Consider the following 287,320-nt stretch of genomic DNA (forward strand, 5'->3'; position numbering starts at 1 on the left):
TCGTCCACACCCTAAACATAACCCTAAACTTAATTATCTAATTAAACACTTCATAAGATCAAATCAAACTTGAAAAGTGTTTACTATACACAGAAATAAACACATATAGGTGAAAATTAATTTTTGAAAAAAACATTTTAGTTTTCCAAAATCTAACCCTAACAATACATACAATACTACAACATATGTTTGCCAAACTCCTAAACCAAAGTATTTCATGATTCACTACTTCCACTCATCTATCTTCAAAACAAATCAATTTTATCATATCTTAATTTATATCACTTAAAACCATTTATAATTACTTGATTTTTATTTTTTACGCATCAAAATATTTTTTTACAAGATTTATAAATTATTTTTAAAATAAACTGGTACCAGACGACTTACACTTCAGTCGTCCAGACGACTTCCAACATCTCAGACAACTTAGACGATTTACTGGGGCTATATTCGTAAAAATGGCTTCTGTTTTTTTATTTGGTCACAAAGGGCTGAGCTGTAATTTCACTAGGTTTTTAGGTTAGTTTTGCATTTGATTCAAGTTTGGGTATAGATTTAGGGTTAAAATCAAGTTGTGGGTTAGTTTTAGCAAAAACCCCTAAAATCGCTAAATGTAATTTTATAGAAAAATAAAATTATAGATTGTACATAATAATTATAATATTTTTAATTAAAATAGTAGTTTTAAATATATTTTCTTTATGTATATGTTTTGAAAAACTCAAAGCTATAAACTAAATGTTGTTAGTTACATAGTTATTTTTAAGAAAAAGCATATTGTAATTAAATTCGAATACAATTATATATATATAAGATATTATAGATTACCATAATTGCTCACATAAATAGTAGAGTTCTGGAATTCTCTAAATACTATAAATTTTTTTGAGTTTCTTAATTTGATTTCCTTCTTAGACTGACACAAATGGTTTTTAATGGGGAAAATAAGTGTTTTACCCTCAAACTCATTGATAAACTGCTAATTGTACAAATGCCCCCAAAAAACTTAGAAATATAATTTCTTTTAAACTGTTTTATAGAGTTGTATGCAATACGAACTATAATATATGATATGAAAATTGTACAAATGCCCCCAGGAAATATGTTTAGGAAACCCATGTGTTTGTTTTTGTTGTTTAAATAATTTAAAAGGTACAATCTTAATCGTTAAAACCATTTAAAAGGCTAAGTTTGTTAGACCATATTTCTTATATTTTATTCATGATGCCATTAGTCACACTTCATCTAAATTACCAAGAAAGTATTGGTACGTGCAACGCGTGCGCCGTGGGAAAATAATGGAACACAGAAGAAGAAAATGTGTTTTCTTTCTTTCAAGTGGGAAGAGATATTATAAGGCTTGAATGTTTGGTGGGGAACTGGTTAATCCATTTTAATAAATAAAAGTTCGATTGGTGTACAACTTTTTGAAGTTTTATGATATTTTGCAATTTGAAGCCAATCAACGTTTACTTTACCCTTTTTTTCTAAAATCTCTACAGCTTTCAACTATCGATTGTAAATTATTTATTTTTTAAAATTGTGTTTGTTCTAAATTGGGATAAACAAGATTTAGAAACATTTTTTTTCATTTTTCAAGCTTTTTTGTTTCTGTATGTTCAACCAATGTTTGGTATGCGTATTCTAAATAAGGTGCGAATACGATGGTGAGTTATTTTAAAAAGTTTGATTGATCGATTAGGTGAAAGATTACAAAAGAGTTTTTTTTTTGTCAGCAAACAAAGCAGACTCATGTAGACTCAGGACGGGTTCATTGGAGGGGACAAGCGGTGCGACCGCTCCAAGTCCAAGCCCGTATCCCTCCGTATAATACTAATTAAGGGGTCCAATTTTTTATAAATTTATATTTTTATATATAAAAAATTATAAATATAATAAATAAAATTGAAAGGGGCCCAAAATTATTTGATATGTATATGGTTTTATTTTCATTACAAAATATACAAAATATTACTGATTAAATTTTAAAAAAATATTTTAAACATTATCCGTATATAAATTTTAGAGGATAAACTTTTTTTTTTGTCCTAGGGCCCCTAACAATGTTGAGCCGGGCGCTGTGTAGACTCTGCGAACCACACTGGTAGCTCTGCATCCATATGAACGACAAACGACGGTTGTTTCCTTACACTGCGTGCGAGACTGTCTGCCTTTGAATTCTGTGTCCGTGGTATATGAATGATCTCTGAGCTGTTGAAACTCCTTTTCAAAACTTTTATGTCTTCTAAATAGCTTGTAAATGCCGGCCACTCTTGTTTGACAAATGATTAAAAGAAAACACAATGTTTCCGGAGAGAACAAAAAAATATGATAGATTTTAATTCTAGTCGACTTGGTCTTGTCTGGTTTATGGATGTCTCTTTTTTCTTGTGCTATCCTCTCTCTTTATACTCGGCGCTCCTAAATTTTCACCTCTTCATTATTTAATTCGATTGGACCTAATTGTAACGAACCGACTTGTATAAGGACAAGTTGTCTTAGATTTGCCTGTTCAATTTGGAGTGAGCTTTATATTTGATAGACCTTATGTTTATCCTCTCTCCAACGCTGTAACAAAAATTAAACAACTAATTGTAATATTTTGAACAGTGTTTCTTATAACATGGAACTTAATACATCAGAATATAATAAGAAAACATAGGAAGATTGTGGATTTTAATGTCTTATTCCTTGATACATTATGTAGTTTATTACGTAACAATTATTTTTTTTGTTATTGACAAAAAATCTGATAATTAAGCTTTACCAATGCATATCTAGAATTTAAATAAATTTGTTGAAAATCTAAAAAGTTAAAATCTTTAGTCAGTGTATGAGAACAACTATATACATTATACCCATCATTGTCACCATTCAAATATTATTCAATATTTTTTGTTTATATTAACAATATTGAAATAACTAGTAGTCTAAACATAATAAAAAGTATAGCATACCATATTTACTATATGTCACCATTTAAACGATAACTAAAATTATTTGTTTTACATTAACCGCAGTTATTACATAATATACATTTTTATATGAATTACACTTAAACGATACCGTATTATCTATTTTTTTTATTTGCATTATATAATAAATTGTTCCTATAAAAAGTATACATGTATTATATATCAACCACATTTATTATACAATATACGTTTTTTTTTGTTACAAACCACACTTAAACGATACCGTATTATCTAATCCGCTTATCCGCACCGTCCAATAAATAGTCACCATACCAACCAAACATGGTGCTGCCTCTAGACAGAGAGAAACCCTAGAAACCAAAAGAAAAAGAGAAGCAATCGTGCCTCCTCCTTCTCCGACCACTCGCTTCCTCAGATCGCGTGAACATCACTCGATTTCTCTCTTCTCTCCCTATCATCTCGCAGATCCAAACCCCAACTCGCACCAATCAGCGCGTGCCTCCTCCCTCCTCCCTCCTCCTTCTTCCTCTTCCTCCTCGCGACTAGATTTCAGATTGGTCTTTCCGATTATCCGCCTTGTTCTCCAATCTCCGCACGAGGTAACTCCATTCCATCTTCTTACAGTTGAACTGCTCTCCTCGTCTCGATCAGTTACTGCAATTAGATTCTGTAATAAAAAAGAACATGCCTTGATGTAATAACGAATCACTACCTTCAACTACTTTTTTTAGAAACTAATAATGTGTAATGTGTTTTGACTTAAACTCAACGAAATGTTACAGTGCTTGTCAATGGACATAGATCTTCGTCTACATTCAGGTGACCAAGGCGATGATTCAGCCAGGGGACTTGACAACGTCCTGCACAACTCAGACATAGACATTGGCAAGATCGAGGAAGATGTCATGGCCGCTACAACCGGAGAATTGGTCGACTACACAGAAACCGTCAACCTCGAACCACTTAACGGCATGGAGTTCGACTCACACGGCGAAGCGTACGCCTTCTACCAAGAGTACTCACGTGCCATAGGGTTCAACACCGCGATACAGAACAGTCGTAGGTCCAAGACCACGAGGGAGTTTATTGACGCTAAGTTCGCTTGCTCTAGGTACGGTACTAAAAGAGAGTATGAGAACAAGTCCTGTAACAGGCCGAGAGCTAGGCAGAGCAAGCAGGATCATCCTGAGAGTAATATGGCTGGTGGTTGTAGGAGGACTTGCGCGAAAACCGATTGTAAAGCGAGTATGCATGTTAAGAGAAGGTCTAATGGGAAGTGGGTGATTCATAGCTTCGTGAGGGAGCATAACCACGAGCTTGTGCCTGCGCAAGCTGTGACTGAACAGGCGAGGAGGATCTACGCTGCTATGGCTAAGCAGTTCGCTGAGTACAAAACTGTCGTCGGGTTAAAAAGTGATGCGAAGAGTTTAGGTCGGAGTTTGTCAGTGGTGGAGACAGGAGATTTCAAAGCTCTGCTTGAGTTCTTGTCGCGGATGCAGAACTTCTTTTACGCGGTGGATCTCGGCGATGATCAGCGAGTGAAGAATGTGTTTTGGGTGGATGCGAAGAGCAGGGGCAGCTATGTTAGTTTCTGTGATGTTGTTTCTCTTGATACTACCTACGTGAGAAGCAAGTACAAGACGCCGCTTGCTGTTTTCGTCGGTGTGAATCAACACTATCAGTACATGGTCCTTGGGTGCGCTTTGCTATCCGACGAGAGCGCAGCTACGTTCTCTTGGTTGATGGAGACGTGGCTGAAAGCAATGGGTGGACAGGCTCCAAAGGTTTTGATCACTGAGCAAGAGGCGGTAATGAACTCCATCGTTCCTGTAATCTTCCCAAACACTCGGCATTGCGTTTTCCTCTGGCATGTGTTGGTTAAAGTCTCTGAGAATCTTGCCCACGTTGCTAAGCAGCATGAAGATTTTATGCCAAAGTTTGAGAAGTGCATTTATAAATCATGGAAGGAGGAAGACTTTGCGAGGAGATGGTGGAAGATTCTTGCTAAATTCGGCCTCAAGGAAGATCAGTGGATGCAGTCTTTATACGAAGACCGGAGGAAATGGGCGCCGACCTACATGACTGACGTTCTCTTGGCGGGGATGTCTTCATCTCAGAGAGGTGACAGTGTCAACGCTTTCCTCGACAAGTACTTGCACAAGAAGACCAGCGTACAGGAGTTTGTTAAACTATACGATACAATTCTGCAAGATAGATTTGAAGAAGAAGCCAAAGCTGATTCCGAAACGTTGAACAAGCAGCCGACAATGAAGTCCCCATCGCCGTTTGAGAAGAGCGTCTCCGAAGTCTACACCCCCGCCGTGTTCAAGAAGTTCCAGGTCGAAGTCTTGGGAGCGATTGCTTGTTCTCCAAGAGAGGAGAACAGAGATGGAACATGCTCTACTTTCAGAGTTCAGGACTTCGAAAACAGCCAGGAGTTTGTGGTGACGTGGAACCAAGCGAAGGCTGAAGTCTCTTGCATCTGTAGGCTGTTTGAGTATAAAGGCTACCTCTGCAGACACACGCTGAACGTTCTTCAGTGCTGTCATCTCTCTTCCGTCCCCTCGCAGTACATACTGAAACGGTGGACAAAAGACGCGAGAAGCCGGCAGATTTCAGGAGAGGCTCCTCAGCAGTTGCAGACGAGGATGCAGCGGTACAACGACTTATGCCAGAGGGCGTTGAAGCTGAGTGAAGAGGCGTCATGCTCTCAAGAGAGTTACAACGTTGCGTTCCTCGCCATTGAAGAAGCTTTGAGAAACTGTGCCGGTGCTAATAGAAGTCTTCCGGATGCGGCCAGCTCACCAACTCAAGGTCTGGTTTCTGTGGAGGAGGATAACCAGAGCAGAAGTGCAGGAGGCAAGACGAGCAAGAAAAAGAATCCAACGAAGAAAAGAAAAGTAACTTCCTTGTTTTGAAATCTCTGCTTGCATACAACTTGAGTTTTATGATCCTGACCACGGATTGCAGGTGAGCTCAGAGCAGGAGGTTATGCCGCAAGTTGCAGCGCCGGAAAGCTTGCAACAGATGGTATGTCCTTTTGTTGATATGCCGTATCAATCATCTGTTAAACTAGAGTCCCCTTCCCCTAAGTATATGATAATTTGTATGTGCAGGATAAGTTGAGCCCAAGGACAGTTGGCATAGAAAGTTATTATGGAACACAGCAGAGCGTGCAAACTATGGTAAACGATGCACACAAAACACATGTTATTAATCTCTTATAAATTATGCAGTGTGGTCTGATTATGTGTGTGTTTTACAGGTTCAGCTGGACTTAATGGGTGGGCCAAATCGCGATAACTTCTATGGGAATCAACAAACTATGCAAGGATTGGTATGAATAATCGACCATCAACACCTATCTGCAACTAGTTTCTACTGTTTTTTCTTGTGTATTTTTACTTTGGATTACAAAAAAAAAAAAATCCCAACTGGTTTTCTGTAGCGGCAGTTGAACTCAATAGCACCAAGTTACGACAGTTACTACACTGCTCAGCAAGGCATCCATGGACAGGTACCTGACTTATTCTCGCCTCTTTAAAGAGCATTGTTCTATTCATTTACCAATTTAAATTTGATCATTCTCTACTTTGTTCTTTCTAGGGAGTAGATTTCTTCCGTCCTCCAAACTTTTCTTACGATATCCGGGTAAATTTTCATTTCTAATAACAGATTTCTCTCTCTTTTTTTTCATGTTTGAATTTACTGGTCAATCTTTGTTCATGGAAAAACATTTTCATTACTGTAACAGGATGATCCTAATGTGAGGACTACCCAGTTGCATGAGGACGCGCCTAGACACTCGTAAACCAAACTGTAGCCTAAGGGCGGTCAAATCTGAAAAGAGTTTAAAATCTCTGCAGCACAGGAGCCAACATGTACTAGAAGAAGCTTATTTGGCAACTCAGGTTTTTGGAACAGAACAGAGCATGCTCTGTTTTATCACCTCAAGTGTTAAATATCGGATGTTGTATTGTTAATATTGTTTGTGTTTGTATTTGACATGATCCCCAAGCTTGATCATTGACTTTTCAAATTTAGAGAGACAAAACAGTCTTTAGAGGATATTTCTCTGTCTATATAACTCTTGTTAATTCTTTCGATCAAGTTTCTTAGATTTGTAGTATCAAGTTAGTTCTGATTTTGAATCACATACAAAATGGTACTGTGGTTCGCTATTTGATCCCAATTAGGCATGGTATATTAACCGAGAATCAAAAACTGAACTTGAATAGAACCGAAAGCAAAATTGAACTAATGCTCACAAATATAATCGATATATCTTTAAAACTAGAAAGGCCGAAACCAAATTGGGACAAAAACCAAATAAGTATCCATATATCTAAAATACATTTTATATACATATATATAATATATTAATTATATTTAGTTTTAAAAAAAAATCAATATTTTAAAAATATTAGTTTTAAATTGAAATATCTAAAAGTACTAAATTACCTCAAATTTTCTTATTCGAAATATTTAAAATATCAAAACTATTAGAAAGAACTGTATTAACTGAATATTGCATCTGAAATATTTAAATTTATTTGAATTACACAATATTTATTCGAAAATCTAAAATTTGTTCTTACTTGAAGTATTTGAATATAAAAAACAGAATCGAATTGAATCCAATACCTTATAATATATTATTGGTTCTTAATAATGTGATCCGAGCCGAAAATTCGAAATAACCAAACCAAACTTAATTTTATAAATAATCGAATGATTCTTATATATCTAAAAGCGAAAGTTCAAAAACCAAAAAAATTAAGTGAACCGAACCGAAAACAGAATCCACGTGCCTAATCCCAACCAATGCAAAGACACATTACTTTCCACGTGCTATTATGGGCCATGCGAACGGCTTTTATAAGCTGACATATGCGAAATTGTTTTTGGAAGTGGTTTGATCAAAGTCCGTTTGAGTTCAGTTCAGTAGATAAAGTTATTCTTGTTTGGCAAAATCTTTTTGTGACGTCCCGAGCAAGCCATAGCTAATGAGCCATCCATACCCATTCATTCAGTCTTTGGGTTCCATTCCATTTGACAAATAGTGCGTTAATTTTCCGAAGGTCTGAAATTATTGTTTACTGATTCTATAATCATTCCATGACATTTTTTCTATGCTTTGACCTCACTTGCATGCTATCGCAAATCACTTTTCGATAGGTCATCCATCATATTTAACAAAAAGATAAGTCATCAATTATTCTACTATTCCGGCTCAAGCACGCTTAATTCTAGATCTAAATAAAGGTGTCCGGAAAAAGTAAACGCACTTCAGTGACATAGATAAGCCAAAATTCAGGATGTTATAGTTTCATCCTGAATCTTTTGACAATTCTCATGAGTTTAATCGAGTGATAGGTGTGGACTTGCATGGATGTTCATCGGCACAAAGTGGTGGAAGAAGAAGCCTTCACTGATGCATTCATCGATGATCGACCTAAATTAAATCAAAGCATAACTGTGTTTGGCGACTCCGGATGCGGTGGAGGATCTTCGTTCGAAGTTAGTGGCAGTTGATGTGGCTTCTTGTCTAACCTAAAGCACGCACGTGTGGTGTCACGTTTTCAGCTCTATCAATATATTCACGTGGTGTTCAAAAAAAAAATCTCTATATTCATCATTCATGTATCATGTATATTTGGAAGCCAATAAAGAAAACTCTAATTTCAAAAGGTCAAATCCATCTAATTCCGTATATATAGAGTTCGTCGTTTTCTAAAAGTTCAAAATGTTGAAGACAGAGCATCAAACGCCATCGTTTTGAAGACTGGTAATGAGGATAGAGAGAAGATGGGCCACGAACAACATAAGCCCAAGCAACAGACATGTCTCCACGGCCCAGAGTTCAAAACGCGCGCGTCACAATGGCTCTGCGAAAGTAATGAAGACAAGAAGCTGAAAAGCAAAGTACAAGGACAGACCATGACGATAGCAAGGACTGAAGATCATAATGGATTGAAGCTGTCAAATCATTTTGCAGCCCTTGATCTGTAGAAGCTCTCTGATCTTGCCATCTGTCTTTGTGACCTAGGGTTTTAGCTTCTTGTATAAATAAGTAACTCTTGTAACGATCTTATCATCAAGAAATGAATGAAGTTCAGTAAAGCTCAAGCTTCTTTCTTATCATTTCAAAACCAAATCTGAAATCTTTATATGGTATCAGAGCTCCATGGAAGATAGATCTATGGAACCTTATACCCCTCCTGCTCTTAAACTCACCAACGCTATTACCGTCAAGCTCACAGAGAAGAATTACATTCTTTGGAAGCGGCAGTTTGAAGCTTTTCTCAACGGTCAGAGGTTACTTGGTTTTGTCACCGGATCTACACCACAACCAGCTGCAACAATACCAGCACCCACGATAAATGGAACAACCACGCCAGCTCCGAACCCTGACTATGCGCTTTGGTTTCAAACTGACCAAGCCATACAGTCTTGGCTTCTGGGCTCTTTTTCCGAGGATGTTCAAAGTTCCGTGATTCACTGCTCCAACTCGTACGAGATCTGGATGACACTGGCCAGTCACTTCAACCGTCCAACGTCAGCTAGACTTTTTGAGCTTCAGAGGAAACTTCAAACAACTGCCAAGCAAGATAAATCGATGGATGACTATCTTCGTGATATCAAAACTATCTGTGACCAACTCACGTCGATAGGTCAACCTGTAGACGAAAGGATGAAGATCTTTGCAGCACTGTTAGGTCTTGGAAAGGAGTATGAGCCTATCAAAACGAGTATCGAAGGTTCTATGGATACACAGTATCATCCTTCTGGTTGCGTTTGGTTGATAGACTTAAGAGCTACACTGTAGACACTGCAGTATCACCACATCTCGCCTTTAACACGGTTCGAGGAAGACCCTTCTTCACCAGAAACAGAGGTCGAAACAGAGGAGGACGCAGCTTCTTCTCTACAAGAGGAAGAGGCTTTCCACAGCATCTCTCATCTTCATCCTCCTCAAGGAGCTCAGTGTCAGCTGATTCAGAAGCTCGTCCAGTTTGTCAGATTTGCGGAAAGTCAGGTCATGAGGCTATGAGATGCTGGCACAGGTTTGATAACAGTTACCAGCTTGATGAGATGCACAACGCGCTCGCGGCTATGAGAGTTTCTGATATGATTGACTCACGTGGAGGTGAGTGGTTTCCTGATACAGGAGCTTCAGCACACATCACCAACACTCCTCATCATCTTCAAAATGCTCAGCCTTACATGGGTTCAGACTCAGTGATGGTTGGAAATGGTGAGTACCTTCCAATCACTTATACCGGAGCTGCAAGCATTGCTTCCTCGTCAGGTAACCTTATACTGAATGATGTTTTAGTTTGTCCTCAAATAGCTAAACCATTACTTTCAGTATCTAAGTTTACAACGGATTATCCTTGCGGTTTTGATTTTGATGCTGATAATGTCTGCATATATGATAAGGCCACCAAGAAGGTTCTGTTACAGGGAAGAAACACTAAGGGCCTGTATTCAATAAAGGAACCAGCCTTTCATGCCTTCTTCAGTACAAGACAGGTTGCTGCTAGTGATGAGGTCTGGCATCAAAGGTTGGGGCATCCTAATCCGCATATCCTTCAGCGTCTAGCGTCTATCAAGTGATCTGTTTTCATCAATAAAAGATCGAAGTCTCTCTGTGTGTCTTGTCAAATGGCTAAGAGTTCAAGGCTGCCGTTCTCAGCGTCTCAGTTTGTAGCTACACGGCCGCTTGAGAGGATACACTGCGGCGTCTGGGGTCCATCACCTGTAGTGTCAGTCCAAGAGTTTAAATACTATGTTGTTCTTATTGATAACTATTCTCGGTATTGTTGGATCTACCCTATGAAGAAGAAGTCTGATTTTCATTCAATATTCTTAGCATTTCAATCGCTTGTGCAAAATCAGTTTCACACCACCATTGGAACTTTTCAATGTGATGGTGGTGGGGAATTCATAAGCAACCAGTTCCTTCTTCACTTACAAAAGAATGGAATTCAACAACTCCTCTCTTGCCCACACACCCCTCAACAGAATGGTTTGGCAGAGAGAAGGCACAGACACATAGTTGAGCTTGGTCTTTCCCTTCTGTTCCAGAGTAGAGCACCTCAAAAGTATTGGGTTGAAGCGTTTATGACTGCAAAATTCCTCAGCAATTTGCTTCCTCATTCTGCGAACACCAACACTGCAAGTCCATATGAGAGGCTACATAACAAAAGTCCATCATATGACGCTTTGAGGATCTTTGGCTGCGCTTGCTTCCCGATGTTGCGTCCTTACATTCAAAATAAACTAGATCCTCGGTCCCTGCAGTGTGTATTTCTTGGCTACAGTGAGAAATATAAAGGATACCGATGCTTGCTCCCAGCTACAGGAAGAGTATACATTAGTAGGCATGTTATCTTTGATGAATCAAAGTTTCCCTTTGCTGATGTGTATGGTCATTTGCATCCACCAGCTATGACGCCACTGATGGAGGCCTGGCTACAGAGCAACATGAGTGCTGTCTCTCAGTCTCAGTCAACGCAAGGAAGACAAGATACGGTGCAACCTAGGTTGTGTGTCATCAAACCTCAACACTTTGTCGCACCAAACAGTTCAAGTACCGGAAGTTATTCTGTGATCAGCTCTAGTGAGACCATGAGCACGTCTCTGCCTATCACAGATAGAACATCTCAGAGACTGTTAGATCGTGAGAGTAATTCACCACAAGTGGAGCACAACGAGACTGCATTGCCAAGAGAAAATATACACGTCAACAATCATCAGATGACAACAAGGCTCAAAGCAGGGATCACAAAACCGAATCCAAGATATGCACTGCTTACACAAAAGGTATTGTGTCCGAGACCAAGGACAGTGGCTGAAGCACTGAAGCATCCAGGCTGGAACAACTCAATGAAGAAAGAGATAGGGAACTGTGAGTTGACAAAGACTTGGTCTCTGGTTCCATATACACCAGACATGCATGTCATTGGTAATGGATGGGTCTTCAGAGAAAAGCTAAACGCAGATGGGACAGTGAAGTCGTTGAGATCAAGACTGGTTGCTCAAGGCTGCAGTCAAGAAGAAGGGATTGACTATCTGGAGACCTACAGTCCAGTGGTTAGAACTGCAACCGTCAGGATTGTTCTTCATATTGCTACGGTTCTTCAGTGGGACATTAAGCAAATGGATGTAGCCAATGCGTTCCTTCATGGTGATCTTCATGAGACTGTCTACATGAGCCAGCCTAAGGGGTTTGTTGAGGAGAGTAAGCCGGATCATGTGTGTCTGCTACACAAGTCTCTCTACGGTTTGAAACAGTCTCCGCGGGCATGGTTTTATAAATTTAGCACCTATCTGAGTTTGGTTTTGTGTGCAGCATCAAAGATCCTTCTTTATTCATCTACCGAAGAGGAAAAGATATTATCATGCTCTTATTATATGTAGATGACATGTTAATTACAGGAAACAGCTCAATGATTCTAGCTAAGTTGCTTGATGAGCTAAACAAGCAATTTCACATGAAGGATCTTGGGAGGATGCACTATTTTCTTGGAATTCAAGCAACCTCTTTCACTCCTCAGGAATGTTCCTCTCACAAGAACGGTACGCAAAAGACCTTCTTGCTACTGCTGGAATGTCTGAGTGTACCACAGTTGCTACGCCTTTGCCACTGCAGTTGAGCAAAGTCCCACATCAAGACAAGAAGTTTGAAGATCCAACTTATTTCAGAAGTCTAGCCGGGAAGTTGCAATATTTGACTCTGACAAGGCCGGATCTTCAGTATTCTGTGAACTATGTCTGCCAAAAGATGCATGAGCCAACAGTCTCTGACTTTATGCTGTTGAAGAGGATCCTCCGTTATGTTCAAGGCACGTTAGATTATGGCGTCAACATCTTCAAAGACACCGACTTCACTTTGCGTGCGTATAGTGACAACGACTGGGCTGGATGTCACAACACCAGACGATCAACGGGAGGATTCTGCACTTATCTTGGTTCGAACATTATTTCTTGGTCCTCAAAGAAGCAGCCAACGGTCTCAAGAAGCTCGACAGAGGCTGAGTATCGGTCCCTATCAGAAACGGCTTCGGAGCTTAGCTGGATGTGTTCAATTCTACGTGAGATAGGAGTTCCGATACAGACCACACCAGAGCTGTACTGTGACAACTTATCAGCGGTTTATCTCACAGCCAATCTGGCATATCACAAACGTTCTAAGCATTTTGAGTTGGACTATCATTACGTGCGTGAGAGGGTTGCTCTTGGAGCCCTTTTAGTGAAGCACATCCCAGCTCATCTTCAGCTTGCTGACATCTTTACAAAGCCTTTGACGTTTAAAGCTTTTGATTCACTGAGATACAAACTTGGTGTAGACTCATCTCCCACCCCAAGTTTGAGAGGGGCTGTTGAAGACAGAGCATCAAACACCATCGTTTTGAAGACTGGTAATGAGGATAGAGAGAAGATGGGCCACGGACAACATAAGCCCAAGCAACAGACATGTCTCCACGGCCCAGAGTTCAAAACGCGCGCGTCACAACGGCTCTGCGAAAATAATGAAGACAAGAAGCTGAAAAGCAAAGTACAAGGACAGACCATGACGATAGCAAGGACTGAAGATCATAATGGATTGAAGCTGTCAAATCGTTTTGCAGCCCTTGATCTGTAGAAGCTTTCTGATCTTGCCATCTGTCTTTGTGACCTAGGGTTTTAGCTTCTTGTATAAATAAGTAACTCTTGTAACGATCTTATCATCAAAAAATGAATGAAGTTCAGTAAAGCTCAAGCTTCCTTCTTACCATTTCAAAACCAAATCTGAAATCTTTACACAAAACATAAGAGCTGCTTCTCTCTATCGTTCTCTTTGATGCTTGGTTTCACAATGTTCACTATATTGTTAAAATATGGATTTAATCTGTTTTAATTGGACTCTAAAACATTAAATATGGTGTAACTATATTTCTAATGGATTTTTTATAAACTATATTTCTAATGGAACTGCATAGCTAAATTGTCAAAAAAATATGGAACTGCTTAAGAAAATACAATATCACTAAATTTTGGTTTTTATGAATAATTTACAAAATGAAAACTGATATATAATTATTATATATATGAATTAACATTATAATACATAGAAAATCAACTTTTAAACAATATTATATAAATTAGTTATTATTTATTCAGCTCCTACTTATTATTTACAAATGATGTTAACAATTACAACAGTGACTCAAGGTTTCTCGAGGTCTGTGGACCAAATTATTGTTTTTAATTTCGTAAGAAATATTTATTTTCCTGTGAACTTTAAACTATTTTACGAGTCTTAAAATAATATTGAGAAATTTTCTAAGATAATTATTTTTAGTTTATTTTCATAAAAATAGCTTTCAAAGAGGAAAGTGATCAAAATGAGTTTTCTTAAAAAATAAATATATATTTATATCATAGGATTAACGATTATAGACTTAGTGTTAATGAGTGGAGTTTCGAGGATAAGTTTTCAAATTTTAAAAATAATAAATAAATATTAAAAATTTCAAAATAAAAAAGGACTATTTTAATTACTTTCTTTTTTAAATGCTATTTTGATGACAAAAACTTAAAAATGCTATTTGAGGGAATTGCTCATATATATTTATTTGTGGTATTAACAAAGTTTAAATAAAAATATTTTTAATAAACGGGTTTGGTTAATATTTTTGCATTATTTTTATAAAAAAAAATTGACTTTTAATAGTATGGACTTTTGGAGTTGCACTGGTCTCCCCTAAGTTAGGGGTCTTAGATCAACATTATTGGTGGGATAAAGAGAGAGAGGGAGAGAATCTCTTGTTCTGTTTGTTTTTTTTTTTTTTTTTTTTGTCATTAGAGAGTAAGGGCCCTTAATTAAGGGTTTTTCCCTTCTCTTTCTTCCTCGGTTCCCACCTCCTTTCCCTAAGGGATACCTTAAGGGACTCCCAATAATGTTGCCCTTAGCTGAGCCTCCCTGAGTACATATATATAGCTTTTTTTTTTTGTCAAACATATATCTATACTATACTAAAAGGGAGATATAACCTCCTCTTAGAGTGTCCACGTAGGCATAAAAAATCGTCCAATCAGATAGTCCGAAATTGCCATGTCATCTCATTCATTTTTTCGTAAAAAATAAAAAAAACAATGCAAAGGAAAGGATCGAACCCGGGTTAATATGACATAAATATATGACATACACCACTAAGCCATTGCAACTTTCTTGGATACGTATACAAGAATCACTAAATATGTAATCACAAACTCTTATGTACATTTACAATAATATGGATTCAACTTTCAAGATACTTTGTTTTGTACAAAAAAATAAGTAAGTGACTAAGCTAATATATTATTTGAAAGTGTGAGAACATTGACAAATATGAAAAACATAGATTTTTGTTTCCGTGACAAAGTTAAGAATTTTGTAAAAGAAAGTTTAACATATAAATTTTCGTGACAAATATGAAAAAGCATAGATTTTTGTACAATTTTGACAAAACAACTCAAAACACAGTTCTCTAATGTTTTAATAAAATATTATTTAAGGGTGCAATAATTAAATATATCAATTCAATAAATTTTGTAATTTATAGACAAAACAATAACACAACAAATTTTGAAACATTTGTTTAACCTATCGATTTCTTTTCATGAGAATCAAACTAAACAAGATAAAAAAACAATTATATTTATTTAATTACCATTTTATTCAATTTTGAATAATTTCAAATTGTAATAATGTATCTTTTTGAAGTTACAAAAAAAAATAATGTTATTTCTTCATACACTAGCATTATATATGGATTCCATATACACAAATAAATATAATATAACAACATAAGCTTGTTTTCTCCGATTCATATGAAAACTTTTTAAGTTATCCACCAAAGCAAATTAATTAAATCAATCAAATTGTTAGAATACAACAAATTAATATATAATTTTATTTTAAATTAAATTATTTAAAAAGTGTATTTTCATTAAAAACAAAATAATAAATAAGTAAAACTGATTTGATGGTAATTTTTATGACATATATATATTATGTGAAAGAAATATAAGCTTAATATGGAAAAAAATCTTAAATACAAAAGACTCTAAAATTAACAAAAAAAAACTAATAAAAATTAAACTATGATATCAATTGAAAGCTTCTTAGACAATATTAATAAAATATTTAAGCAATAATTAAACAAATTTGATTTTTTTTTCAGCCAAAAGTGTATTATTAATTAGTATCAGTTATTTAAAGATGATTAAGAAAGGATGGACTTAAATGATATATGAACTATGAATAATAGTACTTTGTAAAGTTGACTTAGATAACACATCTGCACATCATTTCCAGTCCTTTTTGATGCCTAAATTCAATTTTTCAGAGTAGTTATTCCAAAAAGAAATCGTATGACATATTGTTTTGATATTGAGATTTGTTTCTTGACTGTTAAGAAGATTGATAACTGTAAAAATGTCTTCTTCGAATATGATATGTCTATAACCGAGTCCCCAACATGAGACAAGTTTGTTTTAAAATTAAATAATTTTATATTTTTTTATATTATATAATAAATATATATTATTTACTGATAGTTATAATATAGTTATTCATCTATCACAAATAACTATGCAAATATGTGAATCAAGTAAAAAAATCAAACAACATAATGATTTCCACAAAGAAAATTTTAAAAATATATTTATGTTATGTAGTCTTATTTTATATTCGTTAAATAATGTAATACAATATTATACATTAGTTTTTTAGAATAAAAAAATACATATAATATCTTATCCGCGCGTAGCGCGGTTAAAAAAATCTAGTATAGCTAATATGGAAAGAAACAATGTCTGATTTCTTCCAAAAACTATCTATTGCATATTGATTGATGCAAAATTCTAACGAAAGAGAACGATGATGTAGTTCCCTGTTGCATATCACACGTCAGGATCATTGTATGCTTTTCTTTGAAAATTCTCACTAATTTCCTCTTTCCTCTTTGGTCGTCGACTTGTTTAAACATCATTCAAATTCACCTACCCCGTCAATTAGGTTTTTTCCGTCAGTTAGTTTATGTCCACTTATTCATAGTAAACTGCGTAAATAATACATAACTATATCTTTTTTTTTGTGCAACAATACATAACTATATCTATTATCAAAATACTAGTGGTAATTTCCCTTCCTTAGTTTATTACCACAAGGGATTTCAGTAATCACTAATCAGTCTTAATTAATCAATATAGTCTGCAAGAGTGAAGAAAAGTATCTATTTAACACACTAAAACACGAAATTTCTTTACTTTGACAAAAAAAAAGTTTCCTAAACATCATGTCAAATTACGTATTCTTAGCCGCATGTTCTTGATTTAACTTCTCTTGGGAAAAAAATCTTGATTTTTTTTGTGCTCTTGGTGACATTATAATGTTTTTAAGTATCGTATAAGAAAAGTATTCATCATCTTTTTTTTTTGGGGTCAAAAGTAGTATTCATCATCTACTAATCGTTTTCGCTGAATAAAACAGCCTATATAGGCTTCTCAGTAGGCTATAGGTTGAACCAATTGTCGGTGTATTATATTATGTTACGTCTAACCTACTAAGATATTTCAAAAATGGTACATATGCATGTAGTAAAAGCATTGATAAACAAATTTCATCTCGTTACTAATTCTTATATATAATACGGCATTGCATTAAGCAGGCAACGTAATATAAAAATAATAATTTAATGTTTTGGTTAGGAAACATAGAGGAAATATGTCGCCAGCTTTGTGACGATTATATAAAGTGAGAAACTTATTTACTATTTTAATTAAAAAATAGCATACAGTAAAATGAGCCAATTTCGTCAACTTGTAACTTCTTGTGGTCCATTAGTTAATATTTGATTATTTTCCCCTAAATCATATGATAACCAGACGATAACTCGCGCGCATTGAATGAATTTTTATAATAATATTTGTTTATAAAATAATTTTAACATTTTGCAATACTACAATTTTTATCGATTATGAAATGATGAATACAAATGTTATTGTCTTAAATATATCATAGTTGTTGAAGAGTTAATGTATTACATATCATTTTAGTTATTTTTAAGTTCATATGCACAAAAGAAAATTAAATTTTGCAGCTGACACAAATCACCAAAACCAAATAGACATCGATTGTATAATGACGAAAGAGGATTATGTTTTCTGCTCTCGATTTGTTTACTATTGACTCTCCATAAGTGATTTCATTTTCTACATCTATAGTATTGTGCTTTCGTTCTCGTCTTTGTTTCATTAATATGAGTTAAGTTTTTTTTTCGAACTTCTTTTATGAATTCAGTGAATTACATAAGTGTCAATTAAAAAAATCGACATCTGTAAAAATTAGTTTCACTCCATATACATATCTAAGAATCAAAGTTTTGAAAAAACCACCGACAAACTATATTTACAGGTTAGTGTTCAAATTTAATATATCAAGCTGTTACAGAATATAAATGCAGACTCGGAATATAAATGTTTGTCTAGTATATATTCACCAGCTAGGTCTAAAAATCATCTGATTAGCACAACAAAACAAATTACTTATTTCACCAGTTCGGGTAATGTCTGAATCCGAACGGGTAATATCTGAACCCGGATAGATATCCGAAGATAACTAAACATAACTATACTTAACTCTATATTTCTAGTTTATTTCTCTCTTTTATTCAAACTATTTATATTAATGATTTTTATTGCTCAAAATTAGATAATATACATATAATTATGGACAAGATCATTTGCTACTAAATTAAAATACATATCAAGTTCTTGTTTTTTACATTAACAAAAGTTGCATCTAAAACTTCAAAACAACAACTGAATTAGTGTCTTTCAATGGATAATGTATTTATTTTTTCTTCAAAATTTAAATATCCGAACCCGAACATAAAATACCCGAACCTGACTCGAAGTGTAAAAATACCTGAAGGGTTCTATATCCAATACAAACCCGAACGTGTATCCGAACGCCCACTCTATGATATATGATCATTTGTATCTTGCTTAAACAAAAAAAAATTAATTACTTATACGGACTTTTAATGCGGACTTTTACCATTCTTAGTTACTTATAGTCGTTTTTTAAAATTCAAAATATAAGATATAAGAAAAATTAAATTGTTTTTCTTATATGCTTAATGTGATTGTTTATTTTTTTTAATAATATAAAATTAAATTAAAAAGAGAGGTTAGAATTTTTTTATATCAAATATGTATTATTCATAATCATTAATTGTCATATATATGTTAATCATATTAGGTAATTCCATAACTTTTATTTAAGGAAATAAAAAATATTCTTTTGTACATTATTAATTAATTTGATAGTTAATGTAAAATATAGTATATGTTTATATGGACTAACTTTTTTTTTAAAATAATTTTAATAATTGTTTTTGAGATGATACGTTGTGACGAAAACATGTTCTAATGGTTGAGGATCAGTATATTGGATATCGATTCAGATTAATCATATATTAACAACGAGAGTATAAAAACGTTTGTTTTTCTTCAACTTGGAAAGAATGCAAAGCCACATAATTTACGTTTCCAAAATCAACGGTCATGATTGATATAGAATAGTCATTCTTTGACCAAGTCGAATCACTTAACCCAAATAAATAATCAACTAACGAAGGCAAATGCTCTTCTTCTTCTTACAATCTCAGTCTGCAGACACAACACAAAATGGCTAATAACCCAAACGATTGGTCTCCGTTCTACAACAACAACCAAACTTTCTTCACAACTTCCACCATCACTTCAACCGCCGTCACAACCACCACAACTGCTTCTCCTTCCGGTGAAGCCACCTCCATGGACTCTCGTCTGAGTCCTGAAACCGGTCGTGTAACCAAACCGGCACGTAAAAGATCAAGAGCCTCACGTAGAACACCAACAACACTTCTCAACACCGACACATCCAACTTCCGTGCCATGGTTCAGCAATACACGGGCGGTCCATCCGCTATGGCTTTCGGGTCCGGTAATACTACTTCCGGTTTTAGCCTCACCGCTTCGTCGGATCCATCCGCCGGATCTTCTCAACAAGTTCCTTGGCAATATAGTTACCAACCACATGCGGCGCCTCCACCGCAACGGCCTTATATGTTCTCGTTGAGTAACGTGAATCCTGTCGTCGGTTATAGCAACATGAACAACCCTAATTATACGGCTGTTCCCGGTGTGTTTGGGACGGCGGATGGTGGAGCAGGAGGTTCTGCCCCGTCGTCCAATGAAGCGACGAATAGTAATACGTCGTCTTCGAGGCTGCAATGAGAAAACGATTGGATTCTTTTTGATTTTTTTCTTTCTTTTTTCGCATAATGGCAGAAATGTTAGGTATTGACTCTCTTTGTCAAAGAATGAAAACTTTGACTTTGTATATTTTATTTTTCGTTTTCATATTTAAGCTTTTTTTTTGTTTTAGGGTTCTTAGCATAAGTGTATGGCGTTATCATGGTCCTAAATAGGCAAATATTCAATGACTGAAGTTGCCTACTTGCTTGCATTCAAATATAGGCAAATTGGAAATAAATAAAATAAATAATACTTTCCAAGTTGATAATATTTTGTACGAATATAAATGATCATTATAAAATTTGGAGTCCTATTAGGCTTTACATATATTAAAATAATTTTCTCTACAAATATTCACGTGAAGTTTTAAATTGCATTTGAAAAGTTATAGTTCTCAAATATTGGTCACAAAGACATATAACGTGCATAGAATGGATAAAATATACGGATCAACAAGCATAAATTTAGTTTTTGTATTCTTTCCTTTTCATAAAGCAAGATTTCAAAGCTCAATCTCTAGTGGTGGGATAATTGTTCATACATTTTTTTTGTATTCTTATTGGATTGTAAACATTTAAACATGAAAGTAGTGTGAATGAAACTTTGGCTGCTTTACCAAATTAGCTCGACAAAATAGAGAACACGAATATTTGTGCTATAGCTTTATAATCTTTTTTTATAAAACGTGCAAAGAATGGAGGATACACGAGGCAAATAGCTTTACATCCAACTTTTGTATTCTGATTGGATTGTAGACATTCTCAAAACACGAAGTTAATGTGAAAGTAGCTTTATCAAATTAGCGCAGTAATAGAAAATAAGAATGTAAGATATAACTTTATAATCTTCTTCTTTCTTATGGCATAATAGTTATCAGAATGTATAATAATTTGACTTGTAGACGGAAAATTGTGATTGGTCTTTTCTTTTTCACATTTAAATTTGGCTTCGTTTTTCTTTGTCTTCAATCATTCACTTTTTAAGATTATTGAAATATATATTGAAGGAGAATTTTCTTAAAGACCAGAATAATCATATAACAATGTAAAATATAGAGATAAGACTATTGGATCATAGAGACGTCAAACTTGTCTTTCGTTCGGAAACAGAGGAAGCTTTTTGGTGAAGGTAGGCTACCAACATGAACATGACTAGATTTTTACGTTATCGTGTATTTTCCTTCTTATTTTCAGTTCCTTCCCGCTCATATTTATTATGATTTCGACTGAGATGGGTCTTTGACGTAGATCGATGTTAATATATGTTTAGAGTTTGGCTAATGGCCTAATATACCAAAACCAAACATTGGTAGAATGTCTTTCAGTTTGTTGTTGTTTTCTTTTGCATTTTTCATTGCATTTTAGATTCTTTTGATAAATCCATAAATTAATGAAAGAGAATAATTCTATATTGTCGTAGTTCGTTTCCATTGGACAAATAAAACAAATATAAAATGATTTGATAAGGAAGAATTTTAGAAGAAAAAAACATTGAAGAAATGACAAAACTGAGTGAGAAATGGGAAGGAAAGAGGGGATGAATCTAACAATACTGTGGGTCCCACTAACCTTTCACTTGTCTTTTTCTTAATATCAATATACATTTGAGTTCAGTCATCACCAATCACGATACTACTCAAATTACAGCAATATCAAATATCTAAAGATTCCCAACTATTTTTTTAATTTTTATGTTGACAAAAAAATCTATATCTTCTTTAATGTTATTTATGATTGAATGGTCTATATTCATGTTAACTATAGTAGTTTTAACATTTGCACCAAAAACAACTATAGTAGTTGGGTTGAGTTTTTAGCTGATCATGTAATTATCAAACTCCATGCGTGTGATGCTTGTAAAACAAAACTAAAAATCTCATTAAACTTCCACCTCATTAGAAATTTACATTAGTTAAAAAAATTTCTATTTTTGAAACACTTTTATAGTTAAAAAGTATTTCAGACATTCAAAGTTTCTGATTTAAATTTGGCCAATGTCTGGTTGTTTGAAATCACTTTTAACCTTTAGTAACTAAAGAAAATAAGATTACTAGGCTTATAGTTTTTTTTAATCTTTAATAAACCCTACATATAAAAAATTAAAGACATAGCTACATAAAATAATTAGAAAACTTACTATTTTAATATTAAAAACGTTAGTGATTTAGGCTGGTGGTTAAATTAATAGTTCATTAATGTTTTTATATCAGGAGGTCACGGGTACAAATCTCAGATGCAAACTATCTAAATTATGAAGAAAAACATTACAAGATATTTTTGGTATGGTGCATTGCGTACCATCGAGCATTGATCTCATAGAACGGAATCGCAGTGGTAAAGTTAGACATGTATTTTCATTAGGCGGTTGAATTGTCGACTTCTAGAATCGTCTATGTAAGATTTTTCATCGTTGTAATAACATAATTAATCAGACACTAAAACAGAAATCTTCGATATGGTGCATGGCGTACCATCGAACATGGATCTCATAAAGCATTTCGGAATGGTGCAGTTAGACGTATATTCTCATAAAATAGTAGAATTATCGGCTATACAATCGTCTACGTAATATTTTTCATCATTATAATAGCATAATTAATCATACGAAACTTTATTAATATGTACGGAGTGGGAATGTATTGAACATTATATAATATTTAAATCTATCAATTACTGATAATAGACTATGCAGAAATACAAATACTATATTTAATAGTATTAAGTAGACGTCTATAAATAGTATACATATTACAAATAAAACTATAGCGTTGGTTCATGTAAATATGAAAAATTTAAAGTAATATTAATTAATGTTACATGATTTTAATACTTCATGTAAATATTAAGAAAATACAGTTGTGCATCTAACATTTGAAAACAAACAAAAATTATATATATATATATATCATTGTAATATATGAATTAAAACGAGACTGCATTAAATATGAATATATTCTAGGACTTCTTTTAATATAACCCATAATTTATGGCAAACCATTTAATTAATTTTCATTTTTGTTTGCCATATAAACCTTAAAACTTCAATAATTTATGAAAATATGATTATTTATTTTTTGAAATATGTGGTTTTTACTCAAACATCTTTATATTCATCAATTGTTTACAAAACTTTCCTTGTAATCAATAATACTAACTACCATTAACAACCAAAACTAAATTCTAAATGCATTAGAAATTGGTTTCTACATTTTTCTGTTTCATTTATTACATACAATCATTTATCTTGCATGTCCTCTTTCATTTCATTCTAAAATTCAAAATTATGGATTTCAAAATTGTACTTTCATTAAAGTTAGTCTAACTTGATGATTCATGATCAATAACGAAACATCTTTCATTGAAAAGTTTGGATGCTTAGAAAAGTTAAGTATGAACTCTAACCTTATTTAGAAAGAGAAATTGCCAAAAATATCACATTCATAATATCACTTTTAATGTTTATATTAACCACTTTTACCTTTATTTTTAAAAAGAAAAAAATACATTTATAACCATAGGGTTAACTAATCTAACCTTATTTAGGGAAAATAATTGCCAAAAATATCACATTCATAATATCATTTTTCATGTTTACATTAACCAATTTTATCCTCATTTAAAAAAAAAAAGAAAAAGACATTTATAACCATAGAGTTAACAAATCTAAACTTAGGATTTAGAGTGGGTAGGGTTTATGGAATGTGAAGTTTAGGATTCTAATAAATATATAAATAAATACTTGAATTTTTTTTTAAATAGTTTCCAAAATAATTTTCAAATTTCAAAAAGAAAATTTTAAAAATTAAAAAAAAATCGAAAAAGATTAAAAAAAATTATAAAAAAAAATGAATTTGAAAAATTATAATTCAAAAACATAAAAAAATAATTTTTCTTATTTTTATTTATTTATTTTAAATAATTATTTATTGTATATAGAGAGATTAATGGTATAATAGTCTTTTGTCTCTTAATCAAGAATATATTTTTGAAAATGTCTTTTTAGCGGTGGTAAACATGAATAACGGTACCAACAATGTGGTAAACATGAAAATTCCTCATTTAAGAATGATATTCAAAATTTTAAGGTATGTTTCGTGTAGAAGATTTCTCCAGAAATCTACTCCACCAGGAAGATATGTAAAGAAATCCTATGGTCAATGCATAAGTTAGATTTGTAATTGTCCATTTATGAGTTTTTACAGAAATTTTCTGCATAAATATGTTAATTTTTCTTTGTAAAAGAAATTGAATAGAATTCCCAAAAAACTCTCTAAAAACGAGACTAGTTTTAAAATTGACCAAACTTATATATGAAGTTGAATTTTCATAGCAAATTTCTAAAAAAGTCTTCTTACATGTCACAAGAAATTGCTGAGGTATGATTAGAAGTGTACGCTCATGCTAGTTGTGTAGATGAAAAAATTATAATTATTTAATTTTATATTAATTAATTAGCAGACTTACATAGAAGTCTCATAGTGAGAAGTCTTTTCCCGAAGTCAACTAGATTTTTATTCCGATATTTTTGTCAAACTCATAGTTTTGAGAGCTCCCTTGATGACTTCTAGACTAGTATAATGTATAAAATTTAACATGGTCAAGTGCAAAACTAACTTGAGAAAGACTCTTTGCAACACACATTATACTTTTCTAGAAATCTTCTATGAAAAAACAAATATCTACAGAAATTTTGATTAATAGCAAAATTAACTTGATTATCATAGTTTACTAACCTGAGAAATGCTCTAAGAAATAAATAAATTATAAGGTGTAGCCGATATTTTTGAAAGTGGTAAAACTATTAAGGGTTAAGGAAACGAACCGAACCATCTTAATAATAGAAACCTGAGATTGACTAATAGGCTCAGATTGGTTTTTTTTAGATTGCACTGAAGCTATCAACTGTTTTCAATAACTTAGTTGGTTCAGCGTCGGAGAAAATGATAATACAAAGATCATTCAATTTTATAGAAGAAGGGAAAGGTGACAATAATTGGACTGGAGAAGGTTAAAACCATCGCTTCAAGCTTTGAAGAACGGCTAGCTTGCAGAAGTAGTCATTGATATATGTAACAAGTCGTAGAACCTTAGAGCATCATTATCCAAGATTTTTTAGGACGGGTTTCTTAGGGAAATATAAAAAACTATTTATTAACTTTTAACTAAAAATTTAAGAAACTGTTTTTAAAGTAGTTCTTAGTTTTTTTAGTTAAAAGTTTAGAAACGGGTTTTTATATTCCGCTAAAAACCTCATCATATGAACCCCCTCCCCCAATTAAACATGCTCTTATGATATCAAAGCTGGATTATTTCTGACGAAAAGATTGGTGGATTGTCTCGGATACTATAAGTTATTTGGAGTTCTAGAATATTTCTTACTCCACTCTATTTTTTACTTTAAAATAGAGTGTTGAGTAAAAATGTTTCAATGGTATTCTATTTTTCACTCTATAATAGAGAGAAAAATAGCTTTACTCTAGATATAGAGTAACTTATTTCTTTTTGTTCATCACTTTATTTGCTACTCTAGAATAGAGTACTGTTGGAATAAACTCAAACTCTATTATAGAGTAAAAAATAGAGTAAACCATCCGAGATGGTTATGAATCATGAAATCTCCTACGATATATTTCTTTGTAATTAATAAAACATGTTAGACACGTTATGTATTTTGAATAAATAAACCCTACTGAGCTAGTGAATAAATTAAGAAAAACTTTTAAACTACTGATATTTCCTTTCAAATGTATCATGGTATCAATGTTTTCGATCTTAATTCTGATGGAGTACGGATTTTTATCGTTTCTTTCTTTGATTCTGTTTTTTTTTAACTCATTGAACGGACTTTGTGATATAGTGGTAGTGGAGGGGCAACACATTCCGGATTCGATCTTTCTACTACGGAAACTAAGTCACATTATTCTGCCTACCACGGCTGCGGATACATCCGTATGATTACCCAGAAAAAAACCTGTCATGGACTGCACCTTCCGCCCAGAGATTAGGTATGTGTCTTTTAATAGACCCGGTTTAATCTTTTATTTTTACAAAGAAAAAGTTTCATCTCATGATGAAGTTTACATAATATTTTATTTGACTAGTTTTATATCATATTTATTTATCTTTAAAAATTAGTGGTTTTTTTTTGTTTTTAATGGTTTTTTTTTAAGAAAAAAGAGACAATTTCGTTTTTTACAAACTGAATTTATTATTTATTATTTATTAGCTAGTTTCATATTATTTTTTAGAAAACAATATTATGTTTCTTCACGGAACAAGTTATGGTATTTGTTATTGTCTTGACTTTGTAAAATCAGGTTATTATACTAAAGACTTGGACGCGATTGGTTGTGATGATGAAAAATGAATATCAACTACATATTCGATGTAGCCACGACCCACGAAGATGATGATTTCCAACGGAAATTTACAGATCCTGTGGAATGATGACTTGATGATTGTCGTGGACTTTGAGCATGAATCAGAATATACACAACTACTATATATCTATTTCACGGAATTGATGACTTTGGTGAGGCATAAACGCTATTGACGATCTTGGTGAGGTTTAAACGCCATTAATGGCCCTATAGTAGAGGATATAAACAGCATGAAAATGATTTGATGATTCTTCATTTTCTTAGATGTTACCATGCATGAGCTTGTGGAAGGTATTTTTTTTTACTGAAATTTTTTTTGAAAGAATTTGCTAATCAAGTTAATGTACTTTATATAAATAAAGCCTACAAAAGTAATGAATAAATTGGAAAAAAAACTAATATACTTATGAGATCTCCTCCAGACTATCATAAAGTCATGTTCCTAACCGTGGTATTGATGCGATGATTTTGGTTCAGCCCACAAGAATAGACCCTCGATAGCCAAACCAGAAGAGTCAAGTCCTAGCAGCGTTTCTTGCAGAGACCCATTGTTACTTAAGTTCAAGTCCCTTACTACAAATAGGTTCATACTTCATACTTTCACAGAGTCCACATTTAGAATTTTATCAAAATAATAGTTAGCGCTGTTCCAGATTTTCCCTAAAAGGAGATAAGAATCTACAAAATTTTCTTTACAAAAATGTGCAAGTTCAAGAAAGTATCATAACCCCCTTTACTTTCTTTCTGTAATCTAGTGACCGAATATTTTGGTGCTTTAATAAAATCCAATTTCAATTATCTAATCACAGTTTGGTGCTTACAATTAATATTGTGTACTAAAAACATATATTCTTATCTTTAAATATTTTTCTATAAAAGGGTGCCCACAAAACCTTCATTTAGAAAAATGGTGTCTCTCACACACAACATATCCTTTCTCATTCTCTTGTTCCTCGGCGTCCTTGCCCTCTCCTTCGTTTGCGACTGTAGCCCTCCTAAACCATCACCGGATCCCCACAACCCGCCAAAAAATCCCGTCAAACCGCCTCAGTCACCTGCTGTCAAATCGCCAAAACCGCCCACCGTTAAACCACCTCCATCAACCCCTAAACCACCCATGAAACCGCCAACCATTAAACCACCGACCCACAAGCCTCCACCTGTGGTAACGTCGCCAACACCGTGCCCAGCATCAACACTGTGCCCACCACCGTCACCATGCCCACCACCAACACCGTGCCCACCACCAACACCAACACCAACTCCACCTGTCGTAACGCCGCCAACACCAGACCCACATGTTGTTACACCGCCAAAACCAGAGACTTGCCCAATCGACACGCTGAAATTAGGCGCTTGTGTGGACATTCTTGGAGGTTGCATTCACATGGGAATTGGTAAAAGCTACGCTAAGGAAACGTGTTGCCCGGTTTTGGGAGGTTTATTTAGCATGGACGCAGCCATTTGCCTATGTACTACCATTGAAGCCAAATTTTTCAATATGGACCTCATCATTCCCATTGCTATTGAGATTCTTCTCGACTGCGGAAAGCCTCCACCTCCTGGCTTCAAATGTAAGTTTGATGATATTTTTGGGTAATTGGAGGTTAATTTGCGTGTGTGAAACCGTTACTCAATTGTTTCATTTGATACGATAAAAGGGTTTGTTTGGGTTTTCACGCTGTACTTTTAGGTTTATATCTGTGTACGCTTTAATTTATTTTTATGTACATACGTACGTAGTACGTAGGTTGTGGAGTAAAGAAATGTGATTTTCATAGTCATGCACATTGTACTGATGGACATGTGATACGTGCCCTACAGCGTAGGCTACTGGCCAAGTACATGCGTATAAATTTATATATGTACACATCTACGCCAACAAATATATCATAGTGTATTCTTGAAAAAGTTGATTAAAAGATTATTCTTAACAAAGTTTATGTCTTAATCACACAGACGATTACATCATTATTTTTGAGAAATAAAAGGAAATTATGTCTATAAACGGGTAGAGATTAATTTTTTCTTCGTTCACAACAAAAAAAGAAGATATATATTTATACTGTTTATTCTAGACAAATCTGCATTGGTAGTTTCTTTTAGAATATCTCAATTAAAAATATATAATTAAAAAAAACGTGAGAGACGATTTTGTAGAAATTTTTCAAAAAGTTAGAGAGACTCATTTATTTATTTTTATTTTTTTGATATATTCTGTCGTTAATTCGGCCAGTTTCAAAAAAAACATTTAGTGTGTTATAGTGGTGTGTTATAGTGGACTGGATATAACATTATCTCATCCGAGTTTAGAATATCTTCTGATTATTATCAGAGGGTAGACATAATTTTTTACAACATACCATATTAACAATTTGTGTCGAAATCCAAACTTAGACTGAATATACAGTAATAGTTTAATTTTGAGGAATCAAACCTATAACTAATGTAGGTACATAACAAATTCTAAGAGATTACCACTGAACTATTGCTATTTGGCTATTCATTTTTATTAGTTTAGTTTTATCTTATCATTTGGATTTTTTAGATAATTAGATGAAAAATTCTTTAGGATATTTCAGCAATGATGATGTTTTAAGTATGTCTTTTCTAATTAATTATACAGTGATTTATGATATATCTACACAATAGTCAATGAAATGTCAACATGATATTCTTTTTCTGGCAAGTCAACATGATATAATTTCTATCTTTGTAAACTATAGAAAAAAGTACAATATATATGTACGGGGAATTCAACAAGGGCTTATTGGTGGAATAAAAAAAAATTAGTTTTTTGGAGAGAAAGAAAGAGAAAGATAGAAAGGAAAAAGGAGGAACGAAAGAAGATGAAATTTTAATTAGATAACTAGATTTTGATTAGCGCTTGGAAAGCGCGGGTTTTTTTTTGATTATATTATAATAGAAAGTCTTGTTACATCGAAAAATATATTTTTTAACAGTTATATAATCTTCGAATTAGTTTATTTGAGATTTTATATGTACCTTTTTACGTAAGTTAATTTCTTTTAGGCATGAGAATTATATCCGGATCAAAAAAATAAACCGAACCGACCCGAAAATATAGATTTAGTTCAGGTCTAGAGAAGATAACCTATTGAGTTTTTTTGGACCCGCAGGTCTTTGTTTGAGTCCGGGTCCTACCCTAGACCCGATCATAAATATGTTGTGTTTATTAGGTATATTTGGATATTTCGAATATGTTTCCAGTATTATGGATATTTTTTCAGTTTTTGGTTTACGATTATAGTTTTTGATTTCAGGCAAATTTTCAAATTTAAAAAATAGGTATTTTTCAGTTCATCGTGTCAGATTTTGAATAAAATTTTGAATTTTTAGGTATTTGATTTTTTTGGGTATTTGTTTGGTATTTCGAATATTTTCAGATTTTTTTGGTATTTCGATTTCTTTTAAGATCCTAAATACCCGAATATATGTGGACCCATTACGTCCATATCAGGTCCAATAACCTTTATATAGATTTTTAACGTTATTGTACAAAAACATGGTTGATGAAATATTTTTTTGAGTAAAGGTATCATAAGGAATAATACTCGGATCTGTTAAAAATATTTAAAATATTGTATGGTTAGAATGATTAATGGTATTACCAAAAAAAATAGTTATACATGACTACAACAACTTTTTTATATTAGATTTTTTAAGACTATTTATTTTTTAATAGTATTGATTCATTTTTAAGTGAAAAGTATAATATCTAAATCAATAATTTTCAAAATCGTGAATAATCAATACTGATATTGTGAAGTCGGGTTAACTTTAACAGAACCAATGAATTTCTACATTTTTATGAAGGTAACATGAATATTCAGAAAACTCATTTTTAAATATAAAAATATCGATCAAACTATAGACGGTTGAAAGTTTTGTATATGATATGAGATTTTAGTAGGAAAGTTTTATATATAATATGATTACTTTATTATAAAGGAAAGAGGAAGTTAGAATGTACATATATATGTCGTGTAACTTCTCTTGCTTTAAATTATATATTATATGATAAAAAAGGTAATATAAAACATTAGTTTCGAGGGTTTTACGATTAAAAATTAAAATGGTAAATATAATAATAGTAGTGATTAGGATTTAGGAGTGAGATTTGAATAAATAAGGAAATTAAATAAAGTATTGTTAGAGAAATATATGGTAATATATTGTTAATCTAAATTTAAGGTAAAATAAAAAAATAATGAGATAAATAAAAAGGTCCAAACAACTTTCATAAGTAGATTTTTTAAGACTCCTTCCTTTTTAATAGTATTGATGGATAAATACTTCTTTTTTTTTTGTGTTAGTGAACTCAATTCCCATTCAACAAAACATGTGGTACTTATTTACAAATGATACGGTGCAACGGTGCAACGGTGCAAGCATTTACAAATAGATTTTGACCCGCACGCTCGTGCGGATGTATTTTTTAAAAAAAATAGGATGCTATTTGATTTTTATATCACTATTTAGAGTTAGACAAAAAAACTCGAATTTGAAGAATTGAACCGATCCCAATCCGAATAAGTAGTACTAAATTCGAACCGGAATTGATTAAATATCCGAATTATTCAAAATTTTGGTATTTCAAGAACTGGAATCCGATCCAAACCGAATTATTTTGGGTATCCAAAATAGATTTATATACTTATATATATTAATTATTTTTAGATTTAACATATATAAAAACATCCAGAATATATATGATATTTTTAAGTTCGCTTAATTGCTTGAAAATATATACAAATAATCAAACGTAAATATCTTAAATAGTTAAAATATACTCAAAACTCCAAAAATACTAATAATTATTAATTCTCTATCCAAATATTTAAACCAAACCTATTTAAATTGGTTATCCAAATCCGAACCAAATCCTCAAAGATCTGAACTGAACACAAAATCCCAAAAAAACCGAAAACGAAAACGAACCCAAACGCCCACCCCTGATCACTATTATATATATATATATATATATATCCTATATGTGTCATCATAGGTTACAAAATATGTGTTATCATATAATTAATCATATTTTATACGTACCATCAAATAAGCTTTCTTATAATTAATAATATTTTATACGTACAATCATTTAAATAAGCATATATATTATATTTAAAAATTTAATGTGAAATATAAAAACCATAATTTAAGTTGGTGTTTGAAATTGGGCTTTGTATTGTATTTTTCTTATATATATTGAAAACATTTTTACAATAGTTATTGAAAAATATGTTAGTAAAAATCAAATATTGAATATATATATATATTTTTCTTTTGAATGAATTTTAGATATAAATCAATTTTAAATTATTATTTTGATATGAATATATATATCAAGTGACATAGACCCATTACTTTTTAATATAATGTAATGGACTTTCAATTTTTTTAGTAGCATAAGCCCATTTTTTTTCTAACTTACTGCTATCAATATTTCCAAACAATACTATTTTTAACTACTATTCATATTGCCAAACAATCTCAATGTGTACTTCAACTTTAATAATATACTAGATTTTGACTCGCGCTTTCAAAGCGCAGGTTTATTTTTGTTTTTTTTTCAATTGACAAATATTTAGTAAATGTCACATTTTCATATATTTGTGTTTTATTTTATAAAAGACTTAAAAAATTTATCTTTATTTATCGTATTTTATTTTAAATGACTATTTATGTTTAAAAAATTAGACTTTATTTTTTTAATGAATTAAGTTGGTATAACTCTGATAAATTAATTTTATTATGTGGTTAATATTTTAATTAAAAAATTATATACTTTTAATAAATATTTATATTTTTCAATAAAAAAAATCAATTATTTTTATGAATGCTTAAATTATATTAAGAAAAGAAAAAAAATAATAATTAAGAATAATTGAAAAAAAATTATTTGAACTTAGACTCAATGGCCCAAAGGAAAAAAAAAGTGAGAATTGAATCTGATTTTTTAATCGGCCCAAATGGCCCAAGAGAGATCTGATGTGGGCTGGATCCAAAAATAATGACCCAATATAGATGTGTTATTAATATTATTTGATTGCCCTTAATGAAACTTGCAATGTTAGTAAAGAAAAGGACAGACTAAGGTAATTAGGACAATAGGATCCTGCTTTAATAGTATAGATATGAGGTTTCTAAATTCATAAATATGAGGTATTCGTGTTGATATAAAAGTATCTATAGACATCCACGTTATATAGTCTTTTTTTTTTTAAACTCAAAATTGTATTAAATTTTTCATAATAAAACACATTGTAAATTACAAAAACCGGCAGAAAATGATAATATATTCGAAAACAATAGTTCAAAAGAAGAGAACAATAATAATGAAGTAAGATAATACGAAAAATAAACATTAAAGAGCCGCATGTATTAAAGCTGAAACTAATGGACTGATAATAACTCGCACACACTCGTAAACAACATGAGACCGAATATAACCAAAAAACCAATGACTTAGACAAAACCAATCCTGGAAAGTACACCAATAAGCTAAAACAGGCGCAACATTGGTACAAGCATATGCGAGGATAAACTTACATCAACACCAGAAACTGTTGGAAACCGGAGCCGAGGTAGAATCAAGTGAAAACTAAACACCTAGGCTCAAAGACACACAAACTTGAAACGTTAAAGAGAAAAACACCGGCGAAGATTAACATGTCTTACACACGGATACTTGTTAGAGAAAATAACGATCTATAGAACTAAAACTGGTAACCTCCTCGCATGAGAAAACATGCAAATCAAACCCACTGCTTCGTCTCGAAACGCTCGCCCAATCCATGGTGGATAAAGGAGAGGTCTAGTAGATACCTCCACAACAAATACACCTCACACCGATGGATCCAGAAAGCTTGAACAAGGCGAAAAATGAATTGACCATAATTGCAAGCAATCGAAGAGAAACAGAAGTATCACAACCCAAATCTAAAGCAAACCTCGACTTGACAACAAAGACGATTCTATAGATCTTGATCGTCGAAACGTGTAAGAGATATAAACCAACAAGAAGGAGGCCCTACAAAACCGCCATAAACCATACAAAACCTTGATTAAACTAAAGAGAAAAAGGAAATCTTCTCTCACGTAGCGGCGGTGAGAAGCACCGCCAACCACAGAGGGAGATCGGCGACTATGTAATTTTTTTCTTCTTTTCTCTCTCGTACGGCAGTATGACCTAATTTCACAAGATAAATATTCTATAGATAGTCTAATTAAAATGTCTAATATAACTCTCAGAAGATAAATATTTGAGATCTATATATATAAAGAAATGTTCGCCTCTCTCCCGTGAAGCCACGTCATCAATTCGTGCGTTCTGGAAGTGACACGTGTCCCATTTTATATTTAGAGCCAAAATAAATGAATGTAGTTAAGGGTAATTGAACCCAACACCTCTAACACTGGTAATTTCTCTTGGAACCACTAGGCTAAAGTCACTTTTTATAAATATGTGGCCGCGAAAATACTTATTATCGTGTCAGCTAGAAGCCCATGCTTCTTCTGCTTGTGGCCAGGACCGATACTGAACTGACGTCAAGATGAAGATCGTGAAGTTAAAAACTTTGCTCCAAACAGTTTTGCAATGTTTCCAACCTTTATAACTTGATGCATATAATATATATCAAAATACATTTGTTGTACACGCTTTTATTAGTTTTGCTTTTAAAAGAAGGTATTTACAGTTATAAATGTTTTGTGCCAGTGAAGTAATGGTTGAAAAATCTCTATACATATGTCATTTTAAAATAACACCCAACTTAAATATATAGTCAATACATATGTCCATGTTATATTCTAGACTAAATATTTTATCTTTTAAAAATATAGAAAACAATTTTTTTAGTATACAAGCAAATATTGTAGAGCAAGTATGCATTATACAAAATAATATATATTTAAAATCCATACACAAAAACATAAAAGTTGTTATAGCCTCTTTCTGACACATGCACACTCCACTATGAATAAGAATTAAAAAAAAACAGTATTGTCATCAAACTTTAACACAAATCCACATTTGTACATCTATAATTATGAGTTGGACAATTAGTTAATTTGATACAATACCAAAGCAAGAATAATCGAAAAACAAATATACCACTGCATACTAATAAGTAAGACATAACAGATAACCAAATTCTTGAATCTTAAAACAAATTTCAACTCGAGCATTTAGTGAATATTAAATTAACTAATATCCTGCCCATAGGGCGGGCTGACCCTAGTTTATTATATAGAAGAAGAATTAAATTCCTCATACATTATTTGATAAGTGATTTGTCACATATTCTATCTACAGTCACTCTCACAAAAAAAAAAAATGATATAGCTACTAAAATTGATGACATAACATAGATAAATATGACATAGATAATTACGTTTAATGTTGATTTATATTTTTGATAACTTTTTTAGAATATGATAATAATACATGTATTACATTTAATGTTCATTTATATTTTTGTTAAACTTTAAAATACGGTAATAACTCATACATCATCATTAAAATAAACATACTCAAATTTATGTTTATTTAAATAAAATATAAATTAAAATATTAGTAAAAATAAGATATTCTTAAATATTAATAAATTTTTATTTTTAAATATAATCTAAATCTAAAAGTTTTAGTACTGCACATGGTGCAAGGTGCAGGAGAAAACATGACAAGGAGAAAATTTATTTAAACTGTTGGTACCTAATAAATGCGAAAAGAAAAAAAAAATTTAAAGTTTGGTCTACCATTGGGCCTTTTCTTACGACTTGGGCTTCATTCTGTACAACAGAGAGGCCCGATTAAAAGATTAGTAAAAACAAGATCTTTTCCTCTGTCTTGTCCAACAATCAAAGTTCACATCTCAAGAAGACTCACGCCATCGCCTTTTGGTCGACCGAGCAAGAATCAAAGAAGAGGCGATCAGAGATCGAAAGCTGTCCCTTCCTCTCAGGTAAAATTATTTACTCTTTTCTGCTTTTGTTTCCTTCTGGGTTTCGCAATCTGTCCTTTGCTGCTGTATTTGCTATGGAACACTAAGCTAGATGAGATCCTGGGTGTGACTGTGTAGTCGCTAAGCTTCTTCGATTTTTCATCGATCTGAAAGTAACAGAGTTTAATTAAACCCATTTGTTTCGTTTTTATTGCTTCTTGTTTTTAATCTGAAAGCATGTTTTGTTTGAGACCAAAGCTTTAATCTTTAATCTATTAAACAAAAGCATAAAGACAAAACCTTTTGTTATTTTTTCTTGTTTTGTTTTAGGTTTGTTAGAAGATGTCTCGAAGATATGATAGCCGCACCACAATCTTCTCCCCAGAAGGCCGTCTCTACCAAGTCGAGTACGCCATGGAGGCCATTGGCAACGCCGGCTCCGCCATCGGTATCTTATCCAAAGACGGCGTCGTTTTAATCGGCGAGAAGAAAGTCACCTCCAAGCTTCTCCAAACCTCCACCTCCTCTGAGAAAATGTACAAGATCGACGACCACGTCGCCTGTGCTGTCGCTGGTATCATGTCTGACGCCAACATCCTCATCAACACTGCTAGAGTCCAAGCTCAACGCTACACCTTCATGTACCAGGAGCCCATGCCTGTTGAGCAGCTTGTTCAGTCTCTCTGTGATACAAAGCAAGGGTACACGCAGTTCGGTGGTCTTCGTCCCTTTGGAGTTTCGTTTCTTTTTGCAGGGTGGGACAAGAACCATGGGTTTCAGCTGTATATGAGTGACCCCAGTGGGAACTACGGTGGCTGGAAAGCTGCGGCTGTGGGAGCTAACAACCAGGCGGCTCAGTCTATTCTGAAACAAGATTACAAGGATGATGCAACTAGAGAAGAGGCGGTGGAGCTTGCTCTGAAGGTTTTGAGCAAGACCATGGACAGCACTAGCTTGACGTCGGAGAAGCTTGAGCTTGCTGAGGTGTTTCTGACACCGTCAGGGAGTGTTAAGTACCATGTTCACTCTCCTGACTCGCTCACCAAGCTGTTGGTGAAGCACGGTGTGACTCAGCCCGCTGCTGAATCATCCTAAACTGTTGTCAGAGTCTTGATCTCTGCCTGGTGCTGTGTCCCCTTTATCTATCTTGTTAGTTCTCTGTTTCACAGCTTTCATTTTTAGTTTGATGTTTTTATTAGACTATGACGATGAAACTGAAATTTCACAATGTTATGAGAATTTTATTTGAGTATTTGAGTTGAAGTCTATATCAGTAATGTACAAATATCACTGTAGGCCTCAGGTTTTCAGCAACACTGATCAAGAACAGAGCTTAGGAAGCGACCTGTTGCTTCCTCTGCTTGAGCTGCTTGTGTTCTTCATCTGGTGTCTTAATCGCTTAAAATTTTTTGTCACTAGAAATGTGTGTTCTTGAGTCAGCTGAACGCTTCTCGTAGCTTAAAGTTCTTATCACGTTGAGTTTTTCACCATTGGTTGGTTAATCCAGCGTGAGCCTGAACGAGCCAAAGAAAATGATCATAAAACTTATTTCTACATTTTTGTATTTTTGAGATGATTCTTGAAATTTACCTCAAGACTAGATTCTGACCCGTCCTGGGTATATTTTTTGTTTTATTTTTTTAAAATCTAATTTTATATTTGTATTTTTTTTGCAATCATATTTGTGTTTAATATTAATTTAATTTAATATAATTTTAGGTAACTATATTAAATATGTCCAGTTGCATAACTATATATTTGTGCCATATGCATTTCAGAAATTATTTTTAAACTTTATTCTTAAAATTCGCAACATATCATATTTTCTTAATAGATACCTAACATAATTAGTAAAAAATATTTGTACCCCAAAACTCGATTCGGAATCGACCCGAAAATCAAAGTCTCATACTCTATTAGACATGGCATATATACTCAAACGGTTCTTAAAGTATTTTATCCGAAAACCAATATCAAACCTAATCCGCACCGATAACGAACAAAATTTTTGAAACCCGTTAACCTAATTGAAACTACTATAAGTGTTTTATTTTTTATTTCTTAAAAAATATAAAGTTTCTATAATATAATAATTACATTTTATACTCCTAAACCGATATTATGAGGAATAATTAACATATCATTGTAGAAAGATATGTCAATAATGTATCTGTATATATAATTACATAAAATAATGTATTATATTAATCAAATAAAATGTTAAATTTCTAAGAAGAAAATGGTTGAGATTATTGAATAACACAAAAAAAAAATTTGTCTAAAGGAGTAAACGCAATTTTTGTATAAACCCAAAAGAAAGAGATAAATGCTATATAATATATAACTGTTGGCTAATATAAATATTAGAAAGAAGTGGCTACCGATACTTTTTAAATCATAATTGAATTAATAGTTAATTGGTAAATATTTTCATGCTTTTATTATATAAATCATAATTGAGTAAATAGTTAGTTGGTAAATATTTTCATGTTTTTGGTTCAAAAACTATTGATGGAACTTTTTAAAGAAAATTTAAATATGTTACAAAATTTCAGTGATATAACTTGTATTGCATTACGTTGAAGTAATGTTAATTTCAACTTTTTGGATCTATATTGTAATAACCTGAGAATTTTTCCAAATTTATTCAAATGGTATTTGTTGATCTAAATTTTAAAGATGAGTAGTCTTTACAAAAAAAAAACTGACGTATTGAAATTGGCATTAGGAATCTAAATGTTTTCCATTTATATTTTCTGAACTTAGACGCATTTAATGAAACATGTTAAAGTGATCGCACTTTTTAAAACTCGTTTATGAAATTCTCACATAAACCATATTATCTGATTCATAGAGGGATGTATTGATATAGTTAACATTATACTGTGAGTGATAATGCAATGAATTTTGTATATGATAAAGGATGACTTGATTTTTGACCGTAACAACAAAAGTGTGGGTTCCGCAAAAATTGTTTAGTGGGATGTCAACCGTAAAATGCAGAAAAATTAATTGGTTACTAAATATTGGACATAACTTTTTCAATTGGTCACACTAGTGTTTTAATAGAATAGATACATATCGATAGATATCTTCATGAGTCTCTCTTGCTGAATCTGGAATGAGAGTGAGGAGAGATAGAACCTTTGAAGGTTTCAAGAAAGGATCAGGTGCTACTTCAGCTATGTACTGATCAACTAAGCTTGCCACCTTCTTCCGTTGTCATCCTCTCTTTGCCTCGCTGAGGAAAGCTTTTCCGAATCTATGAACAAAATTCACGTGGTACAAGTGACTAGACTTCAATGGAGACGGAACAAGAAGATTGTCAAGTGTTGCTTGATCCAGTTGCTGACCAATCATAAGCTCCAGCTTTGTTCATAAGACTTTTTTTTTATGTTCAATGCAAGAGCAAGCCTCAAAACACCGAAGAGGCTCTTGTGACGAACACAGCTTCGATCTAACACGTAAAGAGTATGGATGATGGTTTCAAGAATCTCTCTTTTCTCATTACAAGACTCCGAACAGAGCTTGACCTTCTGGTAATAGAATAAGAACCTGCTTATGGTAAGATTATCGAATTTTCGCGCTATCATCAGCTTCAAGAACATTGCAGCCAAACTAGGACATAAAACAAGAACCTCACTGAACCACCATGGTATCCGTGAAGACCCATTCTTGAAACTCTCTGTGCTTTTACTGTCACAAGAAAACCGAAGCAAGCTGCTATCTGGTGAAGGTGAACAAGCAGAAGCAGCACTAGAGGGACTCAGTTCAAGTTTCTCCACAAGCGCATCCATTAGTTGGCGGCTAAAGAATCAGTTTCAGAGGATATTTCAAGTTGCTGACACTGTTTTAGACCAAGAAAAACCTTTGGCTAAGCCCAATACCTAATCTCTTTCATACACTTCTCACTCTGTTTCAAGACACTAGTGACTTCCATAAACTTAGCAGTATAATGGATCAAGACTATATTCGAAGGTACCACAGTGAACTGACAGTTGCTGTAGCAAATCTTGATACAAGCTCAAAACATTCAACTCCACGAGGGAAATCATTGAAGATGACCTTCATATTACCATCTGAAGAACAAGTAGATTTCCCAAGAAACTTCTTTAATGTTCCAGAATACTTGCATATGATTTTCTGAAAGCAAAACACATGAAAAAAACTAATAATAACCAAACTCAGAAGTCATATAATTAGAGCATCTCTAAAATAAATTTTAGAGCTTCAAATATAAAGTTTTTTTTGTTTCCTAAGAGTATCTCTAGAGTTTGCAAAATTTTGAGTCTGATTGGTAATGGCTGTAGCTTTAAATATTTTGCTGTAGAAAAAAATCGGTAGATTTTTTGCTGTGGATTTAAATTTTATTGCTGTAGAATTTTATGGAAAGCATTAAAAATTGCTTTGAATATTTGGCCCTGCAGAGAACTTGTACAGCTGTAGTTTCCAAAAACAAAACTTCAAATTGAACTTTAAAATTATTTGTAATTTACACTATAATATTTATATTTGTCATAATTAATATAAATCAATAAGAGAAATACCCTAAAATAGCAATAAAAAAGTTTTGGTCACAAAAAACCACAAGAAAAAAAATTACTAAAATATTTCATTAAAGAGATAAATATACATTTATACCCCTAGAATTAACTAATCCATCCAAACCTTAGGGTTAAGGAGTGGGAAATTGGAATTGAAGTTTAAAATTTTATAAAATAAAATATAAATATTAAAAATTTGAAAATAAAAATTTTAAAAATAGTTTCAAAAATATTTTGAATTACAAAAAGAAAATACCAATCTGCTCAAATCTCTGACGAGACAACAGATTCTCTAGGTCACTGCGAATTCTCCAGGTTCACGTAACGTGCTCTACACGCGAGGTGTTTGTGTCTTCTCGTACGAAGCTTCTTTCTGTCAAGATGATGGCTGAATCCACCAGAAACCTCTAAAACAAAAACAAAACATCTTATGATATTTAGTTCTTGCTCTGTTTTTTTGTTTCCGCTAAACGATCATAGAAGAAAGAAAGCTACATAGCGTTTTAATGGCTGGTGAAAGTTTAATCTAGTGATAGTATTTTCATTTTCAGGTTTCAGTCATCTTTTACAAATGTCTACGAACTATATATGAACTTGAATATGGTTTATCAATGATTATTGCGCTGTTCCACAGTAAGTCCAACACCAAACGAAAACGATTCCATCAATAATCTCAAAAACATTCGACGACAAGTCTTTACGATCATCGAACCTCGAAGTCGAACCTCGAAGTCGCTAAAGTCTTTACGATCATCGACCCGAGGAAGCCACTACCGGAAGCTGTAAACGTCCAGTTTGACTCTGGATTAATCAGCCGAGTTCTGGTCTCAAGTCCGTGGATGCCGCCTGTGTGTGGCATCTGCAAGGAAGTTGGCCACGTATCAAAGCGCTGTCCTACTGTGATTAAAGTTTGTGATCATTGTAACTCTGAGAAGCACTCTTCGACAAACTGCCCCAAAAAGGAAAGAACAGACTCTACGCGAAGGAAAACGCGCAGGGGTAAATCCAGAGAAAAACAGGTGTGGAGAGAGATCCACAGCTCCGGTGCTAATGCAAAGTCTCCTTCCCTTGACGGTGTTAATGCTTCTCTCCCTGGGCTATCGGGTACGGAACGGCAGCCGGTGCAAAAGGAGTCAACTGTACAAGCAGAACCGGATGTGCAGGGTGTGGCAGGTCAGTCAGTTCTGAAAGAGAAGAGCAAGATGCAGGTCTTGAGGGTGCAGGAGGTGCTTCCAAATGAATCAAATCTGGGAACTTCTACGGAGATAGTGCTGGGTGAATCAAGTAACACACCCTACTACCTTAGATCAGTGAGGCAGAGGAGCCGTTCTGGTGCTTCTCAATCTTCTCAATCTGATATACAACCGGACTCCTCGGATATCGAATCTTCTGACTCGGAACTAGAAGACGGGGAGCTCAGTAAACATGACTTGGATTTGGGGTTTCAGGTTGTTAGAAATAAGAAGAAATTTTCAGGACTGAAGTACTCAGGCCAAAAGGGTGACCGGGGCAGGGGCCCCAAACTCAATTAATATTATGTCGACGGATCTTTTTTGTTGGAATGTACGCGGGCTAAAGAAATTTATTCACCGCAGCGGATTACGTAAATGGGTTAGGAAATTTAATCCTCTATTTGGCGGCATCCTTGAGACTCATGTGAAGCAACTCAAGATAAATAAGTTTGTGTCGCAAATTTTTCCGGGGTGGTCTGTTGAGGACAACTACGGATTCTCTCCTCTTGGTAAAATCTGGCTTGTCTGGCACCCCTCTCTGCTGGTTACTATTATCTCTAAGTCACTTCAGATGATCACTGCTGAGGTCACCTGGCCCTTCTCTCCCCAAACAAAGGTGTTCATCTCTGTGGTTTACGCCTCAAACGACCCTGCGGAGAGGGCGCTTCTCTGGTCCGAAATCACTGCCCTTGCGGATGATCTGGATATGAGTACTAAACCTTGGCTGATCTTGGGAGATTTCAACCAAATAAGGGAGCCCTCTGAACACTCTTTGACTCCAACTTTAAATATGGATAAACGAATTAGAGATTTTAATCTATGTCTATCTGATGCAAACTTGGATGATCTCAATTTCAGGGGTACAACTTTCACATGGTGGAACAAGAGGAAGTCCAATCCCTTAGCTAAGAAGCTAGATAGAAGCTTGGTGAACGATAAATGGTATTCGGTCTTCCCTTCCTCGGTCGCGTTTGTGGGTAGTCCTGGTTTCTCTGATCATGCTGTCCTATCCATCACGCTCGAGCCTAACAGAATGAGAACAAAGAAGCCGTTTCGCTTCTATAACTTCCTAATTCAGAACCCGGAGTTTCATGCAACCATTTGCATCAGCTGGTTCTCTTATAACATAACTGGATCAGCAATGTTCAGGGTTTCTAAGAAGTTGAAGTTGTTGAAGAATGTAATTAGAGAGTTTAGTCGTCAAAGCTACTCCGGCATTGAGATTAAAACGGCACTGGCGCATGAGAAGCTTCTCCAGGCGCAATCTGCGATGCTCTCCCTCCCCTCCCCTTCAAACGCCGCTACCGAGCTCCAGGCTCAACATGAGTGGGAGGAGCTGTCATCAGCTGAAACGGCTTTTTTCTACCAAAGAACAAGCATCAACTGGCTATCTCTTGGGGACGGGAATTCCAGTCTGTTTCATCGCTATGCTGCCTCCCGGCAGGCCTTGAATCATATTCATTTCCTCACTGCTCCCACAGGAGAGCAAATCACATCCCAAGCGGGTATTCAAGAATTGTGCGTAGATTATTTTGGGGAGCTTCTTGGTAGCCCGGTTTCGGATCCGTTATTCATCCAGAGTGACATGGACATGCTGTTTGACTTCAAATGCTCACCAGGACAAGCAGCTAGCTTCGAAAAAGAGTTCTCTGCTGAGGATGTTAGGAATGCGTTCTTCTCTCTTCCAAAGAATAAGTCTGGTGGGCCAGATGGTTACTCAGCGGAATTCTTTACGGCCTCTTGGATGGTAGTAGGTCCGGAAGTTACCGAAGCGGTTCTGGAATTCTTTCGTTCAGGAAAAACCCTAAAGCAGTGGAACTGTGCCAACCTTGTTCTCATTCCTAAGAAGCTCAATGCATCACTGACAACGGACTTTAGGCCAATCTCCTGTCTAAATACGGTTTACAAAGTCATCTCGCGGCTCATGGCCTCAAGACTCAAGGAAATTCTACCGCTTATGATATCCAAAGCTCAATCCGCATTCCTCCCGGGGAGACTCTTAGCAGAGAATGTTTTGCTTGCAACGGATCTCGTCAATGGATACAACACTCACGCGCTATCACCTAGAGGCATGTTGAAGGTAGACCTGAGGAAGGCCTTTGATTGTGTCCGCTGGGATTTCATCCTTGCTGCCCTCAGAGCCATCGCCATTCCTGAAAGCTATATTAGGCTCATATCTGAATGCCTCTGTACAGCTTCCTTCTCCGTGTGTGTTAATGGAGTTACGGGTGGGTTCTTCAGGAGTACAAAAGGAATCAGACAGGGTGATCCACTCTCGCCATACTTTTTTGTTCTTTCTATGGAATGTCTATCTAGACTGCTTCTCTCTCGCTATGACTCTGGGCTTATTGGTTATCACCCAAGAACGGAGCAATTGAAGATCTCTCATCTCATGTTTGCTGACGACGTCATGGTGTTCTTCGATGGCACGGGTAACAGCCTTCACGGAATATCTGAATGTCTCGATGATTTTGCTTCCTGGTCTGGAGTTCATATGAACACAAGTAAGACCGAGCTCTTCACCTCTGGAGTTGACCAACCTGAATCAGTAGCTATTGCTAGCTACGGCTTCACTTCTGGTCAGTTCCCTATAAGATATCTTGGCCTTCCACTCATGAGCAGGAAACTAAAGATCTCTGAATATGCACCCTTGATGCTGAAGATCACTTCGAAACTTCAATTATGGACGTCAAAGATTCTCTCCTTCGCTGGTAGGTTACAACTGCTCAGAACTGTGATCTTTGGTTTAGTCTCCTTCTGGCTTTCTGCTTTTATCCTCCCCAAGGGCTGTATTAAAAGCATAGAGATCCTATGCTCCAAGTTCCTTTGGTCTGGAAACCTGGAAAAGAGAAGTGTAGCAAAGATAGCTTGGCAGACAGTATGTCTTCCCAAGAAGGAAGGAGGGCTTGGCCTTAGAAGCTTCTCGGTTTGGAATCAAGTTCTCTGTCTAAAATTCATTTAGCTGCTTTTGTCAAAATCCCCTTCTCTTTGGGTGGACTGGCACTGGAGTATCCACTTGAATAATAAGTCTTTCTGGACAGTCCAAGCTTCACAAACGGATTCTTGGGCCTGGAAAAAGCTACTAGACCTCCGTCCCCTGGCGCTTCAGTTCTGCAAATCAAAACTGGCAATGGAAAAGCAGCAAGTTTTTGGTTCGATGTCTGGACGCCGTTTGGCCAGCTAATTGAGTACATTGGCCCAGCGGGTCCGAGAGCGTTGAGGATTAGAAAGGAGGCCGTGATTGCTGATGCAATTACAGATGATGCTTGGAAACTTCCGCATCCTAGAGCACAAAGGGAAGTTGATCTTCATGCTTACCTTACAACTATTACCTTGCCTTTAGCTCCTGATAAAATTGATGATTATGAATGGATTGCGGCTGATTGTCCATCTCGTTGTTTCAGGTCATCTTCGACTTGGGAGATGTTGAGGCCGAAGGAGCAAACTAAGGACTGGGTAGACATCGTCTGGTTCAAAGGAGGAATCCCTAAGCACGCATTCACTATGTGGGTTGCAAACTATGACAGGCTGCCCACAAGATCGAGGCTCGCGGCGTGGGGTCTGCCAATAGCACCTACTTGCCCTCTCTGCTCTCTCTATGATGAAACCAGAGATCACCTAATGCTTTCCTGCGAATATAGCTATGAAGTTTGGTCAGGGGTGATGAGAAGATGCCATCCACCGCCATCAAGGATTACCTCCTGGTCGGGGCTCCTCTCGTGGATACGATCATCTCCATCAAAGAGGCTCACTCTCCTGAGGAAAATAGCTGCTCAAACCGTCATTTTTCATTTATGGAAACAGAGGAACAATCTTATACACAATCAAGTGTCTTTATCGACTGATGTTGTTTTCCATGGTATTGAAAGAGAGGTGCGAAATATCATCTCAGCTAGGCGAAAGAGGAAGCCATTCAAAGAGCTCATGCAAATGTGGCTGAGTTAGGCTCCTTTGGTTATAAAATTCTGTTAGTTCCATCTTGTTTTATTTTTTTTGCCAAGATGGTTTCTGAACTAAGATCTTTCTTGTAAAATCTTTTGCTCATTTATATGATATTTACAATTAAAAAAAAAAAAAACATTCGACGACAAGCAAACCAACAATAATAACATAAAAAAAATGTTCAAACGGATTTTTAGAAACAAACCGAAATGGAATCACATAATTCCCCTCAAATCATTTTCTGGATAGCATGGTGTAGATGACAAAAGATATGAGTTCATACTTCTTTCTGCAAATCTCCAGCTCCTTGAGAAACAGAGCCTTGACTTCATCGGATGATGGTTCGGGGTTGTTGAGGAGATCAATAGGAACCGCCATCGTCTTAGAGATTTGAAGGTTGAGATACAGTTTTTAGAGAGAGTTTTGGTGAGTAACCAAGAGTCGAATGTGAAGGAAGTGAAGTGAGTATATGAAGGAAGGGAGATTAAATTGTTTTTTTTTTTAATTTGTCCAGCTGTTGTGGATTCAACCGGTTCTGATTCTGAACCAAAATAATTAAAAAATCAATAACCAAACTAAACCGAAACCTGAACCAAGCTCGACAAAAGACTTCGTTTTTATGCCTTTTTGTCATCTTATGGCTTTTCTTTTGTTTGAAAATAAAACCAAAGCTAAATAATTAAGATAAAAACTAGAATTAAATGATAACGAGAGCTAAATGGTTTGTTGTAGATCTTCATGAAGAGTTCTTGGTGATAATTACATCTCCACTTTCAAAGAGCCAAGTAAGCCTTCTCAAGTTCAGCTAAAGAAACAAAATCATGCCAACCCAAGCCTATGAATAAGGCTGACTAGATGCGGTTGATAAGATTTACGTGCGGAGGCATCAACTTCACAAGGAAAAACGTATGTGCTAAATCACTAATTATTTAACTATTCTTAAATTCATTTGGGGAATTAAAATTCTTTGATGCTGAAGAGGTTTTCACTGAAAACTTTTCAGTTATGATTCTCGACTTACTATATATGTAATTGATTGTATAACTCGTTTAAGTCTTAAACTAATGTGCTAGTAAGTTACTGTTCTTGTAGTTAACCGTTGTTACAAGAAGACGGAAGCATCAGGGTTGGGAGCAATTTGTGTCTATAGCGCTGAACATCGGGAGGCTTACTTGAACAAAGCTGGATCTTTGAAACTGGAGGTCGAATTTGAGGTTGTTTCTACCACCAAATACACTCCCTCTGTCCCTCATGATCACAAGCTCTACCCTTTGGAGAAAATTAATATTCAATTTCATACGAGTACAATGAATCCAAAATACATTTCTTTAAAAAGATTTTTAGCTATCTTTCGACTTATAAAAGTTTTGTATTTTAAGTCACACAAATAAATTTAAATTTTTATATAGCTAAGACATCTAGCATCTTCTTCGTTTTGTTTAACTCAAAAGCTAATTTACCAGTTGAAGTGTATACATATCTCTCAAATCTTTCCTTATTGATCAAGTTTATTTATCCAAAGATTCTCTAATAAAATATTGACATAATGACAACCGAACAATCCAGGCCACCCTTGACCCAAATTTCTTTGTGGGTTTTAGCCCAAACAAATTGATCCATGAGTGAATTGATTATTACTGGGCTCAAGTCGTCAAGCAGAGGTCGAGTTGCACTCTGAATATATATTACTAAAGTTAGGGTTTGCTTGTCTCGATTCTGCGTTTTGATTCCTGGCTCTGTCTCGGCTTCAGGTTTATCGACTGTAGCCCTAAATCACAGTCTGCCTCGATCTTATTTTTTTCCTTATATTTGGCTGAACACTCGTAGTCTTTTCACCTTATCTCTGTATAGAGTATTTAACGATTAATCTTTCGTCTGTTTCTGGTTGACTTGATCATTAAGGATGGTCGTTACAGTTTCGGATGAAGAAACATCTTCGTTGTGTTTCTTCGCATCAGAGTCAACAACTTCGCAAACCTTCTGGACAGAACGTCCTCCTGGTTCTTATTCCCTCAAAATCCAGAATCTCGCACAACTCATCGGTGAAAAATACCACACTCGTGGTTTCTTAGTAAATGGCTACAATTGGTACTTATTTACTATTCCAGTATTGGTTTTTTATCTAAATCGCGAAGCGTACATATGTTTATTTTGATGATAGAAGTCCTTTGATTATTTTATTATTATTATTATTATAATCTTGTTTCTGAAACGTACCTCTTGTATAATCTTGTTTCTGAAATACCAGGAGATTAATTATATATCCAAAAGGGAATGAAAAGGACAATGGAAGTGGATATATTTCGATGTACGTTGAAATAGACAGCACAAGCGAGGTGTTTGCATATCTCACCTTCTTTGTCTATAACAAGAAAGTAAACAAATATTTATGTATTCATGGTATGTAAGTTCATTTGCCTACTGCTCTATCTAGTTTTGACTACATATATTTCATATGTACTATGCCAACTTCCCATTGATATATAATGCCACGCACAAACACACACTCGTACAGATACACAAGTGAAGCGTTTTAATGCACTGAAGAAGGTGTGGGGATCTTCTCAAATGCTTCCACTTGAGTTATTCAATGATCCTAAAAATGGATATATATTTGAGGAAGATCAATGCGAATTTGGAGTTGATGTGACGATTGATTCAACCGTTACCAACTGGGAAATCGTCTCTTTTAATGAGAATTTTTGTTATCCCAAATTCTTCTTTAGTGTCAAGAATTTCACGATGCTGAATGAACATCTCTATTTCATGTCTAATACATTTTCAGTGGGAGGAAATACATGGTGAGTTTATAAATATCCACCTATGTGTGTGTGCACATGTGTGATATAACACGTGCTTAATATTCTTCTCTAGGGTACTAAGGTTTATTCGCAAGTGCTTCTCTACATTAGACGACAAATGGATCTCCATTTTTCTGCATCTAGCCGACAATGAAAGATTGTTACCGGATGAGAGGATTTACACGCGTGGTCATTTCCGAGTTCTAGACCCATATGGATCTAATCACATCACAGAGAAATGTACGTAAACCTATTGTCTTGTTATTATATATATATATATATATATATATGTATAGCTTTCTTAAGTCAATACCAATTGATGAGATAAAACTATCTATAGACTTAGATATTAATTTTGCTCCTTTGATTTAAATAATATGCGTACTTATTCTTTTATTTTTGTTGCAGTTAACTGCTGGCACGATCAATCAAACTCAGGTTGCGGTCACGACAAAGTGGTGTCAATGGATAAGCTCCAGGAGGTTTACTTGGACGAAGAAGACACTTTGAGCGTAGCGATTGAATTTGAAGTTATCTCTGCGACCAATTACTCTCCCATCAATTACTCTGCCATTATCTAAGCTCTCTCGCTTCCCCCGTTACTCTCTCTGTCTCATTAATTTGCAAAAACGAACAAAAAAGGCGCATTTACGTTGGGTTTAATTTCGTTATGCAATGGACTTTCTTTTTTTCATCGCATTATTTTCGAAATTTCTTTTTTGATTCAGTTGGGATTGAGATTCAGTATACATATATTGCAGAATTTTCAAAGCTATTGATCGAATGATTAGAATTAGACATAGCTCTTTGTAAGAAATATTTGCTAGAAAGGGACGAAAAAATAAACATCTCCGTCATGTATACCTTCCCGACAAAGCTTTGTCCTAATAGTAGTTAGATTAGTGATGATTCTGTTTTACCCTTATATAAACCTAAAAGCTTGGGCACAACAAAACAATCTGACATTAAAGTGAAATCCAAATTGAACACTCCTACCGCAATATCAATTTCGGTTCTCTTCTTGGGGGGGAACTTCACTTCAAGTGAGGACTGGCCTTTTCGTGTAAGATAGTGGGATGGGATGATACGGGGTGTGCGCAATCTGAATTTTGAAGTTTTTTTTGTATTAAAATAATAATTTCTTTATTGGTCAAACATAATTTAAAAAAACTTAAATGTTTGAATTTAAAAGTATAGTTTAAATTTACTGCTATTGAAAATACTTAAACAATAATTTTAATACATTTTGTGATTTTAACGTGTTTTGATAAAATATGAAATCTCAAAAAAAATTCTAAATTATATTGATAAAATTATAGCGATTTCCATAACTAGAAAAATAATCCAGAAACTCATTGAAGTTCAAATCCTTCCAAATCATTTTAAATTGTAGATATTTTTATTTTAATAAATTCCAGTGAACTAAAATTATCATACATATATAAATTAACAATTATTATAGGGGGAAAATACTTTAATAATAGACCAAACGTCTAACTAAGTAACTAATGCTTTTAAACCTGGTATTTTGGAGTGTGGTTGCTATAAATTATGATGTATGCAATCATACAAGTAATCTTATATGAACTTTTATTCATGGCATCTGTAAAATCGTTTACTTTACTGTTGTTATGTATACTAGATTTTTTAACCGCGCTACGTGCGGATAAGATATTATATGTATTTTTCTATTCTAAAAAATAATATATAATATTATATTATATTATTTAAAGAATATAAATAAGACTACATAACATAAATATTTTTTTTTTATTTTTTTTGTGAAAATCATTATGTTGTTTGATTGTTGTAGTTGATTCACATATTTGCATAGATATTTGTGATAGATGAATAACTATATTTTTATTATCAGTAAATAGTATATATTCATTATATAATATAAGAAAAATGAAATTATTTACTTTTTAACAAACTTGTCTCATGTTGGGGACTCGGTTATAGACATATCATATTCGAAGGAAACATTTTTACACTTATCAATCTTTTTAACAATCAAGAAACAAGTCTGAATATCAAAACAATATCTCATACGATCTCTTTGTGGAATAACTGCTCTGAAAAAATTGAATTTATGCATCAAAAAGGACTAAAAATAGATGTGCAGATATGTTATCTAAGTCAGCTTCACAAAGTACTATTCATAGTTCATATATCATTAATGTCCATCCTATTTTTTTGTCTACCATTTCTTAAACATCTTGAAATAACTAATATTAATTAATAATAAACTTTTTGGTGGAAAAAATATCATACTTGTCTAATTATCGCTTAATTATTTTATTAATATGGTCTAAGAAGCTTTCAAGTGATATCATAGTTTAATTTATTAGTTTTTTTGTTAATTTTTAGAATTTTTTGTATTTAAGATTTTTTTCCATATTAAACTTCTATTTCTTTCACAAAATTGATATATATATATGTCATAAAAATTACCATCAAATCAGTTTTACTTATTTATTATTTTGTTTTAACGAAAATACACTTTTTAAATAATTTAATTTAAAATAAAATTATAAATTAATTTGCTGTATTCTAACAATTTCATTGATTTAATTAATTTGCTTTGGTGGATAACTTAAAAAGTTTTCATATGAATCAGGGAAAGCAAGCTTATGTTGTTATATTATATTTATTTTGTGTATATAGAATCTATATATAATGCTAGTGTAATAAAGAAAGAACATTATTTTTTTGTAACTTCAAAAAGATACATTATTACAATTTGAAATGAATCAAAATTGAATAAAATGGTAATTAAATATTTGTAAATCTAATTGTTTAGTTGGATTCTCATGAAAAAAATCGATTGGTTAAACAAATGTTTCAAAATTTGTTGTGGTATTGTTTTGTCTATAAATTATAAAATTTATTGAATTAATATATTTAATTATTGCATCCTTAAATAATATTTTATTAAGACATTAGAGAAATATGTTTTGAGTTGTTTTGTCAAAATTGTACAAAAATCTATGCTTTTTCATATTTGTAACTTAAAAAGATACATTATGACAATTTGAAATTAATCAAAATTGAATAAAATGGTAATTAAATATTTGTAAATCTAATTGTTTTTTTATCTTGTTTAGTTGGATTCTCATTAAAAAAAACGATAGGTTAAACAAATGTTTCAAAATTTGTTGTGTTATTGTTTTGCCTATAAATTATAAAATTTATTGAATTAATATATTTAATTATTGCACCCTTAAATAATATTTTATTAAGACATTAGAGAAGTATGTTTTGAGTTGTTTTGTCAAAATTGTACAAAAATTTATGCTTTTTCATATTTGTCACGAAAATTTATATGTTAAACTTCTTTTTACAAAATTCTTAACTTTGTCACGAAAACAAAAATCTATGCTTTTTCATATTTGTCAACGTTCTCACACTTTCGAAGAATATATTAGCTTAGTCACTTACTTATTTTTTTTTACAAAACAAAGTATCGGAGTCTTGAAAGTTGAATTCATATTATTCTTAATGTACATAAGAGTTTGTGATTACATACTTAGTGGTTCTTGTATATGTGTCCAAGAAAGTTTCAATGACTTAGTGGTAACTGTCCTATATATATGTCATACTAACCCGGGTTCGATCCTCACTTTCGCATTGTTTTTCATTTTTTACGAAAAATAAATGAGATGACATGGCAATTTTGGGCTTTCTGATTGGTTGATTTTTCTATCCTACGTGGACACTCTCTCCATGGCTTATACCCCCCTTGGCAATTTATATGTTAAACTTACTTTTACAAAATTCTTAACTTTGTCACGAAAACAAAAATCTATGTTTTTTCATATTTGTCAACGTTCTCACACTTTCAAAGAATATATTAGCTTAGTCACTTACTTATTTTTTTTTTACAAAACAAAGTATCGGAGTCTTGAAAGTTGAATTCATATTATTCTAAATGTACATAAGAGTTTGTGATTACATACTTAGTGGTTCTTGTATATGTGTCCAAGAAAGTTTCAATGGCTTAGTGGTAACTGTCCTATATATATATATATATCATACTAACCCGGGTTCGAACCTCACTTTCGCATTGTTTTTTCATTTTTTACGAAAAATAAATGAGATGACATGACAATTTCGGGCTTTCTGATTGGTTGATTTTTCTATCCTACGTGGACACTCTCTCCATGGCTTATATCCCCCTTTTAGTATAGTATAGATTGTCCATATGATGTATATGCATAGTTATAAAGACCCCTATTCTATCTCAAGTGCAAGACAAAAATTGTAGGGAGTATTTGCTCAATAGCCAAATTCTGAATGAAAATTAAAAAATAGTACTGACTTTAGCATTATTAAGTTAGTAGCTTTTGTCTCATAGTTTACCCGGTTATACCCTTTTCACTAGCAAATTTCTAGTGAAAGAAAAAGAGAGTGCATGACGTCGTCACTTGGTGTTATGGATAAGAGTGAAGCACCATTATTTTCACCTCACGTAAATTAGCTATGTGAAACACTTCTTTACTTCATATAAATAGAAACTTTTTTCATAAAGAATGTATTACATATCACCCATGTTCGAAAACGCGGGCGAGTTGGCCGATAACTCGCCAGTTAAACGCAAATCAGTGATGCTCCGATGCGATTTTGTGTTATTCGGGCAAAACTCAGATTAGAAAAAAAATTGTACATATTTTGGCATTTTTTGGTTCAAAATCAGTCCTTCCAACATAAATCTTTCATATTTCTTTGTTAATAATCAAGAATCGAAGCAAATCGTCCCAGGAAAATATGATTTCTGTTAAAAAAAACAAAAAAAACGGCCATAAACTAGGGCTAAAAGACGCACAGGTCGGGAGGAAGAAGATGAATTATATATTACAAATATACCCTTCATTAAAGAAATGTAAAAAAAAAAGATGAAAAAATAACATTAGTGGCCATCGAACCCAGGTTAAGAGAACTAAATAAGCCTAATGTAACCGCTGGACCACAATAACACGTCTGCTATTGATTTTTCAAAACAATGTAACATATACTATAAATGAAAAATGTGAATTTTTATTATTTTTATTTTAAAATTACTCCCCGAGTACTCTTTGATTTTATCCCGATTTTCTCTTAACTCGCTAGGTCCGGGTCAAGCGTACGTATAGCGCCTAGCACAATTTCGAACATGGCATATCACTCAATTAGTATATGAATTTAATCCCTATATATAAATTTTATCCCAACCCCACCCCCAACCCCAAAGTACTAAACCTAAAACCTTAATCAATAAATCCTTAACTCAAATATAAGTCATAAACCCAAATATAAACTCTAAACCCTAATATAAACCATGAACCCACATATAAACCCTAAACCGAAATAGAATGAAACAAAATAAATATCATAATATATATTGATGAAATTATGAAATGTCTAAGATTCCATGGAATGAGTTAATGCTGATCCCGACCATACCCCTTCACCTTCTAAATACTAAAATCTAAACTCTAATCACTAAACCCTAAACCCAAATATCAACTTAAGAAAATTACAAACTATATTTTTAAACAAAATAGAACACTCTTTAGTAATCATCAAGTGGAATAGAACATGCAAAAATAGTATTATTAAATGGAATGGAACATAATAAAATCGTCAAACGGAATGGAACAATATTGCAACCGTGACTTACAGTAGTTAAAAGTATCTTCCGCAAAACGTACATGTGAATTCGAATCGGCAAGAGTTCAGTCATATTGGTGTCACGCCTAGAATAGCTCGTCGCATACGTAGATTTTCGAATTTCCGATGCTTCCCGTCCATCACCGCCGAAGCCTTTGCAAACAGTCTTTTCCATCACAAAGCTATTATGGATTTACCAAATAAATTTTTTTTTTGCAACAGGTGTGTAAATGTTGGAAGGCCACAAGTTACTTGTGTTGTTAATAATTATTAATGGAACCGTTTTTGTTTGCAAGTTTTATAGGTAGGATAGAAGAACAAAATGACAATATTATATAAAAATCACATGGTATATCGATAAGTTAAGGTAATTAGTTATATAATGAATTATAATTTTTGTGTACGCTATACAATGCAATTTTCCAAAATTAGGTTTCGAATGATGACCATCGTCCCGTCCCGCCCCGCAGTTAACAATAACAAAAATCTCTACTTATACTATATGGCTACGAATGTTTGGGGCGGGAGAGGGCGGGACGTAGTGCGGGACGGGAGAGAGTCGCCACTCACGCATAAAAACTGTCGGTATTTACTTATGAATTAAATATTACAAAAGTCAAAACTAAAACATCTGTGGTTTCAAATACAAAGAAAGAATGGAACGCACTTGAAGAAAGTATGGCTCCTAGGAGCTGTGGTTTGAGTGCGGTTAGTTATATTTATTAAATATAAATAAGCAAATCATCTATTAATAACATAATGTTATTTATCAACAATATAACTTTATACACTCAAATCATATAAAAACTTGTAAATTTCATTTCCATAATATCATGTAATTAACTTTTCATACTAAAAATTATAAACTCATAAAATTTATTATCATATAATACTAATTTTTAATAAAATTTATGAATCAAAATAAAATAAACACAAACTTTAAACATGTACAACATTTATACGTATCATTTTATACTAGGGAATGCAAAATAAAAAATTGCTTAAACGATAATCACCACAATTTTTAGATTTGATGGCACTAAGTAGGTCTGGCACATTTATCTGAAACCGAAAAACTGAGCCGAACCAAACCACAAAGTAAAGTTTGGTTCGGGTTTGGATCTTGTCAATTATACTAGTGGACTAAATCTCGTTTTTCAGTTCGGTTTTGATTTGGTTTCAGATAAATGTGCCACTGACTAGCTATAGTTTTAAAATTTGAAATACAATATATTAGATGAAGAAATATGTGGGTATGATTTGTAATTTTTTTTCAGATATATAAAAGATTTTTATAAATTAAATAAGAGGGTTGTTTAAATTATACTAGTATCACTAGTATCTAAATTTTATAATTTTTTTATAAATTAATATAATACTTTTTGAAATTTTAATTTAATTTTGTTTAAAGAGAACTAGCACAAATAAAAATTTTAAACATAAAATAATTGCCTATAAATCTCAGCAATAGCATATTAAATTTCATATTTGTGATATATAAATAATTTTTAAAAACAAATTTATAAGTTTTTAAATTATATTAGTATCACTCCATGTTTGAGATTGCGCTAGGCGTGAGTCGGGCGGTTGGTGTACGCCTAGCGAGTTGTTAACTAATCGGAGATTAATCGGAGAGTACTCGGGGAGTAATTATCTGTACTTTTTGATTATAAATATACGTATATGTACTAACATATGTGAAAACTACTAAATCCAAACATAAATACATCATAGTCCAATGTTTCGGGATTTGTTTGATGTTTCAAGAGGTAACAGGTTCGAATCCTTAGCGGAGGGGTCTTTTCATTTCTTTTTATTAGTGTGATTTAAGAAAAAAAAAATTAAAAACTACTTAAATTTGTCCCACATCGACAAACCAAGAGAAGGAGAGCTGTGGAGGTCTCCTATATATACATGTCAAGGTCGCTCAGCAATTCCAAGTCGAAATGGGCCTGCTTGTGGCCCGATTTTCGTCACTTAAGTACAGTTTTAGGGCAAGCCAAGTTATTGAGCCGATTTGGCCCAAATCGCGGCGGAAGACCCGCGCCGAGCGCCTAGTCGGGCAATTAATCGGCCAGGCGCCCGCGTTTTAGAACCTGGGTATCACTGATTTTTTTGTTTGTAAGATATAAATATATCATATGTATCCTGCAGTTACACTATTTATGGTACATGTCACCATTCATACTTCTTTTTTTAGACGAACCGCAGTTGTTCCGTAGCATGTATTTTTCTTATACAAACCGCAGTTAAACTACACCGCAGTATCTAATCCGCTTGTCCCGCACCGCTCAAACCGCTATTACCATTCGGAGCCTTGAAACCACAATTACCAACTATATCTATACATTTTTATAAGAAAATTACAAACTATATTTTTAAACAAAATAGAACACTCTTTAGTAATCGTCCAATGGAATGGAACATGCTAAAATAGTGTTGTTAAATGGAATGGAACATAATAAAATCGTCAAATAGAATGAAACAATATTGTAACCGTGATTTACAGTAGTTAAAGTATCTTCCGCAAAACGTACATGTGAATTCGAATCGGCAAGAGTTCAGTCATATTGGTGTCGCGCCTAGAATGGCTCGTCGCATATGTAGTTTTTCGAATCTCCGATGCTTCCCGTTTATCACCGCCAAAGCCTTTGCAAACAGTCTTTTCCGTCACAAAACTATTATGGATTTACCAAATAAAAAATAATTTGCAACAGATGTGTAAATGTTGGAATGCCACAAATTACTTGTGTTGTTAATAATTATTAATGAAAACTATTTTTGTTTGCAAGTTTTACAGGTAGGATAGAAGAACAAAATGACAATATTATATAAAAATCACATGGTATATCGATAAGTTAAGGTAATTAGTTATATAATGAATTATAATTTTCGCGTACGCTATGTCGCTATACAATGCAATTTTCTAAAATTATAATAGTTAAGGTCAAATCACAAGAATGCTAGATGGTGACTAAGAGCATTTCCAATTTATAACTCCATTTTTTTCTCCAAAATAGAGTAAAAGTGAAAATGAAGTAAAATTGCTCCAACCATATTCCATTTTCCACTCCATAATGGAGTGATGAACAAATAAAAAATAGATTACTCTATTTATGGAGTAAATTTCATTATAGAGTGATATATGGAGTTGGGTTGGAGCATTCCTTACTCTATATTCACTTTTACTCCATTTTAGAGGAAAAAATGAAATAGGGATGGAAATGTCCTAAGTTACTGGGAGCTGATATACATATACTAGAGAAACAACAATTCCGTCTCATAACTCTTGCACATGCTATACTCTACCCCATATTAATGCTACTTTTTATTTAAGCTGTTGTGCATAGATAAAAAAAAAGTTGACTAATGAAACTTACAGGTTCCTTTATTCGATTAAACTTTACAGTTTCAATATTGGTTATATAGGCAAGAAAACAAAGAAAAGGGCAAACAATATAATAATTGACGTGCCAATGTTGGCTTTCACGTGGCCATCCTAGCTAGCGTTTATTCCCACCATCGTATGTTTTCATTATCTCTCTCGTTTCAACTCGAGTTAAAAAAAACTCTCTTCAACTAAAAAGAAAAAAGAAGAACCAAAATAAAAGTAGCTGTGGAAAATAAAGAAGATCCGAATCCAATCTCATCAGTAGTCTTCTGAATCACTCTCAGACAATGCTCTGCTATGTCGGAAAAGCCACCAAGATTTTTATTTTCATCGTCACCGTTGTTGTCGTCATTGGTCTCGTCGTAGGCTTGGGTGTCTTCCGTCGTCACTCACACCACTGCTCCGGCGACTATTGCTCGTCTCCCACCGATTCATCTTCATCTTCCTCTGCCTCCCCTTTCATAACTCCGTTTCCTAATCCCACCCCGAACCCGAACCCGCCCGTGCTCGGATCTTCCCCGCCCGCCCCACCCGGCTCATCATCACCAAACCCATCTCTTCCAACCACCCCTACTCCGCCGGCGCCGATCGTGAACCCGAATTCGCCTCCGCCTCCGTCTAATCTGAATCCTCCGCCGCAATTTTCACCTCCTCCGCCGGATTCAGATACAACCGCCGCACCTCCTCCACCTGCATCGCAGTCATCAATGCCGCCGCCACCTCCAGCCGAAGAATCGGCATCACCGCCGTTAAATCCGCCGAGCTCCGTAGTCAATACACCCGCTCCAGTGTATGCGAAGCTGGTCAACGACTAAAGTAGACCAGACATTTGTAAATTCGACATCTTTCTATCACTTTCCAGTTCTTGAACTTGATTCGTTTGTTTTTTTTCCTAATTAGATCAAATGTTCTAATCTTTAAATCAAGGCGAAACTTTAATCTCATTTACATAAATCATATAGGAAGAGAGATCAGATTGAATGTTTAAACACTTCATTTCCATACTAATTCCAGTGATCTCAAGTAGAGTGAGTTGTCAAAACATCTTTATCATAGGATATATGACAAGAAAAAAATTTAATTTTGTTCTAGGTTAAGCAGGAATATTTGTTTGTGTTGGTTATCTTATAAGTGTTCAACAAAAAAGAGTTAACTAAAGCCCTTGAGTATCATTGTCTCAAATCTCCTTTGTTTTTGCTGGTGATTGATATAGTTATTTGTTGACATTACTTTATTTTCATTGAAATCATTTAAAGGTGTGTAACTGTGAAAACAGAAGACAAGAGGTGGGTCGATAGATTAAGAATCCCATGTAATTTGTCTGACTAATTTTGACCACTTCATCTTTACAAAATTCTAACTGCTTCCGTATCCTATTGTATTCTTTGCTCCTACTTTATGTTTTCTTTTGTCTCCATAGTCCATATACAATATATATGATTTTAGAGTTTTAGGATCCCAAACCAACTTAAGAAGAGTATATAAAGGATAAAAAGGCGAGATGCGAAAAAAAACTTGGACATCTATAGTAAATTTAGCACTTAGAGCAATTTTCGTTTTTGTTATCGAGCTGCGACTTAACTAGGTTACAAAGTCTTAGGTTGTTAGAACTAGGGAACTCGCTGACAGTTCTTGTAGCCAAGGCTCTTATCTATTGTAAAACGCTTATACGCAGATTCGAATAAGATCTTCTTTGCTCTTTTTACGTTTTGTCGATTTTATATTTAGTCTATTTTTTGTGTTCTAATTACTTGGCGTGTGATTTAGCAGATATCCAAAATGTTTAAGAAATTTAGAATTGTCTATCTTTCCTTATTTTACGAAAATCGACGGTGTGAATTTTTGTTTTCGTAATTTTCTGAAAGTGTATGGGATATTGAACAAAAGAAGAGTAGCATAATCAGAACAAATTGGTGCATTATTTTTATATTGTTTATTCTTTTAGTTTAAGTCTTCGTTCATTGTTTCTTATAACAACTAGATTTTTTGGCCGCGCTACGCGCGGCTAGTCTTTTAAACAAAATTTCTGCTCATATTGTTTATATATATAGTATATTGAATTGTTAAACTTATAATTAAAAACAGAAGAAATAGAAATCTAAATTAAATAGAAAAAAAATAACGATTGAAAAATCATTGTAGTTAATGCAAGTAAGAGTTTCATAAGTAATACTAATAATTAACAAAAGAAAATTAAAAAATATAAATTTCTAGTTTTCTTAACAGAACCCTCATTTTATTTTTGGTATAAATAACTTACATAATAATTACTGTAATATTTTAATCTGTAGTTTTATAATTTCTATCTGCAAAATTTTGGTAGAAAATATTCACTATCTTATGATCAGAAACCCTACGGGCAGGTGGATATACACTGAAACTATTTTATATTAAAATATAATATAATTTTATAAAACATTTGGAAATTTAATTTATATTGAAAAATAATAATAATAGGTTTTTATTCTAAGATCAAATTGTATATTTTATTAATTTTTTTATTTAAGTTGAAAAGATCATTAACATAAGTAACAAAAAAAAGACCACTAACATTGTTTTATTTTGTTAGAAGAACACAAAATTTAAAAATTATGTAAAATGTAGTGATTTCTATTTTTTTGTATTTGATTTGTATTTCAATTTGACATTGAAGAAAATCTAAAGTAAGAATAACTAATATTTTTATACTGTTGTTAATTATTTTTCTTATTGATTTGGCCTTCATGTGTTTTTCTTTATGCAAAGTTGGTACGATGACTTAGTGTATTTTATTCTATAGTACTGCCATGTCTGTTTTATTGTTATGTGTGTTACATTTTTTTTCTGGTGATTGTTGATGATCTATTTTAGTTTTATATAGTGATTTTTTTTACTTGAGTTTGATGCTTTCAAGCGTGTTGGCCCGAGGAGCCTTCTTCACCGTGGCATTTGAGTGTAGGTACGTCTAATAGCAAGCTCTGCTTCACCTTGTTAGGGTGTGTGCAGATGAGTATGTTCTCAAGTGTGGCTGAGAGTTCCTTAAGAGTCAAGAGAAAAGTTAAGAGGCGAAGACATAAGGTAGCAACCGTTACGTAATTCCTGAAAACTTAAAGTCTTTGCTATTGTTTGTTACGCTACTGATTCAATATTAAAATTTAAAAGTATGTATATGTTGTTAATGTGAGGTCGGCAACTTTACGGTTTCCATTTATTCAAAGTGTGGTGACGACTTCTTTGTGAAATCACATTCTTTTTTGGTGTGTTCATTATACCCAAACTTATCCACTGAAGTTAATGGCTTCATTTTATAGGTGAGTACATTTCTTAGTCATGGCAACAGTTGTTTCAGGAGTCTCTTAGCTTTAAATCAAGAACAGTTAAAGTTCAGATGAGCAAACATCTTAAGTAAATGTGATAATAGTTACTAATAGTTATCCTTTATATAAATTATATGTAGTTCTTCACATCTTTGATTCATCAGGACCTCAAAAAAAGTTAAAGTTCTTCTCACTCTTGTATTATAAAAAAATAGGGTACAATAAAACAAACAAAAAGGGAGCAAAACTTCTTGTAGTAGAAGCCATTACATAACTTGAGATTCAGAAAAATACAAGTACCAACTCTTCATTAAATCCTTATGACAGCCTTAAGGGATGTATTGCCACACCATTCTGTGCAGATTTTATGCATCCCCATCTTCCAAATCTCGTCTCTTGCAACATATTGATATCACAAAACCCATAACAATTCTGAAATTAGCATTAAAAAAAACACAGCAGAGAACAAAGAAAAAAGGAAGATAAGAGAGAATGATGGCATACCTGTCCAACACCAGCAATCAAAAATTTACCAGATTTTGCAAATGCCATAGAGTTCACAAATCCAGTCTTCTAACATGATAAAAGAAGCACTGTGAGATTACTACTTGGTGAAGTGAAATGCTTTTCTCTTAACCACTCTCAGAAACAACAGATGCATCAACATAATATTAGAAAACATTAAGGAAATAAACTTTATCAGTGGAAGCTTGAATAAAGATCCAAAGGGCACTTGCTTCAACAACCATCAAATGCACAAAACCATTACCAGCTCCAGATGCGGCAAAGTCACTACCTCTTCACACAGCAGCTGAACTCACCCAAGAACTCGTTGTGGAAGAGTTGCTATACTCCACACAATCATGATCACCATTTTCTGGTTTAGGAAAAGAAGAAAGCATCATGATCTCTGCAACTAAATGATGTTAAGATTCAATTACCATTAGTGGTGATTACACCAACTAAAACGGAATGTGCATTCTTAAGGAGAAACACTGGTTTCTTTTTCAACAGTGCATTCCTGTCCGAACCAGACAGGTACTCAGTCTCACTGATGAAACAGCATCTCTCAAGAGACGATGCAGGTGCACGGTAAATCGTACGACTGGTCTCAGACATCTAAAACATCATATAACAAAAACTTACATATACAGAACAACAGAAACCATATGATAAAAACAGTCTATTACCTTGTGTAATAGCATGGTTCTATCTCTTCCAAGAGTAAGTGCACGCTCCTTCCTCAGCGCATCAATGGCTAGGATCTCATCCTGGTGTCCGAAACTGTCTTGCACAAAAGCTCAACCTTGTACATTCCAAACCGAGAAAGTGCTGTTGAGGCACGACTTGAGCTCGATGCGGGAGTGATCGTCGGCGATTCGCCATAGGTGGAGGAAGTCGCTGGAGGTGGCGAGGAGATCGGGGCGCTGGCATTCCTTATCCGGGATGAAGATGGTCTTTGTGTGAGGGTAAGGGTGCTCGAAGGCGAGGTTGGGATCGGAGCGGATCTCGCCATTAGACTCGTCGAGCTGGACGATTTCGACTCGGTTCGGGTACTGCTCGAGGAGGCTGGTGATGGCGAGATGGTACTTTTTGTCGCAGCGGACGCTCCAGTTCATTGCGTAGACTGCCATGGCGCTTCGTATGTGTAGATCTCTGATCGTTTCTGCTGCTCATCGGAACCGTCTTGGATCGGGTCGCTGCTCGTGCCCATCGTGCATCAAGAAACACTAGAAACCGCCTCCCTCCGCTCCTCCTCCGAGCCATAAAGATTCGTGTAACGTAGTAAACAGAGAAGAGGAAGAGAAAGGGGATCGAAGATCCATTTTGATAAATTAGGGTTGGTTCTTCGTGCAAAGGAGAAAGGGGACTTCAGAGAGACACAGACTTTTCGATTCCGAACACTATCGGGCCTGTAGAATGCGAGGCCCAAATGACACGCGCGGAGCGTCTGACGTGGCGAATATCTGATCTCCTATTGGTTGATTTTTTATGCCGATGTGGACAGGCTCAATGGAGCTCATATATCCCTTTTAATATAGTATAGATTTTAAAATAACCAAGCAATAATAGTCTTATAGTAATCTCATGTATTCACGTTAGCCATGAGCTCGATTTTTTTTAAAACTGAATTATTGCTGTTTTTTTTCTTTTGTAAACTAAAAGGGTTAAATTCGGATCTATTAAAGATACATATCTAAGTTTTGGGTGGAGGTACAGCCCATGGACAGATTATTTTCTAGGCATTCAAATAAACCGAAAGCAATAACTCATATTCGTGTGGCCAGCGAGGTTCGAACCAGGGTTCACCGTATTGGGTTTATTTCTCTCAAGCGCCACTAAACTACCACCACTAGTTAAATTATTGTTGTTTGGCGAGTATGAATTTGAAATTTTGCCAAAGTGGTTAACATGATGGGCTGAAAGAGACGATTGGTACACTTCCTGATATTAATTGAAAATTGTTTAAATTCAGGTCAGAAGGTATGAACATTTTTAGGCTAGTCTACTATGTATCAATAGATGCGTTTTTAGCATAGCCGACCGGATAGTTGGTAGGATTTATCAAAAGAAATATTTTTATTGATAGAATTAAAATCTTAAAATAATTTTAGAACAGTAAAAAAAATTGCAAGAAAATTTAAAATAACTTCATAGAATATAGTCTATAACGAGGAGTATAGATTAATTCAAACTTCATCTTACATTTTTGTCTAAATAAAAAGATATCAATATAAAATAAAATTTAAAATTTGCATAAAGAAAAGATCCGAATACTTTTTCTATAAACTGCTTTTTAAGGCTTCAAATATTTAGGACCGGCCTTAGGTAAAATGAAAGGATAAAACTCATACCTAAAACTACAGCTTTTACCTAAAACTCTGGCTCCTAGTTTATCCCAAAAACATCTCGCAAAATAGAAATTATTTCGTTCTAAACACTTCCTACAGTTTTTTTGCGACATGTCAAAGGAGCACTCAGCCATTCCATATATTGTTTCCTTCCCCACCCTCTTCTCCTCCGTCGTGTAGTACGGCGCTTCTCGGTTAGCATCACGAGTGGCATTTTGTATCATATCGTCGATGAAATGCCGCGGTTTGACTTTGTTATATAGATCGTCGGTTATTTTCGTTGCATTGGACATACAGAAATTGTTGTCGTAGTCGATCATGCCTAAAGAATCGATCGTAGAAAAATATAAAGAACATTGGTCGTACCATATTATTCCACCTTTGTGTCTTGGACATCTCTTAAAAAACTGTCATATACATTTTAAAATATTTGATGCCACAATCAAAAAAAAAAAATTGCACGCACGGGATGTAACCAAAACTGATACATCTACAAATTGGTAAAGTGAGTTTACCTCGGGTTTGGCGGTAGCATAGCAAGAACGGCATTTGGGCCCGTGGGTGTCTCCGCGGCATTGAAAGAGCATGACTATGAAATCAGGACTTTCACCAAGGGTCATAGAGATGAAACCTCTCTTAAAACTTCCTTTAGGGAATTCACTGATGATACGTTTTAGGTTTTTCTCATACTGACTTCCCGGTTTGTATTTCCCTAGAGTGACAAAGCATTTATGGTGTAGGTACGGATTTGTCATATTCACTGACGAAACAGCGCGTACAAATAGAAGTTGTATGGCCACCACGGCCAAGATAGGGACCAAAAGGAGGCGTATTGATACAGACGGTGAAATATACATTGTTGTGGATACTTTTTTTGCTCTTCTTTGATACTTGTTTCTCTGTAAAATAAGCGTTAAGACTGTGGTGTTTGGGTAGAAGGGAGGGATATGGATACTGAATGAAAGGTGACTTCTTATATATATAAAAAGTTTTTGGTTAGCTGATTAATAAAAGAGAGGAGTGGGGAGCTAACTAAGACTTAGTATTTGCGGCGAAAAAAGTGTGACTGAGTTCTACCTCTTACAATCACACGATTTGTATGATGCCACTCGAATGAATGAATTGTTATTTATTTCTATAATTACGAGAGTTTTTTGTTTTTTTCACTTTAATCGACTATGATAAGATACCAACTTTCAGTCTCATCTACAATTAGCAACATATATACAATAAATATTGTCTACTATGAACGTCACATGTGCATCTGATAAAATAAAAATTATTTATATAAGAAAAACAATCTCGTTATAGAGAGTCAACCAAAACCTTCGTCAATGAAATTAATATTGTTGAGTAACATTGCCTATTATCAATGTGACGTTTTTTTCGTATGATCACAACGGGACATTTGTATGTACATATATATATATATATACTAGGTGATTTTCCGTGCTCATGCACGGATATAAATATTTCTAAAGTAAATATATTATAATAATTGATTACTACTTACGTTTAATTTTAAATTAATTATAATTTATATGCATCATTTATATTAATAATATTATATTACTTTAATTATACATATGATTTTATATATGTTATATCTAATCGGTTTTATTGTTTTTAGTCGATTTATTTATCATTTGGGTAAATTAGATTGCATATATGAATTCAACTGTAATATTTTTTATTCTATATATTAAAATTTTGATTAATTTCTTATTTGCATTTAAGTGGTTATTGTCTTACATATGTAAATATATGTTATGAAGATTATGTATAACTTATGATATATTGTGCTTACAATGAAATAAAAAATAAACTAAAGTGTCTAATTCCAAATTATATAAATTAATATAACGAAACGATATATTCTGAAGTCTCACGCATATATATAAATTTTTCAAAATAACTAAATTGTAACAGTTGATTAATATTTTATTCGTGTAATTGATAAATATTTATTCACAAACTAAAAATAAAATTAAGTGGAATCATGATTTGCAGTCGGTAAATATATTTCTAAAGTAAATTTATTTTTACTTTTTTGTTAATATCTCTTAAAAATAAGCGGTAAAAAAATTATGATTGTATTTAAAAATAATATTATATAAGTAAAAAATAATTTATCGATATTTTTTGCTGTAGTTGAAAGATATTATAGTCAATTAAATATATAAAAAATAAATAAAACATTTCAATATTACTAATTATAAAATATTTTTAGACAATTAAACATATATTAGTTTATGTTACTTAATTATTTTATGTAATCATTTAAGAAAATATATAGATATGTAAAAAATATTTTTGTTACTTGGAATTTTTTTTGTATTGTTCAAATTATGTTTTGAAAGAAATAATATGTTTCTAATATCAAGATTATTTGTGTAGATTGTTTTTAATGAAATCACATTATATAAAAATTTATAATTTTCATCTAAGAAAATATAGATATAAAGAAAGTATTTTATTACTTCAAAATTATATTTTATGTTATTTAAAAATATTTTTAAATGTAATATTATTATTTTGTGAACTTTTCCTTTTTTTTATGAAATCATATTATATATACATATATTTTCGTTTTTCAATTCTTTTTTTTTTAACTTTATAAAAAATTTCCTTTTTATTATATGTGTATATTTTTCAGAATATTTTTAAAAAGAAACTAAATAAAATAATAAATAATAGTATTTTAAATGTAAATTAATTCATTAAGGGTATCAGTGTAATCAATCATCGTGAGAGTCTACGTGAGAGCGACATATAGGAATTATGTAATCATTTGAGAAAATATATAGATATATTAAAATATTTTTATTTTTTGAATTTTTTGTATTGTTTAAATTATGTTTTAAGAGAAATAATATTTATGTTTCTCATCGACTTCTCATTCATCTTCAACAGTGGAGTTTGGAGAGAGCTATTCTAGACGAATCGTGATGATAGTTTTCTAGATCGAGAAGTCTTGGTGTCTCTCATTAACTACTTTCTTAACTCCTTCGCCCTACGACCATGATACACATACAATGCATTTTCCCCCTCTTCAAGGCGGTGCATCTTTGCTATAAAAGGTTAGTCTACAAACCTCAAACATCATCTTCACAAATCCAAATAACATTTGGAATGTTTTCCAGTAGAATGGTGTCGTCTAAGGCGGGTTCGTAAGCACACGGGAAGCTGATAGAAGGTGTGTTTGGGGATGGATTTGAAGGGTACGTGAAGTTTGTGACGGAGGAGATGTTGCAACTGAGCGGGCAGAAGTCGATCATTATCGTAAGTGGTGCTAATATAAGAGGGTGGTCTGAGAAGATGATCCATGATATGAACTTCAGATCGTGAGGAATGCTGGTGCTGTACAGATTCAAAGAGAGATCTCAGACTCCATCAACATTCAAGATGCTAAGGTTTGTATATATCAAATTTGTAACTTTATTGATTCAGGTTTAATAATTTAATTGTGTCTTTGAAAAGATGTAGCATTTGACCTAGCCGCTTCAATATAATGCATAAAGATTTAGATAAATAGTAATCTACGTTTTCTTAAATTGACTTTTTTGTTTCTTGCGAGTGAAGGAGTTATGTTTTGGTTTTCCTTGGCACAGTGTAAGTATAAGTTGTGAAACTTAATTCATTAGGTAAACAATGTACATCAATATATACAATCGAGTAGTACTAGGGTATTGAAAAATACTAATTACATTATAACCCTTAAGTATATGTTTCCATATATATTCTATATGCCCCCTCAAGATGGAGGGGCTTTGTCCACTCCAATCTTGTGACAGTTCTGCTGAAATGGTGTCCGTGTGATAGGCTTTGTAAGTGCATCAGCAAGTTGGTCCCTTGTAGAAACGTGTGTAACATGCAACTGACCTGATTGTATATGTTCCCGAATGAAGTGATAATCCAAAGCTATATGCTTCATCCTAGAATGGAAGACTGGATTGGCGCAAAGATAGGTAGCCCCAATATTGTCACAATAGATAACCGGAACTGATGGTAATGTGATGCCGAGTTCTGTGAGTAAAGAACAAATCCAGCGAAGCTCCGCTGCTGTGTTTGCCACTGACCGGTATTCGGCTTCCGTTGATGATCTTGAGACCCCTTTTTGTTTCTTTGACGACCAAGAGATGGGATGACCACCAAGATAAACTACATAGGCATTTGTTGAGACGAAATCATCTCTGTCTCCGGCCCAGTCAGCATCCGAGTATGCGTGAAGTGAGAGAGGATTGTTCCTGCGCAAGAGAATGCCATGTGAAATTGTACCAGCTAGATACCGTAAGACACGTTTTGTTGCAGTCCAGTGTGCGTCTGTAGGAGAATGCATGTATTGAGAGAGCTTGTTGACAGCATACGCTATGTCAGGTCTAGTGAATGCTAGATACTGAAGACTTCCAACAATGGTTCGATACTGTGAGGGATCAGACAGTGGCTTGCCGAGATTCAGTGATAGTTTCTCTGCAGGGTTGAGCGGAGTAGAAACAGCCTTAGTGTTCTGCATGTTTACCTTGTTGAGCAAGTCGCTGATATATTTCCTCTGCATCAAGTGAAGACCATGAGATGTTCTCGTCACTTCAATGCCGAGAAAATAGTGTAGGTCACCCAGGTCCTTGATGGAGAATCGCGTGGCAAGTGAGGCGATGATGGCGTTGATGAGGCTATTGTTACTGCCAGTAACGATAATATCGTCTACGTAGACCAGAAGATAGACAATGTCACCATTCTTCCGAAGAACAAACAGAGAGGTATCAGCTATTGAGTTTCGGAAACCAGCGGAGAGGAGATATGTCTTGAGCTCATGGTACCAGGCGCGCGGTGATTGTTTTAAACCGTAGATAGCTTTGTTGAGGCGAGAAACATAGTCCGGACGATCTTTGTCAACAAATCCTGGGGGCTGAGCCATATACACCTCATCAGTCAATCTAGCTTGAAGGAACGCATGATTTACATCCAATTGTCGCAACGGCCATGATTTTCTCTCTGCAACTCCAAGAACAGTACGCACAGTCGTAGCTTTGATGACGGGACTAAACATATCTCCAAAGTCGACACCATATTGTTTGCTATAACCACGAGCCACTAGTCGCGATTTGTTCCTGTCAACAGTACCATCAGAAAGCATTTTAGTTGTAAAAATCCATCTACAACCGACTATATTTTGATGTGGTGATGGTGGCACCAAATCCCATGTACGATTTTTGATTTGAGCATTGAACTCCTCAGTACACGAATTTCTCCAGTTCGGATCTCGCAGCGCCTGGTTAATGGTAGTTGGGATTGGGTTGGTTTGTCGGGTTTGGATGTTGAGAGAGTACTTTTTATTTGGCTTGGTAATATTGTTTTGTAAACGGGTTTTCATTCGTGGTGGATTTTGAGGAATTGGTGGTTGTGTAGTTGCAGGTTCTGTTGTCGGTATCGGTGATGGAGTCGGTGAGGAAGGTGTGGGTGATTCGACTTGTTGGTTTGTTTGGGTTGGTGGGTTTGGGTTGGTTTGATTTGTTGGGCCAGTAGGTATTGGGATAGGTTGAGGTATAGTGGCTGTTGGGCTTGGGCCTGGTAGAGAAGAATTTAAATTAGAGTTAGGAATAATAGAACCTGAGTTTTGGTGGGGTTGGAGAATCGGTTGAAGAATCCCCGGCGTAGTCGTCGGAGACGAGGTATAAGGATCCGAGCCTGGAGGCACCACTTGAGCCGAGGACGGAGCTTGACAAGGAACACGAGTGACCGGTGGCATCCAGGGAATTTCAGTGGGTAGTGTTTGAGCTGTTTGAGATGGAAGTTTTGTTTTGAACGGGAATTGATCTTCATCAAATTGAACGTTACGCGAGACATAGAGGCATCCAGTATCGACATCCAAACACAGGTACGCGCTTTGTGTCAGCGAGTAGCCTAGGAATACACATGGCTTAGACTTGTCTTGGAGATTATGAGTATTGTAAGGTCGCAGCCATGGGAAGCACATACAGCCAAAAACTTTGAGATTGTTGTAGTTCGGCTTCTTGTGGAACAGCTTCTGGAAGGGAGATGCCATTGATAGGATTGGAGTGGGAAGACGATTGATGAGATAAACTGCTGCGGCGAAGGCATAGGGCCAATACGTTTTTGGGATACCAACTTGAGACATTAGCGTCATGCCTGTTTCGACCACGTGTCTGTGTTTCCTTTCGGAAAGCCCGTTGTGCTCCGGCGTATGTGGTGGTGTAGTGAGGTGAGCAATGCCATGTTCTGTCAAGTAGGGATCGCAGGGCAATGAACTCGCCACCGTTATCCGAGTAAAGTGTTGTGAGTGGAGTCTGAAACTGTTTCTCCACGAGTGCCTTGTACGCAATGAAGACATCACGAACCTGAGATTTCTTTGAAAGAGGGTAGAGCCAGGTATACCTTGTATAATGATCAACCAAAACAAGGTAATATTTATGGTTTTCAACAGAGGTTATAGGTGAGCTCCATACATCAGAAAAGACATATTGTAAGGGACGAGAAGAGGTTATGGATGATTGAGCAAATGGCAATTTATGGCTTTTATTGATAAGACAATGGGTGCAAGACAAATGCTTAGAAGAAGAAGACGACATAGGTAAAGCAAACTGAGAAGCAACAGATTGTAAAACAGAAAAAGAAGGGTGGCCTAAGCGAGAGTGCCATTTATGTGAGCTGGTTTTTGGTGAGGTGGAAGCTAGGAGAGAATGGATGTTGAAACGAGTCACTGGCCACTCGTATAGCTCATCTTTGGTCCGTCCTTGGAGTAATGGGACCCCGAGCTGAGATCCTTCACCTGGAAATGAGCCGGGAAAAATTCAACAGAAACTTGGTTAGAGTTACAAAGGCGATAGACTGAGATAAGGTTCTTATGTATGTTAGGAACACAGAGGATATTATTTAAGGATAAAGGACGATGTTGAGAGGGTAGTAAGGTAGAACCAGTGTGCGAGATCGCGAGACCAGAGCCATCTCAAATGAGAACCTCCTCGTTGCCGGCATATGGCTGATGAAGAGAGAGATTAGCTAGATCACTTGTGATGTGATGAGTGGCTCCGCTATCCAGAAGCCAGTTGTTCGCTGTGTACTGAGGCGCCATAGCTACATTGGCTCGAGGCTGCAATGGTGTGAAAGGAGACTGTTGACCAGTAACAGAGTTGTTGCTGCGGCTAGTATTGTTGAGTTGGTTGCAACGCCGTGCACTGTGACCTTGTTGTCCACAAAGCTGGCATCTCCCAAGATAAGGACGTGGTTGATAAGTGTCGGCTCTGTTGTTTTTGTTGGGATATTGCCAGTTATTGTTTCTGGTGTTGTTGCGGTTTGAGTACTGTCTGTTGCTGGAATTTCCACGCTGAGTGGTGTTGTTGTTGTTACCACGGTGAGTAGCAACGTTCGCTGAGACAGGGATGATCGCTGAAGCCGGTTGCAGATTTGCAGATTGGAGTTTAGCCTCTTGATTGATTAACCGCTCATGGATCTCGATGAGAGATGGTGTTATGTCTTTACTCTCAATCTGATCGACAACATTCTTGTACTCTTCTGGGAGTCCGTCAATGATGAACTCAACTTGATCTTCCAGATCATATGCTTTGCCAAGTATGGCCAGCTGATCAAATCGAGTGATGAATCCCTGCATATAGTCATCAATGGTCTTGTTTCCCTTCTTCCATTCTTTGATTTGTTGCCTCAGTTGTTTGATGTGGCCTCTTGTTGGTTTGGCATACGTAGATTCGAGAGTCTCCCAGATCTGATATGCGGTGGTGGCCCGAGAGAGCAATGGTTGGATTGTTGGTGAGATCGCTCCCAAGAGAGCACTGAAGACAAACTTGTCTTGTCTCTTCCAGTGAGAGTAGTCTGGATTCACGGTTTCGACACCCTCCGTTGTGATTGTTGGAGGCGGGATTGGAGTGGATCCATCAAGGTAGCCAGCTAGATCGTACGCGTCAAACAGAGCATGGACCTATCTGCTCCACATTAGGTGATTGATACTGGTGAGTTTTGCAACGTTTGTCATGTTGACGCTTAGGAGGGTTTTGTTGTTGATAACCACCGCTTCATGTGTTGATACAGGAGAGTTATTTTGAGAAGAAGCCATGTTTGAAAAATGTCGAGAGCGGCAAAGAAATTTTTTGAGATTTAGTGATGGTGGCTCTGATACCATATAAGTTGTGAAACTTAATTCATTAGGTAAACAATGTACATCAATATATACAATCGAGTAGTACTAGGGTATTGAGAAATACTAATTACATTATAACCCTTAAGTATATGTTTCCATATATATTCTATAGTAAGGAATTTTATGTGCATGTACATGATGATGACATCACCAAGTCCCTATTCTCAATTTGTTTCTTAATATACCATGAGGAACTTTATTAGTAACTCTGTTGACTCTCTGCATGTTATAAACTTTACGACATCCCGTAAGTCTCCACATCAACGATTTCGTGATGAAAAGGTAACTGCTCAAAATGGGACTAAGACAGGCCATTAACCCGCAACACATTTTTTTCCAGAAACACCACAGCCCGTAATGGGCCAAAAGTTACATACGGATATTATACAAAGTCTCATCTCATCTCCACATCTTTTTCCTGTAGATGTCACACAGTTATATAAAACAATTAGATGTCACAAAATCATATATCAATCCCTTGCTCTTCAGTAACTTTAAGAAAATACAAATGGGGCTTTCTTCTTTTCTCGGATTCCCTTGAGCTTTTATGAGTCCTAGATCGTTAGACATATATAACAAAAGTGATAGTGAAGACATAGGTTTTGTTAAGGAGACTTACTACACCAAGTGATGAAATGTTGCCAAGTTACATACTATTCAAGTTTTCATACTTAAATACAAAATTTCCAGGATAAATAGAAAAAAATTTAGAACAAAAGAGAAAAATCTAATTACAATATTGTTTTTGAAGTGATTCTCATGAATTTTGCGCCTTTTTTTGTCACTAAGCTCAAGTTAAATAAATTAACAAGAAAAAAATAAAAATGGAAACCATAACGAATGATTAATAAACAATCAAAAAAAAATATTTGTTTCGGTTGTTCTTTTTTTTGCAGCAAAAAAAAAACAATCAAAACAAATATTTTTATAAAAAGTAGTTTTAAAAGATATAAAAATAAAAAATTATTGAAAATACATAATATAATTTCGAAAATAAGTCAACAAACAATAATTAAGTGAAATGCATAATCTAGTCTAAAATATATATAAACTTCCAAAATATCTATAACCGTAACAACAAAAAAGGAAGAAAATACATTTGTCATATTATTTTCAAAGGAAAAAAATATATTCTCAAAAATATTTCAAACATTACAAATTGATATGAAATGGATGGAAAAGCACAAGCAGTGAAAATACATACTCTAAACATTTTCTTTTTAAAAAGTAAACTATCTAATAAATAATAATAAAAATATCTATAAGACTATCACCAAGTATGGACACACTTTTAAAGAATCAAAATGACATGGTAATATCGTTTCTTGAACTTTTATATTTAAGCAAATAATTACAAAGTTCTGACTAACCGCAATACACAAAAGTCTACAACGAAACCATATGATAGTGGGTGATCTCAAATAAAACAAAGGAAATGCATCATCTAAATAAAAATAATAACTATTTTATTCAAAAAATAAAAACTGTGTAATTATGTAATTTAGTCATCCACACCTACTTCAGCTCTCAATTCTATAACATGTTATATAAAAGGAATCACATATCAATAATTTTTCATAAAAATAGATAACGAATCTTTTGAAACTTAAAACAAAATGTATGATCTGAACACTTAACTACGTCAAAATCCTGTACGAAGCGCGGACTCACCCTAGTAATAAAAATAACATTGTAAAATTCATAGATCTGTGAATTATCATTGACATAATAAATATACAGCATTAATCTTTAATAACTTAGTGCAAAATAAAAAAAAAGTTAAAAGAAATAATGTGAATAATATCGATAATAAAGTACACATATGAATTCTTCTTTTAGATGATTAGTGATCCTATGCTAAAAGAATGTGAATTATTAATTATGGTAGCAGCATAGATTAAACTTGAAAATGCAAATTATCTATACTCAAAAGCTTATTTCTTAATCATTTGTTTGAGTTTAGAGTTCATTGTCTACAGTTTCTTTGTCTACATGCTTAATTTAGTGTCGTGTGAGCTATTGATTAGTGTTTATCTTGCTTTAGTAACTGTTTTAATCTATTCACTTTTAGATTGATAGTATAATCTGTTTACCTTAGATTAAGATCTATATTTGTATTTTTGTGCACTAATGATTCAACAATGACATTGCTGGAACTTGCAGGCAAGTAATGAGAGTTAATTAATGATTTTCAATTGTTAATGTCCAAGGTTTAATAACAAATATCTAACAACCACCATAAAAACTCTAGAACCAAGAAGAATAACCATATTTCCCAAACAGCCAATGGCAATGGGAACAGAAAACATTTACAATTATTGTCCTTAGAAAAGAACAAACCACTACACTAAACCTCTAGGATTTTGGTGGTTACCCCAACCTAGATTAAACCACCAAATCTCCTCAAAATTTGCTTGTCTTCAAATTCTTGATCCAGCGGTTCACTGTAGTCCAACTGTCTCCTCAGACTGCTATGGCGAGCCACTGGGGGGAAAGCGGGTTTGCCTCATCCGGTGAATTTGAGCGCCAAACTTCTTGGAATTCTTCTTTGTTTGCTTTAGGAGACAGTGGTCATGTTTGTCCGCTGCACACAACCATTGGAAGCTAACGGTTTGTCTAGGTTATTGTGCTTGACCGCCAAACTCCCTTGAATTCTTTCTCCTTGTTTTACTTCCTCTTTTAATGTTGTCTTAAAATTCTCTTACAGTAGCACCAAAAATTCAAAATATATATTCCAATAAATAGTAAGGAAAATTCGTATATATATATTTAAGCTCCGAAGATACGATGTTTAAACCTAAAATGAGCTCAAAATGTGATTAATTTCCTTAAAAAATATAACAGAAAATAATTTTAGAATATAATTTTTGACAAGGAATATAGATTTACTTAAACTACATCACACATTTGGTCTAAATAAAATAACAATGGGTGAATTAGGATACTAATAAGAAACATTAAGGAAATAACCATCGGGTTTGGATTTGACAGGTATGACATTAATAGACATTTTTCTACTTTACAACAAGTGGATGTGTAAACATTTATAATTATTGTCCTTAGAAAAGAACAAACCACTACACTAAACCTCTAGGATTTTGGTGGTTACCCCAACCTAGATTAAACCACCAAATCTCCTCAAAATTTGCTTGTCTTCAAATTCTTGATCCAGCGGTTCACTGTAGTCCAACTGTCTCCTCAGACTGCTATGGCGAGCCACTGGGAGGAAAGCGGGTTTGCCTCATCCGGTGAATTTGAGCGCCAAACTTCTTGGAATTCTTCTTTGTTTGCTTTAGGAGACAGTGGTCATGTTTGTCCGCTGCACACAACCATTGGAAGCTAACGGTTTGTCTAGGTTATTGTGCTTGACCGCCAAACTCCCTTGAATTCTTTCTCCTTGTTTTACTTCCTCTTTTAATGTTGTCTTAAAATTCTCTTACACTAGCACCAAAAATTCAAAATATATATTCCAATAAATAGTAAGGAAAATTCATATATATATTTAAGCTCCGAAGATACGATGTTTAAACCTAAAATGAGCTCAAAATGTGATTAATTTCCTTAAAAAATATAACAGAAAATAATTTTAGAATATAATTTTTGACAAGAAATATAGATTTATTTAAACTACATCACACATTTGGTCTAAATAAAATAACAATGGGTGAATTAGGATACTAATAAGAAACATTAAGGAAATAACCATCGGGTTTGAATTTGACAGGTATGACATTAATAGACATTTTTCTACTTTACAACAAGTGGATGTGTAAACATTTATAATTATTGTCCTTCGAAAAGAACAAACCACTACACTAAACCTCTAGGATTTTGGTGGTTACCCCAACCTAGATTAAACCACCAAATCTCCTCAAAATTTGCTTGTCTTCAAATTCTTGATCCAGCGGTTCACTGTAGTCCAACTGTCTCCTCAGACTGCTGTTGGGGTCAAAAACGGTTACGACGGAATTACCACCCGAAAATCCTCGGAGATCGTATTTCCAAAAGAGATAGTAAAAAGAGAGAAGTAATTTTCGTAAAAATAACCAATACGAGGTTTTTACGAAGAAGCATCCTTTGGGATTCAAACCGAACAAACCAAGCTCGGTCACCACGCATACACGCCGTCCGATCGCTATGCAGCAACCAAACCTGAACCAAGCTCGGTCGCTACGTAGCGACCGAGCGCTCGTCCCGCTCGGTCGCTACGTAGCGACCGAGCTCGAGCCAAAGCTCGGTCGCTACGTAGGGACCGAGCGATCGTCCCGCTCGGTCGCTACGTAGCGACCGAGCTCGAGCCAAAGCTCGGTCGCTACGTAGCGACCGAGCGATCGTCCCGCTCGGTCGCTACGTAGCGACCGAGCTCAGCCAAGCTCGGTCGCTACGTAGCGACCGAGCGCTCGTCCCGCTCGGTCGCTACGTAGCGACCGAGCGCTCGTCCCGCTCGGTCGCTACGTAGCGACCGAGAGATCGTCCCGCTCGGTCGCTACGTAGCGACCGAGCTCGAGCCAAAGCTCGGTCGCTATGTAGCGACCGAGCGATCGTCCCACTCGATCGCTACGTAGCGACCGAGCTCAGCCAAGCTCGGTCGCTACGTAGCGACCGAGCGATCGTCCCGCTTGGTCGCTACGTAGCGACTGAGCTCAAGCCAAAGCTCGGTCGCTACGTAGCGACCGAGCGATCGTCCCGCTCGGTCGCTACAAAGCTCGGTCGCTACGTAGCGACCGAGCGATCGTCCCGCTCGGTCGCTACGTAGCGACCGAGCTCGAGCCAAAGCTTGGTCGCTACGTAGGGACCGAGCGATCGTCCCGCTCGGTCGCTACATAGCGACCGAGCTCAAGCCAATGCTCGGTCGCTACGTAGCGACCGAGCACTCGTCTCGCTCGGTCGCTACGTAGCGACCGGGCTCGAGCCAAAGTTCGGTCGCCGTGTAGCGATTGAACCTTTCCGAACATCGATACGACACCAGTCCTTGCATTCTCGTCAAACCTTCGAATGCTATCTCCCGAAGACCGTAGCAAGCTCAGTCCATGTTTCCCGCTATTCTAATTCGTCGATCAAACTTCGCGGATTAGAAACCGCGGAAAAATTCGTAGTAAACGTGTCGAGTCGGAAGACGGCCCAAAGGGACCTAAAACACGACTCGAGGCCCATCCTACGATTTTTCCTAATCAAAAGCCCGTAAACCACAACATGGTTCACGCTTGGCCCACGAGAAAGGATAAATGTCAAGTTTCCGCGGATAAATACGGAAGTTTTGAATATAATTGTGAAGATCGGGAAAAATGGAATATCTCCATTTTTATGCTATGACGGCTTAAGGGCAGAAGAGTAAAAGCGTAAACCGACCTTGGAGCTAGTATATAAGGAGTCCTAGGCGAGGAGCAAAGAAGAGAAACTTTTTCAGAGCAAACTTAGCACTTAGAGCAATTTAGGCAATTTTCCGTTTTTGTTATTTCGAGCTGCGACTCAATTAGGTTTAGCCGTCTTTGGGTTGCTAGAACTAGGAATCTCGCCGACAGCTCTCGAGCCCAGGCTTATACCTTGTTGTAACGCTCATACGCAGATTCGGAATAAGATCTACTTTGCTCTCTTTTCGATTTCTTATTTTTATCGTTGTTATTCTCGTGTTCTGATTGCTTGACGTGTTGTAATTAACAGATATCCGGGTCCTCTGGGAAATTAGGGTTTTCCTAGTTTCCTTATTTAAACAGAAATCGACAGTGTGAATTTCGGTTCCCACAGTTTGGCGCTAGAAGGAGGGGGACTTACGGATCAATCTAACCCGCAAAAGCCACACACAATCTGACACGTCAACCAACGACGCGGATAACGTGCAAACTCCTCTTAATGGAGGCAGCGGCACCGATCTCCCCACTCCAGTAGCGGACGTATCCGCGGCCAACGCGCAAGCCAACGCCGCGACGCTTGAGGAGTTCAAAAAGATGTTCGCCACCTATGAGAAAAGGTCGGAAGAACAGGATAAGCTCGTGAATACCTTGACCAAACAGGTTGAAACCTTAACGGCAAGGACCCAAGCTATCCGTCCCCGCGGAACCACCAAAATCCGCGGGAAGAGGCTCGACTTCGCCACCCCACTCGATAGAGCAGGACTCGCGCGGGAACGACCTTCCGGTCAAAACCCTAGCGAGAAATCTCCCGTCGAAAAGGGGAACCCTGAAAATCTTCCGCCCCCTGCAAAGGAGTCGGAGGATAACGAAGCCGAACACATTGACCTGGATCCTAGCGATGTCTCCAACGACACCGACGAGGATGTCGACAGACATCCAAGAAGGACCAGAAGCCGATCCGCTCGGGAAGGCTCCCCGTTCGAAAAACCAATGACGGAAGAAGAAGAAGTCGCCTATTGGAACGAACAAGAGGAGCTGGCCGAAAGGCAAACCGAGCTCACTCGCAGTAAACGCCGACAGGCTCGGAAATCTACTGACGAGACATCGGATATCCGCGATCTTCGCGACTACATCACTAAGACTGCGGCAGAAGTGAGAGCCGTAAAGTCTCAAATCCATCATGCTACTAGTGCTGCCCCCGAGATCGATCGACTGCTGGAAGGAGCTCGAAAGACCCCCTTTACCAGTCGCATTTCGGACATGAGGGTGTCCGATCCGGGAAAGATCAAAGTACCGAAGTACGATGGTACGGCCGATCCAAAAGCGCACCTTCAGGCTTTCCACATCGCGATGGGAAGAGCAAGACTGAAGGACGGCGAAAAAGATGCTGGCTATTGCCGCCTGTTCGTCGAAAATCTCGAAGGAGCAGCGCTCGAATGGTTCGCACGCCTTCGTCGCAACACCATCGGGAGTTTTCGACAGCTCGCATCGGAATTCCTCAAACAGTACTCTGTATTCATAGACAGAGAAACCTCCGATGTTGACATCTGGAGTCTCTCCCAGAGGGAAGACGAACCCCTCCGCGAGTTTATCAGTCGGTTCAAGCTGATAATGTCCAGGGTCAGCGGGATAAGCGACAAAGTGGCCATCGACGCGCTGAGAAAGACGCTCTGGTACAAGTCGAAATTCAGAAAATGGATAACTCTCGACAAACCGCGAACGATCCAGGACGCCCTCCACAAAGCAACGGACTACATCATAGTCGAGGAAGAAACTAAAGTCTTATCGCAAAAACATAAGCCGGCATGACCATCCTTGAAAGACGCAGATCCGAAGGGGAAAAAGAAGAACTCTCGTAACGACAAGTACGTCCATCGCAAGGGGGAAGATCTCCAAGGGGCGCATAACTATGCGATCAATTCGGATCAAGGCCGGACCACGGGCAACACATGGACTCGCAATCAAGGGTATGACGAAAACACCTTCTGCGAGTTCCACCAATCCCGAGGACACTCCACGACCAACTGCAAAGTCTTGGGAGCAAGACTGGCCGCGAAGCTACTCGCTGGAGAGCTTTCGGAAAGTAACTAGCGTCAAGGATCTCATCCTCGATTCTGATCGGCCTCCAAAGACGGATAGAAATCCGCCCACTGAAAAATCCCCTCAACGGAACCAACCTGGGGATAAACGCGGTAGGAGGCCGGATGACAAAGGGAACGATAACAATCGTCGCAAAGTCAATATGATCATCGGAGGATCACAATACTGCGGCGATACCGTGTCGGCCATCAAGGCTTACCAACGGAAGGCAGAGTCAAGTGCAAATTGGCTTACATGGTCTCCTCCTCGAGACGGCCAAAGTTGCTTGACGTGTGGTAATTAACAGATATCCGGGTCCTCTGGGAAATTAGGGTTTTCCTAGTTTCCTTATTTAAACAGAAATCGACAGTGTGAATTTCGGTTCCCACAGTTTGGCGCTAGAAGGAGGGGGACTTACGGATCAATCTAACCCGCAAAAGCCACACACAATCTGACACGTCAACCAACGACGCGGATAACGTGCAAACTCCTCTTAATGGAGGCAGCGGCACCGATCTCCACACTCCAGTAGCGGACGTATCCGCGGCCAACGCGCAAGCCAACGCCGCGACGCTTGAGGAGTTCAAAAAGATGTTCGCCACCTATGAGAAAAGGTCGGAAGAACAGGATAAGCTCGTGAATACCTTGACCAAACAGGTTGAAACCTTAACGGCAAGGACCCAAGCTATCCGTCCCCGCGGAACCACCAAAATCCGCGGGAAGAGGCTCGACTTCGCCACCCCACTCGATAGAGCAGGACTCGCGCGGGAACGACCTTCCGGTCAAAACCCTAGCGAGAAATCTCCCGTCGAAAAGGGGAACCCTGAAAATCTTCCGCCCCCTGCAAAGGAGTCGGAGGATAACGAAGCCGAACACATTGACCTGGATCCTAGCGATGTCTCCAACGACACCGACGAGGATGTCGACAGACATCCAAGAAGGACCAGAAGCCGATCCGCTCGGGAAGGCTCCCCGTTTGAAAAACCAATGACGGAAGAAGAAGAAGTCGCCTATTGGAACGAACAAGAGGAGCTGGCCGAAAGGCAAACCGAGCTCACTCGCAGTAAACGCCGACAGGCTCGGAAATCTACTGACGAGACATCGGATATCCGCGATCTTCGCGACTACATCACTAAGACTGCGGCAGAAGTGAGAGCCGTAAAGTCTCAAATCCATCATGCTACTAGTGCTGCCCCCGAGATCGATCGACTGCTGGAAGGAGCTCGAAAGACCCCCTTTACCAGTCGCATTTCGGACATGAGGGTGTCCGATCCGGGAAAGATCAAAGTACCGAAGTACGATGGTACGGCCGATCCAAAAGCGCACCTTCAGGCTTTCCACATCGCGATGGGAAGAGCAAGACTGAAGGACGGCGAAAAAGATGCTGGCTATTGCCGCCTGTTCGTCGAAAATCTCGAAGGAGCAGCGCTCGAATGGTTCGCACGCCTTCGTCGCAACACCATCGGGAGTTTTCGACAGCTCGCATCGGAATTCCTCAAACAGTACTCTGTATTCATAGACAGAGAAACCTCCGATGTTGACATCTGGAGTCTCTCCCAGAGGGAAGACGAACCCCTCCGCGAGTTTATCAGTCGGTTCAAGCTGATAATGTCCAGGGTCAGCGGGATAAGCGACAAAGTGGCCATCGACGCGCTGAGAAAGACGCTCTGGTACAAGTCGAAATTCAGAAAATGGATAACTCTCGACAAACCGCGAACGATCCAGGACGCCCTCCACAAAGCAACGGACTACATCATAGTCGAGGAAGAAACTAAAGTCTTATCGCAAAAACATAAGCCGGCATGACCATCCTTGAAAGACGCAGATCCGAAGGGGAAAAAGAAGAACTCTCGTAACGACAAGTACGTCCATCGCAAGGGGGAAGATCTCCAAGGGGCGCATAACTATGCGATCAATTCGGATCAAGGCCGGACCACGGGCAACACATGGACTCGCAATCAAGGGTATGACGAAAACACCTTCTGCGAGTTCCACCAATCCCGAGGACACTCCACGACCAACTGCAAAGTCTTGGGAGCAAGACTGGCCGCGAAGCTACTCGCTGGAGAGCTTTCGGAAAGTAACTAGCGTCAAGGATCTCATCCTCGATTCTGATCGGCCTCCAAAGACGGATAGAAATCCGCCCACTGAAAAATCCCCTCAACGGAACCAACCTGGGGATAAACGCGGTAGGAGGCCGGATGACAAAGGGAACGATAACAATCGTCGCAAAGTCAATATGATCATCGGAGGATCACAATACTGCGGCGATACCGTGTCGGCCATCAAGGCTTACCAACGGAAGGCAGAGTCAAGTGCAAATTGGCTTACATGGTCTCCTCCTCGAGACGGCCAAAGTTGCTTGACGTGTGGTAATTAACAGATATCCGGGTCCTCTGGGAAATTAGGGTTTTCCTAGTTTCCTTATTTAAACAGAAATCGACAGTGTGAATTTCGGTTCCCACAGTTTGGCGCTAGAAGGAGGGGGACTTACGGATCAATCTAACCCGCAAAAGCCACACACAATCTGACACGTCAACCAACGACGCGGATAACGTGCAAACTCCTCTTAATGGAGGCAGCGGCACCGATCTCCACACTCCAGTAGCGGACGTATCCGCGGCCAACGCGCAAGCCAACGCCGCGACGCTTGAGGAGTTCAAAAAGATGTTCGCCACCTATGAGAAAAGGTCGGAAGAACAGGATAAGCTCGTGAATACCTTGACCAAACAGGTTGAAACCTTAACGGCAAGGACCCAAGCTATCCGTCCCCGCGGAACCACCAAAATCCGCGGGAAGAGGCTCGACTTCGCCACCCCACTCGATAGAGCAGGACTCGCGCGGGAACGACCTTCCGGTCAAAACCCTAGCGAGAAATCTCCCGTCGAAAAGGGGAACCCTGAAAATCTTCCGCCCCCTGCAAAGGAGTCGGAGGATAACGAAGCCGAACACATTGACCTGGATCCTAGCGATGTCTCCAACGACACCGACGAGGATGTCGACAGACATCCAAGAAGGACCAGAAGCCGATCCGCTCGGGAAGGCTCCCCGTTCGAAAAACCAATGACGGAAGAAGAAGTCGCCTATTGGAACGAACAAGAGGAGCTGGCCGAAAGGCAAACCGAGCTCACTCGCAGTAAACGCCGACAGGCTCGGAAATCTACTGACGAGACATCGGATATCCGCGATCTTCGCGACTACATCACTAAGACTGCGGCAGAAGTGAGAGCCGTAAAGTCTCAAATCCATCATGCTACTAGTGCTGCCCCCGAGATCGATCGACTGCTGGAAGGAGCTCGAAAGACCCCCTTTACCAGTCGCATTTCGGACATGAGGGTGTCCGATCCGGGAAAGATCAAAGTACCGAAGTACGATGGTACGGCCGATCCAAAAGCGCACCTTCAGGCTTTCCACATCGCGATGGGAAGAGCAAGACTGAAGGACGGCGAAAAAGATGCTGGCTATTGCCGCCTGTTCGTCGAAAATCTCGAAGGAGCAGCGCTCGAATGGTTCGCACGCCTTCGTCGCAACACCATCGGGAGTTTTCGACAGCTCGCATCGGAATTCCTCAAACAGTACTCTGTATTCATAGACAGAGAAACCTCCGATGTTGACATCTGGAGTCTCTCCCAGAGGGAAGACGAACCCCTCCGCGAGTTTATCAGTCGGTTCAAGCTGATAATGTCCAGGGTCAGCGGGATAAGCGACAAAGTGGCCATCGACGCGCTGAGAAAGACGCTCTGGTACAAGTCGAAATTCAGAAAATGGATAACTCTCGACAAACCGCGAACGATCCAGGACGCTCTCCACAAAGCAACGGACTACATCATAGTCGAGGAAGAAACTAAAGTCTTATCGCAAAAACATAAGCCGGCATGACCATCCTTGAAAGACGCAGATCCGAAGGGGAAAAAGAAGAACTCTCGTAACGACAAGTACGTCCATCGCAAGGGGGAAGATCTCCAAGGGGCGCATAACTATGCGATCAATTCGGATCAAGGCCGGACCACGGGCAACACATGGACTCGCAATCAAGGGTATGACGAAAACACCTTCTGCGAGTTCCACCAATCCCGAGGACACTCCACGACCAACTGCAAAGTCTTGGGAGCAAGACTGGCCGCGAAGCTACTCGCTGGAGAGCTTTCGGAAAGTAACTAGCGTCAAGGATCTCATCCTCGATTCTGATCGGCCTCCAAAGACGGATAGAAATCCGCCCACTGAAAAATCCCCTCAACGGAACCAACCTGGGGATAAACGCGGTAGGAGGCCGGATGACAAAGGGAACGATAACAATCGTCGCAAAGTCAATATGATCATCGGAGGATCACAATACTGCGGCGATACCGTGTCGGCCGTCAAGGCTTACCAACGGAAGGCAGAGTCAAGTGCAAATTGGCTTACATGGTCTCCTCCTCGAGACGGCCAAAGTTGCTCGATCACCTTCACAGAGGAAGAAGCCGGCGGTATCGACCAACCTCACTGCGACCCGCTCGTCATAGATCTCGTCATACGAGATTTAGAAATCGGAAGGGTACTCGTCGACACGGGAAGAACGGTCAACGTAATCTTCCGCGACACTCTCAAGCGGATGAGTATCGAACTCGGAGAAGTAATTCCAACGCCAAAATCACTCACGGGTTTTTCAGGCGAAGTGTCGATGACTCTCGGATCAATCCAATTGCCAGTCATGGAGAAGTAATTACGTAGCGACCGAGCGATCGTCCCGCTCGGTCGCTACGTAGCGACCGAGCTCAAGCCAAAGCTCGGTCGCTACGTAGCGACCGAACACTCGTCTCGCTCGGTCGCTACGTAGCGACCGGGCTCGAGCCAAAGTTCGGTCGCCGTGTAGCGATTGAACCTTTCCGAACATCGATACGACACCAGTCCTTGCATTCTCGTCAAACCTTCGAATGCTATCTCCCGAAGACCGTAGCAAGCTCAGTCCATGTTTTCCGCTATTCTAATTCGTCGATCAAACTTCGCGGATTAGAAACCGCGGAAAAATTCGTAGTAAACGTGTCGAGTCGGAAGACGGCCCAAAGGGACCTAAAACACGACTCGAGGCCCATGCTACGATTTTTCCTAATCAAAAGCCCGTAAACCACAGCATGGTTCACGCTTGGCCCACGAGGAAGGATAAATGTCAAGTTTCCGCGGATAAATACGGAAGTTTTGAAGATAATTGTGAAGATCGGGAAAAATGGAATATCTCCATTTTTATGCTATGACGGCTTAAGGGCAGAAGAGTAAAAGCGTAAACCGACCTTGGAGCTAGTATATAAGGAGTCCTAGGCGAGGAGCAAAGAAGAGGAACTTTTTCAGAGCAAACTTAGCACTTAGAGCAATTTAGGCAATTTTCCGTTTTTGTTATTTCGAGCTGCGACTCAATTAGGTTTAGCCGTCTTAGGGTTGCTAGAACTAGGAATCTCACCGACAGCTCTCGAGCCCAGGCTTATACCTTGTTGTAACGCTCATACGCAGAGTCGGAATAAGATCTACTTTGCTCTCTTTTCGATTTCTTATTTTTATCGTTGTTATTCTCGTGTTCTGATTGTTTGACGTGTGGTAATTAACAGATATCCGGGGTCCTCTGGGAAATTAGGGTTTTCCTAGTTTCCTTATTTAAACGAAAATCGACAGTGTGAATTTCGGTTCCCACAACTGCTATGGCGAGCCACTGGGAGGAAAGCGGGTTTGCCTCATCCGGTGAATTTGAGCGCCAAACTTCTTGGAATTCTTCTTTGTTTGCTTTAGGAGACAGTGGTCATGTTTGTCCGCTGCACACAACCATTGGAAGCTAACGGTTTGTCTAGGTTATTGTGCTTGACCGCCAAACTCCCTTGAATTCTTTCTCCTTGTTTTACTTCCTCTTTTAATGTTGTCTTAAAATTCTCTTACAGTAGCACCAAAAATTCAAAATATATATTCTAATAAATAGGAAGGAAATTGCATATATATATTTAAGCTCCAAATATACGATGTTTAAACCTAAAATGAGCTCAAAATGTGATTAATTTCCTTAAAAAATATAACAGAAAATAATTTTAGAATATAATTTTTGACAAGGAATATAGATTTATTTAAATTACATCACACATTTGGTCTAAATAAAATAACAATGGGTGAATTAGGATACTAATAAGAAACATTAAGGAAATAACCATCGGGTTTAGATTTGACAGGTATGACATTAATAGACATTTTTCTACTTTACAACAAGTGGATGTGTAAACCACGCGCTGGTGAGTTTTGACAAATACAAATAGACACTACAAGAAAACTCAAGCTTAACGAGGAATATTAACGAGGAAAAAAAAACCTCGTAAGTTTACGTCAACTTTACGAGGATTTTACGTGAATAACGGTATCATCGTTATTTCCTCGTAAACTAACGACAAAAGCCGTTCGTCGTAAAGTCGATGTAATGTGACGTGTCATTTACGAGGAAATAACGATGATATTATGTTTCACGTACGTTCCTCGTAAAGTGGACGTAAACTTCGCGTCTTATTTACGAGGAAACTATTTACGTGGATTTAGCGAGGAAATTTTGAATCCACCAACTTTGTAAGTGACACACGTTTTTTTTTTGCACCTAATTAATTTTGAATCCACCAACTTTGTAAGTGACACACGGAGATTATTGAAGTCGAATTTCCAGGGATACTGAAGCTGAAATGCGTCCTCTTCAAATGTGAATGGTTCGACCCCGTCGTCAACAGAGGTGTTCGGTCTAACAAATTCGGTGTAGTTGATGTCAACGGTGGACGACGGTACAACAAATTCGAGCCTTTCATCTTAGCTTCACAAGCAGACCAAGTTAGCTTCCTTCCATACCCTCGGATGAGAGATTCGGGTATAAATTGGTTAGCAGTGATCAAAGTAACACCTCGAGGACGAATCATCAGTGGAGAAGAACCACCATTGCAAGAAGAACAGATAAATGAAGTCGAGGAACCTGAACAAGAAATTGATGACATCCTTCTCATTGATCCGCATAATCACGAGTACGAAGATCTTACCGATGATGCCACAGACGAAGCTGTTGAAGACGAGTTTAATGAAAATGAAGAAAATGTGGGAGTTTGTTTTGTGAATAAGAAAATGTGGGAGTTTGTTTTGTGAATAATAAAATGTGGGAGTTTGTTTTGTGAATAAGAAAATGTGGGAGTTTGTTTTATGAATAAGTAAAAGTGGGAATTGTTGTTTGGAATATATGAATTAGAAGATAAGGAATTGTGGTTTGGAATGAAAATAAAGATAGGGTTTGGAATATATGAAGTAGAAGATAAGGAATATGGGGTTTGGGATTTGGGGTTTGGGGTTTCGGATTTTAGGGATTTAAACGGAATACTCGTTAATTCCTCGTATGTTGACGTCGAACTTACGACGAATTCCTCGTTTATTCCACGTAGGAGAGATTCGTCGTAAATACCACGTAGGACAAATTCGTCGTAAATACCACGTAGGAGAGATTCGTCGTAAATACCACGTAAAATAAATGATGAACGCGGCCCACTTTAATTCCACGTAGGACGGAATCGTCGTAAAAACCACGTAACCAAAATCGTTGTAAACATCTCGTACTGTAAAAACTAGAAAAAAAAAAAAGAAATATACTGGATTTACATGTAGCAAGACTTCCAGCAATTATATTACTTAAGTCTCACCAACATAAATTCCAATATCTTCTTCTCTTCCTTTTTTCTCAAATTTTTATAATTTGAATAGGATTAGATTTGAGAGTATGATGTGAGATAGAGTGTGATTTGGGAGTTTGGGTGTGGGTTGAGAAGAAGAGTTACGGGTATATTTATAGGGAAGCTTTCCTCGGTAATTCCACGTAAGCAAAATCGTCGTAACGTCCTCGTACCTAAAAAACACGGGCCTTTGTAATTCCTCGTAACTTCCTCGTATAATAAAACGCGGGCCTTTGTAATCTCTCGCTGTTTCGTCGTAAAAAAAAACACGGGCCTCTGTAATTCGTCGTAAAATTACGAGGAATTTGCGACGGAATGTAATCTTATATATACACCCCGAGCGCTCACTCTTTCTTTCCTCTCTACTTCCTCTCCACTTCCTCCCTGTTTCGTTGCAATGGTAAGCCTCTCTAATTCCTCTCTAATATGGTTAGTTTAGGTAGATTAGGTGGTTAGTATAAGGAATTTAGATAAGTTTACGGATCTTATGTTATTTAGTGTTGATTAGGTGGATAATGTTGGAAAATATACTGTTGACAAAAATTTTAAAAATTAAAGTTTTTTCTCAGGTTCGAAAAGGTAGACTTACTGCCCATTACAGAGAGATGTTCGGTGAGCCGGGTAGTCGTTTAGACCCGTCGTCTTCATCAGCTCCCGGTTCTTCGGGTCAGGAGACTGTCCCCGAGACTCAGTACACTCAGAGAGTCTTTGGGTCTCCTTCTTCTAGTGGACCATCGGTTCCTCCTCCCCCGATGACCATGCGACAACGAAATCCTATTCCAGGCGAGTCAACATCCGACACACATGCCGAGGCGGATGTAACGGCGAGGAGTGATGAATTCTATTGGGCGATTCACGACCCTTAGTTCTTTTTAATTTCGGTTCTTGTATTATGAATTCAAAACTTATTTATATATAAAATATTTTGGTTTTAATTTTTTTAGAATTTTAATTTTATTAATAATTTAAATTATTTAAATTATTTTTTTAATTATAATTTTTTATATTTCTGTAAAATAACGAAACGAAGTAAATTCATAGCTAATTTTGCGACTTCTTTACGTGGAAGCTTAACGAGGTTTTTACGAGGAATTGTTTACAAGGAAATGACGTGGAAAGTTCACGTGGTCTTTACGAGGAAAGCTATAAAGGTATTTACGTTTACTTTACGAGTATTTACTTTCGAGTTATTTACGTGGGTTTTACGAGGAACGTCTTTCGTGGTATTTACGAGGAAATTTAGCGACGTCCTTACGTGGAAGCTTTACGTGGTCTTTACGACGAAATATTCCTCTTCGCTTTTACGACGAAATTATTCCTCGCTATGTTACGACGAATTAGCGAGGATATATGCGTTACGACAAACGTATAACGACGAAACGGGTTTCCTCGCTAATTCCTCGTAACACTGCTTTTACGACGAAGTCACGAGGAAAACTGCCCTCGTAAAACTTGTGTTTTCTTGTAGTGAGAAAAGTTTATTGACACAAGAGTACAAAAAATGGAGAGAGAGAGAGAGAGAGAGAGAGAGAGAGAGAGAGAGAGAGAGAGAGAGAGAGAGAGAGAGAGAGAGAGAGAGAGAGAGAGAGAGAGAGAGAGAGAGAGGTTACATTTTTAATCTATGTTTACAAATATAATACTCCAAGAAAATATTGTTATATTTGAAGATGAAATTGAACTATATTATATGAAAGTGTAATATAGTATAGATTTAACATTGAGTTTATGTAATAATGTTTAAAAGTTGTAAAATATATGTTTGTTTTAAAATTTTCAAAACATGTTATATATTTTTTTAATATACAAATTATAAAATAATAACTGTTTTTAAAAACACTAAAACCAATTGAAATTTAAAGGGAAAATACAAGAAAAAAAAAGACATTACATATATATATCTATATGTACGGGTACTATAGAGATTAATATATATTGGATAGCCTATACTCTAAACATCACATTTCTTATCTGCATTTGCTTAATTATATGAAAGTGTAGCATGGTATAGATTTAACATTGAGTTTATGCAATATTGTTTAAAATTTGCAAAATATATGTTTATTTTAAAATTTTCAAAACATGTTATATATATTCTTTAAAATATTTGTTTTTACTATGCAAATTATAAAACTGAATAATTGTTTTTAAAAACACTAAAATGCAATTGAAATTTAAAAGGGAAATACAAGAAAAAAAAGACATTACACATACACATCCATATGTAGGGGTATAGCAATTAATATATATTGGATAGCCTATACTCTATCCATCACCTTCCTTATTTCCTTATGTGCGTTTGCTTAATTATATTTTTTTTTGTTATACAATTAAATTTAACAATAATATATTCAGATATTTCAATACAAAACAATATTTCAAGCTTATGAAAAAAAAAGACATTGTTTCAAACTACTTTCTAAATTTTCAAATATTTAGGACGACGGCTCTTCTCAAAAAGGAAAGGGTAACATTGAGTTTATGTAATAATGTTTAAAAGTTGTAAAATATATGTTTGTTTTAAAATTTTCAAAACATGTTATATTTTTTTTTAATATACAAATTATAAAATGAATAACTGTTTTTAAAAACACTAAAAGCAATTGAAATTTAAAGGGAAAATACAAGAAAAAAAAGACATTACATATATGTATCTATATGTAGGGGTACTATAGAGATTAATATATATTGGATAGCCTATACTCTAACCAGCACCTTTCTTATGTGCATTTGCTTAATTATATGAAAGTGTAGCATGGTATAGATTTAACATTGAGTTTATGCAATATTGTTTAAAATTTGCAAAATATATGTTTATTTTAAAATTTTCAAAACATGTTATATATTTTTTTTTAAATATTTGTTTTTACTATGCAAATTATAAAACTTAATAATTGTTTTTAAAAACACTAAAAAGCAATTGAAATTTAAAAGGGAAATACAAGAAAAAAAGACATTACACATACACATCCATATGTAGGGGTACTATAGCAATTAATATATATTGGATAGCCTTTTTTTTTTTTTTGACAACAATAACTAATCTATGATAAGAAACCTACTGGCTCGGAAAACCAAACCGGTAGGGTAGAATCAACATAAACACAACTGAAGGGGAACTCCGAGCACCTCGTGCAAGCTTGTCCGCCACTAGATTAGTTGCTCTTGGTATATGTTGAATCTTGAAGGAAGGGAAGAAACACTTACTGCGTCGAAACTCCTCCATGTGTGTAGCAAAAGCTGGCCATTCGTCTGGTGAGGACACCATCTTCACCAATTGAGAACAGTCTGTTGCAAAAACTACGTCTGAAAAATCTAGGGTCTTCATGCACTCCATAGCCCATATCAAAGCTTCACATTCGGCATGTAGAGCTGATAAGCTTCTTCGGAGATTCATCGCCCCCATCATCTTCTCTTCTGATCCTACTACTCTGCAGAACCATCCCTGTCCCGTGAATTTGTCATTCTCTTTCCACGCACCATCTATAAAACAGATTCTTGACTGTCCCAATGCTTGCCATTCAAAGTTTTGTGGGCCCCAAACTTGTCTTTTTGGAATTGTATTCTGAGCCTCCGCCCATACCTCGCTCTCCACTTCTGCATATCTAAGTATTTCCTGAGGATTTCCATCTCTATTATTGAAACTTTATTATTTCTATTTTTCCAAATGTACCACATAATCCATGGAAAGTTACTAAAATCATACTCTTTTGGCAATCTCCAAAAGAGATAATCCATATTGGTAAATACCGAATTCGTTGGAAAAACACCAGGGGCTGATGGAATTTTTGATAAAGCCCAAGTTTGCAGAGCTGGAGGACATTCAAATAAAGCATGATTAACTGACTCTTCCTCTGCGCCACAAATACTACATCGGGTATCACAATTAATCCCCCGTGACCTTAAATTTTTTGCAACCGATATAGTACATGAGAGAACTTGCCAAACAAAATGTCTCAATTTCAGGGGACATTTAAGTTTCCAGCAAAAAGCCAAAAGTGGTTTGATATTTGGACCATAAAGACCTAAATCATGTGCTTTATCTGGAAATAATGATTCAACCCTATATCCAGACTTAACAAATATTTTCCTGACTCTGTGAAGGACCACCCATAAGAATCCTTCCTATCGTTCCGGCTTATAGCCAGGCCTCTAATAATCTTGACATCATCCGGATGTATGTATGCATTGAGCAAATCCACATTCCAAAACTTAGTCAACGGATCGATGAGATGATCCACCTTCAAAGAAGGATTTAAAAATTGGGGAAACGTTTTTGGTTTAGCTGACCTCGGGTGAGGAGCAGGAATCCACGGATCATTCCATACGGAGATGGTCTGTCCTGTTCCCACTCTTTTGATTAGCCCTTTATTAACCAGAGATCTAGCTGAGCAGATACTTCTCCAACCATAAGAAGGTGAATAAGATCTGTGAGGATCCAATGGATCAGTATTCCGAAAATATCGGCCTTTAAATACCTTTGAAAACAAACACTCTGGTTTATCTATCAACCGCCATAATTGCTTAGCCAATAAGGCTGTATTAAAATCTTGAAGATCGCGAAAGCTAAGACCTCCCTCCTCCTTAGATTTACATACTTTATTCCAAGAGAACCAATGTATACCTCTTTTATTGTTACCACTACCCTACCAGAAGTGAGAAATTGCCCCTGTAATTTTCTTTATAACTGTTTTTGGTAATCTGTAACAAGACATAGTATGATTTGGCATTGTCGACGCCACTGAATTTATCATCACCTCTTTTCCGCCCTTAGTTAGGAACCGGACCGTCCAACTGTTCACCTTATTATTTACTTTTTTCATTTAAAAAACCAAAAATTTGTGTTTTAGATCCACCCAAACTTTCTGGTATTCCCAAATAATTTCCCATACCACCCAATTTAGTTATGCCCAGTTTATTTTGAATTTCCACCCTTTGTGACTCTGGTACCTTATGACCAAATTGCAAAGATGATTTATCAAAATTTATCAGTTGGCCCGACACAGCTTCATAGTCTTTGAGGAGCTTGAGGATAACATCACATTCAATCACTTCCTTATGTGCGTTTGCTTAATTATATATTTTTTTTGTTATACAATTAAATTTCCTAATAATATATTCAGATATTTCAATACAAAACAATATTTCAAGCTTATGAAAAAAAGACATTGTTTTAAACTACTTTCTAAATTTTCAAATATTTAGGACGACGGCTCTTCTCAAAAAGGAAAGGGTAAAATTCATACCTAAAGCTACAACTTTTACCTAAAACTCTCGCTCCTTGTCTATTAAAACAGCAATCTTCATAATGCTTGATATTATGTCTCAGACACTTCTCGCAATCCTTTGACGACAAGTAAAAAGAACACTGCACCATTGCATATATGTTATCCATTCCGAGCCTCGTCTCCCCCGCTGCGTAGTACATCCCTTTTGAATTGCCTTGACGAAGGGCTTTAGTTGTCAGATTGTGGATGAGATCCAGCCAATCGGAGTTGGAATAATAATGGGCCATCATTTTTTTTGCATTCGACACACATAAATTGTTGTTGTAGTCGATCTTGTCTAAAGAATCAATCGTAGATATCTCGAGAATGCATTGGTCGTACCATATCATTCGTCCTTTGTATCCCGGACATCTTCTGTGAAGCTGTCATATACATTTTGCAATATGGATGCCATAATCAATAACAACACTGCATGCACGGATGTAACGAAATCTGATATATACATGTGTGCACAAGTTTATGCATGTAAATATGTGAATATAGACCCATAAAATTACTAAAAGTATTTTTATTAAATATTTTTACAAATTGTCTATGCCTAAAGATCTCAGGACTGGCTATATATGTGACAACTAAATGAATAATAGATAGTGAAGTGAGTTTACCGCGGAAAGGGCAGTAGCATAGCAAGAACGGCATCTAGGCCCACTGATATCGCCGCGGCACTGAAGGGTGAAGGATATTAGATCAGGACCTTCTCCGATCATTTCCATTTTGGTACCTCTTTCAAAACTCTCACTCGTTACAGGGATTGGTTCGATGATAAAGTTTAGGTTTTCCTCATACTTACTTCCCGGCTCGTATTTCCCTTGATCGACAAAGCATTTGTGGTGTAGATATGTATTTGTCATGTTCACTGACGAAACAGTGCGTACAAAGAGAAATTGTATGGCCATCACGGCCAAGATAGGGACTAAAAAGAGGCGTTTTGATTCAGACGGTAAAATATACATTGTTGTTGATATACTCTTTGCTCTTCTTTGATACTTGTTTCTCTGTGAAATAAGCCTTAAGATGTTTGTGTAGAAGACTCGGAGGGATATGGATATTGGATAAAAGGTGTGTGGTTGCCTGATTGGTAAAAAGAGAGCAGAGTGGAGCTAAGACTAAGTATTTGCGGCGAAAAAAAGGTGCGACTTATTCTACCTCTTACGATCACACGATTTGTATTATCCCACTGCTAACCTCGAATGAAGAAATTGTAACATATTTCCATAATTATGAGATTGCTTATTTTTTCTTTAATAGAATATATGATAAGATACCAACTTTTAGTTTCATCTAGAATTAGCAGTGTATATATTTATATATAATAAAACTTGTCTACTATCAAGGTCACATTTTTTCTCGACCTTTAGTGTAAAAAATAGTTGTATATTGTAAGAAAAAACAATCTCGACCTTTAGTTTTAAAGCAAGATTCAGTCGATTATAAGATAATAGGATAGTACTCGGCTGAGTTGGTGATTCATTGTTAGCCCCGCTGATTGAGCCAGATAATTAATTTTTGGTGACTTTTTGATGATTCAGGCCTTCAGGGGCCTAAACGTAGGCTGCATTATTTAAAATGATATTCATATCATATTTAGATTTTGGGCTTACTTAGCCCTAATTAGTTATGGTTAGTTGGCTAATGAGCTCTCTTATAAAATGCCGACCAACTTGAAACGGGTTAAACCATTCGGTTTAATTTGGAGTTGCGCACATGTCAAGCGGAATCCAATCATTTAAACTACGAAAATCCTATATATATTAATTGAAGATCATTTAAAAAGGTTGTAACATTAAGTTTATATTAATTAAAAAAAAATCATGATTAGGTGTCATTTAGGATGTTAATTTACCTTACGTGACAACTTAATAATCAATTGAAAAAATGTTAGTTCAAATCCAATTAATAGGAAACATTATATTAACCCAAAATATAAGAAGCGTGTATTTTTTCCTTAAATAAAAGCTACAGAATTAACTAATATGATTAACATATATATAGTAATTAATGACCATATATATAAATATGTGATAACAATTTTTGCATCCTTCTTCATTTTTGTTTAATTTTATATTATTAAAAAATTAAACAATCATATTAGTCATATAATAAAAAAATAGATTTTGATCCGCGCTTTCCAAGCGCGGGTTTTTGAATTATATTATAATACAAAGTCTTATTATATCGAAAAATATAATTTTTAACAGTTATATAGTCTACGAATGAGTTTATTTGAGATTCTATATGTACACTTTTACGTAAGTTTTTTTAGGCATAAGAATTATATCCAGATCAAAAAAAAAAACAAACCGAACCGACCCGAAAATATAGGTTTAGTTCAGGTCCAAAGAAGATAACCTATTGGAGTTTTTTGGGACATGGATGTCTTTATTTGAGTCTGAATCCTACCCTAGACCTGATCATAAATATTTGTTTATTAGGTTTTATTGGATATTTCGAATATGTTTCCGGTATTATGGATATTTTTTTAAGTTTTTGGTTTACGATTATAGTTTTTGATTTCAAGTAAAATTTCAAATTAAAAAAAAAATTGGGTATTTGGATAAAATTTTGGGTATTTTTTAGTTCATCGTGTCAGATTTTGAATAAGATTTTGACTTTTTAGGTATTTGAATTTTTTGGATATTTGTTTGGAGTTTCAAGTACTTTTCGTGTTCCGGATATTTCCAGATTTTTTAGATATTTTGATTTTTTTAGGATTCTAAATACCCAAACAGATGTGGTCTCATTACGTCCATATCAGGTCCAACAACTTTTTGATATAGAGTTTTAACGTTATTGTAAAAAACATAGTTGATGAAATATTTTTCTGAGTAAAGGTATCATAAGGAATAATATAAGGATCTGTTAAAATATTTAAAATATTGTATAGTTAGAATGATTAATGGTATTACCAACAAAATAATAAATACTTATACATGATTCCAACAACTTTTTTATATCAGATTTTTTAAGATTCTTTCCCTTTTAATAGTATTGATTCGTTTTTAAGTGAAAAGTATATAAAAGTATAATATCTAAACCAATAATTTTCAAAATCGTGAATAATCAGTATTGATATCGTGAAGTAAGGTTAGCTTTAAAAGTTGCAATGAATTTCTACATTTTTGTGAAGGTAACATGAATATTCAGAAAACTCATTTTTAAATATGAAAATATCTATCAAACTATAGACGGTTGAAATTTTAGTATATGATATGAGATTTTAGTGGAAAAGTTTATATATGATATGAATAATTTATTATAAAGGAAAGATGAAGTTAGAAAATCTTATATGTTATATTTTAAACTTTTTTAAACGACTTTAAATTACAAAAATAAAGAACTTTATATGTTGTAATTTTTCTTATATGTTAGATATTTTCTTATATGTTATATTTTGAATTTTTTAAAACGATTTTAAATTACAAAAATGTAAGTTTTCCTTCAACATACGACTAAAAGCATTAAAATAACAAATATCAATTCGATGGTTGATCTGAAACTTTTCAAAACCATATGGAAGATAAATGTAAAAATAATTCAACTATGGAAATAGGTATGGTTCATTGTTTTCAAGAATGTTTGGAAAAAAAATAAGATTTTTGTGTCATAATTTGTTTAATTTACAATCCGATCAACCCATGATATATTAATTATAGTTTAGTTCTACCATTTTTATTAAAAATTGATCTGGTCCATCAGAAAAAAATTATGTAATAACAACAAAAAACATTGTATATGTATAAATAAAATAATCAAAAAAACAAAAAAAACATAGTCGATAATATATACAAATAAATTTCCCCTGCACAATTATTATTTTGTGTATATTCTGTATGTTTGACTCGTATACAATGATCATTTGAGATTTAAAAAATTAACTGTTTTATATGGAATAGACTTGGATGGAGGTACATGGTGAAGGGTGGAGCAGCTTGGATTGCTCGAAGCCATACCGGCATACCACTGGTGCATAGTAGGAGTGCTTTATTGCCTGTGAGTTCTTCCTTTGAAGCAGGTTTGTGCACTCTTCTACGGGCATGCACGGACATGCACAACTTACATTTCAAAAAGGTAATCTTTGAAATATCATCTCCGCTTGTTTTGGATGCCATCAACAACCCTTGATTGTTCCCGAATGTACCAATGCTGCTATCGAGTACGCTACGCTCCTTGCACCAGTTTGATCACTGTCAAGTGGTGTTAGTACCAGAGGGAGTTAACTCAGTGGCGTTTGAGATTGCCGCTAGTGTCACTGCAGGTCTACGTTACCAATCTTACATTGCTAGTGGAGGTCCTTCTTGGTTGTCTCCTGCTATAAGAAACCAAGCAATGCCATAGTGCTGATCATCATGAATCCGCCTGGTGTCTGCAAAACTAGTGGTCTTTGGAGTTGTTTACATTGTGTTAAACGCTTTATTTGGGCTTTTTGTTTAAGGCTTTGGCCTTGTGGCATCTACTGATGTCTTATTTGCATCTTTCTATTTCAAACTTGGTGTGGTTTCAAGTCAGTTCACTTGTTTTTGAATGAAATTCTTGACAAAAAAAAAAATGATTTGGATGGACGATTGAGGTGGACTAGATATTTTGACGAAACATCCCTGACACCTTCTTTTGAAAAATTATTTTCATCTTTTTTGTGGCTGAGTTTTTTTGGTTATGAATGGTGACATTCAATTCGTGTATTTCAGTGCGGAATAATCAAAACCGCATATTGTTTACCATTCACAATTTTCACTTATACATGTGCGATTTTCAAAAAAATAAGCACAAAAACGCAAACATCAAATCAACATGTAAAATAGTGGACAATTGTCCAAAACCACACCACGCCCTCATAACCAGCGTATTTCAGAAAAACGCACTTCAAAAAAAAATTATACAATATACACTTAGGTTTCGAATGTTTTAATTCGTCTCACACTGCACCGCAATTAACAGTAACAAAAATATTTATATATATCATATATCTAAATGTTTTTATAACTGTTAAAATCGCACTGCAGTTATACCGCATGTCCCGCACCTCTCAATCCATGTTATCGTTCGGAACCTTACACTACACTTAAAGTATTTATTTAATATATACATCACGAAAATGTATCACCATAAGTTCATAACAAAAAGCATTTAATATTTCTAAATTGTGAAATATCTGAATTGCCGACGTTAACATTAATACATTACCAAAATGTATTAATACGTTCATAACACTACTAATCTCATCGTACAATTTAATTAAGTACATCTACAAAAACACAACTAATCTCATTGTACAAGTTAGTTAAGTACATCTACAAAAATAAAATAAAATAAAACAAGTATTCTTTTCTGGCAACTAAGAAAAAGAAATTCATAATGAAACATTGACACAATTAATCTCATCATTTTAATTAAGTTCTTCTGACAAGTTCAGCTGTTTTGGTAAAATACACATTTATAAAAATATAGACGTTTTAAACATTTTCTATTAAAATTATATTATATATTTTAAGTAGATTAACAGCTTTAAAATAAAATTAAAACATGAATGAAACTATATTATATATTTTATTGAAAATTAATTTTAACATTCAAAATTAATTTTTTTTATTACATTATCACTAAGAAAATAAATTTAATTTATAATTTTATTAATATATTTATTTTATATTACTTTTTTATCAAAACCGCACTTTTTTTTCAAAACCGCATTAATTGTTTATCAAATCAGTACTTATCCCGCAAACCGCATGAACCGCAGTTAGACCGTACCGCACTTTAATTCGCACCGCTTATATTACAAAAAGCGCAGTTACCATTCGGACCCTATATGTTCCATGAATCCAACTGATGTAATTTGTTTCCTTTTTTTGTTAAAATTTCTTTCCTTTTTTGGAACACAACCGGGCGTTTCTTTCAATATTGGAATCTCAAAACTTTTTACTTTATTGATTCTTCTGCCAAACTTGGGAATCGTTTATTCTTTTTTTTTGGTCATTTGAAGATAATATTAAACAAGTTGAAAGCATTTCTTGCACATCTAAACCATCAAAGAACACATTTCTTCTAGAGTCATAAGCCAGCAAAGTTAACATCACCTCTTAGAAACTAGAAAGAAAACAATATAAAACATATAAAGTTAAGAACAAGGAAGGAAACAATACACTAACAACATCTGGGACAAATACAGAATTTTCAGAGAAGTGAAGCAAGTCGATACCGGATGCCCGAATGAGAATAAAAGCGTTAAAAGACACATTTATTTTAGATGAGAGCAAGGCTCTAGAACACAATCCAACATCACGAGCACCCGCCACTCAAGAATAAGCTTCTTGATAAGGAAACTACGAGAAAACGGATTTCCATCCGAGTAACTGATGAAGAAAAACTCGTTTAACAATCTATTACTCAAGAACCCAACGCAATTGAGCTAAAGCTCCACAGTTCCTTACTATAAAATCTGGAGAAACCCGTCTGTTAACCACCAAGAAATAGCACAACATCACAGCACCGAAGCTTTACTAAGAACAATCCTAGCAATAGAACTAAGGGACAAACGAGGGGAGCTCACGGAGGATAAAACTCGATAAGAGGCAAGACACCTTCAAATTCAGACAAGAAAAACACAGAGCACGGTCCGGAGACCGAAACCGAAAACTCTAAGAAGCCACTTCCTCATTGCCTCATAACCAGCAACCTCCATAAGTTCATTAGAATCTGAAGCACAACCCCAAGATAAAACACAAGCCAACGCTTATGTAGCCTTTGACCAAGATACTAATGGACAAAGAAGAAAAGGTCAAACACTCAGAACCACTGCTGACCCGTCAGAGAAACCGCCTCACCAATTTCGATGGAAGAATTAAACACCCACATCAGAGCCGGTTTAGTCATGTACTACGCACCAAAAACAGATTCGAAGTTGGAGAAACAACTCAAACAAAGCCATATAGGCTATAGCAGATGAGAAACCCGACACCTTCTCTCTAAGAGTACCTAACGTTTAGGCCGAAGGATCTCATGCCTACATTTGGTTACAATGAAACTGTGTCAGTTCGGTTTTATATCATGATTTAGCAATTTAAAAATTAATTATGGTTATGAGAAGTTTACGTTCACATGTCATATTCAATCTATCTTCGATATTTTTCTTTTTTTTGTGTCATTTTTGTTATTGCTCGATATAAATATTGATTTTTGAGTTTATTCTCATTTCTTTCTTTTATTTTGGCTTGAGATTTAGAAAATGTTTAAGATTCAAAATTATTAAATAGATACATATTTAGGTTAAGATCTGCGCCTTGTGCATAATAAATACTTATTTTATATTTTTCTGCATATTATGAAATAATAAAATAATAATTATATATTAAATAACTAAAAAATCAGTTACTATTATGTAATAAATTGGCTTGCACATATAAATCAAATGACCGCTCTTGTTTATTCGCAATCATTTTAGAATAAATAAATCAAAACAATCAATCTTATCTATTGTATATGATATATAATTATATTTAAACGATATAAAGTATATATATTAACATAAACACCTATTAAAATAAAATTATTTATTTATATAATTTTATTATCATTGTATCGTATTATAGAAAAAAATTTAAACATTGATCACGAAAGTTTATGTGAGACTTTTAACAGTTTTAGTAATTTATACTCGTTTTGAAAAATTCAAAATACAACATATACAAAAAAAAAAAATCTAAATTTTTAATATATGATTAATGTAATTGTGTAATTTATTTTAGTGGTAAGGAATTAAACAAAAATGATAGAAATCATAGAGATTATTAGCAAACCTTCATTATTTAAAATCATTAATTATTATATATATATCATAATCACATTAAGTAATTCCGTAGATTTTATTTAAGGAAATAATATATAATAAATAGCCACATTGCTTTAGTTAACATCATATGTTATCATATAGTTGGTATTTAATGTTTATAGTGAGATATACAAATCGAATTGGACCAACATATTTTTCAATTTCAATGTGAAGCTGACACGTATGACTAATTAACTACCTAATTGATTGACACATAAACAAGGAGTCTTTTTTTAATTAATATAAAATTGAGGTTATATATTTTCAAATGTTGCTCAATTAATATATAGGGGATTAACTCTTTAGAGTACCCTCACTCATGGGTCTTTTAAACGAAGTCTCTTAACAATATTAAGTCAATAGTTAAAAGTTGTTTTATTATGAAATTAATTTTAATCACTGAAAATGAACTGGTATTAAATGTGAACATGTGGTAGAGAATATCTCACTTTTTGCTAAAAGTTTTTTTTTGTACCAGAAACGTTTCTTAACTTACAAAATAAATTCTCACTTGGTTTTTTTATTGATATTTTATTTATGTAAGAAACCTTTTGAAAAATCATCAATTATTAATGGGTTTAGAATTTTGTGAGTTGGGCGTTGATTGGTAGAGCATTAGCATTAGCATTATGTTCTACATTATCCAATCTCTTATGTATTAATTGAAAAACATTATAACATTATTTTGTAGTCATGTATCACCATAAGAATGAAATTCAGAATTTTTAGAGAAATAGCTTGGTCCATCTTAACTTATATTATACTTTTTATTAAACTAACTATTAATTTGATAATAGTGTACAAAAGAATATTCTCGCACTTTCCTTAAATAAAAACTACAGAATTGCCTAATATGATTAACATATATATGACAATTAATGATTATGAATAATAAATATTTGATAATAATTTTTTTATCTTAGCTCTTTTTTGTTTAATTTTATATTATTAAAAAATATTAAACAACCACATTAATCATATAATAAAAAAAATTAATTAATTTTTTATATGTTATATTTTGAAATTTTAAAATGACTATAAATTATAAAAAATGTTAAATATCTCACACTAAAATTTTATGATCAATGATTTTTTTTTGGTAATAACAAAATACAAGTGATCATAAATTGCATGAATGTAAAGTCTCGTTTACTAGACATTCATATTATATTAATATATAGTTTAAAATTAAACTATATAACATAGAAAAATTCTTAAATATGATAATTTCTAAATTTGTATTGAAAAGTATTGAAACCTTAATATTTTAATTTAAAAATTTGTATTAAAAAAATCACACATTAGAAATTTTGGGTTTATCATATGAGAATGAATTCTCAATAATAAATATTTATATTAAAATATATTATATATATGTCCATGTCATTGAAATTTAGTTATATACCATATAAAATAAATAAATTGATTGTTTTGATTTATTTAGCAAAAAAATATCGTAAATAAACAAGATGTATTGTTTTGATTTATGTATTTACTTTAATTTAATTATATACATAATATGTAAATAAATATAAATAAATAATAATAGATAAAAATAAGTTTTATATAACATTCATTCCGCGCAATTGCGCGGATCTTAAGCTAGTCAACAATTGTTAGAAAAGCATTTAGAGAAACATTTACTAAATGCTAATGCTCTCCAAATGTTCTCTGGTCAATGCTCTCATATGAAGCTTTTAGTAGAGCGTTTGCATTTATAATTTATAAAATTAAGAAAAATATATAATTAATTCATTTATTTTATTTAATAATATCATAAAATTATTTGTATATCCAGAATAAAATTTTTATTTCTAAAATTAATTTAAAATAAAAAAATTTATTTAAAAAGTAGTTTTCACATTTAAAATATAAAATTTAATTCATATAATTTTATTTTATATAATTTAATTTATTTTAAATGTGAGATATTATTTTTCAAAAAAGATATTTTAATTAAAAAGTTTATTTTAAAATAATATTTTTCGATATAAACATAATTTTTAAATGATTAAATAAAAGAAATAAATTATATATATTTTTCATTTTATATGTTTACTATATATATATATATCTATATATTAGAAATATATTCATTAAAAACTAATATATTATATATTATATATTATATACTATTTTTTATAATAATTTTAAATAATATATTCATACTGCTCTACCAATCATCATATTAAATAGTTTAGCAAAAGCATACAGCTTCCGCAGCATACTGCTTCTATAGCATATTGTTACTGCTAATGCTAACGCTCTATCAATCAATTTCTTAGCTAGGTTATTAGTGAAGACTTGATTAAGAGGATTTTGAAACAATATGAGTTTTGAACTTCTGATGTATGTGGAATGTGAATTTAGTGACTTTAAGTTATAAAACTTAGTAAAAATAGAGAAAACTGTTAAAAGTAATTACAATTTGGCAGAAATAAAGATAAATCAAAAGATTTAAATTTATTAAAATTGATGAACATTTGCTAAAGATAAAAAATGGTCAAGCTATAGAGTTTTGGGAAATTGCCACAAATAGCACATTCATAGTACCACTTTTCATGTTTACACTAACCACTTTTACCCTCATTTTTAATGAAAGGTAAAAGACAATTATACCCTTAGGATTAACTAATCTAGACTTAGGGTTTAGAGTTGAGGGGTGGGGTGGGGTTGTTTGAATGTGAAATTTAGGATTCTAATAAATATATAAATAAATAGTTAAAAAATATATAAAAAATAGTTTCAAACATAATTTTCGTTTTTCAAAAAGAAATTTGAAAAAAAATAAAAAAAATTTTGAAAAAGAATATTTCAAAAAAATAATTTATAAAAAATTTCGAATTTGAAAAAGTATAATTCGAAAACATAAATAAGAAATTTCCTTTTTTATCTTTTTTTATTTTTTATTTTTTATTATATTTTTTTATATTTTTTATTTAAATAATTATTTATTATATATATAAATAACAAGGGCATAAGAGTATTGTGGGACTTAATGAACAAGATATTTTTAAAAATGTCTTCTTAGTGGTGGTAAAAATGAAAAATGGTACCATAAAAATGGTAAACATGTAATTTCTTCTAGAGTTTTGCTATATATGTTCCGAAGAGAGCAGTCAAAATTATAATTGTGTAGGTTGAATAAGGTTCGAATTTTGATTATAGGATTAAGGTTCGATATATTAGAAATTAGCCAGTGTTGATTCACATGTCTAAAGTCGAATCAACCTAATTTACAAAAATATATAAATCTTTTAAGAAATTTAATAAAAAAACAACAAACCAATATTAAGAAAATTGTGCATTATTCTTATTTTCAACTAACTTTTTTGTTCTTAATTTTTACAGGGGGCGAAGTTAGAAAGAGGACTAGATACACACGTAATTTTTTCTAAATTTTAATATTTCTCTAAGGTAAAGTTACGTAAATTAGTTAGATAATTGTGAAAATTCATTTTAGTGTACACAATAAATATTTTTTACTTTATGCTCCTATAACAAGAAAACCATGACAAAGACGTACGGGTCAAATGTAGTAACTTCTGGATTAGTCCCTGACTATAACATACCATAACTCTATTACTTAGGGCATTTATATTGAGGATTTTCAAGTTTTCGTTTATAATTGAATATAAGTTATATTGAATCATATTAACATTTAACTATAAAATTCTCAGAAACTTAATATCTTTATTACCAAAAAATTGTTATTTGAAATTGACATGAACTTTATATTTAAAATTTATATTAATAATTTTGAAAATCTTATGAAGTAGTTGATAATAATGATCCTGTACAGTTGTATTTGTTAAGAGGCAATACGTGCAATATGTTATACTTATTTTTCTCTAACGAAAATCACCTAGAATGCCAATAAATGTATGCTTCAGATTACGACATCATATCACCGACCGAGTTAACTTCGGACATTTCACTTCAACATCGATCGAAACTATTAAAAATATATTTTATGTACCATCTAGATTAGTGCTTACGCGTATAAATTGATTTTATGTCCTACGGACCAACTATATAAAAAAAAATTAATACAAATATCGTAATAATAAAACTCCAAAAAATAATGGTCACATACTTTTTGGAAAGATTGGACGGCCAAGGAGTCGTATCAACAGGCAACAATAAACAACAGACAGAAAAATCTGAGGACAAAATGAGGAGAGAAAAAAAAGCTTTGAACTTTGAATTAATAGGATCCACACAAGTGGACTTAAGCATCAACACTGACTCAACTTGTGGACAACAACTTCTCTTTTCCTTCCACAACGTATCAAACACTAAACTATAATAATATTCTTCGTGTCACTATTAGTGCAATCAGTCAATTAGTGCGCGTATTTTCGATCAGTCGATACCACCAACTCTTTTCTTAAATTTCGTTTACGAATAAGTTAGATCTGACATCCATAATATTTTCTTGATCCGATGAACTCACGATCTTGAAAATTATCACATTTACACAATGTTTTTAAACCCGACCCAGACACTTGAACCGGACGACTTACCGGGTTGTTGGGTCACTGGGTCGACCGCGGGTAAATCACGGGTGAACCACAAGTTAATAAATTATTATTATATAATAATATATCAGTTATGTAAATAAAAATATAAAAACTAAATTTTAATTTTTCTAATTTTTTTTAAAACATAAAATAATAGTTTGGATATGTATATATTTTATGTTTAAAAATATTTAGAAAATACTTAACTTTAGTTTTTATATTTTTATTTTCATTTGACATACAAAATATCAAAAAATAGTTTAGACTATTTAAAATTTTTTCTAACAATGTAATAGTTATGACATCTAAAAAAAATCAAGACATAAAATTTATAAATATTTAAATATCTAATGTGAATAATAAATTAAACTTCAAATACAAAATAAACAAAAAGTAAAAGATCATTGTAATAAATTGTTAATAACGGAAATAAACTAACACCAAATCACATCAACTAATTTTGGTTTTCTCTACCATCGTTCATTTCATTTTCTTCGTGTGGCATAGTGAAATCTTCGTCAAAATCTAAAAATCACAAATATAAAACTGAAAAGAGAAAACTTAACTTTTTTTTTGTCAGCACATAACTTCTTAATTAGAAACTTAGAATATAAAACATAATCTGAGAACATAATCAAAACTAAAAAAAAGAAGTAAAAATTATTTATTGGTTGAACCTCTGGTTCAACCGGCATCGGGTTCCGGGTTTTACTAGGTTTTTACGGATTTTCACGGGTTTCTAAATATTGGGTTTTTAACAAATCCAAACCGGATTTTTTATGGGTCACCGGGTTTACCGGTTCAACCGCGGATCCAGGTCGGGTTTCAAAACACTGCATTTACCTTTAAACACACGAGAGATGACTATATTAAGATAAATGTCTTAAAAAGGATAGATGAGCCTAAGTGTGTGTATACTTTTTTAAAGACTTGTATTTTTTTTAATAAGGGACGGTTTTGTAAGATTATATATAGTGAATCTTGTGCTGTATTTATCTTGCCTTTGTAACTGGGGATATGGTTATCATGTGGGTTTTTTTTGTTGCTAAAATTATGAGGGTTTGACAACAAAAAAGGAAAAAAAAAGTAAAAAACGATATAAACAATCTTGTTTCATCGGCTAAGTAAAGATTATATTCTAAAATTATCTTAACTAAGTTGATGAAGTTATATTAGTTAAGTTGTATAAGTCTCAAGGGTTTGTTTTGTCCCAAATATTCTTCAAAACTAAACTTACGTTCTGAAAGAATCAAATAAGATTAAATATTCAAGAAATTTGTGATTTTTATATACATTTTAATTATTATCAAGCGGTGAGTAATCCAAATCCTTCTTGCCCCAATGATGGCCTTTTTGATCTTATTCGTATTCTGATCGAAGAAAGAACAGCTTCCCCTCAAATGGGAGCCGTTTAAGTCATCTTAAAAGAGTCCTCGACCCCAAATACATATAGCACAACCGGGTTCTTCTTTTGTAAATCGTGTCAATAAATAAGGGTGAGATACAATAAGAGATCAAGCTTGCCGAAAAGCAATCTCCGGAAGCCCAGAAAGCAGCTATTTCCCGTATTCCCAGCCGAAAGGGCATTCTCTTGAAGAAAGACCGTATTCACGTGTATTCTACTATTTGATTAAAATTCAAGTTAACAAAATGTATGACTCGATTCTTTCCAATTTCCATGTAATAAATGATGGCGACCGATATGATATTTAATTATTTACTTATGTTTTTAACCGCCTCAAACATATGTTATATTAGCAAGAATGCATTTTTTTTATATAACAAAGCAAGAATGCATGTTCCTAATGATGAAAACAGTATCAAAGTCTAACAGCTTTACCATAAATTTATAGGGATTTAAACGAGTAATCTTCAAAATAAATAATTTATTTCGTCCAATTAATTGGATTAGATATTATCATGTCTTAATAACTGTAGTAAGTATTTGTTTTTTAGAATGTAGAATAATCAGTTGTAATCTTTGTTATATAACTGATATGAAGTAACATAGGTACTTCACTTGTGTGGTTCACATTCAAAGCTTCTTTTATGGTTGCAACTTTTCTAGCCTGCTTTTGAAGTTTATTTTTCTCTTGTCATCTATAACTCATATTCAGATACACACACGTCCACATTTGACTCCATGTTACAACACAACAACAATACTAATATAAATTACCAAGTTATAAACTTACAAACTCCATTCATGAATACTGCAGTGCTAGCTAAAATCGAATATTTTGAGGTTTAATGCATTATCCGATTAGTAAGCAATCACACGCAATGTATCGCACATCTAAATTTTAAAAGTCAAACCTTATAAAATAACTGATATTATTCGTAACTCGTGGGGTAGCTTTCATTGAAAACAAAACTTATAAATGCTAAAAAATAAACCAAAAAACCTTTAAATGTGAGCCATATCCTCTTTGCTTGTTGTGATAGTAAGCTTCTACAATTAAATAAAAGTTGACTGATTAACCACCACACAATGGGCCAAAGACAACTATTAATAAGATGTTGATCTCACCCTAAATTCTATGCTTACCCCTACTTTCCTCCACTAGTTACTTGTTAATTAGTTTTACCTCCTATTTTTTTTATATATTTCAGTCAGAAATTTCATTAGAAAATAAATCTTGTAAAATAAGGAGTGCCAAGAAATGGATATATGTAATATATCGGATTTTTGTTCGGTGATATGATTTTGATAAATGATGATGCTAGCTAGTCTATACATTGAAACTTAGAATCTTTCATGATTCCAATTTGTAACTTTCGGTGTTTCTATTAAAAAAGATTCTGAAATCTTGATTGATTTGGTTTCATCGTACATCGTAATCATGTTACAGATTACAGACACAATATTCAATTAGCATCATACCTCACCCCTTAAAAAATGGTGATATGGTGGGCGATGTAAACCAAAGAGTCAGAGTACTATATGGAGTTTTTTTTTTTTGAATGAAAGGTTGTGCACCCATGAAAGATCGCTTGGAGGAAGATTTTTCACAAATAGACGATTGTACCCTCATAGGGGCATTTACGTCAAAATAACAGGGCGAGATTCATCCACGTGTATAACACAACACACACATTATTAATAATTAAAAAAATCTTTTCATTTGCTTTTAACAAACAATAGTATTCCTATATAAAATGTGTAACGTTTGTCCAACTTACAAATCTTCTTAATTTCCTCAAAACATAACCACAACAGAGAGAGAGAGAGATAGAGAAAATGTGTAGAGGCGTGAATGAAGAAGAGAACAGAAGCGTCCACGGAGGTTGTCGGAGTCTCTGCACGAGACCAAGTGTTCCGGTTAGGTGTGAGCTCTGTGGTGGTGACGCCTCCGTGTTTTGTGAGGCGGACACGGCTTTCCTCTGTAGGAAATGCGACCGGTGGGTTCATGGAGCTAATTTTTTAGCTTGGAGACATGTGAGGCGTGTGCTATGCACCGCATGTCAGAAGCTCACACGCAAGTGCCTCGTCGGAGACAACTACCACGTTGTATTACCGTCGGCGACGGCAGGAGAAGCCGCCGTGGAGGATATAACGATACGGAGTGAACAAGATAGTAATGATGATGAGGTTCCGTATGTGTTTCTCTGATGTAGTTTTGTTTTTTGGTGTAAGATATTAATTAATTCCTAGGGTTTTATGCATTTTTCTATTAAGAAAAAAAACTGGGAATTTCATTTATGAAGCTCGTAATTAGAATATTATGAAATGGGTTTTGTCTAAAAATAGAAAAACGAAAAATTCTGCAACTAAAAAGGAAATGAAGAATTGAAGGTTTTTTCTTCGGATCAGAAACCATATTCTACTCTTCAATATGTTTGAAACTGGAAAAATATTCTGAAAACAAAACTAATAAATAAAATCACCTAACTCAAAGTTCTAGCAAAGAAACAATCGAACTGTGGAGCAAAGAAACAAGGGGAATCAAGAGTTTGTTTTGGTTGTTTGTGGTTTATTTGCTCCTTTTTTGTCTTTCATACTTTTAATACTTATTATTTTCCTTAATGATATTTAAGAAATACTAGTAAACTTTTCACAAATGAAACATCCTCGTTCTTTTCTTTTCTTTTTCAAGAAGTTATGGCCCAAACTTGTAATTTTCTTGGGTCAAGGACAATAATTGGTTGCTAAATTCATTCTTCTTAGCTGTTGAGACGATCAAATCTAGCACCAGCGGGTAAAACATCTTCTTCCTAATTGTTAGTGTATGGCTCGTTCAAGCTAACAAAATGAAGTAAATCTAGGAAACGTAATTACTCTGTAAGACAAAGATGATGCAATCAAAGACTAGTTTCTATCCGTGAGTTAAATAGTTTATCAACTGGTGTACTACCTGACCACTTAGGGGGAAGTAATCCCGAGTCACGAAGGCTAATAAATTTGACTTGTTCTGATCTTTGGTTCGAAAAATTCATGGGCTAAAAAAGAAAGAAAGTGAAAAGACTCGACAGTTCTTATTACAACTTGCAAACAAAAGAACTAGTCTTTTTAACAATCCTAATTAAGACACGTTAACCGCGTCCTCTGAAACAACTAACTTATGGAGAAAGACATAGTACTTTATTTATCATAAAAGCTAGAAAATTATTGGTAAACATAAAAGAAAAACAAAAGAATTTTAGTAAAAAAAAACGAAGCAAAATTACTATATTTTTCACCCATTTTGGCTTTCCACCCAGTTCGTCACTTTCACTACGTCTAAGCATTCTTCGTGCAGTACTCCAACGTTCCCATGCCGAAACATGTTGATTTCCTCGATTCAAAAAAAAAAACTGTAGGCAAAAAGATAAAGAGTTTGGCTTACTTTTCCGACAAGAAACTAATTTACCACGTCTAAGAGTACTCATATATCATCATCGTCATGAGAAGAAGACATACGTTGTTTTAGGTAAAAGAAAACTCATTGATTCGTGGTTGGTGATGATGGGTCATAGTCATAATTGTCGCCAGCTTTCACGAATCTTCCTTTCACTCTTTTTCTCGTGTCAGCTCTCGCTTTGCGAGATGCATATCGAATCTGTTTCCCAAAACTACAATTCATACAATTAATCTTGAATCAAAATTTTTTGTAAAACTCTGTTCAGTAACAATTTTAATAAGAAAAAAAGAAGAAAAACTCACGTGCGCTTGAGTTTCTTCTCTTTGTATCTCAACTTAGCTTCATTCCTTGTTTGTGGAGAACCAACTTCAAGATTTGATTCCCATGGCGAATCACTCATTATCAACCCTGTAGACATACCACAATCCTGGTATTCCACTGCAGTGCTTTCATGACCTTTGATGTTCGGATTGATCTGTCCGAACAAGATAGGAGATGTCGGAAGAGGAAGTCCAATGTTGATGTTCATTTGCAACGGACCTGACTGATGATAACTTTTGCAATCTTGATGTCCTGTTGACGTTGCCTGAAAATAGATTATGCTGAGTTTATTGTAGTTATATTTAGATTTGCACAAAAGAAACAAAAAGAAGCAAAAGTGACCTCTAAAGGGTTGTCAGTAGTGAAGTTTGAGTCGGTAACAGATATGATGTTCTTGTAAGCCAAGGGACCATTTGGTAATGTTTGATCAGATTCTATGTGTTCTTGTGGCGAGCAGCAGATGATATCATCTCCAACGTCAAAGTTTAAAGGCGCATTGTCCAAGTTAAGTCCCTCGCACAGATCTTCTTCGCCTTCTTCAAGTTTTAGAATTAAATCAGGACATCCCTGACAAACACACACAAATGAGAATGACATAGTTCATCAAAAACTTACAGAAACATGTTTGGTTAGGTCCTCAATTTATTAATAGTACCTTAGAATCCCCAGAAAAGAAAGATGATTGATCACTGAGATTCTGAATGTAAGTGATGTTTTGTGACATCATTGAATAAGAGGAACCAATCAAATCGTCTAGCTCGTTGATTTTTGACATCTCGAACATGTCATTGTTGGGATCAGCCAAGGGCAAAGAACCAATGGATGGATTAACCAAACTGGAAACAGAAGGTTCAAGAATTGAAGACCACATTCTGGAAAATTCTGTTGGAGAAGGACAACCGGAGAATGGCTCTAGACTTTGAAGTCTGTGTCCTAAAGCAGAGCAGCTGCGTACATGCCATTGGCATCCTTGGCAATATGAAACCTTCTGGTCGAGACAGCGAATAACGGCAGGCTGTGAGAAGCATTTCTCGCAGATCAGAGAACGCATGTGTCTGCGAGACAGAGGATTCGGAGAGTGTACATGGACATCACATTTTAAGCATAGTTTAGCCAAATCGTATTTGCAGTAAATTATTGCCTGTGTGGTTGCACAATAATCACATTTCGGCTCCATGTTTTGAGATATGATAGAACAAAAATATGCTTTATAAGAATTTGAATCTGTGAGATTTGTAATAAAATTTAGTGTCACGCTTTTGGTTATTACTCGATCAAGAAACTCACGTAAGATCCTGCAAAACAGAGATTCATGAACATTTTAGAGCTATCTCAAAATTGAAAATTACGATTTTGCGTACCAAAAAAAGAAAAAAGAAAATGATGATTTTGGAATTTCAGATCGTAGCAATTTGGATACATGATGGGTTTTGTGATGAAATATATTAAATCGGGACAAAAATGTTGTAATTTGTAGGTTTCAGATAAGAAAACATATATCAAACTGGCTTTGAAAGCTTATAAAGAGGAAGAAACACTTACGTATTAGTCCGATTCACAACCTTCACGTGAAGTAGAGAAACTCAAAACTTTTTGATAGATGATTTACAAAGTATCGATAAAAACATATTACAAGCTGAAACAAAATATTTTCTTTTGAATCGAGTGAAAGATAAGAACGAAAGAGAGAGTTTTTACAGTGGTGTAAATCACGTAGAAAGGGGAAAAGAAAAGAGTGATAGAGGTAGGATTGCTATGGTTTTATACCGTGTGAAAACGTTCGCCCACGTGGTTAAAAGTCCAAGTTAAATTCCACGTGGCGTAATCAAGTAGAAGAAGAAGTGAAAACAAAAACTTAAGAGAGGTTAAAGGTTGCTTGCTATGTTTTATAACTAGTGAAAACGCGGTCCCACAAAAATCTGACGTGAAAATCCCCATGGCATGCATCCGAAATATGTAGAGAGTTAACGTGTACGCTGTTTTCTCACATTGGATAGGATCTAACATTACTAAATTTAGTATTTGCATCGAGATATTATAGGAATATGCAGCAAAGTACGTGGAAAAAGTTGTTTGATAACTGATTTATTTGCTGAAAAAAAAAAAAAAAATCTGAACCCTCTCTTCTTACAAAGTGACACATGTCATATCCACAGTCCACTTCACCAGCTGCTCAAAAGTCAGACAAAACATGATAACATCTCCGCGTCAGGGTAAGACTCATCGTATATCCACCACCCACCTACAAGCTAATTAAGACATACATAGCCAAAACAAAGGACACAACATGGCCCATTTACGAGAGGAGAACCCACCAATCACCATGCTACCCTCAGCCGGAAACGATGAACCGGACTCGGTCGTGGAACAAGTTTCGGAAGCCGCCACTCCAAGATGCTGACTATAATCTCCCACATGATGGAGAAACTCGTCGCACAAAACGAGTGGTTAGCTAAGAGTTTACGGCTTGAGAGCACCGATCATAAGTATAGCGAAATACCTTGAGAGGATATATAAATACACAAAATGTAGCCCAGCGTGTTTCGTGGTCGGGTATGCGTACATAGGCCGGTTGGCTCATAAGCATACTCATTCGTTTGTTGTCTCATTGAATGTTAATTCATAGGGTCCTTGTCACTTCTGCGTTTTCACTTCTCATATACATATATCATGCATTATAAGACTATACTTGTCAATTTAGAAAATGAAATAAACTTTCTATATATAACCAATTTAAAATGAGGATTAGTTTTATAACTAATGTCATGATCAAGTTCTTGATTTCGATGCCACAAGTGTTTTTAATAAAACTGATTTCAAATTTACTGGCACTACACCAACGAGTTCTACGCTCGGGTTGCAGGTGTGAGCAACAGGGACTTGAACAAAATGGAGTTGGAGCTTCTCTTCCTACTTGATTTTAGGGGTTACAGCTTTTGAGAGTTATTCTTTTCACGATCGAAAAAGAGATGCTATAAAACGGTGACACTCCATCCCTCCAGCAAGAGATTGTCTGGCTGAATAGTTTTTGTTGTATTTACACGTACAACATACGAGTTTTTCTGCCGACTAACTGTGTATACGTTTGATTGGCAGGAAAAGTTTATCAACTAATAGTTAAATTTTAAATTTTTAAAGAATTTACGTAAAAGTTATATTATAAAAAATAATCATTATCGCTCATGTATGTATACTACACCAGGATTATGATTTTATAATTCAAATAACTGTAATTTTCTAATTTTTGACTACATGATTTTTTTTTCCCAACATTTTCCTCATGTGGTTTTCGTTCCACAAATTCATCCATCTGTTTCCTTCTTTTCACATGTAAAATCATACTCCATGATAGCTTAAGTAACAAAGAATACCAAAATGAAAACAAAACTCGCCTCCTAATCTTTTTTACGCTTGGGATTGTATTGCGTTTATCATGTAAGAAAACATCAAAAAATTCAGATGACAAAATACAAAAAAACAAAACGCACCGTTTTAATAGCCTTCATCGCTGCAGATCACATCCATCGCACCCCACGGAATAAACCGTGGTCTCACACGCTTATCTATTGCCACGCAATAAAAAGACACGTGTCAAAAAGAGTTAGACTTTCCACAGAGTTGCTCTTCGTTGTCTCCCTCTCTCTGAAGTCTCTGGCTTGAGACCAGTTGCCGAAAGCTTGAAGCTAAGAATCTGATTGTTTTTCGCGTTAAACGACGACGCTTTTGGATTATGGCGGAATCGTCTTCTTCGTCACCCACTGAGGAGATCGTTCGATTAATCAAACGGTTAAGCAGTTACGTTGCTTTCAAGATGTCTAGCCTCTTCTCTACACCTATTCGCAATCTGGTTCTCTCTCTCTCTCCCTCCATTTCTCGTTTTCCCTTTACACGTTTCTCTGTAATCGGATCTGGAAAGTCGTAAGCTTTAGATTAGGACCGGAGATTTCAAAATTAAGCTTAAAAGGTTGTAACTTGATTAATGCCCACTGTAAGGAACTCTCTCTTCAGTTGAATTGATTCAGCTTTGATGGAAAGATCTAAACTTTATTGAGAGTTTGATTCGTTGTTAATGCTGTTCTTGTAATTAGGATTCGAGATCTATTGGTGCTATTGCGGGGCTTGCAATAGCTGTGATATTCACATGGAGGGCCATAAGAACACAACCAGGGGAGCCTCAAAGAAGGCGACCTAAACGCAGGTTGCAATCACCTGAATCCTCTAGTGCTGCTCCTGATGAGGATAATGGAGTGCAAGATGTTGTTGATCAGTTTTTTCAGCCTGCAAAAGTAATATTCTGTTTCTCTTGTACTATGTAGTTATTATATACTTGATTCTGTTATGAATGAAGTTTCTTTTTGTTTTTTTTTTGCAGCCTACATTGGGGCAGATAGTTAGGCAGAGACTTAGTGAAGGAAGGAAGGTAACTGCTTGCCTGCATTGACTGAGAATGTTTTAATCACATGAAATTGCACTATGGTTTTTGATGTTCCATGGTTGATACATTTGATGTTCATAGACATCTTCTTCTCATGTAGTTTCTCAGAGCTACTGATAACTCTGAGATTAAATCGTCTGACAGCTTTGTTTTAATCCGAGAATTAAAGTCCTATTATTGTCTTGAGTTTCATTCTGTTTGGATGTGCATTTGTAGGTAACATGCCGTCTTCTTGGAGTCATTCTTGAGGAATCAAGTCCTGAAGAGCTCCAAGTAGTAACAACTTTCTTTTTTGATTTTCCATGTAAATATTTGCATTTTATGCGTCTGTAACCTGACTCAAGCAAAATTTATATGCAGAAACAAGCAACAGTGAGGTCATCCGTTATGGAAGTTCTCCTTGAGATTACAAAGTGTTGTGATTTGTATCTCATGGAAAGAGTTGTTGACGATGAAAGCGAAGTGAGTAACAACTTCTTTTCCATTAGTTAATACCCTCTCATTCATGTTCTTTTCTTGGCCTACCTGTTGGTACTTGGCCCTAGCGTGGGACAGCAAATAATTAGCTTAAAAGCTCGGGCAATGGGTCATAACATGGATATTTTTCGAGATTAGAGTTGATCAGTGGATAGTGTTTGATAAGAAGGCTTTTTAAGCACATGTATGTACATTATTAGATGAAGAGGATGTGTTCATTGGTGCAACTAAATGCTTGAGACATGTATGCATTCTTGTAATATTCGTTCTTTTTTTTTTTTTTTGCTGAGCATGTTTATGATCAGTGGTTCTGAAACTCGCATTTTGAGCACTGACATGCAGGCCAAAGTTCTACAGGCTCTAGAGACTGCAGGCATTTTCACATCTGGTGGTTTGGTCAAAGATAAGGTACAGCTTTCTCGGACACTCTTTGTACTTGCTACGAGTTTTCCAGCAATCTTATCAAAGCAACAAGACGAATTGGTCATTTATTTTGACAAAACTTGGAAACTTGGAGGTACTGTTTTGTAGTACAGAGATCGGAAGAACATCCTTTGTAAGGCAACTAGAACCTGACTGGCATATTGATACAAATCCAGAAATCAGCACACAATTAGCTGTAAAAGTCCTTTTCTTTGTTTCATTTACATTCTGATCCACAATCTTGTTAGAACTGATTTTTCTCTTCTTTTGATTGTTTTGTGTTTTCCTACTGCCAGAGGTTCATAAAATTTCAGCTTCACGTCTCTGCAGCGAAACCAGAGCGAACGGTTCCCAATGTGTTCACCTCACAGTCAATAGAACAGTTCTTTGGATGTCCTTGATACCCACAAACTCAATAATATTCAATTTGATCCTGGTCTTGTTCTGACGGAAGCAAGCAGCGCAGATGCGTATCGATATTGATGGAGTAAGAGAGTAGTGCGTGAGTTCGTATATGGAAGTATCCAAGTGTGTAATATATATGTATTACCAACTTAGCAGAGTCTTCAGGGAAGAAACGAAGGACCTTTGTCTTGTCTACATTGATATCTTGACTTTGTCGCATCAGAGGGATCTTGTAATGTGAAGTTGTAAACTTTTTTTTTCACTTAATTTCATTTATAAGAGAATACGTTTAAGAAGATCATTGCTATAACCAGCACCCACAAGAACCCAAAGTCCAACTAACAATCCAACTAACCAACACCAGGATGTAAAATCACAATTTTTTACAGAACCAAGACAAAAAAATTAGATTCCTGTTGGTATCCAACATTCATCCAACAAGGTGATCTGAGATGTCCTTTTCTAAAGTTGTCTTCTCTATTGCGTTACGACCTATCAGCGAGAATGAAGAGGTACCCTCACCTCTAGCTTAAGTTTTTTTACCCACATGAAAACATGTAACCATTTCGTGTATAGACGAGGAGCTTCCATACAAAGAAAGACGAGCATTACTTGCATATTATGGTTACACCTGCAAGTGCCCTAAATGCCAGGAAGATTCAACCGTCGCCTAACTTTATGTTTCTGAAGCCACAAGAACATAAAATATTCAACTTTGCCTACTTAATATACTAGTTCCCCAGCTTGTAATGGTTGTTTTTGTTTAAATATCTAGCGTTAATTAGTTCTCCTGGATCACAAAAATTGTTATTTATGTAATAATCCTTCTCCATTAACGAAGGTTAAAGATATTTAAAAATAATCATGTACCGATTCTAAACTTTGTTTTAAGTATTGCACAGAACAAAATGTAAAGCTTCCCTAGCATATACTATTACTTAAAGAACATACTTTCTGTCTAGATAGTTTAGCGGTTATGGATTCACATGAAGATCAGACGGAGTCAACGTCATCAGCTTTCCTCTGTTCATTCACATCGACTTTGGCCTCCTCCTCGTCTCCCTGGACACACAACACAACACTTTTCAGAACACAAGTGAGGATCCAATAGTAGTTCACCGACAAGTTTCTGATGATGCTTACATGAAAATGGGCATCTCTGAAAGGTGGGGGTGGAGGAAGAGATATGAGGGGAGAGCCTTTGGCTGCTCGAGTATTTTCTTCATCAAACTCTGCCACTTCATCAGATACCCGAGCTGCCATGCTCGTAGACGACATTACCTGCAGGAGGACCCTAAAAAAGTCTATTATCTCTGCTTTAAACCAAGTAATTCCCAGAAAGGCAGAAACACATCTTTATCGTGAAAGATTAAACGTTTAAGGATCACTCGAGTTGATCCCCCAATATCCTTCTCCCCACAGCTAAAATTGAAAGCCATTCTTCAATAGAAGAAGAAAGTGAAACAAAAGAAAAAAAAAGAGTATTACCTTATTGCTAGATGAGGTGCCAGAAGAAAGCCTTCTTCTTTTCCAAGTGTCTTCCTTCGATGAGGACTTGTTCATTGCGTCTTCCTCGTTCCGCACTCTACTTTCCTCTTCGGAAAATGATTTCGAAGGAATCCTATTCCAACGAGAAGGACTCTTCCCATTCTCCAACTTATCTTCTTCACCTCTTCCTCTCAAGGCTGAAACAGATGGATAAACTTAACAACTGATTTTCTTAAAACTAGTTTAAGCAAAGACGTATACGTACAGATTAGTTTACCATCTTGAACAGATTCTTTGGTAGTATACTGTTGTTCCACATAATGCCTTTTCCTGGACACTGAAGAAGTATTGTGCAGCTCATTTTGCAAATCAGAAGCACTTCTCAGATTCCGACCATTTTTCTCTTCATCGCTCACAATCTCGATGTCTGTTTCCCTGTCATTGCCTTCATTTCCAAGAAGATACGTACTCAGTTGGGTTCCCAACTTCTGAAGACGAGCTTCTGACCTACAGATTTTTCAAAGCATCGTTTATTCAATGAAATCTTTGCATTGCATAGCAATCAGAAAAAGGGATAGTGCCCTGCCTCTTTACATCATCTTGTGCCCGCAAGAAACGATTATATTCTTTCACAAATTTCTTCGTGCTTGAAGTAATCCTGTGACATACAAATAGATTGATTGAACAACACTCGTCTAGAATTTTCCAAATTACATTACTGGGAGTATATCGGATCTGAATTAACTTCAAGCAAACATCAAGAAGGAAATACCCATTACCTCTTACATTCCTCTTTCTCTCTATCCAACTGGGTCCCAAGCTCCTGAATCCTTGAAGTAAGAATGTCTGCTTCCCGTGCCTTCCTTTCAACAGCAGCCTTTATACAAAAGTAGTGTGCCAATCATATATGTCAAGTTAACTCGTAAGAAAAATGCAGACTATGGAATGGAGAAGGTTACCTCCAATCGTAATTTGTTATCAGTTAGCACCTTAACATCCAGCTCTACATCTTTTAACTGCACATAGTCCCAGAGGAAAGGTTAGATTAATGACAATAACTTACTCAAAAGAGAACCGTGATCAAAGTTTCAAACCTGCTCTTCCAGAACATTATTGTAGCCCAGAAACTTATTTCTTTCATCTCTTTCCCTGACTTCAATCCTACTTCCAGCTTTCAAACCACCAGCATAATCACTTCGTTCATCAAATCTGCGGTTCTCCCTGTAGTCTACATCTCTGTCATAATAGAAGATATAAAGACACAGTTTAAAGCATGGAGAACCCATCAATTTACCACAGGAGAACCGAGGGAAGGAGAATGCATACCTTCGCTTCTCAAAGGACCTGGGATTTTCATGTCCTGCAAATTTGAATCTCATCGGTAATAATCAGAAGAATAAATCCAGAACGAGAACTTGATAAGAGTGTTGTGATTGTGCCTAACTAACGATCAAGAGAACTCCAAAAACCCAAAGCTGCAGATCTTACCATTAAATCTTTGTACTCTTCTTCCACTTCTGTCCAAAGAAGGTCTCCGCTCTGGAGAAAAGTGTCTACCAAGTTTATCTCTTAAGTCACCATCAAGATTGTGACGTCTGCCTGCAGTAAACGAAACAGACTTTGTGGTACAGCATAACTTGTATTACAGATGTGAACTCTGAATCAGAATCATGCCAGTCAACAACGCCTGGATAAGACTACCAACAAATAAAGCTATGATGCTTACTTGCGAGCTCAAAGAGACCACAAAAAAAAGTCCTCTTCTTACCAGGAGTGGAAGAAAGCCACAAATGGGCACTAAAGAAATGAAAGTCACTGTATCTCATCCACAAATAACAACCAATCTTGAAGATGCATTCAATTACACAGAAAAGGATAATGCTTCAGCATCATGTTGGACGAGAGAAAATACTTGAAGATCCATTCAATAAGAAAACCACAATCCACCAAAACTAGAAATTCAATTCCTAGAGACAATGCATACTTGTTGGTCCCAGAAAACTGCTTGTGAGGCGATTGAATATACAAGAATCAATGGGAATATCAAGCTCTGTAGACTCTGTACACCTCAGAATCAAAGAAGCCAAGAACAAGGAATACCCAAACACACAACTGGCAGCATGAAAAATGGCAGAAGTGTCCTAATAACAGGCACTGATTGGCCACCAAATCTTGAAGTCTGAGAACAATTATTGTGGAAGAATAAATACCCCCAAAAAAAATCCATAACTGATGGTTATCTTCAAAAAGAATGTGCTTTCAAGATCAATAAAGAAAACCAATATAAAACTGAGCAAGAAAGACCAGAAGAAGAATCCACTCCTATAAATAATACTACTGCTATCTTTCTGCAAATGGAACAGCCATATTCCAGAATGATTCAGCAGGAAAAGAAAACTAGTCAGTAAAACAAATTGATAAATTATAACCAATACAACCAAAGAAAAGTTACTCATAAACTTGATGATTACGGAATCAAATAGCCAGCCTTATGGAGAAAAAGGCAGAAACGAGATTCCTTACCTCTGAATGAAGAAGATTCACCAGGAAGACGGAGCTCAGCAACTCCATGAGCGAAAGTGCAATTAGGCTTCGAGCAGTCACCATTCTTCTCGTACAGAATACAAAGCTTAGTCTTATACAAAGACATAATCAACCAATACAATTCTTCAGATCAAAAAACTCTCAAAAAGTCCACAAAAAGCATCACCGTCTCGTTCCTAAACAAGATTAACATAAAACAGAACCATTCGCTTCATAGAAATTTCAATGGATCCATATAGGCAGGGCATGAAAATGAGTGTGTAACAATTCTCGAAGGAGCCTGGGAGAAATCGAAGACCTACCAAAGGCGATTCTACGCGGTTCACACGACGGAGAGACAAGTCGGACGAACGGAGAAGACTCGGGGAAACCAAAAGTCTTCAGAGAGATATATGTATATATATATTGTTAGAGCAGCTCCAGTTTACTATTTTGCCCCTCTAACAGAAATGTAAATAAGTCATCTACACATTTGACTAAGAAATAAATCAAGGGAAATTAGTTTATAAACTTTATATATATATATATATATATAGTATACTGAATCTGATAAATTTAATTGACAAAAAAAAAATTGACAAACTATTTATTTCTCAAAAATATGATATAGCACTAGTTATACATGAATATATATAGTCACATCTAAATTTCCATCAACTAATAGTTATGATATAAATTTCTATAGAAAAATATTTTAAACATATTTCCACTAATTTTTTTTAAAAAAAATTGGTTTCATTTACAAACTAGTCATTTAGAAACATAATTTTAAACAAGATTAGATCATCTCTATACTATTTATATATATTCTCAAAAATAAAAGAATTTTAAAATTGTAATGAAATTTCCTTTAATGTATTCATCTATAATAGAAAACAATATTTCTTTTTTATGTTTATAAAGAATGTTATATTCTATAAAAAGTATAAAATGATAAAATATAAAACGTATCATTTAGATTTGAAAAGAAGAAACCTTGTTAATAAGGACTTTTTAATTTATGTAAGAAAATTGCATTTGATTCTAGGAACATTGAGTCTGATTTTTTTTAAAAAAATTTAGAAGAAATGAGGGATTGAGGGCAATGTTAATCGAGAAATTTCAAAATTAGATACTATTTAATAATTTATAGGTCGGTTTTAGTGGTATTGTAGTTAATTTTATTTATTAAGTTTATTTGTACTCTTTAGATATTGATCTGCTGCTGTTTTCATATTTAGAAAAAAATTATTATGTTATATTCAAAATTTTATGATTAAATTGTAAATTTTTTGGTATGATGTATTTTCTAACTCGATAATATTTATGTTTATGTGATTTATTAAAAATTATTACTACAAAATGTCTTTGATACATAAAATATTATAGATGTTACTCCAAGTCATTTGGTAAAAAAAAACTCTAAATATTATGATCACATGTGAGTGTGAGAATATGGTGTTTTGTAGCTATAGTTTTCATTTTAGGTTTTATGAATATATGATGAATATAGATAAATTTTAATTTATTAGATTTTGTTTTATGATTTCAGTTAATAGGAAAAATATTATTATGTTATACGATTAGAATATCTAGATAGCAACCAATTTTCTAGAGATTAAACTGATAAGGTGTAAATGTTTTTCTTTAAAACTATAAAACAATTTTGTATTAAATATTTCGTGATTTTAGGCGTTCTAAATGTATTTTTTTCAAAATTATTATTCGGTACGTTTGTATTGTTTAGAAAAAAAATATAATACTTATAGATGATTTAATAGTTATTTTTGCCTCAAATATAGAAATAAACCGATCTTAGGATTATTTTGATATATAGTGCATAAAATATTTGTTTTTATATTTTGATTGCCCATTATATATACTAACCGATAAATTTGGTTCAAATATTTAATGAACAGGTCATTTTAATCTGGGATTATATATAACTTATGAAGGATTGATCCTAAGAAAAAGATTTAGAGGTTGTACCGATTTTATTATTAACATCAATGAGATAAAGGATTGACATGGAAGCTTATCTGATTCATCATCTTCTGAATGTTACTCATGTGAATTTAAATTTTCTATGCCTTTTATTAGAAAATGTAATGGCCAGTTGGATTACTAATTTTTATATCTTATGTTATATATGATAGATGAATGTTTGAGAAGATACAATAGTTGGTTTAGAATTCAGTTATACAAATTAAATGAGGCAGTCAACTTAAATGTCATAAACGGAGCATATGTTAATGAATAAAGGTTTTAAAGCATATACATAATATCTAGGTTTTGTTGTGTGAAACCTATAGTGAATGATATAAGAATAAATCTTTAAATTAATATTGTAATATTTCAAGTTTAAGTTTTTTATTTAAATTTTGTGTAATATCCTCATTTATATTTGATAGGATATTATTAGATATACAAAACATATATATAATAAATTTTTTACGGGATGGTTGAAATAAAACAATTACACATAAATTAAATTATGACTTATGTTTTAATAGATTAAATAATAATTAAGATGATGATATTATATGAAATTATACCAACATTGTCACTGGTACACTTTTTCCTTTCTTCTTTTTTTAATTCATCTTCTTCTTACATCTTCTCTTGTTTTCTCTTGTTTTCATCGACCCTCAATTGTTTTTCTCGACATTCTTCGATACAAAAAGGTGTGTCACTGTATTTTGTATGATACAACAACACAATTTGTAATTCAACTACTATAAAATCACAAATATAAATAAATAAAATAAAATACGTACTTGTACATGTAAATATCACTCTTTTCATATATCTTTTTTTTGCAAAAGCCACATTGATTTGTGAAATAGCTTATATAGTATGAATCTCTTGCAGGAGCCATAAGAATGTTTTATAAATGACTTGACTGAAGATAGATGGGGACAAAGATGTTTCAATCATTAGATTGTATCTTATATACTAGAACAAATCTTCTGAACTATTTCATTTTCAAACTTATCCAATAATAAATGCTAAGTTATATTTTTAGGTTTGTTTCTTAAATAAGTATATTAGTGAAAGTCATATTAAATATTTATTTATAATGAAAATTAAAAACAAAGAATAAGATATTCCTATATGTACTAAAAAAAGTTTATGACTCATACATGATGAATATTTATCCAATTAATAATATCATATCTATATATAAAGTAATATTTAATTTTTGTCATGTTGCCAACTCATTAAAAGGTTGTCTAAGATATTGACACCTAAACATAAATTTTGTAAACTTAATAAATTATCTCAAATTCTCATATTTTATTGAAAACATATAACAACCTACAAAAAAAGATTCAAATTTTACGAGACAGCCAATCTTCTCAATACCTGATGAGCCTTATCATATATATTTCAGTCCATACAAGTATGGCCATGAATGGAGAATTAGGATTAGGAGAATCCTCTTGCACTCCAACTTGCCTTTTGGAGCCAACCGACATTATTACCAAACGGCTCATTCCTAATCAATTCATGGACATATGGTGCTATCTAGATAAATTTTAGTTTTGGTAAATTTTATTTTGTGATTTCAGTTAATAGGATGTATATTAGTGTGGTCTATGCTAAAAAAATACATAGTAGAGATTAAAATGATTGGTTGTACATATTTTCCCTTAAAAATATAAAACTTTGTATTAGATATTTTGTGAATTTAGGCGTTCTAAAATATTTTTTGTTTCCCAAAATTATTATTTTATTCGTTTGTATTGTTAAGAAGCAGTATAATAATTATGATGGTTATTTACACCTCCAATATAAAAAGCGATCAATCTTACAAAAATTTGATATAAATTTAATAAAGTATTTGATTTTTACATTTTAATTGCCCCATATAATAACCAATAAATTTGGTTCAAAATATTTAATGAACTGGTCCTTTTAATCTAGAATTATATAGACCATATGAAGGGTTGATTCTAAGAAAAGATTGAGGTTGTACCAATTTTGTCATTAACATCCATGAGAGACGAAGGATTGACATGGAATCTTATCTGATTCATCATCTTATAAATGGTAACATTCATGTGAATTATCATTTTCTCAGATTTTTATTAGAAAATGTAATGGCCGGTTGGATTACTAATTTTTATATCTTATGTTATGTATGCTTAGATGAATATTAGAGAATACACAATAACTGGTTTACAATTCGGTTTCAACAAATTAAATAAAGCTGTCGATTTAAATATCATTAACAAAGCATCTGCTAAGGAATAAAAGCTTTAAAGCACATAAAATAATATTTAAGTTTTGTTGTGTCAAAAATATAGTGGATAATAATGACTAAATATTCTCATTTATATTTAAGTTTAATTAAATAATATTAGAATATTATTATTAGGTAACTAAAAAATGCATTAACAATTTTCTAGGGATGGTCCAAATAAAAAATCACACATGAAATAAAACATGAATTATAGTTTAAGATTAGATGATTTATTTTTAGTTAATAAATAATAAATCAGTAAAATTAAAATCTCTAAGTAAATAAGTTTTAAATTATAATATAACTAGTATTACTACCCGGCTTCGCACAGGTCAATTTACTGTTTTAAAAATTATTTGATCAGTCTCATAATTTCCATGAGAATAAATAGTTTTTAAATGTTATATAAACAGTAGCACATAATATTAGAGGTGTCTGCGTCGAAATAAAGCGGTTGTATAAAATAAAAAATATCTGATATTATTATAAAAGTGAAATATGTTTGTAGTATTTTCAAAAATAAATAGATATGTACAAAATATAAAATTATCGTTCAAATACTTTATTTGATCCATTAATTGATTAAATGATTCATACAATATAACAAATACTTCATTTGTCTTAAAAATAAATTTTGAATGTGATGAATTAAATAAAGTTACTGTTTTAATATTTATTTTACAGTTTTAACAAATTCATTGACATTTTTATGTTATTTTACGTAACATATTTTTCTGAAAAAGAACACATTCAAAACAAATTAACTTAGATTGCTTATAGTTTGTTGTGCTGAAAAAATACTTATAGTTTGTTGAATTTATAAAGTTAAAATTTACAACTTTAGTTTGCTTTTTTATTACATTATAATGAAATGGTATGTCTTTATTTAAAATTGTGTAGTCAACCTTGCATGAATAATGTAGAATTCGCTTTTGGATTCAGATATGAAAACTCCCTTATACGTTCAGACATAGCTGGCCCTTGGGCCAAGCGGATGATGGCCATGCTTCCGGACGCATTTAAATAAGTAAAATATCGGCTGCAAATTTAGTAAATGTATCGCTAGCCTAGTGGTTCTTTTCCCTGAAACAAATCTCCTCCCGCTTAAGCTAGGTTCGAATCCTACTAGTTACATGTTATAATTTTTATTATTTTCTTTAACAATAAAGTGGCCAAATTTTTTTATTTTGCTTCTAGCCTGTATAATGTCAGGATCGGCTCTGCGTTCAGTAAAAGTATTATGGTCGAATTCGTTTGCAATTGTGAATACTTAGAAATAATTGTTTCAACAAAGAAAAAATTAATCAAACAAATCAAAATTTGGAGAAAACATAGTAAAAAGGAAAACGTGCAAACCTTTTTGTCAAAGCCAAAACCTGGTACTTGTCCCTTTAGCCTCTTCTTACTCAAGTGGAATAACACTGTGTGTGAATGTAGTTATGGAATTTCCACGAGAATAATTTTGCAGAAAAATTGTAAGAACCAAAAACAGAACTGAAAATATAGGAGAAAAGAAATGATACGCTGTTTTGCCTAATTGAGAAGATAGGAAACATCAAGTAATTTAGTAGATCTAAAAATATGAGCAACAACAGTTAAAAACATGGTAAATTGCTTTGTACTTGGTGGTATTATGAGAAAATTTAGGATTGAGTTGCTAGAAACTAGGGACTGAATATAAACTTTTTTTATAAAAGTAACTGTTTTTTATTTCTTAAAGCATTTTTCATATGTCAAATTTTGATTTGTTAGGTGACTTGTGCTTTAGTATATAAAGGATGGATACATGTTTTCTTTGGATTTAAATATCTAATTTTGACATATATTTTCTCTTGAATTCATTTAAATTCATTGTTTAATTAAATGTATTAACAAATTTGTATATTTTAATAGCACATAATTTGAATTAATATTTATGAATTATATAAACAGTAACACATATTAACATAAATTTTAAAATATAGAACTGATAACACTGAATTTAGTTAAATATTATAAACTCATTACTATTTAGAATGAGACTCGAACTTTATGTAGAATTGATACTTTATGATAATTCTTAAAAGAAAATTAAATTGTAATCTCTAATTCATTCATTTGTCATATAACATATAAAGTTATAAAAAAAGAATCTTCTACTCTTTAATATATAAATGCCAATGTTAAGAGATGGAAGGAAAGACTACTACAATTTTCCTTCTTATTTCAAAGTGAAAATAAAGAAATAAAATATAATAGTAAGGAATGAGATTTGAACAATTGAAAAGCATGAAAAGCATATATATATATAATTATGAGAAAAAACTTTGTTCATTCATTTGATAACTTCCCAAAATGCTTTCAGAGAAAAAAACTTCCCATCGATAATAATAATAATAATTATTATAATAATAATAATAATAATAATAATAATAATAATAAATAAGTATAGTGCTTAATATTTTAGATAACTAGATCAATAATTCCAATTACTTCTTCCCTGAGCAAAATTATGTTTTCAAATGACATAATATATTTCAGTTAAATTTTTAGTTTAAATTACTTATTATTAATCCACAATCCTAAAGTTGGGTCTGCTAAAATATTTAACTAAACAGTAACAAATGAAATAAACAAAATGTAAACCAAAATATATAACCAATTAAAATTTGATTTCATAAATATAGTAAATTTGATTTCATAAAATCGTTAGGTGATAACTAGCCAATTTGTAGATGATTGACGCCTAATCAGATTATTCGGAGTCTAAGTAGATTTAGGCATTAGAAAATTATCTCTTATTTTTCATATATTTTTATTTATCAAATATTTTTAAGTTTTGCATATGATAATAAAATGACTTTGATAATATTTAAAATACATATACAAAAATAAAAATATGGCAAACTGCACTAAGAAATAAATCAGAGAAAAATGACCATTTGATTATAGTTAAATTTATAACGAAGATGATATAATGAAATGAATCATAAGACACTTTGATGTTATTTAATTGGCCAATTTAAATCATTTTAGATTGAATTAAATCAATTTAAACTGGTTTAAACTATTTTAAATAAAGGATTTAAAAACAATTATTTGACTATGACCGATTTGCTGCCTAAGCACGGTCTCTACCAATATAAAAACATAGAAAAATATACTTAAATCATCCTGATTGAAAATATCTCAACAAGTTTTCACCATTTAAAATAACAATTATAAAAATGAAGGAGAGAAAAATGCGGAATTTCGCAAATGAGACATTTTTTATTATAATATTTGGACGTTGATTTGATGTGTTAGTTATTATATTTTCTTCCTTTTGCACGGAAAACTTCAATATTTGAAACTTTTTGTTATAGTTTTTCGGTAAACATCGATTTGATGCATTTGGTTTTGATATTTTCTTCAATGCATCCTCAAGTAAGGGTCTTTCTTTTCAGTATGTCAAACTTCCACCAAAATAATATGAATATCTTTCTTTTTTGTACGTTAAATGTTAGGAAAGACTAGACATACTACTTAAATGCAATGGAGGCTTCACGGAGCCTTGTTGTTAGCCCTTATGCGTTGTACTGTGTTTTATATATCTCTCTATATTTCCTTAGAAGTAGGTGGCATCAAAAGAATTTTTTGCTGAATTGGGATCTAGCATTGCTTAGGTGATGGACCCCGAATAACCTGAAGGTTGTTTTTTCTCTTATTGTTCTTTCTTATTTGTCTTTTATAACTGATTTTATGGTTTTAATTATTTCATGCTTCTCTTTGTTTAAATTAAAAAGTATCTTAGTCATTATAAGAAGTTTTTACACAGTAGGACTCAAAAGTTTCCTCTTGATATATCTCAAATCTTCTTGTGTTATTTTTCTAATTCAGTTTTGTAATATTTGAACACATAGGAGGAGGCCTTGGCAATCAAAGTAACAGAGATCATGATCTTCGGTGTTAAAAGGCCATGTGCTAGCCAATAAAAATTGCATTCTTGTAATAGGTTGGAAAGATTTTTTTTTTCTTCTTGCTAGATTATCTACTAATAATAGCAATCCCAATTAATTTCAAAGATCGTAAATTTCAATTAAATTGAAAGGTTGTGTCTTCATTTTTAAAGTTGTCAATTTATATGCGTGTTTTCAACATGCAACTCTAGAAAGTATCAACTTTAAGAGTTGTGTCTTTTCATCTAAAATGATATATTAAATTTCAAATGTTAAAATATCCCAAATAGTGTCTTTGTACAATTATTTGCTTCAAAAGTTGCATATTAGTTAGTGTAAAGAGTCATTTTAACAGATCCCAAACAGTGTCTTTATACAATTATTTGTTTCAAGAGTTGCATATTAGTTAGTGTTCATTTTCACCCAAAAAAAGAGTCATTTTAAAAATATCTTAAAAGCTAATGCAATGTTTAAAATAAAAAAAAACATATATTTTCCCATGTTATATGTTTAAACAGACACATCCTTTGAGATTTTTTGAATCTTTTTTTGTATTTTCATTATAATGTCAAAGGTTATGTGTTTTCATTCTTTTATTTTCTAGTTTTAAGAATTGTATTTTTCATACACAATAGATGCAATTTTTCATATCAAATACTAATAAAATGCAATTTTTCATATAAAACTTTAGAGATTTAAATTTTACATATTAATATATTGACTTTTAGATATAACACAATTGTAAATATTTATTTAATGTTTCGATGTTTTGTGTTGATATTGTCGATCTCCTACCAATCTCCAATTCGTGACACTGACACCTCTTGCCTCGGAACGTTCAGTGACCAAGCCCGTGATTCCTTTCCATCTTTCCTTCATGTTCCTTGATTTTTTGCTTACGGTTTAATGCTTCGGTTCGTCTTATGTTACTAAACCACACGTGAGGGTTAAGTAACATAGATAATAAAAGGATGTGGGTGCTTAAGACGAACATTGTCAGTGCTTGTTGGTTTAGTGATCAAGAAGAAATTTAAAAACACGTGACCAATATCTGTGTGTGCATCCAATAAATGTAACATGCATAAGGTAATAGTAAAAAGATTATTAGATTAATTTATAAAAAGGTCATCACTTGAAATAGTCAAAGGTGACAAACAAAAGAATGGTATTAATTTTACTTATATTTTAAAAAGTTGCAATATTGGTACATATTTGCTTATAATTTCTTTTGTTTTTAAAGCTGTGTTTTTCATATAAATAATGTTATGTTGGAGAATAAAGTGAACTGTTGCGATCATTTAAATGAAACACTTCGATTATTTGGATGAACATTTGCAACTGTTTTATGTATCATTGTAACTTTTTTATGGTTAACCGTTGTAAGTTTAGTGTCCAACATCACAACATTTGGTGATCAACTATTGCAACTCTATTTACCACTGCAATTTTTGGTGGTTAACCATTGCAATCTTTAGCTACTATATATATAGTAGTTGTGAGCAATGAAAAAATGCAACAACAAAAATCATCGAAACAAAGAAAAAAATAGATAAAAGGAGAGAGAGATTCAATAGTCCAAAGGATCATAAAAAGATTTTGAAGAAACACATATAAACTTTTTTAAAAATTGTTTGTATCTCTTGTATATTAGTCTAAAAGATAACAAAATTTAGTTGTTTTATCCTACAAAAATATTTTGTGTAACCCAAAGATTTACAAAGGTCAAAATACTTTTGAAGGAAAGTTCTTTAATCTTCAAACTAGATCTTGATATGCGCCCCCGCGCGGATGTTAGATTTAACTTGCGTTCAATGTAAATTTATAAATCATTGATTTTATAATATGTCCATTTATATTTTTATGTTTTGTAATATATATTTAGAGTAGAATATATTATATTATAATATAGATGTTTGATAATAATTTTTATCTGTACGTAATATTATATTTATACTTTTATAACTTGATGCAATTTGATGTAATTGTAATATTCATATATTAACCTACTGATTTTTTTGTTTGTTTATTTAAAAATGATTTATTTTTTTACAGTAGGTTTTTATGAATTATTATTAATTTTATGATATTTGGTTTTCTTGAAAATTGTATTGTAGCAGATTAATATATACTATATATTATAGTTTGTGTTTTTATTTTCAGCAAAAAGAAATAAAAATTTATTGTAATTAATTTAATTTTTTGATTTTAAGTGAAGTGGCAGATTTGTAAATAAGAAAGAAATGCAATGGCTAAATGTATAAATAAAAAAAATATTTAATATGTTGTGTTTCCAAACAATTCTCATTTAATATGCTATCCAAGTTTCCAAACGACAGAATCTGTAAATGAGAAAGAAATACAATGATTAAATATGTAAATAAAAAAATATTTAATCTGATATCCGTGTTTCCAAATGACTTTCATTTAATCTACTATCTAAGTTTACAAACAGTACCAAAAGGTATTTCAGTTTTAATAATATAGATGATAATCAATTACGTAAGACTCATAAAATTGTGAGAATGTTTTGATGGTAAAATGGTTCTTTTAAAAATGCATGTGTTGGAGAGGATTTCTTAGAAGATGTTGGCAAAAAAAGCAGCATTTTGGATACACCATATCAATTGGTAATTTATCAATCATATTATTAGTTCACGGCAAAGTTACAAACCCATTAAAATTATGAATTTCATATTGAAAAGAGCTTACTAAAGACATGGAGTTTCAGCAAAATAAATCTTTTTTTTCCAATTGCTGTGAGCAAATTTATTTAAAAATCATGGTTCATTTTCAAACATCCTATCAAATAACCTATTTTGTCTCACTTAATGATTAGATAATTCATCAATTTTCTTTAATTTACTTGGTTCAGCTAGATTTTTTTTTTCTTAAAATTATTTCATTTACTAGTTTAATTTCAAACACCGACAATGTCAATGTTCAGAAATCAAACATTAGCAACTGCTTGTGTATTTATTTGGTGTTTACGTATCTTGCAGACATAATTAGAAAATAAATTTAATAATCTTAAAATATATATTTTAGAATTTCTTATTTTAAATATTTTTTTAATTATACTGTTTTCAACAATTCCACATTACAAGAAAATGTTTTGAAAAGTTATATCACTTTCTCTAAAACGTTTTGTTTTCTATATATATGCATATTCTATTGACAATATTTAAAATATTGCATCATTTATAATAATTTTTTTATATTTTATTTATAATTAAATTTTAATAATTTAAAACTATTTAAAATAGTATTTCATTTAACTATATTAAGATATTTTTAAATGTTAAGTTCTACATAATATTTTTATATATAATTGTTAATATAAATTTACCCCGCTCCTAGTTAAGGTAAGTGTAACCATATCAATAAGAAACTTTATAAAATTCTTAATCAAACAAAATATTAGTATTTAAATACAATTTAGATATGTGATTAAAATTAATTTTGAAATGAGATATAAACTAATAAAAGAGTGACAAGTGTGAGATGGACTTCTATGAGATTCTTAAAGCTTCTCTTTTGAGAAACCTCTTGACTCTCTCTGTTCTTTTTCTAAATTATTTTGCTTTTGTAATCATGAGTTGCTCTAAGCTAACAAGTTTCATTTTTCTCTTTCTTCTTTTGTTATCTTGTTTAATCCATAAGAGAGAGTTGAATATGACATGAGGCTGAAATTTAGATGAATTTGACCTAAGAACCCGTAAGTAGAAGCTTCTGTATCAAGAAGCATGTCACTGAGGGGTTGGTGGTTGGACACGCTACTAAAAGATGGAATCCAGGATCAAGGGGGTTCTGTTCCCCACATCAAACATGAATGAAACAGGCTTTGTAAAGTCAGTCTCAGACTTGTTCATTCCTTCATTCATTCCTTGCCCAAAGGCATGTTTGTGACTGTGACTAATCCAGATTCATATAAGGAAAGTGTGAGTGCATCATAATTGAGAAAATTCCTAAAGTCGTTCAAAAGAAAAAAAAGAAGTTCTTAAAATGACTGGCTGTGACTAAAACAGGTTCATATAAGGAGAGTGTGATTGCTCATAATTGAGAAATTCTTAAAACGACTGAAATTGTAACAGTTTACATATTTTATAATTGGAACTTAGATCACATAAACTATATTATATTAATTGTTTAAAAGTTGTATTGAGCATTACATCGTTATTAGATGCAAATTTCCTCGGCTTCTCATAATTTCTTTCATCACGGCTCCTTTCAACGATATCAACTCAGCAAGTAGACACAGCATATGTATATATTTATTGCATATCAAATTTCAAATATAAAGTGTTTTACTGACATTCCCATCTCTGAAAAGATGGCTGTGTAGAAAGACAAGTCTGATTTGCGATAGCTGCCTAGTCAAATTTCGTGATGCTAATTAAAGATAACAATACTGAGTATCTAGTTACACTCATATGTTTATTCGTACACAGGTTGAACATTCCTTATACAAGGAATTTAAAAAGCATATGAATCAAATGTACGAGGCATTTCCAGGATCAAATAACATAGAAAAAAAGTAAGATGATCAGGATATACCACAACTTAATCAATCTTGCGTCAATGCCATTATACCTAAAGGAACAGAATTTATCCCTCAGAATTGGTAAAAGACGCCTGAACTAATCATATAATATTAAAAACTAATAATGCTCAGTGGAAGGAGAAGTCGTTTAATTAAGAGAGCTCACGGCAAAACATATTCTGTTTTGTCCACTGCCCTTCATGCACCTCCGTGCTGTTTTATCATCATCGCATCAAAACAATTAAACACAAAACAAACAACTAAAGTTCTATCTTTCAAATTAGTTATAGAAAAAAATAGCCTCAGTGTGTGTAACAATTCAGATCATTGATTTTAAAACCTCACTGAAATCCGCTAAGATAATTGTTCTATCCTCATCGGCTAAATATAAATAAAGAAGAAGAAAAAATAACGTGGTGAGCGTAAAGAGAGATACTCAGACAGCCAAGGGTTGTATCTTCAACTTCTGGGTGAAGAGCCCAGATCTGAAACTCTAGTCCACGAAATTATTCGTTTCATCACCATATCCTCTTTTACGCCCTAGACGAAAACGAATCAATAACATAAAGACCATAGTGAACATTGTGAAACCAGGCATTAAAGAGAAAGATAGAGAGAAGCAGCTCTTGTGTTTTGAATTATTAGAAGAATGACAAACTCTATTTATACGGACTGAGATGGATTTGACATTCTGATATTAGGGTTTTCTTTACTGCCTTGCGGCTACTACATTCTCCTTGTTTTTTACTTAGGGTTTTGTTGTTGAAGATAGCCCAATAACTGAAATCTAGCCTTTTCTTTTTAAGCCCAATAACAGCCCATACAGTTACACAAGAAAAAAATATGTATTTGGAGGGATCTTTAAACCGATTTCACCACGACCAACATTTAAGAATGTAGTCTACAAGAAAAAAAGCTCAGTGACCTTATATCAAAATTGATCATAGGAACATTGCATAAGAAATGAAAAAAATATTTTAGACTAAAAAGGAAAGGAGGAAACATTATGGACTTTTCAATGTTCAAGAAACCGGCGGGCAATGACCTAACGGCTAGCGGCTAAAACGATTAAGCAGACACCTAGATTATTAGTTACACGGTTTAGACGTTTATAAATTATAAGAATATATTAAATATGTATAATGTTTTATATTAAATAACATTATTTTTCAAAGATAAAATGTATATTACTTTATTTCTATAAGATCTATGTTATAATATATTAATTATTTTAATTTATGAATACTAAATTATATTTTATATATTATTACAATATTGTAATTTTCTAGTTGGTTTAGAAAGTAATCGGCACAGTCTGTTTTTTGTTCGACTAAAATTCATTTAATAAACCAAGATTACAAAATGTTAAACAGGTGTAGAAATATATTTTTACTTAAGCTGATACTCTTCCCCTACTAATTGAGAATGATACAATCACATTTTCTTCTACAGCTATACTTCGCTGTATGGCTTGCCAGGCTTCAGTGTACCATCTTTGGAAACAAAGGAATAATTTGATTCACAACTAAACATCTTTTCCTGCTTCTACAATATTTTAGGGGATTGACAGGGAGATTACAAACGGGATAACAGCGAGGAGACACAGAAAGAATTTCTCCTCCGTAATGTCTAGTTGGTTGAGATGAGCTCATTGTTGTTTACTTCAGCCATCAAATTTGTTTTCACCATGTTTTTATCAGAAGAATATTATCAAGTTAGTTATATGATTGTTACGTAACTAATGGGAAGATCCCTAACTTGTAGCTATCCCTTTATAATAAAAGAGACCTCACAAATCTCTGCAACTCTTGTCAGCTTGGAAAGCAAATAAAACTTCCCTTTTCAACTTCTATTTCTACTGTCACTGCACCTTTTGATGTTATTCATTCAGATTTATGGACATCACATGTCCAAAGCTTAAGCAGAATTAACTATTACATTCTGTTTTTGGATGAATTCTCACATTTCTTATGGGTTTATCCTCTCAGATCAAAGTCGGAAGTCTTCTCTAAGTTCCTGCACTTTGTCGCATATGTTCAAACTCAATTCAAAAGAGGAATCAAATCCTTCCAATGTGATAATGGCAAAGAATATGACAATGCCAAGTTACATGATTACTTTGCCGCTCATGGCATTCAATTTCGCTTCTCTTGTCCCTATACATCCCAACAAAACGACCGATCTGAGAGGATGATCCGAACTGTTAACAACGGTATCCGAAGCCTCCTGTTCCAAGCTCAACTACCACCTACTTTCTGGGTTGAAGCTATACATACCGTTGTTCATATCTTAAATATCCTTCCCTCAAAAACTATCAAAAACAAAACACCCTATACCAAAATTTTCTCCAAAACTCCCTCCTACACTCACCTTCACACGTTTGGGTGTCTTTGCTACCCTAACATAAACCATTCCCATACACCAAAATTATCACCTCGATCCTCTGCTTGTATCTTCCTCGGTTACCCCCTTAACCACAAAGGGTACTGTTGCTTCGATCTTACTACCAAAAAGATCATCATCTCCAGACACGTTAACTTTGATGAAACGTGCTTCCCTTATCCTTCTTCAAAAACCGTGAAGTCACCAACTTATGACTTCCTCGACAAAGACACGGGACCCTCTCCTCTGTTTCGTGCAATTCTTCAAAATCAGTCCTCCACTACCACTCCTACTCTAGCTGTGATACCCACTGTATCACCGCAGCCAACTCAAGTTGTACCACCAACTAATGAGGCTCCAAGGCACACCATGACAACAAAATCAAAACATGGTATTAAAAAGCCTAAACAGATTGTCTCTCTCTTATCAGAAACCAAATCACCTCTACCAAAAAGCTATCTTGATGCTCTCAAAGATCCAAATTGGAACCCGTCTATGAACGACGAGTACGATGCTATTATTAAAAGTGATACTTTTGATCTTGTTCCGAGACCACCTAACACTAACATCGTGCGTTCAATGTGGCTACATAAGCATAAATACAATGCAGATGGCACATTCAAGAAACACAAATCGAGGCTGGTTGCAAATGGGAAATCACAGAAAGAGGGCATAGATTTCACTGAGACTTACAGCCCCATCGTCAAGCCTGCCACGATCCGTCTGGTGCTACATCTCGCACTAGCAAACTCTTGGCCAATCAACCAACTTGATGTCCAGAATGCTTTCCTTCACGGCAACCTTGACGAGACCGTCTACATGTTTCAACCCCCCCCCCCCCCCCCCCCGGTTTTGTTGATGAAACAAAGCCGAAACATGTCTGCAGGCTTAAGCGGTCCATATATGGTCTGAAACAAGCGCCAAGAGCTTGGAATGCTCAGTTTGTTACTTTTATAACTCAACAGGGCTTTAACCAATATAAAAGCGATACAAGCTTGTTCATCTACAGGAAAGGAGCAGATCACACATATCTCTTGATGTATGTCGACGACATCATCGTGACAGCATCCTCACCAACACTTCGAGACAGAATCATAGATGCGCTTAAAGATGAGTTCCCGATGACAGACTTGGGACAAATCAGCTCCTTCCTCGGCATCTCAGCAATCTTCAACGACAAAGGTCTATTTCTGAATCAAACCAGATATGCTGAAGAAATCATAGAACGAGCAGGTATGAAGGACTGCAAGCCCTGCACCACACCAGTAGATGTGCAATCAAAACTATCGGATAAAGAAGGCACACTGCTGTCTGTTTAGTATAGAAGCTTGGCTGGATCTCTCCAATACCTCACTTTCACCAGGCCTGATATATCTTACACGGTACAGCAGATTTGCCTCTTTATGCATGACCCTCGCGAGCCTCATATGAAAGCACTCCGGCGAATTCTTCGGTACATACAAGGCACATCCCACCACGGTCTCCAACTACTCAAGCATCAAGGGCTGTCTTTGGTAGCGTACACTGATGTCGACTGGGCAGGCTGTCCAACCACCAGGCGCTCAACGTCAGGCTTCTGCGTCTTCTTAGGAGACAATCTAATCTCCTGGTCGGCCAAACGACAACCAACAGTTTCTCGGTCAAGCGCAGAAGCAGAGTATAAAGGAGTTGCAAATGCAGTTGCAGAGACTTGCGGCATACGAAACCTACTCTTGGAAATGGACTTCCAGCTCAAACAAGCTTCGATCATCTATTGTGACAACATTAGTGCCGTCTACTTGTCATCAAATCCAGTACAGCATCAACGGACCAAACACATAGAGATCGACATCCATTTCGTACGAGAAAAAGTACAAATAGGGCAAGTTCGTGTCATTCATGTGCCTTCGTCATTACAGTATGCGGATATATTTACAAAGAGACTTCCTTCATCAATCTTCACCAAATTCAGGTCCAGTTTAGGCGTCTCAGAACCCGACGCTGCAACTGCGGAAAGGTGAAAGATACTTGATAATATTCTTCTGAATATTCTCTAGTTAGTTATACGATTGTTAGGTAACTAATGGGAAGATCCCTAACTTGTAGCTATCCCTTTGTACTTTAAATATTGACGTGAATACAACTCAAACATTCAAGGGAAACTCATACTCTTTCATTTTTTGCGGGGTGAAGCAGCCTTAAGGTCATGCGTTTGTAAAACATCTAATCATCTAATGATATTTACAATTTAGCTGAAATAATTGGTATACTTTCTTCGCATATGTTCTAAAAATCTTTAAAATGTATAGCTGAGATCATTGTCTTTTGATAAGGCTGGTCTAATAATATGTTGAGGGATGTGAGAAACTTGTGACCACATGTTTATACGTTGCCCATGCTCATACAAAAAGTCTTCACCTAGATAACATGTCAGGATATTTAGTTTGTTTTTATTATTGAGAATAATAAAAAACACAGGCTAGAAAACGGACACATCGGTTAACCAGAACCTGTTAATAATTCACAAAGAACTAAAAACTCGATGCGATTGGTAAAGCTTACTATTAATCAAATCTCGTAAATCTATAGAACATAACACACAGACAAAAAGAAACACAAACAGAGAAACGCAAAAGAAGAAGGAAAAAAATGAACTTCGAGCTTGTCTTCATACCGTATCCTGGCATTAGCCACCTCAGATCAACAGTGGAGATGGCGAAGCTACTAGTAGACCAAGAAAACCGCCTCACTGTCTCCGTTCTCATCCTTCCTTTCCTCTCCGGAAGCGCAGCCGCTGCTTCCCCCTACGTGGAAGCTCTCTCCGCCGCATCTAGCGACCGCCTCCACTACGAAGTTATCTCCACCAGCGGAGACCAAACAACCTCTGAGCCTGAGGCTACGACGCTTGACATGCATATCGAGAACCACATCCCAAACGTGAGGCGCGCCGTTGCGAAGCTTTTCGACCACTACTCCACACTACCAAACTCACTAAAGATCGCTGGCTTCGTCCTCGACATGTTCTGTACTTCGTTGATAGACGTGGCGAACGAGTTTCACGTCCCGAGTTATCTTTTCTACACGTCAAACGCCGGGGTACTCGCACTAGGGTTTCACGTTCAGCACCTATACGATAATAATAACTACCATGTTAGAGAAAGTGATTTCGAAGACTCGGAAGCCGAGTTAGTCATCCCCGGTTTGACTCGTCCTTATCCGGTGAAATGTCTTCCACACGGCCTTGCATCGGAACTGTGGCTCCCCATCTATGTGAACCACTCAAGAAGATTCAAAGAGATGAAGGGTATTCTCGTAAATACTGTTGCTGAGCTGGAACCTTACGTGTTGGAATATCTCTGGAGCGGTGGTGATACTAATATTATCATTCCTCAAGCTTACTCGGTTGGACCACTTTTGCATCTTGAGCACCAAGTGGACGGGACACAAGTGGAGATTTTACAGTGGCTGGACGAGCAACCGGCTAGATCAGTAGTATTTCTATGTTTTGGGAGCATGGGAGGCTTCAGTGAGGACCAAGTACAAGAACTCGCAGTCGCACTTGAACGAAGTGGCCACACTTTCTTATGGTCTCTCCGTCGCTCTTCACCGAATATACTAAACAAACATCCTGAAGAGTTTAAGAATCTTGAGAAAGTTCTCCCGAAAGGGTTCTTGGAACGGACGCAAGAGAGAGGGAAGGTGGTCGGATGGGCCCCGCAGGTGGCTATTCTCGCGAATCAAGCGATAGGAGGTTTTGTCACTCACTGTGGGTGGAACTCTTTGCTCGAGAGTCTTTGGTTCGGTGTTCCGACAGCTGCGTGGCCGTTATACGCAGAGCAGAAGTTCAACGCGTTTGAGATGGTGGAGGAGCTTGGACTGGCCGTGCAGATTAAAAGGTACTGGAGAGGCGATCATTTGGGTGGAGTGGCGGCTGTGGACTTGGTGAAGGCGGAGGAGATTGAGAGAGCAGTGAGGTGTCTGATGGAGCAGGATAGTGAGGTGAGGAAGAGAGTGAAGGAGATGAGCAAGAAATGTCATGCAGCTTTAATGGATGGTGGATCGTCGCGTATTGCTATGCAAAAGTTCATCCAAGACGTTGTGAAGAATATCGCACTACCATGCTCTTAAATTATATAGGCCCAAAAAAATTAATAAAGTTTAGTAACCATATTTTCTCAATAGTATTACGTACTACTTTGAAGTATACATCGATTGTCTCAGAGATTAGGGTAATGACTCATCTTCGCACTAACTGAAGAGAGTATTTGATTAAGGAAGAATTAAGCCACTCATTGGCCAATAGTTTTGAATTTAAAACCCATAATAATTTCAAATTTAACATGGTATAAAAACCGGCTGATGTTTAGTTACTGTGTGGATATTATTCACATTGTTGCCCACGTTTCAGATGTTCATGCGTGAATGTAAGAAAAAATCTTTTGTACACCCGTGTGTTGTAAGAAGATTGTACTCAAAACTGGTTTCCAACAAATTGGTTGGTGAACAATCTTCTCACGCAATACGAACTATCTTCCTCGTGATGTATGATATAATATATGAAGGAAATAAATGAAAGAAGACATGGAGTTTCACCAACTATATCTCTATCCATTGCAAAGATGATAGACAAACATGTTCGCAGTGTACAAGTGTCCGTTCGAGCGGATGAGAGATCATAAATCCGATGCAAATTTATAATTGTAGTTCGCCATCTGGTACTAAGCTCTGTTTCTTTCAAGATGTAAACAGTAAACCTACTATGTTTCTAAAATTCTAGAACTCTAAAACACTCCCACTTATCGTAAAAGGGGTATTTTTAGGTTTGCATAAATTTTACATTAAATTGAAGAAACAATGCAAAGTTTAATGGCAGATTATAACGTTGTGTTTAATTTTTAAGTTGTAAGGAGACACCAAAGTAATTTCTAACTCATATATAAGAGTTATACCAATACCTTCCATTGCAATTATTGTATAATTTATTATGATTCATATTTTAATAGAACCACAAACATAGATTTTTGGGTGCATAAACCCAAATGAAACAACGTCAAAATCAAATTAACAACACTTTTTACCCCCAAGACTCAAAACGCAACAACAATGCACAATTAAAAAAAACAGATTATAACATAACACCATTTTCCGATCAGGTTAGCTAACTTCGGGCAACAGAACAACGTGTCCTGATCACACCGGCTGAACCCGTCTTCACTTTAACTCTCCCCATCTTCTCCATTGACTTAGCGAAAGCCTTGTAGAACTTCTTTTCAGAACCGTTGACCAAATCGTTGATCATCTTTAACGTGGCTGAGTTCTTTGTCAAAGCAGAATCAGACTGAAAGAGACCTCTCCTTTTCAAGACAAGCCTGTAGTAACTGAGATCGAAGCTTCTACTGCTACCGGGATCCATCTCAAGGATGGTGGTGTTGTCGGTGAGGCTCTTACATTTGTTGGCCTTTATGTTTGCTGCGTACTCGCTGTCCAGAGATGGATCTTGTTTGACTGTCGTCGAGAAGTTGTAGAGACGTTCACTCATGGAAGAACAATGCGAGACGCCGATTGTGTGAGCCCCTGAAAACAAAGACAATAAACAAAAGTTTAAACCAATCTTGCAGTTGAAGATGTTCATTTTGGATGTCGACGATAATAACCAATGTTCAAAAAGTGATAGGCACAGACGCTGTTTCAATGCGTAACTCTTCGAACTTTTAATCAGAAATCTAAATTGTTACTTAGAACGATTAACTAAGTAGCATAAGCATTTATAATTATAAAAAATATATTAAATATATATTAATGTCATAATATTATTAGTTACCGTTATTTATTATTGTAGTATCATACTACTATTTTTTTAGGCAATAGCGTTTATACGCTAAACAGCCGGTTAGAACATTTTATTTATACACTGATACCGGTAAGTGTCGGGGCTACATAGAATGAGAATCCAAAAACCAATTTGGTTATCTCCGGTTATTGAAACTTACCGGAGAGTAGAACAAGGTCTTTGAGATTAAGGCCTTGTTTAGCGAAACGTTGTTGTAACGTTGTGAAGTTACTCGTCGGTCCGGGAATATTGTTCGTAGCCTCAGCCAATTTTGAGATCCTACCGTCTCTTCTTCCGGTTGGAACACTCCACCAAGGACCTCCCTGTAGAAATTATTCGAAGTAAAACTTCATTTTTGTTTAGTTTGCAACGTTAGCTGAAACTTTTCAAGTTGTTTACTTACGGTAGCAACAACTGAGTCTCGAGCGGTCAAAGCGATGATATCAGCGCATGAAACAGTCTTTGGACACTCTGCTTCTAGAAGAGTTTTAATCCTCTCTACGAAACCGAATCCTCTGAGTGTTAGATTTGGTGGTGCATCTCTCTCTGCGTTTCCAGATGTTGAATTTATCAACACTGATCCATCGCATCCCTTCACATTTTTCAAGGATCAATGTCAGTGTTAATGAAAATTTAATAATCTCAAATTTTCTGCCCTAGCTCAAATTTACTATCAATTAACCATTTTATTTAATATATAATACATCTTCTAGGTTATTTCACCATTATTAGTAAGCTGTTTGAACTAGATGTGTGTGGATATATTAATCTATATGTACATAAAGTACGAACATATCTAAAATAAATAAAGACATTAAAAAATACCCTGACGAAGCAATCATGGAAGTGCATTCTGATGAGAGGAGCTGCAAGAGAAGGACCATTATGGATATGCTTTTGAATATGGTCTGAAATTATTTTCTCAGCGTTTGGACAGCTTTTCGCGTAGAAATTCATTTGAAGCTGAGCATCGGATGATTCAAACATTCCCATAAGTATCGTTGCTGCAACCGCAACAATGACATTGAAGCGATTCGTCGTCTTCATTAGATACTTTCCTCGATCTTGTTTCTCAATATTCTCTTTCGCTTAGACCAAAAAAAATATTCTCTTTCGCTGAGATATTAGTCTAAAAATGCTTTCTTTGGTTTTGTGTCACTGAAGAGAGACAGGATATAGAGCAACAATGGAGGGGGTCTATTTATAATAGGAGTGATTAATATGGTAAAAGTAAACACATAACTTAAATAAACCGGAACTAACAAAAAAAACTTGTAAAAAAAACTTAATATGGTCATATTATATTTCCTTGTAGAAATATAAAATATGACGTAAATACACACAAATAAACGAATAGAATATGTTTAAAATTTTATTAATACTAACTATTTATTAAAAAGAAAACAATTAAAACCAAAAACGTATAGTGACACTCGAACAAAACCCCTATTTAGACCAACTAAATGAAGTAAAGAAACATAGATACGTATTGTATCTTTATATTTGGGAAAAACAAAAGGATAAAATTCGATAGGAGAGATAGAAGAGAGTACATCATGTCAAAGACTAGAAATAGTAGGTCTAAATAATTAATATCACATGTGAATAATGAATTTTTATTTAAAAGAAGGCTATTACATAAAAAAATACTTTTTTTTTTTGAACAAACATAAAAAAATACTTATCAAACTATTTCCTTATAAAAAAGACGCACGCAACAAGGTATCATATAAATTATAGTACATCTCTTTTAATAGAGAAAATTGCTAATTTAGACACTTCCTCTTTAGCACCAAGATTTGCTGGAAATAAAACATAGTGGTTGATAGATCCCAACAGTGGCGAGTGAATTAAGGAAGTAAAGGAATAGCAGCTTCTGCAAGACGACCTTCAATTCAAATAGGTTTTCACAACAAAAAATTATAAGATAACTCAACTAGTTTGAATTAAATTATTAATCCCTACCGGACTGGATAAAACTTTTGTTTAATTAAATTCGGTACAACAATTAAATTATTTTTCTTAATAGTAAGAAGTATTAATGACAAACAAAAATAATATTAAACAGTATTACCGAATAACATCTTTAAGTTATAAATTAATGTAATCATAGAAGTGAAACATATCAAAGCCTAAATTAATTATTTTAATCACATACAGCGTTTTAACGCCTTAAATTGCACAATTTTTAAAATCATATAGATCTTTTTTACACCACTTATTAAACTGACCATAATTACTTAAAAATTGTGTACTCTAACCATAAATTTTAATATTTTACTATATGTACTCTGTTATGTGCATGAAAATAATTATGACCAGTCCTTTTTAATTCCCAAACTTTCCATTTTATATTACAGAAGTGGATATAATTTTCCACGACATATGTGTATATATATTTTTATATATCATGATGTAAATGACATAATTTTTATATACTATGATGTAATTTTTTTTATTTTTAAGAATATCATATAAGTAATAAAAGGAGAATAATATAAGCTTCAGATAGGCTGTCCACGTAGGATAGGAAAATCAACCAATCATAGAATCCGAAGTTGCCACGTCATCTCATTTATTTTTTTGTAAAAAATGAAAAAACAATGTGAAGGAAAAGATCGAACCCCGGATTAGTATATGACATAAATATATGTCAGTTACCACTAAGCCATTGAAACTTTCTTGGACACATATACAAGAATCACCAAGTATGTAATCACATACTCTTATGTACAGTTACAATAATATGAATTCAACTTTCCAGACTCCGATACTTTGTTTTGTAAAAAAAAATAAGTAAGTGACTAAGCTAATATATTCTTTAAAAGTGTGAGAACATTGACAAATATAAAAAAAACATAGATTTTTGTTTTCGTGACAAAATTAAGAATTTTGTAAAAGTAAGTTTAATATATAAATTTTCGTGACAAATATGAAAAGCATAGATTTTTTTACAATTTTGACAAAACAACTCAAAACATGTTTCTCTAATGTCTTAATAAAATATTATTTAAAGATGCAATAATTAAATATATCAATTCAATAAATTTTATAATTTATAGACAAAACAATAACAGAAAAAATTTTGAAACATTTATTTAACCTATCGATTTCTTTTCATGAGAATCCAACTAAACAAGAAAAAAAGCAATTAGATTTACAAATATTTAATTACCATTTTATTCAGTTTTGATTAATTTCAAATTGTAATAATGTATCTTTTTGAAGTTACAAAAAATAATATTCTTTCTTTATTACACTAGCATTATATATAGATTCTATATACACAAATAAATATAATATAACAACATAAGCTTGCTTTCCCCGATTCATATGAAAACTTTTTAAGTTATCCACCAAAGCAAATTAATTAAATCAATCAAATTGTTAGAATACATCAAATTAATATATAATTTTATTTTAAATTAAATTATTTAAAAAGTGTATTTTCATTAAAAACAAAATAATAAATAAGTAAAACTAATTTGATGGTAATTTTTATGACAAATATATATATCAATTCTGTGAAAGATATAGAAGCTTAATATGAAAAATAATCTTAAATACAAAAAACTCTAAAAATTAACAAAAAAACTAATAAAAATTAAACTATGATATCACTTAAAAGCTTCTTAGACAATATTAATAAAATATTTAATCGATAATTAGGCAAATTTGATTTTTTTTTGCCATTCAAAAGTTTATTATTAATTAACATCAGTTATTTCAAAATGTTTAAGAATGGATGGACAAAAAAATAGGATGGACATAAATGATATATGAACTATGAATAGTACTTTTGTAAATCTGAATTAGATAACACATCTGCACATCTATTTCCAGTCATTTTTGATGCATACGTTCAATTTCTTCAGATGAATTATTCCACAAAGAGATCGTATGAGATATTGTTTTGATATTCAGATTTGTTTCTTGACTGTTAAGAAGATTGATAACTGTAAAAATGTCTCCTTCGAATATGATATGTCTATAACCGAGTTCCCAACATGAGACAAGTTTGTTTAAAAAGTAAATAATTTTATTTTTCTTATATTATATAATAAATATATATTATTTACTGATAATAAAAATATAGTTATTTATCTATCACAAATATTTATGCAAATATGTGAATCAAGTACACCAATCAAACAACATAATGATTTACACAAAGAAAATTTAAAAAATATATTTATGTTATGTAGTCTTATTTTATATTATTTAAATAATATAATACAATATTATACATTATTTTTTTAGAATTGAGAAATACATATAATATCTTATTCGGTTAAAAAATCTAGTATAATCTAACAAGAAAATCTAATTCCACTAAATCATCCGAAAGTAAAAATTGTTTTCTTGCTCGGAAGCTCATCCTGCTATGCAGTCAGATAATTAGCGACATGGTTGGAATAACTTAGGGCATCCTTATTGGGGTCCTGAAAACAAGTCCTACAACTATTTGGGCTTAAAAGAAAATGAAAAATGATGAAATAGCTAAGATTTCTGGACCGAAAGTCCTTTGTTAAGAGATTTTGTCGGCTGGTCCTTGGGCACAGGTGACAGCGTTTGATTGGAGAAAAGAAATTAGGACATCAACTGAACTCTCTCGTCTCACAACTCTCTCCTCTCTCCTGTATCTCTATCTGAACAGCGATACCGAAGGCGATCGATCCTCTCCGATCTCTCGTCCGATCATCACTCTCTCGTCGCTCTCGTCTCTCCCGACTCTCTCGTCTATCCCGACTCTCACCAATCTTTATGCAAGTTTGTACTGTTTAAGTTTTTTATAATTCCATAAAATGTTTAATATTTATTTAAAACTAATCAATTATTAAATAAAAATATTACTAAGAAACAACTTTAAGTCCTACCAATAAACTCCTCTTTTCCATATGTTTCTTGCCTTTGTATCTTAAGGGAACAATATTAATAAAAAACCCTTAGGACTTCATAATAAGGACTAGCAATGGGGTTGCCCTTAGAGAGTTAGAGATCATCCATGGATCTATGTGTCTAAATAGATCATGTTCTTAGATTATCAAAAATGTACAAATGCTCTATTTGCCACTGTTGTTCTATAAATCTCTTCTTTTTTTGCTGTTTAGTTTCCTTATTCTTCTTGCTGCCATGCGCCATGCACTGACGTCACTCGTGAGGGTATTCGAGATTAATCTCTCTCTTTTTGAAAACCGGAACATTTCAAACAGCGTTTGATATTATAAATTTCCAGAAAAGACACTTTTTCACTTTGATTGAAGGAACAATTATACAACTGGCCACAAATTTCCCTAAAAAAAGGTGAATTGGTTTAAAACCCAAATAAAATGAAAATACCTATGATGTGACTAGTTTGTGTCTATGAAGAATGGTATAACATTGTGGGATTTATGGTATTTGGTTAATTAGGGTAAAAGTCTAGTGTATGGGGTGTAATTTCCCTAAAAAAAATAAAGAAGTAACAATGAAAAAGAAAGATACCCACGATAATCACCAAATCCCACTATCACATTTTTCCTTTCCATTTACACAAATAAGTTTCTGATTCGTAATAATCGAATATAAATGTATATACAACTAATATTTCCAAATATTTTGTTTCCATATTTTTAGGAACTGATTTTTTATCTGTAGAATACAACTAATATGTAGAAAACGGTTTCTACAGTTTTTTAGAATTATAGTGATGTTTAGATTTTGATTTCTACATGTTTTAGATTTATAGTAAATCTGTAGAAGTCAGTTTCTACGTGTTTTAGATTTATATTAATGTGTAGATTTTGATTTCTAAAGATTTTAGAACGATAGGTTAAGCGCGGAATGTGTATTCTAAATATTTTTAGAATACTCCTATTTACGTAGATCACGTATTCTAAACATTGTAGATTCAATGAAAAAAGTGGATTTCGTTTTCTACTTCGTAGAATGTCATTTCTACTTTATTTAGAACATAATATGAAATTGATAATTTTAACTTTTTTATAACTGGAAAAAATATCACTAAGTTCATATAGGTATTTTATCAAAAGTTACTATTTTTCCAAAAAAATTTTGTTTGTAAAATTATTTATTAAATTTATTTTCAAAAATATTAAAGGGTGTTATAGGAAAATATGACACAAAATATAAATTAGTGTAAAGGGACATAGTTACCATTTTTTTGCTCTAAAAAAACAGTTTTCCCAAAAATAAAGAAGTAACAATGAAAAGGAAAGATACCCACGATAATCACCAAATCCCACTATCACATTTTTCCTTTCCATTTACACAAATAAGTTTCTGATTCGTAATAATCGAATATAAATGTATATACATTAAAGTAATAGCAATAATAATGAATAGTAATTAGATACGCAATAGTATGGCGTATGGAATTATACCACATGGCAAAATATATCTTACTAATTAGAATTACTTTAAGCTTTTGTTTGGCAACATAGATAGCAGTTCAAAAAATAATGTTGTTTGGAAATATAGATAACAGTAAGTTGGGGAAAACATGTAATTGACTTATGTTATTAAGAAAATTGGAAGTCCATTACAATATATTAAAAAATAATAGGTTTATGTTACTTGATATAAATATTCAAATCAAAATAATAATTTCAAATTTATTTATATCAAAAATTCATTCAAAAATATACATATATTCAAAATTTAATTTTTACTAAAATATTTTTCAATAACTATTATAAAAATGTTTTCCATATATATTAGAAAAATACAATACAAAGTCCAATTTCTAACAACAACTTAAGTTATGGTTTTTATATTTCACATTAAAATTTAAAAATATAATATATGTGATTATTTATGATTGTACGTATAGAATATTATTAATTATAAGAAAACTTATTTGATGGTACATATAAAATACGATTAATTATATGATAACACATATATTTATAACTTATGATGACACATATAGGGGTGGGTGTTCGGATTTGTTTTCGAGTCTATTTGGGATTTTGTGTTCGGTTCAGATCTTTGAAGATTCGGTTCGGATTTGGATAACCAATTTAAATTGGTTTGGTTTAAATATTTGGATAGAGAATTAATAATTATTTAAGTATTTTGGAGTTTTGAGTATATTTTAACTATTTTAGATATTTACGTTTGATTATTTGTATATATTTTCAACTATTTAAACGAACTTAAAAGTATCATATATATTATGGATGCTTTTATATATATTAAGTCTAAAAATAATTATTATATATATAAGTATATAAATCTATTTTGGATACCCAAATTACTTCGGTTCAGATCAGATTATGTTTCAGTTCATCAAATATCAAAATTTTGAATAATTCGGTTATTTAATCAATTTCGGTTCGGATTTGGTACTACTTATTCGGATTGGGGTCGGTTCGATTTTTCGAATTTAATTTTTTTGTCCAACCCTAAATAATGACATAAAAAAAATAAATAACATCATATTTTTTTTTAAAAATACATCCGCACGGACGCGCGGATCAAAATCTAGTTAAGTCTTAAAATACTTGTAAATATATGTACTCTCTTTTTTTCTACATCCAGGCCCGGTTTTAAAACATTTTGACTCGGAGAATTAAATTTATAAGCTTTATAAGGTTAATAACTTTTTTTTGTTACCAAATGGTATGATTGGTAGTTACTGTATGTGCTGTCCAGCCAGGGGCGGATACACGTTGTGTAGGGAGGCCGGGAGGGTGCAGTTGCCCCCATTAAATTATGATAAAAAGTTAGAACTATAGCAAGATTGTGAAGTGTACGCTTATCATAGTGGTTGTTGCCCCCATTACGTAGAAACCTCTGCCCCCTTGTTTTATGTTCGAAACCTTTGTTCTTTTGCATAACTGTTTTAATTTTGAAGTTATTTATTATTTAAAATAGAAAATAACCTTCTAGTTTCATCTCTTAAACAATGGCATGATTTAACTTTTCTTTATTTCTATTCTAGAAAACTATAGTTGCCATTTCTCTAGTCTCATTCTTTTTATTTGTTTTGCACACTTATTTTATTTTTAATTTATTTATTTTTCTGTCTAAAAAACTACTTTCCAATTAACTCTGTAATAATGGTTGCATCTAATTTATTGATTTTAACATATTTGTTGTATTCTCTTACAACATTTTGAATATTTTTTTCTATAAATTGTAAAAGTGTTCAAAAAATGAAAAATAAATATATTTTTTTGAAACCATTTTGTATATTTTTCTAGTTTCTTACACTTTTTATTGGGTTGTTTTTTTTAGAATATAATTTATTTATCAAATCATTTTTAATAATAGTTATTTAATTTTGATATTATCATTTAATTATAATATTATTAGATAAACAAAATTTATAAAATTAATTATATATTAAATAAATTTGCGCCGAGTCAAAAATATTTTTAGATCCACCAGTGTATCCAGCCCTATTTATTTTTATAGCACTAAATTTATAGTAATCAAGTTTTAATTAAAAATTAGAATCACACCTTTTGAAATAACCTACAACTATACAAGTGTTCTGTAAAATCAAATATCTACAACAATTTTTTAAAGCTTTTCATAAAATTTTACAGGAATAAAATTTAAAACTACAGCAAAAAATCTATAAAAAAATTTCTACAATAATATTTTTTAAAATTACGGCCATTACCAAACAGACCTGAAGTCTAAAGAATTAAACTTCTACCTCTTTAAATCATTTTCAGACATTAGCTAATTAAATTACTATATATTTTAATAAAAATAAGTTCAAAAAAGATTTTAATAAAAGAATGGTCAACAATGTAAATATTTTAAACAGAAATAGAAGCACACGATTTTTTAATTTCCATTACGACCGACACTATTCACACGTTTAGAATACCATTACGGACATCCAGATTTTTGAAGCCATAGATCGAATGTCAATATAATATTCTTGCAGATTAGTTAATTCTTAATAGTCTGAAAACATAAGCAGCTAATTGATGTCAAATAAATAGGGGATGATTGGTAAGTGCTGTAGCTTTATATTTTTTGCAGTAGAATTTAATCTGTAGATTTATTTGCTGTAGCTTTCCTTGCTGTAGATTTCTAAAGCACTAATTTTTTGCTCTGGAAATAAAGCTCTCTACAGCTATATTTTGATTTTGCAGAGATTTTTTTGCTGTGAGTTTTTTAAGGAAAGCAAAGCTTGAATGATTGAGATATATAGCTGTAGACTAAATTTTGGCTGTCCAGAGCATCTACAGCCCCAACCAATCATCCCCATAATCTATACTATTAAAAGAGAAACATTCTGAAAAAATCTACTTATAAAAGGTTGTTGGACCCTTTCATTAGATTAACATTTTTTTGGTATTCCCTTATTTATCTCTAACAATAAGTAACTCAATATTCAATAACATTATATACCATATCATTCACCTATTTTTACTCCTTCTATGAGTTAATCATATAATTTACAATATTTTTAAACGAGAATATGTTTGCGAATTCACACTATTATTAAAATTATTGAAGATTTTGTCATTCATAATTGGTAAGCCACATTCTCATCTACACAAATCTTACGTGTAGATGACAAATCAAATAGTTTTTTTTTTTAAGTTTTGCGTATTATTATAAAATATATGAGAATTATAATCAATTTTTAAAAAAATATTATCAAATTTTCTAAGTTTTTATCGGGTCAACCTGTGTCGGTTCCGGGTTAATGACATTATTTTCGGTTTTATCAGATTTTTAATTAATAGGTTTTCCTTAAATCTGAATTTTGTGGAAACATATCAATTGGTATAATCATGATAGAATTTACATGAAGAATATAAGCCAGTCCATATTATGGCCACCAGTTTACTGGTCCAATTGCAGGTCCGAATCAAATATGAAAACAATGCTTATATCTTAATTCGTCAATAAATTACATATGTATTCCTACTAAAAGGAGTTAAATCATTTTCAAAAATAAAATGTTTTTTTCGTACCATTTCAATGTTTCATGATTGGTTTCAGTTTTTTGGTTCTAAAGATATAGGATTTGCTCGATTATTTATGAAAGTCAGTTTAGTGTAGGTTTCGTTTTTCTTCTTCAGTTTGCTACAGTTTAGTTCGCGGTTTCGGATAAATGTACACAAACCTATACACTATATATATTATGTAGAAATTTATTTAAATATATATTTAATTTTGAAAACAAACCCCCGCTTTTTTAAGCGCAGGTCAAAATCTAGTAATATTACTAAATTGTTAATACGAAATTAACTAAACTGATACCTTCTTTGAATATTTAAAAAACGTTTTATGAGATTTCGTAATATTGAAATGAGTCCAATAATTGCTTATACATTTATAGTAATTATAACAGAGCTTTACCTTTTAACTTGATATATGAAGGCAATAAATTATTAAGAGAACTTCCAAAGAAAATCTTCTTACCATATGTTTTCCAAATGAGCATATTTAAAGTAAATTTTATATTTTGCAACATATTCTTTCCTGAATGTCCAGGTTAACAAATTTAGAGAAACAAAGTAACAATTTAATCATTAATATGATTAAAAATACATGATTATATTTGTAAAAGAGTATGAAAATACAATACCCCACCCCCACAAAAGAGGTTGTTCAAATATGTTTTGTGGTCATGTTTAATTGCCAAAACCTCCTCGTCTCTATTATATCTTGTCTTCCTCTTTAGATTTGACATTGTTGATATTTTTTAGATTTTTTAAACAAAAACAGAAACAAACGAGAATACTAGGAAGACTGTTAATAAAAAGAAAAAAAATGAATCGTACAAGAAACCAGTAAGTAACGAAGGATTATTGTTTGGAAGTCACTTTAACATGTTTTGGAGCTATTTCTTAAACCGATAGAACTTGCAAAATAAAAGGTCGTCCTGCAGTGGCTTAGACACAATGCCTAATGGTTATTTTCTTGCATATACATTTTGGTTTATGATTTGTATAATTTTGATTGGTCAATAAATCTAAGAGTGGTAGAAAAATTTGACCCAGTATAATACCAAATAAAGCTTCCATATCTTCTCCTTCTTGTTTGGCAGCAAAGAGTTGTTGGCAGATCCACTTTACAGGCTTACGAAATTGGTTAATTCCTTTCAACATGGTTTACTTTTTTAGTATAAACTTTTGTTGCAATTCATCTCCTTAATTAATAAAACCCTTTACCACAAAAAGCAATAGTTTCAAATTTAAAAATATTCAAAATTCAACATGGATTATTCAATTTTTAGTAGAAACTTTGTTGGAATTTATTTCCTTTACTAAGAAAATCCGTGAAACAAGAAAGAAATATTTAGATCAGTGCTTATATTAAAATAAAATCAAGAGGTTATATGTTTTTTTTTTTTTTGCAAAAAGACTTTATATGTTTGAGTTAAGATTTTATTTGAGTTAACAAAAATGACAATTTTTAAACGGTAATTCACGTACGAACGTGAACGAAATCATCATCCAGATAAAACCCATGAAAACGTGTAAAAGCTTATCCCTGAAGATGTCTTAACAACTGTGCGATCGCCAATTTTTCACGGGTGTTGGCGTAGAAATAATCTTTTGCTTGGCTTGAGAGTCTTGTGAGACTTTTGATTCATCTCTTTTAATCATTCACTGTCTTTATCTTTTGCATTTTAAACTATTAGTTATCCTTTTAAGCAAAAAAAAACTATTTGTTATCCTTTAGCATATTAAAAAAAGGAAAAGAAAACGTTTTAAACTATTTTTTCTTCAATATAAAATAAAATAAAAGTGCACAATTATAAGTCTAGCTAAGACTACTAACTTCCCCACTAAGTATAGACTATTAGACTATTTTAAATTTAAAGTTCTCACGTCTCATGAATCCATATTAGTGGTCAACAAGACGTCTAAGCAGCGTCTAATCTCTAGCTTCAATTGGAATGCAGTACTTTAAAACAAAATAGACATTATATATGTATAGTAAAGTGGATAAAGCCTGTAATGCCTAGTGGGCGGCCTAGCCGCTGAGGTGGATACCGGAATGCTTGGCCAGACCAATCTGCAACAATAGGCTTAATTAATCGTTTGTCTAATATGGTTAGTGGGGGTTTATAGTCCGAATTTATCTGCTTGTTTAACAATTAAGTTAGACTTTTTGACGAAATAAATCGAAAAGGGCTTTGAAAAACTCCGGCCCATTTGCAATTACCTTTAGAAAGCTCAGTTACGCAAATGGTACGTTGTTTGACAGTTACATTGTTTAGAATGGTAGCCAAGTAAAAATTCAAAGGTTCACTTGTTCAACGTCTGGAATGCTGTGTCTATCTATTCGCTGTATTCTATGTGTAATCATTTTTCCAAGATAAATATTTTCTTAATTGTACTCGAATTGAAAAAGAAAAGAAGGTTAAATGGACTTAGTTTCACTGATACAAAAGCAGATTCAGTTTGGTTCACGGTTTGTCCTGAAACCAAATTTTGATGCGGTAAACATGCCATTGCATTGCTTTGATTAAGGCATTGAGGAAGAGCTCCTGGTATCTTGTAACTTTAGTTGCTTTTCACACATCATCTGTAGGTACCATTGTATCTGGGGCATATATATTAAACAACATCAGATATAATGGGACTAATACTCTTTTTGGTTAGCACGTTGACAAATGGTAGGTTTAGCAGCTATGCAGGTGAACTCATTACCTCGATCAGCTCATGGAAATGTTTCTGAGCTACCATATGTAATATTGCATCATATATGATCTCAACGCTCCTGGTAAAGAAACAAAGAAGAGGAAACTGTTCTCTTTGTAACCTGTGTGCCTTCCTGCCACGTATATATAGGGAACCAAATAAACTGAGAATATACTGGAGTTTCAGAGCAAGAAAAAATACAGGATTCAGAAGAGTAGGCATTAACTTCTCGCATTTCCCTGTTGTCGCATTGCACGCCTTACACCCACACGTAATTCCCCATTCTCACCCCTGCAGAAGAACCAGATATTACAGATCAACTAAACATATAGATACAAATCAAGAATACCATGAACCAAAAACCAACAAAACTTAGAGAGATAAATGCATCGCCTGCAACCAGCCTCTTGGAACTAACAAACACGCTCCACCCACTCTGAAGCAAATGCCTTCGTTGTTGACCTGGTATGAGTTTAGTGACGCAAAAGATTAAGGGAACGAAAATTAAATAAGATAAAGAATAATGCAACTCAAACAAATTCCCATTACCTCGGAAAATATGTCTAAAACGCCACTCATTTGCATGCAATTTTTTTGCTACTAACTCCTGAGTAGGAGGCTGACGTGACATATCCTGAAAGAAGAAACAAAGGGAAACATTGAATTAAAGCATATTTTGGAACAAAATTCAGGAATATTGGTTTTCAATATATAACTAAAGCACCAACCAGAGGCGGGAGACATTCATCAGCATGTCGGCTAAGCACAGAAAATCCACCATGCGTACTTGTGTCCGAAGCAGTCAAGGTTTTGCAGAAGGAATGCACTTGGAACCTGGGGGGCGGAGGAAGAGGTGCCTCTTTCTCAATTGCATTCTCGTCTTGCTGGAAGATAAAAAAAAAATTAATATATCAGATTTTCGAAGAATATGATCATCCTATACTCCGCTCCAACTAAATGAACATAAGAAAATATAACTTACAATAGGTTCCAGAAAAAGAGTAATCTGCGCATAAGCACCACTAATGCAAAATCATAGACAAATCTTAAAGTTAGCTTATAATTCAAACACTCAAAAAACAAAAAAAAAACGTATTACCAACGAAAGTGAAGCCTACCTTTAAATCAACATTAATGACTCGACAAAGGATCTTCGAAGGAAGATCATAGAGAGGCATCTACTGTTCCGCCAGCTTGGTTTTTCGATGCTTCCACCTACTCATCAAGAAAACGACAAAAAAAAATTAAAACCAAACGTAAAAAAAAATCACAAGCAAATCGGAGTCTAGGAAAGAAATCTCACCTGCTCAATATGTCCCTAAGGGAAGTAGAAGACACGGTCATCTTGTCGAGGGACCGTCACGAGAGGACCAGCACAAGCATGCCAGAGCTCTTTGTAGAGAGCAGCTTCAGGGTCGACTACGCAAACAAAAAACTTAGATCAGCTCAGTTTGTAACCAAAACCAAACAAATGAAAATCAGAAACGTAGGCTTACCAACACGCTCAGCCCCCACAGAGCGGTTAGACTGAGTTATCTTCGCCTCACCGCCGGCGAAAGCGGCGGAGAAGTTCTCTATTCCTCCACGATGATTTCCTTTCGTAGAAACCTCTGAACTCGCCATATTTTCTATAACCTCAAAGCTCAGATCTGTTTCATCTAGTGACGGAGAAGCCTCTCCGCGGACAAAATCAACACTTAAAAATATCGTGTAAGTCGGATCGTATATATAACGAAGGAGGAATATCTGAAGAGTGAATGAATCGTCATCTAGAGGTTAGAGTCTAAAGAAGTCAATTAGGGATGCAGATCGTGGAAGAAAGGGGAAAAGCAATCAATAAAAACATGAAGGCTATATGCTTAATTTGGGCCGTTTAAATATTTTGTTAGCCCAAATGAATGATCCGCCAAAAAATTTTGCTGAGTAAATCCAGTTGACATGTCAAAACTGGAACTTGTAATTGGTTGAATTTTTTAGATGACGTGGACAGGTTCTCTGCTCTTTATATATTGCTTTTAGTATAATATAGATTTATGTATTTCTCATAAGAAGACAATAGCATTGGCATGTAAGCTATTTTTTATAAGACAAGAGGAGTGAGCAGATGGAGCTGTTGTTGCCGTCTGTGTCTGTCGGGATTGTCTCTTGTATCTCCTGTTGTGGCTGTGTTTGTTTATCTTTTATTTGATGGGTAATATGTAAACAAAAATCATTGTTAGTTGTATTTATCAGAGTTCATAACTTACTCTGCTTTTTTTGTTTAGGTAATTTCACTGATTTTGGTTGTCGTTTTTGTCTTTTTCATTGTGAAAGTAAGTTTATAAATTGTTAAGTAGCTGGCCGTGTAGTTTGTATTTGTTTAGCTGACTCGATGTATGTGTCGTTGCGAAAATAAGTTTGTAAATTGTTAAATAGCTGGCCGTGTAGTTTGTATTGTTTAGCTGACTCGATGTATGTGTCGTTGAGTTTTAGTTGAGGTGATTCGTTTGGTATGGTGATTCGTTTGGTATATTTTTTTGAAGTTTATTTCTAAGATTAGACAAAAAAGAGAGGTGATCATTAATGATTCATCTTTTTTGGAATTCTAGTTTTTGGTGTTTTGATTGTTTGAGTTGTTGTGGTTTCTTTTAAGATGTAAATTAAAGGTTTCTGTAAAATTAGTTTGATAAGTGAAGGAGATAAAGAGACGACCACAGAATTTGCGTAGGAAATTTTTTTGATTATTGATGTTAGCATAATATAGATAATAATATAAAGGAAATTGTGTGTTGATTGTTTCTTACGGATCAATGAGGAGACGAATAACGACTCGAGTTGTTTCTTTGCTAAGGTCAGAGCCTTGGACAAATTGGATTTGCCCAACCACATCTGCGAGTTTAAATATCAGTTATGATAACGAAAAATATTATAAACCTAGATGCAATATACAATATACCTGAGAGTTCTAGGTTTGTGTTTGCAATCACTTGAAAATTGTCAAACATTCTAATTATGATTGGAGATTGATCTCAGGAGCACCCGTGATGACTTCATAAATAATAGTTGGTGAGATGAAATGAATGAGGAATGGATGATCAATTATCTTGTACATGCTTGAGCACCTAGCAACCTCAAAACGATCGACTTCCACAATGGAACCAGCTTTCAAAGATGTCATGTAATGATTAGCATGTCCGGCGGGAATAAACTCAGGAATCACAGAATCTGCAAATAATATTATTTAACAAAGAATCAAAAAATCAATTAAAAGCAATTATATTAAATAAGTGTGATAAATCGAAGATTAACTTACTTTTTCATCAAGGAAGAGAACCGTGATTCCCATAACCTCACTGTCTTTCTTGAAGTTCAGGGAATCCCATAAGCGAGGAGGTTAGAGGCTATGCTCTGACTACTACGACCAACACGGAGAAACTCGAAGGTTGAGTGACGGATGTCGGGAACGCCGGTTTGAAGAACTGGAGAGGTAGAGAGACATTATCTAGAAGATCGTTAAAGCTAAGAGGAATCAATGAGTTTTGTGGAGAGCAGATTGGGTTCATCAAAAATGAGAATCATATATATAGGGTTTACAGAAAGACTACAAATCAGGAACATTTAAGATCAAGCGATTTAAGATAGGGAGATGAAGAATTCACGGGTGAAAAAATAGATTACAAACAGACACACATCACAACTCTGTAACTCAGACTTGTCTAAGACAATGATGAAAAGAACCGTAACTCATGTTAAACGAAGAAAATTTACAATATGGAAAAACTATAATTGTTGTTTTTTTCATATAATGTTATGAACCTCATTTAAAAATGAAACTCATAATACACTTATAGGCCCGGTCCACAGAAAAAACCGAAGAAGCAAAAGTTTCCGACCTTCATAAATATATATTAGTTTCGGCCATTAATGTACAAAGTATCATTTAGTTTAGTGGTATAAATGTTGGTGTTTATATCCAATAGCCCGGGTTCAAACCACATGCTTGACATTTTTTTCACATTTTTCAAAAATAGAACCCACCAAAAGACTGACGTGGCGGCTCAGGAATGAGACAACTGCCTCATTATATTATAGATTTTAGAAAAGTATAGTTGCCATTTATTCTAATCTCATTCTTTTTCTTTGTTTTGCACACGTATTTTATTTTTAATTTATTTATTTTCTGTCTAAAAACTACTTTCCAATTAACTTGTAATAATAGCTGCATCTAATTTATTGATTTTAACAGATTTGTTATATTCTCTTACAACATTTTTGCATATTTTTTCTATAAATTGTAAAAGTGTTCAAAAATTGAAGAATAAATATATATTTTTTAAACCATTTTGTATATTTTTCTAGTTTCTTAGTTGTTTTTTAGAATAGACTTTATTTACCAAATAATTTTTAATAATAGTTATTTAATTTTGATATTCTCATTTAGTTTTGAGAAAATGACACAAAGAACACTAAACCAAGTTTTCCTCCCCAAACTATCACTCAGGATCAGAAGTCACAAAAATAGGTTTCATTAAAGGGGCAATTTACCCTTATGCCCTCTTCTTTAACTAATTTAAAAAACAAATTTGAAATCAATTGTGGCCGTCCTCGTTTCATCGCTTCTTCTTCTCCTCATCGCTGTCTTTCTTCGTCGTCGTCTCTCCGGCGTTGTCGTCGTCGTCTCTCCGTCGTCGTCTCTCCGTCGTTGTCGTCGTCGTCTCTCCGTCGTCGTCGTCGTCTTCGCCTCTCCGTTGATCCGTCGTCGTCGTCTCTCCGTTTATTTATCGTCGTCGTCGTCGTTTCTCAATTGATCTGTCGTTTCTACGTCTATTCATCTCATTCTCTCTCTCGTGTGTCTGATTTTGATTAAGGTTTGAATCATTTCATTTTGTTATACATTATCTAGGTTTTGTTATATATTATTCATTTGTTGATGAATTGAAGTTGATTTTGTAGAACAATGGAAGTTTTGTGCATCTGTGGACAATGGATCTCAAAAGAATCTCTCCAGTGGGAGTTTCTTGTTGATTTGAAGAGGAATGCATCAATCATTTCCATAGAAGAAGATCTACTGTATGAAGATTTGATGAAGATTGTCTCTGAAGATTTTAGTGTTAAAGAGGAAGAAATCAGTTTGAGTTATGGTTTTTCATTGGATAAGAAATGTATTATTGAAAGTTTCCCCCCACTCTCGATAGGTAATACTCGTCAGCTCAGAACTTTCATTTCCAAGACTAGAGCATTTGATGGAACCTGTCGTTTGTGTGTTAAGGTTTGTATGATTTTTTTCTTACTTAGACTTTTCAGGATATGCTTCATAACCAAGTATTATGCCTTACAGAACTACTTGACTTTTGCAGGTTAGTACTGATCCAGCTAGCTGTAACACTCAAGCTTCTGATACATTTGCTTCTACTGTTCCATTGAATGCCAATCCAGCGCTTCTTTCTACTGTGCAGAGTGAAAAACAGGTACATTGTCCTTAATTCCCTTTTTCTGTTTGTGTTTGCATGATATGCTTCATAATCAAGTATTATGCCTTACAGAACTACTTGACTTTTGCAGAGTTTTCTATATGAAGTTGTTTCTACAGTTCCTCTGAATGATCTTCCGGATTTTAGTACTGATTCAGCTAGCTGTAACATTCAAGCTTCTGATACATTTGCTTCTACTGTTCCATTGAATGCCAATCCAGTGATTCTTTCTACTGTGCAGAGTGAAAAACAGGTACATTGTCCCTAATTCCCTTTTTCTGTTTGTGTTTGCATGATATGCTTCATAATCAAGTATTATGCCTTAGAGAACTACTTGACTTTTGCAGAGTCTTCTATATGAAGGTGTTTCTACAGTTCCTCTGAATGCTCTTCCGGATTTTAGCCCTGTCCATATTGGACTTTCACCAAACACGAGAGTAGCTGGCGATATTAAGGTGAATAGCTATTTTAAGACAAAGAGAGAGTTGATGTTGAGGATGAAGAAATGGGCTTTAGAGTGGAAGTTTGAGTACAAGACTGTCTCTTCTAACAAGTCAAGAGTGCTTTTGAGTTGTGTTGATGAAAATTGCACGTGGAGGATGCGTGCTATCAAGCTACCTGTTTCAGATTTTTTCGTTGTTAAAAAGTATGTTCATGAGCATACATGCGATACAACACACAGGAAAGCCAACCACAGACAAGCATCTGCAAAGTTGTTGGGTTCTTTGATTTCCAGCAATTATGGAGAAAAAAAGGAAGGTCTCAAACCGAAACAGATCATTGAACAGGTCAGGATGCTGCATGGTGTTCACATCAATTACAAACAAGCTTGGAGAGTGAGAGAAGAAGCTCAGATTTTGGTTAGAGGGACTCCTGAAGACAGCTATTACAATTTGTCTAGGTGGTTGTATAAAATCACAGAAACAAACCCTGGTTCCTTGACTTATCAACATGTTGATGCTGCAGGAAAGTTCAAGTATGCATTTGTGGCTTTTGGTCCATCGATAAGGGGATTCTCATTGATGAGGAGAGTTATTGCAGTAGATGGTACATTTCTGAAGGGAAAATTCAATGGGACTTTATTGGCAGCTTGTGCTCAAGATGGGAATTATCATCTATATCCTCTCGCCTTTGCAGTGGTTGACGCAGAAAACGGCGCCTCTTGGAAATGGTTCTTTAGAGGTTTGAGCCAGAAGATCCCGGACGCTTCGGATCTTGTTTTTGTATCAGACAGGGCTAACTCCATTTCTTCAGCGTTGGAGGATGTATATCCCTTATCTCACCATGGAATTTGCAGGATCCATCTGCTCCGCAACATCACTCCTACATATGCGAAGACTGGGTTGCTACCTCTGGTGGAAAGCGCTGCTGATGCCTATACGTGTCACGAGTTCTGGTTAATCTTCAAGGACATAAAGGATAAATGTCCTGAATTGGCTAAGTATCTGGAAGAGTCTGATTTTAGGAAGTGGGCACGAAGCTATGCGCCTGCGAACAGGTATAATATCATGACTACCAACATTGCAGAGTCTCTCAATTCTATGTTGAAGATGCCTCGTGAGTTGCCCATTATCTCTCTCCTTGAAACTATCAGATTGACGATGACCACTTGGTTTTTTGAGCGACGCGAAGCGGCTGCGAAACATAAGCACCTGGTTACTCCAAAAGTTGTGCAGAAATTGGTATCTAGGTTAGGGGCCGCAATGTTGTTGAATGTGTATCAAGTTGATCGAAGCGAGTTTGAGGTGAAGGATGAAACAATGAAGTTTGTTGTTGACTTGGAGAAGCGGCATTGCACATGTAATGTTTTCGACATTGACAAGATCCCCTGCATCCATGCCATCGCTGCTGCTAAGCATATCAAGAGAGATGAAAACCGTTTTGTTGATGCTTCTCACTTGACAGAAACGTGGGCTAAAGCTTATGCTGAAAGCATACATCCTGGTGGAGAGTTGTCAACGTCCACCTATCCAGAGAATATTGATGAACTGTCTTGCCCACCTCCAGCTACCAAAAAGAAAAGTGGACGCCCTCCTACAAAGAGAAAGAGATCCGTTGGCGAGTTTGGGGTTCCTGGATCTAAATCTCAGTCCCACAAGTGCAGCAGATGTGGCACAGGAGGGCACAACAAGATCACATGCCAGAGGCCTATAGGATGAAGTTCTACATTTTTACATTTTTATCGATTATTATTTGGATGTTGGCTATTTGATGGTTACATGATATGCACAAGACCATATACATTTTTTCTTTTGGAACCCTATCCTGAATAAGTATGATTTCTTCCAACTTTTGTAATATACAACATTATCTTTTGAACTCATTTCAATTTTTAGTTTAAACTTCTTTGCTAGAAAAAAACACAGTAATATTCAACTATTCTGGAATCCCATCCAGAAATACCGAGTTCATTTCCAAGGTTTATAATACAACATTTTCTGTTAAGAATAATTATGTGGAAAAGTGTAACAGATGATTCTCCTCGGTCTAGCGGCTAAAACACCTATCTGTCGAAATTGTAACGCTTGACTCGACCCGGGTTCGATTCCCCTACTAATCAGAGTTTTTTAAAAAAATTTAAGTTGAATAAAAATAAAAGAGAATATATTACTTTACTTACAACATGTAATGACTGAAATTAACTTGGCCTAGTGGCTACTACACCTTAGTTCCCTCTTTCCTCCTAGTCATCTTCAGGTTCGAATCCTATGAGATGTGTATATATATTTTTTTTTCCTCCAAAATTTGCAAATCACATTATCAAATTTTCCAAATGTGTAGATATTAATCCTTAGTTTTGATCTCATTTCATTTTTTTCTAGTTTAAGAAAGAAGCACACTAACATTCATGTATATTATTCATGCATACTCTGGAAGCCCATCCTGAACTATCTAAGATCTTTCCAATGTATTTTACTATAAATTGTATGGCTAAATTCAATTATGTGGAAGCAACTAACAGATGATTCTCCTCAGCCTAGCGGCTAAACCACGAAACCTATGATACCGAAACATTTGTTCGACCCGGGTTCGACTCTCCTACGATTAATGGTTGATTTTTTTTTTTGTTCAAACATATATCTCAGGAATCGAAGAGTCTCTTCCAAACGACATCATGTAACTCAGTAACCGAAGAGTTTCTTTTCGTCAAGATTGGCTGTTATATGATTGGTTATTTCAGTAACTGACTTCAAAATCGAAGAGTTCCACAATAATCAAGAGTTTATTTTAACTGACTTCAATAATCGAAGAGTTCCTTTTAGTTCTATAAATATAAGGGACGATATCAGACCTTTTATTCACTCACTTCATTTCGTCTGATTTATCCTTTTGCAATACAAGTTAGTTTTCGATTTTTCTCATTTTCCATTCAATTCATGAACTTTTTTCTATTTCTATTTTATCGTAACATCTTAGTTTCGATTTTGTTGCAGGACAAAGTTTCAATGGAAGGAAGTTCAAAGAAGATGATGAAGCGTCCCATAGAGGAGGTTTACGGATGTGATGCCGCCGAAGGTTTCAATAAGGGGAAGAAGGAAACTGTGGTACATTACAGGGCTCTTCTTCGTTTGTCCAACGAATACAGGCTATCTGAGAATGATTGGAATCTGGCATCCAGCAAAGCAAATTCAATTGCTGTCCAAATCGAGTTGCTTGAAGATATTATCAAAGCTGATGGAAAATTTGATTTAACTGCTGAGTTGGAGAAACTCAAAGAAGAGCACTCGGAAGCGGAAGGAATGCTTGCTGATGTGAAGGTCAAAGTCCCTGATTGGGATAAACTTGGCGAAAGTTGGCTGTGTCATGAGTAATTTCATGTTATCATCTTCTCTTTTTATGTTTTTAAGGACCACATTATGTTTGATTTTCAGTTTTTATTTTAAATGAATAAGTACTTTTGTTTCTCTTGTGTTGTTTCTTCAATTAACAACCTAAATAAAAAAATTGTTCAATGTTTTTCACTATTTTGTAATTGTTTTGGCCTAGTGTTCTTGTAACTTGGTTATCTGATTTGCTTATTTGTTTTTGGAAAGCCATCCTGAATACATAAAATGATATCCAGATTATATAAATCTATCGTCTGTGAATAAATAAGTTCACATTTACTCTGTTATCGAATATCCACCGTAGCCTAGTGGCAAGCCCTTCTACTCTTAGTGTACCCTTATCACACAATAAGCCGTGTTCGATCCCCGTTGTGTATACTCACATTTTTTTCTGTTTTAATTAAATATTCAAAAGTTATTTTCGTTTTATTATAGCTTTTGGCAAGTATAACACCCTTGGTACAACGGCTGCACACTTTGATTCTTCTTTCGAGAGTTCACGAGTTCAATCAACATCAGATCACATTCTTTTTCATTTTTTTTTTGTAAACTTTAAAGGAATTTGTTTTTGGAAAGCTATCCTGAATACCTAAAATGATATCCAGATTATATAAATCTATCGTCTGTGAATAAATAAGTTCACATTTACTCTGTTATCGAATATCCACCGTAGCCTAGTGGCAATCCGTTCTACTCTTAGTGTACCCTTATCACACAATAAGCCGTGTTCGATCCCCGTTTGTGTATACTTACACTTTTTTCTGTTTTTAATTAAATATTCAAAAGTTATTTTCGTTTTATTATAGCTTTTGGCAAGTATAACACCCTTGGCACAGCGGCTGCACACTTTGATTCATCTTTCGAGAGTTCACGAGTTCAATCAACATCGGATCACATTCTTTTTCATTTTTTTTTGTAAACTTTAAAGGAATTTGCTAGGCTTTGGTGCATTTTGCTTTCTCACTCTTTTTCTGGAAACCCATCCTAAAAGTACCATAAGCATTTGACAATTCATCAATACATCCTAAAAATTTTTCAATAACAATCTAAATGAAAAAAACGTTAGGGATTCATTACAAACTTAAACTTAAACGTTAGGGATAATTAATATCAAAGTAGAAAACAGAGTAGAAAACAGAGTAGAAAACAGAGTAGAACAAATATGACATTTTCACTTCCTTTGACCTTCCTGGAAATCTTTATCCATAAACTGGTCGAAGATCTCACAACATAGCTTGCTTCGTAAGTCCATCGCAGTTTCATCATTTATATTAGCCATGCTCTTCAATCCCAGTGACCTGCATTCCAGCATCTTCACAACAAAAATACCACAGTTGTATGGAAATTTTGTCTTTGGAAGCCCTTCTGCAAACTTAACTTCAAATGGACTGATATCTTCGAAATTAACCTCTTCACCAAGAAGTTCCATCTTTATGGCACTAATCAACACTGTCATAAATACCCAAAATTATACAATAAATCAATCACCAACAGACAACAAAATGAATATGTAAAAATGCATCACAAGCACAAGCAGCAACAGACAACAAAATGAATATGTAAAGAGTTTTTACCTGCCAGTTCTTGGATTTGATTAAGAGCACGTTTGATATTTGCTTTTGGAAGACCACAATGGAAGAGTGTGATTGTGTTGTCCATCAATTGTATCTCCACCCCAATATAGTGATAGCTCAACTTATCTTCAATGACACCATATATAACATCAACATCTTCCAGCCATACCTTCTTTGGATGTATTAAACCTTTCACAAGTTCGCCTACACAGCCCTCCAATAACGTTTGTTTTTTCTTATGTGGCTTCCTGACAGATTCATAAGCGTACCCAACCACTTCTAAGAATTTGACTGGTACAAAGCATGCTGCTGGAAGATTGTTGTTGCGGAACCAAGCACCTTGCTCAACCCTCTTACAATTTAGCATTTCAAATGCAACATTTATGTGCTGCCAATGTAACAATATAGTTAGAAACTTCATATAGAACTGCTATAACATGGACATCTAGCATAGCTCAACTCAACCTCTTCCTAAACATATGACACAATCAAATAGAAGACAGAACAGAGTGTTGATTACCTCTTTGTTGAGATTGTTTTCTGCATCGTCCATTTTTTGAAAGAACTCTTTTTCAATTTCTTTTCCATTGATATAAAACGGTCTGTAGTTGATAAAATTAACTAGTATCAATCGAAACTTTTACAAAATAAATTAGGAATATTTATGCGAGGACAAAAAGTTGCTTACACACGATATATGCCCCGTAGATCCATCCAGTGTGCAAGCCTTGAAAACCGAGGAAATTCAGGTGTCACAAATGGATCAATTGGAAGGATTACCTCAGGTGTTACAGGTATAGGAGGGTTTCTAGGTCGTATTGGCCTCTTCTCTTCTCGCTGTAGAAAAGGAAGCATATCTACTGGCTGAGCATTTGCTTTCTTCTTCTTACCAACATCAGGCTTCCCCTTTAATTAAAAATAAAGACAAAAATTCAGGATCGTTTTTATCTTTATACTTGAATGCCTTCCTAATATGAAGTAAAAATATTTTTTATACCTTTTTTGCATGATCGTCTTGACTTGGTTTCACACTCTTACCCTGCTTTACTTCCATCTGTGAAACAAAACCGATATATCAAACTATTGACCTGAACTTCAATTCAAGTGGATCTTATTCATTTTTATTACCTCTTTTGCCATTTTCCCAACACCATCTTCTGATGGACCAGCTGCTTCATTTTTCTTACAAGCGACAGCCTTCGCCTTCCCCTTTTTGAATGACAAAAATTCAGATACATTTATATCTTAATTCCTAGTATGATGTATAAATATTTCATACCTTTTTATCACCATCTCCTTCACTTGGATTCACACTCTGCGTCTGCTCTTCTTCCATCTGAAAATCAATACCGAGATATTAAACAAATGACATTATTTTTCAATTCAAGTGATCCAAGGCATTTGTTTTACCTTTTTTGTCATCTCCCAAACACCATCTACCCATTTTCTTGGTTTTCGCATCTCAGAATGGTGGAAGTAAATTTGTTCTTTAGAATTGTTCAAAGAGACAAAACACGAGCCATCAAACAAAATGACTTTAACTTTTCCAGCGCACCAGGCACCATTGTCGAACGCCTCCACGTCCTGCATTAGCTCATAACTTTTCTTCGCTCCAGATCTCTCAGGTGGTGGTTGAGGACGTATTCTGTCAATTGATACACGTGTCTCAACACTCCTTTTCCTCTTCTTTTCGTCCAGAGACGGGACGAAGTACTCAACTTTCACCATCTCAACCCCATCAACCAAATATGTTGCCAACACATTTCCTGGATACCATTTATGACAAGTATTGTCATCTTGTGATGAAATCTCCACATTTGCTCCGATCTCAAAGGGATTTTGAACTCTGCTTTCTACATCCTGTGATGGTTTAGATTCAAGGATATCCAGTCATTTTGATAGTTGCTGTGTATTTATTAAAGGTTTTAATGAAAGTAATACCTTATTTTGCTCTGTTAAAAGATTTCTGCGAGCTCGGGTATTTGGCTGTGTGTCGGAAATGTTTGGTGAAATGATCTCATTCATAAGCTCGTGAGTCTCCTGAATTCAGGAATGGTTGAATGAACACGTACAAGGGCTTCCAAAAATTACTTGAAAAGTCCAATTTTTTAAAGAAGGTACCTGCTGCGTCTGAATTGGAGTAAGGACTGGAGTCTCAATATTCTGTTGAGCTATTGGAGAACCAGGTGTCTCTTTCGTGATCTCATTCATAGGCTCTCGTGTATCCTGAAGTCAGGAATGGGATTATGAACTCGTACAAGAACTTCCAAAAATTAATTTAAGTACAACCAAATTCATAATTTTATAAATACCAACAGTTTTCAAAATTATACTTGCCTCATTGTTAAGTTGTTCATCTGCTTGATCTGCATTGGCTTCACCTTGTCTGGAAGCCGTCTCATGAAATGGAGTTGTGTCAGTCTGTGCAAGTACAACAAAAATTAGGAAGGCAATCCTAAATATGTATAACATCTTCCAAAATTACTTGACAACTCAAAAAAAAACTGAATCAAGAACTAAATAAACATTAATTTTAATTTCCGAAAAAAAGTTACCTCATTGTTTGGGGTTTCATATGAAGTAACTCTTTGTAGTTTCTCTAGTTTTGTCACACGTTCTTTAATCTGTTTCCTGTCTTTTTCAATCAAACACAAACGATCGTTCATGATCCTTAAATTATCTCCCACCATCTCGCTGATTCTGTTGATCTTTGATTCCAAAGACTCCTCCTGATACGAAGAAGAAGCTTGACTCATCCCTCCATTCCCAAACAGTAAAGATGCTCTTCTTATTTGTTCATTAGCACCGTATAGGTCTACTGACATGTTTCGCCAATCTCTAATTTTAAACTTATAACCTCTCTTGGATAAATCGGCCATGTCATCCAGATCTTTATTAGCTTCGTCTTCCATGCAAACATCAGCTTCTGGATCATTAGAAATAGGAGGTAGGATGCATGTGACCTTAAGCTGAAACCATAAAAATAATTAGCTTTTAAATGGAGAATCATAAGGCAAAACAGAAACAAGAAAAAAATAATGTAAAAACTTACATGATCTTTGATTTCAATTAGGAGAACATCTATCAGCTGTGGAGAAGCTATTTGAAGGTACTTCTCACACAAAAATATTGGGGTAGACGGTTGAACGCTCAGAATAGGAACAACTTGACTGAATGCATACTGTAGCAAAGGTACTGACTCAAGTATCCATATAAGAAATGCCATAGGGAATCCTTGCAAATCATAATTGTTTTTGTCGAGGCTTTTGTCGACAGCTCTCTGAAGTGATTTTAACAGCAAATTATAAGCTGTTCTCCCCCATGGGTATGTCATCAAGACATCCATATCCTGCGCTATTTTCACATAATCCAAAGTAAAAGTTGTGCCACCGTCGAGAAGGCTCTTCTGTAGTAGTATGCTCTCAATCAGGAGGAGCATTGCAAGGCAGAATCTCTCATCAGAAGCATCTTCTCTTGTGTTTCTGAGCTGCTTCTCCACGTCCTTTACTGTATGAGTACGCCCTTTTAGGAAGTCCCACTTAAATTTCTCGGTTTCCTCTCGTGGTTCTCTTGCTTCACCACTACATTTCAAACCAGTCACCATGTGGAATTCTCTTATAGAGAACCTCATTGGCTGAGCACCAAAATGGAACCATGCTTCGTGTCTCTTCACTGTCTTGATGCTTTTGGTGAGAACTGCGTGCACTATCTTAGCTGATAATTTCAAAGACCTCTCTCCAAGCTTGATCACCGGTCCCAAAAACGTCCCTCTTATTCTGTTGAACTCATCATTTCCTAGAATTTCCTTAACAGTTTTGATATAAGCAACTATCGAGTGTTGGTTTATCGATATCGTCTTCTCTGGCTCTGATCCAATCGGATACCTCAGCTCAGGCAGTGCTAGTCTTAATGGTAATGGATCTCCCATCTTGTTTCTATCCTGCGTAAACAAGAAAAATTTTATTTGTCTAAATTAATTAAAATCCAATTTTCAGGAAGGGTTTCCTGAAACAATACAAATCCTTCCTGAGTCTATACACATGCTTTCACATGAACTAGAATTCTACCAATCATATTAGGTTAAAACGAGCAAGTCTATACACAAGCAAAAACCAGGAGACCAATCTCTCAGAAAGAAAACACACATAAGGTTGAATCTGCAACATACCTTAAAGAGATAGAGCTCTAGAAATGGTTTTTCTCGGAGAATAGAGAGAGCTCGCGTAAAAGATCGAGAGAGAGAGAGAGTTCTGGAGATGGGTTTTCGTCGGAGATCGAGAGATATGGAGATGAGAGAGAGATTCGAGAGGCGGAGACGAGTGAGATTCGAGAAGTTTGAAACGGCGAGAGTGTTGAGACGGCAAGAGTTTTGTCTTTTTTCAATCGAAATGTATTGTTTTGGAAACCTATCCTATATTAATTGGTTTAAGTATGCTTATGTAATATTCTTTAACAGATGATTCTCCTCAGACCAGCGGTTAAACCAAGGCATTTCATAACTCAAAAGTCTCTCTATCCCCGGGTTCGATATGTGGTGGATTCAAAATCAATTTTAATTTTTTTTTTGTTACAGTTTGGAGTTAAATAAAATTAAATGTAATCCATTAACAGATGATTCTTCTTGGCCTAGTGGCTAAACTCCCACACTATCCAAATACGCAAACTCTCTCCCTCTGGGTTCGATCCTTTGTGGTTCTAAATTTTTGTTGTCTGTAAACATCACAATTTTAAGCTTACCATATACATGTCCAATCCTTAGTATATAATCTCATTTCATTCTTTTTTACATTTGAAACACTTAACTTTTTTTCTGGAAACCCATCCAGAAACATTATTTTAACCTTCCAAGATATATGATACCCAAAAAAAATACTTGATATCCTTCCAATCTTTCTTATGTAACCAGACGCCAACAACATAACAAAATAAACAGTCATAACTAAAACCGAGTCTTAACTAAAACAAAAAATGTTTTCATGCATCATTCTCATTTCCCAAAGCTCTCATCCACAAATTGGTTGAAGATCTCACAAGACAAGGTTCTCCTTAGCTCCAATGCATTGTCATCATTAATCTTTGTCATGTCTCCTATCTTCAATGACTGGCACTCCAGAATCTTGACAAGAAATATCCCACAGTTGAAAGGATGTTTTGTCTTGGGTAAACCTTGTGCCTGCTCAATCTCAAATGGAATCATCTTCACTTTATCTACCTCATCACCAGAAGATTCCACCAGCAGATTAGAAATCAACACTGTCATATTTAAAAATCAATATCAAGATAGAATCAGTTGAATATTTCAAACCAAGAAACAGTTGAATACATCAAATACAAATTGTTTATACATACCTGCCAACTTTTTCACTTGAGGAATATCAATGCTGTTGCTTTCCTTTTGAAAACAATCATATACTGTGATTCTTTTCTTCTTCAAATGAATTTCCATCCCAATCCAGACATTGCTTTTTTTTCCAAGAGTAATCCCATACACAACATCAACATCTTCTCCCCATGTCTTCTCTGGATATACCTTCCCTCTCACAGTATCTTTAAATAAATCGTTGAAAATCTTTTTACCTTTGACCTTTTCTTTCTTGTAAGCCAAATCATCAGAGAGCAAGCAATGCAAGAACTCCATAGGTAGGAAGCACGCCTTTGGAATCTTGTAGTTGTGGAACCAAGCAGCATTCTCATTTCTTCTGCAATTTAGCATTGCAAAGGCTCCATCAATGTGCTGCAAAAAAAAAGGCAAACATTATCTAATTTGTTACTATATAATTCCTGAAACTAAACAAATCCTTCCTGAATTTTTTTTTAAAAAAAAGCTCAAGGCAAGAACATATGTAAACAAATTACCTCTTTCTTAAGGTCCTTTTTTGCATTTTCCATGCTTTGAAAGAAAGATTTCCTTATCTTATTATCATTGATTGATAGGGACCTGCAGTCGATTAAAGATTCAAAGGAATTACCAAACCTCTTATACATAAATATAAGAATATATAGACAAGGACAGAAACATGCTTACGTTTCATGCATGCCGGGCTTTAATGTCATCCAATTTTGAAGCCTTGAAAGCTTATGTTCCGCAGGAGTTGAAAACGGATCAACTGCAGGTATAATCTCAGGTATTACAGTTAAAGCCGGATTTCTGTCAGACTTGAATGGAGTTTTTGTGTCTCTAGATCGTTTAGGCACCCTCTCGCTCCTTCTTAGGAAAACATTATCCATTCCTGAATTTTGTGATGAGGCAGCAGCTTTCCTTTTCTTATCAGGCTTCACCTTTAATCAAACAATAGACACCAAGCAAAATATTATCAAATTTGTTGCAATCGGAATTTCTGGAAACCATTCCTGAAACTAAAATGTATGTATATCAAACAATTCACGTGAAGTATAATTCTAGTTATGATTTACCTTATCTGCCATCTTCCAGACTCCATCTTTCCATTCTCTATGAATTCGCAAATCTGAATGTTTGAATAGAATAGTTTCCATAGAAGTATAGAGACACACCGAGTATGTGTTATCACCAAGTACCATGCTAATTTGTCCGCTGCTCCAGCCATTGTTGTAAAAGGCTTCTACCTTATCCATCATCTCAAAGGATTTTTGGTCACTAGTTGGTGTTGCAGGACGTATTTTGTCAGCCGTGATAGTATCCTGAAGTTTCTGAAGTCTATTATGTTGGTCTGTGAAGAGTGTCGTGTACTCAACTGTCAGCTCCTCTAGTCCTTCACACAGTTTAAGATCAACAACCTTTCCTGGATACCATATTTCGTCATCAGTAGACAAAATCTCAACCTCTGCGCCTATTTGAAAGTGAGCTAGAAGCCTGCTTACTTCAACCTATTAAAAATGAAGATTCAGTAACATCAGCGGTTTTAAATTGTTAGAATAATAATTAAAGATCAAATATACTCGATGCATACCTCGTTTGTTTCTGAAAAATCTATAGCACTTGTCTGAAGATGCTCTGTTTGCTGAGTAATAGGCGGCATCTTCGAAACATATGTGGAAACTAGCTCAGTAGTAGGTTCTGTAGTATCCTTGAGATTTTCTTCTGCTTGATTCTGCTCTGATGGTGTCTCATCGGATTGATCTCCCTCACTTGTCTGAAGGTGCTGTGTTTGCGGAGTAAGAGGCTGTGTCTTCGAAACATCTGTGGAAACTAGCTCAGTAGTAGGTTCTGTAGTATCCTTGAGATATTCTTCTGCTTGATTCTTTCTGCTTGATTGTGTATGCTCTCCTTCACTTGTAGAAAAATATTGGGTCGCAGTTTCTGTCTCACTCTATAAGACAAAAGTAAATGGTAAGAGTTAGTTGAATAGAAAAATATTACATAAACATTTTAAATATTTCTTCTTACCAAAGCATTCTTATTTTCTTCAATAACTAGTGCAATTAGTGAAGACAATGGAGAGGAAGGTGTGTGATGCACAGCATGTGTATCCTCCTGTAATAACAGTAAAATAAAAGAGGTAGTTATGAAGAAGTTTCTACAATTTAAAATTCAAGTTGTACTTATGAAAGACATTTCTATGCTTACCTTTTTATTGTTTGCTGAAATGATCTCAGTCAATGGCTGTGTAGCCTCATACGTTTCCTCTGTTACCGTCTGCAAAAAAAACAAAAAAAAAGTCAGGTAGGGGATCAAAAACACGTACAAAAGCTTTCAAACATTACTTGAAATCTCCAAGATTTTTTGAACATTTACCTGCTGTTTCTGAATTGGAGTAAAAACTTGAGCCTCAATACTCTTTGGAGATATTGGAGAAGAAGGTGTCTCATTCATTTCCAGTGTTTCTTTTTGCAAAACTTGAGTCTGAGCAGCAGGTGACTCAATCACAATCTGCAAAAAATATCAGGAAAGGCCATCATGAATACATTCAATTATAATTTCTAGAGTAAATATTACCTCATCATCTGGTTTTCCTTCTTCTTGATTAGTTTTGGGTGGCGTTTCATCAGTAGAGGTTTGTGTTTCTCTCTGCCAAAAATTAGAAAGGTCTATATATGTAAATCACCCAAAACTAATTGTAAACTCCAACTGTCATTGAGCATATACTTCTTTTGTCAGATTAGGAGTAAAAACTTGAGTATCAAGGGCAGGCGTGTCATCCGATGGCTCTCTCTCAATCTGTAAAAATTATCACGAAGTCAATCCAGAGTACGTTCTAAAGCTTCCAAACATTAACTTAAAAATCCAAGATTTTTTTTTGACCATGTACCTGTTGAGTCTGACTTGGAGTATAAACGGGAGTTTCAATACTCTTTGGAGCTATTGGAGAAGATGTCTTATTCATTTCCACTGTTTCTTTCTGCAAAACTTGACTCTGAGTAGCAGGTGACTCACTTGTTAATTTCTCTCTCACAATCTGCAAAAAAATATCAGGAATGGCCATCATGAATACATTCAACTATAATTTCTAGAATAAATATTACCTCATCATCTGGTTTTCCATCTTGATTAGGATTGGATGGCCTCTCATCGGTAGACGTTTCTGTTTCTTTCTGTCAAAAATCAGAAAAGCCTTTATATGTAAAAAAAAATCACCCAAAACTAATTTGTAAACTCCAACTGTGAAAACAATATCATTGAGCATATACCTCTTTTGTCAGATTAGGAGAGAATACTTGAGTATCAAGGGCAAGAGTTTCATCATCTGATTCATTCATTGTCTCCTGCAAAAATCAAGAATGCATTCAAGAATATGTACAAAAGCTTCCAAATATTACTTCAAAACTCAACAATATTTTATTGGTTACATACCTTATGTGTCAAATTAGGCTGTTGAGACATTGGAGATAAAGGCGTCTCACTCGATTGTTGCGTGTAATCCTGCAAAAATCAGGAAGGCATTCAGGATTTTGTACAAGAATTTCCAAATATTTTCTTAAAAATTTTTGAGCATATACCTCATTTTGTTGAGACTTTGGAGATGCAGCTGATTCAATCATTGTCTCCTGCAAAAATCAGGAATGCATTCAAGAAGTACAAAAGCTTTCCAAATATTACTTCAAAACTCAACAATATTTATTGGTTACATACCTCATGTGTCAAATTAGGCTGTTGAGACATTGGAGATAAAGGTGTCTCACTCGATGGTTGCGTGTGAGACATTGGAGATAAAGGTGTCTCACTGGATCGCTGTTTGTCAAATATTAGGAAGGCATTCAAGAATATGTACAAGATCTTCAAAAAAATACTTGAAAATGCAAATGTAAAAGAACATGTTTTGAGAATTTACCTTTTGTGTCACGTTAGTGGGAAAAACATTGTTGTTTCCTTCCAACTCTGACACACGAGCTCTAAGATGTATGTTTTCTTCTTCTAGTAATGACATTCGATCCTTCATGCTCTTCAGATTCTCCTCCATTACCGTGATGATCCTGTTCACTTTTTCATTTACTGAATCCTCATCAATCGGAGTAGAAGCTTGGCCAGTCTCCTTATTTGCCATCATTTGAATAAGAGCATCCAATGTGTCAAATGTGTCTACACACCTATTTTCCCAGTCATCGGCTGTAATCTTGTACCCTTTCTTTGTTACATCTTTCACTGTTTCCAGCTCGTCACTATATTTGTCTTCAATGGAGATATCATCTTCTGGATCATGAGGAATAGAAGGTAGTATGCAATGGACCTTCAGCTGAGAGTATTTAAAAAAAGACCAATGAGAAACATATTAAAAAGAAGAAGCCAAATAAACTGAGAAACATATACTTGGAAAAGCTTACCTTTGTATCAGCTTCAACCTGTAAAACCCTATCAAGTGATGGATTCTCTACCTCAGTGTATTTTTCACACAAGTAAGTCGGCCCAGGAACCTCAACTGTTGGTACACACTTACTGAACTTATCCCTTAGCAAAGGAATCGACTCTAGTATCCAAAGAAGGAATACTAGAGGATAACCTTGCAACTCAAATTTGGATTTATTCTCCAAATGATTCGCGACAGCGTTTTGAATTGACTTCAGGAGCACAATGTAAGCCTCTTTTCCCCATGGATATGTCATATCCTGTGCATTTTTCGCATATTCCAAAGGAAAACTCCCTCCTTTGCTCTTCCGCAATAATATGCTCTCTACCAGGATGAGCATTGCGAGGCATATTCTCTCCTCAGAAGCATCTTCTCTTGTGTTTCTGAGCTGGTCCACCACGTCACTTAACTTATGACTACGCCCCTTTAGCAATTCCCAATTAAATCTCTCGGTTTCCCTTCGTGGTCCTTCTAATGCACCACTACATTTCAAGCCTGTCATCATATGAAATTCTCTTATAGAGAACCTCATTGGCTGCGCACCGAAATGGAACCAGGCTTCATTCTCCTTGACAGAAACGATGCTTCTAGTGAGAATGGCGTAGACTATCTTTGCTGATAACTTCAATCCTCTCTCACTGAGCTTCATTACAGGTCCCAGAAATGATCCTCGGACTCTTATCATCTCATCTGGTTTTAGGATGCTTTTGACAATAGAGATATAATCTGAACCAGAGTATTGGTTGATTGCTGACTTTTCCTTTGGCTGTGAACCAATAGGATACTTCAGCTCTGGCAGTGCTAGTTTTAGAGGTACTGAATCTCCCATCTTGTTTCTATCCTGCGTAAACAAGGAAAAAAAAAATTTCAAACTTTTCTGGAAGGCTTTCCTGAAATAACACAACAAATGCTTCCTGAAATTCTTATAAACACTAGACAGTTTCACAAGCAACAAAAGACTCATAAGCAAATTCAAGACCCTATCAAAAATATCAACATTCCTAATCAAAACAAGACTCCAAGCAAAAAAGTTTCAAAATGTGTTACCATCCGAGTTTCAATTTTCAACATTTAATAGATGCAGCAACAAATGCTTTCTGGAAATCTTCTAAAAACATTCAATAGATGCAGCAAGAGACAACAAACTTTTATTTTATAAATTTGTACAAACACACAGAAGGTTGAATCTGCAACATACCTCAAAGAGATGAATTATGCTCCAACAACTTTGTGTTCCCACAATTCAAAAGTCTTTCATTTGCTTCGCTGGTTAATAAGAAAGAGTAACAAACAAATCAAAATCAAAACGCAAGCTTCCCAAATTTTAATTCAAAAACCCTAATTTTAAAAAGCTACATAGTGATTTGTGTCCGATTTTGAGAGTAGAGAGTGTGACGCTGATGATTAGATAGCCGGAGAAGATGATTAGCGAGCCGGAGAAGATGATTAGCGAGCGGGAGAAGATGATTGGCGAGCCGAAGAAAATGATTAGCGAGCCGAAGAAGATGACTAGCGAGCCGGAGAAGATGATTCCCGAGCCGGAGACGACGATTCCCGAGTCGGAGAAGATGATTCCCGAGCCGGAGACGACGATTCCCGAGTCGGAGACGACAGTGCCGGTGAGGGTTTGAAGATTCCGGAGAGGAGACGACAGGTTTCGCGATCGAAGGAAATGAAATGTTTTTTTTTTATTCTTATAACAAAGGGTATAAGGGTAAATTACCCTTTTAATGAAACCTATTTTTGTGACTTTCTCCTTCTAGTGCTATTTTTGGGACATAAACTTCAAAATGTGCTATTATTGACAATTGCCCTTTAGTTTTACTATTACTAGATTATATAAAATTTATAAAAAAATAATTTATATATTAAATAAATTTGCCCCCTGTCAAAAATATTTAGAGATCCGCCACTGGTTCGTGCACAATTAGGACTCTAGCATTTGTTATATATAAATTAGCCACCATAACAAAAGATATAGACGAGACTACGACATCTTTAATTAATCCTTTGCAGTTTTGCGTAAAATTCAACACAAAAGGTTGATATCTGCAAAAGCAAAATTCCAAATCTAATTAGTACCTTTTGGAAAACTCAATTACGCAAACTAGAATAGTAACAAAGTAAGACCCGTAAGCGTTCAAAGTTCACTTGTTCAACATCTAGATAGAGAATATAATGCATGTATACAAACAAAGTGTTAGAAAATTCAAAAGTAACGTTCTTATAATAACTCATTATCAACGTCATGGAAAATTCAAACCTAGCCATGGACATCGCCATTATGGAGACTACGATGGGTTTTTTCTTTTTTGGTAAAAAGATAATACGATGTTTTTTTTGGAACGTTCACCATAATACCATATCTCCAACATTCAAGAGATATTACGAGTAACGTCTTGAATAAACTTTTTAAGAGCAGCATGCGAAGATCCACCATCCATTACTGCCTTGTGGCTCTTCTCACTCATCTTCCTCACTCTATCCTTCACATCGCTATCCTTCTCCATCAAACAACGAACTCCTCTCTCTATCTCCTCTGCCGTCATCAGTTCCATCTCCGTCTCCTCCGCCATATATACTCCTTGAAAATGATTCCGTATCTCCACCCCTAGCCCCAGCTCCTCCACCATCTCGAATGCGTTAAGCTGTTGCTCCGCATAAAGCGGCCACGTGGCTATGGGAACTCCGAACCATAGACTTTCAAGTATTGAGTTCCAACCACAGTGCGAGACAAACCCTCCAATGGCTGGACTCGCCAGCACGGCCCTCTGTGGGGCCCAACCGATAATCTTACCAATCTCTGATGTCCGGTCTAGAAACCCTTCCGGGAGAATCTCTTCAAGATTCGTGAATTCTTCGGGAGGTCCCATCGGTGTAGCACGGCGAAGACACCAGATGAACCGATGGCCATTGTTGGGGATGGATTTAACCCATCCACAAAGCCCATCGAACAAAGAGCCCAGTCCAGCAAACCGAGTCGACGTCGGCGCAGAAGCCGATTCTCGAGGCTTCAACTTAACCAGGAAGCGCCGTTAGTCGAAGCGGAGAGCAAGCGAAGCGAGGTTGATCGACTAAACGGCTCGGAGCGAGCATCTCATAATCAGGCCCGAAGGGCCGACAAAGCCCAATCAGTAAAAAGAGATTAGGTTAAGGTAATCGAACAGAGTATAAAAGGAGAGGAAAGCAAAGGAGAAAGGCATCGACACTTAGCTACACAAACTTAGCGGCGAGATTAGGGTTTATCATCCGTACAATCATCTCTCTGCTATTTGTACTTTTCCGGTTTAAGCTCTCACGAGCTCCGGCTTGCTTTTACTTTCTCCACCTTTGTAACATCATCTCGAAATCTAATAAACGCCTCTGTTCGACCCATTTCTAGTATTGTTTACTTCACCCGAGACCAAACTCACCTTAAACAATTGGCGCCCACCGTGGGGCAGAACAGACCCAGCGTTTCTAGACCGATATGACCACCGGAGGTACGAACCCTGATACCTCAAGAGAGGAGCCGGCACTCACGCCTCCTCCGCCTCCTCCCCTCCTCTCGTCGGAATTCATGAGTTCAGTCATAGCCCGACTTGCTCATCAAGAAGAAGTTCAGAAGACGACGAATGATCAGCTCGCCGCCATTGTCGCTGCTCTTAGCGCCTCCACCGGCAACTCACAACCGCTCCGTCGTTACCTCTTCAATACAAACCCTCCTACTCCGGCAGAAGGACGAATGACGAACCCAGTCGATCCCACTCTTCAACTCGCGGAAACCCTAGCCGCCGATGCTTCTCCTGCAGCGTCAGATCCATCAACTGTCCGAGAAATCGCTGAGCTTAAACTAAATTTCCAACAAATGAGTTCGAGGATCCACCAAGCAACGAGCGCAGTACCCGAGATTGACAGTGTCATCGCATCAACATCGCGTACTCCTTTCACTGAGGAACTGACGGAGGTCAAACTCCGAAAGATGGACAAGTTGCGTCTTCCGGAATACAAACCAGGAGGAGATCCTGTCGAGCACTTGACGGCTTTTAATATTGCGGTAGCGAGGGCCAGACTCGCCCCCGATGAAAGAGACGCGGGATACTGCCAACTTTTCATTGAAACACTCAACGAGCAAGCCTTAACCTGGTTCTCGGGACTCGAAGAGAATTCAATTAGAAGCTTCAAAGAGCTCTCCTCGGCTTTTCTCAAGACTTATATCATGTTCACCAAGCGTGAAGCAACGGCGTCGACTCTCTGGAACCTCAAGCAAACGAAGGATCAGAATCTTCGCGATTACATGGAACGTTTTAAGTCGGTCGTGTCAAGAATCAATATCCCAGACCACATCGCCGTCGATGCCTTGAGGAACAATCTCCTTGTGGAATGTAAGTTCCGAGAAGATCTCTATCGATGCACCGCCACGACGTTGCAAGATGCCGTTGCTCGTTCTCACAACTTCATTCGTATGGAAGAAGACACTAAAGCCATCATGAGCAAGCACAACTCGGCGAAGCAATCGGCGCCTAAAAATGCCGCCACAGCTCACGTCGAACCTCGTCAGCATGCTCCAAGTGACAAAAATAACCGTAAGAACGGTCTCCTTTACGTCGTCGACGAAAACGGGAAGAAGTGGAACACCTTTCATCGGGAAACCGATCCTCCAAGCGAATCCCCCCGAGCAACAGCGCCAGCCACGGTCGCCCAGGTCGATTCGGCAGCGGGATCTTCCCGGACCCCACCAGGGCTTACTAAATCGTGCAAACTCCACGGTGTAAAAGGTCACGACACTTCGGAGTGCAAAACACTTTTTGCGCAATTCCTCTCCTCACTCGAAAGCGGTGAAATTAAGATTCCTCCTCCGAAGCCAAAAAGCGAGAACAGTTGGAGCAGAAACAAGGACAGGAAAAATCAGCGAAAAAATCAAGCAAAACCGCGTCAAGACGACCAAAAACCAAAGGTCGCCGAGCAAATCCCACATCAAGACGATGATGGTGACGCCTCAGCTGACGAAGATCCGCCGGCAGCCAGACAAAGGATTGAAGTCATTCGAGCCCAACCAGAGTCCTCATCAGACGAAGAGAGCGATCTCGAGGAAGCCCTCGACCCGTTGGACTTACGTGTACTCCTCAAACGAAAGACCACGCCAACGAATGACAAGACTCCCGGATCATCCGATCTCCGAGTCGAGCTCAATGCTAAAAGAACTAAGCATTCGCTGAGCCCAGGATCCTCATTGGTAACTACGGAAGGCAATCCTATCGTCGATCTACGAGATCAGCTTAACGCGCGAGTCGGTGATTTGCGTGCAAAACTGGACCACAAAAAGGCCGGGTCGCCGAAAGAAAGCGAAGACCTCCGAGCTCTTCTCACCAGGAAGCAATCAAGTGTCAGGCCGCGGATCAACGTGATTATGGGAGGATCTCCACCTTGCGGGGACTCCGTACGAGCAGTCAAAGATCACCGACGAATGGTGGACACCTCGCAGCGCTGGCCGCAGAAGTTCCCAACTGATCTCCCAATCTCCTTCTCAACTGAAGACCTTGTCGGAGTAACTTTCCCTCACAACGATCCTCTCCTCGTCGTTTTAGCCATCGATAAGTACGACGTCACCAAAGTGCTGATCGATACTGGCAGCTCGGTCGATATCATTTTTCGCGAAACTCTCGTAAAAATGGGAATCGACTTAAAAGACGTGAAACCGTCATCCAGGACTCTCACCGGCTTTAACGGTTCTTCCGAGGTAATCATGGGAACTATCCGTCTCTCGGTACAAGCAGAGGGAGTAGCACGGATGGTCAAGTTCTCGGTAGTCAGCACCAAGGCTCCCTACCACGTGATACTAGGCACTCCATGGTTGTACTCCATGCGTGCAATCGCATCCACGTACCATCAGTGCGTCAAATTCCCGGGAATGGATGGCACGACTAAGACAGTGAGAGGAGATCAACGGGCCGCGCGAGATCTCTTAATCGCCACGGTCAAACTGCAGCGATCTCAGTCACTAGTCAACTCGATCTCACCTCCTATCAGCAAGATCTGCCCACAAAAGGAAGAGGTGCTCGAAGTCCCAGTCGACGAATCGGATCCAAGTAAAGTGCTACGAGTAGGCGCTTATCTGTCGGACGAGATGCAACGTGATATCACGGATTTCCTGAAGCAAAACTTGTCTACCTTTGCCTGGTCGATGACTGACATGCAGGGAATCGACCAGTCCATCACGACTCACGAGCTAAACGTAGACCCAAATATTAAGCCCATCCGACAGAAGAGACGAAAGTTGGGTCCCGAAAGATCCAAAGCAGTTGTCGAGGAAGTCGAGCGCTTACTAAGCGCGGGCTCAATAGCAGAAGTTCGTTACCCGGAATGGCTCGCTAACCCGGTGGTTGTCAAGAAGAAAAACGGCAAGTGGCGCATGTGCGTCGATTTTACTGACCTCAACAAAGCCTGCCCAAAAGACAGCTACCCACTTCCGAACATCGACAGATTGGTCGAGTCAACTGCTGGCAATGAAATGCTCACGTTTATGGACGCTTTCTCGGGATACAACCAGATCATGATGCATCCCGACGATCGAGAGAAGACGTCGTTCATAACGGATCGAGGAACTTACTGCTACAAAGTAATGCCCTTCGGGCTGAAGAATGCCGGTGCGACGTACCAGCGACTTGTCAACCGCATGTTCGCTAAACAGCTCGGTACAACGATGGAAGTCTACATCGATGACATGCTCGTCAAATCAGTCCGAGCAAACGACCACCTGGCACACTTAAGGGAGTGTTTCGACATCCTAAACGCGTACAAGATGAAGCTAAACCCGGCCAAATGCACTTTCGGGGTATCGTCCGGAGAATTCCTTGGCTACATAGTGACGCAGCGGGGAATCGAAGCAAACCCGAAGCAAATATCAGCTGTCCTTGATCTCCCCAGTCCGAGAAACTGCCGAGAAGTCCAACGACTAACAGGCCGAATCGCAGCGCTTAATCGTTTCATCTCCCGATCCACCGATAAATGCCTCCCATTCTACGATCTCCTCCGAGGAAACAAGAAATTCATTTGGGACGATAAATGTGAGGAGGCTTTTAGTCAGCTCAAACATTACCTGACGACGCCCCCTATCCTGGCAAAGCCGGACATAGGCGACGTTTTATCTCTCTACATTGCGGTCTCATCCGCCGCAGTCAGCAGCGTGCTAATCAAGGAGGACCGAGGAGAACAACGACCTGTTTTCTACATGAGCAGGAGGATGACCGGACCAGAAACCCGGTACCCGACACTTGAAAAGATGGCCCTGGCCGTCGTCGAATCAGCGAGGAAACTCCGCCCATATTTTCAGTCACATTCGGTAGAAGTTCTCACCGACCAGCCGCTCAGAACTGTCCTACAAAACACGAACAGAGCTGGCCGTCTTACCAAATGGGCGATCGAACTCGGAGAGCTCGACATCACTTATAAGTGTAGAACCGCCGCTAAGGCTCAAGTCCTCGCTGATTTCCTCGTGGAGTTATCTCCGGAACTCGCTCAAGATTTGGAAACCTCGGATTCAACATGGATCCTGCATGTCGACGGTTCCTCGACAAACAAAGGCTCTGGAGCAGGAGTTCAGCTTCAATCCCCATCGGGAGAACTCATTCGACAGTCGTTCAGTTTCGGTTTCCCAGCATCAAACAACGAAGCAGAGTATGAGTCACTCATCGCCGGCCTTCGCCTCGCCAAAGCAGTCAAGGCTAAGCGACTCAGTGCGTACTGCGACTCACAGCTCGTCGCCAGTCAGTTCAGCGGTGATTACGATGCGCGCAACGATAGAATGGATGCTTACCTCCGAGTCGTACAAGCATTGGCTAAAGAGTTCGAATTCTTCGAGCTCACAAAGGTTCCTCGTGGAGAAAATGTCTGTGCGGATGCGTTAGCAGCACTCGGAAGCAAGCTACGCGATCAAGTCAAAAGGACTATTCCAATCCACCGAATCGAGAAACCAAGCATCGACATCTCAACGGAATCAGCTAACTTCGTCACCACAGAACCCGAAACAACGCCCTTATCTAAGACCAACGACGACTCCGAGATGACAGACCAAGATCAGCTACTACCCGACTGGAGGACTGAATTCATCCAATATCTCACCGCGGGTACACTTCCAACGGATAAATGGGCCGCAAGACGATTAAAGAGGCGCAGCGCGCACTACGTCGTCATGGAAGAAGAACTCCACCGAGTAACGGCTAACAAGGTCCTCCTGAAATGCATTTTTGCCGAGCAAACGCAGCTAGTAATGGCGGAAACTCACGAAGGAGCAGGTGGAAACCATTCTGGAGGTCGATCACTAGCCCTGAAGATTCGGAACTTAGGATTTTTCTGGCCAACTATGAATACCGACTGCGAAGCATATGCCCGGCGGTGCGACAAATGTCAACGACACGCTCCGAGTATCCATAGCCCAACCGAGCTACTACGAACGTCCGCAGCCCCTTACCCATTTATGCGATGGGGGATGGATATCATCGGACCGATGCCGAATTCTCGCCAACGTCGCTTCGTGCTGGTATTGACCGACTACTTCACCAAATGGATCGAAGCAGAAGCCTTCGCGCAGGTTACAGAGAAGGAAGTTCGCGGCTTTGTCTGGAAGAACATCATCTGTCGCCACGGTCTACCATACGAGATCGTGACAGACAACGGATCACAGTTTATGGCCGGAAATTTTAAAGATTTCTGCAACAAATGGAACATCCGACTAAGCCCTTCGACGCCGAGATATCCTCAAGGAAACGGACAAGCAGAATCCTCGAACAAGATTATCATCGACGGAATCAAGAAGCGCCTTGACCTCAAAAAAGGACATTGGGCCGATGAACTTGACGGCGTGCTCTGGTCGCACCGGACAACCCCCCGAGGAGCGACAAAATCTACTCCTTTTTCACTCGCTTACGGGATGGAGGCAATGGCTCCAGCCGAGGTCAACGTAACAAGTCTCCGCCGGTCCAAGATGCCTCAGCATGTCGAGCTTAATCAAGAGATGCTGCTAGATGCCCTAGATGGGCTAGAGGAGAAGCGCGACCAAGCCTTACTTCGAATCCAAAACTACCAAAACCAAATCGAGAGTTACTACAACAAAAAGGTCCGATCGCGTCCTCTCGAGCTCGGCGATCTGGTTATGAGAAAAGTCTTTGAGAACACCAAGGAACCCAACGCTGGAAAACTCGGCGCAAATTGGGAAGGACCGTATAAGATCACTCGAGTCGTCAAACCAGGAGTATATCGACTCGAAACTTCCCGCGGAGAAGCAGTTCCACGAGCTTGGAACTCCATGCATCTTCGTCGCTTCTACTCGTAAAACGAGTACCCTTTCAGAACGAGTAAAATGATCTACATCACCGTTTTACTCGCAAAAAAAAAAAAAAAAAAAAAAAAAAAAAAAAAAAACCGAGTAGATGCACCCTACGGTCACTTCTACTCGTCCAAGTAAATGACTACCAAGTCACTTTTACTTGGACCAAAATGAACTACGAAAGGCTTGATCCTCCCCGGAGGTACGTAGGCATCCCCTCTACGGGGTCCAGCCCCAACCTAACAAAAATACATCTCGTCTCACTCCCTCGAGTAAAAAATGACGAGAGCCAAATGATGCTAGCCCCTTAACTCGAAAGCGGCGCACGAGCACTCATCCCACTTAGTCGACGATATCCTGATCAGATATCGAACGAAGGGAAAAACAGAGTTCTGCGTCACCGATGCTCGAGGCATTGACCGACTCACGAGCGAAATTTCTGGATCTTATTGCAAATCGAAGAATAATGAGTTGGCCGACCAAATTTCTCTCGGTTACCGCGGAGCATCCAGATACCTTTTCCTCGGAAACTCGTTAAAAGTCCTTGCCTTGTTTTTTCTTTGTTATTTAGTTACAGACAAGGCTAACGGGAACGACTTAACGAGAAACGAGTTACGATTCGAAGCAAAGCAAACATTTGATAAAAGCCTTTAAAAAAAAAAGGGGTAAACATCCCGAGTATCGAACAACAAGACCCATATGGGCCAACGGTACATAAAGGTTCAAAGGTCTCAACGAGACCGAAGTACAACATAAAGAGCGAAAGAAGTTACAACAAACAACATTGATTATTAATCGACCACAGGAGGATCCTTGTCGCCACTGCCGTCACCCTCTCCGGGACCCGAGACGCGGCCAAACTTTGTTGGGATTGACTCGGTAACATTCGCAGCTGGCGTCTCAGTTGGAAGGTCGTCTCCCTTCCCCGGGTCTTCCGACGAGGAAGCCGACGAGCTGGCATTCTTCGATGCCTTCGCAGAGGAATCGGTCAGCACGATGGTAGGCACGGCCCCGTCCTTCTGAACAACCGGTCCCACTGATGTTCGCTCCGTCGGATCGACACCTTGGTCGGTGTGCTGGTTGGAAGATACGGCCGTCTGAGCGGGCTTCTCCGTCGGACCTGCAGATCGGGGATCTCGGTCGGCGAGGGGAGTGCGAAGGGCAATGGCAGCCTCTGAATCGATCAAACCAATGTTCGATCCAAATGGGTCGAGCTGACGCCAAATCTCTTCGATCAGGAACCGAGACTCCAACACTAATGGGGAGAGGCGAAGATCTTCTGCTGGAATTTCCTTTACTTCCAAGCGTTCTGCTTCCTCTTCATAATGCCTCTCTTGCCCAGCGAAGAAATCGATGGTTTCCTGCGGGATCTCGACACCTGAGGCCTTAATCTGCTCGAGACATTTCCTTGTTCCAAAGGCTTGACTATAGAGACACCGAGCATCGTCGTATTTGTCCCTTTTGTCCTCACGAAGGGAAATCCTGTGAAAGCGTTTCTCGGCTTTAGCGATCATGGCAATCAGCACGCGAACCCTCTCGTGCGTGACCTCGTATTTACGAGATTTCCTAAGCCTGTCCATCTCCTCGGAATGCCTTAGCAATTCCGCAGCCATTTTTGCCTCTAGATCAGCCTTTTCCTTCCGCTGCTTATCCACCACGAACTCGAGATTGTTCATCGCCTCCTTACACATCTGCAGTTCAGCCGCGTCAGATGTTCGCGTCTCGTCAAACGCTTTCCTGAGAGATTTCTCCCGAGCAATGGCTTCAGCCTTTTCCCGCGAAGACACCCGAAGAGCCTCCTCCGCTTTCTTCTTGGCTTCTTCGCTCTCACGGATCTGCTCTCTAGCCCGCCTGAGGGCTGAGTCATACTTCCCAACCAGAACATTCCAGTCGCCGTGACTCTGATCAAAACACAAAAACAAAAAGAGACTTAGCCAAAATAATTTAAAGTTCAGAGAAGAAGGAAACGAGCAACTACTTACCTTTACCGACGAGCAAGAAGCATGTTCATATTCATCTTTGAAGATGAGGTCCCCCACTGAAGGAAGCAGATCGGGACCGCCTTTGACTAGCCGTAGCAAACGAGCGCAATCCTCCGGGTAACAGGCCAGCGGGAGCTCTCGGTTGAACTCGAACTTGAACCCATCCTCCGGGGTTTCCTTGGGACGGCCGGACACACGGGTCTCAGAACCTTCCGTGATGTGAGCCGAAGAGTCGCCCCTCAGAGGGACTCGCGGTCTTTCAGAAGCTGGCAACCCCTTCGAAGTCTCCGAGAGGCCCTGATCACCCACTAAGGCTCCGCGATTCTGCTGAGGGCCCTCTCGTCTTCTCCGACGCAAAGCGATGGTCTCGTTTTCATCATCATCCGAGGTCTCAACCTCGGGAGTAGCGTCAGGGACCAAAGCTTGGAGTTCCTCCTCGCAAACCGAAGATGGTCGGGGCACGGAGAAATCTTGCTTCTTCGTTTTCTTCTTCCTAGGAACGTCTTCCGCAGGTGGTTCCGCGGCTTTCCTCTTCTTACTACCCTTCTTAGAGGAGTTATCCAGATCGGTTTGACCTATCTCATTGGACTCTTTCCGAGTCTCCTTGCTCTTCTTCTTCTTCGAGGCTTTTCCCTGAGAAGAGCCACCGGTAGGCGCCCGCTCGGCGGTAACGGGGACAGTGTCCGCAATCTCGACTCCTGCAGAGCCGTCAGTACCCTTTTTGGCACCTATCTTCCCCGCCGCAATAAGACTAAGATCGGGCAGTTGTTTCATTGTTCGGGCCTGATTGATTTCCTTTTGCTCGGCTCGTGTAAAAAGAGACAACCGTTTCGAAGTCGATCGATTGATGAGAGGAAGCAAATCCGAAATCCAATGCTCTGCAAAAGAAAATCCCTAATAAGATGTTATTCGCTTGATAGGAAACACAAAGGGGGAGTGAGAACTTACGACTCGCAATCCGCTCTACAGATCTTTGAATTCTCTCCCGAGTAAAATCCTCCCAGTGATCTTGCCTCTGCAACGCGACAATCCGAGCACTCTCCTTCCAATTCTCGGGGTACGTAGCGAGATTCGGGTGACCAACTACAAAAAAAATATACGCGTTAGACGAGTACACGCCACAATCGTCACATAAGACAGCGTGCAGTACCCATCTCTGCATTCCAGAGAACGCGGTAACCAGACTTCGGAGGCTCTTCGAATGCTGATCTGTTCGACTTCACGTAGAAGTACGAGCGTTGCCAGTCTGAAGTTTTGGTCGGATACCCCGTGACCACGTTATAGTTTGGGCGCATCCTCGTCGAGACGAGCCCATCGTCGGAAATCGAAACTGAAGTCAATTCTTCAAACGACCTCACACTCATCGATGTCCCTGCCTCAGCCGCGATCACCGATAAAACGACCATCAACCGGAGAGAACCGTTCATCAACTGGCTTAAAGCGACTCCTCTGCGGAACGCATAAGCCGTGACGATTCGGGGAATTGGGAACCATAACTTCGTGTCGTTCCTAAAATACGACTCGTAAATGCACTGATACCCCTTCGGAGGCGACCAAGGCCTCTGATCCCGCTTTGGAATGATGAACGAGACCCCGTGTGCGTTGAGATCTCGGAGGATAGCTTCCACCGACTCCACGGTGGATTTCGTCCTCTCGACGTTGGACCAATCTTGTCCGTCGACGACCGAAGGTCGAATTCTCCAGACCTCCAGTGGACTCTCCTCGGCGAAGATGTTCCCGGGATAATAGCTGATCGGAACAATCGAAGTGTCAACCGCTTCGTGACCGTCGTCATCACCCCGGAACTGTTCTCTCGCCTCCGAGACCAAGAGACGCTGCGATAAGTCCATATTTCCCGTATCCATCATCGCTTCGTGATGGATATCGTCAGAATCCCGAGAAGATACCGCCCCCTTTCCCTTTTGTTCTCGCGTCAAACGATGAGATGACGACATCTCGGATAATCGCAGATCTAAAAACAGAGATAAAGAGAGAGAAGGAGCGTAGAGAGAGAAAGTACCTTTAGCGCTGCGGAGAAAAATGAAAAGAAGTGGAGAGGGGGGGAGAGCTATTTATAGGGAGAGATAAGCGCGGAGATCAAGGCGTCATCATTACGCCTAATAAGGCCTAAGTGGGCCTAAACCCAATTAGGCGCGTGATCGACAGATGCGCCGGTCCGTCTTCTCGACCCGTAAGCGTTTATCTCACGATCGCAACGCGTGAGAAACGGACGCGTCAATCCATTCTCTCGATCGAGAAGTATCAATTGAACGGATCGACTCTTCAACGATCAGTCGCTTGCTCGGATTGGACCTTTTGTTCTCCGAACTACAGACACCAAATTCATCGAAGGTCGATTGCTCGACCATCAATAAACTGGGGGGGGACTTACTGTTGGGGATGGATTTAACCCATCCACAAAGCCCATCGAACAAAGAGCCCAGTCCAGCAAACCGAGTCGACGTCGGCGCAGAAGCCGATTCTCGAGGCTTCAACTTAACCAGGAAGCGCCGTTAGTCGAAGCGGAGAGCAAGCGAAGCGAGGTTGATCGACTAAACGGCTCGGAGCGAGCATCTCATAATCAGGCCCGAAGGGCCGACAAAGCCCAATCAGTAAAAAGAGATTAGGTTAAGGTAATCGAACAGAGTATAAAAGGAGAGGAAAGCAAAGGAGAAAGGCATCGACACTTAGCTACACAAACTTAGCGGCGAGATTAGGGTTTATCATCCGTACAATCATCTCTCTGCTATTTGTACTTTTCCGGTTTAAGCTCTCACGAGCTCCGGCTTGCTTTTACTTTCTCCACCTTTGTAACATCATCTCGAAATCTAATAAACGCCTCTGTTCGACCCATTTCTAGTATTGTTTACTTCACCCGAGACCAAACTCACCTTAAACAGCCATTTCGTTCAAGCGCTATGGCAATCTCTTTGGCTTGATCCTCACTGAAACCTCCCATGCTCCCGAAGCAGAGGAACACAACTGATCTATCCGGCTGGTCATCGAGCCACCGTAGGATCTCCGTTTGTTTATCGTCGGCCAAGTCTAAACCGTTGTTTTCGACACTTAAAACCGGCCCAACCGCGTAAACCGTGGGAAGATTATTATCTCCGCTGGAGAGGAAACTCATAGCTTGTGGCTCAAGTTCAGCAAACGTGTTCACCAAGAAACCTTTAGTTTCGCGGAATCTTCTGGCTTGCCTTAGAAAAACAGGTAACCACTCCTTGTTTAACAACACGGATGGGAAGCACTTGGCTGGTAAAGAGCGAGTCAGACAAGGTACTTCCAACTCAGTGTCTGAATCTTTCAACTCGCTGATGATGTCGCACTTCTCAACGTCGCAAAGATACTGCACATGTATCTGTAATCCAAAAAACGTGGCGTTGGAAGGATAGAACAAGTATGTCGGAACGCCAAAGTCGTTCGCAACGTCAATCATCGTCGTGCAGAAAATGTCCATCACGAAGCCAGCAAGCCGGCTAGAGGGAGGTTGAGCAGAGTCAGTGAGTTTAGCCACCGTAGCTTTCACCACCGGTTTATAACTCTCCATGTAGGAGATGAAATTAGGCTCGGCGTCAGGAGAGTTTGGTCTATCGGCAGATGATATGAAGCTGAAGCGAAGGCGGTCATTGGAAGTTGTGGAGAGAGAAGCGATGTAGGAGGAATAGCTTGTGGTTTGGAATCCGTGCATGGAAGGGATGATGATGACGGTGATGGAGAGATGATCATCGTTGTCAAGGAGGAGCTTAGCAACCTCCACTAGTGGCCGGAGGTGGCCGTCACCAGTTGATGGTATGAGGACTAGCTCCAGTTTCATTTAGTGGTTTTTGAAAAATAGTTGAGAGAGAAAGGTATGGCCTAATTAGTGAAATACTTTTCTTCACAGTTAGAGAGTTCTACGAGCCTATGGCTTCTTAAATACAAAATTCTACCTGTCAACAAAAATCTTATGATTCAATCACTAGCTGCCATTTGTCTAATATCCATTAGCGACGAATGGCAAGCCAATAGAATTATATTTTCTTCCCTTTGAGGGGCTGCTGTTTGATTTCGTTGCTATGTTGAAATTGTTTTGCAGAGACGAATCAGATTTCGATGAGCTGATGGGCTTTCCGATATCTAGATTTTGAGATTTTGGACCTAGGATGATATTTGCATGATTGCATCGTTTGAGGTTTTTTGGTTGTAAGTTAAACCAAATGCAAATCCCTCATTTATGAGTTTTTTTTTTCTTCTCTTAGCACCAATGTTTCTAAAACCGGACCGACTGATAGTTAAAACGGGTTCGACCATAAACCGGTTACATAGCCGGGTTGGATCTAATAACTGGGTCAGACATAAACAAGTCATGTAGCTGGATTGAGATCTGAGAGTTATTAAACTGATAAAAACCATTAAACTATCAAAAATCTATAAATCATCCATATAAACATAAACTAGTTTATATTTATAATTTTTTATGTTTTAAATTCATTTATATTTTAACTATGTATCATATTTACTAACGTTAATTTTAAATAGCCAACATAAATCATTTTATCATGATGTCAAAAACATAAATTAGGGCTGGGAAAATAAACCGAACCTGAAAATCCGAACCGAACCAAATCCGATAAAAACAAATCCGAACCGATCCGAACCCAACACAAATACCGAATGAATCTTGTTTTATGGTATTTCGGGTTATGTGTATTATCGGAATCGAACCCAAACCTAAATGGATATCCGATAAAATTCGAAACATTCAAAATCCCAAAAAATACTTGTACCAAACATGATCTCAATTTCTAATATGTTTCTAAAATATACTAAGATATTATTGAACATCTAAAATAATTATCTATTACATGACGGTTGATGGTTGAAGGTGGCTTTTGATGCTTGAAGTTTTTAGATTTTGGTTTTATTTTCATTGAATAATGTTTCTCATTTCATGAGAATTTGGTTTTCGTTTTATACTTTCATTTATTTGGTTTTCTTTCTATCAGTAACTATGTTTACCTTTCGTATCATTTTGAATGATCACGTTTGATGTTCCTTTCTTATTTTTGAATCGATTTTACTTATGTTTTAGTTACAAAATAGGTACAAATCATGTACTTTAAAACCGAAGAATCGATTTTACTTATGTTTTGGTTATAAAGTAGGTACAAACCAGGTACTTTTAAATCGTAGAACCGATTGAGATCCGAACCCGAAGTACGTCGGGTTGTACCGGTTCTTTGAAAATTTACTAACTCCGATCCGAACCCGATAGAACCCGAACCGGTCCCGTACCAAACTCTTATATAACTCGAATGGGGCTGATTTTTATAGACCCGAAAAACCAAAATCCGATTGGACAAAACCAAAACCCGATTGGAATCCCAAATATCCATGCCTAAAATAAATCATTTTATCATTTAAGACAAAGCGAAGAATAAAAATCATTGAAGAGATTCTCAAAGGATCTGATTTGACAGTTAGACGATTTTAAGGTTGTTTTATCCAATACTTGTTTGTAAATATTTTCTTGGAAGTGTGGGAATCTCTGATTAATCATACCTCAAATAATTGATCGGTTACGTACCTTTAATAATATTTGAACTAACGTTAAGTGATGTATTATCAACTTTGCAACAATTTATCCAGCTCTTAAGGAGCTGGGAAATTATTGAATCTATTGAAGATTGAACATTGTCTTGATGTACTGGATTAAAAACCCAAAAAGGTTAAATCTCTTAACCGATGCCCATTTTAATATGCAAAACTATGAAGCTTCTTAATCAAAACTGAAACGAACTAACTGAATATATAAATTCATTTTAAACAGCATTTAATATTACGTCTAATCATAACCAAATTGATTAGACACTGCATCTATTACGTTTAATATATTGTGATGGATATTGTTTTAGGTTTCAAATGGTTTATATTAGTTTGTTGTATAAGAATAAATTATTGTTGAGGACTTGATCGATCACCTAACACGAAGGGTGTTTTATATGCTTTACTGGCTGATACAGACATTTTTGGAAAAACAGGCCTAGTGATATAGAGTGCACTGAATACTGCATGGTTTGACTTAAATTTAGAATGCCTTCCGACAAATGCAAGAGAATATTATATGTTACAGGATTACCATGGAAATTGAATGAGTCGACCGCCAAATCTAAACTGGCCAAATAGCAACTTTGTTTACAGTGAATTCATGACATATAGGTCTATACTAAACCCTAATTTTTTTTACTACTAAGCTATCACTACTTAGTTTTTAGCACGAAAATTTAACAAATATAGGTCTATACAGCAAGGAAGATATTCAAGAGGTCAATATATGAATCCCGAAAGTAATCGAATCAGTAACAAGTAATCAAAATGATAAAACTAAAACGCAAACGAATACATGCAAATAAATTTTATTTCACGAATCGAATCCTTATAAGTCTAAATCGAAATCAAAGCAAAGATGAAATCTAAGCAAACAAGAAATGAAAACATGAAATAAAATAATGAAAACATCTCTTCGATTTGAGCTAACTATTGAGAGAGATGGCGCAATGTGGACCTCCGATATATACCTTCAGCGACGGAATGGACTCTGAATTGGCGGATGGGAGAGGCGGACCAGTGTTTCGATTTGGAGAATGGAGCTCACTTGATTTTAGAGTTCTATGAGAAAGAGGGGATAATTAGGAAAGATAGAGGGAAAACACGATTAGAGAGAAGGAAAGTGAGTTGATTAATGATTTTCACTAAGTGTTTACGCAGAAAAGCTAATTTTAGGTTTCTGCTTAATGAAACTCTATCATAGCGTTTATACAACGCTATTATACTCCACATTTTTTTTTTAATAATCTACGATAGCTGTTCAGTAAAACAAGCTATCGTACTGTGCTATCAATGTGGACTTCTTTTGTAGTGTACGAAATATATATTTTAAAAAAAAGTCTGAATCTGACATCAATTCTTTTAGCCAAATATAGAGATGCCGTAAACCTGTATATGTAAGTTGAAACTATTTTAATTGAAAAGGAAGAAAGTATATCACTTCTCCAACCATCTTAAGGTAAGGAAAGTACATCACTTCTCCAACCATCTTAAGGTAAGGACTATACATATATACACAGATGACCTATGAGATATGCGTCGACATTATATACACATATGGAGAGAGAGCGAGAGATATGTACATAATATATATTTGGATAATGTAATTTGATTTGAATGATTGGTTATGAAGTTATGAACTACTCTATAACATTTGTTTTTAGCTTATTACGTTTGGAAGCTTGGAGCTCGGACGGCTAACAGAACAGTTCATATATAATAAAAAGTGTGTCAAACATTTGGTCAGATTTTATTCATTTTTAAACCATAAATATAATTTTGAATATGTAATGTAATGTAGCATTTAATAAAGTAGTTAGATTGATGAATTTCTATACTGGCCCGAACTTTCAAATTTTTTTTTAAACGGATCAATTGTACCAACTTCGTGTGAAGATATTAATTTCAGTCGTATAATCTTATCATGTCTACATTAAACGAAATGTATCTATATAATTGTAACATCATGAGTTGTTATATATGGAAAGTTTTAAGATGATTGATTTGACTATCTATGTTACCAAAGTTGACTTATTTTTCCGTCACAAATTCGTTTAGAACTCCAGAGTTAAACATGCTTAGGTTGGAGTAGTGAAAAAATGAGTGACTTATCAAGAATTGATTTGTGATATGTGTGAGTGAGGCTAAAGCACAAAAAAGATCATATGGTGATTGTAGGGTTAGTAAACAATGATTTAGTGCCTTTAATAAATTAATGCACCGACTGTTGGAACGAGATGGGTCTACAGGCCGAAAGAGCAGACGTGGGTGGCCCATTAACCTTGGAACGAAATGGGCCCACAGGCCGAGATAGCAGACGTGGGTGGCCCATTAACCGTGGACGGTCGGAGCGTTATAATAATCTTTCCCATACGGTAGACGCATAATCTACATATATAACCTTCAATGACCTAGGTATAACTCTCTCAAAACTTTATAGAGATAGATAATCGTGTGTCGATTTCCGAAAGCTTTCTTTAATATGCTTTATGAAATGGTAGCTCCTCGATATGTTTACAAACATATACGTTGTAGGATTTACAAATATCCCACCGATATGCGCTTATATATATTTACACAAACTATATATATATAATTAATCACTTACACACCACGATGTACCCACTTTCAAGCAAATATATTCAAGACGGGTACATATATAAGCACCACCAAGTTCACAAGGGTGTTTAAATTAGAATTGATTATCATTCAGAAGCGACCATTAAAGTTAGCCAACATGGAAATAGGAACGACACATAATCCTCTACTCCTCAAGTCCATATTGTTGTTATTGTTGTTGATGTTTCCTTCTCCAAGATTCCTCGTCATCGTCATACTTTGTTCATACCCTTCTTGGATTTGGATCTGATTATCCACCATGCCTCTCGTAGTTCTCTACAATACCACACATCAAAAACATATTTACGTGTTATCTCCGTTAGATATAATGTAAGATTGTTGATACGAAAAGATCATTGAACCTTCTTATAATCAGACAAACAAATATTGATTTTTTTTTCTAATAATAAAGGAACAAGTCTGCCTTAATAAAGTATTGTGCAATATGAAACTTCTTTTTATTTTCCGTATGTATTATAAAAGAATTTAATTCAAATGGATAGATAGAACATGTAATATATATGTATGAAAGAAGAGTAGAGAGATTACCATAACGAAACTAGAAGAGACATAGTCCTCAGTTTTTCTAGGAAGCGTCTGAATATGTTCAACCTGACTGACCTGTTCAATACCATTCACATAAAATTGTAATTTGCTCTAACTACTATTAAGGGAGATACTACAAAAAGAGATAAATAAAAAGGCATAGTAATTATTTGAGGTTTATGTGTCATGATAATCAATCATGTCTTACAATCTTATTAAAACTTATAAAGAGTCCATCGATTTGCACCAAAAGAAAATATAAAAGAAATTTATGATAAAATTTTCAACCTTGGATCATGTTGTATTTGGATTAGGTTACCTTAGGGCTATTAACCGGAGAGCTAGCCGTGTCCTCTAGAGAGTCATCCTCAGAAATCTTTTTGGTTCTTGCTTTCCCAAACTTCAACTTGGCCGGAAAATTAACTGGAAAGTTCCGGCCGGAAAAGGCGTCAGTGGCGGCGTCGGAGATCAGAGAAGGAGAGACGCCAAGAAGCGAACAAGAACTCTTGTCTTGATGATCGCTGTCTTCACAATGAGTTCTGTATTGATTTGAGAAATCGTCGAGATAAGTTGTCCATCCACTCTCTTCTTCATGATCACCAGCATGATGATGATCATGATCATCAATATCAACAACATCATCCTGATGATCGAAAGGGGAGTGATTTTGTTCATAAGTATTACAAGAGAATGTATCCATCATGTGGAGAAAGGAGGAATAACCCAAGATAAAATGGAATAGTTCTTTAAGTGGTTGTGTTGGATATATATATATATATATATATATATATATATATATATATATATATATAGAGGTCGTTAAATTTCATGGTATTTTAAAAAGGCGAAATAAAATTAATTGGAGAGATAACAATCGGAATCTTGATGTAGTCATCACCTACGTTGCAGGGAAGCTTCATCGGACGTCCGCTTCCCGCTTCGGAATCGGAATCGGAATCGGAACCTTGTGGAAGCTTGCGGAATCTCGCTTCCAAAACGTTTCTAAAATATTCTCTTTAAAAACTTGTTGAAAGCTTATGATTCCATTTTGGAATCACGCTTCCGTTTAAAAAATAAATACAATGTATATCAATAAAATATAAAACCATAGTTTTAATCTATATAAAATAAAAAAAATTAATAGTAATGAATATTGAGTTATAAATATACAAATATCAAAAATAATACTATAAATTATCTTTATGCATTGAGATTTTTTATTAAAGATATAGCACATATTGAAAATTATATGATTTAAATTAAAAATAATTAATATAATATTTTTTGTAAACATAATTTATGTGTATTTTTACAGTTTTAATATAAAATCATTTCAAAATTATTATAAATGAATAAATGTTTTATTTCAAATTTAAATCATATAATTTTTAGTCCTAATTTTCTAAAAAATTTACATATATATATATATATATATATGGATATATATATATATGGATATACGCTTCCAACACGTACCCGCTTCCTAATATTTTAAAAAATATCGCTTCTGCACTTCCTTACGCTTCCGCTTCCACGTACCCGCTTCCGTTTCCATGTAACATAGGTCATCACATGGATCCCAAAGCGTTGATCAACATTATTGATGAAAAACCAAAAGCCAACGAGGGACTTCTGAAGAAGTTCCATGTGACATTAAGCTACTTTAGAAATGATGTTTAAGTTCTAACATAATTCATACATTTTTTAGTGAAAAACCGATATACAAGTCCATTTTTATTTTCTAAAATATTTGCATATGTATACAAATATGTGGAACAAAACGTTTACATTATTTTTTCAAAAGTAGGATATTGTTAAACTTAAGATTTGTATGGTTTTGTTCTTCTCAATGATGTCTTCTTATCAGTCGTTTTGACCCTTTAATAAACTTAGATGAGATTTGCCCCAACTTACGTTGATTTGTGGCCATTTATATATTATTAGATGAGACATTGCTTTCCATCAAATTCATTTATGCAAGTTAACAATGTTGAATGGTATGAGTATATATTATATACATTATGTAAAATGATTGATGATGATCAAATAAAACGTAGACAAAACCAACACCAAACCACCACGAGGATTACATAAAGGAATTTTCTAAATAAAAATGAACTCATTAAGGGTTGGTCAGTGTGAAAAGTAATACAAATACTCAAATAGCCCAATATGCCTTCCTGATGTGGCCACCAGATTTGTAGTTCTTTTTGCTACTTCAAAGAATAAATAAATAATTAAACCCAACTTGTTAAAGGGAAAACTTTTATTAAATTTGTAACCGAATACAAACCAAAATAAAAGGAGAGGGGAGGAGGAATGTTATGTTCGTTGAACTTGACTACGTTTGATGTTGCGTGAGAATGGCAATGCCAAATATGTAGACTTTCTTTCTTTTATCGTTTGGCCGTTACAAAATGATGACACTTGAAACAGTTTGGAATTGGATGTGATGTGCACAAACATGTGAAAATGGAATACGATGACGGATTGTTTGTCACCTTATAATAATGGATCACTTTTATAACGGAACTTTGGATAATAACCATTTGTAGTGGTGAAATTGGTCGAGTAGCTTGTAACTTTTTCGTAAGCCATGTTACAAAAAAAAATACCTTTTTAGTAAACTGACGTAATAGTTATGCAATTGGACGAAAGCTTCTATCAATCAAACACACAAATTTCGAGATACAAAGGAAAATATAAATAATAGGAATACAAATTTACGTGATCAACTTTTTTTTTGGATGAATGTGATTTAACTAAATTTTTTTTTTATAAAGAATGATAAATGGTTTTTGAGATTTTAAGAATGGAAAATTGAAACAAAGAAAAATCGAGATATTTATTAAAGCAGAGTGTTGAGCTTTTGTGGTTTCATCTGCTGATTTGTGGAGCAAACCATCTGCATATCACATCTTCAAACTCTTGGATCCTTGCTCTTCTAATGGAAACGATGCGGTTCCTTACAACTTTTGTCCACAAGTTTGATTAGGGCTGATATCATCAGAGAAATTTCACCATGTCTGCATTTGTTCTCTCTCCAAAGAATTGCTTTACGTGATCAAAAACGCTACGAGTAAATAATTAACAAGACTAGTTTTTATAAAGAAAATGGGAGAATTCGGATTAATCTTCTAACTTGAGAGTGAGAGCTTGAACTCTAGTGTCTATAGATGTGAGTAGGTAATATTAGGCCACATAAATAAATTAATAAAAAATCAAAAGCGAAATGGTATTTACTATTCTGGAATTTACTGGAACCAAAATTCTCCAGTGGTGATCGAAAGCGGAAACATTACAAAAATAATAAGAAAAATGTCACGATCTCCTCTCTTTTTTTCCATGCTACTTTTCTCTCAGTACCATTTTTTCTCTGTTTTCTTTTCTTTTTTCTTGTTTTTTTGAAAGAAAATAATGAAGAAAGCGGGCGAAATCTCCGCCGCATCATCTCTCCATTTCGCTTTTAAAACGGCTAGAAACGGTGCTCCGATCATCCCACGGCGGTGAATGAAAAATAAATCGGATTTTTTCTTTTATATATATATATATATACAAAAACTTGTGGAAGATGCTAGAAGTCGATGAGTGGTTCTCCGATGGTGAGATTCCTCTCAACCGTCCATGGCAAGTCGAAGAGCTTGGCCGTGACAAACTTGAAAATCTTATTTACGTTTATGTTGTATGAAGCACTCGAGAAGAAGAGCGTCGCGTTTAGCGCCTTCGCATAGGTTCTCGCCTGGCTAGCAATAGTCCATTGAAGATCAATAGGAAGCTGAATAAACTCATCAAACTTGGTTCCTACCATTACTGGGATTGCCGTCTGCACAAAAAAAAGCACATCAATGTTTTGCTTTGCCCTCATCTAACATATCAGTTTTACAATTCTATTTGGATTTAAAACTCTGAATCTTAAAACATATTTAGATCAGTTAACAATTCAAGTTCATATAACAAGACTAACTATAAAGAGATAAAAATGGTAAATGCTAGTGATGTGTATGAAATTTAAATCTCTCACCTGATTATACTTTCTAGCTTGTTGATACCAGCCAATAACACTGCATAATGACAAAGATAAAAGGAAGTTTAGCCTCAACAATTTTTTTCAAAATCTTTTCATGTTTTAAAAAGCCTTAAACAGTAATTTGTACCTGTTAAGAGTGCAACGACTGGTGAGATCGAACATGAAGAGAATGGCTACAGAGTCCTTGCAAGCCATGGGGATTTGATCCCGTGATCTCTCAGCTCCTGTAAAAATGTTAATTTAACTTTCTAATTAAGCTAAATATTCCACCAAGACTAAAGTATCATAACATTTCTAACATTACATAATCTATTCTTACAGAAAAATGTTACCTTCTAGTTCCCAGATGCTGTAGGAAATGCGAGCACCTCCCATGGATAACATCTTGTCCGTACAACTGATCCCTTTCTCCAACTCTCTCATCTCAACTTCTTTCTCTTCCCCAACATATTTGGCCTTCATAATTAAAATCACTATTAAATATATATATATATATATATATATATTTATAAGTAATGAAAATTGAAAATTCCAATTTTAAGAATTAACATTCAGTTCGGTCGGTTTGAACCCGGACACAACAAGTAACCCCTTTATTATTTTGGTTCCGATTAATGACTTTTTTAAAATGATTTTAAAACTCGAAAAATTGAAAGAGACTTAATGACTTTTAATGTAAACTAACCAGGAAGCAAGTTTTTCCGATCTGGGGATCTCCTAAGAGGCTGATCTTAAGAGAAACCAGATCCGAATCTGATCTCCGGTGGCTGTTATCGTGTTCGTGCACCGATGTACGGCGTATGACGGGGATGGGAGGAGGCTGAGGACGAGAGACAGGCGGAGACGGAGTGGTGGCGCGTGACAGCAATGAATATCTCCCTGATCTTTTGGAAGAGAAAGCGACTATTCTGCTCCAGAGAAGTCGCGTGAATCGACGGAGAATCAATATCCGACGGTTCACTCTGTTCCTGAGATTGTTGATTCGAACGATTCTAAGACAGGACTGAGCCATTTTGCTATCTCTCTCTCTCTCTAGAGTGATTATAAGAATGGAGAATGTTTTCAAGAATCAAAGAAGAAGATGCAGAATTGAGAGGATATAGAAAGTAGGATGCAGGTTCAAGAAGATGTGATGATGGCCAGAGAGAAGCTGATGGGTTCCATTTTGGCCATGAAAAAAGGGAAAGGGGAGCGAGAGAAAAGGAATATACGTGAAAGCTTCTTTAGGTTTATGTGTTTCCTCATTTTTTCCCGGAAGGGACGACGACACACTTTAAAAGCTTTTTTTTAATTTATTATTTATTAACATTTTTAATTTAAGTTTACGATAATTAATTAATTAATCATTGGGGGCAATTTGGAAAATTGCGTGGGCAACGAACTTTTCTGGTGTGAGAGATGAGAGGGAGATTTTTCGGATGTGACGACCACATTATCTTGGGCCTACGTTGACCTTTTAATTTGTAGAATATATAACGAAAAAGACGTAACAATTAGTCATACATTACGTGCTTTGCATTTTGTATGCTGATTTTTCTACATCTATTTAGCCTCAAAATTTTGACAAATTGAGAAACTACAACATTATTTGTTCCTGAAGTTCATATAGTATTTCATGTAGAATTGTAATCATAAATTTAAAGTCTTCTTATGAGCAAAATATAATATTTTATAGGTTATGGTGTTCCTAGTAATTGAGCTAATGATTTAGAAAAACACATTCTATAATTTTTAATTAAACACATTCTATGTTATTGAAAATACTTATAAACTTTTAATAGTTTTTATTAAGCTCTTAATGATTTAGAGAACGATTTTAGATTTAAAAAAAATACTAAAACACAATTTTGTAAGATTGAAATGTTTTCATCATTAATCTAAAAACCATCACCGTTATTCAAAGAGTATAGATGTCTGCAAAGAAACTTTCAGTTCAAAGAACACATGGAACCTTATTCGCAAACCATCATCAGAAGGGCCATGGCATACGCTGATATGGTTTAGACATGCTACACCAAAATTCAGTTTTTTTGTGTGGCTTGCGGAAAATAACAGATTAACAACATGTGATAGAATGTTGGGTTGGAACTCCAATATCTGCTTCTAGTGTGTTTTCTGCAAAGATCCGATGGAAACAAGAAATCATATGTTTTTCTCACGCAATCTTTCAAGAGAAATTTGGGTGAATCTATCAAAAGGTCTGCTGAATGGAAGGGATGAGACAGAGTGGCAGCGTCTGCTGAATCTTATGTCGGGAAAAGGACAACAACAAAAGTATTTTCTTCTACGTTACGTATTCCAGGCAACTGCGTATGGTATATGGAGGGAAAGAAATGCTAGAAGGCACGGGGAGAGTCCTCGGACAGTAGCATCTTTGATAAAAGAGCTGGATAGACAAGTGAGGGATAGAATATTTACCAAAGGAAAGGAAAGGGTACGAGGGATGTATGCAGGTCTGGCTTGCAACAAGATGAAGAGAGTCTAGAAAAATTTATAATTTTATGCCAACATAGTTGTAAAAACCGTTTACTTTTCTTTTTGAATTAATTTAACATTTCATTCAAAAAAAAAACTATCACCGTTATCCAGTATCACTTATAATACTGTTAATGTAATGAGCTCATTACATGTTTAGCAACAAAGCATGCAATGATGATGTGTCTTCATATACCCACCACATGTGAGCCATTTTTTCGTGATTACACAAATATGGGCTTCTTCCTATAATTTCGATATATTGAATCATAAGTTGAAGTTATAAAGAAAACAAGTTTAAAGATTCTTTCGACATAATCAAATTTTACAAGAATAAACAAACCATATGATTTTGGCGAATCAAATGCTGTTGATTTAATTCGGTTTAAAAGATGTTGGTTCAAATAATGAACTTTGGGTTAATAATTGAGATCCACGTGAATTAAAGAAACACGTAATGAACAAAAGGGCCAACTCAAAAACATGTCTCCGACCACTGTGGCACTGTTTCTAATTTATTAAAACCAAAATGCACTATCATCTAGTAGCTGCTAACTTTTCGTTTCTGAATGATTTACTAGAATTGGGGGATTGATTATTAGCTTTTCTTTTAGTTGGGGGATTACATTACACTTTCCAAATCAAATAATCGCACCCAGCCGGTCACGAGATTTCGAGAGCATTACTCAAAACAAGAATTTTGTATAAATTAACCTATAATGCATGAAATCGAAAGGCGGTACGCGGAAGCGGAAACGTAAAAAGCGTGCAAGCACATTTTTAAAAATATTTAAAAAATGGATACGTGTTGGAAACGTGTACATATATATAAATATAATATATTGAATCACAAAACTAAAAATGTTTAAAATGATAAAAATTCAAAGCATAATTTAAATATTGTAATTCGACATAAAATTTGACACGAACAAAAACTAAACATAACGTAAAAAATAGAGTTCAAGCTTGTACGAATAGTAATATCTTAAGCTACTAAATATGATACAAATAAGCAATTTATAATATATCACATGAATTTAACACGTTGCGACTCACGATCAAACAATGCTATATATAAACCACTTGTTGGGATCGGATAAGCAAATCACGCTAGCTCTGAACCCACACTGTTGGGGAAATAAGAAACGGACACGGCGCAGCGGAACTTAGCGGTCGTGTTTCCCCTGACCTTGTGAGAACCTGAGAGGAGAATACTTCGAAAATTGCAGGATATGATATAAGCAATAATAAAATGAGACAAGCAATTTTAACGTGGAAAACCTCTTCGATGTGAGAAGGAAAAACCACGGGACCGTAGTCCACTCAACAATCCACTATATAAATGTATGTGAGTACAACCACGTCCTCCCTGTTCAACAGCCTGAACAGAACAGAGACACTAGCTTCAAAGAGCTATCTCCAACACAAGAACAACAACAATAAGAGAGCAACACAAAGCTTCAAAACCGGCAGCAACCAAACGACCTCAGCTCACAAGGATTCCGGCAACCAGAGACTAATCCCACCGTACAAATCCAAGATGAACAAGTCAACAACACCTCTGCCAAATCTTAGCTCAATCAGAGAAGCTCTCACCGTCGGATTTACCAAACACTCAAGACAGCACCACTGAAGAACTGTGACGACCAGCTTCACGAAAACCCAGACAACAGAAGATCCAACCGTTAGAATCCAAATCCCTTCGGTGAACCTTTAACCCACTGACTGACGAAGCTTCCCACAAAATATCAGTCCGATCAGGATCCGTTTGACCCTCCAAACCTGCCTTGACAAACCCAGACGAAAATCTGCCTCTTCTCTCTTTTTCTCTCTTTTGTGTCCAGAGTCTTCTTGAGTACTCTTCTTTCTTTCTTGTATTATGTCTAACTGTTCAAACTAGGTTAAGAGACTTTATGTATGTGTCTCACTAACCCTAATAACCTCCAAAGTCCAATACTAATCTCATGGACTAATATCAATAGCCCATCACCAAGTTTGGTTATCACCAACCAAACCCATTGGGTTTCCTCCATCTAGAAGAAACCCAACAAACTCCCCCTCCGACTAGGTGGAGGAAACAGCCATTCCGGCTATCCCTCGGCATACTTCAAGCTTCCCCCTCGGCAAAGACTTTGTCATCATATCAGCTCCATTATCATCCGTATGAACTTTTGCAAGTTCCACTTCCTTAGAAGCAACCACATCTCGTATCCAATGATATCTTCTCTGGATGTGTTTCGACTTCGAATGAAATGTAGAATTCTTCCCGAGACAAATAGCGCTTTGACTATCACAAAGCAACTCATACTTTTCTTGCTTGAAACCGATCTCTTCACAGAAGTTCTTCATCCACAACAACTCTTTACAAGCTTCAGTTGCAGCAATGAACTCTGCCTCAGTGGTAGATAATGCAACACACTTTTGCAACCTTGACTGCCATGCCACAGCTCCACCCGCAAATGTTACCAAGTAACCTGAAGTAGACTTGCTAGAATCAACATCTCCAGACATGTCAGAATCAGTGAAACTGACCAGCAAAGGCTTCTTAACCCCGAAAGTAATCTTCAGATCAGAAGTCCCTCTGAGATATCTCAAAATCCACTTCACAACATTCCAATGTTCTCTCCCCGGATTGGAGATAAACCTGCTGACAACTCCAACGGCGTAGGCTAAATCCGGTCTTGTACAGACCATGGCATACATCAAACTACCCACTGCAGAAGCATATGGAACCTTCGCCATATCTTCCTTCTCCTCATATGTCTTTGGACTCTGTTGACTGCTCAGTCTTAAGTGTGGTGCAAGCGGAGTACTCAACACTTTAGACTTGTCCATGTGAAACCTTTTAAGTACCTTTTCAATGTACTTCTCCTGAGACAAGTGAATCAGCTTCTCACCTCTGTCTCTAGCAATTCTCATACCGAGAATCTGTTTCGCTGGACCCAAATCTTTCATGGCAAAGGACTTCCCGAGTTGCTCTTTTAGCTCCTTAATTCTTTCCATGTTCCTTCCCACAATCAACATGTCATCGACATACAGAAACAAGATGATAAAGTCATCATCACCAAACACCTTCACAAAAACACAATGGTCTGAATCAGTCTCTGCATAACCATGCTCCCCCATAACAGACTTGAACTTCATGTACCACTATCTCGGTGCTTGCTTCAATCCATAAAGGCTTTTCTTCAAGCGGCAAACCAAATTTTCCTTGCCCTCTTTAACATAGCCTTCCGGTTGTTCCATGTAGATCTCTTCCTCCAAATCACCATGAAGGAAAGCAGTCTTCACATCCATTTGCTCAACCTCTAGATCAAGGCTCGCTGCCAATCCAAGAACAACCCGAATGGATGACATCTTCACAACAGGAGAAAAGATCTCATCATATTCAATCCCCTTCTTCTGGCTGTAACCTTTCACAACCAATCTAGCCTTGTATCTGGGTGGCTTATTTCCATCTTCATGCTTAATTCTGTACACCCACATATTAAGCAAAGCCTTCTTGCCCTTAGGCAATTCCACCAACTCAAAAGTGTGATTCTCTTCAAAAGAATTCATCTCCTCATCCATGGCTCCAAACCACAGATCCTTGTGTTCATCCTCCAAAGCTTCATAATAGCTTTCAGGCTTTCCCCCATCAGTAAGTAAAACATACTCATCCATGCCTCTTCTCTCCTTTCTCTCTTTTGTGTCCAGAGTCTTCTTGAGTACTCTTCTTTCTTTCTTGTATTATGTCTAACTGTTCAAACTAGGTTAAGATACTTTATGTATGTGTCTCACTAACCCTAATAACCTCCAAGGCCCAATACTAATCTCATGGACTAATATCAATAGCCCATCACCAAGTTTGGTTATCACCAACCAAACCCATTGGATTTCCTCCATCTAGAAGGAACCCAACACCACTTGCATAAAAACAGACAAACAAGTGACAACACATCAAACAAAATATAATTATTGATTATTTATCAAATCAAAAGTTACATACCTTTACTCTCTTCTCTCACAATTATGGATAAAGGTTGAAGAAGTATAAGTAACTTCTTACCGTAAGTGAATTCAAGCTAATCTTTTCATTTAATTGTTAAGTAGGGTTTTGTTATTACAATGGGATAGTTCGGTAACCTATTCACAAAACAAATTAAAATTAAAAATCCCAAAACAAATTTTCAGCTTCTCTAAACCTAAAGAATTTATCTCTTCAAAAATGCTTCCGTCCATATATCCATCGAAGCTTCCAATTCTGAATCGCGTACTTCCATAGCGGTTCCAAACGTCTTATAAACCGAATTGCGATCCCATGTGGATTCCAAGCAATTTCTATTCTGTTTCATGTTTCGCTTCGGAAGCACAAAACGCATGACAACGGACGATTCCATGCTACGTAGAAATTAACTAATCCCCTAGACTATATTTGCGAAATGATTTTGCCACATGTCTTTTTTACAATCAATTTCACAAAACAAATATGACATGACTACGAAAATTGATGACATGTCTTATAGTTTAATGTGACATAGACAATTGCATTTAATGTTAATTTATATTTTTGGTAAGCTTTTTAAAATATGGTATTAACTCATATATTACATTTATGTCAATTTATATTTTTGGAATGTTTTATAGAATATGAGAATAACTCATAATTCATCATTAAAATAAATATATTCAAATATGGCATTATAAATTTCAAAATATAATTTAATTATATATTTTTAAATTATACAATTTTATTACTAAAATTTTCAAAAACGTATACAATTTTTTTAGAAAATTATAAAAATTTAATCGTAAAATCATTATTTTCTTATATATCTACAAATTTTATAAATATTGTTTAATTTTAATTTTTGGTAATTATGCAACTTTTAAAAATTTATTTAATATATTTAATTAAAATAAATAGATAGAAAAATGTATTTAAGATTATAATTTCAAATATATACATGCATATTCTTAAATATAATTTTATGTTTAATTAAATCAAATTTATATTAAAATATTGATACGAAAAAAGAAAATTTACAATATTAATTAAATTTTATTTTAAAATATAATTTATATTTATCTGTTAAAATATTTAAAAAAATTTTACTGCACATGGTGCAGAAAGACACCTAGTATCTTATAATTCTTTTATCTATAGTAAGAAAAAAATAGAATTATATCTTTAAATTATAAGAATATTTTTGGAAAATAATTATAATAATACATTCTCATAAATTATTTTTCATCAGTTCTTTGTTTTTGTCCTTTTTCTTTGTTTAAAAACCACATTTTTGCTGGAAATCCAAACATTGTAAATAGTCTCTTTCAGCGTGAAAATCCAAGTAGCGGTAGTTACAGCCGCAACTTCTTTACCCAGGGCCAGCTTAACGTTGGTTTGTTTTTGTCTTATATTTACGTTATATATATACAGACATTAATTTACATATATAAAATATATTTTTAGAAATGGATGTCTATAAAATAGAAATTTATTTTAAATGTTTTATTGCAATGGGTCAGCTCTAATTGCACCTTCCATCATCATGCTTGCAACTTGCTAAAATAAGGAGTTCCATTTATCTTATAGTTTTTTAATACTATAATTCTTGATTTTTGTTGTTGTTGCTGGAACTGCAAGGCATGCATCTGAAAAGATCAAGAAAACAAATTATGAAAAAATTTAAATAAGAAAAACAACCTAGAATTAATAAATCAAGCTAATTAAAATTTTTAGCGATCAAAGCTTCCCGGCAACGGTATCAAATTTGATGCTTGCTCAAATTACCATAGCGCAACTTTACTCTTTCAAATAAGAGATTCAATTATGTATTTAGGGATTGTATCCACAAAGAGCGAGGACACACAATAGATTTAAAGCAGTCAAAGCTTAAGGTAGACAATAAATTATAAAGCAGTAAATAAACATAAAGCAAGGTGAACAAGGTAGTTGTTCGGTTAATTAAGGTTGTAAACAATAAAAGAAAATAGCTAGATGTAAGGTTCAAGTAATCATGATTATAATGATATAGAATGCTTAAGGTATGCAGATGACAATCCTAGAACTCGATGTCTAATGCATAAGATGTCCAGGTTTCGCTGCGAATCAAATTTATTGACTAAGTCAAGTATCTCAGCTTTCACTTGTTGATACGGATAAAGCGTCGATCGATGCTATTGACTTAGCGTCGATCGATGCTATCTTAGACAAGCATTAACGAGTTGATCGATATGTTCACTAGTGTTAACCAAATCAGATGTCACATTTTTATAGTAATCCTAGCTCAAGAGAATCTATTCTGGTACAGAACCTACCGTCATAGTTGTGCACAATCCTAAGATCAAGGTTCTAGTTAGCTACATTAGAACACAAACATTAATAGCAATTCTTTTGAAGGTTGTTTAATTATCACCTTAGCAATTTTATAGTTTTAGCTAATCCTTCATAATCCTAATAACCCTAAATCTAACAAAGAGAACTAATATAACATGATCAAGCAAAGCATGACAATAAACTGAATTGAATGCATAAATAGAATAGTAGAAAACAATGGAATTCCAATACAATGCTCTGAAGGAGTCTTGGATCTACTTTCCAAACTATTAAAAACCCTAAAACTGTATATTGTCAATAATAAAAAATAAGAAAGCGTGTGTTGCCCAATACAATGGCAGAGCACATAAATATTAGGTTAAAGTCGGCTAGGGGTATTCTTGTAATTGTGTAGAAATTGGGCTTTAAGTCGACTATGACCAAACCGGTCCGCTACGACGACAAATGGTGTTTGTCGACGAGGATTGACTTTGAATGTCAACTTTGGCTGGTTCTCTGAACAGCTACGAGTTTCTTCTATATTTATCTTCAAAATGCTCCATAATTACCACTTTGTTCCAAAATATACATGAACTCGTAAAGACTTTAAAAGTATTCTAAAACATAATAAATGGACTCTAAAACGCTGATAAAATCTATAGTATCAAGTATGTAGAATATGTGTGCCTTTATCAATGATATTCTTCTCCTTAACAACAATTTTTTTCATATTTAACTATTTTTCAGTGATTCCGAAATGCCTACTGATAAAAATATACTTATTTCACAAATCAATTCGGCTCAATTCTAAGGTAACTCATATATATCCTTTCACCTATTTTCGTTCGCTTAATTAATAATGAAAGTTACATTTTCCTAATACAATGATGAGATGGATTGATCCGTTTGCTCTTCACTAGTATCAAATTTCAGCTGTAGTTGCTTTCACATATCTAAACTATTAAAGCAGAAGTACAATTAGAGCTGAACCCTGATTTTTCCTTAATAATTACTAACTTGTGCCACTGGAATTAACGTTAAACCTAAAGTCTTAACTCATTAAGGTTGTTTTGGTCTTTTGCTTGCATTAACCTAATTTTTGTTATTTGATTGATTTAATTTTAACTTTTTTGGCGACAAAGATAACGAGTGATGAATGCCTGGGAAAATGACGAAGGTGTAAATTCCTCTTAGCGGTGTTATTCTGTTTATCAACGGACGGTGGAGAGCTCATCGGAGTTGCGTAGCACGAGGCAGAACGAAAAACCTTCCTGTATTATTTACCATCGAAGCTCCGTAGATCTCACAGTGTGATCATCTTTGTAACACTCCATGGCTTATACACTCATCTCTCACTCTTAATCTTCTTTCAATTGATTATTCTCTGTAGATATCTAAGATTTCATAGTGATTTTGCTTTTTTCAGTAAGAGGTTTATGCGTAAAGGACATTTGTATCCACCTGTGCCGTCTGAGGAAGGAGAAGTTCATGGAAAAGTTTGATTTTTTAATCATTTTAGGAAGGAGATGTTGTTGAGGGTAATGAATATGAGAGAGTGACAGTTGGTGTTGTATACGGTGTGTCTAAAATTCTCATCTCCATGAAACAATATTTCATGAGACTGATTCTAATGTTATTTTATTTGGATGTAGAGGACAATTCTGAGAAGATGGCTGTGAAAACATATAAATGGATCAATAACGATTATATCAAAGGAGAGTAAGATTTCCAGATTTGACCTTTTTGTTAACTCATAATTGGTAAGAAATGAATCTTGATTCTCGTGTTTGATCGTGGTGTGGTGTGTTTTGGATTTTTGTTTCTTTTGGTTAGGAGTGCATGAAGAAACTTATAGATATGTTCAAAGATATCATGGAGTCGAAGCGAAATCCTGGAGAGAAGGGAAGGTGTGACTTCAACCATGTCCTAACCGAAAAGCAAGCCAATGCTCCATCATTTTGAATAAAATCTGTGTTAAGAGGATGTTGTCATTTTCTCATTTAATTTATGAGTATAATAAAACCTAGAGAGTTATCTATTGTGGAGATCAGTGAAAAGAATAGTAATCATACGTTGTTTTGTGGGTTGTATTATTGTGTTATATAAGTTTTCTAGAGATTTTGGCATATATCTTGTGAATGGTTTGGTTGATGCCAATGCTTATGTTTTCTTTTTTTTAAGGATCAAAGTCTGATATACTTTGCTAAAATAATAAACTCAGAATTATTGACTAATCCCTCTTCTATTCTCATCAAACTTATTCCTACAATATAGACCGAGAAATTCTAAGAAACAAACAGAAGGTCAAAGAGTTTGCTAATGAGGCTTACGCTGAGAAGAAACTTTGTCAAGAGACAATGTAGATAGGAAGTGTGAGCTACACTGCTCTGTATAGAGATACCTTTGATTTTATTCTTTTTTGGTTTATTTTTTTCATGTTTATTTTTTAGTTAATCATAAAAAGAAATAGGAAAAGTTTAGATGAATGCACAAGACAAATATATTGTTAACATAAAAATTAAAAACAAATATTTACTTTGTTATTATATTATTAGTTATTATATCTGCGATATAAAGTATATTGAATTAAAAAAAATTAAGACTGCCTAACAAAATATTATATAATTAAAAAAAACCAAACGATATTCAGTTTCCCATTGTAATCTAAAAATATTCATGTACGGAATTTATTTATTTATATAAAAGTAAAATTAAATACCCGCACGGGTATGCGGGTCAAAATCTAGTTTTGTTTTAAAACCTTCGAACTTTATCAAAACAGCATATAAACTTAAATGACTTGATTAAAAGTAAGATACTTCATAAGACATGATGTAGTAATAAAAATTATTGGTAACCCGTTAGTAGAATATGGGTGTTCAATCTGGTAAAACTGAACCAATTGAAATTGAACCGAACTGAAATAGAAAAAGTTGTTTAGATTTGGTAATATCGAATAAACCAAATGAATATTACCTTTAAGAAACTGTAGTATGTGAGTAGGGTGGACACTTTACCCGATATCCGAAGCCGCATCCGAAGCCGATCTGAAAAACCCGAACCGAAATCCGAACGGAAGTAGCAAAATATCCGAACGGGTATTGAATTAAGAGAGATTGGATATATAACCTCGAATGGGTAATATCCGAACCTGAATGGATATCCGAAGATAACCGAACATATGTATAATTAACCTTATATTTTTAGTTTACAACTCTCATTTTATATAAAATATTTATATTGACACTACACATACTTTAAGTTCATATGATATACATACAATAATGAAGAAAATAATTTTCTACTCACTTAAAATGCATGGTAAACTTTTTATTTCAAGGATTAACAAAAAGTTACATCCAAAATTTAAAAAACAATAACCAAATTAATGTCTTTTTAGTTTCAAAATGTTATGTCCAAATCTATTAACCATTCAATCTATTACCAATAAAAAATTAGTCAAGTGAAAGTTATGTTTTTAAAAACAAGAAATTTGAGAAATGAAAATTTTAATATTTTTTTCAAAATATAAATATCTGAACCCGATCCAAAATTACCGAACCCGAACTAAAAATATCCGAACATGACCCGAAGTTCAGAAATACCCGAACGGGTTCTACACATCTATACCGAAATACCCAAAAATTCAAAATACCCGACCAGAACCTGAACGGATACCCGAACGCCCACCCCTATATGTGAATATGGTTCAGTTTATAGCCGATCAAACCAAACAAACCGAAGAAACCTATTAGCTAAAATATATTAGCATACTTATATTTAAATTTTATAATAAAATAAATAATATATACATAGTTCATTTTAAAAATATGATATTCATTTATAAAAAATGTTTTAATAATTTTTTTATTTATTGCAGTTGAAAAAATATTTTATTTTTGTCATTTTCATCAAATTAAATAAAATATATTTTTATTGGTATATATTTGTGTTGAAGTATAGTTATTAAATAATATTACTATTTTTTATTTTATTTTTTATAGTTAAATAAAACAGAAAATATTCTTTTTAAAAGTTAGAGTGTGCAATATATATATATTTATGTGTTAATAAATCTGATTTTTAATCATATAGACTAAAATTTGTTATAAAAAGTAAATATAGTTACGGTTTTGGTGTAAAACCAAATAAACCGAAAACAATTATTATATAAACCGGACCAAACTAAACCAAAGTAGATATGATATGAATATGATAGCTAATTTTTGTAAACCGAAATACCAAAAAAACTGAAATAACGAAACCAAAATCCGGATTGAACACGCTAGTACATATTAATACAGTGCTAAGAAAATAAATATCAGGCTAATCACCTTTTAAATCGATAGTTTTAACTATCCCTGCAACTTTTGTCCGGACCGAACGGGACGAACCAAAATTTTTGGTTTTCAGTTCGGTTTCAGTTTTGGATTTAGTTTAGTTCGGTACGATTTTGAAAAGTAATTCGGTTTTTGGTTCTGTTCGGTCCGCTTTTCGATTTTCAAAAAAAAATTTAAAAAAAAAATAAAAACCGAAAAATCCAAAAATAACCAAAAATAACTGAAAAACCGAACCTAATTTAACCAAAAAAAACCAAAAATATCTGAAATTAACCGAAATAACTGAATTTAACCAAAAATAGCCGATTTTGTTTTTGAAAAATTAGACCGGAATTAACCGAAAACCAAAAAAATGGTTATTTTCGAAAATAATTTTGAAAACCAAAATTAACCGATAACCGAACCGAACCGAAATTTAATTCGGTTAATTTCAGAATAGGTTTTAAAAATTTTGGTTAACCGAAAACCGACGATTCGGTTCGGTTTGGTTTCGGAAAACCGAAGTCGCGGGCTAGTTTTTACTGTTTGCCAACTTTTGTGAACTACTGAGCATGTTAACTCAAATATATTTTAATCATCGGTTTAACAAGTCAAAATAAAACGTAACATGTTTACTAAATCTGTATTGTTTGATCATTCTATGTAACTTGTTATTATCATGCTAAACAAAGTTTGAATCAATAGTAGCAAAGCAATTGAAAATTTAATTTGAAATCAAGATACATCACCTAATTGTTATTTATTTTAAGCAAGCACATAAATTTATGAAAGCTTATATCGAACTGAAAAAGTTTAAGGGATGATATGCATGTCCTATTGTATCAGCTCACCGGTTAACTTGAGCATCTGGACCAGTTATAATTTAAAAGGATGAACCCAATTGGTTCATTCGGGAACCACTTCCGGTTTTTTGTTGCTCCATTTGTCCAACCTTTTAGCAGATTCTTCCACCTAAAGCAAACATAATATCCAATCATTATTGAAGGGTCTCATATCAGTAAAATATAGATGCAAATACGCAGGAATACATAAACTTACCTCTTTTGTCCAGTCTGTTCGAAACGTGATCCATGCTAAAATAACCGTCTGTATAAGAGTTCCACATATCATTCCCGTCCATATACCCTATAACATCAACAAATTTAAACGCTATGATTAGTCTCATTAATAGTTCGAGTCATTGTACAAAAAATAGTTGAATGGTAAGTATTTGAATGTTGAAGTGAAAGGCAAGTGGATTATCTTGCCTTGGCATCGAACTTGAAGTAAAATCCAAAGAGAGCCCCAAGAGGAATTCCGATAATGTAGTAACATCCAACGTTAACTTTGGCCACAAACGTTTGCCAACCGCATCCAACCGCCACACCTTAAATAGAAATTTCTCACTTGTTTTAAGGAAAACAATTTTTTTACCCTGTTTTGGTCTGTGAAACTGTGGTGTTAATAAAAAGATTTTACCAGAAAGGACGGGTTGGATTCCATTGAGGACAAGCGTTAAAGCAAGAAGCGGGCAGAGATCAGAAACTGCAGCTGAAACTTCTTCACCTTCGGTGAAAGCATAGCTCAAGACGTCACGGAACGCCAAGATCACAATGGCTAAGATCACACATGTGATTAACGAATATATGTTGACGATGATAACAGAAAACGATGCTGATTTAGGGTTTCCAGCTCCCAATTCATTGCTCACTCTTACACTGAATTAACAACATCAATAACACCGGTATTTGTACAATCAAATTTAATTGGAAAAATAGAGATGAGAGCTCAGTGTGATTTAGCATTATTTAAGCTGGTGTAAAATGTAAGAGTTTTTTTTTTTTTTGCTAAAACGTTAATATCATATAAATATGAAAAAAGAGCTTACAAAGTTGTAATCCAAAAGACAACACTTCCAAAGCAAAAAAAAAAGGAAAAACAAGGAAGTATTACAGGGAGAATTAAAGAGTTTCAAGCACAAAAAAGGAAAAACTGAAGCCTTGGAAGTTTCAAGCACAAAGTTTCAAGCATAAAATGTAAGAGTTTCTATGGTTGTAGGGAAATAAATTGGATAAAGGCGTTCTCAATTCTATATAATTTAAAATTTGAGAGATCCTCATACCTTATCGCTGCGTTGAATCCAACAGATATCATAAACACCCATCCTGAAATCGTCATGCTGAAACACAAAAGAGCAAATTCTGTAATATCGTAACAAATGAAGAAAAATATAGTAATTTAAAAAATTGTAGCTTGTGTCGTCGTACAATATTAAACTATTTCAAGGTTTCACTTATATCGGTATACATCCAAACTCGATACAGTCTATTCTCCGTGGACCTTATTCTCCTAATTATTTACATTCTACCGGCGAATTTTCTATAACAATGATGTTTTGTTCGATATCTTTAAAACTAAAATTCTAAGAAATGAAAGAATCATATATATTTAAATGCTTACATATGAATTTTAAAAGTAAAATACTACTCATATACAAGTAGGAAACAAATGGAGAGGCATTGTGATGTGACTATATATTATGATAGTACCAGAAGAAGAGTCAAAAGTTGTTCGCCACTAACATAGCTTTCATAGCTACAATACAACCCTACAACAAAACTTCGTTTTGAACTTCTACACAAAGTTTTGTTCTGTGCTTTCCATATCGAATGACAATACTAAAAATGTAATCAAATGATTTTAGAAATCATTCCTCAAAAAAGTTTATAACCATACGTTTTCGAATCAAGAAAAAATAAAGTATGTATTTACTAAAATTATTTTGTCTTATTTAAGAGATGAAATAAATCATATATAAATGTGCAATTTGTCAATTTGTCTACTTGGACAAGAAAAAAGGAATATTATTGTTAATTTGTTTTTATGACAACATAATTGTCAATTTGTTTTAATAGGAAATCTTTTTATGTTATTCTCTATTAATAACTAAAGTACTGTGTATAAACTGTAAAAATAAAAAGTAGAATATGTAAATTAATAAAGTTAACGAAATTAACGAGTCAAATATTTGTTTAAGGAAACATATATTTTTAGAAAAGACTTACCAAATGGAGAGAGAATCAAGAGCTAGCTCCGGATTCTCGAGAAGTCCGGCGAGAAGAACGAGAATCTGAAAATACCAAGTCTCAAGGCATAGCATCACGGCGGAGGCGGCGGAGAGTTTGAAAAAACTCGGTAGCCCCGAGAACGCCTGCACACTAAACCCTCTCCACGTCTCACGACACCGATCACTCGTCACGATGTAAACAAACTGAGCCACCACAATAATCCACCACGAGAGGCTGAGCACCAGCGACGCTCCAAGAAGCCCCATGCCAAGCTTGTATATAGCGAGCCAGCTTAAGAGAAGGTGAACGAAGAGCGTGGCCGTTGAGATGTAAGCACTCGGAGCAACGATGCTTTGCGACTGTAGAAACTTTTGGATAGGGAAGTTAACGGCGTAGGCAAAGATTTGAGGGATAAGGCCGTATACGAAGATAGACGCGGCGGAAGCTATCTCCGGCGACTCTCCGAGGAAAAGCAAAATCGGTTTGGAGAAGACGTAGATTAACGTTAGGAGAACGCCGGTGAGAGTGAGCAACACGGTGGATCTCTGGAGATATATGCCAAGCATCTCGTATTTTCTACCTCCAAACGCTTGACCACATAACGTCTCCACCGCACTCCCCATTCCTAACTAACAAAATCCAAAAAAAAAAAAAAATCATCTCTAAAACACATAACACATGCAAGACAGAACATAAAGAGATATATAGATGAGGACATCTATCTTATGGAGTTTTGTTATACCATGAGACCGTATGCGAAGATTTGTATCCCGGTGTTTCCAAGTGAAGCGGCAGCGAGTTCTAGGTTTCCGAGATGGCCGGAGAATATTTGAGTGGACATGGACATGAGGTAGTTTATCATGTACACGATGACAGCAGGCGCAGCAAGTTTGAAGAGAAGCTTGGATTCAATCATTGTGGCCTTACGAAGGCGGTGAAACAACGGAGTTTCCACGTCGGAAAGCACTCTCTCTAGCTCGCCGTTGCTAGACTCCGTCGAAGGAGAAAGCGGCACCGTTCCATCAGACTGAGGGTGGAGAAGCGGTTGGTATACGCCATCGTTTTGAGATGCGGCCATGAAGAAGCTCTCTCTTATTTTTTGGGCGGTGTTCTGTTATTAGATTATCGCCTAAGGATGTGTGTGGTTTTGTGTATTCTTGTGTAGGTCTTTTGGAGGGTGGCGAGTGGCGGCTTCAAGACAATCTACAAATAGTTTTATGTAATCCACGTCATTTTTCTTCTACTTCATTATTATTTTTCTGAATTCCACTGTTTATTTCAAACTGAATAAAAACAGTATTTTAATTTCCCTTAAATCATATAGTTTGACTGAAGAAAGTCAACAACTAGTGTATCTTATTCTTATAATGAATCATTATTTATAAAAATGTCTAATATATGCTAATCTGTATAATATTATTTGAGAAGTCATTTTTCTAAGTGTCGCGCTCATGTTAACTCTCACGGTGATTGATTACTACGATATCCCTAATGAAATAAAAATATATATTTAAATATTATTTTTTTACTTTTTAAAATTTTCCAAATAAAAATATAAATAAAAAGGAAACATTTATAAAGTTTTACAAATAATTTAAAAACGAAAAATATATGTATATATAAATATAATTTCATAAAAAAATAAAAGTTCACAAAATAGTAATATTCCTTTTAAAAGATATCTTTAAGTAACAAAAAATATACTTTTGAAGTAATAAAATATTTTTTTAATCTGCATTTTCGTAGATGAAAAATTATATTTGTATATAATGTGATTTCATAAAAAAAAAGTTCACACAAATGATCATGATATTAGAAAAAATAATATTTTTCTTTTAAAACATAATTTTACACAATACAAATATATATTTTCAAAGTAATTGAATTTATATATATATCTATATATATTTTCTTAGATGATTACATAAAATAATTAAGTAACATAAACGTATATAGGTTTAATTGACAAAAAATAATTTTTTATTATTATTATTGAAATGTTTTTTTTTATGTTTTTTCATATATTTAGTTTACTATTATATCTTACAATTACGGGAAAATAAATAAAATTTTATTTTAATTATATAATATAATTTATAAAATACAATCTTATTTTTACTGCATATTTATATTTTAAGAGATATTGAAAAAACTAAAAATAAATTTTAGCAATAAACATATTAACAAATGAACATATTAGCAACTAATTCAACTTATATCTAAAATCATAGATGTAACTACAATAAGAATGTATAATTTATTAGCAACTAACCCACCTTATATATAAAAGCATAGATGTAACTACAATAACAATGTATAATTTATTTATTTTGTTTATATAATAATAATTTATTTATTTTGTTTATATAATAATAATTTATTTATTTTATAAATTTAAATTATATGATGACTTAAAACATATTAACAAATGATAAATAAAATATTAGCTCACTGTTATAATTTAGATCTTTTGTAAAATTTATATATATATGCATGAGACTTTAGAATATTATCATTATATTAATTTATGTAATTTGGAATCAGACATTTTAGTTTATTTTTTATTTCACTCTAATCACAATATATCTTAAATTATACATAATCTTAATAAATATACTTATGTATTTAAGACAACAACCAACCTAAAATGCAAATAAGAAAATGAATCAAAAATTAATATATTTACAAAAAATAAATATTATAGTTGAATTCAAATAAATAGACAGAATCCAATATGTCCAAATGACAACTAAATTGACTGTAAAAATAACAAAATCAATTAGATAAATATTTAATTAAAGTAATATGATATAATTAATATAAATTATACCTAGAAATTATAAATTAATTTTAAATTAAAAATAAATATCAATTAATTATTATATTATATTTATTTTATAAATATTTATGTCCGTGCATGAGCACAGGAAAATCACCTAATTTAATAAATATGTCTAAATGTTATTATTCATTTTTATTAACGCATACATGTACAGTAATATGTTCGGACAAATAATATTTTGGGTTTATTGAAATACCAAGCTTAATTACATCATTCAGAAGTTATTTCTGGTTTTTGTTACCCCATTTATCTAGCCTCTTGGAAGCTTCTTCAACCTGAAACAAGCATTACATTTTACTAGTCTACAAATGTAACAAATCAATGAAACTTAGATCCAAATGGTAGGCAAAACATAAACGTGGTTCGTAGCTTGATTATTTAGAAATTTAGAGTGCTTACTTCTTTTGTCCAGTCTGTTCTAAGTATGACCCAGACCAAAATAACCGTTTGTATAAGCGTACCACCAATCATTCCCGTCCATATACCCTGAAACAAGTACAAATGCTATCATTAGTCTTTAGCTACTATTCTCACAGCTGATACAAGAATTGTTAGATATTAAAACAAACAAATGTTAGCTATTCGAAAACAAAATAAAAACAAGAGAAGTATCTTGCCTTGGCATCGTACTCGAAGTAAAACCCAAAGAGAATCCCAATAGGAATTCCGATAATATAATAACATCCAACGTTAACTTTCGCCACAAACGTTTGCCAACCGCATCCAACCGCCACACCTTAAAAAAAAAAATCAATTGTAAGAACTAAGAAAAGAGTCATTTATATACTTTGGTTTGCAGTGTATGAAACTTTAATATGTATTCACCAGATAGTACAGGTTGGATTCCATTGAGAACAAGCGTTACAGCCAAAAAGGGGCAAAGATCAGAAACCGCAGCTGAGACTTCTAAACCTTCGGTGAACGCGTAGCTCAAAACGTCACGGCACAGCCAAATTATAATGGCTAAAATCACACTTGTGATTAACGAATATATGTTGACGATGATTACAGAAAACGCTGCTGATTTAGGGTTCCCAGCTCCTAGTTCATTACTCACTCTTACACTAGATAAACATTTTAACAACAAATTTATTTTTAAACTTACGACAAATTTATTTTAAAATAGTAGCTCATAAATAATATTTAAGTGTACATAAATGATAAAACGTCGATAAATTTATTGAAGGAGATAAAAAAAATTTGTAAACGAGAAGATAAATTGGTTAAACATTCGATTTTATATAATCAAAATTAAGGAAAGGAAGTTGGAACAAAACATACCTAATCGCTGCGTTGAATCCAACAGATATCATAAACGCCCAACCTGCAATCGTCAAACTGAAACACAAAATAATATGAAAACTACTCTTTATGTTTTCCACATGTTTTAGACAAATGCACAACTATTATAATTTTATTACATTTTGTTTAGAAAGTATTCTTAAAATATAAATAAAAATTATTCGAGCAAATATAAAATAGACTATAAAATACTATATATTGATTACACATTTTTTTAATAAAAGTAAAAGCTACCTAAATATATGAAAATATTATACATATATTGAAACATCAAAAAATCTCTAAACATTTTACATTTTGAAACTTAAAGAATATATAATATTGTCAAAAATTGAGTTTAATACAACACTAGAACTTGACCTACACACCCGCGCGGGTATTTATTTTTATTTTTTTATAAATAAATATCTTTTTTATAAGTGATAATCTATATTTTAAAATTTACCTGTTTAAATAAAATTTTAATATGACATTTCTAAACACAATAATTTTATAGTTTATATTGAGTAATTTTATTTTATCTTGTAAGCCATCAATTGTATCATCCATATTTTTAGAATATGACATGTATATCCACACAAATGTCTTTTTATTTTTTATGGATTAAACTTTTATGATAATTTATAATAAAATTATTGTATATACTATTAAAAATATATGGTGCCATATATTTTCTACTTTTCAGTGTTTGTCATACTGAATTTTTTATTGTTAATTATTGTTGTATATACTGAATTTACAATGGACTACTATTTATATGAAAATATATGTAACATAATATATTTACATAACGTGTATATATATATATATATATATTATAAATTATTATTTTTATGTGACTTTTATTTTAATTATTACTTATAAATAATAAATATATAAATATATAGCTTTTAAAACAATATTGTTCATTAACTATTTAAAGCTAGGTAGATAATTAATAAGAAAAAAATCCAAAAGGGTAGCTTAATTAATATGAAATTATCAAAATAATTAATTACCATATAATGAATGTATTTAATTATGAAATATATATATATATATATATATATATGGAATTAATTATTTCCAAAAACACATCTATATAATAAAATAAGAAAAAAAAGAATACTAAAAGCTAAGTTTCTTAATTATTGTTTCCATGAGTTTTTACTTTTTAGTTAGATTAATTAATAACTTCAATTGTATGCTATTGTAAGTAAGTTAAAAAAAGTAAGAGATATTTTATTTTGTATTTCTCTTTTAATAATATAGATTATAAAGTTTTAGCTTTTCAGTATTAAAAAAGTGCAGACATTATATCCAAAAGATGCGAATGCTATCTTTTGTCAAAATAAGAGATGCGAATGCTATCATGATTTGGTACAAGTTCCGAAATTGAATGGCTCCATTTGTTTGGCAGGAGTATAAAGAAAAGTGGTGAGGGCATAAAACAGAAACGGAAAACAAAGAGCATATTGGCAGAGTTTTTCAAAGTGGGGGTTTCACCATTAAAATATTACTGTCATTTAAATTTAAATGTGAAAAAATTCTACAAATAAAAAGAAAACAAGTATTTTGGGTGTTTTGACATTTTATGTGAGTCTCTCAGATGAAAATCTTTTGAGAATTTCTTAACTTCTTCTCTCATTCTCTACTATTTCTTTTTGTTTTTTAATATTTTTGATGAAACAAATCTGGTGAGAGACTGTCATTGTGGATACTTTAACAGTAGAACCAAACCAAAATAATCTGTTCAGTTTGATTTTGGACATCGATTTTATGTGAATATCCAAATAACTTAAAAATAGTAAATGTATTAATCATCTTTGGAAAATTTGTGTATAATTTTGGTGTTTCAAGTATATTATTAGTATTTCATGTTTTTTCAAGTTTAGATTTTTGAATTTTAAATATATTTATGAGTTAAGAGTATAATTGTATATTTTGAAAAGTGAATATCTAGATCAAACTATATTTAAAGTATTTATCAGTTTCAAAATTAAAATAAAATTGACTAAAAAATGAATACTGAATGAGACATTGTGAATATCTATGTAGTTTTTACTAAAAGATTTGAACCCGATTGGCTTTTACCTAAATCTGATTTGAATACCTGACTGTGCAGAATTTTTATCTTTTTTAAACAGAACGCTGGAGGAATAAATAAGCTAGAACAACTGTGGCACTAGATTAATCTAACTAATGGAATAACATAGTACAATCTACACACACAAAGAAGAGCTTAACTAATAATTGGACTAATAAAAAATGTTTTTGTTCAATTCCATGTATTAATACTTAGTAGTTTATCGAAGATTAAGACAAAACCGGGGAAATAGGACGTATAAATATATTTTTTGTATCTAATAAGAGTAAACTTTCATTTTAATAACCAAACTGACTTTTGTACTCGTACAAATAGCTTTGTTCTGTGTTACAAGAAGTGTTGAGGAACCATTTCTAAAATCATTTATCCAAAGTCTATAACCATGCGCGTCGACGTCTAATTTCATCAGATCAATATTGTTTGGTTTCGATGAAGAGGCGAAATATACTTGACAATTAAATAAAGATACATATATATAATTGTCCTTTGAACGGAAAAAATAAAAATCTAGTCAACAAATAGAAAACGTATTCACAATATATTTTCTCAATTTCTAGTTCAAAATATATTAAATGAAATATTAGTATTTAATTAAATAAAATTCTTAAATATTTAGAACATCCAAAACAGTTCGTAGTTTAAGTAAATCTAAAATAATAATAACAATAATAATAATAATAAAGGAATAACAAGAAAGAGAAAAAAAAACAATTAGGGAAAACCATCTCTTGGGAAAAACAAATGACAAGATATTCTAGATGACATGTCTTTCATTTTCTTTTGCTATTATTGATTTTAATTATATTACTAGATTTCGATTCGTGCAACCGCACAAATTTTTGTTTTTATTTATTTTTATATAAACATTTTGTTTTCAATATAAATTTGTATATATTATAATATATATGTCTACCAATCTTTAAAACATAATAAGTTTACAGTATATTTTTTCATTGAATATATTGTTTCAAACTTTCAAGTGTATTTGTATCTTCTTCTATATATATTTTGGATTATTATTTCATTATTAAAATTGTAACTATATATATAAAGATTAGTAAATTATTATTTTATTGTCATATTCAAAGATATAGTAACATTTCACAAATTAAGAAAGTTTTTTAAAAATTAAAATTTTCGCTTCATAGATTTATATTATCGAGTAAATAATTAAACATTTGTTTTTCTTTAATTTTTAAAATAAACTATATAGTTTTAAATTTGTTTTCATTGGTTTAAGGTAGTAAAAATTAATCATTGTTAGATAATATGATTTTTGTTATTAAAAAAAAGCTTTATAATTTAAAAAATTAACATCGACAAATATTTAAATAATTAACATATGAAAATATAGTATTACAACATAAAATTATATATATTTAATTTACACTATCTATAAATTCATTGGATTATCTATTGTTTAAATCAAATTATTGATAATCCAATAAAAATTTCTGGTAGGCCCAAAATTTAAATAATAAGATTAGAGATTAAATATAACATGACTTTCTAAGAATATGTTCATTAGATCTATTTTTTAAGAAAATCACATAAATTTTATTCAGTTTTCAAAAATAATTGAGAGATTATTCAATTAAAAATTAATACTTTGTTGCCACATTAAGATAAACTCAACTTGAGAAATTCACACTAACATTGCTCTAAAAAATAACCCGTTAAGAATAGTAAGGAAAATAGCTAACCAAAATGTACTCATTCTACTTCACATGATCTATGTTTTAAAGTTTTTACACATTAATACATATCAAATTTTGATTATAATATATTTTTTAAATTAATAATTTTTTAAAAAAATTATCAATAAAATTTAACAAATACAATTAATTTTTCGAAGTCTAGCTACAATTTACTATTACTTGATAAAAATACTTTGAAAATATTAAAAAAAACTCTTAAAACTATTTTTTTTTCTAAAACATAGATCATTTTGAAACTTAATAAGTATTATATGTTAATATAAATTAATTACATATGTGAAATTTAATATTAAAATGATACTTCAACTTTAATTACATATGTGAACTTTACTATGATATTTCATAGTGTCATATGAGATTTTTTTCCTTTTTCACCTTTTTATTTTTTATTACTTTTTAGTTGATATGAGAATTATGTGGGCACAAACCAAAAGTATTTGTCATTTTTGCTATATTAGATACGTCAAATTTAGATTTATATTTGGTTTATTAAAAATAAGTATTTGCAATTTCAACTATTTGCTAAAAAATGGCATATATGCACGTTACTTGCTCTATTTTACTATTTGTTACAAGTAAACTAGTTACAAATTACTTGATAATTTTTTGTAAGTTATTTGATAAATTATTTATTTATTTTAGCTACTTATAAATTTGCACATGAGTATGATACAGGTTTAGTTAGTTCTAATTCAAAACTAAACAATTCTTATATTTTATAAGAAGTTTTTCTAACTTTTCATATGTATTAAATCAATATAGAATAACATTAGATTGGAATGAGAAAATATATTTATCACATATAGTATATAAAAGAAAAAAACTCTAAAATTTATCTATAAATATACTTTTTGTTTAATTCATTACGTTTAAATGATTTATTTTATTATATTTAGTAAAAAAAAATTGTTAATGGGTAACAAGCCATGGATAATACGCCAACAACACCAAGTAGTTAATTTTTAATATTGAAACATCTCTGGTGATTTCAATTAGTTGAAACAAACGAGTAGATACTCGATTTGATCAAGACGCGTACTCAATTTTTTTTTTTTGTTGAATGAATATGAGTACTCGACTTTACTTGTCAAGTAATTGTGTCTACCGACTGCACTGGATATGTGACTAGAATAGGTGAATTTATATTTTGAAGGAAATCAACATTTATTTTGAAGGAAATGTTCTTGGTCAAAAACTTACCAAACGGAGAGAGAATCAAGAGCAAGTTCCGGATTCTCGAGAAGTCCGGCAAGAAGAACCAAGATCTGAAAATACCAAGTCTCAAGGCAGAGCATCACGGCAGAGGCGGCGGACAGTTTGAAGAAACTCGGTAGCCCCGAGAACGCCTGCACACTAAACCCTCCCCACGTCTCACGACACCGTTCACTCGTCACTATGTAAACACACTGAGCCGCCACTATAATCCACCACGAGAGGCTGAGCACGAGCGACGCTCCAAGAAGCCCAATCCCAAGCTTGTATATAGCGAGCCAGCTTAAGAGAAGGTGAATGAAAAGAGTGGCCGTTGAGATGTAAGCACTTGGTGCAACGATGCTTTGCGACTGGAGGAACTTCTGGATAGGGAAGTTTACGGCGTAGGCAAAGATTTGAGGAATGAGACCGTAGACGAAGAGAGACGCGGCGGAAGCTATTTCCGGTGACTGTCCGAGGAAAAGCAAAATGTTTTCAGAGAAGACGTAGATTGACGTTAGGAGGACGCCGGTGAGAGTGAGCAACACGATGGATCTCTGGAGATAAACGCCGAGCATCTCGTATTTTCTACCTCCAAACGCTTGTCCACATAGCGTCTCAACCGCACTCCCCATTCCTAGCTACACATTTTCAAAAATCAAAGTTATTACAAAAAAATCCCAAAATCCATAACAGCAAAACACATGTGCTGCTGGTTTTGGGACAATCTGATGAAACATTTGTTTTAGCACTTAATTTCAAATGCTTAATATATATGGATCAGTAGGCCTTCATGTTATCCGAAACATATGTATATGGATCATCCGGTTTTTAAACCTTAACTGTTTCAAAACCTTAGATTTAAGGACGGTCGCAAAACTTAAAAAACAGTATCATTTTGTTACCATGAGACCGTAGGCGAAGACTTGTATTCCGCGGTTTCCGAGAGAAGCGGCAGCGAGTTCTAGGTTTCCGAGATGGCCGGAGAAGATTTGAGTAGACATGGACATGAGGTAGTTTATCATGTAGACAATCACAGCAGGGGCAGCAAGCTTGAAAAGAAGCTTGGTTTCAATCATTGTGGCTTTACGCAGGCGGAGAAACAGGGGAGTTTCAACATCGGCCAGCCCTCTCTCTAACTCGCAGTTGTTCGACTCCGGCAAAGGAGAAAGCTGATCAGGCTGGAGAAGGGGTTGGTATACGCCATCAGTTTGAGCCGAGTCCATGAGATTTTGCTCGGCTTAAAGATGAATAAGTCTAGTGTATGTCTTTTGTTGTGTGGCGGTTGGCGGCTAATATGTACACTCGTGATTATCACTTTGAGTATGTTCTTTCAGATAAGATTCTAGTGCTTGTGTAAGCCCACGTCGATTCTTTTCATTACACATCATTCTGTTTTTTTCCCCCAAAGGACATACAGTTAAGGCTCTACATGTTCGAATGTTTTTTTTTTTCTCTACGTTATTTTCTTTCAGTTGATGAAAACAATACGTCCTCTATGATCAAACTTATTATTTTGGAGAAAATGATTCTAACTTGTTTTACAAGCAAAATAACAATTTTTGAAAACGGAGCCGTCTAATATCACTTTTAAAGAAAAAACTGGTTATACAAAATTGTGAGAAATTTTTAACGGAAGAAAATGTTGGTCCAGTAAAAGAAAGATAATTGTTATAGATGCAAGCACATCCTTTTACTTTTGTAACCAATTGATATGGGCGAGTGATTTCTTATTGTTGAAGATTTGTTTTGTTATTCTATACAAGGAAACAAATCATCTCAAGCATCAACCCTATCACTGTTTCACTTGGTCACCCATAGGAAAAACAACCAATTCATACTTCAATAGAACTTTCAGGTCCCGATCAATACATATACTGACGACATATGCAAAAACATACATAAACATAGATTTATTTTAAATTACATACACGAACTAATAAAACTAGGTTAAATCATTCGTTAACTTTTTTTTGTTAGTCAAACGTTTGTGGATGATGACATCTCCATTAATTGAGGCTTACTTAGAGCTGAACTGTCAATTGCGGTTTAAAATAATAATTAATAAACTAATATTAATTTTATAAAAGAAGTAGAGAGGGAACCTCGAACCCAGGTTGACTGAATAACTCTTCTAATGCATAGCCACTGCGACCAACACAATTTTTAACGGAAGAAAATGTTGGTCTAGCAAAAGAAAGATACTTGTTATACATCCAAGCACATCCATTTATTATTGTAACCAATTGATATTGGCGAGTGATTTCTTATTGTTGAAGATTTTTTTTTGTTATTCTATACAAGGAAACAAATCATCTCAAGCATCAACCCTATCACTGTTTCACTTGGTCACAATTCCATTAATTTCCAAGGAGTCCTTATAAGAAAGACAACTGCTTAAAAGTAGCAGAAAAACTGTTATTCTCGCAAACTTAATCTTAATCTTAATCTTAATCAGCATGGGTATAATTAATCGGTAGAATACGAAAAAATTTCATAAAAAGTATACACAAAAAATTGTGCTACATCATCATAATGTTAGTTTCTTTGAGAAAGGGATCCCCCCTTCATGTGTTGTTAATTCTACAACTACCACTTACATAAATATATGGTGTTTCCATTAATCAACTACCCAAATTAATGGAATTGTGGACAGCCTTGATTTGATGGAAAATTTAAATGAAACTATTAAATCCCAACCAACATAGTGGTGTGTGCAATTTATGATTTCAGAATAACCATTATATTTTTCTTTATGGGAGAGTTAATACGAAATACATAGATAGAACTGTTAGTGAAAATATAAGCAAAATATCCAAATGTCTAGGATCAAATTCTCAGATGGACCACACTGGTAAAAAAAATCTGATTTAGCCCTCTTTTATTTTTTTTTATTTTTTTACATTAAAATTTAAATACAAAACAAAGGTAAATAACTAAAAAACCAAAAGACATCAACTTATTTACTATTCGTGCCACTATTATTCGACCTGTAATTTGACCCAATAACCCGACCCGGTTGTAACCCAAATTCTTTTTTTCTTCTTCCTCTTCCTCCATTTATGTTTCTTTAACTTCTTCACTTAAAAGCAAAATCAAAAATTTTATTCAAATATTCGTTGATTTTCTTTTTCTTATCTCAAATCGATCAACCTATAGTCATATTTAATCAATTCTATCTTATTCGAAATCAAATTTAGTGTTTTATGTTCGAGTTCATGGTGAAGAAAAACACATAATATTACTAGTACAACTCAAACTAGTACAATTTAAACTAGTATAACAACTAGTACAAGTCAAACCAGTATAACCAGTACAACTAGAACTAGTATAACATGTACAACTTTGTAATTAATATGGTGATATTTTGTTTTTTGTTTTCAGTGTGAATGATGCTATAAAATATAATATAGTGGAACTAGTGAGACATGTTGGTCTAATCTTTCTCCGATTGAATGTGTCAAAATACATAAATAGTTTATTTTCAGTAATAGTTAATTTGATAATGATTTGTTTACAAGTTGTATTAGTTATACAAGTTGTACCATTTCCGAAAAAATTCAACATCATATTTTTGGTCACAAAGCCGAAGAAAGTAAGCCTCAGAGCCGGAAAGTTGCAGTAGAAAGACATTTAGAAGAGTATGCAAAATATTATATAAGAATCATCATTAGTTCGAAAAGGATGCATACGCATTCATGAAAATAAGATAAGAAATTGACCAATTGTAAATACATATACAAAAAGGATATGGTAAACTTGCATATTTCGATATGAAGAGATAACATATCAACGTTTATTGTATTTCCATCAAGAGGATGAAAGCCTATAAAAAAAAATTTATAAGAAAATAATGAATTATGTATGACAAGTATATCATAATCAAGAGGATCAAATAACTTTTTATTCTTATATTTTTTAAATTAACAAAGTTCACTCAGTATATCATAATACTTTTAATTAAAAAATATTGTATAAACAAATAATTGACAAGTGATAATGATATATATGAATGGTACAACTAGTACAACTACTCGATGTTAGTGTTCAAGTACAATATTTAAAACATGATACACATTTAAAACGTGATACACATTTAAAATAATACTAAATAAAATAACAAGTAGTTGTACCCGTTTTCTAGTTATACCAACGATATATAGTTGTACTAGTTTTTCAGTTATACTAGTTGGTGAATAGTTGTATTTTGGCAGTAAAATCGAAAAATATTAGTTGTACCACATAATAAATACAATTACCTTAGTTGTACCACTTATTTGTGTTTACATGACATTGCCCGGTTACAATGAAATCATCCATTTCGTAAAAATACATTTCATGTATGTGTTTTCAAAATTTATGTGGATAAATAAGTTAACAAACCTTAAAAGTATAATGTAGATCATGTAAACTTATGGTATTGTGTAATTATTTTTATTTTATTTTTCAAAACTTCAAAAAAATTAAGAAATTTTTTTTAGGACGTACCAATTGGGATATGTGATTGTTTTTCTCATATGGAATACCAAATTAGTTTTATCAATTTTTGAAATGTCAAAGTTGTACATGTTGTACCCCCTGTTCTAAAACACGAGCGCCTAGCCGCCTAGGCGCCCGCCTAGTCGCTACACGGACCTCACCCGCCACGCTTTTGCTCTAATCGGACAAAAAATCAGAAAAAATTAATCGGCCAAATAAACCGATTTTTTAGTCCAAAAACGATTAATCGGCCGAATTAAACGATTAATTGGCCCAAAATTTCTACTTTTGAAGATATAATTGGCCCAATACCTTAACTATTTTGTAGCATGTAGAAGTGTATATATAGAGTCACATTTCAGCTCCTTTCTTTTTAACAGCCGATGTGGGACTTTGGTATCTTAAGATGATAAAAGTAAAATAAATATTACGCAATAATGAGGAATCGTACCCGGGTTGCTCAGCGAAATATTAATGGACTGGACCACTTGGAGACAGCGATTTCTTTGCTATTTAATGCATTGGTTAATATATATCCAATATCAATATAATAAAAGTACCAAAACAATAGCTTTTATTAATGTTAATTATTGATATAATTTTCAGTATATAGAAATTGTCACATTATAACGAATATTTACATTATATATTTAGTTTTAAATTTTTAAAAATAAAAAATATTAAAAAACTAGTCCCCGCGTATACTCCGCTTAATTCCCGATTTTTTGGTAACTCGCTAGGCTCGGAGTTGCCGCTCGACTAGCGCCTTGCATAGTTTCGAACAGAGGTTGTACCACTAGTACTTGTCTACTATATAATAAAAATTATATCAATTGTTTATATATTTAGTTTTAGGGGTTTTACCAATATTTTCACATCTTAACTTTGTAAAAATATGTTTGATGTTTGTTTACATTAGTTGTATAATGTAATAATATAACAAAATATTAAAAACCCTCAAATAAAATAGATGAAATTTTATCACCATAAATAAATTAAGATATATTTTTATTTATTTCATATGAAAAACGTGATTTATTAGTCATGTCAGTTCCAACAGTTTTATATTATACATGAATTATATATAATTTATATACCAATTATATCAGTTATAATAGTTATATCATTTATTAACATATTTAGTTGTACGAGTTATACTGATTATATACATCTAAATGAGAAAAAAAGAAATCGTGTGGTCGTAATTAAAGATGGGAAAAATGATCCTGCGGTTGAAGAAAGAAGAGGTGGGTCCATGCCGAAAGAAAGAAGGAGAGGAGAATGATAGTGTGGTTAAGATTAAAGGAGATGTGAGATGATCTAGTGGTTGAGAGTGCATTTTCATTAATGACAATATTGTCATTTACACTTACTTGGTCCATGTAGAATTATTTTGGCTGTGTGAGATTTTTTTGAGGCCATTAGGTATATTTCAGAATTTTGTCCAAATGTTTACAAACTTGTGCTGTTAAGATTTTTTTTTTCATTTGGTTAATTGAGCGATCCACCGAAATCTGTTTTTTGTTCTTTTTTTTTTTTGAACAACACATAAATCTGTTTCAAAATTCAGATACGAGGAGGATTTAAACTTACACTTCTCATAATAATAAAACACCATTAAACCAACAAACAAAAAAATCTTCAAATGCAGCTTTACGGTTTCGAAGAAGGAACAAATCTAAAAACTGAACACACCTAATTAATATGTTTATTTTTAACAGAAATAGTTACTAAAAAGCGCTTTAGATCAATGGAAAAATTAGAAGATAAATCTAAAGTTTATGGTCTCTATATTTGTTAGAGACTTGTATGTCTTGTTGTTAGACGGAGATTGATCGGTGTCGAGTAACTTCATTAAAAACAACTTTTTTATAAAGTTCACTTTACAAAATTGAAATGAATTGAGATGAAAAAAAGAGAGATTTGAGATGGTGAACATTGTTAGTTTTATTTTTTGTGTGCTCATTAACATTATTGTTCGTATAGTCTCTACTCTCTAAGTTCCCACCGGTGAGATATTGAATTATAGTTGAACTAAAACAAAAGTTATAATTTGATGTAATTCATAGTAAAAACTATATGTTAGACACTGTAAATCTACTGTAAAAATATGAATTATTATATTTTCAAAATCATTGACTGGCAATATTTTTGACGTATAAATTGCAATATGTATTATTAAATCCTAAACAATAATCAATAAACCCAAATATTATAGTATTTTTGATTGGCTGTATTTTCTAAAAGTGGTATTTAAGATAGTGTATCTTAAGCAATTTCTCAAAAAATAACTTAACTTCTAATATATTGAATTTTGTTTGATATTGAATTATCAGTTGAGTTATCAACTTTTTTATAAAAAGTAATTCAAAATTATAACTCAAGGATAATACATTATAACTCAAATATTAATTCAAAAAATTAAAACTAATTCATGGCTAATAATATTTTGAGTTATATTCCTAACTCAAACTTACTCAACTCTAGCTGATATTATCATCGATCGAAGCTAAGTGTTCTCATTTAAAAAATAGCAATGGCCAATAAACTATCTACATTCAATGGTGTTACTTCTAAATATTTAGGTATTCGTCGTGTTCTTAAAAAAAAGTTACAAACAAAAAAACTGTTAAAAGTTTTAAAAGCCAAAATTTCAGGTGACAACGAAAAGCGATAAAAACAAGTTGATAAAAAAGAGAGTTTAAAGCTAGTTTCAGGTGAAATCAAAAAGCTGAAACTTGTCAGTACCAGTTGGTGCCTTTTATCCTGCTTTAAGTGATAAAAAGGGACTTAAAGACTCCCAGTTTTAGGCTCCGAATGGTAACAGCGGATTGAACAGTGCGGGACAAGCGGTTTGACTGCGGTACAGTTTTGACAGTTATAAAAAAGTATAGATATATAGTATATGCAGAAATTTTTGTTACTGTTAATTGCGGTGCGGTGCAGGACGGATGTTACCATTCGATAAACTCTTCCTCGATGGACTGTATTTGAAGTTAGGCGCATCTCTAAGAGGATCATAATTGTAAGGGAATCAATCAACTTTAAAATAAATGGTTAAATGGATACTGATTTAACAGCGACTTTAAAACTTTTAAAAAGAATTCTTATTTTATTTTTCAATATTTTCAATAATTAACTAGAATTATTATTTTTTTCAAAAACTAATAATGCATGCCACTTAAAGTATTAAAATAAAACATTTTTAAAATTGTATTACGTGATTAAATGTGACCACAAATTCTAAGTAACTGCTTTCTTAACATCTACTCCCTCCGTTTTTTAATATAAGTCATTTTAGAGGAATTTTTTTGTTTTAAATTTCTTTTATTTTTCTATTGGTTGAATTGTGGTTAGGTAAATAATTAATGATGTTTTTGTTTCGAAAATATAAGAAATTAATGATTTTTTTAATATATGTGCATAGTTGTAAAACGATTTATATTAAAAAACAGAGGGAATATTATACACACACATATATATATATAATTATAAAAATAAAAATGAAATAATAAATAGTGTTCTGAAGGTGTATTATTCAGTTCTTTAAAATTTGAAGGATTATCTCAAACAATATAAAATACCTCGTATGTTCACATAATCTTTTTTAAAGCTCATCTCGACCCTACACCCGTTCTCTAAAATAGACGAAGTCATCTCTAAGGCCCAAGTAAAGTCTCAAGTCTCATTATCGATCTTTCTTTTTGCAGAATTTTAAATAAAAAGTAGTATCGTTATAGATTTTTTTTTTTCAAAAATAGTATCATTTTATGTTTTTAGTGCAGAATTTTAAATAAATATTCATTTTAACCTCATTATATTAATATATTAATTAGAGAGGAAAAAATATTTGGGGTCCGATTGGGGTTTGGCTATTGAGACTTTATATTAAATCTAAAGTCTTTAAAGTCAAATAATTATCAATCAAACCTCAAAACTTTCTTTAATATTTCAAATCACAATAACTGAATTTACTCGCCTTTACTCTTCCCGTAAATTGTTACGTAAATAGTTTTCAAAAACAACAATTTATGGGTTTTTTTTTTGAAGGGACAATTAGCTTTTTAAAACCTAAATATTGTAAAGCCAAAGTCATCAAAGTTGCAAACAATCGGACCCTTCGCGTGTGAGTAAAAGATACAATGATATTTTAAATATTTTTTTAATATGCATGAAAAGACATTTTTATGATACAAAGAGAGTATGATACAAGAGAATATTTTACAAGTATTCAAGAAAACAGAAAGCTAAAAATGGTACTTATCCGATCTAACATGGGGTTGAAATAACACAAGTTGTTATAATTATTGTTTTGCTAAATTTAATAGTATCCAAATATAAAAGCTACTATAGTATTTATTGATTCTGTTACATATATATCTCATTTATGTTATGCATAATGACTTTATTAGTTTATTATGATAAGTTAATAAAGTCGACTAGTCGTTTTTAGTAATTTAAGACGACAAAATGAAATTAGTCTGTTTACTCTTCATAATTTAACATTATTTAATTATAGGTTAAAAAGATTATATAATACAGTAGCTAATTCGTCAAGAAAATATGTATATACGATACATTTTTCACATGCAGTGCCATTAAAATTATTGTGAAATTGACCTACTACCATGTGGAAGACAACCCTTTATGAATTGTCAGATCTTTTCCGCGTTTAGGCCTCTATTTTTCCGCGTCTCGGCCCATTTTCAAAAATCACAACATACGTCGACAATCAATGTTCTTGACATGAAAAAACTAACAAATGCACATGGAGATGGAGGTCAGGTAGTTGGTAGTATTCGAGTTTAAGTATGTTTATTCGCTTTAGTATTTTTAAGTGCAGGCATTTGATTTTATTCATTAATGAAAAAGGGAGATCGGTGATTAGAATTGGATTTGATTTGGTCTTCAAATCATAAATTTAGACAAAATCCAATTTTATTTTATTTTGGTGTAAAATCTAATTTTATTTGATAAACGTATGTAAGACCATACACCACAAACCAAAATATGGTTAACTCTACTCGTTACAGAGAAGACTACTTCAGTTATGCCGGACCTAGATTTGTTTTGATGTTATGTAGAGAGATATGATTAAAGCCTTCAGGCCCTTCATATGTATTATCTATGGCTAATCTGATATAACTATACATCCAAGGTTCGTAACCCTTTCAAATAGTGGCAGCTTCCGCCAAGATTTTAAATTCTCAAAATATGGATAGTGGATTTCGACAACTGGATTATTAAAGGCCAAGACGACTTATTATAAATTGCATTAAATTTACAAGTTCTCGTAATTTTCATTGATTTCGTTTGGTCCCAAAATTCATGAACTGGAACATAATTATTCATAGTGAGCTTGCAAGAAGCTACCTACCCGTACTACGTTCACATGTCTATAAGTTCATCAATACCTAAATATATCAAGTAATTAACTAAATAATGTTACTATAGTATAAGCCACGATAGTTAATTTTAAATTATGGCAGCGAAAAATGGAATTTGAACTAGTAAGAGATCACAAGATGGCCATTGAACTAGCTTCAATAATGTTGACTGGAATATAAAAGAAACATCGTGAGCTGGTTATTTATGCTAAGGCAAGCATGACGCATTGGTGATTAGAAAAACTTATTGAAAACTATCAAAATCGTTTTTTTTTATTGTAAGAAAATTTGGAAAGAAGCCTATAATAATTTCCGGTTAGGGATAAGAACCGGTTGTTGCTAGTTGCTAATTTCTCTATCTGCAACTGTTAAAATTCGAACCTGACAATGACACTTCTACCGTTAGAAGTAGAACAAAAGACTTTTATCAGTAGAAATAACAGTTCCAAGTAAAAACTAGCATGTGCACTTGTACCAGGGCCGTCTCGAATTATTTATAAGCCCTGTTCAAAAAATATTAATGGTATATTTAATAATGTAACAAAGTAGTTTTAAAAGTTTATAGTTTTATTTATATATATTTGACGTCTCTTTTGAAATTATAAGCTCGAAATTTGTTGTAAAAAAGGCTCGAAATTTAGTAGTATGTTTAAAAGTTCTAAGTTTTATATTATAATCTATATATTTATTTTCAAAAATTCTTAATTTTTTTGACTCGGTCATTTTCGACCGCTCCATATTTATTTTCTTAATTCTTAATTCTTATATCTATACAATTGCTATGTTAAAACTAGTACGTGAACTATAAACTTACGTTTTTTTTTCGAATAATCCTATAAACTTACGTTTGAGCTCCATATATAACAACTCAAAAAGCATTTACTTTATTCTTATATATAACGTATTTAAAAATCGACCTATATTTTTATGAACTAAAATTATATGTTGATCGATCCATTAAAGATTCAAAGACATGCTTCTATCTCTCCCTTCTCAGGCTGGTTTCTTCATGTTTCTGCTTGAATTGTATTTTTGGTTTGTTACTTTTGTAGTTACCACCTTTCCTTTTTTCATCATTTTTTTGTAATAAGTTGTGCTTTATAATAGAATAAAACTCAGAAAATTGGTATAAAGTTTAACGATTAGACAAAGAAAAAAAAACAAATCTTAGAAAACTAAAAAGAGAATATCTCAACTTCAAGTCCCTTTGTATAGTCATATTGATTCCAGTTAAATCTTTCAAATTATTTCAAAGTAAAAAGGAAATTTATTTACAATATTTTGTTCTCACACAATACAACCGTGAAAAGACAAAACACATGCAAGAAGAACCATATTCCACCTATGTGATTATGTAGTTTGCGATACTTGTATAAGAGATATAAACCGTGTTATGACAACATCTAAGATAATAATTACGACACCAATAAAAATAAGAATTCAGACAACACTTAGTCATTGCTATTGCTCCGGCGCATAAGTCGCTTCTCTGCATGTTCTCTCTCTCTCTCTCTCTCTCTCTCTCTCTCTCTCTCTCTCTCTCTCTCTCTCTCTCTCTCTCTCTCTCTCTCTCTCTCTCTCTCTCTCTCTCTCCTTCACAATTGTATATATACACACAAACCCACATAGTTTCATGTCTCCTTCTTTTTATATATCATTGAAGCCATATCAATGGGGAACTGCCTGAGACACCATAATGGCTTTGCTGGAAAAGAGAAGGACAATCTCGAACCCGAGCTCCCGGTTGAGTTATTGGAAGAAGGTAAAGGGAGTAGCGGTGAGGAAGGAGGAAGTGAAAGATCAACACAAAAAGAGTCTAAGGTGGTGAGGATCAAAGTAGTGGTGACAAAAGGAGAACTTAGACAAATCTTGAGCCACAAAAAAGGTACCAATTCCATTCAACACTTAGCTCACGTTCTTAAAGATAGTGGCAGAAACATCTCCAGGGCTTATGAAGAAGAAGAAGAACAAGGTGATGAAAATTGGAGGCCTACGTTAGAAAGTATTCCTGAGAATCATTATTGAAATTAATCTTATCAATATATTCAACTAAGAGTCCAGTTTTTCTTACCTTTTCCTAGACGGCTGTTTATTATGTTGTCTATGATTGCTCCTTTTTAACCAAAGTTGTCTCAGGAACATTGGTTTTCTTTTCCTTTCCTTGTTTTTTCCCCAGGATATTTGGTGCTTTCTGTTTTTGTTAGAGCACTAATTAACTATTACATGTCATCATGTGTTGTCTTATTTAGTTAATGAAATGTGACATTTTATATACTTGGTCGAAAGACAGTCTTTTATGTACAAAGAAGTTTTAAAGTTATTTTTATCAGTCGATTCAAATCCTACTATGATAAGATCATAATAGCTTCACAACCTTTCTCCAAGGATACAAATAGATAAGAGCATGTTTAATGGAGTTTTTAGGGTAGGGTTCTTAACGGAATATAAGAACTCCACCCGAAGAACTCTCCTCCTCCCTTAAACATGTTCTAAGGTTTATATCCAACCTCTAAAAAGAAAAAGAGAAAGAAAAGCAGATAAGAAAACAATAAGGCCCCCTGCTGTATAGAGACAAAATGCGCTTTTTCAGTTGCATCATTGTAATAATATAATATAATCCCTTTGCGACTGAAATATCAAAAAAAAAAAAGAACTTTTGTCAATTAATAAAATACATATCTTATTTGTTTAAATATATCTTCAGATAGAAAATGTACATTTCTAGACTGAATCTCAGTCCAAATTATTTCATTTACCAAAAAGTTTCCAATTGAAGAGTTATGATTTCTGTTCATATCAAAAGCTGATCGTTTGTCTGTTAGTTTTTTGACTCAGTTTTATAGGAGATGTATGTTTTACCAAAAATTTTGATCGTCATTGTTAGACAGACATGCCGTTTAACTGATTGCACAAATTGTAGATATGTGTCGTCAAGCGAGAGTAAATAGATTGTAGATTTTAGGTCTGGTTCTTATTGCTCTGATGGCTCAAATGTTCATTTGGTTTCCAGTTGCAGCCAGACAAGAGGAAGAGATACACTGACCGATGTGTTTCCTTCTCACTGAGCAATTGAGTTTTTGAGTTACCTTTGGGAGCAGATTAAATCGGTCAAGTTCCTCTTTCTTTTTGAGTCATAGGTACTTGCGGAAAATAGGCCATAGTGATATTTAATTAGTTAGGAGATCGTTCTGGTGTAGTGAAAACCTACTAAAATTTTCTAGGCATGGAAGATTTTCTTTTCTTCTTCTGTAATTTTCTTGATAATAGTTATAATCTTTTGTCCAAATCCTGTGTTTTCTTTGTTATTTCTTTTGTGATCATAACCTCAGGGAGAAGTAATGATTCTCTTTTGAAGTTTGAAAGAACGTGTTCACAAAATTTGTTAGAAATCCAAGTCTAAAGACATGCATTGGTAAACACGAGAGATGCCCATGATTCATTTGTGAGTCTGTGATAAAATCTTATCAAGATTATTTAAACTTGTTGGAGCCTTGGAAACTTTAATCGCTTTCTTTTTTACTGGCCATAGCATCCGTACAACAAGTGACATTGCAGTCTGGAGCGGCCTTAAGACCTTTTAAGTTTGCAGATGTAGTCTCATGGCATTTTAATTCAAAAATTATTGTATCAGCCTTAAATAAATGACTAAGACGAACTTGAACTGACTGTATTATAGGAATTATATAATTGTCTCCAGAAAAAAAGTTAAAGGTAAAATTAACATGCTGATATGATGAAGTTTTGATCGGTAATTTAATGCTCATCTATAACATTTGTAACATGTCAAGAGAAATGGTCATAGTAAAATCCAGCAAAAATAACCGGTGGAATTTGTAATACCGAGGAGAAGATTACATATATGAGGTACACGTAATAACACGAACTGATAGGAAAGAAAGACAAATACAGATTTTAGAAGAAAACAGCGCAACGTCTAACTACCTAAGAGTCTCAATGGTGACGGTGGATTTAGTAATATAAGCGGTACGGAATTAAAGTGCAGGACAGTCTTACTGCAGTTTATGCGGTTGGGGGAATAGGTGTAGTTTTAATAAAATCAGCAGTGCGAAATTTTGTTTGATTGGTGAAAAAATATTTGTGGTTTTTCTAGATAAATATTAAAACAATGTAATTTTTTTTGAATTTTTTTTTTTTAATTTTGTAATCAAATTTTTTAAAAAAAGTTTTGGTATTGAACTCGTTTAATATTATAATTTAAATATTTTAGTTTAAAATTATATTTTTAAAAATTGGTTATTCCAGCTATCAATTTCTTTCCAAATTGCAAATTCTAGTTAAAATATCCAATAAATAACTAAATTATATAAATAATGTAACTAAATTTTAATAACAAGTTGATTCTAATTTGTATTTATAGATTTATTTTCTACTAAAACTAATTATCTTATCCTTAAAATAATAATATTAATTTTTTTCTCAGAAAGTATAAATTTGAAAAATATATCATTATAGGAGTTAGTTGAATTTATGTTAAAGAATATGCTTGCAGTATAGTATTTTAATAATATATGTGTTATTATTATTATGTATTTTATTTATAAAATAAGAAAAAATAGTTTTTATTATTATTATTTAATTTGTTGTCAAGTGCGGTTTTCAAAAAGACAGTGTGGACGATGAGTTAATTCACTCATTTGAAAACAGAGAATTATTTTTTACATTTTCAAGAAAAACGTTATTTATAATTTTTGTATATTGATTGGTGACAATTAGCGGATTTCAAGAAAATGTAATTGAATTCTGCGAATTAAATGATTCTATTCATTACCTAATTTTTTTTTGGGAAAACTGTTTTTTTAGAGAAAAAAATAGTAACTATGTCCCTTTAGATTAATCTATATTTTTTTGTCATATTTTCCTATAATACCCTTTAATATTTATGAAAATAATTTTAATAAATAGTTTTATAAACAAAAAAAATTTGGAAAAATAGTAACATTTGTTAAAATACCTATATGAACTTAATGGTATATTTTCCAGTTATAAAAAAGTTAAAATTATAAATTTCAGATTATGTTCTAAAAAAAGTAGAAATGACATTCTACGAAGTAGAAAACGAAATCTACTTTTTTCATTGAATCTACAATGTTTAGAATACGTGATCTACGTAAATAGGAGTATTCTACAAATATGTAGAATACACATTCCGCGCTTAACCTACCATTCTAAAATTCTTAGAAATCGAAATCTACACATTAATCTAATTCTAAAACATGTAGAAACCGACTTTTACATATTTACTATAAATCTAAAACATGTAGAAATCAAATTCTAAACATTACTATAATTCTAAAAAACTGTAGAAACTGATTTTTACATATTAGTTGTATTCTACGGATAAGAAATCAGTTCCTAAAAATATGGAAACAAAATATTTGAGAATATTCACTTTTATATTTTTTTAAAAAAAATCGATTTTAAAAAAAAAAAAACGAAAAAGGAACAAAAAAGCGACAAAAAAACCTTGGCAACCTTCTTCGCCGTCTTCTATATTCCATTGATTGTTCACAAAATTTTCACAAAATTTTCACATTATTTCTACCATGATTCATGTCTATGCTTCATGTGGTGTTTGGGAATTGGTTGTATCTTCAGGTTGGAGTTTTAATGTTGATAAAAAGAAAGGGGGAAGGTTACTTGCTTTGGAATTGAAGTCTTCTCTCGAAGAGTTACAGAAAAACGTTATAGAGGATTTTGGTTTTGAAGAAACAGATGCTGATTTGGAGTTGAGTTACCTTCCTATTGGATTGATCAATTCATCAAAATGTCCACCAGTGATCATTGGAAACTCAAGGCAAGTTCAAAATTTTCTAGGGTTTTGTAAGAAGCACCAGTCAACTCAATTGTGTGTCAGCTATAAAGCAAAGCAAGGAAATCCAAATAAGATCGACATTGATCTTAATAAGATGCCAACTGATGCAAGTACTAGTGAAGAGAACAAGCGAAATCCTTGTGACATTGGGACCGCTTCAAATATTGTTAAGGGGGCTAAGCATAACGAGAAGAGGAAAGGGAAGATGAAGCAAAGTGAAGTTGATGGAGATGATTATGATGCTGACAAGCAAAACGAGAAGAAGAAAGGAAAAATGAAGCAAAACGAGGTTAAAGGAGATGATTATGATGCTGACAAGATCAATTCTGAAAAAGAAAACAAAGAAAAATTGGCAAAGAGTCAGGTGGTCGAATTGGTTAAGACGGGAGATCTTTTCCTCAACAAAACAGTTTTGAAAGCGAGGTTTGAGTTATGTGCAATGAAGCATAACTTTCACTACACAGTTACCAACTCCAATAAATCAGTTTGGTGTATTAGATGCGCTGATAAGGTGTGCTTTTGGGGTGCTCGAGCTGAGTGTTTGAAGGGCTCCACATATTTTATTATTAAGAAGTATGTCGGTGTACATTCCTGCGCACCTTCAAACAAAACCAGTGCTGGAAGGACAGCTTCAGCGAAAACGATAGGCAGTCTGATAATGCATAAATATGAAGGTATCAAGGAAGGGCCTAAAGCGAAAGATATTGTTCAGATTATGCGTAATGACCGGATTTGCAATTGTTTTTTGAGTTTAGTGAACTTTATAGTTTCTCAAATGATAATGTTGTCTTTCATTTTGTAAACTCAAGTACTGTATATAGAAAAAATACCATTATAACACAAACTCCTAAAATCATTACAAAATAAATTTAAAAAAGCATAACCAACAATAAATCATAAATCATCAATCTCAACATATTCGGCAGGCTTACTACACTTAATAGGTTCATACTTTGACATTCTCTCAATCAGTTCTAGATCATTAGCTGCTTCCCATAGATCCCACATAATCTTTATCCGAGCTCCCCAGATGTTCTCATCACTCACCATAGATATGTCCAACCCAAGCACGTGGCATTCGATGTGTTTTATAGTGTACACACCACAATGACATTGAAGTCGGTTAAGACCACTCATAGGTACATAGGAAACATTGTACGGAGTGATGTGGAGATGCTTCTGTATTGTCAATGACTGCACGACCTTGACAATCCGAGGAATAAGCTGCGCGAAAGCTTCCACTTCCTTGATTTTTTTTTACCCCCGCAATCAAACACCTGGATATTCCTAGTCACAAAACTGATGCATAAAGCAATCCAATGGTTGCAATTGACCCAGACAGGAACGTACATCCGATCCACATCGACATTCCACAACATCCGTGTTTTTCCATGGGAAGGCAGTTCACCTTTACCATATTGCAGTAATAATGGATCCATAGTGTATTTCTTAATACCCTTACAGAAATTCTGGTAATCTTTAGCAATGAGGTCGCTGAAGACGCATGTCATGAAAGCAACACGGTCTACGTTCCATCGTTTCAATGTTGTTCTTTCCCGAAAAACATACATTATAGCATCAATTTCCTACAAAAACAAAGACAAATCTGTAATGTATACATTTATATAATAGGTAACATTTTATAGAAATAGCCGGTTGAATGCTTATTTAGTTTTTAAGCCAACTGCTGGTAGACATAATACGTCTGGCTAGATCACCGTCTAACATAGAAGGACCAATCTGTATAGATCTGTAAACAAAATACAATGGTAGATATGTCAATTATTAAGAAAATCAACGGAATGATATATACAAAGGAATAACATAGGTTCGTGTATCTTGCCAGTCCTGCATCTTCTTAAAATCTGTAGGATGCACAAACACCAAGCAGCGATCAGGGAAATTTTCGCCGTCTAGCTCTATATCTCGGTCATCTAATCTGACCGCTGGCTTCTTCAATGATTTTAGAAGTTCCAATGAATCTGTTGGCTTCTTCAATGATTTTGGAAGTTCCAACCAATCCAATGAATCTTCGACTTTAGCTTGAGAAGGATTCAAACCTTTCACAAATGTGTCTAATGGAAGGTTCTTCATGCAACTTTCCAAAAACTCTTGTGTACCCATACGAAGATCACTAGCTGATGATTGAGTAACTTTTGCACGAGGTAAATTGACACACGAATCAGCAGTCTTTAACTCTTGGTTTTTTACAGCCTGTTGACAAACACGCACAATTACAAATTACACATACAAATTTCAAGTTCAAAATAGAGAATAGACATAAACGACAAGTTCGAAATCCATAATAAACATACAAACTTCCAAATACATATTACATTAAATATAGTCATTACATAAACGACAAGTTTCAAATACATATTACCGTCTCATTCCAAATTCTAACAACCTAGCTTCAAAGACCTACATTCCATCGCCTAGTTCCAAACTTTCAACAACTTTTAACTCTTTCTCTTAGTAGTTACCTTTTTCTTTGATGGAACAGTGCCTTTTATGCTGGTGCTAGGACCACTGTTGATTTTGGTCATGCTAGGACCGCTTGCTTGATCACTCTTTCCCACCAATTCAGTCACCACTAAAGTTGTCCTGAGCTGTGTAACCTCAGCCTCAATTTTCCCCAATCTGTCGGTTACAACTGTCTCAAATTGCTCAGTTCTCTCCGAAGATGTCCTGAGTTGTGTAACCTCAGTCTCAATCTTACCCAACCTGTCCGAGAACTGCTGACAGAATTTCTCCCCAAAAGTAGTAAAAGAAGCTTGTACCAAATCCTCCAAGAAATTTTTCATATCTGTGTCAATATTTCCTTTTGATGAAGCAGCTAGGTGGCACAAAACATTCTTCTTCCTTGACTCTGCTCCTCGGTCTGCATGCTTTCTCTTGTTTATTCCCGAAACATCAGCTGTGCCATCAACATTCCCTGCAACATGACTATTTTGACCTCTCTCAGTATCAGCTGTTTGATCCTCTCCTTTCTCTTCGCCAGATTCCTCAAATTCAGAGTTCGTAGCTTCTTTTACTCCCCAAACATGATTGTTCCAATCATGTTTACTATTGATCATATCCAAAATGCGATCTACTCTTTCATCTTTCTTCTCATCCTTCTGTACAAAATCAGTTGCCAAAAGGACCACTCCATCTATGTGGGATTCCATGAATGAATGCAAAATCCCCTACAAACAATCAAATCATTAGTAAAGTGAACAAGACAATAAATATTTTAATTTGAAAAATATATGCATACATTTTCTGGGAATAAGTTCTCAACGCCAATGATATCTTCATAAGAACATTTTGCACATCCTCTCCAATTACCACACAGTGGACCTGTAAAATTTTTACTGACTTTTGTGCCACAAATCTCTCCTAAAGCAGGAACAGCTTCCATTATCCAAATTTGGAAACCAAACAAGAATCCTTCCATCAGATACCCCTCTTTCTGCTCTAATTTATGCCTTGTTTTATCAATTTGCTTCATAAGGAAATCAAACGAATACAGACCCCATGGATAATTCCGAAGCTTCTCCAAATCCATCGCCAACTTCATGTACAGATGCGGGATATTCACCTTCTCATCCTTCCCCATCACCACACCCATACTAACGCAAAGATATATCAGTCTCACCCTATCAACCCAAGTCCAGGTATTGCTCTCTTCCAAATGCTTCTTTTTTATGATCTGCAAATTTATTTTTCCATTTGTCTTTATCTGCTTGCTCCAGAAACCATCATCATCTTTCCATGTCACTAACCCACTGTTATTCTCTCGCTTCACTTTCAGACCAGTGACAGCATGATACTTTTGCAATCCAAAACGCAGAGGTCTCCTAGCGAAAGTGAACCACTTCTCATGTCTCTTGCTTGTCATCAACTCCTTACACAAGAAAGAGTGTACCAACCTTGCCGAAAACTTCAGATCATTCTTCTGGATAACCATAATCTGTGAAAAAATGGGATCTTTCATAACTTCATCGAATTCTGGTTCCATTTTTTCTTTCAGCAACTCGAGAAGTTTTAGTCGGTAGCTGTTATTAATCTTCTTAATCTGAGGTTCCAATCCCTCACCGTATAAACGATTAGGCAACTCCAACTCCATACCTGAAAATTGAAAACAATACAACATATATCTATTAATAACAAATATCATAGCTCAGTTAAATAATGTCTTTTAATACTTTATCAATAACCAATGTCAAAGAATTAGCATTCTCACTGTATTAATTTCAATTTTATGGTGTTTTAATTTTTTTTTTTTTAAACAAAACCTAAAATTCCTAAATCTATCCCAAAAATATGATTTAAGCCATGATTATGTACAAAATCTTCTCTAATCATCACCTTAACACATGATTGAAGCCTAAATATCCTAACTAACTCAAAAAATTTACCTTTTACCTTTCTATTTTCAAACTCTAAAAAGAAGTGGAGATAGAGTTTCATACCTTTGCAGAACGAACTAAAGAGTGATAGTTTCGTAAAAAGCTCACGAAATCGTATGAGTTAGGCCAAATAATCGTCCAAATCAGAGAATTGAGTGAGTTAGGGTTAATGAACTTGGGTGAGAATTTGATTTTCTCCCCCTTTGTTTGTGAATGGGAAATTATGGGTTTCATCCCAGAAAAATCGAGCTTAAAGAGTTGAAATCATGCTTGGTCGGTTCAAATCAAGTGGGAATCAATCCGGATATAATCATACAAAACCAAAAAAAATCGATTTGGGATTCTTTCCTGGGCACGGGATCGATCGATCTATCCTTACAGATCGGTCGATCTGTAAGGTATCGATCTTCGCCGATCGAGTGAAATGGACCAGGTCGATCAGTATATATTTCGCATTTTTTTGTTCTGAATAATGATCGGGATCGATCGATCCACTATAACTTGTAAAGTGGGATCGATCGATCCCGCTTGTCGAACTCAATATTTATCTTTTTAAAAAAATTACAATTTTAAGGGCATTACTGCCATTTTGGAAAAAAATAGTCTAATAAGACATAAAATAGTATAGATTAGTTTAAAAGGACATAGTTACCATTTTTTTGCTTTAAAAAAACAGATTTTCCATTTTTTTTTCACTAATAAGTTAAATATCTGCTTTACGCTGACGACGTCTCTTTTTTATAGAAAAAAAAAAGTTTAATCCAAAGATTAAGTTTGTCACAGTTTTATAATCTAATAAACATGATTTTTAATAACTCTGGTATTATCAGATTGTTATAGCAAATACCATGTCTTTTTCCTAAATATTTTTTACATGATTCTTTTAATTTTTGAATGATACACCTTTTTACAGGACAATTCTATTTTCCGAATGATGCACATGTTCACATACCTCTTTTAAATTATGAACAACACACTATTTTCACTTCTTTTATTTTTATTTTTAAAGACACATTATTTCACGTATCTCTTTTTGATTTCTGAACTGTGCGTCAATTAATCGATTCATATGTTCAAGTCTCTACTTATCTTAATTCCTCATACGTACCACCATCATAGTTAAATTATGAGATCTTTGGATATATATATATATATATATATATATATTTCTTGTAACATCTTCATCATATTTTCATAGAAATGTTTTATCTACATATAATAGCAAACATGTTTTTGTTTTCTACTCACATCATTATTTTTTATAAGAAATAGTCAAATTCAACGATTGAAGTTATCATAGTTTTATAATCTAACAAAAAGAATATATTATCTATAATATTTGAAATTATCAAAATGTTTTAGCAAAGACATGTTGCTCTATATCTCTGTTTTTTAAATACATAAATAAAAAGTAAAAGTAAACAATATATGAATGTGATAGATAAAAAATCATCTTCGACTGTATATTATAGAAGATTTAAAAAATTAATAATATCTAATAATCTTTTGGATTTTACCATAAATAAAATGTGAGTGTGCCATATAAAATCATTTTTAAAATGTTGTTGTAATTTTAAAATATATTTTCCGTATATTAATTTATTCTACTTCTGTTGGAATTTTCTAAGATAGTTTATCTAGCAGTTGTAAAGTTAGAAACTTAATAAAGTAAATATTTCTAAACTTTTATATTACAATATAATTTAATATCTAACTAAATGTGGTGATGTTAGTGATAAGATAACTACTAAATCTAAAAACTAAGCATAAAATTGGAAAACATATCTCTAAATTGAAAATAATACATTTAGTTTAACTGTTTGTAAGTGGTACTTCCATGCGTGCCACGAAATTGGTTATCAGGAAAGTATAATTTAATGGTTTAAATTAATATTATAACTGTGAATTATTTATCTAGAGTTCATATTGGAAATAAATGGCAACCGTTCATTGAATTAATTTTACCTAAATTTTTTTAGACAGGGTTAAGCTTCTCTCTCTTTTTCTCGTTCTCTCTCTCGTATCTTTCACGAGGAAGATGATGAGATGAAGCTCCGATTCCCGTCGCCGATTTTCTTTCGGTGACTCTATCTCCGGTATACTGCGATCTCTTTGACGGAGTATAGCCGGCTTTTGCTTCCGGTGGCTCGCGCTCCCTTCGACGGAGCTATCCGGCTTTTGTCTCCGCGTCGCGTTTCTTCTCGAAAGCGGCGGCGGCTTCTCTCCGGGGTTCGTCTCCGGTTGCGTTGATCTATGCTTTCCGTTCTTCTGGGTTCAATCGCCTCTCTTTCCTTAGCCTCGATTTGATCGCTTCCTCTCCTCGTCGTTGGCGCGAGTTGTTTCATCTTCGGGCTTCTTTTAATCTTTAAAGATGACCGTTTTTCTCGGCAGGAAGATCGTTGGTGTTGGGTTTGATTGTAGGCGCTTCTTCTTTCTGAAATCGTAGATCCGGTGTGTGACTTGATTTACCGTGAAGATGGTTCCTTCGTGAACTGTTCTTCATCGGCTTGGCTCTGCTTGACGGCGGAGTTCCGTCGAGTCTCTCCCCAAATCGCCGGTGGAAGGTGGTCTGCTCTCTCCTTGACGCGTGTCTCAGAACGCCGGGCGTTCGTCCACGTGGTGGGACGCGTAGAAGCCTTCCTCAACGGGTTTCCTTTTCTTTGGGCTTGAGGCCCAAGTTGTTGTTATGTTTGGGTCCGTCTGTTGGACTTTTGTTTGTGGGTTTCTGTTGGGCTTGGTTCAGTTGGGCCAAGACCCGTTAATAAAAATACTAGATGTCAAAAAAAAAAAGAATTAATTTTACCTCTTCCAATATAGTATTCTTAAAACATCTTTTATCTTGCAGAACTTTATGCAACATATATTTGGCACTCTATTTCCATTACCTAATATTTCATCTAACCATCTTTATATATCTAATCTTAATTTAATTTTCTTCGTATGTTTTAGATTAGTTTATTTTAAATATGATTTACTTACATAGAGTTGAGATTAGAAGGCATCCAGTCATTTAAGTAGTTACTTTTCTTAGAATGGCCATTTCATTCTATTGAAAAACTTTTCAACAGTGGCATCTTCTAAAATTGTCACTTGTCTTGACAATGAAATCTTGATTAGGGCTAAATATACCTAAAATCATGTTAAGTATTTTGTACGGCTCTGTTACGTATGTATTCCTTTTGTATACAACGTTTGGATGCATATAGAAATTGAGATATATGCTTTTTGGTCCACCAAATTGAGATATATACATGATCAGAATTTCGGAAAAGACATATACGTGTGGCAGTATCCTATTATAAACTTATCTTATGACTATATGACTATATATAACAGGAGTTTCACGTTGCTCACAACACACATGGCAAGATAAGCTCAGCGACAAAGAGTTGCGGTTGGCAAAAGTTTAAGAGATTGCGTGAACATACTGTCTACACGTAATAAGCACGGAAACGAATTTTCATTTAAGCCTCCTTTTATCAACTTAATCTTGGAGCATGATTCGAAGGAAAATGATATTAGGTAAGAATTAACTTGCATTTTTTCTTCTTAAAATTAACTTGTATTGACAGGTACATTTTGCAATTGGGAACCGATGCAATCTACATGTACGTTTTCCATAGTGTTAGCCAAAGATTTAGACGGTCAAGCATGTAGCTAGAGATTATTCAATCGCTCTCAAATAGTCATGTTGTAGAATACATGTGTGAGTTGTTGAGTCAGTTTTCTTGTATTCGTAAAACCTTGAAATATTATCTTATGGTTTTCCTCTGGTTAGCTGGATTTTGTTTGTTTTTTGAACTTCAAGAGATGGCTCGTTACATTTTTGTTAGAAAGCTTAAATGTTTATTTGGAAGGGACTGTGTTGTATAATGAATTTGGTGCCAGAATGTTTATTATGAGAAACCAAGCAAATTTTTTAAAATACTGATAAATGACATGCACGATATAAAGGATGGGGGCAAATGTGGTATCAAATATCATCCAAGATTTGCATATCGTCGTATTATTATGGCTTTTTATTTTATTTTCGGAATAAAATGTGACACGTCCAAAGTTGACAATTTCCAAAACAATCATCCTTTTGTGTTGTTGTTGTTGTTGTTTTCTATATCAGATTGATGATGATATCTCTCAGTTTCTACTTTTTACGGTGAAAACCAACTTAATATTTTCTAAAATGTCATGTATTGCATTTATTTATTATTCATATTAACTTTCTATAATGTCATATTACCGCATTTATATAGCCAAGTATGTAATTTTTTGTTTACGGCTTCAATGATTTAGTACGGATCAACTGATCATAGCCATTTTGATTTTATCTACAAACTTTATTTAAGTTTCGAGTTCTGATATTTTTTAAAAGAAATTAGGTAAAAGAAAAACCCAAACAAATTGAACAAGTAACAATTTTTTTTGTCAAAGAGTAATATCAACGGCACTTTGAGCTAGTGGTTTCGTGATTAGAATTGGTTATAATGTGTTTATAATTTGATTTTTATTGCGAGAGAATGTTTACACCCAGAGCCGGACTTGATCCTATTAAAATGAAACATTGGAATAGGACCCCACTATATAGGCCCCCAATTTTTTTAAAAACTTTATATACATATAAAATGTATACTATATAATTAAAAACTATATTATGAGATAAAATTTATGATTATTCATTTTAAAAATAAGCATTTACCAAATAAAAAATATAAAACTTTGATTTTTACTAAAAATTAGATAAAATTTCAATTTTGCATAGGGCCCGTTAACGTTAGGTCTGCCTCTGTTTACACCATGTCTAACTATTAATAAAATCAATTTAAAATGATTATTTGGGTTAAAGATCCAGACAACTTCTAGTTACTGAAAATAAATTCTTTGCAAAATCATATTTATTGATATATATTAGACAAGATTGCACTGAATAATAAAAAAAACTAATCTATTCTATTAAAACAGCAGTATGACCCATTGAGAAAAATAGGGTCCAACTATTATTTCTTTTATCTCTATCAATATTTGGAATATTATTTATTATGCCATTAGACCTATATTTAAATTACCAATTGAAAATCTAAATATTTTGTAACTTCCCTTTTAAGTTCCAACATTCCCGGGCTCCTCTCATACGCGAAAGTTATCAGATATATTTGAACGTGTAAAAATAAATTATTAATACATACTTCAGTAACATATAATAGTAGACGGTTACACGTTACAACTAAATTTTAATGCTAAGTTTTATGATACTCTTCGTCGTCAGAGAAGGCCACTGTCAAGTTTTAGAGACCCATGGTATAATGTTTTTGTTTTGAAATTGGGACCATGGTATTTATCATCCACAGAATATTACAGCCAATTCTTCTATTTATGATATTTAGTTCTTTGGTTCATGTTTTTGGTTTTTGTAATTAACCTATCAAATATTTAATGTAACCATTATCTGTACTCTTTTTTTTACAACAAACGACCAATATTTCAAATTTAGATCAATATATAAGATTTAATTGAATTTAAACTATTCGTTTAATATAACATGGCCACAATTAAAATTATTATCTATTTTAATAAAATATATCTAAAATTAGTTAATATTTATAATATCTTACTTTAATAGTGTACCAGATAACTATTTATGTTTTCATGTCTGTAGTTTTCACGGGTTATTAAATCAAATATACAAAACATTTTTGAAATATAAACCAAGTTAAACTAATAAATTAATTTTATTTTATTAAAAATATCAAAACAAATTTCAAGTAAACAGACTAAAAATGGATTGTTCCGCTTTAGTATCTATTTATAAATGTTATGTCCAATTATTTATTTTATTTATTTAATGAGCCACTTATTATTCTCTTTACATAACTGTATTTAATTTATGTAAACAATCACCAATACATTAGGGTGGTTATCAACAAGTAAAAAAAAAATTAATCCTACGTTATATAACTGTATGTTTTTCAGTTAAACACTTACCACTACGTTAGAATAACCATACTAGAAGCCCGAAGAACGCCTTTCGTTCATTCTTATTCTTACTTACCATAAGTGTATATAAATTAAATTTCTTTAACATATAAGAAAAAATTACAGAAAAATGTTATGTAAATATAATCTAGAACAAACAAATATGATTACAAAAAACAACTATACGGGCATATGATTACAAAGAGCCGAGCGTATGCCGGATTAACTTATGAATTGATATTATTTTATAATATAGATTTTGATTAAGATTTATACACAAATATAATTACAAATAAAAACACAAATATAATTACAAGTAAAAACAAAAATATGATAATCAAATTTCTAAAAAAAATTTAAAAAACAAATATAAAAATTAAATTTCTAAAAAAATGTAAAACAAAAAATATACCCGTTCTTTTAAGAGCGGGTCATAATCTAGTTCATTATTATGTTACGTCAATATCTACGGTCTAAATGATTGGATTTACTAATATCTCATATATATTAGATTATAGATGATAATAAATTCCTAACATATATATATCAAACATATAATATGATTGTTTGGCAAAGAAAATATCAAACTTTAGAATATCCTTCAGAGTTAGTACGTATATGATATATCAAATCCCCTATCAATGCTATCATACTATTACGTGTCGAATTGGCTATGGTTTGGCTATTAAGTAGTGGGATTTATTCACATAACCTTTAATAATTGCATATTAAAATACAAATAATTAAATCTTGATTAGAATAATCACTAACCCTTTTCCAAAAGGTTGGAGAGAGTGTAGAAACGTTTAGAAAGACCCTAAATCATCTCCATTACTTAATCAACCCAACAAAACTAGAATCAGCTATCAAAATAACAATAGAACTAGATTTCGACCCCCACAACCGTGCGGGTGTTTATTTTCATTTTATATACATAAATATTTTTTATATCATTTATGGTATATATTTATTTAAAAAATTAATATATGCATTAAAAACATATTAAATATTATTTTTGTATTAAAATTATATTCAGTTTTGATCCACCGACCTTGAAAACTAAGTTTTCTATTAGCAATATTTTTACATTTATTTATTTCAGATAATATAAAATAATTTAAAATATATAAATTTGACAATTTAAAACAATTTAATCATATTTAGCACAGTATAATAATTAATAATTTCTCTTAAAATGATTGATTATGATTATATAATTGATAAAATGGTAGAATTTATATTTTTAATATTATAAATATATATATAAATGTATAATATTATTTCATAACTAATTTCGAAATTAGTGAAAATATTTACATATAATTTTTGAAAATTAAGATCTTGTTAAAATTTTTTAAACAGACTTGTTAGAACTTTTAAAATATATATTTATATTTAAAATGAAAAGATATCAAATGATATTGTGATTAACGTAGTTCAAAGATTCTATATATTATTAGTCTTAATAAAATATATTTAATAAAAAATTAAAGGATGTTTCAAATTATAAAACAATACATGAAAGAATTCATTATTTCTATTTTAATAGATAATATAGACTATAATTAGAAATTTTAAGAAAATAGAATACAAATTTATTTTTTATAATAAAAGCTTTACTAATATTAATTTATAATAATATTAGAGTACTAATCACGAAATTAATCAATGATTCATTTTATAATAATATTTAAAATATCTAATAAGATTTTGTAGATTTTTTTTCTCAACATATTTTTATAATTAAAAAATAAAACAATTTTATAGGTGAGTTGTTATATATGTCAATTAGTTAAGATGTAATATCTTAATAATGTCATAATGTTAATTAGAATTAAATGAAATATAATTTTCTAGGGAATGTCCATTTTAGAAAAATCACACATGAAGAGAAGTCGTGATTTCTGTTTTAATATAATAGATAGTACAATCGTTCGTCCATGGGACTTATTAACTTTTCGGGTATGACTGGTAACCATCAAGGAACATTAGGAATGATTAGGAAAAGAATGAATATAAATAAAATTTTGAGAACGATGAGGAACAAGGGTTCTTTATCAAAATTAACAAGGAACAAATTTGTATTATAATTCTCTACAAAAAAGGGAATGAGAAGGAATGAAGAGGAAAAAATATTCCTCACGAATGGTAACATTTTTTTAGGAACATTAAGGAATACAGTGTTCCTCTTCGTTCCCTTCGTTCCCTTGATTAAGGAATGGTAACATTTTATCGAGTCACTTTCGAATATAGGTTTTTGTTACTTATAAGGGGGAAAAATGTTTTTACTTTATACTTCTCCTTTGCTTTTTGATGAATCTTAGGTGAACCTGAAATCTTATTTCTTTCTTAAGATTTAGAACACAAGCTAATTGTAGATTTTTTTTTTCATTTTTTGAAACTAGCTTATTGTAGATCTTTTTTCTTTGCAACAACTTTGTAGATCTTACTCTTAGAAACACTAGAAACTGAAAGTCAAGTCTATGCGATGCCGCGTTCCAAATGATTTAACATTTTGATACATTAAACATATGAGTGCTGGTTAGGGATATTGTGATCAGTTGATTCATTGAGTCCGAAACCGACTTAACAATGTTTTGATTATCATTTGGGGGGCAGAAGGAGCTGCCAAACATCAAGCAACATCGAATTTTTGGGTTGAGATTGGTCGTTTGGTTCTGGCAGATTAACTTTTATATTGGCCGTAGCTTTTTTAGTCGAGTACAAACTGATTCATGAGATTTTGGTCCACAAAAACATCTCTAGTCTAATCAAAGAAGAATGCCCACTAATCATAGAACATAGGAAAATTTTCCAGCCATGTGATATTGAGTTGAGAGTACAAACTATAATTTGTTAACAAGCCATAATGGTCCAAATACTAAAGAACATGCCCTTGACACCTTGTGTGCATTCAGAAAAAAAAAAAGATCAGGCCATCCGTCAATAGACCAAAACCATTTGGTACACACACACATAACATATTGATATGTTTCCAAGTGTAAAATCTTAAAAACTATAAGCAATTTGAATGTGAGGTACTTGTTTGAATATTTGGTTTTGTAAGAGATTTATTGAAGGCAAAGAAACATGGGCGATTCCAAAATAAGGTAAACCCCTCTTGCAACCACAAGAAAAGGATATAAAAGGACAAAACAGAGTAATTGAGGGGTCGATATGGGGGAATTACAAAGAATGTGAAAACCTTGCAACCACATGAAATACACAAATGTCATTGTCACAAAGATAATGAGACCACACTGTTGTCTCTTACGTCTATGTTTGTTTTGATCTGATCATCGATGAAGCACCACACATAAAACAAAGCCACATTTTTAAATAGACCCAATCAATCCTCACCTCTCTTCACATGCCCATTGAATCGAATCTCCTCCCATTTCTTCTTTTGTTTTGTTGGACTTAGATAGAATCAAAGAACACACAAAGTGTCAAAACCCTTATCGCTACTATAACCTACACCATCTTCATCATCTCTCCTTATAAACCACTCTACTACTCTACCCATCTCTAAGCTCTTTATAAGCAATGGTGAGTTTTCGTTCTCTGTTTTTGTGTTGATTCTGTTTTCTCTGTCTTAATGGTTTTGATTGTCTTTAAAGGTTCATGTGTCATCGCATGGAACAAAAGATGGCTCGGAAGAAGCCTTCGACTACAGAGGAAATCCACCTGATAAGTCCAAAACCGGTGGATGGTTAGGCGCCGGTTTAATCTTAGGTACAATTTCCAATCTTCATATCATACAAAAACCAAAACATCCTCTGTTTCTAAGCTCCTCTCTGTTTTTTTTTATTTTAACTAAATATTTCCCCTGTTTCTTAGCTCCTCTGTTTTTTTCTTTTAACTTACATATTTCCTCTATTTCTTAGCTCTTATGATTTTCATTTTAACTAAAATACTAGATTCTGACTCACCCTTACAAGGGCGGATATATTTTTTGTTTTACATTTTTTTTAGAAATTTAATTTTTATATTTGTGTTTTTAGTCATATTTGTATTTTTTTCTTTGTATAATATTTTTTTTAATGATTAAAAAAAAGTTTTAATAATTGTATTAAAAGTAGTTGGACCACACATATATCAATAGGTCATCTTCCTGTTTTAATAGTATTGATTAACTCTGTTTTTTATTTTAACTAAAATAATTCCTCTGTTTCTAAGCTCCTCTGTTTTTTCTTGTAACTAAAATGTTTCCTCTGTTTCTAAGCTCCTCCTGTTTTGTTTCATTTAACTAAATGTGAAGGGAGTGAGCTATCGGAGAGAATATGCGTGATGGGCATATCTATGAATCTAGTGACGTACCTTGTTGGAGACTTGCACATCTCATCAGCAAAATCAGCGACCATAGTCACAAATTTCATGGGAACTCTCAACCTCTTAGGACTTCTTGGTGGTTTCTTGGCTGACGCTAAACTCGGTCGCTACAAGATGGTCGCAATAGCTGCCTCCGTCACAGCTCTGGTAAATACACTAAAACGTGGCCTTGTAGCTTTGATAGGCTCCTAAACTCTCTACCTCTCTGATTCTTTGATTAATGTGAAAAACAGGGAGTGTTGCTATTGACAGTGTCTACAACCATCCCAAGCATGAGACCGCCACCATGTGACGATTTCAGAAGACTTCACCATCAGTGCGTAGAGGCAAAAGGTCACCAGTTAGCTCTTCTCTACGTCGCTCTCTACACCATAGCTCTCGGCGGCGGAGGAATCAAATCCAACGTCTCGGGCTTCGGGTCTGACCAGTTCGACACGAGTGATCCTAAAGAAGAGAAGCAGATGATCTTCTTCTTCAATAGATTCTATTTCTCCATCAGCCTCGGATCTCTCTTCGCCGTGATTGTTCTGGTTTACGTCCAGGACAACGTGGGAAGAGGCTGGGGCTACGGGATCTCGGCCGCGACTATGGTGGTCGCGGCCGTGGTTTTGCTCTGCGGAACGAAACTGTACCGTTTCAAGAAACCTAGAGGAAGCCCTTTCACTGTTATATGGAGGGTTGGTTACTTGGCGTGGAAGAAAAGAAACGAGAGTTACCCTTCAAATCCTAGTCTTTTAAACGGTTACGACAACACAACGGTTCCCCACACCGAGAGGCTAAAGTGTTTGGACAAAGCCGCGGTTGTCACAAACGAGAAGGATTCGTGGAGCGTGTCGACCGTTACACAGGTCGAAGAAGTGAAGCTAGTTGTGAAATTGATTCCTATTTGGGCAACGAACATTCTCTTCTGGACGATTTACTCCCAAATGACTACATTCACAGTGGAACAAGCCACGTTTATGGAGCGTAAAGTCGGGTCTTTCACCGTACCCGCAGGGTCATACTCGGCTTTTCTCATTCTCACGATTCTCCTCTTCACTTCCCTTAACGAGAGAGTCTTTGTGCCTTTAACAAGAATGATCACAAAGAAACCTCAAGGACTCACCAGCCTCCAGAGGATTGGAGTTGGGCTCGTGTTCTCAATGGCTGCAATGGCTGTTGCAGCGGTTATAGAGAACGCTAGACGCGAGGCAGAGGTCGCCAAGGGGATGAAGATAAGCGCGTTCTGGTTGATTCCGCAGTATTTCTTGGTTGGTGCGGGTGAAGCGTTTGCTTACGTTGGACAGCTTGAGTTCTTTATTAGAGAAGCACCAGAGAGGATGAAATCTATGAGCACCGGATTGTTTCTAAGCACGGTTTCGATGGGATTCTTTGTGAGCAGCTTGCTTGTTTCTCTTGTGGATAAGGTTACACACAGGAGCTGGCTTAGAAGCAACCTCAACAAAGGGAGATTGAACTACTTCTACTGGTTACTTGTTATCTTGGGAGCATTGAATTTCTTCGTTTTTCTTCTGTTTGCGATGAAGCATCAGTATAAAGCTGATATGATTAGTGTTGGGGTTGATGATTCAGTGGAGAAGGGTAAGGATAGCGAAAAAGAAAAGTCTGAGTTTGAGCTTAAGGACATTCCATAAAAACAGAGATTTGTCTTACTAGTTTCTTGATCGCTTGCTTGTAATTTGCTTTGAATATTTTCATTTTGTTTTCGTAATTTTAAGTATAGTGTTTTTTTTTTGCCACATTCAGGAATCTTTATTATACAGGGAATGATTTCTCTATGCATCTTGCCCATCAGTAACATGTATTTTTAGTGAATGTTAGTACGGAATTACGGATGACTTATCAAAATCAAAGTGGCCTTATATTCCCCCTTTCAATCCACATCTTTATATCTATCTATCTATATATTTATAAATATGTTTGCTTCACTCCTGTGCTGCCACCTCAGCGTCCAGCTAGAAAAATCGTTTATTGTGGGCGTGACACGTGTCCCCTGCCTCAATATTCTGCGTTTCATTAACATTATCATCAACACTTATGGGCTGTTTGGGGTGTGGGCTTTATGTTTGGCTCACGAAATCCAGCTCACAAGAAATCCGAATGTTCTCATTCTAGATTTCATCCAAATCTTTCTTCTCCGCCACCCAAGAGATTTAGACTTTTAGTTCTGTGATGAAGAATCCTGTGATGAATCGTTTGATCTTCACTTTCATCAACCACAACGTTTCAGTTACAGATTCATCGTTCTTAACCCTTTCTTACCTTCATCAACCACGATTTAGACTTAAATGCAATTTTCTCTTCTGCAAGGCGGTCTACATGCGATTGCCAGTATAAATAGGTTAGCCTTCCTCCTCTCAAAACCATCTTCCCAATATGTTTAAGTAGCGAAGCAAACTTATTATTTTTTCTGATTTGAAATCAGATATGTGTTCTTTCACTGTACAGGTTAGCTTGCTGCAATTATGTCACGCCGGGAATGTCAAACGTGGTAGGGCCATCTTCCTCGCCGATTTAAAGGTACATTATTTCCCACAAAATCATATATCCAATCCTCTTCATCATAATCTTCTCAAAAAATCAAGAGAAAATTGCTAATTTTGCTTTCCTCTTCGCCATTAAATCGGCGCTGTTGTAACTCCTCCATCGCGGTTCAACTCCCTCTTGCGATGATCATTGGAACCTGTCGCAACCTCCCTCCTGTGATGATCATTGAATCTACACAATGATAGATCTTATTTGAAGCTAGGTTTCTAAATCGAAATGAATCAATTTGATTATAGCGAATTGATTTTCATTTGATGATTATATAGAACCTGTGTTGAATCGAATTGAGGCAAACTGATTATACCGAATCTGGGTTTAATTCAATTGATTCAATTTCGTAGGTGCATTGAATCAAATTAATGCAAAGATTTTCATTTTATAGTGTTCTGAAACGACAACCTTAAAAAAAAACATTCTTCTGTTACTGTCAGAATATAAATTTTTTGTTTGTTTAACAGATTTGAGAAGAAGAAGAAAGGAACAACAATGAACTCTGAGCAAAACAACAGCACAAGCTTCCCACCAACTGAGCCAGAACTCTGCGACAATAGATGCGGTTTCTTTGTGTCTTCCAACATGAACCTCTGTTCCAAATGCTACAGAATTCTCCGAGCCGAGGAAGATCTAACCGCTGTAGCAAAATCTGCTGTCAAGAACTCACTTAAGCTTCCATCTTGCAGTCTCATTATCACACCAGAGCAAAAACAGCCTCTTGAAACCAAACCAGCCTCTGTTGTTGTAACAGCTGAGCCGTGATCAGCTCCTATAGCCACGGGACAGGAGGAGGCAGAGCCGTCGAAACCTGCACGGACTAACAGGTGTTTCAGCTGTAACAAGAAGGGTGGGGTTATGGGGTTTAAGTGCAAATGCGGTAGCACGTTCTGCAGAAGCCATAGGTGCCCAGAGAAGCACGAGTGTAGCTTCAATTTCAAAGAAGTTGGACGTGATGTAATCGCAAAGGCCAATCCTGTGATCAAGGCGGATAAAGTCATAAGGATATGAAAAAAAAAAAATTTCTTTTTATAAAGTAATTTGGGGTCTCCATCTTTTGTAAGATCTCTATCAGTTAATTATAATCAACATATTCTTATATTACTATGGTGTTGTTTGTACAAGAGGGAGGAGATACCACATTGACTCTTTTTTATATCTGTTGCTACAGATTATTGTTTTTTTTTTTTGAGAAATGTTACAGATTATTGTTATAATTTCTATATATTTATTTGCATATAAGCTCTTTAGTGTTAAAAAGCTCTAAACTTCACTATATTGAAGTAACCTAAATGTTCCAGATGATCAATAATTTTTAAAAATGCATTAAACACTCTATATTCTTTATCATCTTATTCTATTAACAAAAATTATTAATAAAATGTTTAATAACCCAAAACTTCTTTTTAATCAATAGTTTAATTACAATCTAACAAAAAAAAATCCATCAATGTGAAATTATTTTAGCACACAATATACATACACTTCAGATTAAGAACAAAAACGATTTTTTTTTGTGTTATTGTGTCTATACTTTTTATCAAATGCAAATGAAAAATGTAAAGTTTATCAAAATGATTCCATCATTTTATAGCTCAAGATTAGAAAATTAAAAAAATAGAAGAAAATATAACCAAATAGTAATACATAATAGATTAAAAGAGATATGTTAAGTTATTCTAACTAAATAAATGTAGAATATATTTTAAATATCTATGTCATCAATTCTAAGAAAAACTATAAACATAGTTCCACAACTGTGTAAAATTAAAATATAGTTATATAGTCGAATAAGAGCACGATATAAAATAATGTAAGAGAATGAATAAAACTAGGTAACTTAAAATTAAACAAATAAATCAACAATTCCACACCATTATAATAAAATCAGAATAAAACTTCAAATAAACAATCTTATTAATCATAAGGTAAAATTTATTTAATTGTAATGAGAATAAAACTGAATAAAAAATAACAATTAATAAAATAATAATTTATACTAATATAGAACAAACCATTTTTAAATAAAAACAAATATTAAACAAATATCAAAAATATATATTCTAACTATTTAAATTATTTTCAAATTGTCATCCCGCCCGTAGGGCGGACCGGCCCTAGTCTTTATATATAAAGTAGGTTTACTCTCTCTTTAGAGAGACACCTAAGATGCCACATAGAAAAGTCACTGTTTGACAAGATGACACGTGTCCAATGAAAGAAACTCTACGTTTCATTTAATCTAAGATTGTTTTATGGGCTTCTAATACATAATATTCTAGCCCAATAACTGTGTCTTCATCTTCTCGGGAAAGTTAGCCACAGATGTGGTCGTCGTAATGATCTGATTTCTCACACCGACATGGAGGTCCCGATGGGTACGACTATCCCTTTCCAATCTCTGGTGAAAGCTGTGGTCGTCCGTGTCGATTCGCTTGCAGCTCTTCTCACCTGCCTTCAGAGACGACACCGTTACGAAACGCTACCGAATTCAATCATTGTCATTAAAGTTCTAATTTAATTCTCATCTTCGAGCTCCTTTTTCCACGATTTCACATTCAATACATTCTCTTTTCTTCAAATCGGTGAATCTGCAACTATAAATATGTAAGTTTCTTCCCGTAGAAATTCATTATTTCATTCTTCTCATTGTTAATTTAGACATGTTCTTAAAGAGAGACTTAAACAGTTGGTTAGCGAAGAACATGTCAGTGTCTTTTGTTCCATTTTTTTCTGTATCAGATATCAAAGATCATAACTTTTTTAGGTCAGATAACTTTGACTTTTCAATTAGACTCATGTTGGTTGAAATGAACTTGGTTCTGGATCGCTACTTTTTATATGAAGTAGATACTTTTAAGATATTCAGATTACCATGAGATTACATAATATAGTTCCATTCTTTATTGTATTCCCATGTTTTGTTTGTAACTCACGAACGGCTGCAACGTAGGAGGCACTGTGATGTGAAACTAAAATTTTCATAATATAGTTCCATTCTTTATTGTATTCCCATGTTTTGTTTTTTGATCATTTACATATTTTATAATAAAAAATTAAAATTACACATAATAAAATTTTCATTATGGGATTAATAGTCTTAGTAGTTTATAATTTAAAAAAAAGTTAAGTTGTCAATGTTTGTTCAAAGCTTTTATCAAAAGTAATTGTTCAAAGTAAATTTTTGAAATTAAAATATTTATGTATTTTATATGGTATATAGTTTAATTTAAAATGATATATATGTATATATTTTAATCTTAATAATTAATTAAATTAGACTTTTTACTTATATGACTTTCTGATAATTTGTATCTTGTCATACCAAAAATTTTAAACCATAAATGGAAAATTTGAATGTGGAACTTTTAACAGTTTTAGTAATTTCTAATCGTTTTAAAAATTTAAAATATAACATATACAGAAAAATCTAAATTTATATTATATGGTTAATGTGGTTGTTTAATTTATTTTTATAGTTTAAAATTAAAAAAAATATGATATAAGGTATACTAATTTTTATCAAATCTTTGTTATTCAAAATCATTAATTGTCATATATATTTTAGCCATATTAGGCAATTCCGTAACTTCTATTTAAAGAAATAATAAAGAACATTGATAATGAAATTATGATTAGTTTAATAAAAAGTTTATTATATAATTAGATGGACCAACCTATTTCTTTAAAGATTCTAAGAATCATTCTAATGATGACACGTGGCTACAAAAGAAGTTGTGATGTTTCTCAATTAATAAATAGGGGATACATTTATACATAGCTTGTATGTTACAAAAAAATACCATTTATACATAGTGTAAACAACAGACCTAAACAGAAACATGCATGCATGTATCACACAAGATGATACAGAGAAGAAAAAAATAGAAAGAAGACATATTTTAGGTTTAAGGAGAGTCAAAGTTAAGAGAATAGCTAATAGGATCGTAGTTGAAACTGATCTGTTTCTTATTCTTGTCTTTCATCTTCTTAATCACTGCTCTGATTCTACATAACATGCTTATTATTAGCTTCTCCTTCTGTCTCTCAAACTCCATCACCATTATGCATCCCCAGGGCCGGCTTAAGGTTGTGAAGGGCCCCTGGGCAAAAACATTTTTTATGCCTCTTAATTAATTAATTTTGATATTATAATTAAAATATTATTTAAAAGAGTATTAAATTTTTGAAACAAAGTAACTAAATTTATTATTTTCGTTTGCAATTTTGTAACTTTTAAAAATTTAGATTATTATATCACTAAAATATTATCTAAATTTAACACTAAGTATCAAAAAAAAAATTTGGGCCCTTTGTTATAAGAAAAAAAATAAATATTTAGGCCCTTTGTATTATGAAAATTTAATGGATTTTAGCTGGGCCCTGGGCGGGTGCACTGTTTGCCCTACCCATTAAGTCGGCCCTGGGCATCCCATTCTTTTCTTCTTCTTTGCTTGTTTGGATCGAAAGTTAGAACAGAGAGATAGATGCGAAGTTAAAAGTGTGTGAATAGAATCTATTGTGGAGAAGGCTACTTAAAAGAGTGTGAAAGAAAATATTGTGGAAAAAGCAGTATCTTTATTTGTAAATATGACTTTATATCAGTTAAATGTTATAATTATCCATATACACGTAACACGGGTGTAAACAAATCTTCTGTTGTTTTGTCAAAAAAAAGAAGCAAATCTTCGGCTGTTGGTATATATTTACTTACCATCTTCGCAAGTTTAGATGCGATGTGATCAGAAGTAGAGTGGATAAGCTGGAGTTTGTTAAGATGATGTTGATATTATTATCTCGTCCAAGAAAGAAACAAATCTAAAACGTATTTTCAGTCATCTTCTTATCTGTGTTTAACTTCTATGGGAAGCTCACAGCACACCTAAAACTTTTGTCCAGGTAATACAGCAGGCCCATCTCTGGCCCATACGAACTTGGTTTGGGTCTGTTAACACACTCACTCCAGTGTCTTTATATATCAGAGGTCTCTCGTACTTCTTCAACCACCAGGAGAGAATCATGAAGCTGATCATAAAACTCCTCTCTAGTTCTCTTTCCTTGTTTCTTCTGCTATCACTTTTCATCTCAGATGTTTTTTACACCGTCCATTCATCGAGAAACCTGCTGCTTCAGACCGAGAAAGTTCAGTGTCCACTTGACTTTCAGATACCTTATCTGAACTACACGATCATAACAAGCCAATGCAAAGGTCCCCTTTACCCATACCCTCAATGTTGTGCTGCCTTCAAGGAGCTTGCATGTCCGTACAAAAATTACCTTAACGATGAGAGCACCGATTGTCTGACCCTTATGCTCACCGACATCAACCTCTATGGTGGATACTTCCCGGCGGGATTGTTTGGAAACACCTGCCTACAAGGCAGACAACATATCGATTGCCCATAAACTGGATGGTCCTAATGTTCGCCATATATTTTATAGTGGTCTCCATATATGTTATGTTTTTAATAATCTGTTATAAATATAAGATTCACAGACATAATCTCAACGTAGAAGTGTTTACGCGAATGAAATAATGAACATGCATGAAGTAAAAACAAAAAAAAACAAACATGAATGAATGAAGTTAAAACAAACTAACAAGATGAATTAATGATGGGAAAAGAGCCATTTTCGACCCCCTACTATTTGCGTCGTGCATTTTCATATCCAAACGAAAGATAAGTGCTAAATACGACCTAAACTAAAAATTAAATTGAATTATAGACCTGAACTCTAAACCGTGTATGTAAAACCTACCTTGACTAACATTGCGTTAGCAGGCCCGGGCTTGAACCAAAACATTTGATACAAACGTATGGGGCGTACGATTTTTGTCAAAATTTTAGGGCCTATTTTTTTCAATATTATTACTTATAAATATATCAGTTTGACAATTTGTTATGTGTATATATAGACGATAAGTAAAGAAAGTTGTGGGACATCACTAACATAGAAAAATAATTAAATTTTATATATTCTGTGTTATTAAATATGAGTAGATTAAAAGGCAAAAAAAAAAGAAAAAAAATGCAAGAAGATCTATATTTAAGAACTGATAATTGTTTTTTTAGTTTTGAGGATATTTTAATTTTCTATTATAAACTTAAATTTTTTATCGGCATATTTTTTTATATATTATCTAGGGGCCTCAGTTTTGTATTTCGTATTGGACCATGAATATCTCAGGACCGGCACTGCGCGTTAGTCAACCGTTAAATTGAATAAAACAACGTCCCGGGATATAACATAGATGTATGCTACAACACTTCTATTGTTTGCTTATAAGATTTAAAATATAAGTAGCTTTTGTCTGTATATTCTAACGAAAGAATTATTTTTGTTTGCAAAATTTATTTATTACAAGATATAATTGAATCAATAATTTATGTACTTTAAGTTTATTGTAAATATTGATATGTGTACACGAGCTTTCAAAAATATATCAGCTACTTACGCATGTAACTTCATATTGATCATTGCTTTATTTTCTAATATTTTTTCAAAAACATCAACATATAATTTGATAAATATTTTGAAAATACATGCACATTTGACTTAATTATAATAAAAAATAATTATACTTCATTTTGAATTTGAAAGAATATATGTAACTCAACACAAAACATATCAAAAATGAAAATAAAATATTAATCAACTGTTACAATTTAGTTCTTTTGTAAAATTTATATATATGCATGAGACTTCAGAATATTATTGTTTCGTTATATTAATTTATGTAATTTGGAATCAGACACTTTAGTTTGTTTTTTTTATTTCATTCTAAGCACAATATATCTTAAGTTATACATAATCTTCATAAAATATATTGACATATCTAAGATAACAACCACCTAAATACAAATAAAAATTAATCAAAATTTAAATATATAGAATAAAAAATATTGCAGTTGAATTCATATATGCAATCTAATTTACTCAAATGATAACTAAATCGACTGAAAAACAACAAAACCGATTAGATATAACATACATAAAATCATATGTATAATTAAAGGAATATAATATTATTAATATAAATGATGCATATAAATTATAAATTAATTTAAAATTAAAAGTAAGTAGCACTAAATTATTATAATATATTTACTTTAGAAATATTTATACCCGTGCATGAGCACGGAAAAAACACCTAGTGTGAAACATATAATCAATGTCAAAATCCAGTTAATATACGTGTATATTACACAGTATCTACGGATAAGGTATGTTCCTAATGTTTTATGCTATTTTAAATGACAAAAAATAATTAATGATAAAATATATACTTAGTTATTATCTCAATGGCATAGATTATAAATATTAACATAAATTAATGGTTAATTCTAATTTGTACTTCAGTTTTGATGGATTAGATGTGTTTGGGTTTGATAGCACATATATCTTCAAATCAAAACTGTACTAATGTTGTTGTGGTTATGTAATAAGAATGTTTAAACAATTCTTTTTACTGAATGTAAAATTAATTCAACCAGAAAAAATGTTTTACATTATATTTGTTGAGGATTTATCCTGTAATCTTGGCTCAATTCAATAATCATATCAAGCCTAAACAATCTAATTAACCGCAGAATCAAGTAAGAAAAAAATAAAAAACACACAAGATTTTGTTTATGCGGTGCTCACTGCACTTCTCCGATGTGGAGAAGTTTTTATATATCACCTGGGAGAAAATCAGGTCTCTCAACCATCCACTATAATTTAGCAGAATTTTACTTGAGTTTCATACAAAATCATATCAAATAATTTATTTCGAATAAGTTAGAGTGAAACAAACCTTAATTTAACCAAAATAACTTAAATGTAGTGTAACAAACTAACAACCATTAATAATCTGAAAACTAAAATGAACCAAAATGCATACAAATATTTTCTGCCATATGTTTTTCTCTTCAAAGATTAGAATCAAAAGAAGTAAATCAATCTTTTAATCTTTTTGGCGTTCACTTCTTGTTTATTTGGGTCATTACGAATTTGTATTAGGTTGATGCTGTTGGAGATCAAATTGTTTGACATAGTCCAAAGTTACCGATTCACGTTTTTATAGCTTGAATTCTGGTCTCTGTAATTTTAGGAAAAGATGTATTTTAGTTTTATTTATATGAAAGCTGAAACAGAAAATCAAGACTCAAATTATTAAAAAAACAAATTTGATCATTTGGTGAGATATTATTGTTGTTTTTATGCCCCGATAGTTTGTTAAGTATCAATCAAGTCTAATGACTAATTTTATGGATGGATCTTTGATGCGCTTCCAACAATTGACCGACTTCTTCCCTCCATAATGTTGGGACTGCGAAATCCCGTGTCCAACTCTATCTTATCTTATTAGTACGATATTGTCCATTTTGGGCCTAATTGGCAAGCCCGCATGGATTTACTTTTGGTTTCTCTCCCAAAAGGCCTCATACTATTAGAGTTGGACTTCTCTTTATATATTAGACTTTCCTTTGTCTAATATCCGATGTGGGACTTAACTTGTTATCTCACATTCTCCCCCTCAAGCTAAGGATCACATCTATCTCTTGTGTTTCCTTCGGCGAATTATCTTCGGTACCACCTTGTACCAGTAATCGCAAGGCTTCCTTTGAGAATATTTCTCCCACTACATATCACAGGTTCCATGATCATCTTGACTGTTTCTGCTGAACCTCCCTTATTCTTACTTGAAGGGTATTTTGGTCTTCTTGCAAATCTTCGTCAACCTGGTGCTCTGATACCAATTGTTGGAATTGCGAAATCCCGTGTCCAACTCTATCTTATCTTATTAGTACGATATTGTCCACTTTGGGCCTAATTGGCAAGCCCGCATGGATTTACTTTTGGTTTCTCTCCCAAAAAGCCTCATACTATTAGAGTTGGACTTCTCTTTATATATTAGACTTTCATTTGTCTAATATCCGATGTGGGACTTAACTTGTTATCTCACACATAGTATTATTATACCACAAAGATAGTTAGCATTGTCATACAAATCTTTAGTATGCATCTGTTTTGGTGTTGTTTTTTTTATGATAACACACTTATATTCTTTAGAACCGTTAGCTAAGCATCATTCTATTAGAGAACCGTGAAGAGACGCTTTGTACGTTTTTTTTATGATAACACACTTATATTCTTTAGAACTCTGCAGTTAGAATCTTTTCGATCAAGAAACTGTTGGAAAAGCTTGAAACTGAGAGAGAATCTGTTGATGTAGGGTTTAAGGATATTGTGGGAAGTCTTTCTCATCTTCTTGTTGATGCTTCCGAGCCCTTCGAATAGTATTTTAGATCTGTAAGGAAGGCGAAAGGCGAGAAAGCGGATGAGGAATTTGCGAGAAAGGCGACGCAAAGTGCACAGATCATATGGGTTCAATTTCCTAGTTCTCTTTAGAGAACAGTTGAGATTCTTGGTTGCATTTAGAGCAAGTTTGGAGCTCTTGTTGGTTATTTTTTTGTACTTTGTGCTGATGTTCTGTTTCAGAATTTGTGTGTTGGTTAGGTCAAGAGAGAGAGATTGGAGATAGAGAGGAAAACAAAGAATGTTTTGTTTGCATATTTATAATAAAATAAGATTTCAATAATTAGTAAAAATTGTTGGGATGTTCTTAGTGTCACAATGAGCAAACCTCAATGAATTTGATTAGGCTTGGCTCTGAGTTCCAGAGGCTCTCGGTTATTGGTGAGAAATCTTGCACCTGCTGAAGTGTGAGGATATGATTATTAAGTCGTTCAAACAGATCGATTGGTAGAGAAGATGCATAAATCAGAGAGCCTACAGTGTCACTTGACCAAACCAGATTCAGATTTCTATGGGACTGCTTCCTAGGTGTTTCCTTGACTGTGATCTTCCAATTCATGCTTCTTTGGACTGGCCAAATCAACAAATCAATCAGTTTGCATTGCCGGTTTCCTGTGGTTGATCCAAGTTCAAACTGAATCTTGCAAGTTTACAAAACTCAAGGCCATATGATTAATGATGTAGTTTGTTTTTATTAGCAAAAAGATTTTTATTTTCATAAAGACAAAGTATGTACACTCCGTTACACTCCTTTAAAACTCTCAACAATCAATCATAAATGATTAAAAATCAAATGTTGAAACTGAAGAAAACCAAAACCAGATTCTTGCAAAAGAATTAAAAAACTGTGTGAATCGAATAACATAATTTATCAATTCTTGTTCCTTTTTTCATCTTTTTGATGCTCTTCAATCATATGAAGAAGATCCTCATCCGATCAAACAGATATAAGCGCATCAAAATCTTCTCCCGGTAACTGATACTTGATCGTATACGGATGGTTGCACAGAGCATTAGTCTTGTGCATCAGTTCGTTTAATCCAACATGTTTCCGTATGGAGATGATATGAGTCTCCCCTCCAATGTATCTAAGCTTCCCCTCACCATGTCCATGTAAGATCCTTCCACCGAAACTACAAAGAAGCTTCAAGATCTCCAACATAAAAACATCTGATGCTGCAGTGATCCGAGAGAAATTTTTTTACTGGAAGAATTTTGCAAACAAAAATAAATTTTATATTTTTTTTGTGGAACTTAATAGAATCATAATCAAAATATCAAAAAAATCTGAATTCTCAATTTTAAGATTATTGAAAATAAATTTTAGTTTCCATTCAATAAATTAAAGACATAAAGTTATTTAAAATTTTTAAAATATTTTAATTATTGTAAATATTGATATGTGTACATGAGCTTTCAAAAATGCATCAGGTACTTACGCATGTAACTTCCTATTGATCATCACTTTATTTTCTAATATTTAAAAAAAAAAACATCAACATATAATTTGATAAATATTATTAAATACATGCACATTTGAATTAATTAAAATAAAAAATAATTATACTTCATTTTGAATTTGAAAGAATATATGTAACTAAATATACTCACAACATGAATGATTCGACTAATCCAACTTATATCTAAAATCATAGATTTAACTATGATAAGAATATATAATTTTATAAGAATCATAATTTATTTTATAAATTTAAATCATAGGACAACTCAAAACATATTGAAAATGAAAATAAAATATTAACCAACTGTTACAATTTAGTTCTTTTGTAAAATTTATATATATGCATGAGACTTCAGATATTGTCGTTTCGTTATATTAATTTATTAAATTTGGAATCAGACACTTTAGTTTATTTATTTTTATTTCATATAAGCACAACATATCTTAAGTTATACATAATCTTCATAAAATATATTCACATATCTAAGACAACAAACACCTAAATGCAAATAAGAAGTTAATCAAAATTTTAATATATAGAATAAAAATATTATAGTTGAATTCATATATGCAATATAATTTACCCAAATGATAACTAAATCGACTGAAAAATAACAAAACCAATTAGATATAACATATATAAAATCATATGTATGATTCAAGTAATATAATATTATTAATATAAATGATGCATATGAATTATAAGTTAATTTAAAATTAAAAATAAGTAGCAATCAATTATTATAATATAAAAAAGTCGGTGTACTCTCCTCTCTCCTCTCTCCTATCTCCTCTCTCCTCTCGACCCCAAAACAGATTTGAAGTTTAGCGGCGGCGGCCGGCGGCGCGTGAGAGCGTGTGCCGGCGCCGGAGCTCCTCTCTTCCCTTCCTCTTCTTCCTCTTTGCTTCTTCTCCATCCTCGCTCAGTCATCGTCTTGCGTCTGGCTCTGGTACGGCGTACATCTGCGGTCCTGTCTTCCGCTCGCGAGGAGCGACGGTCCTGACGGTGTTCCGACATTCTCTGGAGTTAGCGCGCGGTGGTCTCGATCGGGTCTGTAGGAGGAGTCGGCTTTTCAGGGTTGGTGAGAGATCGTGTTTCAATTTGAGATCTCCCATTGTTGGTCTCGACGCTCGGGTTACGAGGTGAAGGTTTCCTTTCCGTTTTGACTTGCGGTGTTCGTGGGTCTGTTGATGGTGGGTCTCGGCTTAACTGAGAGGATTAACGGTTTTCTGCGGCGTCGTGGAGGCTCGTCCCTTCTTCGGTGAAGCCAAGTTAGCTCTTGGGGTTTTCCCGGAGGCGAGTCGCGAGTTGCAGTATGCAGTCGGTAGTGGTGCTCAGCTCGGTTCCGGTTCGTGAGGCTCTCCCATTGTTTGAATTCCAGTCGTCTATGGCTGGTTGACAACCTTTAAGGAGCTCCTTCTAGCTTTGGATCCTCGTTCTTGACTTCGCTTTGGATCTACTGAGTTGCGGCGACGGCTTCTCCTCTGTAGTCTTTGGTCTCATCGGGTTATTTTGACATCCTCTACTGACGCCGGAGGATGGATTTTTCAAATCAGAAGATTGACCTTTGGTTCTCAAAGGCAACAACCGGTGTTGTGAGTTTGGTCATACTCGCTTCAGCGTCTCGGTTGTTCATAGGCATTTCCCAGTACTGATGTGGGTTGCTTGATCTAGTCAGTAGTGTCTTTGGCTGGTTCTGTGCAGGTTATTTGAGGCTCTCCTAAGCGATGTGTGGCGACTGAGATCAAGCCCGACTTTTTGCGTCGAAGGCGAGTGTGCAGTGGGACTCCGATAGCGCTCCTCAGGTATGCTGTCATCGTCCCTTCTCTCCTTTGGTGTCTCGTGCTTAATGGACAAGGAAGAGTGCAAGCTTGGCAAGATCACTGAATACTAGCTACTTCAGGCGACGTCTCGGAAACTCCAGCATCCGAGGCAACAAGGTAAAATCCACATTCCCGGGGTTTAACGTCAATAGAAAAGAACGGTATTTGGTAGTCTAGAGATTATCGTACGCTCTAGCAGAACGCGCCGGATAGGTGGTGGTGCGAAACTAGAGTTGTAAAGATGTTGATCTAGATCATTTTGTTCGAGTCATGTTTGTATTCAACTTTGATGCCCTTCCGGGATTTATAAATAATATATATTTTTTAAAAAAAGTTATTATAATATATTTACTTTAGAAATATTTACACCCGTGCATGAAGCACGTATAGTATTTCATAAATTAACAAAAAAATCTAATGTAGAATATACACAGAAGAATTTCATGTTTACCACTTTACCATTATTCATGAAATACTTTTTCTAAATGGCAAAAGACTCTTATACATTTGTTTTTATATATATAATAAATAATAAATAATTTTTTATGTTTTCGAATTATATTTTTTCAAATTCAAACTTTTTTATAATTTTTTTTTCAAAATTTCTTTTTAAAAATCAAAATTATGTTTGCAACTATTTTTAATTTTTTTAAAGTATTTATTTATATATTTATTAGAATCCAAAATTTCACATTCCAAATAGCCTACCTCATCCCTCAACTCTAAATCTAAATGTTTTTTACACTTTTTTAAAAGTAAAGGTAAAATTAGTTAGTGTACACATGAAATGTGGTACTATGAATGTAGTATTTGTGACAATTTCCCGATATACACTTAGTTATAGATCATGTTACATGATTTATAGTAACTTAGTATAATTTTATATGGCATATATATATGTTATATAAAAACTAATATAACAATATTATTTGACACATAATTTGGAGATTTCTGATTAAGAGATATGACTAATGAGATAAGATAATGTAATAAAATGATAGTAAAGAAACACGCATTTGGATTATCAGGGAATGGTCTTGTTGTATTATCAGGCTTCTTCGTGTCGGTTTGGATTATCAGGGAATGGTCTTGTTGTATTCCCGGAGTGAGCAACGTCTGGAGTGGACTTCGTAGGTTGCGATTGCCGGACCAGGGCTTGGTCTCCCCTGCTTCGCCGGTCCTCTTGTCGGAGTCGCCTTCGGGACGGTCTGCGGTCCCTCAGACTGTTCTCCGGTTGCGAACTCTCTTGATTACTTCTCTTGTTGCAGGTACCGGTGGCAAGATTGAGTTGTGATCTGCTGATACTTAACGGTTGTTCTGTTTTCTTCCATATGCCAAGCTTTACTCTTGTCTTTAGGGACTGTGGCTAGACCTTTTAGTTTGTTTTAGAGAGTTCTTTTTAACTTTTTTTGTGGCTCTCTCTAACACTTTTGCTTTGATAAGCTTCTTAGATTCCTAGGGTTTGATTTCATCAAACTCTTGTAATCTCCCTGTATCATTAACAAGTTTAATGAAAATTCACATACTTAACAAAAAAAAGAAACACGCATTTCGTCAAAGTATGTACAACTAGATGTTGTTTGTGTTTAAGGTTTATAAGTTATTTGTGTTTTCTGATGATAAGAATCACATGTTGCACAAAAAGTACTAACATAAATTTAGATATCTAATATTCTTTTGTTCTCATTGAAAAATATTTATCTAGCTGCACATGGCCACCAGTAAATAAGTAACACAAGGACAATGCATAAAAGGTGTACCTCATGGCCTTCTCCAGGGTTGCTCTGATGAGTCCCTTTCCCGAAACTCTTATGTCTCTTTTTCCCGAAACTCTCAATGGATTTTGCTCGTAAGATATCTTCCTTCTTTGTTCTTCTTATAGGAACAGTGTTATTTGGGCACACTCCATTCTTGTGCCACACCTGTGTTATAGCCTTTGCCTCTTTCTTGGTGAACGTAGAACCACCTTCAGGAACAAAACTCGGTCTCATCTACGTACGGAAACATTCTGTTACAACATAATCATGCATGTAACTAAAAAAAAAGAGATCATAAACGAAGACAAACCTGGATGTTTTTAAGTAGAGGGTGGTCAAAAGCTGGTTGCTTAGTTATTGGAACACAGTCTATTATATCTCCATCTTCACTCTAAGAAATATTAATTAAAGGGAAAAAATGAATCTCTTTTTTTTTCCGTGAATATCCAAAGCATGAAGTTATGACGCATTGAGAATCCCTATTATATTAAGTTAGAAACAAAAGTAAAAACTTACATTTTATGTTACTTATTTATCAGTTTCACTTTCATCTCTGTTTACTAACAGTAAATTTAAACACTGCTACAATATAAAAAATTTCAAGTACTTTTGTCGATGAGAAATGAAAAATAAAACATGTAAATTAGTGATGAAATTCGCTTGAGTCCATATTTAAAGAATCATCTATACTATTTTACATTATGATGTCACATATTAAATTATTTGTGTATGGCAAAACAGCAACGAAATCTTATTTGAGATAATGTAATAATAATTAGCTATAAGATTATTCTGAACACAAGATAGTATAAATTATAGAGTAAGGTTGGAGATGCTCTAACTAATGCAAAAAAAAAATAACATATAACTCCAATCTCAGATTTCTTCATTCTTTTAATATACTCCCTTTGTTTTGATATGTAAGTAGTTTTAGCAAAAAAATTGTTTGCTTCACATATGTTTACATAATCCAAAGCACATTTTACATTTATTACATGTTGTGTGACCAATCAAATAATTCATATGTTTTTATTATTGGTTGAATTTATGTATTAAATGCTATTTTTCAAAGTAAAAGTTTTCTTAATATTCACACTTTTAACTAAAACTACTTACAAATTACTATTTTTCGCACAACAGAAAATAATACTTTTTTTTGTAACCGCAGAAAATAATACTTTCTTTTTTAAATACCTTAATGGATTTAAGAGCAGGCTTATTGAGCCGCTTCAAAAATCTTTGTACTTTGATTTCTTGTTGATCAGATAACTGTTTTCCATAAGCACAAGGAGAGGCTATCACTGTTATCACCACCAGAGCTACGGTGTAACCAACCATTCCCATCACAAGAATGCTTATAGTTCCTTACTTTTAGTTTCTGAATCAACTACTCTTTGGAAGTTTGTATTTTTATCAGCTACTCCTTAGAGTTTAAATAGAGGGAAATAATGCGCATATATTCTACTATTAATAAGAAATTAGCGCATAAATGATCATGTTATTAATTTCTCAGTGGTGATAATCATAATACAATATGGAAATAAAACATTGACCCATGACTTAAAGCATAACAGCAGAATCAAAATTTATAAAACTAAGAAAACAAATCAATATCTAAGAATATTTCATTTTACGATTTAATTAAATGCCAAAGTAAGGTCTTAGAGGTAAAATAATTGATTTTCTTAATTTTTAAATCGAATATATAAGTTTTTTCGAAAGTTACTGACTGAAAAACTGGACATTATATGGTTTACAAAAAAATTCAATATTTTAGGATATCCATTCTGCACTCACTTGTTTAAGTCATGGTCAATAAACCATTTAATATCACTTGCAAATAATAAAATTATATTACAAAAAATTATTTATGGTAACTTATTGTTGAAATTATATAAAGAATAATAATGTTTGATCAATTCTTCTACTTAAAAAATAATTAATGTATCAGCTACTTACGCATATAACTAATTTAAAATTAGTTTAAATACAATCACAATTTTTTAATGCTTATTTTTAAGAGATATTAAAAAAAAAACTAAAAAGAAAATTCTAAAATAAACATCGTTTGATCAAATAGTTACAAAATAGTTTAATGAGGTAGATATATTATATTTTATCATTATTAAAGTTATTTTTCTTAATATTAAATATGATTTTAAATTTTATGTTTTTGTATTTATGGAACTTTATAGAACCATAATCAAAATACCAAAGCAAATCTGAATTCTCATTTTTAAGATTATTCAAATAAATTTTAGTTTCCATTCAATAAATCAAAGGCATAAAGTTATTTAGAATTTTTAAAATATTTTAATTATTGTAAATATTGATATGTGTACATGAGCTTTCAAAAATGTAACAGCTACTTACGCATGTAACTTCATATTGATCATCCTTTATTTTCTAATATTTTTTTAAAAAAACATGAACATATAATTTGATAAATGTTATGAAAATACATGCACATTTGAATTAATTATAATAAAAAAATAATTATGTTTAATTTTTAATTTGAAAGAATATATGTAACTCAATATACTCACAACATGAATGATTCGACTAATCCAACTTATATCTAAAATCATAGATTTAATTACGATAAGATTATATAATTTTATAAGAATAGTAATTTACTTTATAAATATAAATCATAGGACAACTCAAAAAATATTAAAAATAAAAATAAAATATTAACCAACTGTTACAATTTAGTTCTTTTGTAAAAATTATATATATAAATGAGACTTCAGAATATTATTGTTTCGTTATATTAATTATGTAATTTGGAATCATACACTTTAGTTTTTTTGTTTCATTCTAAGCACAATATATCTTAAGCTATATATAATCTTCATAAAAATATATTTACATATCTAAGATAACAACCACCTAAATGTAAATAAGAAATTAATCAAAATTTTAATATATATAATAAAAAATATTACAGTTGAATTCATATATGCAATCTAATTTACTCAAATGATAACTAAATCGACTAAAAAACAACAAAACCAATTAAAATAACATATATAAAAATTAAAGTAATATAATATTATTAATATAAATGATGCATATAAATTATAAACTAATTTAATATTAAATGTAAGTAGCAATCAATTATTATAATAATATTACTTTAGAAATATTTATACCTGTGCAAGAGCACGGGAAAATTACCTAGTATAAAATTAATAGCAAATGTAAAAATAGAATTAAGTTAAATAATAACCTTAAGATATTTTTACAAAAATCTGACAAATAGTAGTGGACATGTGGGTTTTGGATATCTAGGGAAGTTCTAACAGTGGCTTTGCAGAGATCTTGATTCAACCCTCATTCCTCTTTTCCAATTTTATTTTTATTTTTAAAATAGCTTAGATTCTGCATTCGGGTAAAATAGATTGTTGGAGGTGCTCTTACATTTCTAACAACATTAATCATGGCGCTATTTGAAGACTTTCAAAATCTTGGGGCGAAAAATTACTTATAGGAAGCCCAAGTTGCTTCTGGTTGCCGCTGGTGCCTTTTTTTTTTCTTCTTTTGGTGCTACCCGCTTGAGTCATTTTTGTATCTAGAGCTTCATCGTCATTTTTGTGTCCTGTAATGAAAATTACGCACCCTAGTCTATTGGTTAAGGTTAAAGGCTTCTACACCCAGGTCTAGAGTTCGAATCTCAAACTATGCAATTTCTTGCAGATTATAGGATGCGAAGTATTCAGAGGTTCCAGAGTACTGTAAGCAGAACCGTTTGTTGTGGTTGCCTGTTGTGGTGAGAGCTTGTCCATCGAGGATGTCGTACATGCAGAACCGTCTGTGGTTTCAAGTGTTTCGGGAAGAGTTTCATCGTGGAATTATTATTCGTGGAGCTGTTTATCAATATCGCATATGTTGGAGATAGTTAATCATCATATGTAATATATTTAGAGATTAAATGATGATGTAATGTATTATCCAGCGTTAAAAAAAATAAAAATTACGCACAAGTCAAACCCTGACCCCAAATATTAATATATAATAATAGTATATATTAATATTTCATTGTCTTTTTTCTCCCAAAGTTATGACTAGGCCTGGACGCGGATCGGATATCCGGATTTTTGAAGGTATTTGTGATTTGCTTCGTATGTCACGGATATTCGAAAAAACAGATATCCGGAAAATAAATAGATATTTGTGGATACTTACGAATACTTACGGATATCTCATATGTTTTGATTAATACAAATAATCTTAAAATTTGATACAAATTTGTTTTATAAAACATGATATATGATAAAAATTAAAAAAGTAGTGAATCTACATATTTTGTAAATTTTTTGAACTTAGTTAACAATTATAATATCACAAAACTCAAGAAAAAAATTATAATTGTCATAAATGTGTTATCTTCCATTTATGTAATACTTTTATATAAGTAATAATGTAAATTAAATTTATCAAATCATATGTTAGAATAATAATTATATAATTTTATACATTAAAAACTTTAAATATAATCAAGATATACATGTATTTTTATATTGCCAGATCGGATCGGATATTCGTTTTCCAAAATTTTAATATTTGTGATTTGCTTCGATTTTAACGGATATTGATTTTTAGTATTTGTTTTGATTCGAAAGTACGGATATCCAGAATTTTTGGATCGAATCGAAACGAATAACGAATCGAATCTAATTTAACAGATAAAATGCCCAGCAACAACAAACCTGATATATTATAACAGATAAATTTATGTACCTTAATTCATATTAACCCATCAGCTTTCAGGAAGAATTTTCCAACAAGAAAGAGCATTAGATCAAGTAGATTATCAATGATAATTTTTTTTTCTCTCTCTGATTCTATAATGTTGCCTTTATATACACCAAAACGAACCCTACTTCAAAGGAAATACTGAGTTTGATTTCCTAATATCATGAAACTTTAAAAAAAAAATCATTTTGTTTAATTACTTATCTTTTCAAAACCGTCCTTTGTAGAACTAATACAGCTTTTAACATAAAATTTGATTAACGAAAATGTATTAAACTAACTTTATGCTATTTTAGAATATTTTATAATGTTACTGTTAAACACAAACGGAGCCAATCCCCCACCTCCACATTTTGTAAAACGAAAAACTGACAGACAAACTAACTAAATTTAAAACTAAAAGAATAATATAATTAGACGAAACAAAAAAATAAGTTGGTTGCTTGGAGGTTCCAGATTCGTCGTTACGAGGAAACGATGGTCAGACAGAGATGCCAAATAGTTTTCTCCCTCTCCTCCCACCATTTTTATCAAACCTCTTCATCTTCTCTATTTATAACCTAATTTTCCATTTCAGACAACAACATAAACTCACTAATCATTTACAAACATAAACTTGAGCAGGAACCGAAGAAAAGGACCGTGTTACCCTTTTCTTCTTCCTCTCTTTCCTTTCCACCACCACCACCATCTCTTCTCCCTCTCGGGAACGTTAATTCAAGATTCGCCCTTTCTACTCTTATAACGATGGGAACCGAAGTCATCAGGCCTCAGGACTGTTTGGTTAACCGGATGAGAGATTCTCCGGCGACCATTTTTCACCATCCCCGGAGAAATCATTCTCACCGGAGACCGCCTCTCCGACCTGACCAAAGGAGACGGTTCGGATCCGTTGACTTCAGAACGACCGCGAAGGACGTCGTTAGGAGAAGAGGAGAGTCTTTTGATTCGTTTTCGAACATCAAGGCTCGGAGATCAAATGCACCGGAAGTCTCTCCCGACGATATCTACGCCGGGTCTTCCATTTTCCTTGTTTCTCCGGCGCCGAGCTCGCTACCTTTGCCGTCGTTCTCGAGGAGAAACGCGAAAAGCCAGGTCGTTGTTGTTTCCGTTGATGATTCGGCGTCTCAGGATCTCCGGCGACTTCTCCGGCTTGAATTTTGAGTTAACGCGGGAAACTTAACGGGATCGTCAGCTATATAACGGTTCTCATATGTATTTAAATCTGGGAATCGTCTCCGTTATTGTTTTACTAATCTGTCCTTCCTTTGAATAATTTGTTATAGAATGGGGTGGGTCTGAGTGATCGTATAAAAAAAGTACAGGGTCAGATTTAGAAACAAATGTTAAATATTAGCTGACTTTTCAGTTTTATTTGGTTCCATGGATTTAAAAGAAAAGTATTATTCGAGATCGGAATATTAATTAGTTACAAAATATGGGCAAAACCAAATTATATTAAAAGTTAATAAAAACTATTAGCTTTTTTCTTGTCAGCTAATAATAATTACTCCTTTCAAAAAAGATCCATGTTTTAGAATTTTCACAATTTTTAATAAAACAATATTAAAACTTAGTTATAAATACATAGTTTTTTGTAATTTTAGATTTTCAATATTTTTAAACCAATAAAATTTTAAGAACTGCAATTAACGTTCTTAAACTTCACAATTTTTCATTATTAGTTGACAAAAATTACACTGAAAATATAAAATATGTATCTTTTTGAAACAAAAGTCTTTTCTAGAATATGGATTTTTTAGGAATGGAAAGAGTACTAAACTTAAAAGATGTATATCAAAATGTTATGATTATGTTTAGCCCATGTTCTAAAACGCGTCCGCGTTGAACGTTTACGCGGTGAGTAAATGTGAATCGGTTCTTCACCGTGGCGTCTTGTACCAAATCGCTCAAAAACTCGGATTTTTAAATTTATAAGTTTCAAATTATAAATAAGGTTGAAGAACTGTTATTGTAAGGTAAAAATACAAGGAAACCGAGTTAAAACAGCCCAAAATCGTGAAGAAAAATGATAGAAACAAAAGGTAGGGTTTCAGATCGATAAAACTGGGAAAGAAGATGAGGATATTTAAGTCATTTCGACTTCATTAAAATACACAAAAAAATAAAAGCCCAAACGCATACACAGGTATTCAAACTCGTCACTAGAACTGCATGTGGGAACACGGAAAACCACCAGACTACAACGCATTTTAGGTTTTAATACACAGATAATAATGATATATAATAAAATCATATAAAACTAGTTTCCGAGTAATCCCTGATTATTCTCCGATTCTCTTTCAACTCGCTAGGCCCAGACCACCTGCACGCGTTACGCCTAGCGTAATTTCGAACATGGTGTTTAGCTAAGTTTGGTTGAAATTGAGAGGCAGTTGTGATATGCCGGTCCGGACTGGAAAGACGCCTAAAGCGTATCGAAACAATGCTGCACCTTAAATATAAATTTATTTAGATATAAAATTAGAACAACATAAAGTATTATTAAAAATAATATATGTATTACATTTTTTATGAATTATTTTAACTTTCAATAAATTATTTTAGCCGACTCAATTGATATAATCGACCATTCCATTTAATGGTTCATAAGCAATAGAAACATGGATAATTCTTATCAGTTTTCTACCAGAGAAATGCTAATTTAAGGAAATTTATAATTAAATCGAATCCTATTATTTTAACTTGCATAATTTTGTTGATTTTCTGGAAATTTGTGAAAAAACATAAGTTAATTTATGATATATGTTTCTTCAGATTTCTGAAATCTTAAAATAGATTGTAAAATTTACAAAAAATAAAGAGAAGAAAAATAATTTTACATGGAAGATTGGAAGAAACAATATTTCCAGCGGACATAACAATCAAATAAGTGAATAACAAAAGATACTATTTTTTCACAAAATGCTGAAAACAAAAGTATTTTTATATATAAAAGAAACAAAGTTGTTTTTTTTTAAATAAACTAAAATGTAAAAATGAAATAACTAAGAGATTTTTTAAACTGATAGTATCTTTTTAGTCAAAACTATCGTATCTCAACTAAGATTGCGACCACATCTCATTTGTTATCCCCAAAAAAGGGGAAAAAACAAATTAACAAAAGAAAACTGAGTTCGAACCTTCCACCAACAAGGCAATTACCATAGAACCTACAACCACTATACCGAAGAGACATGATTACATTTTGTCGTCCTTAAATACTTTATCAACTCTTGCGCTTAAAGCCCTAGCTTTGTATGTCTATTTAATGGATTTTTTTAGGGCTGGCAAATAAACCGAATCCGAAAATTTAAACCGAATCTGATCCGATAAAAATGAATCCGAATCGATCCGAACCCGACATAAATACCGAATGGATCCTGTTTTTTTGGTATATTGGGTTATGGGTATTATCCGAACCGAACTCGGGCCTAAATGGATATCCGATGGAACCCGAAACATTTATAATCACAAAAAGAACTTCTACCAAATATGATCTTAATTCTTAATATGTATCCAAAATACTTTAAGATATTATTGAACTTCTAAAATAATTATCTATTACATGAATGTTGATGGTGGAATGTAGCGGTTGAATCCTAAAGTTTTTTTTATTTTGGTTTTGTTTTCATTGAATAGTGTTTCTCATTTCATGAGAACTTAGTTTTTGTTTTATGATTTCATTTATCTGGTTTTCCTTTTATCACTAACTATGTTTACCTTTCGCTTGATTTTGAATGATCACGTTTGATGTTTTTTCTTATTTTTGAATCAATTTTACTTATGTTTTGGCTATTAAAATATGTACAAATTATGTATTTTAAATCCGCAGAACCGATTTCATTTATGTTTTAGTTACCAAAATAGGTACAAATCATGTATTTTTAAACCGAAGAACAGATTGGGACCCGAACCCGAAAGTACAATGGATTATACCGGTTCTTTGAAGATTTACTAACCCCGACCCGAACCCGATATAAACCGAACCGGTCCCGAACCGAACTTTTATATAACCCGAATGGGGTTGATTTTGATAAACCCGAAAAATCAAAACCCGAATGGATAAAACCGAAACCCGATTGGGATCCCGAATGCCCATGCCTAGATTTTTTTTTAAAAACGAGCATGAATATTATTCAAAGCTCTATTTTTTTTTTTACAATCTTCAAACACACTTCGAAACGAGAAGTGGGGATCATTCTAAATTTCTGATATGGTTCAAGAAAATCTTTATTTTGTTTAGACATTTGAAATTTTGAGAAATAAACATTTCAGAATCATCAACCTATAATAATATATTTTAAAATATGTCATATAATTCTTTTCGAAGAATATGTCATAATTCTGTTTCGAAAATATGTCATATATATAAACCATTAACCACATTATATAAATGCTCTGAAATACAGATTCATTTTCCAATAATCAACGTGACGTTGTTGGCACGTACGTACTTTAATATATCGATTGTGAAGTCATTTTTTGCCGACCTACCCCCACATCTTTTTCGCCACACATCTTACTTACCACCAAGAGGGTGCTAGTATTCTAGAAATCGAATATGTCATAAGTTTTGGATACCTACCACATTTTTTTTTCTGCCACACACTTAACTTACCACCACATCCCCTCTTGGGTAACTCTATCACTCTCACTACGACTTCAATTTGGAACGTTTTGTCTACCAATAGATTAATTAAGTCTTTTTGAGGCAATAATTCAAAATATCAGAACGCCTACGGTACTAAATGCACAACGACACTAGCTAAACCATATGGTTAACTTGACGGGGACACATTTCTTTTCGCTTTTGGCTTGTAGCGAAGGGACAGTGCAATGTTTCAACTGTTAGCCTTAGATATAACAGTAGTAAACAGGTCGATAGATGTTGGGTCTTTAATACCAAAAATATACTGAGTGAGTCAAAAAGCTGTGTGCACTTTATTTTAATCAGTGCAAGTTTGTAATATCTCTGTAAAACACCTCCAGTGATGCCATTTTTTGGGTGTGGAAACCTCATTAGTCCAATGGTTTGACTAAAAATTCATTAATGTTTTTACACCAGCAGATCTAAGTTTCAATTCTCAAAGAAAACGATTTATTAAACAATTATGTAGGGTACTGAAAAAAGGCTTACAAAGAATCTTCAACATGGTGCAAATAAACCCGGTCAGGCGTAGATCTTTATAAGACGGCTCTGGTGATGCAATTAGACATAGATCCTCATAAGACAGGTAGTATTGTCGGTTGTCGAATCATCTATGTAATCTTTCTCATAATTGTAATATCTTCTAATAAATCGGCGTTAAAAAATGCTATTTTTGAGTATATCAATAATTAAAGAGAAAACAAAATAAGAGAATGACGGGAGAGAAATAGAGTAAAAGAGTTTAATATTAAATATTTTTAAAAAAAAATCATATACACATATCAGCATACAAACGAATTTACTTTTTATCAAGTATTTTAATTTATTTAAATTATTAATTTTACATAGATTAGAATCTCAGTGCGCAATACCAACCGTTAGGGAATGATTAACTCTGGTTTCTTAGCCGGGGTTCTTAATTAACTCATGATTTGACACTTTTTTAATATTTTTCTGTTAAGAGATGGTTCTTAGAGCACTTCCAATGGGAGTTCTGTCAAATCTGTGTTGTCAACTTCCAAAGATTCGAGACGTTAATGATACATATTGATAATCCTGGTTATCTGAGATTCTGAGTTTCAAAGTTTGTGAATTGCGGAAATTACTAGAAATATACATGCAAAACCCATATTTGATTCTATTTGTTTTTTCGTTTTAAGAATGTCTTGTAATCTCCAATCGGATTATTGATAAACGTATATTAATAGTACTATATAATAATATAATTACTGTATACCATTAACTCTTTTACTTTACTTACTACCTTTTTTTTTTTGGTCAAATACTTTACTTACTAGCTAGATCAATCTTTTATGTCGGCTAAAGGGGAATGAGTGCCGAATATTACTAGGTTTTAGCAATTTTGGTTTTGCATGGTACAGAACGTTCTATACAAACTCTTTTCCTGATTTAGCAACAAAACAAGAGAATTAATCATAATATAACATAATACGCGAACTAAACATTGTTCCAGAAGGATAATAAGTCTCCCTTAGACCCTTACAAGAAAACAAAATACAAAGAACGACGAGGAGCATACATACGAACACAATTAAGGACTGACAGAAACAACCAACAAATAAAAAAACAAATTACATTTATGACTTTTCCAATAAAAGATCTTGAACAGTTCCGTTTTGATTAAGACTTCCGTTTTGTTTAGCCACAGGTTTCGCACCCAACTTTTCCACAAACTCTTCAAGATTCCGATCCGACGAACCACCGCGAGCCACCGCCGCTTCCGCCTCCTCCTTCCATTTCAAAGCATTCTTTTTCAGCTCCGTCGCCTTCTCTCCTTTAGCAACTTCTCTCAGCCTCTCGGCCACTTCCTCCCTTGGCACCACCCTCTCCTCTGTCTCTCCACGGCCGAGTCTCACTCCCGTCTTTGTAACGTCTATCATGTAAACCGCGTCCGTGACTTGATCTCCCCACTGAGGCAAACAAACCGTTGGGACACCACTGGACAAAGCTTCCATCGTGGAGTTCCATCCACAATGAGTCACGAAACAAACCACAGAAGGATGAGCTAAAACTTTCTCTTGCTGACACCACTCCACGATCTTTCCTTTCTTCTTGACTTCTTCAGGCAAAACATGTCGCTCTTTGTTTATACCTAACTCTTGTTGTCTAATCACCCACAAGAACGAAACGCCAGCGTTTATCACACCGAACGCAATCTCATTGATCTGCTCTTGTTTTATATAAGCGACGGTTCCGAATGAGATGTAAACAACGGAGGAAACAGGCTGTGAGTCTAGCCATTCCATACAATGGTCCGTGGTCTCGGACATATCTCCTTTAATGTCATCACATATTAACGTTTTGGCCATTTTATAAAGCGGGCCGAGCGGCTTGATAGAGCCGGGGAGAGAGAGACTTGACATGTGGTCGATGATGTCTTTCTCCAAGGAGTAGAAACTGTCGACGAGAACAGCGAAAGGCTTGTGAAGACGTTTGATCTGATCAATGATCACTTCTCGCAAAGCGGAATAAGGAGTTAAAGGGTGAATGAAAGAAGGGATCTCGTCGTGTTTTAAGAGAGGCATGCCAGGGATTTGGACATCGATCTCGGGGTCTGTTTTGGTCGGGAAGTTAACAAGCTTGTGGTGGTAATAGTAATACGAGGCTAAGCAAGCGCAAGACTGGACCCAGAGAACAGCACAAGGGATTTGAAGATCTTCCGCTACGTCACAGACCCATGAGACGAAAGGGTTGTTGATGAAACACGTCACGGGCTGTTTCGTCACTTCCTCGTAACGTTTTACGAGGTTTTTGATCTCTCGTTGTCCGACCAGCTCAAGGTGTGGTCGGTAGATGGTGAAATCGTGTCTTCTTACGTCGTCGTCTTCGGGGAGACCGTCGTCGAAGAAATCGAACCGGAGATAACCTTTACCAATCGGCTTGAGGATGCGGTCTTGGATTTTGTTGGAGGTTCGCATCTTTTTGCCCCATGATTCTGTGGTGACGAAAGTAACGAGTAAACCCTTTGAAGCTAAGAGCTTACCGAGACGAAGAAGTGGATTAACGTGGCCTTGTCCCGGGAACGATACAAGCATTACATGAGGATGTAAAGGAGAAGATTCTAGTTCCATCCTTTAAAAAATGGTATCTCTTTTTATGTGGGATTTTTTTTCTTTGTTAAGCTACTATGTTACATGTTGGAAGACAAGAGTGAGATGCGCTTAAATACAAGACAAAGAAGGTGAATCAAATTAAAAAAATAATTACGGATATCTCAATATTTCTCAATATCTACCGCTGCTTTTGGACACCGTATTATTCAATTTTATTAATTGTATAAAAAGCCTTTAAATTGACCAAAAAGGTATGGCGCTCAAAAAGGTGACTTGGTTCAGTGGGGTGAGGTATTTATATAACGTATCACTCGTTTGTTTCTAGGTTATTTACATTGTGAAAACCCAAAGAAGATATTTTTTATATAAGCCAAAATCAAGAAGAGATAGTCGCAAGTACAAGTAAACATTACCTTGTTCCATATATGACATTTTAGGTCCAAAACGTTCAAGTTTTTTCATGGTTAATTTGTCTTTTAAACCTTTCTCACGGTATTACGATTGGGAATATAAAATTGAGGAAATAAATTATTTTACTGATTAAACCGGAAAATACTCCATCCGTTTTAATATATATGATGTTTTAGAAGAAATATTTTGTTTTAATTTACGTAAAATTTTGAGGTTTAAGGTTAACTTTAACTTTATTGTAAACTGTTTAACCAATTAGATTCTACAGTTTTTTTTATAATTGATCAAATGATTAGAAAACTATATTTCTAAAAATGTTTTTTTTTAAATCTAACTTTTTTAATTTTTGTGCATTAAGACAAAACATTAAGTATTATGAAACGGATGAAATAATTATTACCTTTATCGTAGCAGGCGTAAATTAAATACTTTGTACCAACTGAATCGATAAAACTAATTCCAAAGGTGACGATTAATACACATAAAATATTTTTTGGCATCATAAAATTTCTCTTAATATCTAGAGTATTAAGTTATATGCTTCCGATTAATTCATATTTGAGAAACAGTCGTTGTCAATAATGCATAGCAAACCCAGTGAGCCACCCACCATTCACCAAGATGTAATGTAGTATCGTGTTGAAATTCAAGTCTTCGAAAACCCTAAATAATATCAGCTAGTTGACGAATGTGGTATATTTTTGGACAGGAATATTCCGTTAATGGTTCAAGTCCATAAAAAAAAATTATTCCGTTAATGGACACTATTATCAAACAATAAAGTACAAAGGAGAATATAAAACTCTTATTATTCCGTTAATGGACATTATTATCAAACAATAAAGTACAAAGGAGAATATAAAGTAACGGCGTAGCGAAATTAAATACCTCTAATTATGGCACTTTTTCGTCGGTAGAATCACAGAATTCTGGGAGGTTAAAAAGTGACGTGTTAGTATTCATTCTGTTGGTTAGCTCTAAAACTCTCTAATACCATTAGTTCCACAAAATTTAAAAGTGACGTGTTAGTATTCTGTTCGTTAGCTAATCAAGTGGTCTAGTCATTTCCACCTAGTTTCGTTCAAGTAGTTACAACTCTGCTGTCCTACAAACCCTAAAGATAAATGTGTTTTGTTTTGACCAAATTATAAATTAGTTTTGTTTTTGTTTCAGACTGCTATTGTCACATGCATGTAATTTTCTTTTTTTTCTTTTTTTTTTTTTGATAACTCTGGTATCTGGGCAGCCACATTCCCAACTATCCCCCCGAAAGGGGTCCAGCGCCCCAACGGAAGGGATGTTAAATCCGTTGTGGCCAAGACTCGAACCCGGGTGGCGGGCAGTACAGCTGTACCTCCTTTACCACCAAGCTACGAGCGCTTGGTTATGTAATTTTCTTTTACAAGCTGTCATTGCGATAGGTTTGTTTATATATGGGTGTGGACGATGTTAGTTTGAAACCAGTTGGGATCCATAAACTATTTTTACCGGAAAATTTTAAATAATATTTAAAGGAATTATTATAAATAATATTTAAATATGTAATCACTATAATACTATTTTATAAATCTACTACATTTAAATAGAAAGAATTAAAGCAATATTTAAATTGAAATGTTATGTGAAAAATAATAAAACTTCAAACTGTATAGAAAAAAAAACATTATTTTGAATTAAAAACAATACTGTTTTAATTATTAAAATTAGATTTTGACTCGTGTTTTCCAAACGGGGAAATATTGTTGTTGTTGATAGTTTATTAATCCGTCGTTTGTTCAATAATTTGTTCAGGCATTTGTACTTTTGGTGTCTGATTCAATTTTATTTATTTATTTTCGTTCGCTAATTTGTTTAGGTGTGCACGTTTGTTGATTAAGATAATGAATTTTAGATTATATATTAGATCTGAACTATAATAGTTCATATCTGGGTTTTTTTATTTTAGTTATAGAATAGCTCATTTCTGGTTTTTGTTAAAAGATGTTTGTGGAATTACGGCTGATGGTGAAAAAGGTCGTGCTTTTGATTTTGAATGATTTGTATACATTTCCTTTTGCCTATTCATAAATCCATATATATATATATATATATATATTAATATATATGTTTTTTTAGTAGATGGGTCGTAGGTAATGTTATTAATATATACTAGATTTTGACCCGCGCGTCCGCGCGGTTGTATGTTGTCCGTAATTCAACTGTTTTGGTTTGTTGTAAAATTATTGATATTTTTTCATAGGTTAGTTAGTTCTGACATTGGTATATGGTGTACATTTTGTTTTGTGTTTATTTTTAGATTATATTTTTTTGCATTTAAATTGGTAAGAAAAAAATTACAGTGTAAAATATTAGAAGGTTTAGTGTAGATTTTGGCTGTTTAAAAAAATTATAGAAAATTGTTTTTGATTACTAACTCAATATTTAAAATTAATATTTTTTTAGTTCAAAAAAATCTCAGGAAAACAATATTGACAGCAAGAATATAAATTGGTAAAGTAACCAAACCCACATTTTTTAGATTAGATAGCTCTAGCAATTATAATATTTAACCCAAATTATAGTGGACTTTAAACAGTAATCGAAGCCCATTTACACTTTTTTCTGGGAAAAAAATAGAAACACGTAACCCTTTTACGTCTTTTTGATCCGCATACCCGTGATCTTTAAACAGCAATCAAAGCCCATTATGTTGAGCCGTTTTATAATTTATATGAATAAAAATTTGTATTATGTATTTTTTTGCAAGAGGCTTGGATTTTGTTTCCCTTCAAAAAAAATGATGTTATTAGTTTAGTTTGTTAAAGCAGTAACCTGTTAAATTTTAACAAACATGTAGAAAAAATTATTTACCCATTAATCTGCTAAAACCATCTCAAAGTTGTCTCCAAAAGCTGTGTTCTGCCTCTAAGAATGTAAACACTTAACTTGAACTCGCCACTTATTCTTGAAAGGTCTGAGTTTTGTGACAGAATGAAAAGTAGTCATAGACATTTTTGGAGTATTTGCAGAGACTGATGTGTGTTTCACGTGATTGGGATAGCTGTATATATAGATAGTTTGTAAAGTGTAGGGTATTCACCATATAATGATTTCAGATTTAGGTAGCCATGATTTTTTAGCATTGAAAGCGAATATACTATTCGATTTGATTCCAAAACTGATTTTGTTGTTATAAAGTTAACGACATTACAGGAATTTAAGTATTTAAAAAGTAGATATTTCACGTGATATGCAAGATAAGAACGAATTTAGGTATTTAATGGTTAAATATTTGACGTGATGATCAAGATTATGCTTAAAAAAAGAATATTCTATTAGTTGATTGATATCTTAATTATTATGGAGAATGATTAAATATAGATATACTTTTAACAATAAAAATATTGTTGAAATATTTAGAAAGATGTCGTTTGATTTTGAATTAAATAATTCAAACGATAATATTATTATCTTTGATTGGATATTGAATGATAGAATATAGATTTATTTTGATATAACTTATGATCAAAATATTGTCACTTTGCAGGCGTTATTAACTTGGCAATGACATGGACGTACAACTATATAATATGGTGGTTTTGCTTCTGCAGACCAAGCTTAACAAAGGTATTATCAAGGTGGAATTTTGGTTCTAATAAAATGATGAAAAGCTAAGTAGAAGTGTCTCTGTAGACTCATTTGATTAAGCAGAGGAAGAGGAAGATGAACTAATGTCACATCTTTGTTATAGTATAATTGTACGATTCCAGAAAATAATTGTATGATATTGAATATAATTAACAAAGATACGTGGGGTTGACAATTGGTTTGACATTTTGTGGTTAAGTAATCACGAACACAATTCTATTGATTTATAAGAATAAGGAAAAACGTTGAGTTTAATGCCAATGGCATTGAGTGGTAAATATTGAGGAAAATTAAGGGTTATTTCTTTTTTGTACTTCTGTTTTAATAGTTTAGACTAGACCTTGACCCGCCCGACCGGGCGGGTATTTATTTTATGTTTTTAGTTTTTTTTTGTTTATATTAAATGACGTATTTGTAATATTAAAACATAAATTCATATTGAAAATTAATCTTTATAGTTATAATAAAAATAAAAATTAAAAGTTTAATAAAATATTCTGATATAAATTTTAAATTTCGTAATTAAAATAATATAGAGGCGGTCATATTTTTTTAAATTTCAAAATCTAAGCTTCCTTAAAGACAAAGAAAATAAATTTATAAATACATAAAATATATAAACTTATTTGGAACTATAATTTCAATTAAAAGAAATTTGTTAAAGAAAAATAATCTTACTGTTGTTATTTATTTCTAGAGCTTGACCCGTGACCGTATAAATATTTGCTTTCACTTTAATTTTTTTCTTTGTACTAATGGTATAAGATATATATGTAAATTAAAATATATTACATAACTGTTAATATAACATTTTTAAACATAACAATTTTATTTATTACTTT

The 287,320-nt window shown here is 34.1% G+C and overlaps 31 protein-coding genes, 1 long non-coding RNA gene, 3 other non-coding genes and 3 pseudogenes across 65 annotated transcripts; 15 read left to right on the forward strand and 23 right to left on the reverse strand.

The window, feature by feature from the left end:
- Positions 1 to 3,256: 3,256 nt before the first annotated feature.
- LOC106345472 (protein FAR-RED ELONGATED HYPOCOTYL 3-like) lies at positions 3,257 to 7,068 on the forward strand. The gene is made up of 8 exons (XM_048737271.1): positions 3,257 to 3,538; positions 3,722 to 5,839; positions 5,910 to 5,969; positions 6,056 to 6,124; positions 6,205 to 6,276; positions 6,388 to 6,456; positions 6,546 to 6,590; positions 6,694 to 7,068. The coding sequence occupies exons 2-8, from the start codon at positions 3,731 to 3,733 to the stop codon at positions 6,748 to 6,750; spliced, it is 2,481 nt and encodes an 826-aa protein (XP_048593228.1). The 5' UTR covers positions 3,257 to 3,538; positions 3,722 to 3,730; the 3' UTR covers positions 6,751 to 7,068.
- Positions 7,069 to 19,473: 12,405 nt separating this feature from the next.
- On the forward strand, positions 19,474 to 20,550 carry LOC106345543 (VQ motif-containing protein 22-like). Its single transcript, XM_013784739.3, has one exon. It carries the CDS (start codon positions 19,665 to 19,667, stop codon positions 20,253 to 20,255), a length of 591 nt encoding a protein of 196 aa, XP_013640193.1. The 5' UTR covers positions 19,474 to 19,664; the 3' UTR covers positions 20,256 to 20,550.
- Positions 20,551 to 27,227: 6,677 nt separating this feature from the next.
- Positions 27,228 to 28,573, forward strand: LOC106365691 (36.4 kDa proline-rich protein-like). Its single transcript, XM_013805165.3, has one exon. It carries the CDS (start codon positions 27,563 to 27,565, stop codon positions 28,253 to 28,255), a length of 693 nt encoding a protein of 230 aa, XP_013660619.1. The 5' UTR covers positions 27,228 to 27,562; the 3' UTR covers positions 28,256 to 28,573.
- Positions 28,574 to 35,461: 6,888 nt separating this feature from the next.
- Positions 35,462 to 36,876, forward strand: LOC106345534 (proteasome subunit alpha type-4-A). The gene is made up of 2 exons (XM_013784731.3): positions 35,462 to 35,645; positions 35,955 to 36,876. Exon 2 carries the CDS (start codon positions 35,967 to 35,969, stop codon positions 36,717 to 36,719), a length of 753 nt encoding a protein of 250 aa, XP_013640185.1. The 5' UTR covers positions 35,462 to 35,645; positions 35,955 to 35,966; the 3' UTR covers positions 36,720 to 36,876.
- A 220-nt stretch (positions 36,877 to 37,096) lies between these two features.
- LOC106365698 lies at positions 37,097 to 40,922 on the reverse strand (annotated as a pseudogene).
- A 6,143-nt stretch (positions 40,923 to 47,065) lies between these two features.
- LOC106365720 lies at positions 47,066 to 48,949 on the forward strand. Its single transcript, XM_022693865.2, has 5 exons — positions 47,066 to 47,430; positions 47,591 to 47,742; positions 47,858 to 48,143; positions 48,217 to 48,383; positions 48,552 to 48,949. Exons 1-5 carry the CDS (start codon positions 47,246 to 47,248, stop codon positions 48,722 to 48,724), a joined length of 963 nt encoding a protein of 320 aa, XP_022549586.2. The 5' UTR covers positions 47,066 to 47,245; the 3' UTR covers positions 48,725 to 48,949.
- An 8,322-nt stretch (positions 48,950 to 57,271) lies between these two features.
- On the forward strand, positions 57,272 to 58,127 carry LOC125576709 (vegetative cell wall protein gp1-like). The gene has a single exon (XM_048737327.1). The coding sequence runs from the start codon at positions 57,471 to 57,473 to the stop codon at positions 57,996 to 57,998; it is 528 nt and encodes a 175-aa protein (XP_048593284.1). The 5' UTR covers positions 57,272 to 57,470; the 3' UTR covers positions 57,999 to 58,127.
- Positions 58,128 to 60,653: 2,526 nt separating this feature from the next.
- Positions 60,654 to 64,300, reverse strand: LOC106345522 (putative cysteine-rich repeat secretory protein 17). 10 transcript variants are annotated; one of them, XM_048737314.1, is made up of 6 exons: positions 63,847 to 64,300; positions 61,670 to 63,738; positions 61,421 to 61,598; positions 61,249 to 61,356; positions 60,984 to 61,049; positions 60,654 to 60,874 (listed from the first exon to the last, which is right to left on the reverse strand). In XM_048737314.1, exons 1-2 carry the CDS (start codon positions 64,186 to 64,188, stop codon positions 63,277 to 63,279), a joined length of 804 nt encoding a protein of 267 aa, XP_048593271.1. In that variant the 5' UTR covers positions 64,189 to 64,300; the 3' UTR covers positions 60,654 to 60,874; positions 60,984 to 61,049; positions 61,249 to 61,356; positions 61,421 to 61,598; positions 61,670 to 63,276. The 10 variants fall into 10 exon arrangements, with proteins under 10 accessions (XP_048593271.1, XP_048593269.1, XP_048593281.1 ...); XM_048737312.1 differs by having other exon boundaries at positions 60,984 to 61,052; XM_048737324.1 differs by lacking the exon at positions 61,421 to 61,598.
- Positions 64,301 to 91,734: 27,434 nt separating this feature from the next.
- LOC106435031 (cysteine-rich repeat secretory protein 18) lies at positions 91,735 to 93,118 on the reverse strand. The gene is made up of 2 exons (XM_013875886.3): positions 92,525 to 93,118; positions 91,735 to 92,281 (listed from the first exon to the last, which is right to left on the reverse strand). The coding sequence occupies exons 1-2, from the start codon at positions 92,870 to 92,872 to the stop codon at positions 91,817 to 91,819; spliced, it is 813 nt and encodes a 270-aa protein (XP_013731340.1). The 5' UTR covers positions 92,873 to 93,118; the 3' UTR covers positions 91,735 to 91,816.
- Positions 93,119 to 107,508: 14,390 nt separating this feature from the next.
- LOC106435030 (B-box domain protein 31) lies at positions 107,509 to 107,968 on the forward strand. Its single transcript, XM_013875885.3, has one exon. It carries the CDS (start codon positions 107,509 to 107,511, stop codon positions 107,878 to 107,880), a length of 372 nt encoding a protein of 123 aa, XP_013731339.1. The 3' UTR covers positions 107,881 to 107,968.
- A 752-nt stretch (positions 107,969 to 108,720) lies between these two features.
- Positions 108,721 to 112,760, reverse strand: LOC106435037 (zinc finger protein CONSTANS-LIKE 12). The gene is made up of 6 exons (XM_013875891.3): positions 110,972 to 112,760; positions 110,085 to 110,724; positions 109,772 to 109,996; positions 109,411 to 109,694; positions 109,168 to 109,319; positions 108,721 to 109,061 (listed from the first exon to the last, which is right to left on the reverse strand). The coding sequence occupies exons 2-5, from the start codon at positions 110,604 to 110,606 to the stop codon at positions 109,190 to 109,192; spliced, it is 1,161 nt and encodes a 386-aa protein (XP_013731345.1). The 5' UTR covers positions 110,607 to 110,724; positions 110,972 to 112,760; the 3' UTR covers positions 108,721 to 109,061; positions 109,168 to 109,189.
- A 263-nt stretch (positions 112,761 to 113,023) lies between these two features.
- On the forward strand, positions 113,024 to 115,470 carry LOC106435026 (peroxisome biogenesis protein 22). Of its 4 annotated transcripts, none has more exons than XM_022688849.2 (8): positions 113,024 to 113,276; positions 113,518 to 113,715; positions 113,802 to 113,849; positions 114,081 to 114,140; positions 114,225 to 114,326; positions 114,684 to 114,749; positions 114,859 to 114,960; positions 115,061 to 115,470. In XM_022688849.2, the coding sequence occupies exons 1-8, from the start codon at positions 113,160 to 113,162 to the stop codon at positions 115,163 to 115,165; spliced, it is 798 nt and encodes a 265-aa protein (XP_022544570.1). In that variant the 5' UTR covers positions 113,024 to 113,159; the 3' UTR covers positions 115,166 to 115,470. The 4 variants fall into 4 exon arrangements, with proteins under 4 accessions (XP_022544570.1, XP_013731335.1, XP_013731336.1 ...); XM_013875881.3 differs by having other exon boundaries at positions 114,081 to 114,137; XM_013875882.2 differs by having other exon boundaries at positions 113,083 to 113,417; positions 114,081 to 114,137.
- Positions 115,471 to 115,960: 490 nt separating this feature from the next.
- On the reverse strand, positions 115,961 to 119,657 carry LOC106435038 (zinc finger CCCH domain-containing protein 40). Of its 2 annotated transcripts, none has more exons than XM_013875892.3 (12): positions 119,504 to 119,657; positions 119,181 to 119,377; positions 118,146 to 118,256; positions 117,984 to 118,017; positions 117,752 to 117,893; positions 117,617 to 117,673; positions 117,437 to 117,534; positions 117,244 to 117,315; positions 116,923 to 117,164; positions 116,658 to 116,854; positions 116,313 to 116,450; positions 115,961 to 116,231 (listed from the first exon to the last, which is right to left on the reverse strand). In XM_013875892.3, exons 2-12 carry the CDS (start codon positions 119,305 to 119,307, stop codon positions 116,163 to 116,165), a joined length of 1,287 nt encoding a protein of 428 aa, XP_013731346.2. In that variant the 5' UTR covers positions 119,308 to 119,377; positions 119,504 to 119,657; the 3' UTR covers positions 115,961 to 116,162. The 2 variants fall into 2 exon arrangements, with proteins under 2 accessions (XP_013731346.2, XP_013731348.2); XM_013875894.3 differs by having other exon boundaries at positions 116,935 to 117,164; positions 119,504 to 119,656.
- A 12,177-nt stretch (positions 119,658 to 131,834) lies between these two features.
- LOC125579391 lies at positions 131,835 to 131,966 on the reverse strand. Its single transcript, XR_007317411.1, has one exon. It is a non-coding gene; the product is annotated as a small nucleolar RNA snoR80 (small nucleolar RNA).
- Positions 131,967 to 132,006: 40 nt separating this feature from the next.
- On the reverse strand, positions 132,007 to 132,117 carry LOC125579370 (annotated as a pseudogene).
- A 63-nt stretch (positions 132,118 to 132,180) lies between these two features.
- LOC125579366 lies at positions 132,181 to 132,267 on the reverse strand. Its single transcript, XR_007317384.1, has one exon. It is a non-coding gene; the product is annotated as a small nucleolar RNA R11/Z151 (small nucleolar RNA).
- Positions 132,268 to 132,311: 44 nt separating this feature from the next.
- Positions 132,312 to 132,414, reverse strand: LOC125579361. Its single transcript, XR_007317374.1, has one exon. It is a non-coding gene; the product is annotated as a small nucleolar RNA Z157/R69/R10 (small nucleolar RNA).
- A 4,242-nt stretch (positions 132,415 to 136,656) lies between these two features.
- LOC106435040 (UDP-glycosyltransferase 71B8) lies at positions 136,657 to 138,546 on the forward strand. Its single transcript, XM_013875895.3, has one exon. The coding sequence runs from the start codon at positions 136,894 to 136,896 to the stop codon at positions 138,370 to 138,372; it is 1,479 nt and encodes a 492-aa protein (XP_013731349.1). The 5' UTR covers positions 136,657 to 136,893; the 3' UTR covers positions 138,373 to 138,546.
- Positions 138,547 to 139,205: 659 nt separating this feature from the next.
- LOC106435027 (peroxidase 30) lies at positions 139,206 to 141,257 on the reverse strand. The gene is made up of 4 exons (XM_013875883.3): positions 140,900 to 141,257; positions 140,478 to 140,666; positions 140,235 to 140,397; positions 139,206 to 139,818 (listed from the first exon to the last, which is right to left on the reverse strand). The coding sequence occupies exons 1-4, from the start codon at positions 141,119 to 141,121 to the stop codon at positions 139,403 to 139,405; spliced, it is 990 nt and encodes a 329-aa protein (XP_013731337.1). The 5' UTR covers positions 141,122 to 141,257; the 3' UTR covers positions 139,206 to 139,402.
- An 11,071-nt stretch (positions 141,258 to 152,328) lies between these two features.
- LOC106358313 (auxin response factor 2-like) lies at positions 152,329 to 154,605 on the reverse strand. Of its 18 annotated transcripts, none has more exons than XR_007315287.1 (10): positions 154,200 to 154,604; positions 154,007 to 154,122; positions 153,822 to 153,918; positions 153,686 to 153,725; positions 153,432 to 153,587; positions 153,253 to 153,337; positions 153,076 to 153,165; positions 152,905 to 152,994; positions 152,713 to 152,782; positions 152,329 to 152,605 (listed from the first exon to the last, which is right to left on the reverse strand). XR_007315287.1 is itself a non-coding variant. In XM_022688845.2 (10 exons), the coding sequence occupies exons 3-8, from the start codon at positions 153,879 to 153,881 to the stop codon at positions 152,963 to 152,965; spliced, it is 426 nt and encodes a 141-aa protein (XP_022544566.1). In that variant the 5' UTR covers positions 153,882 to 153,918; positions 154,007 to 154,122; positions 154,200 to 154,605; the 3' UTR covers positions 152,329 to 152,605; positions 152,713 to 152,836; positions 152,930 to 152,962. The 18 variants fall into 18 exon arrangements, 11 of the variants coding, with proteins under 11 accessions (XP_022544566.1, XP_013653517.1, XP_022544568.1 ...); XM_022688845.2 differs by having other exon boundaries at positions 152,713 to 152,836; positions 152,930 to 152,994; positions 153,097 to 153,165; positions 153,686 to 153,709; positions 154,200 to 154,605; XM_013798063.3 differs by having other exon boundaries at positions 153,097 to 153,165; positions 153,686 to 153,709; positions 154,200 to 154,605.
- A 3,034-nt stretch (positions 154,606 to 157,639) lies between these two features.
- On the forward strand, positions 157,640 to 160,312 carry LOC111210891. The gene is made up of 2 exons (XM_022711651.2): positions 157,640 to 157,877; positions 158,517 to 160,312. The coding sequence occupies exons 1-2, from the start codon at positions 157,640 to 157,642 to the stop codon at positions 160,310 to 160,312; spliced, it is 2,034 nt and encodes a 677-aa protein (XP_022567372.2).
- Positions 160,313 to 162,269: 1,957 nt separating this feature from the next.
- Positions 162,270 to 166,100, reverse strand: LOC111210887. The gene is made up of 10 exons (XM_022711647.2): positions 165,676 to 166,100; positions 165,496 to 165,594; positions 164,965 to 165,414; positions 164,834 to 164,890; positions 164,683 to 164,763; positions 164,552 to 164,608; positions 164,243 to 164,460; positions 164,075 to 164,156; positions 163,555 to 163,942; positions 162,270 to 163,429 (listed from the first exon to the last, which is right to left on the reverse strand). The coding sequence occupies exons 1-10, from the start codon at positions 165,763 to 165,765 to the stop codon at positions 163,152 to 163,154; spliced, it is 1,800 nt and encodes a 599-aa protein (XP_022567368.2). The 5' UTR covers positions 165,766 to 166,100; the 3' UTR covers positions 162,270 to 163,151.
- A 234-nt stretch (positions 166,101 to 166,334) lies between these two features.
- LOC106355287 lies at positions 166,335 to 170,220 on the reverse strand. The gene is made up of 5 exons (XM_048737366.1): positions 169,969 to 170,220; positions 169,580 to 169,833; positions 169,411 to 169,492; positions 168,904 to 169,288; positions 166,335 to 168,807 (listed from the first exon to the last, which is right to left on the reverse strand). The coding sequence occupies exons 1-5, from the start codon at positions 170,149 to 170,151 to the stop codon at positions 168,542 to 168,544; spliced, it is 1,170 nt and encodes a 389-aa protein (XP_048593323.1). The 5' UTR covers positions 170,152 to 170,220; the 3' UTR covers positions 166,335 to 168,541.
- Positions 170,221 to 172,960: 2,740 nt separating this feature from the next.
- On the reverse strand, positions 172,961 to 174,144 carry LOC106355285. Its single transcript, XM_048738622.1, has 3 exons — positions 173,293 to 174,144; positions 173,059 to 173,204; positions 172,961 to 173,003 (listed from the first exon to the last, which is right to left on the reverse strand). The coding sequence occupies exons 1-3, from the start codon at positions 174,142 to 174,144 to the stop codon at positions 172,961 to 172,963; spliced, it is 1,041 nt and encodes a 346-aa protein (XP_048594579.1).
- Positions 174,145 to 175,633: 1,489 nt separating this feature from the next.
- LOC106355284 (UDP-glycosyltransferase 71B2-like) lies at positions 175,634 to 176,741 on the reverse strand. The gene has a single exon (XM_013795260.2). It carries the CDS (start codon positions 176,186 to 176,188, stop codon positions 175,691 to 175,693), a length of 498 nt encoding a protein of 165 aa, XP_013650714.1. The 5' UTR covers positions 176,189 to 176,741; the 3' UTR covers positions 175,634 to 175,690.
- A 10,747-nt stretch (positions 176,742 to 187,488) lies between these two features.
- On the reverse strand, positions 187,489 to 188,418 carry LOC106355280 (UDP-glycosyltransferase 71B2-like). Its single transcript, XM_013795257.1, has one exon. The coding sequence runs from the start codon at positions 188,416 to 188,418 to the stop codon at positions 187,489 to 187,491; it is 930 nt and encodes a 309-aa protein (XP_013650711.1).
- Positions 188,419 to 192,760: 4,342 nt separating this feature from the next.
- LOC111214681 (vascular-related unknown protein 1-like) lies at positions 192,761 to 194,111 on the reverse strand. The gene is made up of 3 exons (XM_022717696.2): positions 193,675 to 194,111; positions 193,359 to 193,430; positions 192,761 to 193,085 (listed from the first exon to the last, which is right to left on the reverse strand). The coding sequence occupies exons 1-3, from the start codon at positions 194,056 to 194,058 to the stop codon at positions 192,900 to 192,902; spliced, it is 642 nt and encodes a 213-aa protein (XP_022573417.1). The 5' UTR covers positions 194,059 to 194,111; the 3' UTR covers positions 192,761 to 192,899.
- Positions 194,112 to 196,561: 2,450 nt separating this feature from the next.
- On the reverse strand, positions 196,562 to 198,647 carry LOC111198233 (septum-promoting GTP-binding protein 1). The gene is made up of 5 exons (XM_022688839.2): positions 198,068 to 198,647; positions 197,715 to 197,838; positions 197,510 to 197,606; positions 197,377 to 197,416; positions 196,562 to 197,178 (listed from the first exon to the last, which is right to left on the reverse strand). Exons 1-5 carry the CDS (start codon positions 198,392 to 198,394, stop codon positions 196,930 to 196,932), a joined length of 837 nt encoding a protein of 278 aa, XP_022544560.1. The 5' UTR covers positions 198,395 to 198,647; the 3' UTR covers positions 196,562 to 196,929.
- Positions 198,648 to 207,060: 8,413 nt separating this feature from the next.
- Positions 207,061 to 208,326, forward strand: LOC111214682. The gene is made up of 4 exons (XR_002664036.2): positions 207,061 to 207,477; positions 207,582 to 207,732; positions 207,808 to 207,874; positions 207,989 to 208,326. It is a non-coding gene; the product is annotated as an uncharacterized LOC111214682 (long non-coding RNA).
- A 2,850-nt stretch (positions 208,327 to 211,176) lies between these two features.
- LOC106358310 (protein DETOXIFICATION 40) lies at positions 211,177 to 214,746 on the reverse strand. Its single transcript, XM_013798059.3, has 7 exons — positions 214,285 to 214,746; positions 213,540 to 214,171; positions 212,597 to 212,653; positions 211,954 to 212,192; positions 211,743 to 211,861; positions 211,534 to 211,620; positions 211,177 to 211,446 (listed from the first exon to the last, which is right to left on the reverse strand). Exons 1-7 carry the CDS (start codon positions 214,618 to 214,620, stop codon positions 211,381 to 211,383), a joined length of 1,536 nt encoding a protein of 511 aa, XP_013653513.1. The 5' UTR covers positions 214,621 to 214,746; the 3' UTR covers positions 211,177 to 211,380.
- Positions 214,747 to 216,491: 1,745 nt separating this feature from the next.
- Positions 216,492 to 224,156, reverse strand: LOC106358309 (protein DETOXIFICATION 40-like). The gene is made up of 7 exons (XM_048737389.1): positions 223,587 to 224,156; positions 222,691 to 223,322; positions 217,666 to 217,722; positions 217,210 to 217,448; positions 217,002 to 217,120; positions 216,784 to 216,870; positions 216,492 to 216,659 (listed from the first exon to the last, which is right to left on the reverse strand). The coding sequence occupies exons 1-7, from the start codon at positions 223,905 to 223,907 to the stop codon at positions 216,606 to 216,608; spliced, it is 1,509 nt and encodes a 502-aa protein (XP_048593346.1). The 5' UTR covers positions 223,908 to 224,156; the 3' UTR covers positions 216,492 to 216,605.
- Positions 224,157 to 233,442: 9,286 nt separating this feature from the next.
- On the forward strand, positions 233,443 to 234,821 carry LOC106356477. Its single transcript, XM_013796229.3, has one exon. It carries the CDS (start codon positions 234,219 to 234,221, stop codon positions 234,570 to 234,572), a length of 354 nt encoding a protein of 117 aa, XP_013651683.1. The 5' UTR covers positions 233,443 to 234,218; the 3' UTR covers positions 234,573 to 234,821.
- A 4,453-nt stretch (positions 234,822 to 239,274) lies between these two features.
- Positions 239,275 to 242,491, reverse strand: LOC125577321. The gene is made up of 5 exons (XM_048738700.1): positions 241,640 to 242,491; positions 240,864 to 241,568; positions 240,205 to 240,594; positions 239,715 to 239,966; positions 239,275 to 239,625 (listed from the first exon to the last, which is right to left on the reverse strand). Exons 1-5 carry the CDS (start codon positions 242,489 to 242,491, stop codon positions 239,275 to 239,277), a joined length of 2,550 nt encoding a protein of 849 aa, XP_048594657.1.
- Positions 242,492 to 252,033: 9,542 nt separating this feature from the next.
- On the forward strand, positions 252,034 to 254,814 carry LOC125576884 (protein NRT1/ PTR FAMILY 6.4-like). Its single transcript, XM_048737398.1, has 4 exons — positions 252,034 to 252,290; positions 252,362 to 252,476; positions 253,003 to 253,220; positions 253,307 to 254,814. The coding sequence occupies exons 1-4, from the start codon at positions 252,288 to 252,290 to the stop codon at positions 254,705 to 254,707; spliced, it is 1,737 nt and encodes a 578-aa protein (XP_048593355.1). The 5' UTR covers positions 252,034 to 252,287; the 3' UTR covers positions 254,708 to 254,814.
- Positions 254,815 to 255,023: 209 nt separating this feature from the next.
- On the forward strand, positions 255,024 to 258,517 carry LOC106374779 (annotated as a pseudogene).
- An 11,104-nt stretch (positions 258,518 to 269,621) lies between these two features.
- LOC106365519 lies at positions 269,622 to 271,295 on the reverse strand. Its single transcript, XM_048738748.1, has 4 exons — positions 271,152 to 271,295; positions 270,268 to 270,348; positions 269,961 to 270,191; positions 269,622 to 269,690 (listed from the first exon to the last, which is right to left on the reverse strand). Exons 1-4 carry the CDS (start codon positions 271,293 to 271,295, stop codon positions 269,622 to 269,624), a joined length of 525 nt encoding a protein of 174 aa, XP_048594705.1.
- A 3,762-nt stretch (positions 271,296 to 275,057) lies between these two features.
- BNAA01G24980D lies at positions 275,058 to 276,229 on the forward strand. The gene has a single exon (XM_013819185.3). It carries the CDS (start codon positions 275,463 to 275,465, stop codon positions 275,877 to 275,879), a length of 417 nt encoding a protein of 138 aa, XP_013674639.1. The 5' UTR covers positions 275,058 to 275,462; the 3' UTR covers positions 275,880 to 276,229.
- A 4,560-nt stretch (positions 276,230 to 280,789) lies between these two features.
- Positions 280,790 to 282,610, reverse strand: LOC106454906 (UDP-glycosyltransferase 84A2). The gene has a single exon (XM_048737403.1). The coding sequence runs from the start codon at positions 282,456 to 282,458 to the stop codon at positions 280,965 to 280,967; it is 1,494 nt and encodes a 497-aa protein (XP_048593360.1). The 5' UTR covers positions 282,459 to 282,610; the 3' UTR covers positions 280,790 to 280,964.
- Positions 282,611 to 287,320: the final 4,710 nt, after the last annotated feature.

The sequence above is a fragment of the Brassica napus genome, chromosome A1, assembly GCF_020379485.1.
Source record: "Brassica napus cultivar Da-Ae chromosome A1, Da-Ae, whole genome shotgun sequence".
Lineage (NCBI taxonomy): Eukaryota > Viridiplantae > Streptophyta > Magnoliopsida > Brassicales > Brassicaceae > Brassica > Brassica napus.

Coding starts and splice junctions, on each gene's coding strand:
- LOC106345472 (XM_048737271.1), top strand. CDS start 3,731: ATGGACATAGATCTTCGTCTACATTCAGGTGACCAAGGCGATGATTCA. Junction 5,840..5,909: donor ATCCAACGAAGAAAAGAAAA/GTAACTTCCTTG, acceptor CACGGATTGCAG/GTGAGCTCAGAGCAGGAGGT. Junction 6,591..6,693: donor ACTTTTCTTACGATATCCGG/GTAAATTTTCAT, acceptor TTACTGTAACAG/GATGATCCTAATGTGAGGAC.
- LOC106345543 (XM_013784739.3), top strand. CDS start 19,665: ATGGCTAATAACCCAAACGATTGGTCTCCGTTCTACAACAACAACCAA.
- LOC106365691 (XM_013805165.3), top strand. CDS start 27,563: ATGGTGTCTCTCACACACAACATATCCTTTCTCATTCTCTTGTTCCTC.
- LOC106345534 (XM_013784731.3), top strand. CDS start 35,967: ATGTCTCGAAGATATGATAGCCGCACCACAATCTTCTCCCCAGAAGGC.
- LOC106365720 (XM_022693865.2), top strand. CDS start 47,246: ATGGTCGTTACAGTTTCGGATGAAGAAACATCTTCGTTGTGTTTCTTC. Junction 47,743..47,857: donor CAAATATTTATGTATTCATG/GTATGTAAGTTC, acceptor ACACTCGTACAG/ATACACAAGTGAAGCGTTTT. Junction 48,144..48,216: donor TCAGTGGGAGGAAATACATG/GTGAGTTTATAA, acceptor ATTCTTCTCTAG/GGTACTAAGGTTTATTCGCA.
- LOC125576709 (XM_048737327.1), top strand. CDS start 57,471: ATGCTCTGCTATGTCGGAAAAGCCACCAAGATTTTTATTTTCATCGTC.
- LOC106345522 (XM_048737321.1), bottom strand. CDS start 64,188: ATGTATATTTCACCGTCTGTATCAATACGCCTCCTTTTGGTCCCTATC. Junction 63,739..63,846: donor ATGCTACCGCCAAACCCGAG/GTAAACTCACTT, acceptor TGTATATGACAG/TTTTTTAAGAGATGTCCAAG.
- LOC106435031 (XM_013875886.3), bottom strand. CDS start 92,872: ATGTATATTTTACCGTCTGAATCAAAACGCCTCTTTTTAGTCCCTATC. Junction 92,282..92,524: donor ATGCTACTGCCCTTTCCGCG/GTAAACTCACTT, acceptor TGTATATGACAG/CTTCACAGAAGATGTCCGGG.
- LOC106435030 (XM_013875885.3), top strand. CDS start 107,509: ATGTGTAGAGGCGTGAATGAAGAAGAGAACAGAAGCGTCCACGGAGGT.
- LOC106435037 (XM_013875891.3), bottom strand. CDS start 110,606: ATGGAGCCGAAATGTGATTATTGTGCAACCACACAGGCAATAATTTAC. Junction 109,997..110,084: donor TCTTTTCTGGGGATTCTAAG/GTACTATTAATA, acceptor TGTGTTTGTCAG/GGATGTCCTGATTTAATTCT. Junction 109,695..109,771: donor CTACTGACAACCCTTTAGAG/GTCACTTTTGCT, acceptor ATCTATTTTCAG/GCAACGTCAACAGGACATCA.
- LOC106435026 (XM_022688849.2), top strand. CDS start 113,160: ATGGCGGAATCGTCTTCTTCGTCACCCACTGAGGAGATCGTTCGATTA. Junction 114,141..114,224: donor GTCCTGAAGAGCTCCAAGTA/GTAACAACTTTC, acceptor ATTTATATGCAG/AAACAAGCAACAGTGAGGTC. Junction 114,327..114,683: donor TTGTTGACGATGAAAGCGAA/GTGAGTAACAAC, acceptor ACTGACATGCAG/GCCAAAGTTCTACAGGCTCT.
- LOC106435038 (XM_013875892.3), bottom strand. CDS start 119,307: ATGTCTTTGTATAAGACTAAGCTTTGTATTCTGTACGAGAAGAATGGT. Junction 117,316..117,436: donor GAGAAAGAGGAATGTAAGAG/GTAATGGGTATT, acceptor TGTATGTCACAG/GATTACTTCAAGCACGAAGA. Junction 117,165..117,243: donor GCACAAGATGATGTAAAGAG/GCAGGGCACTAT, acceptor AAAAATCTGTAG/GTCAGAAGCTCGTCTTCAGA.
- LOC106435040 (XM_013875895.3), top strand. CDS start 136,894: ATGAACTTCGAGCTTGTCTTCATACCGTATCCTGGCATTAGCCACCTC.
- LOC106435027 (XM_013875883.3), bottom strand. CDS start 141,121: ATGAAGACGACGAATCGCTTCAATGTCATTGTTGCGGTTGCAGCAACG. Junction 140,667..140,899: donor TCCATGATTGCTTCGTCAGG/GTATTTTTTAAT, acceptor AAAAATGTGAAG/GGATGCGATGGATCAGTGTT. Junction 140,398..140,477: donor GAGACTCAGTTGTTGCTACC/GTAAGTAAACAA, acceptor TAATTTCTACAG/GGAGGTCCTTGGTGGAGTGT.
- LOC106358313 (XM_022711634.2), bottom strand. CDS start 153,881: ATGCCTCTCTATGATCTTCCTTCGAAGATCCTTTGTCGAGTCATTAAT. Junction 153,710..153,821: donor TCATTAATGTTGATTTAAAG/GTAGGCTTCACT, acceptor GCTTATGCGCAG/ATTACTCTTTTTCTGGAACC. Junction 153,166..153,252: donor TTTTAGACATATTTTCCGAG/GTAATGGGAATT, acceptor AACTCATACCAG/GTCAACAACGAAGGCATTTG.
- LOC111210891 (XM_022711651.2), top strand. CDS start 157,640: ATGGAAGTTTTGTGCATCTGTGGACAATGGATCTCAAAAGAATCTCTC. Junction 157,878..158,516: donor TTTCCCCCCACTCTCGATAG/GTAATACTCGTC, acceptor TTCTATATGAAG/GTGTTTCTACAGTTCCTCTG.
- LOC111210887 (XM_022711647.2), bottom strand. CDS start 165,765: ATGAATGAGATCACGAAAGAGACACCTGGTTCTCCAATAGCTCAACAG. Junction 164,891..164,964: donor TTTGGGAGATGACAAAAAAG/GTAAAACAAATG, acceptor ATTGATTTTCAG/ATGGAAGAAGAGCAGACGCA. Junction 164,461..164,551: donor AAGACGATCATGCAAAAAAG/GTATAAAAAATA, acceptor TTTTAATTAAAG/GGGAAGCCTGATGTTGGTAA.
- LOC106355287 (XM_048737366.1), bottom strand. CDS start 170,151: ATGATGGATAAGGTAGAAGCCTTTTACAACAATGGCTGGAGCAGCGGA. Junction 169,834..169,968: donor TCTGGAAGATGGCAGATAAG/GTAAATCATAAC, acceptor GTTTGATTAAAG/GTGAAGCCTGATAAGAAAAG. Junction 169,493..169,579: donor AAGCCCGGCATGCATGAAAC/GTAAGCATGTTT, acceptor AATCGACTGCAG/GTCCCTATCAATCAATGATA.
- LOC106355285 (XM_048738622.1), bottom strand. CDS start 174,144: ATGGGAGATTCAGTACCTCTAAAACTAGCACTGCCAGAGCTGAAGTAT. Junction 173,205..173,292: donor AGGTTGAAGCTGATACAAAG/GTAAGCTTTTCC, acceptor AAATACTCTCAG/CTGAAGGTCCATTGCATACT. Junction 173,004..173,058: donor GCCGATGACTGGGAAAATAG/GTGTGTAGACAC, acceptor ATGGCAAATAAG/GAGACTGGCCAAGCTTCTAC.
- LOC106355284 (XM_013795260.2), bottom strand. CDS start 176,188: ATGGGACCTCCCGAAGAATTCACGAATCTTGAAGAGATTCTCCCGGAA.
- LOC106355280 (XM_013795257.1), bottom strand. CDS start 188,418: ATGAAACTGGAGCTAGTCCTCATACCATCAACTGGTGACGGCCACCTC.
- LOC111214681 (XM_022717696.2), bottom strand. CDS start 194,058: ATGATGGATACATTCTCTTGTAATACTTATGAACAAAATCACTCCCCT. Junction 193,431..193,674: donor CTCCGGTTAATAGCCCTAAG/GTAACCTAATCC, acceptor GGTATTGAACAG/GTCAGTCAGGTTGAACATAT. Junction 193,086..193,358: donor TCTCTTCTAGTTTCGTTATG/GTAATCTCTCTA, acceptor GTGGTATTGTAG/AGAACTACGAGAGGCATGGT.
- LOC111198233 (XM_022688839.2), bottom strand. CDS start 198,394: ATGGCTCAGTCCTGTCTTAGAATCGTTCGAATCAACAATCTCAGGAAC. Junction 197,839..198,067: donor TCGGAAAAACTTGCTTCCTG/GTTAGTTTACAT, acceptor TTAATTATGAAG/GCCAAATATGTTGGGGAAGA. Junction 197,179..197,376: donor AAGCTAGAAAGTATAATCAG/GTGAGAGATTTA, acceptor TTTTTTGTGCAG/ACGGCAATCCCAGTAATGGT.
- LOC106358310 (XM_013798059.3), bottom strand. CDS start 214,620: ATGGCCGCATCTCAAAACGATGGCGTATACCAACCGCTTCTCCACCCT. Junction 212,193..212,596: donor GGATTCAACGCAGCGATAAG/GTATGAGGATCT, acceptor TTGTTAATTCAG/TGTAAGAGTGAGCAATGAAT. Junction 211,447..211,533: donor GAACAGACTGGACAAAAGAG/GTAAGTTTATGT, acceptor TGTTTGCTTTAG/GTGGAAGAATCTGCTAAAAG.
- LOC106358309 (XM_048737389.1), bottom strand. CDS start 223,907: ATGGACTCGGCTCAAACTGATGGCGTATACCAACCCCTTCTCCAGCCT. Junction 223,323..223,586: donor TCTTCGCCTACGGTCTCATG/GTAACAAAATGA, acceptor GAAAATGTGTAG/CTAGGAATGGGGAGTGCGGT. Junction 217,449..217,665: donor GGATTCAACGCAGCGATTAG/GTATGTTTTGTT, acceptor ATGTTTATCTAG/TGTAAGAGTGAGTAATGAAC.
- LOC106356477 (XM_013796229.3), top strand. CDS start 234,219: ATGGGGAACTGCCTGAGACACCATAATGGCTTTGCTGGAAAAGAGAAG.
- LOC125577321 (XM_048738700.1), bottom strand. CDS start 242,491: ATGGAGTTGGAGTTGCCTAATCGTTTATACGGTGAGGGATTGGAACCT. Junction 241,569..241,639: donor AGAACTTATTCCCAGAAAAT/GTATGCATATAT, acceptor GATTGTTTGTAG/GGGATTTTGCATTCATTCAT. Junction 239,626..239,714: donor GGATGTACGTTCCTGTCTGG/GTCAATTGCAAC, acceptor AAAAAAATCAAG/GAAGTGGAAGCTTTCGCGCA.
- LOC125576884 (XM_048737398.1), top strand. Junction 252,477..253,002: donor AGGCGCCGGTTTAATCTTAG/GTACAATTTCCA, acceptor CTAAATGTGAAG/GGAGTGAGCTATCGGAGAGA. Junction 253,221..253,306: donor CTGCCTCCGTCACAGCTCTG/GTAAATACACTA, acceptor TGTGAAAAACAG/GGAGTGTTGCTATTGACAGT.
- LOC106365519 (XM_048738748.1), bottom strand. CDS start 271,295: ATGGTTGGTTACACCGTAGCTCTGGTGGTGATAACAGTGATAGCCTCT. Junction 270,192..270,267: donor CTCTACTTAAAAACATCCAG/GTTTGTCTTCGT, acceptor TTCCGTACGTAG/ATGAGACCGAGTTTTGTTCC. Junction 269,691..269,960: donor ACCCTGGAGAAGGCCATGAG/GTACACCTTTTA, acceptor TTAATGATACAG/GGAGATTACAAGAGTTTGAT.
- BNAA01G24980D (XM_013819185.3), top strand. CDS start 275,463: ATGGGAACCGAAGTCATCAGGCCTCAGGACTGTTTGGTTAACCGGATG.
- LOC106454906 (XM_048737403.1), bottom strand. CDS start 282,458: ATGGAACTAGAATCTTCTCCTTTACATCCTCATGTAATGCTTGTATCG.